The sequence below is a fragment of the Crotalus tigris genome, unplaced genomic scaffold, assembly GCF_016545835.1.
Source record: "Crotalus tigris isolate CLP2741 ecotype Arizona unplaced genomic scaffold, ASM1654583v1 scf7180000018550.1270297659:1495590, whole genome shotgun sequence".
In the NCBI taxonomy this organism is placed as follows: Eukaryota; Metazoa; Chordata; class Lepidosauria; order Squamata; family Viperidae; genus Crotalus; species Crotalus tigris.
The window spans coordinates 505,180-725,000 of record NW_024097073.1 but is presented as its reverse complement, the minus strand read 5'-3'; the positions used below and the strand labels follow the sequence as shown (position 1 = coordinate 725,000).

Genomic DNA, 219,821 nt, shown 5'->3' with positions numbered 1-219,821 from the left:
ATCTGAAGCAACATTCTGGGCCCAAATTTCTCACTACTACATACAGTACCTTTGCTTGCTCACCCAAGAGCAAATTCATCCAATACTGAAATATTACCACCAATTAGCGCTCTGCAATTATTACCGACTAGCCATATTCTCCAGATTCTGTAGTTTTAAACAGCACTTACTCTGAGCCACTGTTACCCCTAATATTCCAGAATAACGGTAAATACTCACTCTTCTCAAGTTATGCAACCAAGCCAACGGCGCTAAGGCAGAGTGTTCCAGCAACAAGTTATAGGCAATGTCTAGGTGCTGAAGATTTGACAGTTGTTCCACACCTGAAGCAATCAGAATAAGGACCATCAGACAAGAAGCCAACTTTTTTTCAACGTGTGTTTCATATCTCCAATCTAGCCCAATATTTTATGAAAGCTTCTAGCCCTTTCACTATATCCTTACCACTAATGTTGGCTAGGTGGTTATACCGGAGAATTAGGGTCATCAGTTTAACCCGACTATGTAGTCCGAGTTCAGGCACCTTAGGCAGGAAATTATATGCCACGTTTAAATATTCCAGCTCCATCAGCACCTACAGATAGAAGACGATACATCTCAGCGTTACTCGGTCATATTCTTCTCCATTCTCTTTGTCACACTGAAAGTAAATTCTCCTTGAATCAAGCTCGGTTCTTGGCAACCTCGTAACCACGTCATTCTCACAACAATAATAATTTTCCATTGCCTTCTTTTGGCATTTTTTTTTCTACTTTCTACTTTCCAGTTTAGCCCACTGGTATTTCCTTCTCGGCACAGCCCTGCTGATATTTTCTATCCAAATATAAACCCGGGCCCAACCTTGCATGGCACTGTGAGATCAGTCAAAGGCAGCTACATGCTGCCACCTACCTGGGGCCTCATACAAACACATCAAAAGTGTTTCCCATCAGCCAGTCATATCTGATCAAAAGTGTTCATGAAAGCATAAAAGATTAAAGTCCTTGGCAGAGCACATTTTATCTTAAAATATTTAGATACTCTGCCAATGCTGCATATGACCTAACTCTGTTCTTAGCCAACTAGCGCATGACAGCCACATGAGGCTCTTGCAAATGGGAAGGGCAGTAATTACACAGCAAGAAGATGCCAGTAGCCAAGGAGGACTGGCAGTTCTCCCATCTGAAAAGCAATTGGACTGCCCCGTTAATCCCCTCGGTCTTTACAGAATTCCAGTGCTAGAGTAACCTGCTAAGTCTCTTGTAGGGAATGTTCTTAAAATTTACCCAGTGGCCTTTGTTAAGGACAGTTGGATAGTACACAGAACAAAATGCTAAAGAAGCCTGCCTTAGCAAAGTTCACTATCTTACCCTATTTTTTTTCTTCAATATAAGAAAAAGAGCATTAGATAAAGACGTACAGGTAGACCCCGACTCACAACCACAACTGGGACTGGAACTTCCACTTGCTAAGCAAGGTACTCATTAAAGTGAATCGTGACTGATTGGATGACTATTTCTGCAGTGGTCATTAAGCAAATCCCTGCAATTGTTAATGAATCATGTAGTCATTAAGCAAATAGAGGTTCCCCCATTGACTTTCTTTGTCAGAAGCCAGCTGAGAAGGTTGCAAATGGCAATCACATGACCCTGGGATGCTACAACTATCATAAATATATGCCAGTTGCTAAGGACTCAAATTCTGATCATGTGACTGGAGGGATGCTGCAACAGTCACAAGTGCAAGGACCAGCTGAAAGTCACTTTTTTCAGCACCACTGTAACTTCAAACAGCCGCTAAACAAATAGTCATATGTCAAGGACTTCCTATAGAATGATGTGCCATTAGTGCACTGATAATAAGAAATTGTTTTCATTCTCAAGAAATCCAGGAATGACAATCCCACTTCGTCTTGAATCTAATCAAAATAAATTCAAACCAGGAATCCAGAAACAGTCTTGATCCAAACTTTCCTACAACAGATAAGCTACTACCCATGCCAGTCTACTTATTCTTTCGGGGGCACTTGACTTGCTAATCATTGTTGGAACACTCTGTTGATCAAGATGCAGCTGTGGCCTTATTTAACAAGGCTTATGGAATATTCCTATCTCCAAATACTAACAGCAACATATCTAATTCTGTCAACTGGATTCCATCACCACTTACAAATTCATTCCTCTTCCCCCAGTATCTCTATAGTTCTATATTCAACTGTGATTTAAAGTCTTTGTATAATATTACGTTGGAATGGTAGCTTTGACTTTTTAAAATTTTCCCTAAAGTATTTATTTATTGTATTTTATTGTTTCTCCATTTTCTTGCTATAATTAAAAATATTACTTATTACTTGAGCTTAAAATATTGGGAAGTGACAGTATAATTACCCACCCCCACTAGAAAGGTGTAAAAAAGGAGTCAGAATAATAATTTTAATCTATATAGTTCTAAACATGACCTAGTACGAAAAATTCTCAAGGCATACAATTATCCACTCATAAGTCACAAAAGGTATAATAATATTAAGGAATGGCACAGCAAGAAAGCCAATTGTTCCCTGAAATTTGTCTTGTTTCTTGTATTACATTAAATTTGAACCTACTTAAGTCCCTATTCTTATGGGTAACATAAATATTTAACCACTAGATGTATCATTATGGAAAAATTAAAAGACTATCAAGGCACAAAGATTTCAAGATGTTATTTACTTGTTCAATATATTTTAAATGTTATAAACTTGAAATTAAAACTACTAAAATGTCTTTTAATTTAAGCAAATGAAAAACAATTAGATTACTAGGATGGCATACCTATAATTAAGTAAAAAATAAAAAAAAATAAAAATAGCCTCCCACCAAAAAAAAATTAACTTTAAAAGACAGAAGACAGAAAGAAGCAAACTGAAAAGGAAATTATTGTGACAGTATATTTTCAGTATGTCAGAATAACTCTACCTTTAGTATATATTTTACCTATTCAGAACTGTTACAGGAAGGAATATATTACTTTTTATATATTATTGAACTTAATAAGTTGAAAAGATATAAGAAACTTCAAGAACTTCAAAGAGCAGAAACAAAGAAAATGGAGCATTGAGGAAATAAAATGTCACTGAACATTTCAAGGAAATTTGATGCTTCTTTTGACAGACACAGCTTTTTTTGCCTAAATGGTGAAAAACATCATTCTTAACAGACTGTTGTCATCAGAGTTGTTAATTGGCATAGTTAACTTCAGAAAGATACCACTGAGCTCACTGCCAGATACTTACAGTCAGGTAGTGCTGACAGTCCTGGATGAGATTATGACTAAGATCCAAAGCCTTCAATACATTTAATAATTGCTTAATAGAGAGAAGAAAGAATAAGAGTTTAAAGATTACAAACAGATCAAATCCAAAGAACAAGTAGTCCAATAGTCAAGTGGCAAGTTATAGTACAATCATTCAAAAATCTTTCCTATTCCATTGTCTACGATTGTCAATAGATAAAAAATTATTAGTGAGACTGCCATCAGATTGTGGACTTATTTCTAGCAATCACCCTATTACAGTATTCCATTTAAAAAAACCTTGTGATTTCACCATTTGCTACACCTTACTTGTACAACAGTTGGTCTAGAAACAAGGAGAGTGTGACTTCTAGTCCTAATTTAGCCATAAAAAACTGGCTGGGTGACTTTGGGCCAGTCGCTCTTTCTCAGTCCAACTCACTCATCAGGTTGTTGTGTGGAAAATAGGGGAAGGAAGGAATATTATATCATTGCTGTCTTCAGCTGCACATGAAAAAAAAAGGGCAGGATTTTAAAAAAAACGCTCATACCAGTGAATCATCCAAGGTTGCAATAGAATTGTAGCTGAAGTTGGCTGTGTGTAATTCCAGCCAAGGAAGTGCAGAACTAAGATCTCCACCACATGCAGATAGGATCTCCTGTAAATAAAGAAGATGGATCATGTGGTGATAAAATTAGGGTAGCCTAATTTTTTGCCTCTCAGCAACCTGCTTTTAAGTTTTTGCTTCAAAGTAAAAAAAACATTTCGCACTAGCAAGCACTTTTAAATATCCATTTCCTTGGGGGGAAAAATGTTGCGATGCTTGAATGTTCTAGGTATAATTATAGACTCCTTACTGTCCATTGGCTTAGAGTTAGACATTCACAAAGAGGGCAGATTGTGAGCAAAAGGATTCCTGATTAAAACAGGGATAGGCAACTATTAATATCTTTTTATATTATTAATATAAAATCCTTTTTCTAGTCCCAATAATTACACTGCTGAATTTTGATGGCAAACTGCCAAGAAAGCACACTGCAATTTGCCATGAGATTTTTGACAGAAGGCACTTTCTTTAACATATCAGAATTCATATGCTTCATAGCAGTATCTTCATGTTATACAATGTACAACATTGTATCTTTATGTTATATAGCTCTCAACAATTGCCACAATTTTGTTTTTACAAAATGTGCTCATGAATCACAGTCTTGTAAAACAGCAACCTACCCTCCACAGAATATGTAACGGCACATTATTAAACTATACATAATATTCATTACAATTATCTTTCCCAAAAGGTATTTATTTAGAAACAAGAATAGGACCCAATCAAGTATAGGAATATACAATTTGTGAGGAAGTTCACTGAGAAAGAAGGAAATGAGAAAGACTTAAGTCAATTTTTTCCTTACTAAAAACTTCTTGTGGGCAAAAAGCTGCCAGGAAGAAGAATATTATTAAGGCAAAAAACACCAGCCTGAAGATGACGAATGTGACTTCGTCGAAACGTTGCCAAGACACTTCCAATTTTACGCGGGAGAAAACCCGAACAACCAAAGACCTATATATATATATATATATACACACATATATACATACATACATACATACATACATACATACATACATACATATATATATATATATCTCCCTCTCCTTTCTTCTATGTCAGTGGTTCTCAACCTTTCTAATGCCGTGACCCCATAATACAGTTCCCCATGTTGTGGTGACCCCCAAGTGGGTGTGGCCACCAATAAGAGGGAGTAGGACAGCTAGGGAAAAGGGAAAAAAATGGCGGACAGCGTGGTTTGGCGACCCCCATGAAATGGTCATTCGACCCCAAATGGGGTCCCGACCCACAGGTTGAGAACCACTGTTCTATGTGAACTTCTGCTTAAAATCATAGTGTTCCACAAAACTCATCAGGAAAATATTAATGCAGGTGCCTTATGACATTCTGTGCAAAATGCATATATTTTGCCAGCCATTCTTTTCCTGATGGTAGAAAAAAATCCAATATGGAATATCACCACTCACTTCCAGAGAATTCACACATCTGGAACAGGTCAATGCCTCTAACTGGGAATAAACAAACCTCAGTCCCTGAAGATAGTGCAGAGGAACACATTTCAGCTAAAGGAAACAAAAAGAGAAGAGTGAATATAAAAGAATATTCATTACAGGTTCAATAATCCTATCCCATATGTATACGTATGTATAGGGATAAGTATTCTAGATCAAGGGTCCCTAACCCCCGGTCCGTGGACCAGTACCAAGCCACAGCATGCCAGCAACCAGTCCGCACAAACAAAGCCCCATCCACGGGATGCAGGCAGCACACAAAACCACACACCCTCCGGTCCGTGGAAAAACCTCTCTCCACGGAACCAGTCCCTGGTGCCCAAAAGGTTGGGGACCTCTGTTCTAGACAGTAAATAATTCTTTCTCTCCAGATGTTGCTGAACATCTGCCAACATCCCTCATCCATGTCCCTGATAGTTATCAAAAGCAAGTTGTATAGTTTCAGCTTTGTCCACCTCTGGCATAGTAGGATCCTGTTTATTTCATATGTATTTTTCCATCTTGCAAAAATAGAGCTACAGTATGATTATACAATTTTGTGAGCTCTTTTGTGCCCTATCTTCCATACTATTGTGTAATTGTTATATCAAATTTAGAAAGACTCTTTTTAGATCATGCAGCAAACTAAAATTAGTTTCAATATTTTGAAAAAAACATTCAAATATTCTGGAAAAAAAAAGTCTTAGGTATGAAATATCCCACTATCCAGCTATCTATATATGTTTGGGAGAAGTACTGCTTTACCCCATAGTGCTCCCAGAGATAATACTAAACCAAAACTTACTCTATACTTGAAAGGACTCTGTAGTAGTACTTGAAACTCACCTCTAAACGTCGCAATGATTTAAAGGGAGAAATCTTCACAGGTGCTGGTAGAGAACAATCAGGAACAAATATCAGCTGAAAGCAAGATAAAGAGTGACACCAACTATTAGCAAATGTATCCAATATTGCAAGCTCATGTTATCCTCAAGTATGCAATTCTGCCTCCCCCAAAGTTTCATGTGTTCATCCTTACATCAGCAATTATGAAAAACCCAGCACATGAAATAATGAATAATTACTAGAAATAACTATGTACTCTATGTAGGCATAATGTTACACCCTGAGTACGTGGTTGCTAGAATTCCAGTGTTCTAATCTTACATGCTAACCAATAAATACAAAGAGTCCTAAAGCATATACTTTCATTGGGGATTGCTCTGCATCTCGGAGAAGCAACAGTAGCTGATGTGGGATTCTGAGAAAATGGGTTCATTTTCCTCATTTTATTTTCTAATTTTTCACACCAAACCAAATTCAGGAAGACAAAGCTCAAAGTAAAAAAGGATGGAAATGGGATAGCTGTAGATTTTATTTATGATTTATTAATTACTCCTACAGTTCCAACAAGCAACACAATGCATTTATTATCTTTTACGTTATATTATGTAATATCTTTTATGTAATATTAAACTACTTTATTGTGCCATTCCTCAGTGTTTTTGTCACGAACTCTGACCTCACAATTCATCAGAATAATTTTCACAATTGCTCTTGCATAGGCCAAAACATATACCTAAATTCTACATTCTGTTATGTGAAAGCCAAGCAAAGTCTAACATCTACTACAGATAGCAGGCATATGATGCAACCCAGAAGGCCCCCAAACCCACTCTAAAGGCAAAATAATTGCTATGACAAAGCAAGCTCTGTGAAGAACAAAATGGAGCAAAGATGATTGTTTAAATCAGTGTTTCTCAACCTTGACCATTTTAAGGCATGTGGACTTCAACTCCCAGAATTCCACAGCCAGCAATGCTTAAAATGGTCAAGGTTAAGAAACACTGGTTTAAATAGAGATTTCAACTGTAATCTTCTCATGATAAAGTGATTCTAAAGATATAAAGGCTGACTATACACTAATTATTTAGCTAACATTTTTTTCAGAAGAATAGAAATTTGGAAGAGGGCAGAGGCATGCATTAGGAGCTGTTATCATCACATCAAATGGTATATAGTAATAAATAGACGTGAGGGCTTTAGATAATCATCAAAGTCTCTATTCCATGACAGGAGGCTGAGATACCATGTTCCCTTCTGCTTTGTCAAAGAGGTTTCAATTTTTTTAAATAAGTGAACTCTCTGTAACAATTCAAGCACACATTTACCCAAATGTCCACTATGCAAGCTTTGTGTGTTCTCATAGACCAGGGGTAGGCAACCTTGGCTCTTTTATGACTCGTGGACTTCCAACTCCCAGAATTCCTGAGCCAGCCATGCTGAGGGGAAAGGGAGAGGTTTCCAAGCTGAGCCATGCTGGCTCAGGAATTCTGGAAGTCCACGAGTCATATAAGAGCCAAGGTTGCCTACCCCGTCATAGACCATTTGTTGTAATGAATAGTTTCAACATTTTATCTCATTTCTCATTTAAAGGTTAAACTTGAATTCAGATTCTTTCAATAGTAATACAGATAGTCCTCGACTTACAATAGTTCATTTAGTGACTGTTCAAAGTTACAATGGCCCTGAAAAAAGTGACTTATGACTGTTTTTCACACAACTGTTGCAGCTTGGTCACATGATCAAAATCCAGCAGCTTGGCAGCTGACTCATGTTTTTGACATTGGCAGTGTCTCAGGTTCATGTGATCATCTTTTACGACCTTCTGACAAGCAAAGTCAATGGGGAAACCAGATTCATTTAACAACTGTGTTACTAACTTAACAACTGCAATGATTCACTTAACAACTGTGGCAAGAAAGATCAAAAAGTGGGGCAAAACCGTCTTAACAAATGTTTCACTTAGCAACATAAATTTTGGGCTCAGTTGTGGCCATAGGTCGAGAACTACCTATACAGTTTTTCAATTAATTTCATACACTAAATTAAACAAGTGCCACAGCATAAATATCTCAAAATAGGAAGCATATTTCAGTCCATTCCTGTATACAATCCCTGTTCTTGCTAAATGTTTCATGACTATCAAAGCCTGAACTTACTAAAAAGATTACAAGTCATTTGCCTACTGGTGCCACAAAGCTCATTTCAACAGAAATAAGATTCTCTTTGACAGGAAACAAAGGCAGAGACTCGTTAGCTTGATTGAGTGACATAAATTTAATCTCTTCACATCCTTAGCTTTACTACCCAATAGTTGTGAATTTGCTATCAAGTTAATTGATATCCATACATAGCAATGATATGCACAGTTAGCAATTATAGAGGGAAAAAAAGTATAACATAGAAGCCTCAAATTTCAAAAGAATAAAATATGGTACCTGCCCAATTTTGATCGGTTGCTTCAGACCCGCTGCCTCTAATGAAGCCTTATATAATCTACAGTACATTCCCGATGAAGTTTCTTTCCAACTTTGTCTCTCTTCAACACTGTAATAGATTTTACCCCATCCTCCTCAGTTTCTAACTTGAAAATGATTGGGATGGTTTTGTACACTTCTTTACACAGAATCTCTAACCTCGAAATACCCAAGACCAGGAGATATAACAAACATGGCAAAAAAAAAAAAAAAGACTAGACTTCAGAATAATATAGTTTCTGTTTTTATTCAGATCTTAAAAATAAAATCTATCACTTTTTGTGATTTTTTTTAAAAAAAATCCTCTTTCACACAAATAATTCCTGATAAAGTTTAAAAATAAAAGGAGTCGCATACAAGTCTTGTATTTAATGAATATTAATTTTCCCCCAAAGGACTTGTCATTTCCCCTGCTGAAAACAATTGCAGAAAGACGACACATTCCAGATTATACTTAAATATATCTGCAATTTTAATAGACTGTATACACTTTTCAGTTTAAATCTATGCAGACAGCTGAGATTTATGGAGCAGAGTTGTAATATTTTACTACTGACGAAAACCTCCACCTTCAATCAGATAATGTACATTCATCTAGCTTTGTTATATACCTTTATATGTCTCTTCAGTTATCTTGGGGCTAAATTGCTAAACATTCATGAATACTGATTCCAGCACATCCCAGATCTCCAATCTGCTTTTTGTCTGCTTGAACAGATGGCATGGATATACATTTGCAGCCAAGAGGAAGCTAGTTCCTTTACCAATTGTTCACCACCTCCTCAATCCTATGCCAACTAGGCCTGGCAGAAACTGCTATTGCCCACACAATAGTTTCTAGACAACAGAACAGAGAACACTCTAGACATATTGTAATTTCATCAGGGACATCATCAACTTTCATATTTTTGTGTGAAATAAACCTATTTTTAAAGCAATTACATTATTTTCTGATTAGAGTTATACTGAGCATTATAAAATTCATTTAGTTAAGCACTATATACAGTGGAGAATATTCTACATTTATGCTGTTACTAAACAAAAGTGCAGAACTATACATCCAGGAAACGCTTGTTATTATAGCTATTTTATATTTTATATTAGTTTTTTAAAAAGCAATGCTTGTTTTGCAATACTTTTATTAAAGATTATGTTATAAAAATAAAACTAATATAACTACATGTACAGAAATACATTTAAAAATTAAAAAGTGCAGAAAAAGAAAAAAGGGGTGGAGAAAAAAAATAGAAAAATTTATTTCTTCCCCTCATCCATGACAAGTATAATCCACATTAACAATTTATCACTATAAATACAATCAAACACCTCTACATTCCATCCTTTACCCCATTCTCTATCTCTAAAACCTCATCTCTCATATTAATCAGCAAAAGTCCAGTAAGGGTTATCAGAAATAACATAAATATTAAATTATATCTATTACAACTAATTTGAATCATTCCTTTCCATGTAAACAGATTCCCCCTCATTTCTACTCTTCAAATAATCAAAGTCTAGGGCTAGTCAAAAAAAACAATCATTACCAGAAACAACCACCATCATCCAGTCCCAATAAAATATTAATCACCTGAAAACCTATTTTTTTATCTTAATCAGAAAAAACAATTCTGTATACTTTCTTTCTTCTCACAATCTCTGAAATCCTCAAAGTTCTATCATCCATCTTCTCAAACTTTCTTCATTTCTTCTCTCAAAATTCATGTCATCATCTTTGTCAAGCCCTCTTTGTAATTCCAGTGTGGCAATTCCAGCAAATTTTTAAATCATGTTCCTGAAAAGATTTTATGTAGCATGTTTTTTTGTAGATCTCCCAAAGCTAGGACCAGTCAGCAGACTAAATGGACTAATAACCTAATTCACATTAGAACATTTCATAGATTAATAATTAATTTCTCCCAACTTTGAATATCCAAAACTAAAGTACAGCCATGAAGAGCTTTATACTGCCTGGTTCAATTTACTCTTTACCAATTTGCATTAGGGATCCTTCCCTTTTCCCACCTTTTTATTTAGATTTGCAATTTGTGATGTTTCTCAATGCTGAAAGTGGTATAGAGGTTGTTAAGATTTCATATTATTTGAAACAAATGTTTTATGTAAAAGCATTTTTAAGATGGAACTTCAACAGCACTGATCTAAATTTCTGAGTTGAGAAACATATGGTCCTCTAGATGTGGATGGAGAAAATCTATCTATCAATGTGGTTGCTAAGAGCAGCAAACAATTTGATTGCACATAATCCATCAATCAAAGATGTTGGTTTCAGCATTGGCTATGTAGACTAGAGTTGTTGAAAGTTGCAGTTTGACAACATCTAAAGATCACAGATTCCCCACAATTATGCAGCACAATGGTAACATTCAGTTGTATTAGTGTAACCCAAATAACCCCTCTGTAAGAGGGGATAAGTTTTTCCCCAATGCAGGTATCTAATGCACAGAATTTCACATTTCAGGACATACCTTCAGTGAGAGAGTTTTTTGCAAGACATCAAAGAGAAACTGGGCTTGAAGAATAGCAGATGTTTCAGCAGGGTGTGATGAGAGTGCAATGAAGCCATGATTCTGGTTTCGTGGCAACAGATACTGATCAAAGATCTGATTAAGAATCTGAAGTGTGGAAGTGAACAAGGTCAAGGTGCTAGTACCATCCAGAATCAAGTCCCCTGAAGAAAAAGAAGAAACATTAGCATTAACAGAGCAATGTATATTCACTGCACAGTATAACTGCATGAAGGAAAGGTCAATAATATAATCTAAAAGTGTCATAATTGCCACCCTTAATGTAAGGGATGAAGCTAGCAAGGGGGAAACTAACGGTTGCCAGGCTGGACAGAATTATTATGTAAACACTAAGTCTCTAATCTCAGCACTGGGAAAACAGGGATACTTCATCATTGTCTTGAAAAGACAAGAATGATTAAACCCTGGACAGACAAAGAAACAGAGAAAAACCACATTTGATTTCTGTGTGTATGTCTTCTACCTTACAAACCATGTTTTATCTTAGGGCTTTTGCTGTAAGCAAATTTCTGGATACTGGGTTGTGTCTGGAAAGCAAGATCTACCGCTACACCTGGCCTAAAGTCTTACATTTAAAGGCACGGGGTGCAAACTACTGTACATCTTATTCTACACACTCCACAGAGTGATATATTATAGGAAGCATATTCCACTCAGCATTAGATTCACTACAATGATATGAGGACCTCTCCCAGATTACATAACTAGATAACTGGAAAAGCTGCAGTTATGGTTAGTGAGAAACAAAATCAACAAAAATGCTTTGCAAAGGTGAAACATTTATTCTTCTTTGGGAAATGACACTTGGGGAAATCTGGAGCCTATATTTCAAAATGTTTTAGAAAACATAAGACTAAGTACAGTTATATACTAAGTTAACTGAAACTGTTTATTGATCAAATCCAATTTTCAAGATGGGTATCATGCAGAGAATTATAAGCTAACCATAGAAAGTAGTTGGGCATTTTGTGTTTCATTGTGTTGCCTAAACAACGCTAACAGAACTTATCTCAATGAAGAATGAACAGAGATGAAAAACATATCCCTGAAGAAACTTATTTAACAGAATACAGGTAGTCCTTGACTTACAACTATTTGTTTAATGATGGTCTGGAACTACAACAGCCTCAGAAAGGGTGCTTTACAGCAAAATGTTGAATCACCATTCCTGTGGTCACGTGATCACGATCTGGATGCTTGGCAACCTGTGCAAATTTACAGTTGGTTACCAAGCACCCCACAATTGCATAATTGTCATTTGCAATGTTAGCTTCCACAGAAAGCCAATGGAGAAGCCAGCAGGGAAGGTTGCAAGCTGCCGCTGCCTTATCTCAGACGGCTGGCTGAAAGAGCTGCCTACCAGGGGAGCAGAACTCCTTCAGCACAGTGCAGAAATAGAGCTCAAATCCTGAAGATCTGAGATTAGCTCTTGCATCCCGCCAGGAGTTCCCTCCTTTGCACGAAGGGGAGCTGAACTCCTTCAGTTAGATGCAGTAATGGCATCCGCTGAAGGATTCTTCCAATGGTGCATGGAAGGGGAACTGAACTCTTTCGGCCAGTCCTTAAAGACAAGAGGAAACCAAACTCCGAGCAGAAAGCAGAGTGTGGAAGGTAAGGAGCACAGGGTACCTAAGATGGCTGGCTCAGGAGATCCAGCACAGGCCACATACAAGTATCTCTTCACAGAGGCTGAAAAACCTTACTTGGATTTTGGCAGGAAGGGTTTTCAGCTTCTAAGAGGCAGTACAGTAAGGAAAGTAATACAGAATGCTTCAGCTGGGTGGGGAGGCCTGGCATAGGCCGCCCACACATGCCTTTCTGCTCAGGAGTTGAAAATCCTGCTTGGATTTAATTAGAGAGGATTTTCAAATCCTGAGCAGATCCTTCCAGATCTCTCCCACTACCCACAAGACACCTTACACTGCTTACATGGAACTCTGTCCGCCAACAACCTGCAAAGTTTCTTAATGATCACAACCAGGGTGCTGGATTTGCAGTCATTGAGCAGAGCAATCTCATGATACCTTGCTTAACAACCACTTTGCTCAGTAACCAAGATTCTAATGCCAATTGTGATTGTAACTCGAGGACAGCCTATATATGGATAAAACCTGGTCATAATATATGTTAACTTATCCTAATATATGCATTATAGAGTTTGGATTATCTTTGATATCTATTACAAGTACCTGCTGTGAGAAAAACACTCACAGAATTTTGGTTAATATACTTGCCATGGCAATTCAATTAAATGTTTTCGCCTATCTAAAATTCTGCTGCGCCTGAACTCAGAGCTTCAATATGCAACCATTATTATTAATTTAAGCAATCAATTCATAGACACAAGGCAAACGCAAGGATAACCAGATTTATTTCCATTCAGAGTAGAGCTAAGACCATTTTCCAAATATCTCAAAGAAAAGTTCTCCACATTATTAGAACCTCACCAGAATCTTGTAGTAACTGCGCTAGACACTGAAGCATTATTTTTTTGGGCGCAGAGGGTGCCATCTGCAAAGACAGGGAAAAAGGAATAATGATAATTTCTTGGGAACCAAAAAAGTTCAAGTCACATTTAGGTATCTCAACACATGCTAATTCAGAAGAACTACTTAACCAACACAATTGTGAAAGCAGAGACTGGAGAACCACAATTCCTACCTGAGAAAAGAGTCAATCCCCAGTGAAGAAGTGATTGAAGTAAACCTCTCTGTTCAAAGTCTTAGAACCACCAGGTACAATCTGAAGCTTAAACCCAGGCAGGCTCCAAGACCAACCCAGGCAGATCTCTAAACCAAATGTTGCAATATTCACGTGCAGGCGCGTGACAGCGACCATAGTTATTCAACCTCCCTCTCTTTTTGAAGCAAGGGGCACTACCCTTCTTCCATTTGACCCCGTCTAATAAACCCTCGTTGACAGAAGACCAGAGGAATTTTTTTTTTAACCTACCCTAAAAAGGCCGCCGAGTACTATACTGTTCAGAAATTACCAGGTTTCCTCCCGCTCTGTGACAGGAAAGGGAAGCCTGGTGCAGGAAAGACAAAGCAACAAGCACATGATACAGGCAACGCTAACCGGCCAGGAGGTAACCATGGTAACGTTCGCGTAGCCTCTCCACCACCTGGAAAAACCTTAAACTCGCCTTTTGGAAACCGATGCAACCCCACCGTCCATAGAAAACAAGGTAGAGTCCTTCCTGACTTCCGCATTTACCATAGAGCACGTACAAAATTGTAGAGAGTGTCCTCCGGCTCCGCCAAACGGAGTCGGTCCCGCCTCTGCTCTTGTTAACTTGCCTTCGCAGTCGCCCAGTGCCCCTCGCCTTAGATCCTGGTAACGGCTTTCTGCTTACTTTCCCAATCCACCTTGTAAGTTTTCTTAAAGCCATCAGATTTCCTCCCTTTCGCCCCCCCCCCCGCCTTCTGCACCAAAGCTCATAATATTTTCAAGGACAAAAATTGCCCTTAGAAACGCCTTCTAGCCTTCCCCCCCCCCCGGGCATCTGACTAGCAAGCGATGCCCCATTTTGCTGAAACCAGCTTAGTTTCTGGGTGTCTGTATACTTAAGCCTGGGACTGATTTTCACGGTTTAGCCTCCAAATACGTGGCATAAATATATTTAAACATGTGCAGAGAACCTGGGAAGAACCAATAAAAGTGAATATATGTAGCTCAGGGTTGAACTGTGGAATCCTTGGCAGTGCTTGCAAATAAATGACCAAGTTCAGAGAGCACCAAGGGCTGTACAACTTTGGAAGGGGATTTTTAGGGCTTTCCACAACAGTAAGTAGGGACTCTTGCATTTCAGACGTCTTGCTACGTAAATCCAGCGATAAAATGGCTGCAACAAAGTCTCAGGTTTTCCTTTTTGAAAATACTGATTTATAACAGCCAATCAAAACTATATTTTGATTTATATTATAAAAAATATCATTTTTATTTATATACATTGTAAACCACAATACTATCATTTTAATATTCATGACCATATTCATCTGTTCCTGTGTACTTCCCAATTTAATTTTGCTATTGTCTTCTGGATGTACAGTATAGGTCTGAGTAACCTGCAACTTTTTATATGATGCAAAACTACAGTTTTCATTCACAAACATTGAACATACTGGCCCTCAACATATAGAGAGGGCCACTGGCCCTTTGCACATCTGAAAATGGTTGGTATTTAAACAGTTGGAATGTTCAATTGCTAACTTAGAAATTGCTCACTACATATATCAATACTATATGAAAACAATTACGTATATTTATTATTCCACTACAAACAGTTTCTATTTAAAACCACTAAATCTATCCACAATCCATATTATCTAAAATTACAATCACAACAAGCAGAGAATAGTAAGAGCTGGAGTCCCATATAAATGAGCATAATATAAAGCATTTAACAAGCTTCAGGAAAAGGGATTAAAAAATGGGAAGAAGAAATAAACCCATTAGCTGATGGGAAATGGATAATGTCTTGGTCCCTGAAGCATTTGGGTGCTCCTTCATGTGATTCTGCACTAATCTGGAAGCACACTTAGACATCTGTATTCTCATGATGCCAACAATGCTGAAGGGCTGAGCTAATTTGTTCTGAGTCAGTTGGTTTAGTTAGTTTAAACCCACTGGGAAACCAGTGGCTTTCTCTTCTCATTCCTCTCTCCTAAGCTTCAGTTCTCTAAAATAAATTCTGGCTTGACAGCTTTATAAGTTGTCCTTTGCAGCTCAGATAAAAGGAGCAAGGTGAAATTGAGATACATTTTATCAGAAACAAATGACAGTTTTCTGTTCTATTCTGCTATGCACTAGCAGTCATGCAAAGCACCAGGCTGTTTTTATTTCTATTTCTTTTTTCTGGTGAGGGTTCCTACAGAACGTGCAGGAGTTCAGGACAAGAAGTTATTTTCATTCCGTGTTACTAGCATCTCAAGTCTTGAATGACGGTCAGAGATCTCTTCAAATTACTTCTGGGGGCATTATCTCAGGCTTCATTTCCACTCTCTATTCTCTCCAAGGTAGTTTGAAAGTAATCTACCAACGATCACTTTCCTGACCTTAAGATGCTGGGATCATAACCAGTGATTCCTCTCCACATGACCAATAACAGCAAAATAATTACCATTCCATTAGAGCCTCATGCAAAGTAAAGCTCTAGAGCAGTGTTTCTCAACCTTGACAATTTTAAGGCATGTGGACTGCAACTCCCAGAATTCCACAGCCAGCGTTGCTGGCTGTGGAATTCTAGGAGTTGAAGTCCACATGCCTTAAAATTGTCAAGGTTGAGAAACACAGCTCTAGAGCAACAATAACAAAATCTCATTTCATCCTAAAAGGAAATGGAGTTAATTTGTCAATTATTTTTGAACATTTGTCTGATAATACTCCCACCACCACCCAAAAATCAGCATGATTTTTTTATGGGTTGATGCTGTCTATCACATGTTATTCTTTATTTTATGAAAAATTCCAGTGAAAGCTGTGAAAGTAGTAGTATGTCATCATTTTTTCAACTAAGCATTGTCCCAGTAGAGGGCTAGTTTGGTGTAGGATAGGGGTAGGCAACCTTGGCTCTTTTATGCCTCATGGACTTCAATTCCCAGAATTCCTGAGCCAGGAATTCTGGGAGTTGAAGTCCATGAGGCATAAAAGAGGCATAAAAGAGCCAAGGTTGCCTACCCCTGGTGTAGGGGTTAAGGCACTCAGTTAGAAACTGAGAGGTGGTGGATTCTAGTTCCACCTTGGGCAAATCACTTCTAAAATCTTGCCAAGAGAACTGCAGGGTCTGGTCCAGGCAATCACCAAGAATCAACATTGACTTGAGACATTAAAAAAAAAAAAAACGCTTTCACAATGTTTCAAACTAGCGTTTCAGACTGTAGTAGTGGAGAAAAAAGAAACAATAAATTCTAAATCATACTTTTTAGGTCAAAGGCAGTGGTGGGATTCAGCCGTTCGCACTGGTTCAGCAGAACCGGTAGCTAATTTTTTGTTGCCCAGGCCCAGAATGGACTTCCGGAAGCGGCCTCCATACAGAGAACCGGTTGTTCACATATTTGAATCCCACCATTGGTCAAAGGAAATTATAGAAAACACACTGGAATATTCCACATCTCTTTACTGTATACAAAGGGAAAGTTTAAAAAAACTCAGGCAGGTTAAGGCTCTCCATGTCTTCACATCTCCAGTCAAAAAGAAACAGAAGGCAGACAAGTCCATCTCATCTCAATTAGCATACCTGTTAAAGTGCCTGTAATAAGGTTAAAACTCAGGAGGAGTAAAGCAGAGTTCCTCCTATGACGAAATGGTATTCTGCAGAGTTTAATAACTATATTTAAAAAAAAAAACCCTCTGGGATTTACAAAAGTCTTGAATTGTCTTCTGCAGAGATGCCCTCCAAAGAATGAGAGTGAGTTTGGTGTAGGGGTAAGGTGCTGACCTGGAAACCTCAAGACTGAGTTCTAACCCCTCCTTAGGCATGAAAGTTGCCTGGGTGACTTTGGGTCAGTCACTCTCTCAGTCCAGCTCGCCTCACAGGACGGTCGTTGTGGGGAAAGAGAGGAGGAGGAAGGAGTGGGATGTATGTCTGCTGCCTTGAATGACTTATAAAGCAATAAAGGTGGAATATAAACCTAATGAATTAATTAAGGAATAAATGTAAAAGCAATGACCGGTAGAAGTGCCCTTAGAATCTTTAATATGTGGTTTGCTTCATCTGCTCCTAGAGAGAAATTCTGAGTCTTCATGTGAAGGCTTTTCTTGTTAGATGGTTTATTATAAGGCACCAGCAGTTGCTCCTGTCATTCCTGTTTATATCCTTTTGAGAAAATAGCTGAGAGTCAAATAACCGGCTCTAATTGCCAAGGGGGTAAAACTGCATTAATAATTAGATTTTAGCAAGAAAGACAAAACAAGTCTGCAAGAACGAAGGATTGATTTGTTATTGCAATTGATAATCAAAATGCCTCCCTTCCGTAACTTCTAAACTGGCTTCAGTATCAAGTTAAAAGTAGAAGCTGCTTTAAAATGCACACCTATGCAAGTAAAAGTTTTTACAATCTATCAACAATATTTTTCTATTGTTTACAGTTACACTTCAGTATAATTCTTTTATTGGTTGATTATTTGTATTATAAATAAAACTGTTGTACATATTTAAATGCCATACGCGCATTGTCCAGTAATCATTATTACAACAATCCTGAAAGTATTTTTATCCTTCATGGTACATGGGGGGAGGGGGCAGACTGAGATGTGCAATTAAAGAATTCTTAAGAGCAAGCAACAGTGACTTTGAAAACAGCTTAGCAAGCAGACCACAATAGCTCTCACATATATAAAAACTGTACAGTGAAAAACAATGCACACATAGCTGTGTGAAACTACAAGAATGCATGTAAGTATAAACGAGTGTACGTTGTGTTACCCGCCCGTAAAGTGCATCGGGTCAGCCCAGTACTATGCTAATTAGGCACAGTGATGCCAATGTCACTGTATCAGAAAAGCTACTTGTGACCCTCCCTCCAACTTCCCTCGCTAGAATAGCCACTTGCTCAGCTGCTGTCTGCTTCTGCAAAAAAACAGCTAGTGACTCATAGCCTTGCAGCTCACTACCACACAGAATTTCAAATAAAGGAGAGGAGCAGCCAATGTGCAGCTCGCCTCTAAGCAGAGCCAGTAGCAGTGGATGGCTGCCTGCAGTAGAAACGGAAAGCTGCTGCACTGAAGAGGAGGAGGTGTCTTAGCACAGCCTGCCACCCTACCTGAGCAAGGAAATGGACACATGTTGAGCGATCTTCAGCAGGAGGAAGGAGGGCAAGAAAAAGGCAGTTGCAGCAGTGTGCATTTTGTGGATCCCTGGCTGGAGGCAAGCCGCTCTCCTTCTCAGCAGCTGCAAGGTACTGTGTATCACCTCTTTTCCTCCCCACCCCCATTCCTGCCTCCCTCCCATTCTAATCCAGCATCTCCATTACCCTGATATTACCAGGTGCAAGGCAGAGATTTCCCCCACGGAACAGAGCCCAGTTTTCCATGACAGGATTCATTTAGAAGTCCTTTTCCTCTCGTCTCTGCCTTGTTGTACAAGAGTTTTTAGCCTCCAGTCATCAGAGCATCAAATTATTTTGGGCAAGAAAAGATATTTCAAGCATCTGCCAGGCTAGTAGATGGCAGGATTTAAGTATGCCATGCAATTGTTTAGGAAATGCAAGAGAGAGAAAAGGGGGGCTGAGGCACACATGTGTGCGAGAGCAAGTGTACACTCCCACCTCTCGGCAGCATATGATCCAGTACATTTGGCATGCCAAAGGAAGTGCAAGTAACATCCTGCTCGTTAAGTCTGCAGCCCCTCACGAGAACCGGTGCAAACCTTAGAGACAAGCAATCACCATCTCGTTATTGCTCATAAGGATTTTATCTGAGGTAAGACTCAGCTCTGGGAACCATTTTCAATGGCAGGGCTCAGTGACAAAAAATGTAGTAACAAAGAATAGACTGTCTTTGAAGAGGTACATTTGTATTTTCCATTCTGCTTATTCAGATTTAGTGCCCAGTGCTTCCATTTCCAAGGGTGTGGCTGTGAGGTGGGTGTGAGCTCTGGCACTGCTCGCAGAAGGCAATTCCTATTACTGTAGTAAACCACACATAAAAAATATCTCTCTTGTACTTCTGTGAATGCTGTACGTCTTTATCTATTTCACACTGGGGTCAATTCTCAACTTCAGATATACACAATGTGAGATTTTGAGCAATTTTGTCATGTTGCACATTCATTCCCTCTCCTTTTTTCCTTTTGGCACCAACAACCTATAATTTGCAAGTGACGTCTGTCTCTAATCTGATCTGTCCTCTTCCTTCTATTGCTTTTCCTTGCTCATTGCAATTGATCGGAAAAGCCAAAATTATGAACAGTGTTCCTATTATGTTGAGCAGTGGATAAGTACAAAATAAAAATATGTCCCAAAATGGTCTGATTAACAAATAAGAGTCAGGATAATCAATAAAAATATTAATTCATATGAGAGAATGGCAAGACTAATAATGCCTTAAGAATCAGTAGTTATTCTATATTCTTATTCTATAAATAAATCTATAAGTTACAATAATGGCCCATCAGTAACAGCAGTCTTTAGAAGTGTCTGAATACTGTACATAATGATAATTAATTAGCACATTTATTAATTGTCAAATCAATTATGTAGTAGAAGTACACATATCAGAAACTCCTAAGTGTTTCTTAAGACTGTACCTTAAATTCCTGATATCTCCTGGTTGGGCTAGAAAAACCCGTGCCTGAAACCTTGCAGGACTGTATTGGTCAATGTTGATAGTATTAACTTAACTGCCTCCCCCTTTCCCCAATAAGATAGCCCCTGTATTTCTAAGCATCATTTCCTCAATTTCTGCTTATCAAGATACAGGAGTTCTTCCAGGAAAAAGAGATGAAATTCTATTTTAAAAAGAAGTCCCCAGTCACCATCTAAAGATCTTCATTTTGTTAATAAAAATACATCTATGGTGCCTGCTTCTCACAGAACCCTTTTGCCTCCTGATCTCATAGCTGTCCCTCTCCTGATTTTTATGCTCTAGGGCTAGGCCATTATCTCAGGACGGATGAATCTAGGATGGAATTTCCAGAGATCTATGTACTATTGTTAGTGATACTCTTCTTAGGTTCTTTCAATCTATCCTCTGAATACCTGCAGTTCCACATATCCATCGTGGAGGAAATTCCAACGATTAAATTGCTGTCATTTAGAATAGTTACTATATGAACCTTAGATTGTGAGCATGACGAATAATATATTGGCCACCGATCTTTGCCTCCTAATCCTATTGACACCCATCTTCATCATATTTCCACAAATTCCTATTCTCTATAATGTGCTTCATCAGACTTCACTATTCTCGTCTTTGCTTTTTTTTGAGCTTGAATTTTTTTGAGCCTCAAACATGTCTTCTTTTTTCAAATGTGTGCTTTGCAAAAAATGTTTTAGGATGGCTTGTTGATGCCAATGAAGAAGTCTGCAAATGATTTGGGGCCTGTGTACTCAAGTATAATAATAATAATAATAATAATAATAATAATAATAATAATAATAATAATAATAATAATAATAGTAATAAAGTTGGAGGGGATCTTGGAGGTCATCTAGCCCAACCCCCTGCTCAGGCAGGAAACCCTATACCGTTTCAGACAAATGGCTATCCAGTCTCTTAAAAACTTCCAGTTTTGGAGCATTCACCGCTTCTGGAGGCAGGTTGTTCCACTGGTTAATTGTTCTAACTGTCAGGAAGTTTCTCCTTAGTTCTAGGTTGTTTCTCTCCTTGATTAGTTTCCATCCATTGTTTCTTGTCCTGCCTTCAGGCGCCTTGGAAAATAGTCATTTAATACATATAGCTTAGAAAGTCTTCAAATGTATGTGATAAAAACTTCCAAAAATAAAAAGAGAGCACATTTTATTTTTCTTTCCTATCATTATATGGTTTTTTCTTTCTCTGCTATGCAGTTGTAAAAGCCTTAGGTTTTAGCATTGTTTGCTGCACTTTAGGGAGCAGTGAATGTGGACATTGAAATGGAAAGGAAACGGGATAGTGTTGTTGCATAGTATCTTCAGAATTTTAAGCAAAGGAAGATTTGCCTGAGTTTTTAGAGACCTATTGTCATTCAGAATCAACAGTAGCAAACTTTATAGAACTAAATTTGCATAATAGCAAAACTTCATATTTTAAAATATTAGAACTTTTGCAGTGCCTGCACAATACAGTACATGATTTCCTAATCTTATGAGGAATGTTGGTGTTAAACTGACAGAGATCTCTAATTTGACCTGTCAGAATACAACATTTGAATCTCAAGATTTGCTGTCTCAACACATGAGAGATAACATTACCAGCAGCAAATGAGATTATAAGCAGATGTTGGGGATGTGTTTACTTTTGACTAGATGAGTGGTACTACCGTATGTAAAAAAAAAAAGCTCTAGAGTTGTATTTGAACATTATTATTCAAAATAATATAAGTGGACAGAAGATCAGTGCTTAATTTATGCTTTCAGGGTACATTCACAAACTAGAATTGGCTGGACAAATTCATTCTTGCTGGAAAAAACAGCTGGTAACTTCTCAGATTTGGGATGTTTGGCAGGCTTGAAGACGCTACTTTTCTGTAGCAGCGTCAGTTCTCTAGAATGGCCTTCCACTAAAGCTTAGACTAATCTAAAACTAATCTTAGAATAATCTGACATTAACTACCTTGCAGAAACAGCTGAAAACAGCTCTTCCAGAGGACATTTGGGACACCTGTTTTTTGGGGGGAGGGGAGTTTGGTTCTTTTATATTTTTAAACTTTCTTTTTTAAAATGGAACATAGACATTGCAGTTGTTTGTGTAGTCCTGTAAAAGCACTGAAAGTCCTGTTGGAATATGATGGTAGAAATGTAATAAATAAATAAATAAATAAAAGTCTTTAGCTTGGTTCTAAATTGCCCTCCCTTGGATGGCTATTAATATATTCTTCTAAAATGCCAGAACAAGTAAGTCTTGATGTAGCCCTTGAAAGATTGTAATATCTGTATGACTTGGATCCCTTGGAGGAGGATATTTCAGAACTGGGGTGCTAACCATTAGTAGCATTATTATTAGATATGCAAGGTCTATAAATGACATCCCTGTAGCAATCTCTCTAAAGTTTACGAAGCTTCTTTTAGTACTATTTAGTTGGAAATATTTATCACCAGCAGGCTATACTTACTACAAACCTTATTTGGAAGTTTTATAAGCAAATAAAACTAAAAATAGAATGCATTTTTAAACATCAAAGTTAGCTATTGTAAACTCATATAGAAAACTGCCTAGAACTAGCTGCATGGTTGTGTCTGTGTGATCATCAGGAACTGAGTTCCACTCAAGAATTTTTACCCTTTAGAGCATTATAATAAAATAGTATCGGTCTTCTAGACAATATTTATTACTGCCCAAGGAATAAATTTTCTTGCCCAGGAAAGCAATTACTGTCTTAATTTAAGCATTTCATAAGATTCTTCATGCAATCCAGGACTTGCATATGTATGTTTTTAAACATTTGCTATATAATAAAGTGTCGCTTTTAAATGAGCTGATTGCATGGCCTTTTTAGGAATTCTAAATTATTTATGGTTCACGTCAGCAATTTAAAAATTCAAAACATATATATAACTAAATTTATTTGACATTGTGATTTGTTTATTTAGAAAATCTTTACAATCAGTTTAATGTCCCCATTTGCAACAAACAATTCCATTTGCGATTTGTTCTAAAGAAACTAATAGATTCTGGTTCTTCTGGAGAAAACTCTCTGAAGTTATTAATTGGCCTTATCCAATCAGCCTTTGGAGATATAAAATAAACATTGATCAGCAACTGCTCTTGAAACAGATCATTTAAAAATTAAATCGAACCTAGCAGGAAAGGAAAAAAATACTTTCACAAGTCTTTTTTAAATCAAAGATAAAGACAGCAGTTCTGTGTACTGTCAAATTATTTTAAAGATTGATCGGAAAATCCCAAGATGGTATTCAGAAACTTTGTGAGACCCAATGGCTACATAAGGATTACAGAAATAGAGAGATTACTCAACTGTGCCTCTGATTAACTATAAATGGCTGCCATTTAACTCTTGTATTATTTGTTCTTTGTTTATTCTTTGCAAACATCTGTTGTGGGATCTCACTTTGTTTCACTCCTCAATCTATTCAGTTAACTCTCAGGATCTTTCAGTGGACATTCACTCCGATTCCCCTCATTACTTCATGAAGCTGGTGACTATGATGACACATGACTTTCTGAATTATTAAATTATTGTTGTCCTAAGGCATTCCTTGTACATCATAATACTTAACCTGTATGCAATCTGAACCAAGTAAGTTGCTGAACTGTGGAGCAATATCCAGGTTTTTTTTCTGAGTGCTTATAATTAATTTAGAACTTGGTGTCATGCATAAGGATGTCGTATGATTTTGAATAGTGGCTCTTATTTTCCATTAGCTCTTAATCCTCACAGTTGCAGCTACAGTTTCCTGCCATTTCTCTGATCCCCTTGCCAAGGCTTTATGTCCTTTCTCCACAGGTTATGCCACGCCTCAGACTTATTGGATGCCTGTTAATGAAAGAGAAGGGTTGATACTTGCCCAAACATTGCATGACGGCCCATAGATTGTAAACCAAGATGGCAGCTGGGGATACCACTTCTTTGGGAGGCATCTTCACTAATGTACAGCAGGTAATTTTTTAAAAAAATGCCTTAATGGTTGATTTTCAAGGGTTGCAAAAATGGAAAGATATGGAAACTGGAAATTAAGAAAAGTTGTTGAAATGCAAGCTAGAATCATTCATATTCTTCCCAGTCCAAGTACTACATTAGACTACTAGTTCATTGCTCCCATAATTAAAAAATACCACTCAATGTTTTTTCTGTCTTATGGCATTTTAAAGATTTGGAAGTCTTGAGAAATTATTGTGGCATTTTAAAGCCTAAACAGATTTCTTAAGCCATTAGCTTAGTTGCAGAGTTTTTTGAGTCTTTAAAGTGCCATAAGACTTTAAATTGATGTTTCTTGTAACAGATTAAAAATTTACTCTCTGGTAGTCAGTACCAACATTTTGTCTTTTTCATATTCAGAAGAGAGATATTGGCAGTAAACAGCAAAAGGGTTTAATCATCTTCATATCCTGCAATTATCTGCATTCCCCAAAAGTCTTCCTTAAAGAGTAAGGACTCCTTAAACAGTGTGATGAGGAGGTTTAGGGGAGAGAAATGTGCAATAGTGGGAGTTCACAATAAAAAAAGTTCACTAGATAACTTTGGGCCAGTTGCTGTCTCTCAGCCCAATTTATATGTTAGAGTTATGGAAAAGATAAAACTGGGGACAGAGTGATATGTATTCCACTTTGAGTATATTAAGGAATTATGAAATATAAATCTAATAGTAGTCTAATAGAGTGGTCATTAATCTGGCTTTCGGTCATTCTTCTCATTCTACATTGTTTAGGAAGTATGCTTGACCTCAGGCTTTCAGACACTACAGATAGCTGCAGGAAAGAGGAGGACACTTGCTTTTTCTAAATTTACATTTGGGTACTTTTTGTGGCATTTCATAAACTAGAAAGGTTAATTTCTATGAACAGACAATTTCATATAATTAGCTGCATTGTATAAAATTCTATACTGTCTCCTAACTATTGTTTTATAATAAAATACGTACAAAGCAGTTGGGAGAAAGTGGTTATCATGCTATATAATGTTGATCTGTTACTAATATAGCAATAATCTACAATTTAATTCAAGTCAATAACAGCTAACTACTTGGAAAGGTAGGTCAATTTGTAACTATGTTATCCTCTCATTACGCTTACAAAATTCCAAGTGAACAGGTAATGGAATGTATTTTGTGATATATAGTTCAAGAATGGATCTTACATATTTTTGATATAGAAATTTTGAATTTGAAAAACATACTTCTGTAAGAAATAACTGACCTTTGTTTCATTTTTAGTCCCCATATGAAGTCCTCTAAATGAAACATAAACATATAATTTATGACATTTGGAATCTCTAGCTCTATGGGCTCTCTGTAATTTTCCATAAAAAAGAAATTTGATGCTGTATCAGCCCTGCAGCTACACCAAAAGCAAATTGACTATTTACTGATAGGCTGCTTCAAAAGCCATCAGATATACTATTACAGAGCAGTGTTGAATGTCTAAAATAATGGGTCGAGGGGTTGAAATCTGTATATCCTTACCTACAATCATGTTATTTCTAGGGTATACCTACTCAGTTTGCTTTATATCCTATCATCATTTATACATAATAGAAATTAGTTTTGTCACTAGAAATATATTCCAGGCTGAACCTAGAATTTAATTTAAATTAACAGAGAATTCCTGGTATAGTAAACACAAACAAATCTATAACAGCATTTAATAAGCTTTCACAAATAATGTTCCAGTTCATTAGATGTCACCAAAAATTATGCCATAATACAAGTGCTACTCTTCGAAATGTTACAGAATTCTATGTTTACTTTTATAACAAGAAATTAATCCAGCTTCATCCATGGAAATTATATCTAATTAAAACTTGCTGCAGTTGCCTTGCCTTTGTGGCAATGATGCAGAAACTCACCTGTCCGGGCAACAGAAAGGCTATGAAGGTCTTTCCCTAAAGCTAAATGTTTCTAGCTAAGACCTGTTTTGCTTTCTCTGATTCAGCAAAGATCTGCCATCGCTGGGCCTACTGTGTTTCCATAGTAACCGAAAAGACCACAACAGCTTGGCACCAGCATTTCAGGCTAAATTGACAGGAATGTTTTTTTACCAGTGGCTGGAGCTAAAGATCTGAAAGAGCCCAAACTGAGAGAGCTCCCACGATTAAACTTTCATGTTTGTTACTTCCTGTCCTCTTTTCAGTTTATACCCTTGGGGCCAGGGGTGTGAGGAAATTATAGAAATAACTACAAAGAGGGAGAATTTGGGGTTGAGCAGAAGATAAGCTGCTGCCCAGTGGCAAAGACTTGGAAAGGAATCGGAGAAGATGGAGAAAAACACCTTGGGTCTTAGAAGGACTTGTAGGAAGCCACTGGGATGCCCCTAATTAATGTAATGTGGAGTACAGTGAACTACATTGTATATATTCTGCTTCTAGTTGTATTCCACCTGTCCTTGACCTGTGCTATCCCAGCCTGGTTCCCTGATGAGGTGGAAAATCCTGGGGTCTCCCTTTGGAATGGGAGGGGGATGGGAAGGAACTTGACAGTTTAAATATCAGATTTACTTCTACTCATCCTGAAGAGAGTGGAGAATGTGCATGTTGAAGGAAGGTCTGGAACTGATAAACCCAGGCGCAGTCTACTTGCTCTTACAGTATTTGGATATTTGGACAGACATCCTAGCATCCAGCTGTGATAGATTCCTAATCTGGGAATGAAGGAAAACCAGGTTAGAACAGTCAAATGAAGGGTTCAAGTTTGAAATTGGGGTTGGGATCAATGATCCCTCATTGTCCTCCCAGTTCTACTGTTTTGAGGCTGTACAGTGGGGAAATATGACTGAGGGTGCTATTTGGCAAAGAGAAGTGATCTGTGCTTTCAATGCCTCCCTGGAATAAGGGATTATATTGAGACATTTCTTTGTTTTGCTGATGATATTGTTGACTAATGTGCAGGATGGTGGGGATGATGAGGCAGCCTTTCCTGGCACGGAGGATGAGGAGGAGTTGGACAAGACCTTGGGTGTTGAACGGTTTGGAGACCTGATCAGCAAGTCTGCATTACGAGACCAGGAAAAGCAAGGCCGCAACTACTCTGAGACCGACTTTGAATGTAGGTAAATCATGTAAGCTGGTCCTACCTTAAGTCTTCAGGTAGAAACAGTATTTAGTAATGTGAAGGCTTTTGCCCAAATGTATCTTATATGCTATAATTAATAAATAGTAATTAGATCACCCCACTGCAGATTGCTATATTCTTCTAAATAATGTATAATGGAATGTAGCATACCCAACCTGACTAAAACTAAAACATTTAACATTTAAACAAATATTAAACTTTGAAAATAGAAGAAGCTGGTGTTAGGAATCTGAGAATGTAGAATTTTGATGCTGAAGCAGATGTATACACGTTTTAGTTATGTGAAAAATCCTAAATATTGGCAATGAAATAGGATTACAAGAAAAGAAGGGTTTTAGAATGCAAGTTTCATTTGGCATTTAAAATACTATTATATTTTATTAAACAAAACATTTTTTGTGGACTTTGGTCTGCATTTTAGACCTTCCTGTCTCACAATTGGCATTTTTTTTGTCTTAATGAGAGACAGACAAGCATACCTATAATTATATTTATTGGAGACATGACCTTGGAACAACTAGAGTGCTCATAAAAGCTGAAAAATACTATGAGTTTGAGGGGATTTTTTACATTATGTTTAGCTTTATCCTGATCCCAAGGTTGATTTTAAATTAGTTTCAGATAATCAATTATGTAAAAAACCATCAATATGAAACACATTTGTTTCTAGAAATGTTAGTGCTAGAAAAATGGAAGATCTGTTTTCATTTCCATCCTGTTTATCTTATTGTCACAGACATAGGCATATGCGTAGGCTGCTAATGCATACAGAATTCCGGATCTATTGAAGGCTAGCATTTAGTTGTATAATCTCCATCAACCTGAATCTCACACAGTTTGATTAGAACAAGCCTTATAACTATTTAAACTATTTAACACAAAGATCTTTTTCTCTCTCCTAAATCTTGCAACATGGATATATTGGAATGAAACTATTGATTTCTACTTTTGTTTCTCTAAAGCTGAACCAGAATTTCTTCCTTACTACAGTGTTCCCATGGACTTACCATGGATCATCAGAATCAGGAAATAGTCACTTTGGTTTAATTTTTACAGTATTAAAGCAGTAATGGCAGAATTAAAAAAAATGTCAAGAAAAAAAGACCTGCAAAGAGGAAGTGAAAGCATCCATATGTGCAAATATCCGAAAATAAAGAAAAAGACCAATAGTGAGGGAACAATTCCTAAAAGGAAAAGGTAGGAACTGGGAAATGCCATGTCCAGGCAGAGGCCAGTCAACAAATCTTGTCTTCCCTGCATGGATAGTAAGGCAGGAAGGAAAAAAATGATCAGTCAGGATATGCAATGGCTATCATTTGGACTGAGTGTTAATGTGGTTTCATTGCCAAGCCACTTCAATTCAGAATGGTCAACCTTAGCAACAGCAGGTTAAGCTGCCATGCAGGAACAGTTTAACTTGCCATCTGGAATTAACCTTAATTCCAAGCACAAATGACTGCTAATATATATACAGAAAAATGGTTTTAAAAACATATATTCATGAGAGATTGACATGTATAGTATTTATCCTATCAAAATCATCTTTACTTAATTAGCCGAATCGTTCTTTGTGATGTGTCCAACTTACTTTAATTTGGTGCTGTCCAGATTGCTTATCCTGCAAAGGATTATGCTAATGGGATGACTGGAAAGTCTGGAAGCATCAGATAGGGAAGCAATACATACGGTAGTTCTGTACATTATCACATTGTTGCACTTACTGTGCTTTTATCTTCTTTCTAGTTAAATGATTTTGAATGTCAGCAACATTACGCAGTTATTTTACTAATATTATAATGCTGATTATTGCATGTCAAAACTCTGTATTTCCAAATGAAAAATTTACCTACAATTTTTATTTATAAAAACAATTATAGCCCTTATCCATGCTATCATGTTACCTGCATTTTACCTGCAGGTTCTAGAGCTGATGGGATACATTCATTGTTACTAAGCTGCACAATGTGTCCTTGAAATCTGATGAGCAAGCTTGTATGATTTCTGAATCATATCTGATCCTTTTGCTGAAGAAATTAGAAGGAATAGCAGTTACTGAACAGTGACAGACTTCTTTTGCATTCATTTTTGACTGATTTTTTTAATCTCTTCAAGATGATTGTGATATATTAGGAATGGCAATAATTTCAAGACTTGAATCCCTAAAGAGACTTCTTTTAAAAAAAAATTATATTCTGCCTTTCCCCCAGGAGCTCTTCAAGGTGTGTGCATAATTCTTCCTCTTCCAGGGAGTCTCCAGAAATAATTTCAGTAGTCTGCCATTAAACAAATTGAATCTTCTGACACATCTAAATCAGCTCAAATGGGAATTTTTTTAGCTTTCTGCCAGGAGCTTTTTTTAAGTCGAATTCCAGAAATAATAGAAGAGAAAGTACTTGGATCTTCCTAATCAAAGCCCAGAAATACAATACTTAACCTTGGAAAGATTCTGTGAACTCAAGTTATAGATATGTAGTTCTGTAGTCTTACACACAAGGAAACTTTTAATAAGAGTTTTCATTTAGAACCAGATAACCAAATCTGGATTTAAAAAAAGAAATGTGTTTGGGAAAGGACAAAACAGAAAGGAAAGCACCAATCTCCCATGCGGAATTCCAAATAACTGAATATTTTAAGTCTAACTAAAGCTTGTCACATTTCACCTGTTTGAGCAGAATCTACTTGGATATTGTTTATCCTATCCTTATGATTTTCTTCTACTTTAGAGCACTATTTCTATAGTTTCTTCTTTTTATTTTTGAGGTAATAATGTTTTGATTTTTACCTCACCTTTTTGCACAGAAATCACTTTATTACTTTTTCTATTATCATTTCACCCTTTCCTTTATCCTTCTCATGTTCCTTGACAATTCAACATCTTTTAAAATAAATACCTACAAGATATTTACAACCTCAGTAAGCAGAAAAGAGTGAAGAATAATAAATGGAAGACTAGACTTCTTAGTTATCATAAAATATGTCTTTCTTTTTTCCTTTGGAACTTAGAAATTGGGAACACATATTTTTCCATTGTCTTTGGAAAAAGTTAGTAGAGGACTGGTGAAAAATTGGCATACACATCTTAGTTCCTGAAGGCTGATTTAAATTTACATTTTACAATCTTTATAAAGCTATTGTGTTTGTATATTTTTTTTAAACTGAAAATTTCACCACCAACTTTTTTAGACATAAAAAAAATTGCCACAATGATACAACAATCATCACTCATATCCACTTACCCCTCAACTGCTTTTATAAGGCAGGATGTGGAAGAGTCACTCCCACATATGGTGTGTGTAATCTTTCCAAGAATGCGGCTACGTTTTTGGATATACTTATTGAAACCACTGTATATTGTTTAATTTTAAGAGATCCACTGAATATGTATCTACAAAACATCTAAGTTCATATAATCACATATATACTATCATGTTTTTCCTTTTAACATGAGCAGTGTTGTATAGACTGCAGAAGAGGAATAAGAAACATTAAGACAAAGCAATTAAAGTCATGAAATAAGAAAATGAGTTTACTGGAATACAGTTCACTATATTTTCCATACCTCATTAATAGCATATTAATATTACCATTTTTTTAGAAAAAAGATTAATGATACAATTCCAGCAAGTTCCCTGTTTTCAAATGAGACTCATATAATAATTAGGACAACAAGACACTTGTTAGCTTCTTTCTGGTTTTCCTATGAATAGAAGTAGAAACTGCTCTTTTTTGTGAAAGTTGGTCACCTACGTCTGTTCCCTGTTCCCTGTTTTGATAGCAATTATTCCAGCCAGTGGAAGAAGAAACTCCTACATGTTGCTTTATATATTGCATTTAAACATCTCTCTATTTTTGAGGATTTAATCAACCTCCAACCACAATTTTCTTCATCTTTATGCCCCTATCAACTCCTTGACTTTGCCTGCATATATTTGTTTTGCAATTTGATCCTCTTTCAAACCACCTCAACATACTTAAGTAGAAATTACTCGTCCATAGTATTCAATCCACATTCATCACTCATTTATTCTTGACAATCTCTTCTAGTTTTACTGCACTTCCTTTTCAAAATATTCAGTTCCCACTGTTTTGCTTAATCTGATGTTTCAACTAACCATTCAACTTTCACTTCCAATCAAAAGAAAAATAGAAGTTTATCTGAGCAAAATGAACAAAATCTTGCTATTACACCAAGCCATTTTTGCTTCTTTTAACATTCAATTATCACAGCAGGTACTATCTAATACCTTTTCATTTGCATGCCTTATCATTTCATTGTGAATTTCCATATTTAATAAGCATTTTATCAAACATACTTTCTCAGGGGGGCACGGTGGCTCAGTGGGTAAGATGCTGAGCTTGTCAGTTGGAAGCACCATGGCCTGGATGATTAAGAATCTCCATAGACATCAACTACAAATGACCACATAAATTCATATACACAATTAAACCATCATATGCATTCCTTGTAAATTTATCTATACATACATTAAAATCAAGGGACCTATGCATCCTTTCCATTCTCCTGGCTCATTTATTGTGCCATTCTCTAAGCATTCCATTTTGAGAAAGCTGATTCCCATAATAAGGACACTAGCAGCTGTCTCCAGAATTGTTTCTAGGTGCAGCCTCATCTCTTTCTCAAAAATATCCCAAAAAACAAACTGAATACTTTGAATTTCCTATATAGAGTTTTCAACTGCTCTCAATTGCCTATTTAGAGTTTTAATGGAACCTCACTGGAATTCTTGTGTTTTACTTTATCATTCTTCCTAATAGACTTTGCTGATCTAATCTTAGAATGATATGTGAGTTGGATTAACATTTTCCAGTCCAGTATATACTTTCTGTAAAGCAACAACATACTTAAACATTCTTCCTTATATTAATATATTTCTCAGAATCTTACTGAAGTTCAAATATCTGGTCTTCGTTCCCTGTCTGTAGCATAAAGTCACATTTCTCAAATTTTGCTCATTAACACTTTTTCATACCCTTCAGTCAGAATTCCATCTAAAACCTTCCCAGGCCCACATACCGTAACAAATGAATTCTTTATATTTTTCTATGTATATAGATGAACAATAATGTCATTCTTCCATCCAAAGACACAAATGCAATCTTCATACACATTTAATAGTCATCCGACTATTCTATAAGCAAGGCACATCCATATTTAATATTTCTCCAGTTATACGATCTACACATTTAACATGTTTCAACATTGTCACAGCTTCCTTAGGGTGAAACATTGAAAGACTGTAACATTTACAGCATCTGTTTCAGTCCCAATCCTTGACGTATTATTTAGCATTCCAATGCAGATCTCTAGCATTTCAGTTTCCTCCCAAATAATGAGATTGTTTTAATTTTTAATTCTATTCATTCTAGTTCTCTACATACACTTCCAAAATATTTTTATAATTTTCATCAAAAATTACTGTGCACTTTCTCTGCCTTATTTAATTTTAATTGTTCAATGGTACTTTTGAGTACAGTCCTTGCAAATACAGTGATACCTTGGTATTCATCATGAATTGAGTTTGGGAGGCAAGATGAGTACCAAAAACGATGAGCACCAAACAGATTTTTCCCATAAGGAATAATAAAGTGAATCACAAGGCAGCAAATACTGATAACTTCTAGCTTGTGCATTGAGTACCAAACACAAGATGAGTATCAGAACAAAATTTTCACATCAAAATGTGTTGAGTATCAAATTCAATGGATTTCAAAGCAACTGAGTTGCTGTACAGTGTACACTAAAACCTCCTTTTTACATGTTTATTGATTGGCAATTTCTCCGTTATCTACAAATGTCCATTAAATATGTAATTACCTCATTGTGGCAGTTTATGTTATTTGCATAATGTCTTTATGTGTACAATAATAAATCATCACAGACATTTAACATCACTTGCCTCCAAACTTGTTATATCAAGTTCTGCTAAATCAAAATGTCCCTCTGCATTAAGTAGTAGCTTTTGCAGCAATCATATTATTTACATGTTTACTCATTTACAGCTTTTTTCACTTCATCTGATACCAACTGTCTTTTTGTACACTTCGCATTAGCATAATATTTCAGTGATCTGACATAGCATTTTTACCCTGTTTTTGCCCAAAGCAGCTTTCCTATCCTCTTTCTTTATATTCATTATTTCTGTTGCGATATTGAACTGCCATTCAGCATTTTTCCACATTAGAATCAGACTTTTTCTACCAGCAGTCACTTTATTTTTCCATTTCCATTTGTCCCCAAATTCCACTCTTAACACTACCAAAAATGGTCAACTCCATATTCATATTTACCATCTTCGTATCCCTCACGAATTCTCTCAGTCTGCCCTCATAATCACATTGGCTATGGTTTTCGTTATGTATACATTCCTTTGCAATATATAAAAATGTTTATATGTTTATGTTTAACAGTGTACTTGAAATGAAGAAACCCTTTTCTTGCAAGACTGATGTCAGCTTTACTAAGTAGGCCAGACGGGAATCACAGCCAGATGTGCTTATTCTACTTTATGGTAAAGCTGCATTAAGAGAACCTTGCAAGTCTGAAAGTACTGTCCTGCTGCCATCTCTTTTACTGCCCCAGAAATTAGGGAGGTTTCCTTCTGAGCCTCTTGTCCTGTCCACTATCTTGCTGCCTGCTATGCTGTCCTTGTCTGATTATTCCCTAGGCAGCATCTCTTCTTATGTGCTAGATATGATCATCTTGCCCTTGGTTTTCAAGGGAGTATGGCAATGAAACACAATAATAAGAGGAGCATTGGTTTAAAAAAAAAAATAGAGCCAGTCCAATTGAACATCCCTTTATCAGGATGAGCAAGATTATTCAGTTCCTCATGCCTGCAGATATTTGTCAACTATTGATGTGTCCACGAGAGCAAACCAGTAGAAAATTTCTTTTTCAAACCACCACCGTTTACATGGAAATTCCTCAGAATAAGCTGTGAGAACCCCTGCCTTTCTTATTATTAGTTTACCTAGCTTAGGAAGGGAGACCTTTGGGTAGTGGGATGAAACTATGTGAGACTCCGTGCCCAAGCCACTTCACCTCCTCTGTATTTTAATAGTTACATTAGCTGCTACTCTAGAATTAAGATGTCCAATGAGATGTTCTCTATAATTTTTTTTGTATGCCAAACAACTTTCAAATTCTTGTTTATTCATGAAATTCTTCAGAGATTTCAGATAACACTTTCACCTACAGCTCCTTCTCTGTTTACCCACTGCTGCTTTTTTATACATGGTTCATAATTATGTGCTAAGAAGAAAAAGATGGAAAAGCTGCACAGCAACTTTTTAAATAGCACCAAAATAATTCTGTCCAAAAACTCTATTGCTGTTCCTAGATTTATTTATCCCCCCCCTCCAATTTTATATGTTTCTTTATATAATATTGTTTTGTGTTTTCTACATACAGTATTCATCTTTGCTGTAGCAAAAGTATAGACTGCCATCTAGAGTCATATACTGGTAAGGCTGTCCATGTTTTCTGTCCCAAACTCTTGACTTATCACAGAATTCTAATCATAGGGCTGGAAAGGACCTTGGAGGTCTTCTGTTTAATTCAATTCCCTGTCTAAAGCAGGAGTCTTTATAACCATGTCAGACAAATAGTTGTTCCAATCTTTTCTTGAAAACCTCCAGTGATGGAGCACCCACAACTCTAAGCAGCAAGCTGTTCCATTGATTAATTATTCTCAGTATCAGCGAATTCTTCCATATTTCCAGTTTAAATCTCCCTTTGATAAGCCTCATCCGCTACTTCTTTTCTTGCCCTCAGAGGTTATGGAGAATAACTCAACACTCTCTTCCATATGACAGTCTTCCAATTGCTATCATGTCTCCCCTGAGACTTCTCTTCATTAGGCTAAACATACCTAGTTCCCTTAGCTGTTCATCATATCATTTAACCTCCAGACCCCTTATCATCTATTTTTTTCTTCTCTGAACTCTTTCTAGGGCTTCAGCATCTTTTTTGTATCATAGTGACCAGAATTGGACAGTCTTCGCAATGTGGCCTTACTAGTAAAGTATAGAGTGGTGCTATCCCTTCCCATGATTTTGATACTATTTCTCTATTGATGCAGCCTAGAACTGTGTCGGCATTTTTGAGTGACATGGCTTAAATCTTAAAATGAAAAATAGATTTAGGAGTATTTAATGATTGACATATGTGAGAGACGCAACAAGCTTCCTAATGCAATGGGAATTATAAATTATAGATTACAGAACTATATTATTTCTAGCTAGGTTACCTTAATAAGATTATCAGTTCTTCATATTTACATGTAAGACTTATTGACATGGGAAAGGCTAAACTCCAAGAGTTATTTGATTCAAATACCAAATCAAAACAAAAATTAACATTTGATTTCATGTTCAAATTGTTTTCCATCAAATATATATTATATTGCCCCTGTGGATACACTGCCAAATAACACATTGACTTGTAAGATCCATTTTCCCAATCATTATATTAAAGAGAAATATGGACATTTTTATCTTTCAATATCTTCCAGATGAATTTTGGATTTTAGGCAAATATCCAATACAATATGCAGCTTTTTGATATTATGGTCTGGTAAGCTTATTACAGAAAGCTTAAAACCGGGTTGATTTGTTACTACATTCCTACTGCAAGAGAATATATTTTTATACAAATCTGAGAACAGCAAATGTCTTTTTATTACTGATCAATCAGTCAATCAATCTATAAACAATTCTTTGAGTCTTACTGGCTGAAAAATACAATACAAATAAATACATGTTATTCTAGCATATTGTAAACAATACATATTTTTCTAGTGCAGCGGTTCTCAACCTGTGGGTCGTGACCCCTTTGGGGGTCGAACGACCCTTTCACAGGGGTCGCCTAAGACCATCGGAAAACACATATTTCCGATGGTCTTAGGAACCGAGACACTGCTCCTCTATCCGTCTCCAGGTGGCGGGTCCATCCATGCTGGCGCCGGGGCCCAGTGGGGTCGGGCAGCGAGGCCAGGTGCTGGTGGAGGAGGGCCGCGTGGAGCGAGGCACGGGGCAGGAGGGCAGCAAGGAGGTGGGCGCTGTGGCTCCTGCTGCTGCTGCTGAGGCGGCCGATCACGACGTAGAAGCGCCACGGCATGGAGCGGCATGGCCGAGGGCAGGCAGGCCGAGGGGGAGGCGCGGCAGCATCCACCTTGGCCAGTGCAGGGGGGTGGCGCCATGCACACGCGGCGCTCCCGGGCCAAGGCAGTTGCTGGGTGACGGCCCATGTGTGCCCTCGGCCTGCCTGGCGCACACTCCAGCCGCAGGAGAGGAGGCAGAGCGCACACGCCAGAGAGAGAAAAAGAAAAAGTGAGAGAAAGAGAGAGAGAGAGAGAGAGAGAGAGAGAGAGAATGAGAGCGAGCAAACTCCGCCCCTCCTCCTGCCCCCGCCCACAGGGGTCACGCATTAGGAAGGTTGAGAACCACTGTTCTACTGGTACTATTAAAATCCCAGGCGGAACAAGAAGAACATACATTCTAACCAGATGGATATATTTCCTATCTCTTTTTTCTATTTTTCTCTTCGTTTTTTTAAGCTTTGTAGAAAGTTTTTTTCTTCTCTCTCCAGAATACAATCCCTTCCACTGTTTCTCTTCCACAGTCCATCGCCAAACATCCCACCACATCCATCACCCCCTGTCAACCCACCTGCCTCCACCCCCGAAGACCCAGAAGAGACGTCTTCATTTGAATAGGAAAAAGAAAAAGAAGAAAAAGGCAAGGAAAATGTCTATGCCTCCCTCCAACGTCACTCCAACCATCCAGGAGGAAGAAGAGGAGGAAGAAGAAGAAGAAGAAGAAGAAGCAGAATCTGAAGGGGAAGAGGTTCTGGAGAAGGAAATCTCAGCCGAGTCCGATCTTGAATCCTCTCCCAAAGAAAGGTCTTTGGGCACTTTAACAGCAGGACTGACTGAAAAAAGTGTTGAGGTGAGAGACTTCCAATAGCCATAGCAATAAGAACTTAAATTGATATGCCGCTTCCCAGTGCTTTACAGCTCCTCTGTAAGTGGTTTACAGAGTCAGCATATTCCTCTCAGCAATCTGGGTCCTTCTCGGAAGGATGGAAGGCTGAGTGAACCTTGAGCCGGTGAGAATTGAACTGCAGGCATTCCACACTGCAAGAGGAGTTTGGGGCTTGGAGGTTCATGCATAAGAAAGAAGTTTGAAAGAGTTCCCAAATCCCATGTACAAGAGGGATCAGGTATTTTGTGTTTGGTATGCGTGTGTGTGTGTGTGTGTGTGTGTGTGTGTGTGTGTGTGTGTCATTTGTCAAAGGTAGGGGTCTTTATAGCACAATGTCCCAAATATGCTTTTCAAAAGGCAACTGGGCTTTCTTGGTTTTTTTTTCTTGAAAAACATTTCCCTTCTCATCCAAGAAGCTTCTTCAGTTCTGAAAAGCTTTTTGGATGAGAAGCAAAATGCTTTCAAAGAAAAAAAAAACCCCAAGCAAGTCCAATTGCTTTTGAAAAGTACATTAGGAACAACCATGACCTGGATGATTGAGAATCTCCACAGACATTTATAGCACAATGTTAGTATGATACTGTTGACTGATAAAAAGCAAAAAAAAAAGGGGGGGGGTCATCTCCATTTTTCCCCCCTGGTGTTAAAAGTTCGTTGTTCCTTATTTTTTCTCAGTTTTAACCCAAGCAATAGGAAAGTTAATTTTCTGAATAATGTTGTGTCATTTTAACCCTTTGCACCGCTTCTTTCAGTTTACCATTGGACCAGAGGAGCCTGAGGAAGAAGAGGAGGAAGCTCATGGCACCCAATGCACTTTGTCATTTCATGGGGCTGAGAAACACAGTCATCTCTCCCCAATCCCATGTTTCTCTAGCCTGCTGCCAGAAAAAGGCCCTACTTTTTCTAATAGGTAAGAGGGGATGATTTTTTGTATGTTTTGGAATTCACATAGATTGGAAACATACAGGACAAAGTAGTAACATGCCTTTCCAATTCAGGTTCAGGAATTCACTTTGAGAGTATAAATGGGATAAACCTAACTTCAGAAAAAGCTCATCCAGGTTTAATTTTAATATGTATCTTCCATTCCAGAACAGGGCTTTTCAACCTTTTCACCCATCGTACCACTTTTAGGATATGGCAGCATCTGAGTACTACCAGTCGCTTAGCAAGGTGTCAAAAACTTGATAACCAAAAAAATAGGAAAAAAGTGATAAAGTACAGCTAGTCCTCGACTTACAACAGTTCGCTTAGTGACTGTTCAAATTTACAATGGCACTGAAAAAAGTGCCCCCAAGCCACAGCTGAGCAAGACACCTGCCTGTTCGCCTGGCTGCGCTCTTCCTCCTGTCCGAGGTTTTCATTGTTATGAGCATTTTTGTTGAGGATTGGCAGTGGGGGTGGGATGGAGGGTGTTTGGTTTTTATTCCCCCGTCTGCTGGGTGGTTGCAGCAGGTTTTGGTCACTTCATATGACCCTGGGACACTGTGACCATCATAAATATGAATCAGTTGCCAAGCATCTGAATGTAAATCACAAGACCCTGGAGAGGCTGCAACATTCCAGATGATCGGCACTTCTTCTGGGCTCAGCAGAAGCACCAGGATCAATGCTGCTTTCCAGCTGATTGGTGCTTCTTCAGGGCTCAGCGGAAGTGCCAGGATCAGCGCCAAGGTCCAGCTGGAGCCTGGCGCTGATCCTGGCGCTTCCGCTGAGCCCTGACAGCCCTGCAGCTCCAGCCATCTCTCACTCAGGCTTGTGCGGTGCTGTTACCGGTTCAGCTCATTCCCCTCCCCCGCTACCACTTTTTTAGGATGGTCGCGTACCATCTGCCAGGTGCCAATGTACCACAGGTGATACCCATACCACTGGTTGAAAAGCCCTGTTCTAGAATGTGTAAAGAAGAATGCATATTTTTCTCATTATTAAGGAAATAGAGTCATGTAGGCAGCATAGAACAATGTGAACTTCTTTTCCTCCCCCCACCAGGATGATAGAAAGAAGGCCAAAAGAAGGAAAATGTCATCCTCCTTCCATGAATTTGCAAAATGCAAAGGTACCTTAAGTTCTGGTATCTCAGTAGTTCATCTGCAAAAGTCTCTTCCTTCCAAGGCATGTTATCAGATTCCAGCTCTCCATGACATAAACTAATACCAATGTATTTGTTTTAAAAAGCGTTTATAGTATGTTAAGACACACAGCTTACAAGTATGTATTACAGTATTAGTCTTCAAAAAAAAAAAAAGAATTAGGAGTCAAAAAGCCAGATGTAAATAAATAAACAATGGATACATCCATCCAAAAGAAAATGAAGCCTTATGTGAAAAAACTAGGCAACTTGCTTTGAGCACACGCAAAATAAAATCAATCCTAATATAAATCTGATTACTTCTACCTCCAGAAGCATGGGTTATGTTATATTGTTTCTGGGGTCCTGGAAGATGTAGTTGTACCACCTGAAATGTCTTTAAATTCCATTCTTTCCTTCCCAACAGTTAGTTGCTTCTCCTGGGGAGATTATAAAACAAGCCTCCAGCAAACTCCTCCATGGCTATTTAACTTCAAGGAAACTTGTGTTTTTCTCAGGGATTTAGGTACTTAGCTCTTTAGGCTTTGTTATTATAGGTAGAAGAGATTATTTTAAGGTAACGTTTGTGTGTAGAGAGCCAGTTTGGTGTAATGGTTAAGATATTAGGCTAGAAACAAGGAAATTGTGAGCTATAGTCCAATCTTAGGCACAAAACTAGCTGGGTGTCATGGGCCGGTCACTGTCTCTTGTCCTAGGAAACAGGCAGTGGCAAACCACTTCTGAAATCTTGCCAAGAGAACCGCAGGGATTTGTCCAGGTAGTCACCAGTTGCAAAAAAAAAAAAAAAAAAAGTAATTGCATTCTGGTGTAGGAGAAATCTCTAGAAGCTTGCGTTGCTAGAGATGGCCTTTACATTTATACTCAGGGAGTCTATGGTTCAAATATTCACTTGCAAACTTAAACAGTGAGGAATATCGGTAGTCCTTGTATTACAATAGCAATGACATCATGTGACTACATCCCTTAGCAATGACAATCCTGACAATACAGGAGGTTGTCATAACTCCAGGACTATGTGGGTCATTAAGCGGGAAGAGGCAAAAAGCTAGCAGGTGAGAGCTGTGGATGACAGCTGGTTTTCTCATTGGCTTTGTTTGTTGGAAGCTGACAGGGATCATTGGAAATCATGATCGTGTGATTGGGGCACCAAACACTACCACAGATTGCGATCACCTAGCTGTGGGATCACTGCAGCAGCCAGAACTCCTAGGATTGATTATGAAGTCCCCCTCATTTAAGGGATTGTCACTAAACGCATGATTGTAACCTAAGACTAGAAGAGAACACTATGTCAAGCCACAAAACCTACTGCCTTTAGGATCAACGTGAGAGCCATTGAAGAGTTATTTTGGTGGAACTGAAGTTTCTTCTGGCAACAATTACTGGAAGATATATTGGACAATGTGACATGAACTGTCAGAAAGAGTTTAATTATCTGCTTCCCGCCATTTTCTCAGAGCTAGCTTCACTTCTATCTGACTTAATAAAGTTTACATTAGAGAACGCAATGTCTCTGGTGTTTTGCTTCGTTGGGTTTTTTTGCCGGAACTTGATACATTAAAGATGTCACAGCCATCAAAGCTGTCATAACGAGATCTATCCACTGAAGAAAAAGCTTTTGAAGATTCATCTTTTCAGTTAGGAAATATTGTACCTCAGATAAAGCCATTAAGAAACCTGCAAGTTGTCTTTGTTGAGAAATTCTCTAGGACAGAGCTTAGATTATTCACAACCTAAGAGTTTTACAGTTCTCAACCTGATTTCAAACACTTTCTGCAAACATTTAGTTTACACCTATGGACTGAACTAATCTATTACTTTCCTCGCAGTCTGCTACTTCAGAAAGAAAAAAGAAGATTTTGAAAAGAGAAAGTGGGCGGGAAAACTCTGGAATTACATTCTGTCCTCTAGGAACAAGTTCTCACTTTCAGTTATTATTTCTCTGCCATCATTATTCTCTTTCTTGCCTCCACAGCTTTCCTGAATACAGAGATAATGTATGTCGGGGATGGGATAAGCGCAGACCATGGAGTCAGGTGCCAAGTGGGCAGCGGTCAAACTATGATCTGAAGGAGAGAGTGTGCATTGGCAGCATGACTGCAATAGAGAATGCCACATATCAGCGAATCCCCACTGATGAAGCTGAAGCTCAGATGTTGGCTTCTGCTGACCTAGATGACATGAAAAGTGAGATTCAACTTTGACCTTTGATTCTGTCCCTAGTAATGGTGATGGTTGCAGCGCCTATATGCTGGGATTTACCTTGAATGCAGCATATGGGAGGCCCATAAAAACATCAGTGTAACTATTCTTCTGCATTAAAAATAAGCAACTGGATTGTGTAATATTTCTAATAATGACAGAAAGATGTATGTAGATGTTTAATGCTCAGGATATTCATTTGCTATACTTTGGTATATTTGCAGTCTGAAAGAGATTGCGGTTTTGAATATAACAGCATATAATAGCCATTATATTAATGGCCATGCAACATAAATAATTCTGGTTTGTTTTTGTTCTTTATTTAGGTAAATTGCATTCCAATTCTATTTACCTTATTCATTAATATTCTTCTAGATTCAGGGTATTTGATATTTAACTTCTAAGAAAATATACAGGAAAGGAAAGTAGATAGAAAATAATTATTATTTAGTTTCTCTTTCTACATAAGTTATGATTTTGTAAAGTTCTGCTTGTGTTTTTTTTAATCTTCCTTTTTATTAAGATAAAAATAAATCTAAGCAGTTCCTTATATTCTAGCATTTACTTTGCTCCCTGAAGTTAATTTATATAATTCTGACTTCCATACATTCATTCAAAACATAGTCAGCAATATATTTCTTTCAAATGTTACCACTATGCTTTCAGTTCCAAGAAATAATGTTATTTTAGCACTAGGCTAGCTATAATGTACAGGAGTCTATAATGAGATGTAGATACATGATTTTAATTCATAAGATATTTTGACTTGAGAAGCTTTAATTAGTTATGCCTAAAAAGTGCTTTTTAGGAATATCCAAGAGATTTTTCTTGTTCTGTTAGCAATCTCACATGTGATGTAGGAAGAAAGGTAGGGAGGGAGGGACAGCAAAACTGATGAAATATTTTTTTTTAATTATTTAAGCATTGAGGATCCTCCAAAATGTTATAAATCCTACAAGATGTTATAAATCATTCTACTTAAAGATGATTCTCTAGGCCTTTCTTTACTAGACAGAAAATCCTCAAATAATATACATATCTTGCTTTCCAAATTTGACCAGACAAACTGCAATCCAATAATTTTATTCTCTATATCTTGTGCTACTACTCATCCATAGTTTACTGGATGGTATTCAATTCTCATATGTTAAGGCTGAACCTTTACGATTTTGCTTTCTCCTTTTTAACCTAAAGTTATCTTCACCTTTTTGCTCTTGGAGAATTATGTTTTTCAATTTCTGGAGGGAGTAGCCAAATTTGAATAGGAATCTGTATCAAATGCAGTATCTATCACGGTCTCAAATCCTACAACGAATTGAAATGTCAACTATTTACTGCTATGTTCTGCACCTTCCCTGCCCCTCCCAAAAGCTGAGTTCTCTCATTCTCTCAGTGCAAAAACATAGAAGGGACGTCATGGAAATGCAGTTTGGGGCCTCAGGACATAAAGATGTCAATAGACTAGTTTCCAAGCTTCAGTAGAAAGAGACACTAAAAGCATGTGAAGGGGGGGGGGCACAAAGGAAAACAGCATAGCAGCGTATCATATACTGGATTTCCTTGCTGGCTTTGGTAGTATGCAAGGATATATTTCCACTTGGATTCTAAACAAATAGCCAGAATTTTGGTGCTAGTTTTTTCACTAGATGGTCAGTAGTAGTATTCTTAATCAAATTCTATCCAAAAAATCCTGAGCACTGGATGTTGTGCTATCCGAAAAAAATTCAGAGAAGAGGAACTCATCTCCTGCCTAAATCCTACTTTTTGTGATGTACTCAAAATTTTTCATCTTCTAAAGAACGTAACAATGGCCAGTCCAAACAGAAAGGAGACAGTAAAGGACACTGGAATAGGAGACAGACCAGAAATAGAGATAGCTGTATGTGCCTATAATTCATTAGATTATGATGATTTTGAGGAGTTTGCTCTCAACTTCGAAGACTATGATTTATGGGAGGCTATTCAGAACCACTTGGGTTGTCCTGATCTGGAGCCAATTCGTAAGTACTGCATTTGTGCTAGGATTCACATGTACAGGTATACGTATGTGCATCCTTCCACATATTTACTCTCAACTTCACTTAGACTTATTTTTTTCCGTTAGATAATCAGATTTAAAATATAACAAACTTCATTTATTTTGAATATATTTTATCACTATATGCAATATATCTTATCACCATCTGACAATTGTATATTTCAAAATTCTTTTTTCTATTACTAGAAATTATTTTAATTATTCTTTTCCCACTTGAAGTTATTTTTTTTATTTGCTTAACTTTATCCTATCCCAAAAGTTTATTTCTCTGTTGTTCTAGAGGCTACTTGTTAAAATATGTTGGAAATGTGAACCTGAAGGCATTTAACTACAACCTATATTTCCTCATTCCTGTGTCAGACATACACACCCATGAACAATTGCAACTCTTTATTCCTCAGTTTGATGCCTGTAATTTATTTTTCCATCAACATCCACCATCCACTCATCCATCCACTCCACACACAGATATTGTACATTCTGAGCTGTGACATGCTTTTCTTATTGTAGTTAGATGAACTACTCATAAACATACATTCATATATTGAAAGACCATCAGAAGTTGCTACAAGCATTGAGCACGTTAACTGGTTAAATATGCTGAGAATGGGAATGGAGAGTACTTAGAGTTGTCAAAAAAAACTCAAAAACCTTCTTTAGGAACTGAAATATTTCATTTTGATTTTTGTAAATATATATAACAATGTATCTGAGGCATATTATACACAGCCCACAGAGTACTAGTTAATCTGGAGCAGGATTTAATCCAGTGTCTCAAAAGCAACTATTAGCCCAACTGAAAAATATAAGCAATATACAACAACTTGTATCTTTCCTGTTAAAAATCTGTGCACTAAAACAAATTGCACTGGTGTAGATATGTGAAATTGATGAACAAATTAGCATTATGTAGCAAGATGATTGTATTTTCTTCCTGAAATATAATGGATTCCACAACAGTTTTGACTACTAAAATGTTAGATTTATTTTAGATTACATCTCTGTAATCTAATCTAATGAGTACTACCCATGAGTACTAGGACTTGAAAAAGTCACAAAACAGGTGAAATGCATATATCAATTGGGTACAACTGATGTTACTCTAAAAGTAGATAATAGGACTTGCAATCACATCACTGTTCATCATCCACAGAAATTACCTCACATATGCAGCATCCACAGATTCATCCATTCATTTGTTTCTTCATTCTACCAGTCAACTATGAAATCTTCAATTAAAATTATGAGCGTCATGTATAATTGTACATAACACATTGTAGCACTTGCTCTAATTAGCTTCAGTGCTTTATTACTGATGAATAGTGTTTGTTTTTTATCATATGCAACAGAAAATGGGAAAGATTGGGATTTAACTTTCAACAAGCTCAAATTGGTGGATCGGTAGGCTGCAAGCCATCTGAGATTTCTAATGTTTCAAGGTGAAAAATAGAACTCCTAAGAATTGTCTTTGCCTGTACCACCCATTTAATTCATCTCTATCAGTAGTCATTATTCTCATTTTATGCTGGAGGTAACAACTCTCCTATACTTTGTTCATTGCAGCATTTATAGCCAGTGCTTTTGTACTCAAAGTTTGCTTTTGCCATTATGAAATACATTAACTTTTGATGAGGTATCAAACAAAAGACTAGCCCTTGTAAGATTATGCCTTTGGCAGTTTATATTCATAAATGGAAATGGTGCAAAGAAGAAGGGACCTAAAACTACTTAGTTATATAGATTTTAAAGAGCCCTATATTTAAAAGGCAATCCGCTCATCAATTTAGATGACTCTAGCTCTTCAAAGATTTTTCTCCATTTCCTTGTGAGTAATGTTCAATAGAGAAATTACATTGGATTAACAATCAGCAGTTGTTGAAGTGTTTGCTTTGAGGAGAACTACAGCATTGTTATGTAATGTTACATAATTAAGAATGTTGCACTAAGATTACAGAAACCAAAAGAGGGATAAAGTGGAAAATTGATGAATATAATAAAGTGGGTGTAGTACAGTGAGTTCCTTTTATATTGTGAATAACTTGAAGGTACACTCTCCAGATGACTGCTTTATGAGAAAATTCTTATTTAAAGAACCAGAGGTTCACCTGAGAAATACCTTCCCCAAAGGGCCCACTCATATCCGTGTTACATAGTCATCTGCAAAAAAAAAGTTCTTATTTACCCAGACATTTTAATTTTACAGGATTTTTATCTATGCTTTAATATTATTGATTGATTTAAATATAACTGGTTATATACCATAACAATCTCATTATAGAACAGAACAGAATAACAGAATTGGAAAGGAATTTGGAGGTCTTATAATCCAACCCCCTATTCAGGCAGGAAACCCTATACCATTTCAGACAAATGGTTGTCCAATCTCTTCTTAAAAACTTTCAGGCAAGTTGTTCCACTGATTAATTGTTCTAACTATCAGGACATTTCTCCTTAGTTCTAGGTTGCTTCCCTTCTTGATTAGTTTCCATCCATTCCATTCCATCCTGCCTTCAAGTGCTTTGGAGAAAAGCTTGACTGCCTCTTCTTTGTGGCAACCTCTCAGATATTGTAACACGGCTTCTCTTCATTAAACCAGACATACCCAATTCCAGAAACCGTTCCTTATATGTTTTAGCCTCCAATCCCCCTAAATCATCTTTGTTGCTCTTCTTTGCACTCTTTCTGGAGTCTTAACGTCTTTTTTACATTGTGATGACCAAAACTGGATGCAATATTCCAAGTGTGGCCTCACCAAGGCATTATAAAGTGGTATTAGCACTTCACGTGATCATATTAGCACTTCACATGATCATGATTATGATGATACATATATTATAAAAACTCTTTCCCTCAGTCTCATAGATGAGGCTCCAAGGCTTACATAAGATAATGCTCCAGCCTTAGATTTTCCTGTTGTCTTTGTAACACCCAGCAAAACAGCAAGGGAATAGAGAGGTTCTGCTATGCTTCAGGGAACACATGACAATTCTTATACATAGCACTTTTTAAATAGTGTTTTGCCAAACACTTGTAATTGCACCTCTTCGTATTGGGAAATACTTTTGAAAAATGAGCTTTTGTTGGATTCCTGTATTGCAATATCAATTTCTTTAAATGAAAATCAAATGTTCATCATAATGTTTTGCATATGGAAAATCTCCAAATTCAGCTCTCAACAAAGTTAGTCTAGGTGGGAAGATTCTACTGAGCGTATTGCTAAACAGTGTAGGAGATACTGGGTAAAATGAACTGATGGATTTTTTCAGATTTAGCTCTAAAAAAAAAAAAGATATTGTGTGACTCATAAAAATAAGTAATATATCTTTGTATATTTTTATAATGTATTCTGCATTCAATAGTTACCCGGTGCCAGTGTTAGGAAACAATTTCTTTTGAGCTTTTATTATGCATGACAAAAGCTACATATTTCTATATCTATACGTTCCTGGGAAATGGAGCATTTAAAATGGAAACTGCATTTTGTGAGCCCTGAATTCTTTAGTCATTAACAAAGATTTGTGTTTCTTGGAGCACTTATGGCATTCATGTAGCTTTAGTCATAGAAGGACATTTGTGTTTTATGTACCCATAAAACATGAAACTGCTATTATTCCAGGCCATCGTTTTGAAGATAATCCAGGAGTTAGGAGACATCTGGTTAAGAAGCCATCTCGGAGCCAAATCAACAGGTCCAGCAAAACATCTTTGTCCTCGCAATCTTTCAAGAAAAAGAAAAAAAAAAAGAAACTTGACCGAAAACCCCATGAGGTACCACAATGGCGTTTCTTTTTGAATCTCACAATGTATGGCACCAGCACCTTCATGCATTGTTCAGTTTATTGCTTGCTGGTAAATCATTTTCCATAGGAGCAGGGATAATAGAGATGATAAGATTGGTCTCTAGGAATTAGTGTAAACCTAGTAACCAAGGTTATTGCTTTAGGATATAAACAGGTAGTCCCAGTCTAGTTTTTGCTATCTGGTTCTTCAGTAATAAAAGAAGACCATGTTCAGAGAGGGAAAATGGCCTGGAAAATTACAGTTATAAATTGGAAACGTACAACCTGGAGTCCAAGAGCCAAGAATGACTCCTGAAAGTATTCCTCAAAGTGATCTGAAAATTACAATATTTTATGTGAAATAAGAGAGAATTATTAAATGCATACTTAGAGGATTATAATACAGCATCAGCTTTATTTAATTTTAATTAGCAATAGATATAACTGTTATAGAATCAAATTTAGTTTTTTATTCTAGCCTCATCCTCTAATTTTTGGAATGCAACTCTCCAACACACTATTGGAAGAGGTTATATATTCCTGTTACAGACTATTTAGGATGTGAATCTAGGCTACCTTCTCTTACCTTATGCATATTCTCAGTACATATTACTTATTTATATATTTAACACATTTATAAGGCCACCTATCTCATACATGATTCTGGATGGCTAACATTTAAAACAAAATAAAAACAAAGCCAATAATTAAAAACAAGTACTATAAAATAGCAAAGACGAACTATCACAACATCCCACAGTCAATATAGCCAAGAAACTGGCTCACCCACACTATTAGGGCCCCAGGTTTGACAGCAGAGTCAAGTTTTTTATGCCTTGCCAGAAGAATCAGTGCAAGCCTATTCTTGGGAGGAAGATATTCCAAAGGACAGATGCCATGGCAGAAAAAATCCTCTTCCTGGCTCCTGTCTTGTGGTTGGGACCTGGAGATGCCTCTCCTGCCAGGCCTAATAGGATGGGTAGACTCCACTGGGGACAGTAGCTTTTATAATTAACCTAGCTCCAAACCATGAAGGGCTTTAAAGCTACCTGCCAGCACATTGAATTGCACCCAGGAGCATCTTGGTAGTCAGTGCAACTTGCAAAGCAGAGATGTCACATGGACTGAAGGACAAATACCCATAAATGCCCACACTGGCACATTTTAAGGTAGCTGAAACTTCCAAATACTCTTCAAAGGTAGCCTGGCCCCATATAGAGTGCATTGCAGTTATTCAGTCAGGAGGTGGCTAAGACCTGAGTGATTGAACTGGCATGAGGACATAGGCAATAACTTTCATTTCCTCTTGAATTATACTTTGGATGCTGTTAAGCATGTGTCATTTACAGAATTTCTGGTATTATCAGGGCAGAGCTAAAGGGCGCTACCTCTTCCCTGCAGCATCCTTATAAACTAATAGCAGAAAACAGGGTAGTGTACTGGAGTTTAACTGTCTTGCTTTTCCTTAGGTTTTTGTGGAGCTGAATGAATTAGTAGTGGACAAAAACCAGGACATGCACTGGAAGGAGACGGCACGTTGGATCAAATTTGAGGAGGATGTGGAAGAGGATACGGCACGCTGGGGAAAACCTCACGTTGCCTCACTCTCTTTTCGCAGTCTTTTAGAGCTCAGGAAGACTATTGCCCATGGTGAGTAACTCTGATGAGGTTAGGATTTGGCTTGAAACATGTATTGTTGCCTCTTAGGCAGGAATATACTAACGAAAGACATTTTACTTAAGCTGAAGGAAGAATTTTTAGGATTGAAATAAACTTATTCATAAAAAGGAGAAAATGATCAATGGTTGTAGTCATTATCAATGTAGTCCGATGGCAGAATGTACCATAAAGTGTAATTGTGGAACAAGAAAAGGACACTAAATCATTAAATGTATTAATGCTACATTAAACCATTAAATGTTGGCTTTGCATTTATTTATGTTTTTCACAAGACATATACATTTGTATGAGTGGACAATACTTCTCAAAGCCTTTAACTGCATATTTTGCAGATATGCTGCTAACATAGTAAGAATTTGGTATTTTTCCCTAAAGAAAAAAATAGAATAAAAGGAGACAATCTGCTTGAGAAAATTTTTGACTGTGAAATAATTCCCGTGCCCTTCCATTTTTTTTTTTTTTTAATCTCAGGAGCTGTTTTGTTGGACCTGGAGCAAACAACATTGCCAGGCATTGCTCATCTGGTGGTTGAAACTATGATAATCTCAGATCAGATCAAGGCTGAAGACAGAGCCAATGTCCTGAGGGCCCTACTGCTCAAGCATAGGTAGGTGGTCTGGTGTAAAATGGTGAATCTAAACATACAGTTAATTGGAATTGTGAATAAAGATATAATAGAAGAGGAAGAACTACTAAAGTATAAGTAACTATGACACAGTACAAAAATTTAGATCCTAAAGATTAAGCAAGGTCTTGGGGATGATAAGACACAGTCGAAGACAACAAGATAACTTTTTGATGATTCCTTAAAGAAGTTATTGAAGAGAGGATGTACAGATGTGCTGGCTAGCCTGTAACAGGAAAAATATCACATATAAGAAGTTCTAGCAAATCTACATACATGCAGGAAAATCAGAATTTTATAATACATTGGGGAGCTGGAAGGTAGATGAGCAGAGATTTGCTTCTTATGGATACAGCAAGAGTGAACAATGGTTTTTCTTCACTTCAGTTAGGTTTTAGGACAGCTATTTGAAGAGCAACTGTTTAGCCAGAGAAATTAGGCCAAGGTTTTTTAGCTTCTTTGATATCAGTATTATTTCCTCAGCCACCCCAATGATGAGAAGGAAGCGTTCTTCCCCCGGAACCATTCCAATTCCAGCCTGAATTCTGTAGTGGGAAATCATCATCTCAATCACAATCACACAACTGACACTTGCATGCCATTGATGGGAGAAGAGAGGATTGAGATGACAGAACCACGAATCCATGACCCTGAGTACAGAGAGGTGAGTTTAAAAAAGGATATGTCAGCCCTTCAAGGTAGACCAGGCTAAATTACCTAAGTCATAGAGGCTAATACTATTTGTATTACAAGTAGTAAATTCATTACAAAGATTATCTTTGCATGAATCTTGCAAGTCTGAATGTGCTTTCCCTGTTCATCCCTTTATCTTATTGAAAACTAGGAGGGGTCTTGTATGAGATATTTTCTCAGCTTACTGTTCAGACTCACACTCAGATTTCTTTTATCTGACCGTATCTTAGTAGTGGCTCTTCCTCCTGTTTCTCAAGGTTATTCTTTCTGCCCATTACAGGATCAGATTGAATTGATCTGTAATTTACTAATTTAAATTAAAATTAATTTATAGTGGCGTGTAAGTTCAAGAAAAGTAAGTATATGAATTATGAACTGGTATATGTGCACTGAAAACAAACAAAAAACAGTTTTTAAAAAGCTTGTATCAAATAAAACCTGGATTTTACCACTAGTGTGAAATTGTGCATATTTCAGGGCCTTCCATAATTTATTCTGCTTCTGCTAGTCATGGAGACGGAATAAGAAGAAGTTGGAGAAATGACTTAATCAAGAATATGAGTATATGGAGAAAATAGGTCATTAAATTAAAGAAAGTAATTAGTATAATATAATGGTCCTGAGAATAAATTGAATTGATTTATTAATTAACAAATCCATGAAAGTGTAAGGGGGATATAATAGAACAGTCTTTAGACTTACCTTAAATAAACATGTAGAAAAGTAAGGGGTTAAAGTCTGTACCTTGTAGAACCTTAGTAACTTGTAGCTTATACATTTCACAAAGTCAAGGGCTACTCTAGCCACCGGCTAATTTGGATATTTCCTGTTGGGACAGAAAAACATGCACCTTCACAACACCGAGGGACATCGTGGCAAATACATCAAATTGATGGAGAAGATTCCTGATGATGCTGAGGCCACTGTAGTGCTTGTTGGTAAGGAATCCTAAGTCAAAGTGCAGTACGGCTCCATGAGAAAGGCTCATGGAATTAGGGGAGCTGTAATATTTCCAATTATGTATATGCTGTCATATTTTGGTTTTATTCTATTCTGGGATGTGTATAACCTGTTCAGAACCAGGCACAATTGGAGCAGTACATAAATATAAACCAATAAAATAAAACAGAATAGTCTTGTAGATTACCAGTACAGAGGCCAGTAAGTAGCACAAACTGTTCATATCAAAACAACTAGACCAGTGGTGGCGAATCTATGGCATGTGTGCCAGAGGCGGCACTCGGAGCCCTCTCTGTGGGCACACGTGCCATTGCCCCAGCCCCACCTCCCCCCACGGCTCACCTCCTCATCAGCAGCCCCCCTGGAGGAGAGTCATCCCCAGGCACAGCCCACATGGAGCAACACAGCCAAGGACATAGCCGGGCAGCAGGGACAAGACTCCGCCCTCATGCCCCATAGCATACAGATGATGCTGCAGGGTGTGGGCGGATGGTGTGGCTGTCATGGCGCTGCAGGGCTGCCAAGGCGATCTGTGGTGGGCCATGCAGGCGGTGCATGGCCCTATGGATGGGCGGGGCAGGGGGCGGGCAGGGGCGGAGCAGGCAGGGCAGGAGGCAGAGCGGGGACAGAGGGCAGTTTTTGGGCACAAGGTTCGCCATCATTCAACTAGACAAAAGGAGGGAAAGAGAGTACATAAAAGAAACCACAATCATTTACTGACAGTAGTAGCAGCATTACCACTGGCTTACCGCATAAGATATAGAAACAGGACCCCTGTTAGGAAGCTAAACATAGTCCCACCATTTCCATGCCTGGCCAAAATGTTAGAGCCAGAATACAAGCATTATCTCTCTATGTGTGTATTTGCTTAATTGCTGCGGCTCAGCTTGTGTTCCATTGATATAGTAAGACTTTGGCCAGTTACCTATTAACTATGAGATCATTCTGAAATCTTAGCTCCTCAACCTGAAATTCTTAATTGAGAAAAACTAAGATTGACATAGCTTCTGTTCCTTCTTGGTTACTTTTATTTATGGAGTGGTGGGGAATGAAATTTCTGAATTGGCTTCGTTACATTCATTTTTGGATCAAAATATAGTTGCACACTGATGAAGATTATTATTTTTAAATTCTATCTTGGTATATCTTTCCAAAAAATAGGACCCAGTAACTGCCAACTCTGAACTTGAGCTGCTTATATTAGTTACAGACGTATTAACAGCAATTGAAGTAGTAAGATATCACTAAATGTAACGTGAATCTGTCTATGCTGAACGCTTTCTGCCTAGGCTTCCCTATATGGGACATACTTCTTGTTACTTGTAAATTCTATAGTGATCTAATATCTCTGGTTTTATTCTTCATTTCCTCGTAGGTTGTGTTGAATTTCTTGAACAACCATCAATGGCTTTTGTCCGTTTAAATGAAGCTGTGTTCCTGGAATCAGTTTTGGAAGTTCCGATTCCTGTTCGCTTCATCTTTGTTTTGCTAGGGCCAAGTCAGTCTAATGTGGATTACCATGAGATTGGACGTTCAATCTCTACTCTCATGTCAGACAAGGTAAAGACCTGGCTTTTCATTTAGGCTCAAGCATAAATGGAGATGTTGGTCACATGAAAGGGGGTATGGAGTGACATAAACTACATGTCAAGGGCAAAAGTGAAGTGTATGGAAGAACAAAAAATGTCCTACATGTTAGATTTCAGAAAACAACAATGATACATTCTATATTAACCTCCCTACCTTTTCCAAGTTAAACTTACCTGGAGATTTTGGTGGCCTTGATTTTGGATAGAGATTTTGATAGCATTAATTTTTGATGAAATTTATTTTCAAAAAAAGCTGGCTTAAAGCTGCAGCTATATTTTAGTTTCTACTTTCCTACTCAATTGTAAGTTTTGTGTGAAAATTGTCCTTCCAAATATTCACAAGGTTCTAACAGGAGAAGTTGAAAAATAAACTATCGTGACAAGAAGTATATTTCACCGCATTTCCTGTCTGGCCTGTTGAGCAATTGATCCAGCATTTTTATAGCATGTGTTGTTCATGAACTCTGTGCTCCTATTTGCCTTCAGCAATGTTTTTCATGTGGACGAATCTTTTAGTAATAATTTATCCACACTTCTGTTTAATGTAATTAAAGTGTAGTAGTGAAAAGGGAGTAATTCTTAAATCCCAGGATCACTGTCTCAGTTCTCTCCTGCCAGTATTCAAATTTCTAAAAGTTTTTTTCTACCTCCTCAAAATGTTGCTCATTAATTTAAAATTTTTTTAAGATAAACCAGAAAAATTAAACAACCACATAACAAGATCATGCTTAGCAATTGAATATGAACCTTATTAAGTTAATACTGTGTGAAAGGACTGTTAAAACAGAGATGGGAAATCAGTATCATCCTACACATTGCAGAGCTGTAATTCCTAACATTCCTTGTTATTGATAAATTGACTAGGGCTGCTGGAGACTGGAGTTCAGCAACAACTGGGAGATCACGTATTTTACCTCAGCACCAAATAATGTTTTAGTGTCAATACATGAATTGTCCACTTATTGGAATCAAGATTACGTTGAATTGCTTTTGTGCTGAAGTTAAAGACTATAGAAGAACTTTAATAATATTTTAAACAAATGCATGTGTATGCATATGCATACACAAACAAACACACATTTTCCTCAAAAGGCAAAATAGGAACAAAATGTCAATTAAAGGCAACTGTACTGTTTCACTGAAAATGAACTGAGGGCTATATCTTGAGCTGGGGACTACACTACCAACTGGTAATATTAGAGTGGGCAGAGGCGGGTATAAAGATGTTGTCTGTATCTCACCATGTTCTCCCATTGGTTTACAGCATTTCCATGAAGCCGCTTACCTGGCAGATGACCGCCAAGATCTGCTTAATGCCATCAATGAGTTCCTAGACTGCAGCATTGTCATTCCTCCATCAGAAGTAGAAGGGAAAGATTTGCTCAGATCAATTGCCACCTTCCAGAAAGTGCTGCTGAAGAAGAGAAGAGAGCGGGACCAGAAGAAGTCCCTCAAAGAAACAAACTTTCAGGAATCTAAAGGTCTCTTCTGTCTTTGCCTATTGTATCTAATTCCTCTGATTCATACTGTGGCTAGAATAGAATGGGTGAGATATGACATACTCTTGACATGTCAGTAACACTATTAAAAATTGATGCAGTAACAAATTAGATGTTGAAGGCAGACTTTGTGGCAATTAGTAGAAGCAAATAAGGGAAAATTTGATGCGAGTACCTGTCTGAGTACATACAGTAGGATATTAGTGTGGAAAGGTGTCTTGCTTCAGCATCTCTGACCATTTCCCTGCTCTTCTATTTATGCCTTTCCAGAGCTATGTGAGGTGAAAGCTGAAGAAGAAGAAGAGGGCGAGGAGGAGGAGGATGACCCTCTGAAGCGCACCGGCATTTTCTTTGGTGGTTTGGTGCGGGACATAAAGCGCAGGTACCCCAAGTATCTGAGTGACCTCAGAGATGCCCTGCACAGCCAGTGCCTCGCAGCCGTGCTATTCATCTACTTCGCTGCTCTCTCTCCTGCCATCACCTTTGGGGGACTGCTAGGTAACAAGTCCGCCCTCCTTTTTCCTCATCTCCCCTACACATTTTCTGCTCAAGCTGGTTCCTGTCTTTCTGTACTACCCAAGATGTTGAGCAGGAGGTTAACATTTTGCTTCTACTAGCTGAGTGAGTGGGATTGGTTCATGTGCCTGTGTCTGTGCTAGTCTAGTGGACAGGCTCCATTTGGCTCTTGCTGCATTCAGTTGAGCTTGGCTTTGATCTGTTTCACCCCTGCCTGGCTCTAGGGCTTTCTAGTCTACTGCATGTCTCATCTTCTATGGCATCCACAAAAGCTCTATCACTCCTTATGTTGCTACAATGGGATTTTCATTAGCAAACAACCTAGGAGTCCAAACTGGGAAAGGATAAGAGCAGCAAACGAGAGAAGTCAATTTCAATCTCTTCTTATAGACAAATGAAGGAGAATTAGAATAATGATTAAGGTGCTAGAGGGCAATGAATACATATATGTAACCCCGTTTAATGTTACCCTGAGGTAAGATGGGCAGCCAATAAATTTTATAAACAAACAAACAAACAGATAAATAAATAAATTTCAACAACCATAACATTTCTGTAATCAAATTATTTCTCTGGCAAGAACATTTTTGTTGGATTGGAGAATGGGGAAGAGATTAAAAAGGGGCAACAAAATGGAAAACAGAGTTATGTGCAGCCCTTTAGAGTACTGGCTTTAACCATCTCCCCCTGCTTAAGTCCCTCCATGGACATGCACCTATCTACAGATTATTCCCCAAAAATGGGGCTGTTGAAAGAAAAAAGGTTATCCACCTCTGATTAAAGAATTTAAAGGTAGGTACCACTGCACTGAGTTCACTTGGAAGCAGATAGGCAATCGACGTTTGTTCACCGTATGATTTTGTCTGGCTGAATCAGTTCAAAATCTGACAGTCAAGTTCTGCTCTAATTTATATATATATATTTAAAATATATTTTATTGATTTTTACAATAACAATCTTTAGTGCTTAGTAAACAACATGTTGTCTGAGGTCATAAATTTAACAACAATCAATAATAGTTAATTTCTATGATTTCATAATCAACATACTAACTAAAAATACCTTTCCTTGATCCTCTCTTCTTCTAATAATATTCTCCTTTTACCAATATTGAACAAATATAGTTCTTAATACTTTCAATACATACAAAGTTGAATATCAACATTTTTCTAGTATTTGTACAAATAACAGTAACATTGGTATGTAGCGTCTTTTCTTATCAGCTTCTTTTACAGTTGCATTTGCAAAAAGTCATCTTATATAAATCGTTATAGGTCCTGTTTTCAGAATTTTTATTTAAGCTTAATTTCCCCTCAGTATTCAAAACATTTCTTGTTAATTACAATTTTCTCAAAATTGATTACATTTAAATATCTAAAATATTTCGTACATTTAAATTATCCCAATGTTTCTTCATTTCCCATATCATAAAGAAATACTATACTACTTATAAATTACATCTCTCTTACTATAAAACCCATCCATATCTAAAATTTAACTATTCTTTTAACCATATTCAAACAAGTGTTTGGTCATATAGCACTCCATCTAGAAGTTCAAATCATCTCTCTTGAGTCTGGCTCTCACCTTCTTCTTTTGCCAAGGAACTTTCCAAATCAGTGTGTTCAGCTTGCAGGTGATTCTTCCTGTATATTTATAAGTGTTGTTAAAGATGGGAAAGACAAATTGAGTGAAGCACTTTTGAGGTGGAATTTCGCCCATTTATATTTATTGAGAAGCTTCCATTTTCCTTCTCCCTCAATTTCTCTTTTCATTTTTTGTCTCCCAAACTCTAGTGGTTCTCCTGACAGCTCTATAGTCCATTTTGTCAAATCTTCTTTCTTATCCTCAGCTTTGTTTTGAAATCCTGAAAAATAGAATGTCTTTTCCATTTCTGATATTATAGCAGAATCTTGCAGATTTTTCTTTGTTACTATGATTTTCTTTGATTGTACCTTCCATCTTTAAATTGTTTTCCTCTGGTTTTTGTTCTATTGTCTGATTTATTTGTTCATTCTTTGTCATCATTTTCTGAGAGTTTTTTTAATTGTGAGCTTAGGTCAAAGATGTGCTCACTTATGTCATCAAAAATATTTTTAATCTCATCAGGATTTGAGACAATTGTCTTTCAAATTAATTGCAACATAGCATGCATTTCCTCCTGGAAGATATTGTCTTATCTTGAAGTATTACTCTTGCAGATATCTGGTATTCCAGACTGGAGATTTTAGAAAAGAATATTGAGTGTGGTTTCCTGCCACTACTGTGTATGCAACTTCCATTTTCATCAAAGCAACCAGTCTTAAGTTCCAAACACCATAGTTTTATATAGTTCTTATCTTTATGAACAGTCCAAAATGTTCAACCACTTAAAACAATCCAGTAGTTTCCTCCCTAGAAGGATAGCCAAAAATTAAGGTTTTTCTTTCTATGCAGATGATTCTTAAACTCAGATATCACAGCTTAGTAAGTGTTTATAATTCAAGAAGATCAGTCATTTTTATAACAATTGTATTTCTCATTCTGTGAAAGATAGCCCAATGTATTTTCTTTCCTCTGTTACCAGCTGTTCTCTGTTTAGCTGAGAGTCACTGTGAATCAAAGGAACAAGTTGTGCTCTATTTCTGGGTGTCTTGCCAATTTCTGAGGCAGGGTAGCTGTAGTTCTATACTCTGATCCATCACTAGATGTCAGTAGCTTTTATTTTCTAACCTCCAAAACGAAACAAATTATTTTCTTATAATTTCATCAATATTCTTTCAAATGGAAAATCTTGACAATTTCCATAGTTTTCAGTTTTATCCAGATTGTAACTTTACATTAATCCATTTCAATGTATTTCTGTCCCCCATAAAAATTAAATCGCCGCTTCCTTCTTTGGAAGAATGGGGTTATAGTCCCCTTCCTTCTCACTTTCAGCGGATTTTTTGCTTTTGGGGATCTTTTCCAGGAAATCAGTTTCAAAATAAAGAAGAGAAGATCAATGTTCTTACCCAGTTCCAAACACGCTGTTCACTTTTGTTCTTAGTTGGTGCTTTTGGACTTCGGATGCTGGTAGCTTGGGCTAGACACCAGAGCGTAGCTAGCCTTTCTCCTGTCGGGTTGGAGAGCTTCCCTATAATGTTGGAATTCATAGATGACCACTGTAAAATCACAGTTACTCATAAGTAACTAGTTATTTTTAGTCCTCTTCAGAGCCAGTAGAGATGTTTCTGGGACAGATTGAATAACAGTTGTTTGGCCATGAGAATTATGCACAGATATGTTCATATATTGCATTAAGCCATAATATTGTTTATTTGGTTTGGCTTTTATATGAGTCTAGCCATTCTGGTTTGTTAGCCATTAACCATAACACAGTATATAGACCAGTGGTTCTCAACCTGTGGGTCAGGACCCCATTTGGGGTCGAACGACCATTTCACGGGGGTCGCCAAACAATGCAGTCCGCCATTTTTTCCCCCTTTTCCTTAGCTGTGCTACTCCCTTTTATTCTATTGGCTTTTGAAAGCCAATAGAATAGACTCTCTTGAATAGATTCTAATTCTATTGGCTTTCAAAAGCCAATAGGAATTGTCCAGGCTGTCTCTGCCCTGCTGAGCCCACCAAAAGTCCCATTCTGCAAATGGTGCTGCACCAGTTGAGTAGTCCTCGACTTACGACCGGTTAAGTAGTCCTCGATGTACGACCAGTTGGGGGTCGCGGCATTAAAAAGGTTGAGAACCACTGATATAGACCCAGGCAATAACAGATTATTCAACAAGTTGTGCTTAAATAAATCAGACTTAGTGTGATATAAGAACCTAGCCAGAGGGGTGTGTGTTTCTGTGTGTGTGTCTGTTTTCAGATGCAATTGTAGACCTTATATAATCTATTCCAGAACCCAGGTGAAATAGTAGAATAGATATGTATGGAAGGACTCATTAGCAATGGCAATTGAGAGAAAAATATTTTTTTTCTTTAAACCCCAGATGTGAAAAAAAACCTGCATGGATATTTATATCTGCAACATTGCAGTGTATCCTAAAGACATTGCTTCCTTTTTACAGGTGAGAAAACAGATGGTCTCATGGGTGTTTCAGAACTGATTATCTCCACATCAGTATTGGGCATGCTCTTTTCACTTCTGAGTGCACAGCCACTCCTTATCATTGGTTTCTCAGGGCCCCTGCTGGTCTTTGAAGAAGCTTTTTACAAGGTATGTAAAAATAATGCTGTCAAAATACTGAACAGATAAGACATGTGAGAAATGATATGTATGAAGTGTTTCTCCTGTATGCTGAAACCATTTTTACTATCTCATTAAAGTTAGCTACAAATGAGGGTGTTTTTACTTCACAACATATAACAGTCATACTACACATAGACCTGATCTTTTCCGTTGGCATATTTTTATGAAGCTATTATGCTGCTCAAGTAACGTCTAGATTTGGCCTGTTTAAAGCTAGTGATGGTTCATATTGTAAAAAAAAAGTTTCCTAATCTCCACAAATGGATCCAATAGTTATCAATTGTTGTGCATTCATACTTTAGCAAATTGTGCCTATGATAAAAACACTAGTCTTAAATTAACAATTTAAGATAAATGCATTGCCTTAGCTAAGATGGTGGTGTGTTGCTTTATAATGGTGTACAGCAGTAGTTTATATATTTATTCAATTTTTATAGCCACACATCTTAATCAATGACCAACATGGCTGTTTTTGCTGCTGCTGCTGCTTTGAATGTTTTCTGTCTTTGCTTGAAAAGAATTTTGCACTCAGAGGATCTCTCTCTTCAGCAGGCTTAGCAATCATATGGGTACCATTCTATATATTGTATTAAACAGGGAAGGAGGTTGGGTAATTAATCTGCAATTCTATCTCAAAGCAGCCTGGTAAGGCTTAATAGAATAAGACAGTGGGTATTGGGAAGTAGGCTAGTAACCCACTATGGGTTTTTTGAAACTTCCTCCATATACAAATTAGAGTTCATACTGTCTCCACTGCAATCTTATGCAGTGTTTTGATAAACTTCAATTATTGTTGTCTTCTTGAAACAATAGATACCTATAAGACCATATTATGGGGACTTGTTGAGAACAGGCTAAGAAACTATGCATAGTGAGAAGGCAGACTTAGATGATGTCTCTAAGCTCCCGATTTTTATTTATTTTTTGCCAGTTTTGTCAGAGCCAGAACATTGAGTATTTGACAGGTCGGGTGTGGATTGGCTTCTGGCTCATTGTCTTCATTGTCATTATCGTAGCTGCTGAAGGCAGCTTCTTAGTGCGCTACATTACACCCTTCACCCAGGAGATTTTTGCCTTCCTCATCTCCCTCATCTTCATTTATGAAACATTCTACAAGCTGTACAAGGTAAGCTTTCTCCAAAGAGTTTGTGATTAGCTGCTTATATCAGCTGTTGGATTCAGTTTAAAATAACTGATAGGCATGTGGTTCTTTACCAATTTTGATCTGTTTTTTACTACCCTGTCATGCTAAACCTAAATAAAAGGTTTTAACAGCTACAGTTTCTGTGGCTGAAATGAGTGATATAGTAGTAAATGCTTTTCTTCCTTATGCTGTGTTCCCAGATATTTGCAGAACATCCTTTGCTGCGATTCTATCCACCAAATCTTCAAAGAAATTTGAATTCTAGCATATTACCTGCCGATTCTACAGTCCTTGATATCCGAATGCAACCCAACACAGCCCTCCTATCCCTCATCCTCATGTTGGGGACCTTTTTCATTGCTTTTTTTATGCGCAAATTTAAGAACAGCCGTTTTTTGGGAGGAAAGGTAAACATAAGATCTGTATTGTGGCTTTTCTCCCATGCAACTCTTTCAGCGGATTTATTTCTATTTTTCATTCTAATTCCCAATGAAATTAGGATTCCCAAAAGTAATAAGTGAAGTAGTCTTTCTGAGTCCTTGTGTAATTTCTTAATAGATAGCTTGGTCAAAATCATAGCTATGGAATGAAAAGGCATTCCCTCTTCTTCCTGCAATACTCAGTTTTAATCTGTCTCTATAGAAATTTGGGTATTCAACTTCCACTATATTTTAAAAGTGAAAATGCTCCTGAGTTGTTGTAAACCTGGAGAGTGTTCAGAATAAATCATCTTGAACCGGGCCAAGTAAGTTCTATGGAACTGGCAATGTACAGATAAAGAGACATAAAGTATTAAAGATATATCCATTATCCTTCAGAAAGTGTATTATCGCCCTATCAACGTGCTTTTACTTAGAATCACCCTTCTATGTCACGAGGGGCATTTCTTCAGAAGTTGAGAAAATTGGTTTCAGAAGGTAGATTTGATCTCCCAGCAATAGCTCCAATTTGCCTTTTGTTCATTTTTATCTCCCGTATTTGTTCTATAGGCCCGGCGAATCATTGGAGATTTTGGAATCCCTATTTCCATACTTGTCATGGTTCTGGTAGACTATACTATTACTGATACATATACACAGGTTGGTGTTGCATGTCTGAAATATTCACCATCTCATGGGAACTATAATACATTGATTTTTCTAAGCATTTGGAGTTAATCTTTTTGCTTTTTAATTTTTTATTATTTTATAATATATAATACAACAGTGCAAAAGAAAATAGTAGGAAAATAGGGGAGGAAAAAGGAAAGGGAAAAGTGCAGGGCAAGGAGAAAAAAGAAGGAAAAGGCGTTGTCTTCCGGCTTCCTTTGGTGCAGCAGAATAAGATAGTAAAATCAAACCTCAACTTTTTCTTTTACATAATAATATTATAAACTAGCCATTTCTATAACAACAAACCTATTAATTGGTAAAACCCAAAATCAATGTTTCATTTTTTCCACAAAGTCCAGAAGCAGTGTCCAAGTAGAAACAAAAATAATTGTATTTTTTCCTTTAATCAAAGCAGTCAATTTGGCCATCTCTGCTAATTCCATCAACTTTTGTAACCATTCATCCATTTGGAGTTAATCTTGTGTGTGCAGAACTCTGAATTTAGGCCTTTTAATCAGCATTCAGTTCAGAAGGCTGCCATGCAGAAAATAAAGGGTGTCCCAGTCATATTATATGATGTATTGATCAGCTGACCTCTGCTTCAGTGGGAGGTTTTGTTAAAATGTGGAGTCATCTAAGAACAAACAACTACTTTTTGTCTGGGCTTCTGAATAGCACCAAATGCTATGTTATAGTATGACTCTGGAGAGCTAGGATATTTGTGATTGTAGAAGCAAGTATGTCTTTAGTGCAGTTAAAAGCTAAAATTGCCATCTAGATTTCATAGTTATAGCAAAATGTATCAAGCTAGGATTAAACATACAGAATCAATTTAAGGCTAAAAACTATGCATATAGAAATATTATCTATTGAGATTACTTAGGAAAACTTTGGAATTAAGCCATGTAAAATTGCTTTTCATCCCAGTTGACTTCTGTTATGAAGATAGGCAGTTAAAAGATGTACATACATGGTAACACAGGTCAAGGTAGGGTTTATTAAGAACTAAAAATCTGTCAACTTTACAAATGAGCCTGGCTGCAGCCATTTTTTCCCCTCATTTGAGGTTGCCACATGGAATGGAGGGAGGTGCTTTGTTAGTCCAAATAATCTTCTGTCCAGTGGGAACCAAGGTCATCGGCTACTCCCGTGACTAGGGACTGGGCATTGCATAAAAAAGCCCACCAAATTAGTATATTGAGGAATGTAGTTGATAGCATAGTTTTGGGTAGGAATTAAACTTTATAATTGGAAAATTGTTACTTTTGTATTTAGACTTGGTTTTACTTTTAACTAATAACATGTTTAACATAAGTAATAAACATGTTCTTTGCGGGATTTTCAAGCCTCAGAGTTCTGCTTTATTCGTCTCTGTCAGTCAGAACCATGAGACTGTGGTTATACATATGTGCTATTATCTTATCCCGATTTTAACATTTAGTGTGCTGATATGTTATATTCTCCTTATAGAAGTTGAATGTGCCCTCAGTGCTGTCAGTTACAGCCCCAGATAAACGGGGCTGGTTCATCCATCCCTTAGGAAGTCAGCAGACCTTTCCCCTCTGGATGATGTTTGCTTCTGCCATTCCTGCACTACTGGTCTTCATCCTTATCTTTATGGAAACCCAGATCACCACGTAAGTACCAGACCTTTATGTTATAGATTAGGTTACTCATATTTATCATCCTATGAGTCCTAAGTAAATTCTAAAGATCACTGGAAACGGTGAGGAAGTCAGAATTAAGGCAATGAGGATTTTAAATATTCTTATTGTCCACATTGCACAAGAATGTTCCCATCTGCTTCCAGTAACTACTATGTGCATGTTACACAGGAAGCTTTATCTGCAGTATAGAACTTAATTGCTGCCTCTGCTTTTTCATTTATTACCAACATGCCCCATCTCTTTCCTAACTAAAAAAAAAACTGTTGCAAAACATTTTAAACCATGGCTTCTTTATATTTCCCTTAGTAAAGCAAAGCAGTGTTAGGATGTCCTTGAAACTCACACATGTTCTGTTTCCATCTTTTTTGTAGTCTGATTGTCAGCCAAAAGGAACGGAAGCTGTTGAAGGGATCAGGCTTCCATCTTGATTTGCTGCTTATTGGGACAATGGGAGGACTTTGTGCCCTTTTGGGATTGCCTTGGCTCACAGCTGCCACTGTCCGTTCCATTACTCATGTCAATGCCCTTACTGTAATGAGCAAGGCCATAGCTCCTGGTGAGAAGCCAAAGATCAAGGAAGTGAAAGAACAACGTGTGACAGGAGTGCTCATTGCTGGCCTTGTTGGTGAGGTCCTCTCAGAGGAATATGTCTTTGTGGTGATTATGTTCATTTGATGAAATTAGATTAATCTGCCTGGTCAGCATTATCTGTTTAATAATTCTATCTAATACATACTTTGGTTGGGTTGGAGGTTTGAGCAGATGATTTTGTCAGAATCATAGAAACAATAAAATCAGCAGATCCTCTGCCTTCCAAACTATGAATGTGAATTCAGTGGTACCTCGGTACTCATCCTTAATTGGTTCCAGGAGGCACAATGAGTACTAAAAAGAATGAGTACCAAACTAACCATGTGATTTACCACGTGACACTTCATTTCAGCTGTCCCTTTTCCTATGTTGGCAACCTTCCCAGCATGGTTGACTTTCTGTCTGTCCTCTGCAGCTGTCCCCTACTTCCTTTTGCAGTATGTCAAGTACTAAAACAAACACTGAGTACCAGGACAACATTTTCACATCAAAATGCATTGAGTACCAAATTCAACGAGTTTTCAAGTAGTCAGGTACTGAGGTACCACTGTACCTGTATATCTCTGCCAGCTACATTCTTCTGAATTCCTTGGAAAGTTATGTGTGCCATTTTAGGCATTGTCTTACATTCTCACTATAGTTACATTGGTATCTTTGAAAGAAAATGGAACATTCTGTGCTATTTGCAGGTCTCTCCATTGCCATGGGAAGTATACTTCGTCAGATTCCATTGGCTGTGCTGTTCGGGGTTTTTCTGTATATGGGTGTGACATCTTTGACTGGCATTCAGTTATATGAACGGCTCCTCCTTATCTTCATGCCATCCAAGCATCACCCTGATCACGTTTATGTTATCAAGGTAGGATCCCTTCAGGGAAATTGGGAAGATAAAGAATGAATCCATTGGATGGCAAAGTGAATAATGTCTGCAGGTGGAAGTAGTGACTGGAGATTGGGATGGCATTACAAGAACAATGGTATTTTATTTTATATAGACTGTGTGTTTTAATAATAGTTACTATCTGATGTTTCTATTCCTGTTATCTTCTTCCTATAATTTTCTTCCCCGAGAGTTACTGGGACTCAAGCACCTTATATTATTATTATTATTATTATTATTATTATTATTATTATTATTATTAATCATTGCACAGTCAGCCAGATGTTCAGACTGGATTTGGCATTTTTGTCTACCTATCGAATCCTTAATTATTATTGTAATCATTATCATCATCATCGTCATCTTCCTCATCATCATCATCACAGTCAGCCAGATGTTCAGACTGGATTTGGCATTTTTATCCATCTATTGAGTCCTTCTTAGGGATATGGAATAGGCAAAATTTGATATTTCATGATGTTATTATTATTTCCAAGATCCATTTTTTTTGTTATGAACCTTCTTTTGTTGTTGCTTTTGTGCACAAGATTTCTTTAACACCTTTTTCTCCTTCAGGTGAAGACTTGGCGAATGAATCTCTTCACATGCATCCAATTAGCCTGCATTGTATTGCTTTGGGTGATAAAATCCACTGTGGCATCATTGGCTTTCCCATTTGTCCTGATTATGACAGTTCCTCTACGGCGATACCTGTTGCCACGTTTCTTCCATGAAAGAGAACTGAAAGCGGTAAGATGTTAAGAGAACTAATCTTTATTTGACCACTGTGCACATTTACTTTTGTCAAATGCTTTATAAAGTATGTCGCGCAAGTACCACTTGAAGAGGAGGAACAAGCAATTTAATTTTTGCCTTCCTCACTGCATTAGAATAGCAGATATGCATTTTCCATGATATCTCTCAACCATCCTCCAACTTCCCCAGCGGCACCCATTGTAACTGAATGGATACTTATTCCTCTCTTCCCTCTCACTTGCAGCTAGACTTAGAGGATGCAGAGCCAAACTTCGATGAAGATGGGCGAGATGAATACAATGAACTTCACATGCCAGTATGAGCAGGCTGCTATATGGCTACTGGTTCTTTCCTGGCATTGTGGGATAAGCTGTTCTCCTCGTGCTGTTCCTGCAGTGGCTTTTAAACTGATCATAGGTCTAGTCCAATTGGCAGCTGAGTCACAACCCTCCCAGAAGCTCCAGACCATAAGAGAACTTGGGCAAGCAGAGCAAGAGGAGTTGCTGCCTTCTTATGGACAGACACAGAATATAATTCCAGCCACTAGCACCCATGCTCCTACTGAACAGACCTTGTTGTAGTGCTGTGCCATATATTGACCTGAATACATAGACATCTTAGCCAGTTGTTATTAGTCTCCTGTCTAGAGAAGTCAAGCAAATTAAACTGTTTTGCAGTTGGAAAAATAGCAGCAGGTTAACAAAGGAAGAGGCAAGTAAACCTTCTCGAATGTTAAGGGCAATGCTTTTCTTTCAGAATTAAGTTTTCTGGGGTGGTAGCAGGAAGTGGAAGAATAGCTGGTGTTTATTTATTGACTGTTTAAGAGAGTGTGCTTCATCTACTCTTCTGCATGATATCCTTGCCTGGGATTTCATGTTTATGGGAACCTTTGATCCTTTCCTTTTGAGGAATGTCAATAAGGATTGTTGGAGACCACAAATTGCAGTGTGTACCAACAAGGTTTTCAGTACCATGATGTGCTCAGCAGGTGGAATGTGGTATTTGTGCAATATTCGTGGGCACATGCATCAGTTTGAGCAAGTACTGTGCCTGTGTTTGCTTTTTCTTCGGTTGTCCAAAGTGTTGAGGTGATCTAGGAAGGATATCCATTTACACAGGGAAGGAAGAAGTGCAGGTAAAATTTGATGGTGCAGGCTGGATACCAGGAACAAACTGACTAATGATGGAGTGAAAATTGAATGATGGATATGGTTCTAAGTGAGATCATCCCCCAAAAGTTTACACTATTCTCATGCTGTTTTTCTCCCCTCTTGCAAAGAAAGTCAAACATGCAACCAGACAACTAGGAATCTTAGAAGCTAAGGCTGAAACCTAATCTAGTTAATTATTTGATCTACCAAGCCTGTTTGTTATACTGAGTCACTTCCTTTCCACTTAGTAGTCTTCCATGCTTTACCTTCATTGCTCCTCTTGCTTTGTTCTTTAGTCTCTCCATGGTCATTGCATTACTCATTTTAGTATTTCTTTAAGGAGCCCTAGCTGGGTCAACAGAGTCACTTCTCCAGAAAAGCTACTGATGGCTTGGCCCTGATAATTAATAAATAAGATATCTCTGAGAGAGAGCTAAAATATTCTGCATTTGTAGCTTTGAAGCACTGTATTATACAAGCTTTCTATAGGGATAAAGGATTGTCTTCATTTGCCTTTTGATATATCAAAGCAATAGTTTCTAGCTCCTGGATTTTACCTGACCCTAAAACCTTCTGCCTTTTCTCAGGCCCGTATCACTCTTGTATCTCCCCCTGACAACTGCCTAGTTTTCTTTTAATTTTGTCCTGGTACTTTCTTCTACAGTTGCCATATAAAGATCAGATTTTGTGACAAAGCTAAACTGCATGAAAGATGCATTGGTTCTGTTTGCTAAATTTGAACTTTTAGAATCTGAAAAGCCTGCTCCCTTTTCAGTTGTATTCATTCAGTCATGTACATTGCATTTGTGCTTGATTCATAGGCCAAACATATGCTCAAACACCATGCAGCACAAGTTCAGTGCAAGATTCCAGCAGTGCTATCCTACTGGGTCATTAAGCAGGGACTCTAGTGAACTGTGAAGTCCTGTTCCATAAATCTGTTGTATGTAAGTGGAATAAAAGATATACACAAAAGGTCAACCCTGACTCTTGCCTCTAGTGAGGCAGCAAACCATATGACATAAGAATTTGGTTCATGGCACCACTCTGCTCCACTGCCTCTCTGTTACTAAAATGGAGGCTGTCCCTACCCACCTACCTCAGGGGTTACCTGTTGAGGGCTGGATTGTCATGAGGCCATATATATTTATTCCTCTATTCATTCCCAGCTGGCTGCCAGCCTACCCCACCCACAGACAGTGACCTCCATTGTGCCCTGTGTAGCAAATCTGAACTGTCGGGGCAGAGACCCCAGTACAACTCTTCTGAATGTAATAGGAAGGATATGGCTGCACCAATAAATCTTTCACTGGTATGTTTTGCCTGGTTCCTTTTATATGCGCCTGAAATGGAAAATCCAGAAGAAGAAAAAAGCCCCATTCAAGTAGAATCAAAGACAAGGATTCAACTAAAGTTTTCCCTTCTCACTGTCATATATGTGCATGCATTCTGAGATGCCTTTTCTTTAGATTATTAGCAAGGCTGCTCTTGCGTTCCTTAAGCCTTGGTGCAGGTTATAAATAAATGAAAGATGTTCCTGTTTCTGACACCAGATCTGAATAATCTACTCTGACTGTTATTGCCTCTCAGATGTTTCAGCCAGACGCCCGTCCTTGGCTTGCCAGCAGAAATCTCAGAAACACAGAATTCAAATTCTTGATTTTATGTAGGCATAGCATATGTTTTGCTTCCCTCACCAAAGAAGTTATGCCTGTCCATTAATTTCTGGGCATTAAACTGTACTCAAGTTTTCATTAAAATGTACTCCAGTTTAGGATCAAAGAAAGGACAAATGCACAACTCCATAAAACAAAGTAACATTAAACATCTATCTGTCTGTCTGTCTGTCTGTCTGTCTGTCTGTCTGTCTGTCTATCTATCTATCTATCTATCTATCTATCTATCTATCTATCTATCTATCTATGACATAGTTGGCATTACAGAAACCTGGTGGGGTGAAACCCATGAATGGAATGGACTGATGGATGGATACAAATTGTTCAAAAGAAACAGGTCTACAAAAAGAGGAGGGGGAGTTGCACTATATGTAAGAGAACACTACATATGTACAGAAATGCACATGATCCAAGATAAAATCTCTCCAGAATATATATGGGTCAATATAAAAGATGAAAAAAGTGACATTACCATAGGTGTATATTACAGGCCACCCAACCAATCAGAAGAAATAGATGAACTCTTTGCCAACCAGCTAACAAATGTATGTAGGAAGCATACCATAGTAGTAATGGGAGACTTCAACTATCCACATATCAACTGGGAGACAAACTCTGCAGCAAGCGGGTGATCAAACAGATTCCCAACCAACCTAACCGACAACTTTGTCATCCAAAAGGTGGAGGAGGGAACTAGACGTAAAGCCATATTGGACTTAATTCTATCCAACCTTGATGAATATAAATCACCGGGGCCTGACAGATTAGATCCCAAAGTTCTGAAGGAGCTAGCAGATGTTATCTCAGAACCATTGCACCACATCTTTCAAAAATCCTGAAGCACCGGGGAAATACCTGAGGATTGGAAAAAGGTTGATGTGGTTCCCATCTTCAAGAAAGGGAAAAAAACAGACCCAGGAAACTACAGACCAATCAATTTAACATCAATACCTAGGAAGATCCTAGAAAAAATAATCTAAAAACAGATTTGCGAACAACTAGAACAGTGGTTCTCAACCTGTGGGTCGGGACCCCATTTGGGGTCGAACAACCATTTCATGGGGGTCGCCAAACAACGCAGTCTGCCATTTTTTCCCCCTTTTCCTTAGCTGTGCTACTCCCTTTTATTCTATTGGCTTTTGAAAGCCAATAGAATAGACTCTCTTGAATAGAGTCTAATTCTATTGGCTTTCAAAAGCCAATAGGAATTGTCCAGGCTGTCTCTGCCCTGCTGAGCCCGCCAAAAGTCCCATTCTGCAAACGGTGCTGCACCAGTTGAGTAGTCCTCGACTTACAACCGGTTGGGGGTCGCGGCATTAAAAAGGTTGAGAACCACTGAACTAGAAGCAAACAAAGTTATAACTAGTAGCCACCACAGGTTTGTTAAAAACAGATCATGTCAATCCAATCTTATTTCATTCTTTGACAAAGTGACTAAACTAATAGATGTGGATGTAGTAATACTTAGATGTCAGTAAGGCATTTGATAAAGTAAACCACAACCTACTCCCTAATAAGCTAGAAAAAGGTGGAATAGACAACATCATCACCAGATGGATTTATAGCTAGCTGACAAACGGTACTCAATGAGTAGTATTGAATGGCACTACATCCACATGGAGAGAAGTAAGCAGTGGGGTACCACAAGGTTCCATCTTAGGCCCAGTACTCTTCAATATCTTCATCAATGACTTAGATGAGGGAATTGAAGGGGAACTCATCAAATTTGCAGATGACACCAAACTGGCAGGAGTAGCCAACACCCCAGAAGACAAACTCAGGATCCAAAAAGATCTTGACAAACTTGAACAATGGGCCTTATCCAACAAAATGAGTTTCAATGTGGAGAAAAGCAAAATTTTACAGGAAATTTACAGGTAGGAAAAATCAAAGGTACAAGTACAGATTGGGCAAGACCTGGCTTAAAAACAGTAACTATGAGAGGGACCTTGGAGTCCTAATGTACGATCACTTAACCATGAACCAGCAGTGTGCAGCAGCAGCCTAAAAAGCTAATACAATCCTGGGTTGTATAAACAGAGGCATAGAATCAAGATCACGCAAGGTATTCGTACCACTTTATAAAACCCTAGTAAGATCACATCTGGAATACTGCAGTCAATTCTGGTCATCATATCACAAAAAAAATGTTGAGAGTTTGGAAAAAATTCAGAGAAGAGCAACTAAAATGACCAAATGTCTAGAGACTAAAACATATGAAGAATGGCTGCAGGACTTGGGTTTGGCTAGTCTAAAGAAAAGAAGAAGTAGGGGAGACATGATAGCAGTATTCTAGTATCTGAGGGGCTGCCACAAAGAAGAGAGGGTCACATTATTCTCCAAAGCGCCTGAAGGCAGGACAAGAAACAATGTTTGGAAACAAATCAAGGAGAGAAGCAACCTAGAACTAAGGAGAAATTTCCTGACAGTTAAAACAATTAGTGGAACAACCTGCCTCCACAAGTTGTGAATGTTCTAACACTGTAAGTTTTTAAGAAGAGATTGGACAACATTTGTCTGAAATGATATAGTTTTTCCTGCCTGAACAGGGCGTTGGACTAGATGACTTCCAACGTTTCATCATTTCCCCCCTCGCTGCCTCCCAATGGAGGCAGCATGTGTGAGTTTATAAGTTCAAAGCTCATCTCATTAAACTTACCGGATGAATTCAATCCTGCCAAGTTAGCCAAAATTATTATTTCCATATTATAGACAGGAGAGCTGATAAGACTACAACTCTAAGATGGCAGTATGCTTATACTATTCAGGTGAAATTTGAACTAAGGCGAAATCCTGTCAGTTCCACCCCACTGCACTGGATGGTGCACTGGATCGGAAGGAGGATTCCTGCTTAGCAAGTGATACTGGATAAAGGACGAAAAGAAATTTGGAATCCACCAATCACTGTTTGAAACTTTCCTGCATTAAATCCATAAATCCTATAGGGATAACACCATTTAGGTCAACATATTTTTCTCCTGACTCAAGCATGTGAAGAATGCAAACTCTGGAGTTCTACAAGACAGTATGAACCCCTGATTTGCTCTCACCTGAGCTAGGAACGTATTGGGTCACCCTTTGTGCAAGGTGCAACAACAGCTTGCGTTTATGATGACAGTGAGGTTCGACAAATTGGAAACAGCAGCAGCCTACTCAGATCAGACAAGTGAGTATTTCTAGGCATTCCAGATGCAGGAGTAAATCCCAGAATACCCTAATGCTCCAGATCCAAAAGAGGCCAGACAAGAGTTGAACTTTGTAAGCAATGGGCATCTCTATTTCAGCTAGGTCAGGAATTTTTTGACTGCCATGACTTTAAGTCATGACTGATTTCGTCAATGCCCGTGACTGCTTCTTGTTTAAGATTTGGTTACTTCCAGAACACAGTTTCTGGTTCCTGTTTTCCATTCCTTTGCTCAATCAAAACAGCCTTTTGATGGATGAAATTCGGTCCTGGGAAAACACTTCCTTAATACCAAGGAAATGGTCATTTCAACTGCAAAGCCAAATCCACAAACTGAGCATACAGAGCGCTCCCAAACCAAGAATAAGGTTCCCCTTGATAAACTCACTAATGTAGAATTCCAGGAGAGAAAAAATGACTTGTCTAACCACAGCAAAGCAGTCCTAGTTGTACATCTTTGATTTAACACAATAGGGCCTTAAAGTCATGCAACTATTCTATACCACATGAACTGTTTGTAAATTTGAATTACAGGTAATCTCAACTTACAGCCATTTGTTTAATGATGGTTCAAAGTTACAACAGTAATGAAAAAAAGTGGCTTATGATCATTTTTCACACCTGCAGCCATGCATCATGCCCATGGTCATGTGATCAAAATCCAAACACTTGGCAACGCGTTTGTATTTATGATGGATGCAGCGTCCCAGGGTCATGTGATCACTTTTTGTGACCTTTTGACAAGCAAAGTCAAAGGGGAAGCCAGATTCACTTAACAACCATGTTACTAACTTAACAACTGCAGTGATTCACTTAACAACTGTGGCAAGAAAGGTCGCAAAATGGGCAAAACTCACTTAACAACTGCCTTGCTTAACAACATAAATTTTGGGCTCAATTCTGGTCGTAAGCTGAGACACCTGCCTGTTCCAGCTGAAATAGCTGAAACAGTAGTTCTTTCCAGAACATGAGAAATATGGGGCCACTCTCCAGTAAGCAAGACTCCATGATAAGACATTTTGGTCAGTAATAATATACACTTTGTCCTATTCCAAAGGATCAAGGATACCAACAACGAATTAGTACAGGCGCATAAATTATTTTATTAGGGGTGAGAAACATGGGTTGTTATTGAATTATAACTCCTAGCATCTTTCACCATTAGTCTTATTGATTAGATTTTTAAAGATATGGTGTAGCAACTTTATCTACATCCCTGATAAGATAAATCTGCATCAGCTGCAGCTTCCAGACAATCATCAATGGCAGCCCTTAGTAAAACACATTACAATACAGCTTATGAAGCTAAGACTGAGGTGATTATATTATGTAATATAAAGATGGGGGAAAGTGAGATGGGGAATTTCCCCTGAAACCAAGTCTACATTAATGGTATCACTGTAGGCTAGAGCACTTTTCATTCTCAAGGACAAGAACTCAATATATTCAGGCCCACTGAGTTGCAGGAACTGTGCGAATCAATTCTATCAGCTAGCAGGAGATCACGTTGAATCTCTTCCTCGGCTTGCAAAAGGCTCGTAAGCTTCTGGCAGCGTTCCTGCAACTGGAAGGCAAACAAAAATGACATGAATCATTCACATGATAGCAGAATTAAGTAATCCAGAAGAACCCCTTTTGCCTAACAGCCACACCTAACTAAAGGGATTCGTTTCCTCCATTCTTTAACACAAGATTATTAATACAGTACATTATGAAAAGGCCTCTATCCCCCCCCCCCAAATATAGTACACTGCCTTTTTAATTTATTCAGGACCCAATTCCTCACAGCTATTGGAAGAACTAGAGCTGGTAGTTCTGTGACCATCCTTGATTAGCCACAACTTATTAACCTAGACTCTTACTGTATAAATTGGTCGTATAAGGATTGGCCTGACCTCCAACTCTAGTAGCCAATCTCTCTGCAAGACGTTCTTGCGGTACTTCTCCAGCCTAAGCTGCCTCTGTAAGGCATTCAGCTCACAGAGATTTCTTTGGTGCTGTGCTCTAGACACGTTCCAGTTGCCTTTCTTGAGTTGTTGCTCAAGGGCTTTTAGTTCGCTTTTCTTGGCCTCTTGCTGCAGATGCAGATCTGAAATCCTCTGGTTTACCTCCTGAATCTCTGCTTCCAGTGTCCAAGAACGTTCCTCCCGCCAGAGCAGGGACAGGAGCTCCCCGTAGATCTCCTGAAGCTGATTCCTTTCCTGGATAATTGCTGTCTGATACATGTCCCTATTATTTTTGTTGTTGTTCGCTGTGGATGGTCGTGAGATCTTCATACATTCATTATGGTTTCGAGGTAGTTCAGATTGGCAAAGGGATACATCATGCCAGGGATGGGCGAGGTTGCCTTTCATCACTGTTATGTCACCACACTTCCGGATTAGGACTGGATGTGAATGTTCTGGGTGGGAGCTATGCCTGCTGGCGTGGTATTTCACCCACTGCTTAGTAAGCTCAGCAGCTACTAAGCTCTTATGAAAAAGATCTGGGACTAACCTCAAGATCTTCACAAAGGGATGGATGTAAGCAAAGCCCTGCAGATCGAGCAGGCTCTGAGGGTGGAAGGCTTGCTCACAGATTGAGTCCTTTCTCAGGAGCAAGGCCCATTTCCTTCTGAGGGCAAACAACTGCCTGGCTGTACGTGCTATTGACACTGTGGCATGAGGCCTGCATCCTTTCATGAATCCCAAAGGAAACCCATCCAGGGAGTCATCATTAACATACAGGTTCTCACACAAAGGAAACACAACTTTGGCATCAAACTCTTCTTTTAAAGAACTTAGGTAACTCACGTAAGAGACAAACCAAGAAATGTAGCTGGCGATGTCAGATTTATCCCCACTAATTGTAATTCTCACAATGTCCTGTCTGTTACATTCCTTAGACTCCACAAGCTTTTCCAGCTGCTCAAGACTGTGAATCCCTACTACACCATCATCTTCACAGAGCAATAGCAACAATACATTGTAAAGAGTGTGAATGTCAAAAGCCTGCTGACAAGATTTTATGTGCTTCTCAAAGGCCTGGATCTCCTCTTGAAGAATGGTATAGAGGGCTTCCACAGGTGCCATAGGCCACCTGAGAAAGGAGAAAGGAAAATTGTTGAGGGAAAAAAAATCACTGGGCAAGGTTTATTGCATACCCACAAAAACCCATGTTTTCTCTTGAATAATTGGGATAGCTCTCCCCACATAAAAATATCCTCCTCAAAACAAAATAATAAAGAATCTTATAACTGTTTAAAAATCAGTCAATGTATATACAGTACTGGATACATTTTCATAAACTAGATAGATAAAATATTATCCAAAAAAGGAAATATATTTCGACAAATGTGTTGTTTGTGAAATTCACTGCTAAATATTTTTCACTATACCAACATTTTACATCCTTTCCACTACTCTTCATATATGCACATATGAACAACTGAGTTCAATATTGCATATATCTGATGAAATGGTCTTTAGCCTATAAAAGTTATACTCCAATAAATGCATCAATTTTCTAAGTACTACGATTTTAATTTTTATAGAAATAATTAACCAAATTACTTCTCTACACATTGTAATCTACAAGCTGGAACACACAACTGTAATACACATCATGACATAAAGGAAAGCTTTTTGAGGGGTGCCTAATAAAAGGCCATGCTCTGACTCTTAAATTTGCATGAAAAATGCACTTACTTTTCTTTTATGTCCCACCTTATTCTCTGAAGTTCAGACCTTATCACCTCAGGCTGCAGTGCCCATCTATTGAAAAGAGAAGCTGGTTACATTTTATTGAGCAGAGGGAGAGAGATAAACAATTTTTGCCATGGACACAGCATGTTGGAACTTGCTTGTAGGGCTCACTGCCAGGAGACAAACGTAGTTGTATTATGATCCATCAACAATGGAGAACAAATTTCCAACGGACAGAAATTCAGTCTCACTACCAAGAAAGAATTAGAAAGGGTAGAAATTGCAACTTAAACTGAACCTGATAAAATTTCAATTGAGTTCACATAACATACTAAGTCAAACGGTCTATCTCTGAAGTATTGTTTTATTGTCCCTAATAGTATACATGACTCTGGGTGGAGAAAAGGAGACTTACTCCATCTCTTCATCATTTGGTTTTGGAATACAATTATAGGAAAAAATATTTCTTACATGCTGGAGTTTGGAATTGAATTAGAAAGTCTAAAGTCAACTTTTAGAACAGGAGATGGAACTAGAAAAGCACTGATTTCACCTGAAAGGGTTTGGGTTTTGTCTTCCCTTGACAAACTGGTTAAATCAAATGATACTAGTTTGGAAAATATTTAAAAATCACTAATTAATGCAAGATAAGAATGTTGTTAAATGAGGTAAATACAAGAAAGATGCACTGCACCCTTCTGAAAAGATAAATTCACGGGAAGCATATGGAGTCTAGATACACAACTGCTCCTGAATACCCTCAATTTACAGAGCTTAGAGGTGCTCTGATGCTCTGGAACAAGAGCTTTTGAGAGTAAGAGCTACTCTGTACACATCTACTCTGTACACATCCTCTAAATAATCTGGCTAAGATAATTTTAGTAGTGGTGTTGCAGAATCCAGAACAATGGATCCCGGGGGAAATCAACCCCCATGCTAAGTGTCAACTTCTGCAACGAACCAGTTGACACCATCTTTGTTGTTTGTTCTCACGTAAAGAGAGAGGGGGATCATGTTGCTTTTACTTTTATTAGACTAAACATAGAATGATCAAGGGAACCAAGGTCATTCTCATCAGACCCTGAAGGTGGAGAGAAAAACTGTCAAGAAGACCACCAAATGCACTTATTGGATAACGTGATCAGTAGTGTAATAGAAGGGAGAGAATTGACATTTAATTACTTTGAATCTCTGGGGGAAAGTTTTTGATCATGCCAATATTATGCATCCAGTAAATAGGTTCTTTGAGGAATTCTCAAGTCTCAGAGTTCTACTTTATTCGGTTTCATTAGTCAGAACCTTGACACTAAGATTATATTGGATCAGCTCAGGAATTCATGGGATCCATAACAACATGGAGAGAGCCAGTTTGGTATTTTGGGTAAGGCATCAGGCTAGGAACTGGGAGATTGTAAGGTCTAGTCCTACCTTAGGCACAAAGCCAGCTGGATGGCCATAGGCCAGTCACTTTCTCTCTGCCCTAGGAAGGAGGCAATGGCAACCCACTTCTGAAAAACCTTGCCAAGAGATCTGCAGGAACTTGTCCAGTTAGTCTCTGAGAATCGGACATGACTGAATGCAGATAAAAAAAAAAAAATAAGGATGTCCTGATTTGCCCTCCATCTGCACAGAAAGCAAATAATATCCTTGGCTATTGCAATGTTTTTTATTGTGATAAAAATAATCCTATTTGGATGAATTTATTGTGGGAATTGGGCTCATAAATTCAACCAGTCTTTCACTTCAAGAATGGAGAATCACTTGAGAAAGTCTGCCTAGAGCCTTATGGAATTTAATGGATTCCTGGAAAATTTTTCTGCACTGTTAAAAGTTGGTGATCTGGTTGAGACCTTAGCTATTTACTAGAAAGGTATGATGAGATAGCTGCGGAGACAATCACTCTTAAGAATCTTCTACAGCTTTGCATATTCTGTATTGCACTCTAGTTCTCAAAGGAATTGTGGATGATGATACAACTGGCTAAAGAATTAATGATGGAGAACTTATCACAAACATGACTGAATGCACATTAGGAAACACAACTATGCCTACAGCTTAGCAGCATGGGGGAAAGAGATATTTGCAAATTACAATGCATTTTAGCTTAGGGGTTGCAAACTATTCTTCCCTAATCAAAGCACTCAAGCTTTTATCAGTCTGTTATGTGACAAATTTGTTCAACATTTCAGTTATAAAATTATTTGTCTATGAAGATCTAAAAGGTAGATTTCAAAAGAGTCTGAACTATGTGTCCAAGACACAGCCATCAATATTGATTCCTCCAAACAGTAGCAGTGGGAAATACCCTATGTAGACCTTTCCATATGGTCAGATCATGAGGAAAACTAAATGGCCATTAGCACCACAAAAGTTTCAGCACAGAAACAATAAAGGGTAGGCAAAATATGAGCAGAAGCAGGAAGTGGTCTGAAGGCTGGAGTCTTCATATCTGTATTTCATCTAGGCCTAGCAAGCCACAGGAGGCAACCACCTACTTAATGGCTAGAAACAACCAATAGTGCATCTAAAGAGTGATCCAAAGAGGTCTGAGGACAGTGTTCTTGGAGGAGCATTCCTATCAGTTGGTATTGTCACTTTGGGTAGGGAATACACTCATACAAATAACATGATCAAAGTACTCAAAGTAAGTGAAGTGTTGTCTGCCTGTGTTTTGTGGGATCCATTTGAGTTATTGTTCAGTAGACAAGTGCTTGCTGCAAAACCATCTGCCCTCTGATTGGAGGTCCATCAGTACTTTCTACAGTTCTCTAAAACAGGGCTTTTCAACCAGTGGTACGGGTACCACCTGTGGTACATTGGCACCTGGCAGGTGGTATGTGACCATCCTAGAAAAGTGGTAGCAGGGGAGGGGAATGAGCTGAACCAGTGGCAGCACTGCACAAGCCTGAGCAAGTGATGGCTGGAGCTGCAGGGCTGTCAGGGCTCAGCGGAAGCGCCAGGATCAGTGCCGCTTTCCAGCTGATCGGCACTTCTTTGGGGCTGTCAGGGCTCAGTGGAAATGCCAGGACCAGCGCTAGGCTCCACCTGGAGCTTGGCACTGATCCTGGTGCTTCTCCTGAGCCCAGAAGAAGCACCGATCAGCTGGAATGTTGCAGCATTTCCAGGGTCTTGTGATTTACATTCAGAGGCTTGGCAACTGATTCATATTTATGACGGTCCCAGGGTCATGTGAAGTGACCAAAACCTGGTGCAACCACCCAGTAGACAGGGGTGGGGTTTTTTTGGTCATCAAGTTTTTGACACCTTGCTGGTGGTACTCGGATGTTGCCATATCCTAAAAGTGGTACAATGGTTAAAAAAGGTTGAAAAGCCCTGCTCTAAAATACTCAGCAGACAATCTTATGGAATTTTTTGCAGACCAATAAATGTTCTCAAATATATGGTAACAAATTCATAGACTCTGGAGGGAGAGGAAGACTGCAAGATTTTTTTCCTCTCCTAAATTTTTCTTTCTCTTTTTTCCTTTATGAACACACGGGAGGGGGTGAGTTGTAAACTTAACAGAAAGGGCAAGCAACATGCTTGAGCGGAAAAAAAAAAACCTGATTGCTAATGATCTCAGGTAGTTGGTGCTATTCTTTGTGCCGATCTATTGGGGCTGAGTTGTCAGTTCTCTCCGTGAGCTCCAGATCTGACAAAGAATGCATTTGGGAGTCAGGACAGATAAGAATAGCAAGAACAAAGGAAATAAGAGATATAAGAAATGCTAGGCACATAGGACAGAAAGTTATTTTCTCTCTGTGATGATGAATCTGTCCCTGCTCTCCTTAAATAAGCAGGATGCTTCTTTTTTATATATATATTTGAGAGAATGTGCCTTTTTGCAGTTTGGAGTTGACTTGTATTGGGGAAGGAGAGCTGACACATTGCATTAAGCTATGGTTTGATTAAACATGGCTTATATAGTGAGCCACAACAGGCTCTAATTCACCCCAGCAACTAAACATAAGCCAAAATGATGAATCACAGTGACTGAATTTGCACAACACAATGAACTGAAACTAAACAAATAACACATTATGCTTTAGTGCAGTGGTTCTCAACCTGTGGGTCGGGACCCCATTTGGGGTCGAACGACCATTTCACGGGGGTCACCAAACAAGGCTGTCCGCCATTTTTTTCCCCCTTTTCTTTGGCCACGCCCCTGGCACCCAGTGATGTATAAGTGGTTGGGGGTCACCACAACATGGAGAACTGTATTATGGGGTCGCGGCATTAGAAAGGTTGAGAACCACTGCTTTAGTGCAATGTATGAATGCTGTTGCATCTTATTGCATTGTATTGTACAAACCCAACATCCTGTGCTTCCCTCCAGAGAGCAGCAAAGAGCTAGCCAGGGCATTAACAGCTAAGAAGCTGGCATAGCAAAAAAAGAAGCAAGGGAATCAAGAGATAATTCTCCTTTAATCTAATGCTCATTGCACTGATTTTTCTTAATGGTCTTTGTCATATATTCACTTACATTTTAAATCAATAAATCCTCATATTTGTCCAAAATTGTCTCTAAGCCAGAGTGAATCCTGAATATGTGTGAAACTATCTCCTAGTTTGTAGGATGTGAGCAACAGCATTTTGGCTTGCAAATGAGTCTCCACTAGAAAACTTAGCTTGCATATAATAGTGTGAGACAAAATTGTGCTTCATGTGCCAAAATTGACCTGTAGTGCCCTTCCTGAGCAGGAAATGATGCAAGTGGCACAGGGAAATGAAGGGTTAAATTATGAATGAAAGGGCTACCATTTAGGTCAGAAATAATTGGTACTATATTTGTTGTTATAAGGGAGTATGATAGGATGTGTCCATATGTTGGTTATTACTGCATGTTACGATTTAGTAAATTATCATAATAGCCAAAGCAGAAATGACTTGGGAAAAACTGTGAACGTTCTAAATCAGTGATGGCGAACCTTTTAGAGACCGAGTGCCCAAACTGCAACCCCAAACCCACTTATGCATTGTCGGGTGCCGGGTGGGTGTGGCCCATTGGGTGGGTGTGGCCCATTGGGTGGGCGTGGCTGCAGTGGTAACAGCAGATGGGTGGGACTAAAAAGTTCAATCAATCAATTCCAACTTTGCGAGATCTTTTTTTTTCCTGCGAGAAGTTGAAATTGACTCATTGATTGAACCTTTTTTTTTTTTTGCACATGACGGCAGAGGCCTAATGTGAAAAAGTTTTATAAAACCCAGCTGAAGGCCTAGGACTGGGGAGATGGTGCGCGTGCCCATAGAGAGGGCTCTGAGTGCCGCCTCTGGCACCCATGCCATAGGTTTGCCACCATTGTTCTAAATGAATGTGTTTCTGGGGAGGAAATATTGTGCTATTAGTTAATTAGAAGGATGTCTGGGTGTTATCTGCATAGAAAAAGATATGAATATGGATATTTGCAATAAGCATGCCTAGTAGGAAATATTGGGGGAAAAGAAGTGGAAGAAAAGAAGAAGAATTATAAAAAAACTAGAGTGAAAGTCAAATGACTGCATTCTGTATGAAAAAAAAAACCCACCAGAAGATAGATGCATTTTGCTCCCAACAGAATGAAAAGAAAACAGCCATTAAAGAAAGAGAATTACGAAACTCTTGGAATACAGTGAAAAGAAATATGTGGAGTTATACCAATGTAATGGGAACTATGAAAGAGGATGCTTGAAGGAATGAGGAAAAGAGGCTGTGGATGAGGAGGCAATGCATATAAGAGAATGACAGTTGCAAAAATAATAAGAGAAAGTTACTGTATAATATGTACATAAAGAGGGATGAATAGTTGCAGAATGTTAAAAGAGACCAAGGACTGGTTAAAATTAAAGAGGCCTGAGAAAATGCAAAGGTGTGATGAGGTTGCAGGACATGAGTTTGATGGTGGGTATGAAGAGGGCCAAACAAGGGCCCCCTGACAGACCCAAAGGAATTAAAAATGAATGTTATGAATTTATTTAGGATGAAATTGAAAGGTAGAACTGCTAATAGTATTTGAAAATGGCATTTATAAGTTGAAGATGGGAAATACAACCAACATTGTACATGTTATTACTCAGGGGAGAATGATGAAAAGGAAGTCCTAATGTTATAAGAATACAGGAAAAAAACAGATATGGTGGAAGAAAACCACATATGAGAACATATGATACATTTACTATTTATTATCATGAGCTTTAACGCTGAACAGAGACGGAACTAATGCATGTGGTCTTCTTGCTCGATTAATATATTTATGGATAAACACATAAGTAATGGTTCTAGTAACCATAATGATGTGTAGGATGGGGATGTGAAAAGATGAATTTTTTATGCAGATGGTGGCTTGTGGTTGGCGGGAACCAAAATAATGTACAGCAAATGTTAGATATACTGTAGGGCAGGGGTCTTCAAACTTGGCCCTTTTCTGACTTGTAGACTTCAACTCCCAGAATTCCTCAGCCAGGCACGCTGGCTGAGGAATTCTGGGAGTTGAGGTCCACAAGTCAGAAAAGGGCCAAGTTTGAAGACCCCTGCTGTAGAGAGTGATACAATATCGAATATTGGCACTAGAGAATCATGTGACAAAGATCAAAGGAGTGGTGATTGACAGAGAAGATAGAGTGAACAATGGCAAATTATACGTCCAGCAAATGGTGAAAAGTTTGAGCAGGTGACTGAATTTGTTCAGAAACATTCTTGGAAGAATATTTACTAAAGATGAAAAAACAGATGGGGAATTTTGAGGTATGCAGATGGAAAGCTGAGACAAAGGTAGTAAATAGTACGTAGTTTGTTGTGGAAAGGAAAAATGACTGTTCATAAGGCCATGCCTCTGCTGCTTTTTTATATGGGGTGAGAGCTGGCTGTATCAGAAGGAATATAAAAACAAATTGAATGCAGTGAGAACAGGGTACTTTACAAGCATAATAAAGCAAAAAGATTCAAGAATAAATGAGTGATGAACATGACCTGAACACAAAAGGAGTTTCCTAATATAGCATGAATGAGGATTGAATTGCAAAACAAATATAGGAAGGAAGGATGAATGAGTTGAGTGAAAAACTGATTGGATGGAGTTGGGAAGATGTTGAAAAAAAGAGAGGTAAGAAGTTTTAAAAACAAAAAGGAATGCATGGGTCAGTTTATCGATAGGTACAATTAATAGTGTTGTGTAAACTAGACTTTGCTGTACTGTGGGAAGTCAGCCTCCCCCCAGAGAAAGAAATATTTTTGGAAATATTTAAAAGGCAGAATATATTTCCCTAAAGGATTTTAAAAGCAGAAACCAACCCCGCTCCCAAGTCTCTCTGTCCCAAACAGAAACCAAGTCTGTAGAATTGCAGATGTGATAATCTTCTCAGAAAGACTGGAGTCAAGAAACTGGGATTAGGAAGAAAGATCCCTAGAATCAACAATCCCTCACACCAAAAATCTAAGAGTCATCAGCCACAGCCCCATGGAAGCAGGATATAACCTTTGGGACATAATTGGATTAACCTACCACCATCAGAATACCAGAAAGGCACATTCAGACTCAGGTCAAAGTTCATGCCACAGGAACAACTCCAAACAAAAGGCTCAAGAAGGTATAAAAACCCACTCCCTACATGTACTCACTCTCTTTTCTTCCAGAGCCATATTTCTGTCTGGCTCTCTTCTTCAATAAACTGCAACCTTCTTTCTAAAGCAGTCACCATGTTGTTTATTCCTGGCTTGGACTGAACCATGATGAAGACTTTTCCTTCAACAGTACGGTATTCCTTTTCCTTTTTTTAATCTCATGCCTTTAATTTCTCTGTTCTTGCTATTTTTAAGATACTTGTGTTTGCTATTTTGTCTCCTTTTTATAGTTCTGCATGAAGTTGCTTAACCAAAAGAGAATAGCGTGATGGGAATAAATATGATAGAAACAGGCAGTTTCCGAAGTGTGATTTCTAAGATGTAATTTCAAGATGCACCAGTGAGGAACTTCAAAAGACTCTTTGTCTATTACCTGAGTGGGCATATTGATTATTACCACATTTCCCACCCACCCCCACCCTTCTGCCCTGTCAGATTCATGTGCCTTAAGAGCTTTGTCAACATCATCATCTATGCCGGGAATCACTATATAAAGACTATCAATCTGCAAGAGTGGTCTGAAAGCCACAGAAACCTTGACAGTCCTCAATATCAAGAACCTTGATTAGGACTGTGCTTAAGGTCTGGGCACCAACTTCTGGAGGACATCTCTCAAAAGGTTCAATATCTCCCCTGATTTCATGAGCATTCTTAATTTAAAACGCTAATGGGAAAGCTAAATGTTATCAAGCAAAGAACTAGCCACAAACATAACCTTTATTCCAAGAATGCCTCTAGGCCTTCCAGTTATAGAAGGCTGTAACCCAGGGTTTTCTTTACATCAGTGGTTCTCAACCTTTCTAATGCCGTGACCCCATAATACAGTTCCCCATGTTGTGGTGACCCCCAAGTGGGTGTGGCCACCAATAAGAGGGAGTAGGACAGCTAGGGAAAAGGGGAAAAAATGGCGGACAGCGTGGTTTGGCGACCCCCATGAAATGGTCATTCGACCCCAAATGGGGTCCCGACCCACAGGTTGAGAACCACTACTTTACATGCTTTGTAACTGGCCATACCCAAATGGCAGCCATTTTGTGACTGTACCCACAACATGGTCTCAAAATTGTCTGGTAAGTAATTCAAAAAGATTGGGGTTTTCTGGCACAGTATAACCAACAAGTTCCTAGACTCCAGGCCATTGATGCACCCAAAGCAGCATAGGACAGGAAATTGGTGTGATAATAAGAAGACAGAAATTCCAATAACACACCCTAAACATACCCTAAAATATCTACTGATATTATAACCAGAATCAATGGTTCCCTCTAAAAATTAACCTGTGGCAAGAGATAGCTTTGCATTGTCCTCACTTATTTTCAACTTGTGGCCATATTTTTTAAAAATCAGGATACCACCATCTGGCAGATTTGCCTGGGTTAGAAATATCCTTCCCTCCTTCTTCGTGAGAGCAGGTGTTACCTTTCCCAGTGTGATCCTGTAAAAGCTCTCCCACCCCTAAATCTCATTCCTCTGGAGCAATGGCACAGCTGGTGCATGAGCAGGGTTCTCTCCCTGGGGAAGAAGATGTAATTTCTATAAAAGCAACAATGAAGAAGATAGAAGGAAGTGGTGGGAATAATTCCAGAAAAGGTCACACAGTGAAAATCACAAAAAAAAGCTGAGGGCTCTCCTCACACATGCACTTGCCATCCTAGATCTCTGACTGAGCATGGCTGCACATGCATAGCATCACAGGAACACACACAGAAATTCCTGTGTCTGCTAAATATTGTTATGCCTCAGAACAAAATGTTCAGTACCAGCTGGATAAAAATCCACAATCGTTGCCAGTTTAAATACATGTTTAAAAACAGGCACCCAATATGGCATGTTATTGGCTGCTAAACATGTTTAATAGTATGCATAAGAGATATTTTCTGGCATTGAACATGCTGCCAACTCAATATGGCTCTGATTCCACAGTACAGTCAAGTTAATAAAATATATTTTAGTCCTAAAAATATGGCTACTCTGTGATATTTTGATGTGTATAACCAATTCTTTGCTTACAACCCTGCATGCAAAGAGCTAACTTAATTTGTCCAGTGTTCTAACATAACAACGGCAGAGCAAAATCAAAGGCATTTGTCCCAGTTATTAACTACGCAGAAGAAAACATTTAATGCTGGAGAACCGCAATTCCACACATTGCTAGTCCTGGTAAGATCAAAACCTAAACCCAAAGGAAATGCAATCTACTCTTATGCATCATTAACATGTAGGCTAGACAATCTCCTAATTAGCTGAGGAGGGTGGAGGAAAATACACCACAGGGGAAAAGACAAATTAGCAGGAATAGAATGTCTAAAGCTACTTCATTACCATTTACATTATGACATAGGGGGCTCGGCCCATGCACAATCTTATCCCGTTTAAGAGGACAGGTAATTGATTCTTATATCAAAGTATTGAAGTAGAATTCATACATGTGAATTCTGAAGAGTTGGAAACTACGAAGAAACCATAGGATAAAAAGGAAGAAATATCTCCAAAATTCACTATGCTAGGCAATATCTTCACTGGATTCAAACAAAATATCACAAAACAATGAGTTTATGGATTTTTTTTTTTAGTATTTTGCTGACAGTTTGGTTAGTCCTAATATAGATTTTATCCAGCTATGAGTTTTCAAGATTTCTTTTTCTGATGGATCAGTATGACTCTCAATATTTTCTATGGGAGAATCATAGTAATAAAAAACTGAAGTATGATTTCAAAACCACGCATATTGCTGGGTGTAAACTTTCCCTAATAGTTCAACCAAGCTCACAGAGTTTTTTTGAAGATAAAATGGGAGGGGATAGGAGATATTTGGATAAAAGACCGATATAAATGCAGAAAACAAACCAACAATCCCACGAGTTAAAGTATACGACCAGCTGAATATGAAAATCAACAATACACAAAGAAAAATGAAAAGAGAATCATATATTTTGCCACAATTTCCATCATTAGGTGTAGTAAAGCTGAATTAACACTGCTAGGATTAGAATGCAATCTAACTAGAAGCAACGCCTCCCAGATTTAGTACTGTATTACATCTCTCTAGGTAGAGTTGGTAAGATTTCTGCCTGGAACCACAGAGAATGTCAACTAGAGGACCAAAAGGTCTGTGACTCAGTGAAAGGCACTTCCTATATTCTTATACTAATCCTTTTTATCAAAAATGATAAGGAGAAGTAAGCAGAAATCTGATAATTATGTTGCACAACCAGACTAAGGAATGGAATAAACAATGGACTCAAAGCAAACATTTTGGGATTATGCCCTTCCAAATATGGAGTACAAATGCATCATGAGTAACACAGAAGCCACCCACAGAAAATTGTTTCCACTTGTATTTCGAAAACTGGTATCTGACTCATGTGGTCTCCTCAACTGGAAAACCTAAACACCTGGGCAACTGGGTTGGCCTCTGTGTATATACCCTGTGCTTCCTGAACTCTTTAATAGAAATTGAAAACAGCAAGGGGGGGGGGAGAGAGAAATAGGTGCAGTCCTGTGATCAGAAAATTGCATTTGGACTGCAAAGCCCACAAATGCTTCGGAAGTGCCCCAGACTAATTCCCTTCTTTCCCTTCCCCCACTTCTCTGACATCATAAGGGGTTGCAACAGGAAGACAGGAAATAGATGCTCACAAGGCCCTTTGATGTGCTGATGGGTTTGTGTCAGTGACCAGGCATCTCCAGCCAGCTGCCAGTTCCAGGCAGACAGGATGGCTCGCTTCCAGCCAAGGAAGAGTGTCCTAGATACCAACTGCCTATTTATCATTCAGAAGGCATGATAAGAAGCATTCTAGAAAAGAGAAGGATGAAGGAAGAACGCTTCTTGTTCTAACAACTTAGCTCTGGGTCCCAGCTCTACCATAAACCCAACTTTTAACTCCTTCCAAGACTGCCAGTTCCTCAATTGCTTCAATATGCTCAATATCATATCTTAGGTTGAAATTCAGGTTGTCTACCCTCAGCAGTCCTATGGTATCTCAGAGCAACCTCTGGGTGCAAAACATACCTTTCGAGCACAGGTAGTCCTTGACTTACAACCATTTGTTTAGTGACTGTTTGAAGTTACATTGGCACTGAAAAAACTGACGTATAATTGTTTTTCACACCTATGAGCATTGCAGCATCCCCATGGTCACGGGATCAAAATTGAGACATTTGGCAACTGGCTTATATTTATGATGGTTGCAGTGTCCCTGGGTCATGTGATCACCTTTTATGACCTTCTGACAAGCAAGGTCAATGGGAAAGTCAGTTTTACTTAACTTTTGTGTCATTAACTTAACAACTGCTGTGGTTCACTTAACAACTGTGGCAAGAAAGTTTGTAAAATGGGACAAAATTCACTTGTTTTGCTTAGCTACAGAAATTTTGGGCTCAGTTGTCATACGTCAGGCATGTCAAACTCGCGACGTCACGTGACGTCATGTAACGTATCAGGCCGGTTTTGCCATTGCCAGCAATAGGGTGGGCATGGCTTCCATGTGATGCATCCAGCCCACAGGCCGGCAGTTTGACACCCCTGTCATATGTCAAGGACTATCTGTATCTCTGTGGAATAGTTTCTGATTCCCATGCTTTCCCATCCGTTTTGCAATTGCATAATTATCCAATTGCAAAAATCACATACACTTGGAAGAAAGGAAGTTTTTACTCATGAAATTCTTGCCCCCTTTCCATTTTTCCATTATTTCTCTGTGTCAAACTTTAAACCATGAGCCACATGGGGCATATTGTCTGTGAAGCATTACTCAAAGTAATCATTCAATAACTATGACCATAATCTTAGCAACAATAGTAATATTTTCTGTCTTGCTTTCACAATGAAAGAATGATTAACAATGATTACCTATTACTAATGTTGTTTGTCAGTTCCTGAATGTTTCTTTGGTACAGGGGTTGCCACAAAGAAGAGGGAGTCAAGCTATTCTTTAAAGCACCTGAAGGCAGCATAAGAAGCAATGGATGGAAACTAACCAAAGAGAGAAGCAACCTAAAACTAAGGAGAAACGTCCTGACAGAACAATTAATCAGTGGAATAACCTGCCTCCAGAAGCTGTGAACACTCCAACACTGGAAGTTTTTAAGAAGAGACTGGACAGCCATTTGTCTGAAATGGTATAGGGTTTCCTGCCTGAGCAGGGGGTTGGACTAGATGACCTCCAAGATACCTTCCAACCTTATCTTCATCATCATCATCATCATCATTTACTTTATTTTACTATTTTATTAATTTATTATATTTATTGGTGTATATGAATTAAAAGATCCCATCCTGGTCTAAAAGATGGTTTAAGAAGTGGATTAAACTAAAGAGATTAATTGTTTCAGGTCAACTTGTCATGTCCCTGACTGGAAGCTGCTGTTTGGCTATTGCAGCCAAATTGAAATCTTCCCTGCTGTCTCATTTCTGTGGCTTTGTGGCTGCCTTTCAGGAAAGGAAATGGGAATTGCCTCATCAACAATATCCCAAACCTCCAATTGCATTGAAAGCCACGCCTCTTCTTCACTGCTATTTTAGTGTCTCTGTCAGATTGTCTTTGGCTTACCTCTCACATGTCCTGGCTGAGGGCTGACTGGCAAAAGGAGAGAGAAGGAAATTCTATTTTTTTCTGGTCTGTAGCATATGTTGTTATGCTTAACCCAGTGTTTCTCAACCTGGCTGGGGAATGCTGGGAGTTGAAGTCCACACAGCTTAAAATTGCCAAGATTGAGTAACCCTGAAGTAACCCATCTGCAGTTGCAACGTGACTAGGTTTTGAGCAGAAGAAGCAGAAGCAAAAAAAGTTGGCTCAAGGGAAGAGAGAAAGGAAGATGCAAGACATTTTTATCCAATACTCAAGAGACTGTATGTAGCTCAGAGTTGAAATGTGGACTCCTTGATGATCTCTGAGTTTGATTGTTTGCTTGCAGAGATTTTATTATCCGACCAGGTGGTATCATCAGTGCACTGATGATGATGCCTGGATGATATTTATTTATTTATTTATAAGACTTATATACTGCTTTAAGTGCAAGCACTCTCTAAGCGGTGTACACCAGTAAGCAATGTATATATATATATATTTACATTGCCCCCAACAATCTGGGTCCTCATTTTACCTACCTCGGAAGGATGGAAGGCTGAGTCAACCTTGAGCCGGTGAGATTTGAACCGCTGACCTGCTGAACACAGTCAGCTAAAGTGGCCTGCAGCACTCTAACTGCTGCGCCACCTCGGCTCATATTACCAATGAAGCATCTGCAAGCAAGCAACCAAACTCCGAGGGCACCAATGTTCCTCCAGTATCTCAACAATGTCATTTCCCTGCTTTTGGGGGGGGGGGAAACCCTCTCCAGAACAGCAGAGCCTCCCAGAATTATTCCTGACTTATGCAACTGCACCATGGGTTTTTTTTTTTTCTTTTGAAAAGGAGAATCAAATCCCAAAGCAGCATCTCTACTGTTGGTCTCAGGGTATGAGTATCGCTCTGTACTTCAAAGACCGTATCTTGTTTCTTTTTTATGGCACATACTGTAGCTGGAGAACTGTTGGGACATATTGCTTCCAGAATTAGCATGCCCTTGAACCTTTCCAAAACCAAAGCTAACCTAGCCTGAGCATGGCCAAATAGTCCTGTTTCAATGAAAGGGTTGATATCCATTTATTAACTAATTATCTACTATTTAGGATGGCCTTGTCTTTTGGAAGGCTAGCTTCTCTTCAAAAGCCTGCTTGTTCTATCTCCAATTTAAGGAAGAGGCAGACATACAAAAAACTTGGAATTAACTACGACGCAGATGAAACAAATGCATTTAACCAAATCACAATCTTCCACGGTATTATTAGATATTATTTAAATAAAAATTATAAGAAATTATTTTAAAATTTGTATCTACACCTATTAACTAAATATTTTCCATTGGTTTCTTAAGTCTAAAGTTGGGTTTTTAAGCAAAGGGTTTTTAGATCTTCCCACTGCTGTTGACCTTGAGAACTAGTTTTATTCTGCAGTTGTTTTAATGCTTTAGGGATTTTTGCTTGCTTTATTCTTTATTCACGTACATTATGATTTATACAGTATATTATGTTACCCTGATTTGGAAGTATACCAAATAATAAATATTGGATCATTGTTCTGTTTTGCAGAGCATTTAAATAGCCCTGTCCTCTTATGTAACTTCTTGTCTTAATAATCTCTTGGTAATATATTCTGGTTTCTTGATAATATATCTTCTACATGCACTTTAGATGTTCTAGCTGATGTCTTCCTCAATCTCTTGGGGATCATAAACCCCTTTCAAACAACACAAATAGTCAAGGCTTTTTGAGAGGAAGCTGTTCTTCAGTTCTTCCTTTGTGAAAGAGTTAGTAATATCCTAAGTGCTACTTGAGCCATCCTGCAAGTTTGTTAGTTCTTTTATTTATTTTTGAATGCTTATACTGTAACCCATTTCAATCAAAGCAGAGGTTTCTATCAGTCATGAGGCAAGTTAATTTGGAGGCACTCATATATAATCTTTTTGTCCAAGATTTTATAATCTTTGCAGTTACGCTAGGACTACTCAAGGAACTACTGTACTCATTGGCTATAAACACCTCATCAGCTTTTAGTAGTATGTAATTATAAAAACATTAGAGCTTTTGCATTTTTCAATGCAGTCTTTTACAAGAGTCTGGTTAACGTTTCTACAACATGAAGGTAAGGAAGGGGGGAGAAGTTATAGGTGAAGGAGTTGTGGTTTTAATCCTCAAAGAGAAAGAAAATTATCAAATTTCTGGGTTGATGTAATATATAGAAGGGGATTTGTTTCTGTTAAATATGAGAAGATAATGTAACCAAAGAGAGAACCATATGTGCACTATAACCATAGTGCAAAAGCTTGTCAGCTAATATATATATATATATTTATGCACCCATTACATACTTATACACAATTTTTTTCATCATTAAAACATATAAAAAATTCACTGGAGGGTAGTAATTCTTGGAAGTGGGCTGCAATTCAAGAAAATTTATGCCTAGATAATAAACCTATATACCAAATAAATATAAATAATACGATTATGCTTATATAAATAAATAACAATGAAGTGTTGCACGTTTCCATGAAAATTACGCTCTGGCCCAGTTTAGTCTGGATCAGAATTCTTTCTATGATATGTATCTTTCATGTTAATTTTTTTGACTAAAATAGAGATAGCTGCTGACTTTGTCCAATTCAAAATTTTCAGTTTTATTGGCCTTCCCACAACAGACTTGCAAGTAAATACAGGTACAGTAGTTCACGACTCACAACCATATGTTTAGCACAACGTTCAAAGTTACAACAGTACCAAAAAAAGGTGACCTATGACCTATGACTTACAGTCCTCCCACTGCCATAACATCCCTAGTCATGAGGTAAAGTTCATGCATTTATGGCAATTGCAGCATCCCGGGATCACGTGATTGCCATTTGAGACCTTCCCAGCCAGCTTCCAACAAGCAAAGTCAATGGAGGAAGTTATATTTGCTTAACGACCATGTGGTTAACTTAACAACAGCCGTGATTCACTCAATAACCATGGCAAAAAAGGATGGAAAACTGGGCACGATTCACTTATCAACCACTTAGGTTAGCAACAGAAATTCTGATCCCAATTGTGGTCATACATTGAGGACTATTTGTACCACTAAAATAAAGGGTACTTACTTATAGTAAATATGGACAGTTCTGTGCATAAAAAACATCATATGGAGGTGGATTGAAATTGGATGAGTAAGCATCAAGAAAGTCAGTTTGGTGATGTGGCAAGAGTGCTGGGCTAGAAACTGGGACATCATGAGTTCAAGTTCTCCCTTAGACAGCATGAAAGCTGGTCAGATGACTTGGGGCCTGTAGCTCTTCCAGTGTTTCTCAATCTTGACAATTTTAAGGCATGTGGACTTCAACTCCCAGAATTCCACAGCCAGCATTGCTGGCTGTGGAATTCTGGGAGTTGAAGTCCACATGCCTTAAAATTGTCAAGGTTGAGAAACATTGTATCAGACTTAACCTAAGCTTCCTCACAGGGTTGTAACTGTAGCAAGGTAGGAAGAAGAAACATTATCTGCTTTAGTTGACCAAAAATAAAGATAATATAGAAATCTAAATGATATATAAAATCATATTGTCAGCCTTTTTCTCTATCATATTTCTACTTGTTATCTTGTGACTGAACGGTTTTTCCAGCACCTATAAAGATATTGCAGATGTCTGACAAATAGTCCTGCTGCAGCTGAGTGTGGGGTTAATAATAATAATAAAGTTGGAAGGGAACTTGGAGGTCTTCTAGTCCAACTCCCTGCTCAGGCAGGAAACCCTATACCATTTCAGACAAATGGCTGTCCAGTCTCTTCTTAAAAACTTCCAGTGTTGGAGCATTCACAGTCCTTGAAGGCAGGTTGTTCCACTGATTAATTGTTCTAACTGTCAGGAAATTTCTCCTTAGTTCTAGGTTGCTTCTGTCTTTGGTTAGTTTCCATCCATTGCTTCTTGTCTTGCCTTCAGGTGCTTTGGAGAATAGCTTGACTTCCTCTAGATAACATCACCACCAGATGAATCTGTAGTTGGCTAACAAACTGTACTCAACAAATAGTACTCAACGGCACTACATCCACATGGAGAGAAGTAAGCAGTGGGGTACCACAAGGTTCCGTTTTAGGTTCAGTACTCTTCAATATCTTCATAAATAACTTAGATGAGGGAATTGAAGGGGAACTCATCAAATTTGCAGATGACACCAAACTGACAGGAGTAGCCAACACCCCAGAAGACAAACTCAGGATCCAAAAAGATCTTGACAAACTTGAACAATGGGCCATATCCAAATGAGTTTCAATGTGGAGAAAAGCAAAGTCTTACATTTAGATAGGAAAAACCAAAGGTACAAATACAGATTGGATGAGACCTGGCTTAAAAACTGTAACTGTGAGAGGGACCTTGGAGTCCTCATGGACGATCACTTGACTATGAGCCAGCAGTGTGCAGCAGCAACCAAAAACGCTAATACAATCCTGAGTTGTATAAACAGAGGCATAGAATCAAGATCACGCAAGGTATTCGTACCACTTTATAAAACCCTAGTAAGATCACATCTGGAATACTGCAGTCAATTTTGGTCACCATATCACAACAAAGATGTAGATAGTTTGGAAAAAATTCAGAGAAGAGCAACTAAGATGATCAAAGGCCTGGAGACTAAAACATATGAAGAACAGCTGCGGGACTTGGGTTTGGCTGGTTTAAAGAAAAGAAGAAATAGGGGAGACATAATAGCAGTATTCCAGTATTTGAGGGGCTGCCACAAACAAAGCGGGTCACACAAAGTGGGTAATGTTATTCACCAAAGCACCAGAGGGAAGGACCAGAACCAATGGTTGGAAACTGATCAAAGAAAGAAGCAACCTGGAAGTAAGGAGAAACTTCCTGACAGTGATCTTGATTCTATCCCTCTGTAAATGCAGCCTAGCACTGTGTTGACTTTTTTGGCTTGATTTGGGTTGATTCCTTTCATACCTCTGCATGGCATTATTGTTACAATTTGCACTTTTGATGAATTGTCATCCTTCGTACTGTACTATTAATCCTCTAATTGTGTTATGTTCTCAAAGGTCAATTATTTTATGTTGGGTAGTCTTTTATTTGCTAAAACAAACATTAAATTATGTGGCACAGATTTATTGTCAGATTGGCATACTTTTTCACAGACTAAAAGCCAATTTATGAGGTACCTAATGATCTCCACTTAAGATATAAATGGATCACACAAAGATTTCAGGATATTTAGTTTGTAATTCTATATAGTTACCAGGAGTAAGCTCCATTACAATACTAATCAATCAGTTGCCAGTTTTAGAGAAATGCCACTTATTCACTTGCCTATTGGAAGAAAATTGCACTTATCATTGCAATGGCATAACTTGATTCTTGCTGGCATAATGCAACTTTTATCCATAAGTAATGGACCCTGTCATTATCTACAGCTTCAATCGATTGACCTATAAATTATTGGATGATGAAATTTGTTTTCTTCTGCTGGATGCCAGACTAGAAAAAAAAGCCTAATAGTTTCCTCATTACTGGAATTTGAGAACAGTAGGTACCTAAATGTATTTTAAATACTGTAATGGTTAAAAGCTGCTCTCCAGATTTTGAAACCTTTTCATTTTAATAGCAGTATTTTTAACTAGATTGCAATTGGAAGATCTAACTGCGGTTATTTCATTCTTGCTGGAGAAAAAAAGGAAACACTTGACAATGCTTTCTGTTGCCACTCCAAGTATTTTTTTGCTTTTAATGCTTTTTCACTCTTATGAAAACTTAAGCAGATGAATAATACATTATTTAAAACTCTTTTTAAAATATTAATTTTTAAATTGGGAAAGAGCATTATTATATAGGTACATATCAAATATCTATAAACGTGATGTGTTTCCACTCACTCTAATTAATCACTGGTTCTATTTTATCCTCTTCGGGATCCTTTCTTTTATAAACGATAGTCTGAGTTAATAATGTTGTCTGTTCCTGGGGCTTTCACTACTTCCCCAAGGCGTCTAGCGACAATAAATCTCTGTAAATTTATAGTTGGTGCATCTCTTATTATTAAAGCTTACGTGAAATACGCCAACCCTAAAACAGCATACAATGAACAGCAGACACAACAGCTGTAGGTGGATATTCAAACCAAAACCCATTTAAGAATATTTCCCCGCCTCCAGTCGCGTCTGTATTTTAACCAAAACAACATATTTCTTTTAAATAAAATCACTGGAAAAGAGGCGATTGTGTATTCAAATCAATACAACACGCAGCCGCAGAAAAGCGCCTTCTGTGAAAGGATCTCGAAGAGATTGCGTATTTTTAATGTAGTTATTATGATTCTATTTGCACCCGCGAAACATCCGAGGGATAACAAAAAGTTCAAAAGTTGCGCGGTCTGAGCCTTCTGATCTCGACGCCCTGGAACGTATACAACCCAGGGTCTGGAAACAGTGCTTCTGAGCATGTACAGAGTGCTTTAGGATTAGAAGGACTGGTTTTTCTTCGGCCGGCTCTAAATTCTCTGAACCTGGAGCTCGATCTTCAGTGACCTCCGCGCGCTCCCTCAGTCACGCCTTGAGGTGGAAGAAGCCAAAGGGACCGCAGGCCGGAGTTCTCGCTGTATATAGAGAGAGACACCACCCAAGGCTCTCCCGCGCTCCAATCAGACGCGGCTGAGGCGGAGTCGGAACTGGGACCGGCCACTCGCTTTGCCCCGCTTGCGGGATGTTGGAGCTGCCTCTGAGCGCGCCGAGTCGGCGTTAGAAGGTTTTGTCGTTGTTGCTTCAGACCGGCTGAAGCCCTGCCAAGCGGACGCCCATGCGATAGAATCGCGCCTGCCTTTTGGCTCGACGGGAAAGCATCTCCTCCTCCCGGCAAGCGCCTCCGACGCAAATGGACCCTCAGCTGCAGGAGGTAAGAGCGCGCCGGGGGGGGGGTCTTGACTGCTGTCTCGCCATCTCCGAGCCGTTCGTCTCTGAGCGCTGAGATTTTCCTCTTCCTCGCCCTTTTTTTCGGGGAGGGGGGTGGGCGGGCAGGGAAAAGGCCTGGGTTCTCTTTTGACCCGGGCAGAGGTGGCTTGCTAACCAAGTAGAGGGGCCGTTCCCCTGCCGGACTTTGATGCCCTCCCACCCCGACAGCCTGCTGGACTCGATTGCAGCTGAAGGGCTGAGTAAGGTTGCCAAGGAGTCGAGGTTGGCGTCCCAGGCTGGTACGGTAGCTCCTTCCATTTGAGACGGACGTCTACCAGCTGACATTGTCAGGGGGCAACCGACTTTGCTTATCAGAGACGGAGAATATGCGTCTTGCTTTCACCTCCCTTCTTTGCCAACGTGTCCCGGTTCCTTTGCACCCTAGGCAGAAGGAGACATCAGTCTGCCTTTGGGAAGAGAAAGGAAATCTGCCCAGAGCCCTGTTGCAGAAGAGGGAAGAACAACACGTAGTCAAAGAGTATAGCTGGGTTGTGCTGTCAGCTCTTAAAAGAAAGACTAAAAGGACCTTCCCTTCCCAAGGCAATCTAAATAGCTTGGATTACAATTGCCAAACATCCCTGATAGTGTGACCAATTGAGGCTGATAGATCAGGGGTTGGAAAAGACTGCTGCAAAAGCCGAATGCTTGGATTACAAATGATATCTGATTACATATGTATACCAAGACTACAGCAGAAAACTGTTGGTTCTGGTTGAAGAGAGTAATGAAATTCTATGCTAGCAGGTTTAGGCCTAAAGAGTGGACTAGTATAATGTGTGAATCCTATGTGTGAATCATTTAGCAGAAGAAATTGCAGCTTCAGCCTAGGGCTTAACTCTAGGAGGGAATGAAGGGCATTTTATTGCCACAGTTAACCATCAGTATACAATTTGCTTCAGGCTAGAGCCTTTCTCCCTTCTGCCAGTATGCTTAGCCTGCTTTTAACAAGGAACATGCTTCTCCAGTTATGACAAAGATGGCTTTGAACCTTGAGTTGCTGGTACTTCCTGGTGACTTCATGGTCCTTTCCTGCATCTGTACATATTGGGTGATTTTACTGTGCAGATTTTTGCCTTTTGCTAGGTATGTAAAAGCTGCATCTATTTCTATGTATGGAGGAGGCAAAAAATAACCAGCAAGAGTAACTCCTTGATTCAAAGTGACTGTTGCACACTCATTTTTCCTTCTTCCGCAATTAGTGACTTTCAATTTTATGCCAGAGAAATTTCCATCAGTATAGCAGCAGAGATTTGGGGTACTGGCAGATATGTATAGATGTAGCCAGGCATGTCTATATTCTGAGAATGTGCACAGTAGAACCGTGAGACAAAAAATGATAGATGCAAAACAAATAAAGTCTACATGTGAGTAGATTTGTCTTGCCTATTAAATTTGTGAGAAAAAAACATGACAATAGGTTCCCATTCTAAGTGTATTCTCCCTGAAATACTTCATAAGGGTTTTGACAATAGTAATAGTACCTATAGTACCAATTTTATTTATTATGCACTTACAAGTAAGTGCATTACAGACGGAATTAATTTCCCAATAAACGGTCTTAGAATTGGAGTCTTCTTTTAATTTCCAGGTCGTGATGATTTCTATGTGAAACTGTCTTTTGTTTAAGAAATCCAAAAGTGGGGAAAGGCGGCACTGTTATTCTAGAACAGTATTTCTCGACCTTACCCATTTTAAAGATCTGTGGACTTCAAATCCCAGAATTCCCCAGCCAGTATGTGGAAGTTTATACATCTTAAAATGGCCAAGGTTGAAAAACATTGTTCTCCAGCATCCTTGGAACCATGGAAGCCATGCCACAAACTGTTTTGTGCTTTTTAGATTTATTTCTGTGCTTCTGAACTAAGATGTTTAGCCAGGCACCCTTGAGTACAGGCTAAAGTTGCCTTCCTCAGTCTGATGACTTTAGTTCTGATGGAAACGGTAATCTCGGAGTTGAGGAACCAAGGGTTACCAGGATTGGGAAAGGCTAGACGCTTCTACTGCTGTGCAGCTGCTTAATTGGCTTCATGCTCCATGTATCCTGATGCCCATTTACCTTTTGTGGTCTGCCTGAAGCCATTTTCTCCAAAGCTTTGACTTGGTCGATTAATTCAATCTACATACTCCCAAAGCTGCAGTCAAGAGCTTAACTTATACAACAAGGTCTATCTGTGGGACTTCTTTGTGTCTCTTGATCCTAGCCCAGAAGCTGTCCACAGTAAAACAAGAGTTGGTGGTAACCTTGTTGTGATTATGAGGCAGGATAGTGCAGTCTTTGTTTATTGGCGTTCACCTTCCACACAACAATAGTAGGTCCCTGGGCAATATAATAATGTATAGATATAGTTCTCTCTTCTTTCACAGAAAGGAAGGGGCCCAGCTGCTGTATCCAAGCCAGATGACTTTCTAGGGGAAGAGCTGATGGGTTTGGAGGCTTCTTTGGTCTTTGGTTCCCCTTGATTAGTCCTGAGGGGTTCCCATCTTGGTTCCTTTCTCAGCCATTAAGCTAAGTGTATGAGCTGCCCATGCATTAGTGGAACAGGAGCAGATAATGAGTTTAAGTGGTTACTCTTTGCTCAATCTCTTTTGGTTTACTTTATCCAAGCATCTGCTTGATTTTATGGAGTCTACTTCCCCATCCTCACCCAACAGGCTGTGTCTGTTGTTGCCTCCCCCAGATTCTCTTCCTGAAAAATGTAATTAGGAGCTGCTACATACTTTTAACTGATTAACCTAATCTGTGCAGGTCATCTGGTGCCTGACTGTAATTGTAAGAAGTCTTGATTTGCACGAGAGCATCTTCACCCTGGCTTCTCTTTCAATAGCTACTATAGCCCTTGGGAAAAGGTTGGAAATACGGATGGGTAATAACAGGAGCAGCCCAGCCTCACGACTGGCTTCTACTATTTTATATCCATGATAAGTTTTTTTTAACCTTGATAGTTAATGAATACAGGTAGTCCTCAACTTACCACCACAGCTGAGTCCAAAATTTATGCTGCTGAGTGAGACATTTGTTAACTGAGTTTTGCCCCATTTTACAACCTTTCTTGCCACAGTTGTCAAGTGAATCAGTGCAGTTGTTAAGTTAGTAACCTGATAGTTAAGCGAATCTGGCTTCCACATTGGCTTTCCTTGTCAGAAGGTTGCAAAAGGTGATCACATGACCGGGGACATTGCAACAATGATAAATATTGCCAAGCATCCTAATTTTGATCATGTGATCATGGGGATGCTGCAACGGTCGTAAGTGTGAAAAACAGTCCTAAGTCATTTTTATCAGTAGAGTTGTAACTTTGAACAGTCACTAAATGAACTGTTGTAAGTGGAGGACTACCTGTATATACTTTTCCTTCTCTCTTTGTCTGTGTGGAACAAACCCTAGCTATTTTACACAATCAGTGACCGAACCAGGACTTTCTTGTAACCTACACACTTGATTTTTGTGACAGCTTCTTTCTTTGGATTAACTCCTGATTGAGAAGTGTAGGGTCTAATAGGTGGAACATCTGAAAGGGAGCAGCAGTCTAGGTCAAATCGGCAAGAGTATCTGCTGCATATCTTTTAGCCTGATGCATTTTGCCATGCCAAAGAGCAGTAGATTTCATTTCTCTACTCTGATCTTCCCTGCTCTGTGCCTCAGCTGGTCCCTGGAGTGCCAGGGTATCATATGTGAGGCTATACTGTATATAATTTTGCCATGTCTTTCATCTCATAGTAAGGCATGATGATGGCCAATTTATACCTTTTAAAAAGGGAGGGGCAAAAGCACTGAATCCAGGATATTAATGTATGAAGTACATGATTGCTTGTTGAGCGTAGAAAGATATCCTGGGAATTATGATTTTTATTGTTAAACCTTTATTATTTTATATTTCTTAGCTTAGTTATTTTGTTGCTGTACAACATATTATCGGACTAAATCCTAGCATAAATCAAGACAGGTAGGTAATCTAATGGCTTAACTTTGTACGTTTTAAATAAATTGCATTTTTATTGAATAAAAAGCCCAAATTGCCAACAGAAATACCTATTAAAAAAACCTCATATAATAAAAACAATAATGGAAAATTTAAACAGAAGAAAAAACCAAGGCCAATAAGAAGCAAAATATAAGAGACAAAGAAAATCACCGTCTAAAATCAATTGCATTTTTTAAAATTGATATGGCCAATCATTAACAAATATTCTTTAATTTGTAGCGTTTACTATGGTGCTGAAGATCAAGGAATGAAATGGCAAACCTTTTGAGGGATGGAGGTTCCAAAGTCTTTTGTGTTCAGTGGCTGAAAAGAGTCCATTCCATATCTTCCCTTGAAGCTAAGCTTCAGCTAAGATTGCAGAGAACAGATAGATTCAAAAAGAGAAGGTTGGGGCTAATAATATAAGTTCCAATGAGAATATTTAGAAGGATGGTCAGATAAGCAGGTTGTAATGAATGGGCAGAATAGAATCAATGGATGTTGCATTTTGATTAAAATTGGACTGGGAATGATAAGACCAGATTTAAGTCCCACCTAACCATAGAGCTCAGTAGGTGACTTTGGGCCAGTTATGATCAATTGGGTATAGCAGATAGTGGCATCTGGCCAACTATGGTTTAACATCAAAAGCAAAGCAAGGTTGAATCTAGTTAGTACTTGGAGAAGAGACTAAAGGTTAGAGAAGAAAGTCAAAAAAGCATCCAGGAATGGAAAGCTATTTCCATATTGTTAAAAAAAAATCACTCTGAATTGAGTTTGACTTGAAATAATCTCCACATTTTACATTTATTTTCTAGCAACCCAAGTTTTCTCACAGAGTCGTTGATATGAAAATAACATTAGAGGAGAATAACCCCCAGCCCATGTGGGTATCCTTAAACTCTCAGAGTCAAGTTGGGAAATGAATGTGATAACTAAAACAAGTATAATGGACTAATCAGAAATACACTTGGTGAAGTGGCTAAGTGTATCATGAGTTCTAATCCAGCCTTAGGAACAAAGCCAAGTGGGTGACCTTGGGCCACTCATCCCTCTTGACATGGAGCTATTCTAGTTGCTCCCCGGTTAGTTGGCTCTTCTTTTATTACTCAGCATTGTGGTGGTGATGGTGGCAGTGATTGTTATTGCAGACTGCATCCTTGGCTTCAAGTAGCAGATCATTGCTGTGTTTAAAAACATTGCTTAAAAACAAGCTCATTCATTTGAAAGGGCGTCTCTATGGGGAGTAGTGGCACCGTGCCCATTGTGCCAGCTTCTTGATTACCTCAGCGTATGCTGCAGGCAGGCTCCCCTGCTCTTGAGGGATTCTTGCCAGCGATCTTAGGCAATTCCAGGTTGAAACTGAGAGCAAATTTTAGAAAGCTCTTCTGTTTTATTTGTGTTTTGTTTTTGTTTTTTAGCTCTCTTTAGAAGCTACATTGTCTGCAGGGACCAAGGGGTGAAACTGAGCTTTGGCTTCTTGCTAAATCCTACTCAACCAGAGAGAAGTGGTGTGTGGGGAGGAAGTGAGTTTTAATTCTAGGGAAGGCAAACATTTGCTTATATTAACAACAATAACTACTCTAGAGAAAGAAAGTGAGTGTGAGAGAGAATGAATGAGAGGCAAGTAGGAAAAGCGAATGGGAGGTCCAAGGGAACTGGACCAATGATTTTGCTTTGCCTCCTGTCTGTAGACAAGAAGTGAGTGAAACAGACTCTTGGTCTTTTTATGTCGGTGGTTTTTGGAGATGAACAGGGATATTTGAGTCAAGCTCTGAGAAATGCCTTTCTCTAGACTAGTTGCATATGGCCTGAACACTGAGCAGCAGACTCCTGGTTTCCTTTCCAGTGGGTAACCCTGTGGCTGATGATTGCCCCGGCAAGCATAATCTTTTCCATGACAATCCTTTTTATTAGGTTATAATGTAAAATACAAAATACAAAAGCAAATAATAGGAAAAATAGGGCAGGGAAAACTAAAGAGAAAAGTGTAGAGAAGAAGGGAAAAAGAAAGAAAAGGCATTGACTTCCAACTCCCTTTGGTGCAGTAGAATAAGAAGTAACATCGAACCTCAACTTTTTACTTTTACATAATAGTATAAAACAGCCATTTCTATAACAACAGATCTATCTAATCAGTAAAACCCCAAATCAAAGTTTCATTTTTCTCCATCTCAAGCACAAAGTCCAGAAGCGGTTTCCAAGTAGAAACAAAAGTACTTTTTTTTTCTTTTATCAAAGCAATCAATTTAGCCATCTCTGCTAACTGCATCATCCATTGTGGGGATTGAAGCATCCTTCCATTTTTGTCCATAAAGTAATCTTTTCCATGATTTCTTAACTTCAAGCAAATCTTCCTGCATAAGGATTGCATATTATGATGCTAAAATTTCTGCCTTTTGCAGAATATGTTGCATTGTCTGATAGCTTTGAGGAAACTGAGCCAGTGCTTTGGTAATAGTACATATGTATGTACAGTATATATATATCTCTAGGTGTGGCCCTAGCAGGAGCAGAGTCTCAGTCAAACCAAATGGAAGATTCCTGTCACTGAGGTGAAGGCTCATTCACCGAACGTGTGGGTTTGGTTTCCGAACATTTCATTATGAGGCTAGGTAATATCTTCAGTGGAGTTTAAACTCCGATGAAGATATTACCTAGCCCGGTAATGAAACATTCAGAAACCAACCCACACACTCAGAGAATGAGCCTTCACCCTCATCTTACACCCAAGCTACAGATATTCATCACTATTGCTGTCATTTTTAGGAACCAGGTTTATTGTGCTTGGATTTGTCTTGTTTCCCAGTGGTTTGAGCCTTGCTGAGCTGACTTCCTTTATGTGCAGTCTGAAGAATGAATGGTGGCCTATTTTCAAAGATTTGGTTTTTGGGTGGAAGACAATGGCATTTCAGGCATCCTTCTGTTGACTCATTTAGTTCATAATGCTGCCATTCTAGGGTGATCTGTAAAGTTCCATGTAAAGAGCTGGAAAATAATGTTTACAAATGGTCCATAATCGTAAGGTGACCAACTTTTTTACAATGAAAAGGAGGACACAAATAAATTGAAGAAAAAAATATCGTAAAAGCTGGCTCGACCCATGAAAGATCAACCGCCCGCCGCACCCCACCCGCAGCCTCCCCGCCAGCACCGCTGCTCTGCCGTGTAGAGCGGGCCCAGTGGCTCCCAAAGAACCAGCCGTGCCGGCTCTGGCCCTGGGGGGCAGCCAGCCATCGACACACCCCACCTGCAGCTGCCCCGCCAGCATCACCGCCCACCCTGCACAGCCCTGTGTAGAGAGGGCTCCGCAGCTCCCACAGCACGGAGGGCTGCCAGCCGCTGCCACCCCTCACACCCCCACCTGCAGCACCCCAGCCACCCCTGCCTCCTGCGCCCACAGCCATTATTGCCCTAGCAGAGCTGAAGATCAAGAGAAACTTACCATTCCAGTCTCCTCCAGGTATCTTCGGAACTAACTAGGAGATGATGTAGTTGGGTAGCAGGGAGGGGTGCTAAGTTTCTGCCAATTCGCCTTTGCTGTGGACAACTTGCATGTGCAAAGTTTGCCGGCTGGGTGTTTTGGCGCGCTAAGCAGCAATTCCTATTGGCTTTCGAAAGCCAATAGGGGGAGTAGCACAGCTCATGCAAAAGTTGGAAAAAACCATCAAAAAGTGCCGAAATGCCATTCTGAGCGTTCTATGAGGAAAAAAAAGCCCTGCAGATTAGTCCTCAAATATCAAAAAGGAGGACATGTAGGAGGAGACTTTTCAAGGGAGGACAAAACTTACAAAAGGAGGACTGTCCTCCCTAAAGAAGGACAGTTGGTCACCTTAATAATCGGTCAGATAAATTACATATTGCCCTGCCAGATATGGAAATGGTTATAGTCTGTGTGAAAGTCTATTGTTACCATAGTCTCTGGATTCTGTAGGAAGATCTGAGTGACTTAGCCGGTGAATCCAAATGATAATAAATAGGTTGTTTTTTCTAACAACTGACTCAGGTAGACCGTGATCTGCACCCATTGTCTTTATAGTTGTGTACCACTATTTCACAATGAGACCTGGTTCTCTCATCCCATTTATTGCATTGTTTAAGAGAAAAGAGAGTGGCTGGTTCAAGTTCTCCCAAGTAACTTTCCAAACGAGAGCAGTGTGGGCAAATCGGAAAGAATTTCAGCTACATACAAGACAGGGAAGCATTCACTAACAATGAAGAAGTAAGATAAATTTCTGATGGAGAAATTTGTAATCAATATCTGATCAGACTGCATAAATATTATATTTCTAGCCCTCTCTCTCCCCAGTACTCATTTTTGACCCACACCTATCTTGGGTGGTGGGGATGATTTTTTTTTCTTATAGAAGTCTGGAGTCTGATCCTTTCCTGGTAACTTTAAATATCCCAAGTTTTGCCAGTTGAACTTGATCAACCTAGGGACCTCCAGTCTTAATCCAATAATAAATATCAATGTTTATGGTTTTATACCTTTAATGATATTTAAAAGCTTACATATTTATTCCCCAAAGATGTTGGATTTAGTAGGCTATGAAAATCCAGCCCATTAAGATTCATTTATTAATCTTCTTCAGACAGCCTGGCTTACAGTGATGTGATCCAATCACACCCTGGGAGAAATAACTTGAATTTGAAACATACTTCAAGGATAAAAATTGCTTATATAAAAGCTGCTTCTAAGCTTTGATGCCCTTTATTACAGTTTGGATGCAGTCATATACAGAAAGGTATTGTTCATCTGCAATGCTATATCTCTCTTGTCACTAAATACAGAAAAATAATCAGACATTGTCTCATGTGCAAATTGTCTTCATCTGAGTCAGTTAATTTGTTCAGTGATGAGCATACAGCCGATGAAGTAAATCAACCATTACAAATTCCTAGAAACCATCTTTTTTTCTTTTTTTATGTGTGTACAATGAGCCTTTATAAAAACACTTAACTATTTGGAAATAGGAGATGCAGTGTAAAATCTGGGAAATCATCTATTTGAAGTATATAAGTGAAGCATATTACATGCACTATTTTCTGGGTACAGCTCTAAAGACAAATGTCGCATAGTTTAGATTTGCCTGTGACACAGTGCCCTAGTGCTGCTAATATCATAGGATAAAAGCCAAAGCATCCCATTTTAACACAGGCTTAGAAATTCCGGTGTATAACAGTTTGGATATCCACAAATGACAGTTTAGTTTAGAGAATAATTAATAACTAGAAATTATAGGCAGCCCTTATTTAATGATCAAAATTGGAACTGGCAACTTGGTTATTAAGCAAAGCTGTCACTACTTAGCATTCTTGGCCACATTTTCAGAAGTGGTTTGCTGTTGTCTCCTTCCTAGGGCTGATAAACTCTGGCACAAAATCACCCAGATGGCTTTGTGCCCGAGGCAGGATTAGAACTGTAATTTCTCTGCTTCTAGTCCAGAAACTTAGCCACCTAGCCACAAGACCAAACTGGCACCCTCTGCCCCAAGTCCTTATTAAAATTAGTGATCAACCTAGAATTTAATCCCATCTTTCCAGTTCCACCCCCATCCCAATATTAGCTTTTTCCATCTTTCTTTCTTTATTACGTTTGTATTCCTGCCTTTTATTCAGAAGGTAATAGTGCTTCCTCCTATTTTTTTCTCTACCCCACCACAACTCTGTGAGAGAAATTGGATTGAGATGGAAAATTGCTCAGTAAGTTTCCCTGGTTTAATATGGACTAGAATCTGAATTCCCTAGCTCAATACCGTAATCACACATAATTCTTTTTATTTCACATTTTATAAGAATCACCATTTGGATTTAATCAAGGTTGTTTTTTAATTATAATCATGTCTTGTTCTAGTGTTTGACAATTCCTGGGATTGAAAGATGAACTTTTTTTTATTTTCAGATGACAGACAAATCAGAAACCTATTAAGCTAGCTTGATTTTTAGCCATTTGCTGGAACAAATCACAAATCTCAGTTGAGGAATGGAATAACAGAAAGGATAGCATGGTGTTAAAATAACCAACACAAATCTGACAACAGACATTTATACCGTTCAAACATGTTCTCTCCAGTTTTGATAGCATAACTGTTTTGATCTATGGGGGATGAAAAAGGGATGCAATTCAAAATGTATTTAATCTTCAATAGGCCATATTGGCAAATCTCCATACTATGAGCTCACACAGTAGCTCAAAAATGTGTTACTCCCTATGGCAATTTATCTGAATCCTTGTTTCCTTACTAAATTGCACCCTTCTAATACGTATTAATGTACGGTTTGTTATGAAAATAACAGCTAAACAGTACAATAACATAAACTTTATTTTATTGTATGTGAAGCATCCAAGATTGTCTTTGTGTTTTGAAGTTATGCATACCACTTAGAATCAAAGTTTAAATGCTAGCTTTTGATAGCAATAAGTGAAAGAATGTCTAAAACAATTACTATCAGAGTATTAAAGAGAAATTATATTGAGTACAATTTAAGAAACATCAGCGATTTTTTTATCCCTGGTCAATCGTAATTTGGCATGCTTTCATAGAGTTAACTGATAACTTTAAGGTCTTTTTTGCAATTTAATGGCTAGCTTGTTTGGCTTGATCTTTTAATACAATTAAAAGATATATATGGGAAACTCCAGGAAACAGTGGAGTATGGGGAGGCCTGGCATGGTATGGCCCATGGAGTTACAAAGAGTCAGACACAATTTAGTGACTGAACAATAACAAATGCACGAGGAAAATGCTTAAAATGTTCCCAGAAAATAGTTTGTTCCATTTAGATTTATCAAGAGTTGGAAGTTATGTTGGCTTTATTCAAATCTAGGGATGGGATCTTGGTGCCCTCCAGATGTTTCAGACTACAGTTTCCACAATTCTTTGCTATTAGCTGGTCTGAAAGATATATGCAACCTCTGGAGGATACTAGGTTGCCTAGTAAAGTAGTTGTTCAAACTACTTTATCATTGCATGAACTGTACTTCATAATTCTGATACAGTTTTCTTGAAACATAATGGCCAACATCTGTTTGTTCCTTCACTGAAGGAGAATTTACCAGGTCTTGAAGCAATATGATTTATGATCAAATATGCATCAACATATTTTTATGTTGATAGGATTTTTTTTCCTGATCTGCTTTTCTGTTATTTCTACCTATTGTTTCTAAACTTGACATTTGGAGTAATAGAGATAAATTCTGCTTCATCTTCTATATAACAATATACTGGATGTAAATTTCTTCTTAAAATATGATGCCAAGAAATGAGTACACTACTCCAAAAATGGCCTGACAAATCAGAATAGAATTTTATTTTCAGTGATTGGACATAATAGTTATTCTAATGCCATCCAACACCACACAAACTTATTTTTGCTAAGTTTATGATCCACTAAAATACTTAGATCTCTCCTGAACGTCCTGCTTTCAAGTCACATTACTCTCATTCTATCTTGTATATAATTTTTTAAATTTGTTTTTAATACTAAAAACAGGAATTTGCATTCTAGAGCACTAGTTTGGGCATGATGTTCAAAGTTGTTAAGATTTCTTTTGAAACTTGATTTGACTTGGGAAGCAGGCATTTTTTGTGTCACCTGATTTTTGTGTCACCTGATGATTTAATAAGTAGCCTCTTTATAGCCTTGTTCAGTTATATTTTAAAACTAGCAGCATCCACTGGAGTCCTTCCTGGTCATGACAGAGTATTTGTTGAAAATGACTACTTTACTAGCTGCTGATTTATCTAAAAATAGCAGGCACCAATCCTTATTTTGTTTTTATTTTAGATATGCATTATTAGAATCAAGATATAATATCCCCATATTCTACAAGAGTTCCCCTAGAATAAAAGAAATAAAATAGTCTGGCACTATTTGCTTAATCGCTTAATCTATTTGAAAATCTTGCCTAACGCTTTTTGGAGTACTTAAGAATTGAGCATTCTGGTTGCTTCGCCCCCCCCCCAATCCCGATGCCATATTTATTTTAATGCCACTTGCTACATTCATAGCTTATGAATATTTAGAGCAACTAAATGTTCACATTAACAGATGTATATTTTTTTACTTTCTACGTGAGTCAGGATTCTACTTTATCAAGGTTGCATAGAAAGTAAGGTTGCTCCAGGGCAGCTGGAAACCTATAAGTGTCTGCAGCGACACACACAAATTTGATTGACTTTGGCAAGGAATGGAAGATATTCAGAGTTGACTGTTTTGGATAACAGTGTCTTAATGGGACTGCTATACCAACTGAAGGCAGGAATAAAATTCAAAATGACATTGATAATAACAGAGTGGAATTTAGCAGACAAATGCAAATTAAATGCTCAGGTATAGGACAGAGGATAATTAGCTTGCAATAGTACTCATGAAAAAGAATTTGGAATAGTAGTTAATTAAATTGGAACATGAACCAGCAGGTTGCGTCAACAAAGGTATAGTGTCCAAATTATAGAAAAGAATAATTTGTATTTTTTTGTTTGTTTATTCTACCTTGACTAGCAAATCCAGTTCTGGCCACCATACCTAAAAAAGGATTCAGACAAGCTGGCAGGAGGAGAGGAAAGGAAAGTTGATCAAGAGACTAAAACAAGGGATTTGACAAGATACTGTCAAAATCTAAAAGACACACAGAAGAAGGCCATGACCATTGCAGGATTAATTATAGGAAGACATCTTCCAATTGAATTTCATAAATACATAAAGAAATAAATTATGAAATCATTTATTTCATAAATATATAAAAAATCCTGAAAGTTAACCAGAGATTTTAAGGGCTTCTGTTCATTGGCTAAGATTCCTTCATTTATTTTCTTACACTATGCAGATGGTTGAGTTTGATAACTTAAAATGATCCCCGTGATTCTCTAAAATTGTACTTACATGCTGCTAGAAACCATGAGCTTGGGTAAATCTTTAGCATTTTTTTCTATATTCGTACCACACTCCTGAACTGCAATAACTATTTCTATTCTAGTTCAGATACATTTTTTACAAGTACAACCAATGTTTTAAGACAAGGAATCAACAATCTGAAATGGGCAGAAGTAATCCTCAAGGGATCTGATTGAAACCCATTAGAACTTCTTTGCTTGCCTGCTAATAATAGGAGAGATAGTGCCAATGATGAGTAAATATACAGAGATATACACATATCAATCAGATAATTTTTGGAGGGTTGAGCAAGGTTATAAAGCACAGAAAGAGCTGAAAAATAGTAAGCCAAAGAAATTAAAGGCAAAAGAAATAAGGAAATGTAGCTAAATTTAGGTAACACTAATACCATTTACTACTGTATACTTCTTCATATCTTTATATTGTTGTAAACTATCCTTGTTTCCACTGCTTCTAGTTAGATATTGCTTTCTTTAAACTTTCCATCTCTCTTTGAAGATTGCATCAACTCTCTCCAACCACAAGTTTTTCTGCCTTTCCCTTAATCACGAACGGGTCACTCATCTTTCATTTGTTTGTTTTATAATTCAGTCCTCATTCATATTCTGTATATGAATGTATTTCTTTATATTAGTCACTACCTTTCGAATTCAGACTACATCACCCATTGATCCTTGGCCCTACTTTTTGTACAATGCACAATTAGTACTACCACTTCATTCAATTAACTTTTATATTTCTCTTGATGTACAAATCTCTCACTTCCTTATAACAAAGATAATTGAAGCACACTTTTATACACAGCCACTTTTGCTTTTTTCAACAGGATTCTTCATTATAGAGTATATATTAACCACTCTTTGATATTAGCATTTGCATATCTTAAAATGTCCCCATCTATTTTCCCATCATCCATAAACATTCTACAAAGATACCCAAATTAATCTAGTTTCTCATCATTCATGTGCAACTTGCAATTATCTTCACATTCCCTATCAGACATAATGATATTGGTATTTAACATAATATTCAGATCCATATTAATTATTACCTCATATAATCTCTGCAATAGTCAATGCAAATTATTTAGGCTCTCAGCCAACAATATGACATTGTCTCCATGCAAAAGTACATAAATGTTCACATCCATAATTGTCAGCCCCTGTAAAGTAGACGAGACCAGGACATCGACTCCCCAGGAAGGGTAAAACTACAGATAGTCCTTCACTTATAACCACAATTAGGCCTGGAATCTCAGTTGTTGATCAAGGTGATCCTTAAGAAAGGTGCCACATGACCTCTTTGCTCAACAGCCAAAATCCCAGCTCTCCCAGTTACAGTCATTACAGCTAGCAATAAAGCAAAGGTAAAGGAGTACCTGTGGATTTTATTCCACTAGCCGTAGCTGACTTGGGGGGGGGGTACTCATGTCTGTTTTTAGGCTGTTGAGCCACAGCTGTCAGAAGATGCCTCCATGGTCATCTGGCCAGCATAACACCATGCCACAGCGCAGAGTCTCTGGCGAAACACAGAACACTGTTAGCTTCCCACCAAATAAGGTAACAGCTTGCAGAGAAGATTGTAAATGGCAATCATATGATCACGGGACACTTGGCAACCAGTCATAAATGCAAATAGCATATCTCCAGAATCACCACAAGTATTTTTTATATAGGTAGCCCTCGACTTACAACCACAATGGAGGCCAAAATTTTTGTTGCTAAGCAAGACAGTTGTTAAGTGAGTTTTGCCCCATTATATGATCTTTCTTGCCACAGTTGTTAAATGAATCCCCGCAGCTGTTAAGTTAGTAATAAGGTTGTTAAGTGAATCTGACTTCCCCATTGACTTTGCTTGTCAGAATGTCACAAAAGGGGATCACATGACCCCGGGACACTGCAACCATCATAAATATGAGTCAGTTGCCAGATGCAGGAGTTTTGATCATGTGACTATGCGGATGCTGCAACGGGCATAAGTGTGAAAAACATTCATTAGTCCCTTTTTTCAGTGCCATTGCAACTTAGAACGGTCACTAAATGAACTGTGGTAAGTCAAGGACTATTTGTACTTTGGTGTCTTCTGGGCCCATCTCTTGTTGTAAGGCCCTCCCTGCAAATTGCCATGCCATGGGTGTTTAAAAAGCAGCTGGGTTGCTGAGTGATAATGGGGATAAATGGCAGGATTCCTGGCAGAAGGTCACATTGGTGTGCAGTATTGTAAACTGTGTGTCAGTAGCAACCTCTCAAGTATAGCACTGACCGAAGAGGTAGACACTGGCTTGAGCATTCAGCATGGTGGTGGTAAGTATAAGAGCTGGGCAGAGGAAAACAGTGGTGTAACTGGAATGTCAGAGTTGGTGTTGGAGGGATTTGCTGTGGAGAACATTAGAGGCTGGACCAGGATATCATAGCTGGCAATATAGGAATATCAGCAGACACTGAAGACTAAACCAGAGTGTTGCAACTGGCTGTATGTTGCAGAGACATTGATGTAGCTGAGGAGCCAGCAGTAGCAAGATTAAGGAAACACTACTAAAAATGTAATAAAGCCCATGACTCACAGTTATTTAAGGAGACCTTGGGAAGAGATGGTCTGATGGAAGAAGGCCTCTGGTGCTGATGCCTGGCATCCCCAGGCTTCACCAATGCACAGCATATTGGCAGGATATTTGGAGACCCAGAAGACTGTCATTTTCCCATTGAAGCTCATGGCACTGACTGTAACTGAAAGAGATGGAAAGGATGCAGCACCAGGTCTGAAGAAGCAATGCAGAAAAAAAGAGGGCTGCTGAGATCTCCAATATTTCTATCCCATAGCAACCCCAAGAACAAGTGCCCAAGAAATTAAAGGGTTGCAATAGAATACCAGGTGTGTGCACAGGTGCCCTTGGGCTAGACTCTGAAGGCAGGATGAAATGGAATAATATAAGTAATATTAGAAAGGATTGAGCTTAGGTAGAATATAGTATAAGATCAAAACTAAGATACATTCTAGGACAGGAAATTATAAGGAGAAAGTCTAATTTTCTAGGCACAGGTATGGGTTGAATATATTTACCCAAACAAAAGAGGTTGGAACCTCACAGTTGTATTAACATATTTATTCTGATGAAATGATTGCAATAAAAAGCCCCCGTTACAGGAATTGTCTGATCTTTTACCATTCATCAAATCAAACCTAAAAGAAGAGTGTGAGACTTTCTTGTTTTACCCTCAGTGTTGAACCATTTGCTAAACATTCCATTTGTCCTCCCATGCACTTTAATTCTATCATATTCTGTGCTTAACAGAGCCAGGAGCGGACCTTCATGTTTACAACAAGCAATAGTACTTAAACATATACTGCTTTGCAGTGCTTTACAGCAGGGCTTTTCAACCTTTTCACCCATTGTACCACTTTTAGGATATGGCAACATCCGAGTACCACCAGTCGCCTAGCAAAGTGTCAAAAACTTGATGACAAAAAAAAAGGAAAAAAGTGAAGTACAGGTAGTCCTCGACTTACAACAGTTTGCTTAGTGACTGTTCGAAGTTACAATGGCACTGAAAAAAGTGCCCCCCAAGCCACAGCCGAGCAAGACACCTGCCTGCCCACCCGGTGGCGCTCTTCCTCCTGTCTGCGGTTTTCATTGTTGTGAGCATTTCTGTTGAGGCTTGGCAGCAGGGGTGGGGTGGGGGGAGTGTTTGTTTTTTATTCCCCCCATCTGCTGGGTGGTTGCAGCAGGTTTTGGTCACTTCACATGACCCTGGGCACTGTGACTGTCATAAATATGAATCAGTTGCCAAGCATCTGAATGTAAATCACAAGACTCTGGAGATGTTGCAACATTCCAGCTGATCGGCGCTTTTTCTGGGCTCAGCAGAAGCGCCAGGATCAGTGCTGCTTTCCAGCTGATTGGTGCTTCTTCAGGGCTCAGCAAAAGCACCAGGATCAGTGCCGAGCTCCAGCTGGAGCCTGGCGCTGATCCTGGCGCTTCCACTTAGCCCTGACAGTCCTGCAGGTCCAGCCATCTCTCTGTCAGGCTTGTGCGGTGCTGCCACCGATTCAGCTCATTCCCCTCCCCCACTACCACTTTTCTAGGATGGTCGCGTACCACCTGCCAGGTGCCAATGTACCACAGGTGGTACCTGTACCACTGGTTGAAAAGCCCTGCTTTATAGGCCTCTCTAAGCAGTTTATAGAGTCAACATATTGACCTCAACAATCTGAGTCCTCATTTTACCGACCTCGGAAGGATAGTAAGCTGAGTTTACCTTGAGCCAGTGAGAATCGAACCCCTGGCAGTGGGCAGAATTATTCTGCAATACTGCCTTCTAACCACTGCAACACCACAGCTCAATGATGCTTGTGAAACGTTCCATAATTAAGCCTATTCGTTTTAACATATACTTTATCTAAACCAGTAAAAATGGCACAAATATTCTTTCATTTATACATTTTTCAATGACTGAAAATCTGGTCTTGCGCATGCCCGCCCCAGCATAAAAGACACATTGCATTTTTCAAATTTACTCATTATCTCTTATGCTCTGCCAATATCTTTCCAAGTAATTTCAACAAATTAATCCCAGTGTGCTAGTTGTATTCATCACTGTTATCTTTCCCTCTGTGAAGGAAAGCAATAATATTTTCCAGTTGTCAGGCACAGATATGGCCTTCACATGTACCTCATTCATCCATTTATTTCACTGCTCTTACAGTAAAGCAAAAGACTCTTGTGGTTTACAGCATTTCCATTAAAACAATAAAAGCAGCACATCACCATCAGTAAACAAAACCCAACTCCCACTATTAGCAGCTTTATATGAGTTAAAAGCCTTATGAAAAAGTTCAGCATTTGTCATCTTCCTATGACAAAGGAGAGGGCACTATATGGATTACCAGGAATAAGGAATTCCATCGTTCAACATATCACTAACATCTGCCTGCAGATCTCTGAAAAACTCATTCTTGCCCTCTTTCCCATCAGTTTCATCCCAAATAACGTAATCATTTTTACCATTTTATCCCATTTATTCTGCTGGAGGCTTGTTCTGCACCAATTTCTAATTATTATTATTTTTATTCCAGTCAGCATTGTTCTGGGTTTACTTCACCTTTTGCAATATTAAACATGCCTTACTCTCTTTGATGGCATAAATTGGAAGTCTCTTTTTCTCTATATAAACATATTATACCTCATCTTCATTTTTTTTTGTAGCAATCATTCTCTTAACGGGCATTATTCCTTACCCATAGCCTTTTACATTCATTCACATCAATTTTTCATATTATCTTTACCAGAAGGACACACACTTCTGTGGCACTACTTACTTTCTATTCTCTTCCAAGGAGCCTTCACATCTTGTTATGTCTACTTTCCCTCCACTGCTTGAGAGATTAATCTGTTTTCCCATACTTTTTTGTATGGAATTGGGATATTCTCTTCTGGTAGTCTTTCTGTCTTCCAATACATTTTTGTATAGTGTTAGGATAGCCTCTTCCTGTAGCCCCTCTACTTTTCAAAATTTCCCTTTTCTTCCATGTCCATCTCCCCGCACTCCCTGGAGCTGCTACCAGAAATGGTCTATCCCACATTCAGAACCTCTCATCATTCCCCCCATTAAGTTGTATGGTCTCTTCCTGCAGTCATTCTTTCACTCTAGTTTCTTTTTTTATGTAGAAAATGTATATGGTCGCCTGATTCACTCTCGGTGGCTCTGGGCAGCTGATAAGGATAAAACCATAATACAAAAACCAATAATCCCTCACCTTCTGGTGACAACAATCAGATGGGCTTCATATTACTCTGGGGTCCCCAGGCCCATTGGCAAAACCAAGGCCTCGCAAAGGAGTGTCACAGTGGAGGCCAATCTTATCTCTGCAGTGATGATGTTCCACAGGGAGGGAAGACATGCATTACAGAGAAGGCCTTTCTCAACCTTGGCAACTTTAAGACTTGTGGACTTCAACTCCCAGCAAAGCTGGCTGAGGAATTCTGGGAGTTGAAGTCCACAAGTCTTAAAGTTGCCAAGGTTGAGAACCCCTGCGCTAGATAGACTTCCTTAGAGAGGAGCCTTTTCCTCTGTGTCCATCATTTCCCAAGATCCACTCTTAATGCTACAAAAATTGGTTTTTCTCACATTTAGAACTGCCCAACATTTTTGCATTCAACAATTTGCAAATGTTCCAGGTGTGGATGGTTGTTCTACGGTAGATTAGCATACCAGTAAAGAAATGTAGGAAAAGGGTTAGCCAGGTTTTGCCTTGTTCTATAAACAAAAGATGGCTTGTATTAGCATATGTTTAGAAAAGTATTCAGTGCTGAATATTTTAGATAAAAACAAGGAATAGAACCATTGAATGTCTTTTCTGATACAGAAGCAAATGTATATAGCAAAACTTTTTGAATAACTCGTGATGAGATAATTGGCTCTCCTGAATAATGTTTAGGCAAACAGAACATAAAATAGGGGTGGTGAATTCACTTATTGGATCTTCAAGTGATCAGGAAAATAAAAATCTAGGAGAGTTCCAAGAGCAGAACTATCCCTTCCCAGATCTCTGAAATCAGAGAGAGTTTGATGTAAACTGAAGTTAGGGGAGAACAAAATGTTTTAAATATGAACTGTTTTAAACATGTTTGGGATGTGAATCAGACTGTTCCAAATATTTGGGAAGTGTTTTAGGCATTGGGCTTCATGCTCAAACACAGACAGCCCATTTTGACCTCAAAACAGGGCATTTTGAATCTTTGAACAAAGTCGAGGTCTTCAGCATTCAGATACAATTGTGGCTATATTTTATTCTTATTTAATGCCGTTTATATCTTAGTTAAGAATCAAGCAGTGGCAAAAAAATGTATTCCCAATTGTTGCCAGGCATGGTTTTAAAATCCTATAGTGAATAACTGGCCATGAAGTCTAGTATTTTGGTAAAGGAAGCATTTGATCAAAATAGAAACAGGTTAAATATACATCTATAAGTTCTCAATCACTATCCCTGCTGTTCAATCTTCAATTTCGCAAACTCCTTTTACTGATTGGTAGCCTTACAAGTGATATAAAATTTCTTCAAATATTAATTGCCTATGTTTTTCATATCTTGAGAAAACTGCAGTGACTAACGTGATGGCACACAGCTGAAGTTCACTAGTGTTTTGTACAAATAAAGGTGTTGCGGGTAGTCTTTGACTTACAACCACAATTGAGCCCCAAAATTCCATTGCTATGCGAGACAGTTAAGTGAATTTTGCCCCATTTTACGACCTTTCTCGCCATAGTTGGTAAGTGAATCACTGCAGTTGTTAAGTTACTATAGTAACATGGTTGTTAAATTAATCAGACCTCCATTGACTTCGCTTGTCAAAAGATTGCAAAAGGTGATTACATGACCTCAGGACACTGCAACCACATCTTAAATATGAGTCAGTTGCCAAGCGTCTGAATTTTGATCACATGACCCTGGGAATGTGCAACATTGTATGTGAAAAATTGTCATAAGTCACTTTTTTCAATGCTGTTGTAACTTCAGATGGTCACTAAATGAATGGTTGTAAATCAATGGCTATCTGTAAATAATAGATCATATATGTGTATATACCAGTGGTGGCAAACCTATGGCATGGGTGCCAGAGGTGGCACTTGGAACCCTCTCTGTGGGCATACGTGCTGTTGTCCCAGCCTTGCCTCCCCCATGACCCCCTCCTCACCAGCAGCCCCCCTGGAGGAGAGTCACCCCCTAGTGTGGCCCATGCGGAGCAGCACAGCCAAGGACATGGCAGTCAGGCAACGTAGACAAGACTCATTGACAGTTGATGCTGCGGGGCACAGGCAGAAGGCATGGCTGCCATGGCACTGCTGGGCTGCCTGGGCGATCTGCGGCGGGCCCTGGAGGCGGTGAGTGGCCCTGCGGGCAGGTAGGGTGGGGGCAGGGCAGGGGGTGGAGCAGGGGCGGGGCCAGTTTTAGGGCACTCGGTCTCTAAAAGGTTCGCCATCACTGGTACATACATTGTACTCAAGCAGGCTTAACATGTGTTAGAAAACCTTAAAAAAGCAAACAGTTGAACTTTTCTTTTGTGGAAGAACTTGCATTGTTATCCTGCTTTCTTTACCTCATCAACACTGGCTGTATCTAGATTAGTTATGTGGACAGTGTAAGTTGAGGGAAATTAAATGATAAGGATTTCTGAACCATCTCTAGTACAGTCTGTACCTAGAGCTCAGCTCTGGTATTAGGTTCTTTGATTGAAAACAGATTATGGTTAAGGGGGGAAACTATGTTATCTAAGATTAGTGAGTTAATTGCCATTAAGTCAGGCCTGACTCCTGATAATTTTTTGACAAATATACAAACAAGAGTTGTTCTCAATGGCAATCAGTAATCCTTTCAAGGACTTTCTTGTGAATACCTTGATTGCGTCAATATTCCTTATTCATTCTCTTTTCCTTTTTCTATTCCTTCTGCTTTTGCAGGGTCATTAAAAATATTCTCCATTGTATAACCTGCCCAAACTGTATGAGTTTCTAGTTATTTATCATCCAGATTTCATTTCATCCATGACTGATGGATTTGTTCTTATTACAGTCCATGTAAATGTATTTTGGATGATGTCAAAACTACAGTATTTTAAAGACAGTGAATATTTTTAACTTGGATATAAGTTGATTTATAGGAGTGCCAGAATACTGATATTTACTTTCAGATGACAAAGTAATATGACCTGAATATGTTAGTGTTTCAACTTTCAGCTGTCAACTCTTCTGGTCCTGCCATTCACTGTGCAGTTTACATGGATATGGAGATTCACTTGTCTCATTCCATTTTCTATTCTGAATGACTGTTTCTCCAAATTCAGCTCTTACAATTGCTTCCTCATTGTAATGACTCCTCAGAAGAGTAATTAGATGTTTTTGGCACACTATTAGCTTTGATATATTCCACATTCTGCCATGGTCTCTACAATCAAGGATCTAGCTGTAAAGACAAGCAAACCACCTCCTTTAATTATCTTGTCCTGCTCATTATCCATTATATGTTAGCGATGTCATCTTTCCATCTCTGCCTTTTCTGAAATCTGTCTTCTCATTTCCATGAGTGTCTCTGTTCTTTGTAAGATGCTAAATAAAACTATGTTTGCTTGAGGAGATTGTGGAATGGTTTGATACTTGCACATTCTCTAGAACACATTTTTCTTTCATGATACTACTGTACACCAATCTTTTTTGTTTCCTAATCCACATTTTTTGTTTCATATTTGTTTTTAGATTCATATTCTACCTTTCCTTTAGCTGAAGATGGTGTATATAATACTCCTCCCATTTCCCTTACAGCAATAACTGTGAGGTACATTGGGGTGAGAATGAGTGACTGGTCCAAAGTCAGACAAGTAGTTCTAGTCCGACATCTTGATGACCACCTCACACTGACTCAAACATTTCTTGGCATAAAGTTGTCATTACTGTTCTTTATCTTGCTGCTTTAAACATTTCTGTAGACATTTTATATACAATGTGCCTTACATTGAGAATTGGTATATCTATTTTGTTGAATACTATATGTTGCCTACAAATGCTTCTATCATTCCATAAACTCATTTGTAATAAGTCTCACAATGGCCTTTCCATCTTCATTTAACTTTCTGCATCAGAAGTTGTTCCAACTGGGTTGATTTCTTCAATTTCATACCACATAGCCAATTTGATTCTTACATTGGCCATTCAGTAATATCTAGTTGTATAATTGTGTTTATGTTGCTTGAAGGAGACACTAGCAATGAGCAAAAGCTCTGTTAATGTTTCCTGCTTCATTGTGTTGACCCACTTCAAATATTCCTGCAACTGAGGTTCCCCTGTTTCTCCAACTTTTGTATCCTAATTGCTCATTGATACTACAGAGTTCTAGGTGTTGGGTTTTAGCATCTCTTGCAATGTGCCATGCAATTATTCAGTATCTTTTCACCATTCTATCTAATAAATTTGGCTGTCTTCATTTTAGCTCAGTGGTACAGCACCATACTTGAATGTCAGAGGATTCAGGATCTTTCGGATTTCTTAGCTTAGGCTGAAAAATCTCCTGCTTGAAAACTTGGAAAACTTGGGTGAGATGAGCCATTAGTTAGATAAAGATAAAGGTTTCCCCTGTTTGGTCATGTCCAATTCTAGGATGCGGTGCTCATCTCCATTTCCTAGCTAAGGGAGCCAGTGTCCAAAGTCACTTCCATGGTCATGTGGTCAGCACTGAGAATGCTGTTACATTCCCATGAAGTAGTCTCTATTTATCTACTAGCATTTGCATGTTTTCAAACTGCCAGGTGGCAAGGAACTGGGGCAAGAACAGGAGCTCAGCCTACCATGTGCTACTTGGGTGTAAGTTTATGGACAATGGTTTTATTTTAGTTTTATGGGCACTAACCCCATGCAATATACTGTAATTACAGCAATGCTCCACATAACAGCAAGCAGCATTTATCCTTTAACTTCTATTAAGCTACTGAGTAAGATATGTTTATATAGAAAAGGAGATCAGGAAAGATCCTTTGTGTAAGCAGATTAAATGAACATATATGGAAAGAAATCTCTTAAGATCTTTTTGCTCCATCTGATCTCATTGCCTTGATGGATTGAGTGGGATCTTGTTAAACATTGCTAACTGAGTAACCATGTAGTATATAGTTTAATTCTGTGCTACCTGTTTTTTGCAAGTGATTTCAATCTTTCTATTTGAGAGGTAAAAAGATGTAGCTGCTGTGGCTGAAGCCCTTCTAACTTAGTGAAGCAGGAAGGTAGAAATTACATTCAACTAAAGGCATTGCTTGACTTCTGTTCCTGAGGGTAACATGTCTCTAGACAAATCTTACTGTATGACCTTGTCAGAATTTGCAAGATAAGCACAAGTAGGAGGAATGCATCTCTGTGCTACAGAGAAGACCTCCAAGATACAAAGGGCCATGACAGCTGGTTCATTTTGAAATGCAGCCTTTCATTACAGCTGACTTTTCATTTATATGTAATTTCTCTGTTACTTACAGACAGGGCAGCTCCTCTGTTTCATATTATCAGCTCTTTACTGCAGGCATGGTATCTTATTCCTAATTTTACTCTGAAGTCATCCCATTATTTTTGTTACAGACTGTTACATCCTTTGTTACATCCTACTGCCATATAAATTGAATTGTAGACCAGTAACATTTACTCTGATCTTATGCTCAAGATTGAGCACATTATGTTTCTAACATGGCATCAATCAAGTGCAAAAGAGAGGTACAGGTAATCTTCACTTAATGACCCCAGTTGGGACTGACAACTGTGCAGCTAAATAAGCCACCAGTAAGTGGGAAATCATTTGGCTGTGATTGTGCATTCCAGTTGGAAAGAGACAAGAATACTGCCTCGGTTTCACACCTTCAGCTTTGCTTTGCTTTGCTTTGCTTTCTAACACCCCCTACACACACACACACACACACACACACACACACACACACACACACACAGCCCTTTGGAATGCTCCAGTGCCTGCTTACTGTCTAGAGTGGGGAAAATGAGAGGACCATGAATTAGAAAAGATTCATGGTTGATCAAAAGAATGAACAGCAAAATGTTGGTGGTTTTTTTTTAAAAAAAAAATACTGGAAACCTTAAATCAGTGGTGGTGAACCTTTTAGAGACCGAGTGCCCAAACAGCAACCCAGAACCCACTTATTTATTGCAAAGTGCCAGGTCCGCATCAGCATTGTGGTGCCCTCGGGGGGGGGGGCAGAGAGGCGCCTCTGAGTGCCATCTCTGACACGCAAAAACTGGTGGCAAAAAAATGGGCCACCGTGCTGCAAGGCGCAAAAATGGTCGCTGCCACGCCATGGGGTGCAGATACAAGGCGCTGCACCATGCAAGAATGGGACAGGGCTAGTGGGTATCACGCAGGCCCTAGCCCCGCCCCATTTGCAACATGAGCGTGCTCACGGGCCCCATGCGTGCATGCATGCATGTAAAATGCTATCCCCTCCCTTTTCTTCCTGTCCACCAATCAACAATGGTTGGTGACCTCTGCTCTACCACCGCTACTCGAGCTTGCAAGTTGGCCACTTCGCCTCCTTTGTGCTGGGTGGAGCTCCTGCTCCGGATGGCGGGGGCGGCCTGATGGACTTGCTGCTGGCAGCGGTGGCGCACATGCCAACAGAGAGGACTCTGAGTGCTGCCTCTGGCACACGTGCCATAGGTTCGCCACCACTGCCTTAAATGGACTTACTGAAAGAAGAAAAAAGTGAAATGATTTATGAATTTGAAGATTAAGAAAGATATCAATTAAAGGAAGAGATGAGGAGGTCTGAGAAATATTTAAGAGAGAGGAGGGACAACAAGAATGTAATTATTTGTTGAAAAAGAGGTCAGAAATCATTTTTATATTTGATTTTGGTTTCTTTCTTTTTTGTGTATGTGTACATTTTCTTTTCTTTTGATTTGTGCTTATATAATTTTTTAAAAATAAATATGAATTTTAGAAAAGAAAAACAAGAGAAAAGAATGCAAACATTAGAAGACACTCTGTAAATCAATTCCCCTTCTCCAACTTGTTGATTACCAGATTGATTGGATCCATCACCTATCATCTCTTAATTGGTATGCTCAAGAGAACTTGGGTGGGGAAAGCTGATTTCTTTAATGTCTTTTTTTTAATAACAAAATCAGGAATGTGAATGTGATAACAGTCACAAACACAGTGATGAGTAAGCTCTGTCCTTATCATGAATTTAGAACCTCTTAAGAATTACCTGTTCCTGCTTCCCTAACAAGAAACCAATCTGGTACCAGCTTTATCATAAGCATTATTTGTAGTACTGCGTTCTAAAAACAAATACATTTCATCTCAAAACTCAGTACAGTCCCTGATAGTGACACTGTCCTTATTAGATAGTGGGCCAGATTTATTTAAAATGCTGGTTTGTTAGTATTTCAAATCTTACTGGTACATACTGACCAGCTGCATCTGCTTGGTTTCTCCTGCAAATGGAAGCAACCCCAATCCATATCCAAAAAAGCGTACATGTCTAGTGTATGACCTCCCACTGCTCCTTTTAATGTCAGTATTAGAAACCAGCTTTTGTAGCTGACTTTTGGATTCTGGCTTCTAAGAGAAGCACTAAGTCAGAAGCCAGATTTAAACTTAACATTGAGCATCCTGTGACTTCTAAATTCCTGCCACTCTTATACAGGGAAAAACTAAGTAGAAACAATTGAGAAGTCTGCCCTGGCATACTTGCTGCTTCCTCACATTCCCGAATTCTCAGCAGCTTATTGCAGTATTTTGTGTGAACACTATCCAATGTGCAACATACATTAATCTGCGGCACTCATTTATAGCTCTAGAATTAGGAAAAGCGCTCGAGACAGCCATGTTAACATATTTTTCAAAAAGTAACACTTTCCACTTTGTTAATAAAACATATTGTAATACTTGTATTTCAGTAATTCATAGAAAACTGTTTGTTTGCATAGCAAATGAATAAGAACTGCATATCTACTGGATTATGTGATTTAACCCCTTCAAAAGTTTAGTTTTTGCAATGATGGCCTTTAAGGAAGGATAAAGAACCTATCAATCACGATAGCCAAGGTGGCACAGCAGTTAGAGTGCAGTACTGCAGGCCACTTTAGCTGACTGTGTTCAGCAGGTCAGCGGTTCAAATCTCACCGGCTCAAGGTTGACTCAGCCTTCCATCCTTCCGGGGTAGGTAAAATGAGGACCCAGATTGTTTGGGGCAATGTAAATATATATATATATACATTGCTTACTGGTGTACACCGCTTAGAGAGTGCTTGCACTTAAAGCGGTATATAAGTCTCATAAAATAAATAAATAAATAAATAAATAAAATAATCACAACATTTGAAGGCCCCAAGATTTCCAATCTTCGCCTTTAAGCTTGTACTAATGTTAACTAAGTCTGTAGTCCTTACTTTTAGAGATTTGGGTTTCTCTCTCTCTCTCTTCCCCTTTCAGCTGAGCTTCTGAAACTCATCTACCTGATCCATTCATCACATGGCTTCCTAAAATTACCTTCCAATTATTTTTCCTTTGAATGTTTTTGAATATTACTACTACATTTATCTGAGAGCTAAAATGGTAGTTTTTCTCCAAAATATTTTGATTTCAAAGTGGGAAGGTTGCCTTAAATTTACTGAGGATGCAGTAGTGATATTTTCCCTTACCTAGTCTTATTTTTGTAGGTGGTGCCTTTCTAAATTTAGGACATTCTTACTGTACTTTTGCTAAGATTTATTTATTTATTTATGAGACTTATATACCGCTTTAAGTGCAAGCACTCTCTAAGCAGTGTACACCAGTAAACAATGTATATATATATTTACATTGCCCCCAACAATCTGGGTCCTCATTTTACCTACCTCGGAAGGATGGAAGGCTGAGTCAACCTTGAGCCGGTGAGATTTGAACCGCTGACCTGCTGAACACAGTCAGCTAAAGCGGCCTGCAGCACTGCACTCTAACTGCTGCGCCACCTCGGCTAGATAGAATAATAAAGGGTATTCTGCATCTTCAAGAGAACTTTTCATTCTGAGACGGAGTGTACAAGTTGAAATTTGGCTGTCTCACAGAAGATCCGAAAGCAAATAGTTGATAATGTGAGATTAGCCCCCAGCAGCAGAAAAGCACATTATTGCTCAAGTATCCATGAAAGTTCACACCCATGTTCTATTTGATCTCCCCTTTCATGAAAACCATTATTGACCCCCACACACCCACACCAACCACCCATTCTGCCTCTTTCTTGAGATCAGATAACCTCTTTCCTCTTGTGTATTGAGTGGATGTTCTTCCACCTGCTGCATCTCACATCTGCTTCCATTAGCTAATTTCTGTTTATATGTATCTATTACTTATTTATGGCCCTCTGGATCAATCAAAATATGCATTTGATGATACTTGATTCAACCCTTATCTGGAAGTTATGGCTTCTCCCAGTTCCTCCCATATTGTAGCTATTTAATGTTACTACTACTACTACTACTACTACTACTACTACTACTACTACTATAATAATAGTAAGCTACCTAATAATTAAGTTACTTAAATTACTAAAAGTTTTGTAATGTAGCCAAGGCAAAATCCTGATTCTTGATCGTTTGTGGGCACCTAATACAAGAGAGAAAAAGGGAGGAGGAGGAGGAGGAGAAGAAGAAGAAGAAGGAAGAGGAGGAGGAGGACTTCATAAAAATGAGTATCTAAAGCAGCAAAGTTAAGACTGATCAGAATAGGAAGCCAAGTTGTTCTTGATATGATCTATTCCTGATAATGGCTGATATGGCTAATAATTTTTTTACCATAGAAAGATTAGCTCAAAGACCACATTCTTTAAAAAGTCCTATAGTTTATCATTCACTGGGGGAAAACCTAATATTCATCCATCTATTTATCTAGTGGGGTTTTTTTTGTTGTTTTTTTTAGCTTTCCATGTGCACAAAGGACTCAGGCCAAACAAAAATTACATTTTACCTCTGAGTCAGTATTCTGTGATCTTTCAGCATTTTGTAAGACTATGAGATGACTTCATAGGAATTGCCTTTGTTGCATCTTGTCAGTAGCTCTTCGGTGATAAGTATCAATCACTATGGAGAGGCATAAAGCAGGCAGAGGTCATGGCAATGATTGCTTAATGGTATCCTGGCTCTCAACCAGTCCCTCTTCTCCCCTGCTGCAGTTTTTGCTATCAATCCTTTCTCTATTGATTTCCTATCAGATGGGAAAAAAAACTTATCAATATCTCTTTTAACAATGGTACAGAGCTAGCCATGATTTTAACATTTATATGGACCACAGAGGGCACAAAATGACCTTCCTTGGGCCTCCATTTGAAAAATTTCCACAAAAATCTCCAATTAGATCAGGCTTTTCTGATAACAAAAGCTAGGTCATTGTGAGCAAAGAAGTGGATAGTGGCAGGGAGAGGCTGCTAAAGCTTTTTCCCCAAATGCCACTTCTCAGTTCCAGCCTTGTTATTGCAAAACTATTAAAACTACTAAGCATTCAACTGTCCCAATTCATTTTCTTAAAAGTGGTTTGTGCTTAGCCCTTGGGTAAAACAAACGTTTACTGCTACTGTGGCTCTAGTTATGCCTCCTCCCCCAAAGAATAGCAATATACTTATCTATACACACACACACACACACAAACACACACACACGGCTGGGTTGACTGAAAAAGATTTTGTTTTTCTCAGCATTAAAAAATAGATTTCAGTGTTGTTGTTGTTGTTGTTAATTGCGAAGTTGTGTCCGACCCATCGCAACCCCATGGACAATGTTCCTCCAGGTCTTCTTGTCCTCTACCATCTTCTGGAGTCCATTTAAGTTCACACCTACTGCTTCAGTGACTCCATCCAGCCATCTCATTCTCTGTCGTCCCCTTCTTCTATTGCTCTCAATCTTTCCCAGCATTAGGCTCTTCTCCAGTGAGTCCTTCCTTCTCATTAGGTGGCCAAAGTACTTGAGTTTCAACTTCAGGATCTGGCCTTCTAAAGAGCAGTCGGGGTTGATCTCTTCTAGGACTGACCGGGTTGAACGCCTTGCAGTCCAAGGGACTCGCAGGAGTCTTCTCCAGCACCATAGTTCAAAGGCCTCAATTCTTTGGCGCTCAGCCTTTCTTATGGTCCAACTTTCACAGCCATACATTGCAACTGGGAAAACCATGGCCTGGACTATAAGCACTTTTGTTGGCAGGGTGATGTCTCTGCTTTTTAGTATGCTGTCTAGATTTGCCATAGTTTTCCTCCCCAGGAGCAAGCGTCTTTTAATTTCTTGGCTGCAGTTCCCATCTGAGGTGGTCTTGGAGCCCAGAAAAATAAAATCGGTCACTACCTCCATTTCTTCCCCATCTATTTGCCAGGAATTGAGAGGGCCGGATGCCATGATTTTGGTTTTCTTAATGTTGAGTTTCAAGCCTACTTTTACACTCTCCTTCTTCACCCGCATCAAGAGGCTCTTTAGTTCTCTTCACTTTCTGCCATTAGAGTGGTATCATCTGCATATCTTAGGTTGTTGATATTTCTCCCGGCAATCTTAATTCCAACGTTTGATTCATCTAGCCCTGCCTTTCTCATGATGTGCTCTGCATATAAGTTAAATAGGCAGGGTGACAGTATACAGCCTTGCCGGACTCCTTTTCCAATTTTGAACCAATCAGTGGTTCCGTGTTCGGTTCTCACTGTTGCTTCTTGACCCGAATATAGGTTTCTCAAGAGACAAATGAGATGGTCTGGTACTCCCATCTCTTTAAGAACTTGCCACAATTTGTTGTGATCCACACAATCAAAGGCTTTTGCATAGTCAATGAAGCAGAAGTAGATGTTTTTCTGGAACTCCCTAGCTTTATCCATGATCCAGCGTATGTTGGCAATTTGATCTCTAGTTCCTCTGCCTCTTCGAAATCCTGCCTGTACTTCTGGTAGTTCTCGATCCACATACTGCTGGAGTCTAGCTTGTAGGATTTTAAGCATAACTTTACTAGCATGTGAAATGAGTGCAATGGTACGATAGTTTGAACATTCTTTGGCATTGCCTTTCTTGGAATTGGAATGTAAACTGACCTTTTCCAATCCTGTGGCCCCTGTTGAGTTTTCCAAATTTGCTGGCAAATTGAGTGTAGCACTTTTACTGCATCGTCTTTTAAGATTTTGAATAGCTCAGCTGGAATACTGTCACCTCCACTAGCTTTGTTGTTGCTCAGATTTTCTAAGGCCCATTTCACGTCACATTCTAGGATATCTGGTTCGAGGTCAGTGACCATCTTATTGTGGTTATCTGGGACGTTAAGCTCATTCTTGTATAGTTCTTCTGTGTAGTTTTGCCATCTCTTCTTAATCTCTTCTGCCTCTGTTAGGTCTCTGCCATTTTGGTCCTTTATCATGCCATCTTTGCATGAAATGTTCCCTTCATATCTCCAATTTTCTTGAAGAGATCTCTGGTCCTCCCTATTTTGTTGTTTTCTTCTATTTCTTTGCACTGTTCATTTAAGAAGGCATTCTTATCTCTTCTAGCTACTCTCTGGAATTCTGCATTCAATTGGGTGTATCTTTCTCTTTCTCCTTTGCCTTTAGCTTCCCTTCTTTCATCAGCTATTTGCAAAGCTTCCTCAGACAGCCATTTTGCTTTCTTGCATTTCTTTTTCTTTGGGATGGTTTTAGTTGCTACCTCTTGTACAATGTTGCGAACTTCCATCCATAGTTCTTCAGGCACTCTGTCTATCAGATCTAATTCCTTAAATCTATTTGTCACCTCTACTATATATTCATTAGGAATATTTTAGTTCATACCTGAGTGGCCTAGTGCTTTTCCCTACTTTTTTTAATTTAAGCCTAAATTTTGCAACGAGAAGCTCATGATCTGAGCCATAGTCAGCTCCTGGTCTTGTTTTTACTGACTGTATAGAGCTTTTCCATCTTTGGCTGCAGAGCACATAGTCAATATGATTTCTATGTTGACCGTCTGGTGATGTCCATGTGTAGAGCCGTCTCTTGGGTTGTTGGAAAAGAGTGTTTGTTATGACCACCGTATTCTCTTGACAAAATTCTATCAGCCTGTGCCCTGCTTCATTTTGTACTCCAAGGCCAAACTTGCCTGTTATATGCCTGTTATTTCAGTACATGACCCTTTTTATAGGAAAGAGGTCTTGCAGCCCCTTGTCTCCCTGTTTATTTCAGGCACTTTTTAGAAGTACTTGAGTTCCTCTCAGTTTCTTCCTACTCAGATGACAAGAGACCTTCTCTCTCTGGTATCTGTTATGTAAATTGGCTGTCCTATCCTTTTGTCCTCCTCCAGTTGATCAGCTTGAACTTTTATCCTAGCCAAATTGGACCCTTTGTTTGTGTGAGGAATTATTGTCAGCTAAAGGTTCAAGATGGGTCCAGCAGTAACTTCCGTGATTATTGCAAAACATTTTTCTAGTTTCTGCACTGCATTGCCAATTTTCATGGTACTTAATCTCCATGTAAGAAAAATCAGGAGTTAAAAATGAATTGCATTTGTTTCACACTTTCCTCTAAGGACATGAGAGCATAATTTCAGCTCCCTTTATGTTAGGAAGCATAAAGTAGCATTTTTAGTCTCATAAGACTTGATGAACTGAGTTAGAGGGAAATGGTAAACAGTTTCAAAATTGATTGAAATTTGAGCCTGGGAATCTCACATCTAGGTCTAACACAAATGAGCAAAAGCTAGGCAGAATTAAATCTTGAGGTGTTGAAAATGGGTGGAAACCATTGTCTAAATCCAGTTCCATACTTCACAGTGGTGGCATTCAAATATGTGAACAACCGGTTCTCCGTGTGGATGCCACTTCCAGAAGTCCATTCTGGGCCTGGGCAACAAAAATTTAGCTACCAGTTCTGCCAAAGTGGTGCAAATTGGCTGAATCCCACCACAGATACTACATATCAAGATACTGTGAATTTTACACAAAGGCTGCTTTTGCTTGGTTTATTCTAATGGTCTGGTGATAGCTTTTGGCACAATTCAGTAATGTCTTTGAATGTGGGGCAAGGCTGGGAGACTCTTATATTTGCCTGAGATGAATGGGAAAATGTTAACTACTGTATTGAAATAAAGGCAAAGTGAAGTTTTGTGCCATCCACAGTATTTGCAATGTAACTGCTTAAAAAGGAATTTAAGAATGAAGAAAGTAGATCCTTTTCTACCAGTGTAAACTGCATCAGGCAGACTGAATAGTTTATCATTGCAGGATATGTTGGGGATCCATGCAGACTATAGAAATTGGAGATATTTTAACCCTGCTAGGCAACAGTGTTCAGCTGCCATATATATGGTGAGATGTTACAAGTTCCAGCAGTTGCTATAACAAAGTGTGCGCATGCACACACACACACACACACACACACACACACACACACACACACACACAATATGCTTATGCCAGTCTGTTTGTAGACAGATGGGGACTTGAATGGGATAGAATTTTCTATCACAATGCTAAACATAAAGTCTTCTGAGAGGGACTATAATGAATACCATCCTCAGTGCCAGTCCAGCCGGCTTTCCTATATTTCTATGAAAGCAGTTTAAGTAAAAAAGACAAAAGTGAAAGGATAAACCATCTATAATTGTTGATCCTAATTCTTATAGGCATATATACTACCTTATTTACAAGATGAAGGGAAGACTGCCCCTTTGTGGTGGCCATCTACATGTTTTATTCATGCACTTACTGCTGAATATGCACACTTGAAATATTTCTGGATATGATATATTTTTGCAGCTGATTGGCAAAGAAAGGAAACAATAGCAAGTGTGATCACTAAATGTGTGTGTGTGTATGTATGTATATGTATACACACAGACACACACATATATATCATATCTCTGAACTGCCCATCTCCCTTGAATGTACAAATGTAGTCTGATGAAGATTATATGGTTGAACTCGCTTGTGATTGGTTTCAGGGAACACGTGTGTGGCTGCAGGAACTGGATTATATGCGGCCCTGCACTCTTGGATCCTGTGCTAATGGCTCCATGCTCTTCACTTCAGACTACGGTGAGGTAAGTGAAATTTAAGACTTTAATGAACCAGTGAAGAAAGTACTCTTGGATAATTCCCTTGCCCATTTAAGCTAAATTAAAAAAAAAAAAACATTTGGAGACTCAATTGATACCTCCTAACATGTACCAACTAGGATGGCCATTGGGTAATGTCATCTTGCCTGAACAAGCATATTTTTCTTAAGACTTTGCTCCCCACTCTCACTTGCAAATTGATTTTTCTGAATTGCTATTAAACTCTTTGACCCTGAAACAAAGCACACAAGTTCTCAGGAAAGACGGCAACACACCTAAGCCAACTAGGGCAGGCTCTTGAAGCCTTCAAGCCATTCACAATAGTTCTGCAATTCTGCAGCTGGCCAGGTTTGAAATTGGAGATAATCCTGTATTAATACCTTGAATTGGTCATTCTCTGTAGGCAAATCCTCACCCTTCTGAATCTCTGATGTATTGGGGAGGGAAGCCTGCGTTTTCCCTTGCGTATATAAGATAAGATGACTTAATGCAGATCAGTTATCTTTTAATGTGACCTAACTGCCATTACAGCATCTCAATGAGGCTTGCTAAAAGAGCAATAGAAAGATGGATATTCTTTCAGTGTATGTTTTTTTATGTTAACAATTTACTAGTACAGAATCAAAGATGGAGATGCAGGAGTTTGATATAGTGTCCCTGTGGCAACTGACAATCCATTACAACATTTACATGTTTGAAAATAGGCCTGAGCCCTTAGACTTATATACTGCTTCACAGAGCTTTATAGGATTTCTCTCTTTTTTTTATCAGTCCAGGAATGGTAAAAAAGGTGGGGGACTTCACCAATCATGATTAACAGCCTGAAGCGATCCAAATCATAAGACTTTTCTACACTGGACTCTTCAGCTGTGTGTAAACCAGTGATAAGGAAGCCAGTTTAAGTAATCTGTTTCCACATTTCAACCTTTCCCTCTGTCTTTCCACCATGCAGACAAGTTAGTGTTTTATCTGGATCACATTAATCATGATTGGTGAAGTCCCCCACAGAGAGAAATCCTATAAAGCTCTGTGAAGCGGTATATAAGTCTAAAGGCTAAGGCCTATTTTCCTGTCCTGAGGCCTAGAAAGTAAAAGTGGCAAACATTTCACCTATTTTCTTTTTTAGAAAAACAGCTTTTCATTGTTTCACTGGGGTTAATTTGTTTGTTTTTTTTAAATGGCCAGAGGACAGTTACCAATGACTGGAACAGAGAGAGTGATCCTGCCAAGTATATAGGAGCCAGTTCCAGCAGTGTAGGTGGGGCATAATAGAATCAGCAGAAATAAAAAAAAAATACTTTTGTTGTATAGCAGAAAATAATGGGCATAGATTGCCTTTCCTAGTGGGCTAGATGTGGGTGACAGAAAATGCCATGTGTTGCTGTCCTTAAGAACTTGTCAGTGGCCTTTATTCACAGTGAGTCAAGCAAATTAATTCTTGCTCATTATTGAATTAGATTATTATAAAATGTTGTGGATAGGTCTACCCTTGAAAAACTGCAACAAGCACAAAATGGACTAGCAGGATTCTTTTGCAGAGGTGTTCAGCAACAAAGGCTCATTTCCTATTCCTTTACTTTAAAAAGTTTAGTTGATAGGAATATGAGACAGGATTTTAACTCCAGCAGCATCTGGCTTATGGAGTTTTTTTCCCAAAGAAATCGTACTTGCTCCATCCCTGATAGTTTTAAGTGGTTGGTACTATAGTGTTTTTTTGTCTTTAAATGGTAGTGTATCGATGTCTGCATTCTTCATTCTCCCTGACTTCTAAATTTGAACTTGATTCTTTTTAATATTACTCTAGTGATTTTCTTAATTTTGATTGCTTGGAAGTTCTTTCTAGGGCTACCATATGAAAGGTTTGCTTAAAGGACGTGGGAATACAAGAAATTGCATGTTTGCAAGCATGCATATGATTACTAATTGGCTTACCCTGCTCTTGATGTACAACTTTAATCAGGCCCTTTACTATCACATCTAATTCAGCAGATGATAATCATCCAGGACAGGGGTAGGCAGCCTTGGCTCTTTTATGACTCGTGGACTTCAACTCCCAGAATTCCTGAGCCAGCATGGCCCAGGAATTCTGGGAGTTGAAGTCCATGAGTCATAAAACAGCCAAGGTTGCCTACCCCTGATCCAAGATATATGGTCATTTTGCAGTGTGGCATCTCTCAATGCAATCTCTCCCTTCCCACTAGGTGTTCTGCTATCCCTGGGCCTCTCTGCCCAAAGAAAAAATCCTGCCAATGCATCAGTCAAGTGTAGAAGGTGTGGAGGACATGTCCCTGCTAGGAGACCTGCATGAGGCTGCCATCTTGCTCAATCTGCACCAGCGCTACAAGCAGAACCACATCTATGTGAGTGAACAAATTAGACTGGTGGCCCTGCTAATCTCTCCAACAAAGTGCTAAACAACATCCTCAAAAGAGAAGTTACCTGCATCACTGTATCCTCATCCTATGATAGGTAGACTTGGCATCCAGGTGTGCAGGAGCCATAACTCTTTGAAGTGTGCTTCGATGCTTTGATGTCTTTGGGTCATGAGCACAGAAGCTTGGGTTAGAGACCTCTGAGAATATTTGTACAGCTTCTTAGTAAAACTAGGGCCATGCCAATCCATCAAATAGAATCAAATAGCAGAATGGATTGGTGGCAATACATTACATTTTTGAATACTGTATCTATCCAAGTTTTAAAAACATGCATGTAAGTTGAAACACAAACATAAGTGTTCATATCCATGCCAGATTTCAGCCTTCTTTCCCAACTCTAGTTTTCTGTTTGCAAAGAGAAAGAAAGTGCTTTTACATAACATACCACTTTCTTGAATTCCAAGGGATGGTACCCATAGTGCAATCTAAAGATTCTGCCATCTAATTCCTCCTTTTGGCGTTAAACATCCAATTTCTACCTATTTCTGTAAATATGGATGGAAGACGAGGAGGAGCAGGTAAATTCTGCATCAAGCAAGATGGCTGCGAGATTATCTGGGAGCGCAAGGAAGGGGATGAGGCATATTCCCTTATCTTCTTACCTGTGCACAAGCGTTCTTAAATTCTGATGTTGAAATGTAGATCTTAGGTCTGTTGCATCGCAACGGTTACTAAGGCAACAAGGACTGAAGGCATTTTATATTCTAGTAAATGATCAATTAAATGACCTATTTTCTGGGAAGCGTCTTCTTTTTGAGCAAGCAATGACCTGCGAATAATGCATTATGCTGTCTAGTGATAACCTATTTGTTCTTTTACCATTTGCACCCAGCTTACAATTGGACTCTCACTCACCTCTCAGCAAAAGTTCTTTACAGTCCAGAGCTCATAATCCACCAGCTTTTGGAGCTTTGATTTATCTGCTGCTCTGTTATATCAGATTTTTTTCCCTTTCCTTTCCTTTCCTTTCCTTTCCTTTCCTTTCCTTTCCTTTCCTTTCCTTTCCTTTCCTTTCCTTTTTTTCCTTTCCTTTCCTTTCCCTCAGAAAAGGAATGAGAATAATAATATTTACATCATGCTCTTTCCAGATTCAGAACCTCCACATGCATTGTCTAAGGGCCAGATAGAATTACAGAGGTGAACCTGCATCCATTTCTTATATGTTGCATTTTGTGTGTGTAATATCTGATGCCAGCTGCTCTACACATAATGAGATGAGATCACTACATTGCTCATTTCTTTGGCCCTGCCAGGCACTGCTATGAAGGGGGGGCAGGAGGGGGGCACTGCATGATTTATTGCTTGAGTTAGTAGGAAGAAAGACGGCAGCAGTTCTAGGTGTCTTAAAAAGTAACATATAGCAATCCTATAATACTTGGGGTCAGCCAGAGTGAATATTTATGCAAAAGGCTTTTTGTTTTAAAAAGCCAGAGGAAATATTATAGGGGTTTTTGTTGGTTTTTATGTTTTGTTTTTGGGGAAAGGGAGATCCAAATCTTCCCTTAGGGGAAAAAAACTGCAAAAAAATTAACAGATTTTTTTTTTTTAAAAAATAGTTTTTATTTACTATTAGTCATTTCTCTAAGGAAACAATTACAAGATGTATGAAAAATCATGTAACTGTGCACTGCTTGAATACATTGTGCTTGCATTTCCTAAGGTAGAACAGTTTATTAGTTCCAAAAACCACCATTGTGGTGGAAAATCATTGGTGATCAGCCAGTCTTGCTTAAAGGGGAATTTCTTTCTAAACAATCCCAGGTGTTTAGTCATCTTGGGGACCAGAAGCTGCTAGAAGAATAATGTATGACACTAGTGGATGACATTAAAAAGAACAAGCTTTCTAGGTGTTTGATAAGGTTAGCAAAATGATAAATATTGCAGCTCTGATTTAAAAAAAATCAAAGATCTTGGAGAGTTGAAACTTCTCATATTTATTGATAACTCAGAAGTATTCAATTTTTGTACACAGCGGAGCAGGTTTGGAATTAGAGAAGTCTACTATGAGCACTTTCACAAAGTGTTTGCGATAGTTGGCATGCCTAATAAAAAAAAATCACCCAGCCCTGCCTGCCATTCCCTCTGTCTTTTTTGTTGAGGAAGGGAAATGTCCCCCCCCCTTTTTTTTTAATGAACTTGGACACACTTCCAAACAAAGCAGAGTCATAGCTTTCATCATCATCTTACTTTACACAATGCTTTTGAGCCTTCCTAGATATCTATAAGCTTTCTTGAAAAACAAAAATACTACTTTGTTTTCCTGACCATTGAAAAAAATACAAGGATACCGTAATTCAGAATAGAAGAGAGCATCTGGTAACCCTGGACTGAGTTATAGGGAACAACTGCATCAATTACTTAAGACAGGGCTTTTCAACCTTTTCACCGATTGTACCACTTTCAGAATATGGCAACATTCGAGTACCACCAGTCAACTAGCAAGGTGTCAAAAACTTGGTGACCAAAAAAAAAAAAAAAAAAAACGGAAAAAGCCCTGACAGCCCCAAAGAAGCACCGATCAGCTGGAAAGCGGTGTTGATCCTGGCGCTTCCACTGAGCCTTGACAGCCCTGCAATTCCAGCCATCTCAGGCTTGTGCGGTGCTGCCACCGGTTCAGCTCATTCCCCTCCCCTGCTACCACTTTTCTAGGATGGTCATGTACCACCTGCCAGGTGCCAATGTACCACAGGTGGTACGCATACCACCAATCGAAAAGTCTTGACTTAAGACACATTGGAGTTTAATCACGTTCATATTAGCCACAGCAGCTACATTTTGAAGGCACCCTTTATTTGGAATGTCCTCAACATTCCAAATAAGGCAACTGGACTATTAGAGTGTCTTATCCCTTAAATAGTATCATGTAGAGCAAGAAAATAAAGTAATGGGATATTAGGACTCACTACCTGATTCTTAAACATTTATAGGCATGAGGCTTTCATTCTTTGCTGTGACTACGGAGGTAATGGGTAAAGGTTTCCCCTGCTCAATCGTGTCTGACTCTAGGGTTGGTGTTCATTTCCGTTTCCTAGCCAGGGAAGCCAGAGTTGTCCAAAGATGCTTCTGTGGTCTTGTGGCCAGCATGACTATATGCCAAGGCACACAGAGTGCTGTTACCTTCCCATCAAAGTGGTACCTGTTTATCTACTTGCATTTGCATGCTTTTGGACTGCTAAGTAGGCAGGAGCTGGGAGCTGGCAAGAACGGGAGCTCACCCTGTCACATGGTGCTTGGGTCTCAACAAACCCAATGCCTAATCGCTAGGTCACCACATCCCCTATGGAGACATACATACACTATTTTCCTCTTAACATTTTCTGTCTAATGCCCCATTTTCAGTTCCAGTGGTTTCTGCTTCTCAGGAAGTAGGATGAGATCCTAAAAATAGAAGATGTGTCCTGTTTCACCTTTCATGAAACATTCAATAAAGAACATGTATTATAGCAGTAGTCCATAAGAAGATCTCAGTTTGAAAAGTAATTCTTGGCTTCTAAAGGTCTGTTCTGCAGATTTGTACAAATTATATTTTCATCTATTAAAGAAGATATTTTGGTCTTCATCCTGAATTTGGTTAATGAGTTCATATTGTATTCTGGTCTTCACAATACTTTAGATTTATCTATTGCCTTAGATTGTGCAGACCTTAATAGCTTCCTCCAACAATGTATTTTTAGAAACCTTTAATGTACCCTCTTACATTCCTTTTTTTTTAATGAGCTGACAAGGCTTCATCCTTTAACATTTTACTCAAGATATTGTTTCCATTTACACCTATTGATTTCTCCCCTGTCAATGATGGAATCTCCATTCTCAGATAATAGCTTCTGATGTATTTTTTTAAAAAAAGCGCAAATACCTCCTGGTCAAAAAGCTCACCACTGAATCCATGCTGGTTCTTCAGATCAAGCTATATATTATGCAGAAGGTGTTCAATTTGCTCAATTCTCATCAGAATCTCAATGTATTTTCCCACTATGGGGCATAGCTGAACAGAAGTGGTAATTTCCATGTTAAAAACTGCCTGGGAGAAATAATGAAACATGCTCATTATCATGAATCCCCATAGTACCATTACAAGAAGATGAAGGCTAGGGGAGCATCTAAAATTTGTCGTAGTAGTTCTGCATCGCTGGGTGATTTTGTTCAAAACATTGTTTGCTTGCCTCTGCAAAACAACTGAGAAGGGTATTTGTAGCATAGAGAGTGCTCTGCTGCAGTTTTTAGCTCAAACAGACTTTTTCTTTAAAATGCTAATTGAATAAGAGAGACTTTTATTATGATTTATTGTGCATATCATGTTCTTCATTCGGGAATACCAGAGCACTTTAGAAGAACACTTTTGACTGTTTCAGATTTAATAAAGTTAGCATAACTTAAAGAAAAATATCATGGATCTCAAGTACTTAGGTCATAGCTATGACTACTGTCATGGAGTCCGAAGATAGTTTAGTTTAATAGGGGAAGTTGCCACTCATAACTTGGTCATAGGATGAATGCATGAGGCTGATTGTGGACTTTGTTCCTTTCATGTCCTGTTCTGCTCCCTGTTGAGATCTTTAATTTAAAATTATATTTCAGTGGAAAAAATGTGCTGAATAACATGAGAATATCTTTTCAAATGGTGAAGAGTAGTGCCATGCTAGTTGAGGGATGATGAAAGTTGCAATCACATGTATTTTGAGTGTAGTATATTAAGAAAGGTTGTATGGAAAAACATTATAATAAACTTGTAGTAACTATCAGCTTTGTTCCAGTTACATTTTTAATATCATAAGAAAATAAGAGAGTGAATCATTCTTTTCATTACTTGATATTCTGTAAGTCTGAAGAAGATTTTCTATTTATTCTTTAATGGCTTCTCTTTTTTTCTTAATAATCCAAATCTTTATTCATTCTTCTTCTTGATTGGGGTGCCTGACTTCTGGATACTTCACTATTCTTTATGTAACACGAAAGAGGCAACTAGGGTACAGTCTAATTGCATAATTACCCATAGTTCTGCCAACTATATTAAGAAAGGTGGTAACAGAATATGGGGAATTTTATAACTTAAGCTGTGCTGGTAGGACCTCTAGTTCAATGGATTAGAAAAGCATAAAACTGTGGAAAATTGATATAGTAGCCTGGGTGCCAATTTCTCTTGGTTATTGAAGAATTAATTGGAGGTCACATATGGTAATATATCAGCCTTTGGGTCAGTTGATTGCTGGGTGGCAAGGCCTGTTCACACCTATACATGTATGTGTACACAGAAACACACAATTTGCCCATATTGTTCTTTTCTACACCAGAGTTACCACTTGTATTAAATATTCAGGTAAAGTTATTCACTTAATCTCAAACCACCCCTCCCCCTCTATAGCATTTCTGATAAAGGTTGTTGGATCCTACCGTACAGTAACAATGGAAAATGCAAGTGAGATCTCCCATTCAGGATTTACTTGCAGTAGACCAATCTAAGATCTCTTTTCCCAGAGCAAACGAAGGCAGAAACTTTAATGTTTTCCCTCCCTTCCAATGCCTCTATGTTCTTTGGAACTAGCATTCAGCTACCTTGTTAATTTCACAAAACACACTTCCTTCCAAATTATCAGTTTTTAAGAAAACATAAAAACACTGAAATTGTTTTGCCTTCCTTCCCTTCCCTTTCAGACAAGCATCGGTTCTATCTTGGTTTCTGTGAATCCCTACAAACCTATTGCTGGGCTGTACGATGCATCCGCCATTGACTTGTATCGACAGCACTGCCTGGGGGAGCTGCCCCCTCACATCTTTGCCACCGCCAGTGAGTGCTACAGCTGCCTCTGGAGGCGTCATGACAGCCAATGCATTCTGATCAGGTGAGAGAAGTAATGAGGCCACAAGCTGCTCCTTCCCAATTTGTCCCACTTCTGGTACTGAAAGATGGGTGAAAACTTCAGACTCATTCTTGCCATTATGAATTCCTTGATTTGCTTGTCTTGGGCTGTCTATTAACAGCGGAGAAAGTGGAGCAGGAAAGACAGAGAGTACCAAGTTGCTGCTAAAGTTTCTGTCAGCCATGAGCCAGTTCTCGTTGGGTAGCTCTGCTTTGGAGAAGACAACCCATGTGGAGGAAGCTATCCTGGAGAGCAGGTAAGAGGAGCTTCCTATGTGTGGGCAGGCAATGGGAAGATTGTTTCTGAAGAGCCACATCATGAGAATGATGACATTTGACATCCTCAGTATCAGGGGCATACCTTCCAAGGGTGGAGCTTTTATTCCTCCCTTTCGTGTGCTCTGTTGCACAGGAGCTCCGAAAAAGGCAAGTTTTGTCAACATATAAATCAGGGGTAGTCAACCTTGGCTCTTTTATGACTCGTGGACTTCAACTCCCAGAATTCCTGAGCCAGCTCGCTGGCTCAGCAATTCTGGGAGTTGAAGTCCACGAGTCATAAAAGAGCCAAGGTTGACTACCCCTGATCTAAATGGTCTCTATATCATACAACCAGGCTTGTATTGTTGAAAAATGTATTCTGTGTAAACGTATCTAATATTTCTGCCAAACAAATCTAATTTTCCTTTTTTTCACTAAAGCCCAGTCCTGGAAGCTTTTGGAAATGCCAAGACAGTCTATAACAACAATTCTAGCCGCTTTGGCAAATTCATCCAGCTACATTTTTCCCAGCACGGACATATCCAGGGAGGGAGGGTCACAGACTGTATCCTTAACTTGAATGGCAGCTCTTCAGATATTGCTCACCTCTAGTTTAAAAAAGGAATGGAACCAATAAATCATCAGTACGGTTAATTTATAGATGGCAGTGATGAGGTAGTCTTCTGAAAATTCCATAAATGAGGGCGGAGAGATTACACTATAAATGCTTTTTATGGAACTCTCCCAGCTCTCCATCAATTACTTTATTCTTTTTCAAAGTTCAGCAAAGTTTAACTCCTTAGATTTAGGAAACAAAACATCTCTTATGTTTAGGTACAATAATATTCATTTCCAAGATTATTTGCCAGCTATCAGAGAATATGTTTATAAGAGAGTCTTAATGACATTCATTTCTTAACTTCTTGCTCAGATTTATTGGAAAAGGTAAGTGAAGTTTGTTCTCTTTTGTTTTCCCAACACTGCAGAAGCAGCCAGGGAATGATACTGAGTCTAGCACCACGGAGTATTCGCAACAAAACTAGGTTATGCCCCTTGCAATTGGCAAATGTTTTATTTACTGTAGTTTCATTTGTAATTAGTTCTTTATCATCTCAGAAACAAGCTTCCAGAGCACGCTTCTCTTTTCCAGGATGCAACTTCTCTGTTGTATTAATGTTGCTCAGTGTGAACAGCTACTCCCTGCTTTGATTCAGGCATTCCTCATTTCCAGTGCATTTTATTTTAGGACTCAAAAAGTCAAAGGAAAGTTTTGTGGAAGGAAGCATATGAGAGTCTAAAATACTTCTCCTTCTGCTTGCAGTCAGGCAGGCAGAGACTAATGACTAGATCAGGGTTTCTCAACTTTCTCAACAACTTTAAGATGTGTGTATAACTCCCAGAATTCTCCAGCAAGCATATTGGCTGGGCTGGCGAATTCTAGGTGTTGAAGCCATATATCAGTGGTGGCGAACCTATGGCACGGGTGCCAGAGGCGGCACTCAGAGCCCTCTCTGTGGGCACGCGCGCCATCGCCCCAGTCCTAGGCCTTCAGCTGGGTTTTATAAAACCTTTTTGCTTTAGGCCTCCGCCGCCGTGTGCAAAACAAAGGTTCAATCAATCAGTCAATTTCAACTTCTCGCGGGAAAAAAAAAGATCTTGCAAAGTTGGAATTGATTGATTGAACTTTTTAGTCCCACCCAGTCTGCTGTTACCACTGCAGCCACGCCCAGCCAATGGGCCACACCCAGCCAATGGGCCACACCCACCCAGCACCCAACGATGCATAAGTGGGTTTTGGGTTGCAGTTTGGGCACTCAGTCTCTAAAAGGTTCGCCATCACTGCCATATATCTTAAAGTTGCTAAGGTTGCAAAATGCTGATCTAGATGAAACAAGCAAAGAGGCAGCATGAACACATTCACCAAAACAAACCAGCCTGCTTTACAGCCCCTATTGTGTACGTACAACCATAGGAAAATTTTGATGAAAGGTAGTGCAAGTTTTCATTCTTTACCAAAAATGTATTTACTTTTAATGAAGCACATAGTTTGATACACAACAGGGAAGAATAACAGACCATGATTGTGATGTGGAATTTAGATAAGATAGATAACCTTTATTGTCATTTTTTTTTTTTTTGCTGTGGGCACAACGGCACACATCAAAAATGAAATTTAGTTGCCCGCTCTCAGGTGAACACATACATAACACACATCTAACATACTATATACAACATATGTATAGACCCACACCCTTACTCCTTCCTGCATGGATATCTGCCCATTTAAATGAAAAAAATGTGGACACCATTCAGGATTTTTGTATATTGGTGGTAAAGTAAAGAGGCTATGAACCCAACTTGCTTCATTTTTCTCAAAACACCCAAACTTGGTGCATATAAATATTGGGAGTGTTACTCATGTGTATTGAGTTTATGCTAACTGCTTTCTGTTTTTCTTTTACAGAACAGAGTGGTTCACCAGAACCCAGGAGAACGTAATTATCATATCTTCTATGCATTATTAGCTGGTGTCAGCGGGGAACAAAGAGGTAATAGTACTTCCCAAAGGTGGTCATTGCTATGCAGTGGATGCAGTTTAAAGTGGTGGTGCTAACAATAATCCCAAATGACTTGGTGCAAATGATCTACAGATTTGCATTCTCCCACTGGAACCAGCCCAATTCTATTTGGAAGGAACCATTGGGGAATGGGGGTGGCAAGATTCAGTGGCGCTGCTTTTGAATAACAGTATTGGTCTTTTGGAACAGCCTCCCAGTAGCTATTCAGTTGGCTTTCACCCTAATTGCCTTCTGGAAGTATTTCAAAACTGAGAGGTTTTTAGGGCTTTGGGGCCATTATTCTTATTGATAACCAGTGTAGGGATTACAGCATTGATGTAATCTGTTCCTATTGGAAATGCCAGTTATCATATGAGCCACTGTACCCTGAACCAGCTTCAGCTTCCAAATAGTCTTCATGTAGCACATGTTGCAGTAGTCTAAATCAGGAGTCCCCAACCCCCAGTCCATGGATCAGTACCGGGCCGTGGCATGCCAGCAACCAGTCCACACAAACAAGGAAAGCACCATCTGTGGGATGCACGAAAAAAACCTTTCTCCATGGAACCAGTCCCTGGTGCCCAAAAGGTTGGGGACCTCTGGTCTAAATAGCTGCTGACAAGACTGTGAATCCATTTCAAGTAGAACAACAATAGGTGCACCATGACCTATAACTGTTATTCAAGCAGGAGCTGTAAGTCCCAGAAGGACACCCCCCCTCAAGTTATAGACTTGTTTCCTCAGATATAGCCTAATGAAATACCTCTGGAGCAGACAGAAAATCTTGATAAACAGTAACTCTATGTCAATCTTCCGAGTGGCAAATTCAACATTAAAGAAACTCTACGACCTTGAGGTGCCATATGAAATACATTTTTATTGAATACACATCCCGGCACTGAAGAAGTAAAATCAACTACTGTATAAGTTTCCCGTGCAAAGTTCTGCTTAGTTACCAATAGCTTTTCCTAACCCCCACCCACCATGCATTCACGTTGGCCAATCACATTCTTTCTGTTTGTTAAGGGAACGATCCACTTCTCTGCCAGACCCCTGCTTTGGATGACCTTGGTTCTCACAGTCCATGGACGGGTTCCTGAAACTCCCGTTTCTTTCCCAGATTCCTGCTTCCCCCTGTTTCTGTGGCAAGTTGAGCAGCTAGAGAGATTAGCAAGCATCTTAGCAATTCAACCGTGACACTCTATCTTGCTAGAGGATAAGAGAGGAAAGAAGTCGAACCTCTGTGGCACCCTACAAGAGAATATTTACCAGGCCAATTTCTCCTTCCTAGCTGCTAGTCATTAAATCAGGCACTTGGGGGGGAGCAGAACCATCCAATCCTCAACTCCCATAGGCAATCCAGAAGAAAACTATGGCCGATGGTATCAAAGGTCATTGAGAGGTTCAAAAGACTGGGTGCGCTATTCTCATCCAGGTCCTGACAAAAGTAACCCATTAATGCAGTGTTTCTCAACCTTGACAATTTTAAGGCATGTGGACTTCAACTCCCAGAATTCCACAGCCAGCATTGCTGGCTGTGGAATTCTGGGAGTTGAAGTCTACATGCCTTAAAATTGTCAAGGTTGAGAAACACTGCATTAATGTAACCCATGTTGTCTCCATTCCATGTTCCAAGCTTGAAGCCTGACTCAAAAGCATCCATGTAATCTATTTCCTCTGGAGTGCATCACAGTTGACTCCTGACCCCCATATCATCAACCTTTGCCGAAAAGGGATGTATGGAGGCCAAGTAATGGTCTAACAGCTCTGGATCCAGGGAGGAGCTCACCTTAGTACGAAGGGGCTGCACCATAGCCCCTTCAAGGCCAGCAACATCATTCTTTCCTACAGTGAGACATTAACAATTTCCTGGATTCAGAAAGTTACCTCTTCCCCATTTGCACAAAGGAGCAAGGAGAGGCATAGATCTAGTCCACCAGTGACAGAGAATGTTCTATAGAGCATCCTATCCCACTTTATCCAAGGTCAAAGGAATTCCATGTCTCTAAGCGAGATGATGATCCCATCACCACTCTGGACCATGTCTATGTAATTCATTCTTCTTGCAGATGAAATGAAAGCAAGGGAGCCTTAAACTTGTTAATCCAGCTTCTATTTTAAGTTTTGCACGATACCTGAGGGGCTAAGAAGGCTGGTGATAGTATTGCATCTGATTATATTTCCCATCTTAGCTCTCTTCTAAACAGTGGTGCAGTTCCAAGTTCCAGTGGTGAGATGGGATTACTCCTCCACTGATTGCATTACAGTATACCAAAATTGAGCAATGACCAAAGTTTCTCAAAACATCCCCATGTCAGTCATTTTCTGTCCATTGACTAGGTAGGACATGCCATTCCAAGCAGCTATTACTAGAGAGAATATGTTTAGGTATGCAAATCAAGGGACCAGAGAAGATACTGTTACTAGCCAGCAAGCCGTCACAGATTGGCTGAATGTTTTCTGCATTCTGCTATTGGCTAGGAAAGGCAGAACTGATTGGCTACCAGTTCTCTATGAATCCTATAAACTCACCAATGTACAATCAGGTCTGATTATAGCATCTTGGCGTCAGCAAATATAGCAACTAAGATCAATCCTTGCTTGGTTTTTAAGTGGAATTAGAAAAAAAGAGAAAATGAAGGCATTAATTAATGTGCCCTGACCTGCAGTTCATCCCTTCTTGCTTTGAATTCCCATAACCTGGATGTTTTGCAGGTTGATTTCCCCCCCAGAATTATCTTCTTTTCCTGAAAAAGATGGAATGAGTCTGTCAGCTACAGTAATCTGCTATATCTTCTCTTTTACCTTTTTCTTCTATTGCTTTGCTCTGTCTTATAAATATGTTCAGATAAATGTATCTGAAAGCCTGTTTCCATCTTAAAATGCTATATTAACCATAGCTGTAGATTTATAGGAAAAACAATATGTTGCTTCGGTAACAGGAAAATATTACTAGAATTATTTGTGGACTTACATTAAAATTCATGTAATGTATGAGATTTGCCTATTTAAGCTGATAGATCTCAAAGTTCATGACCAAGGCTCACGTCCCAGCATTATTTATGGATATCCCTCAAGCATATGTCAGATATAGGGTACTGTGGAAATCAAAGTGAAATTAATATTATAATATGTAATGATGGGAAAAAAAACATTGGAAAAAGATCTGATTCTTCCCCTAGTCAGCCTCTGATGGAGATTCTACTGACAGAATAATCAGGAAGGTATTGCAGATTTGCAACTGTATTTTTTAGCATGCCACTAAGTAGGTTTAGAGGTGTTTTCCAATTAAGTACCTGGAAAATATTGTAGCCTATGAAATAGAAGTTAGTTTAGAGAGTATTCTCACCTTGAAGGTAAACCTGTCATTCTTAAATTAAGGCAGCTTCACCGAGTCACATTTTGAGCAACTGCAGCAAGAATAGATGCATAAGTCCTTTATCTACTACGAAGATTTTTCACTCAAAATTCATCCCCTATTGTGACCCAGACAGAACCACTTGCATATTTGTTCAATCCAGGGCCGACAGACCACTCAATAGATTGGATAGATTGCATAACAGATAGATTTATCTGATTGCATAACAGATAAATATGTTTATTCAGAGAAAATACTTGCTTTTACATTGTAGCTTCTGGATAACACATCTCTCTGTTCATTTCCATAGGTAAATTGATAATGAATTTTCCCCTCTTCTTCTGCATAAGCATCACATGTTAGCATAGGACCTCTAAGCCGTGTGGCTGGGAGGCATGAGGCTAGATGAACAAAGGCATTCCAAACTGGGCATGTAGCCAGTATATCCTGAGAGGAACTCAGAAACTCCTCCCACTGACCCATTAACGTGAGGTGACTGACTAACTAAACTGCATTTCCCATAATCCATCTCTAAGGAAACAACACTAAACTCAATAAATGCCAGACAGATATTTTAACATACTGATACATGCTCTCTAGTTAGGGTTACATAGAGCTGTATGATCCAGAACATCCCCTTTCCAGATGAATTTACCAGCCCAGGAAAAAAAAATGTACATTCAAACTGAGGATGCTGTCCTCCCAAGGCTGGTATTCATTAAAAGAAACCAAAGAAAACTATTTGTCTCACTTTCATGCATTTATATGTAACAATGCTTTCCCCATAAGCAGAATCCTATCAACTCTTTCTTTTGCTCAGAGGAATACCTTAACTGATGGGACTGATTTTATGCCATCAAATGGGTGTTGACTTTTAGCAACCGTATAAGTGGATTTTCCCCTGGAGTGGAACACCTGACCATCCTCTCTTCTCTACATCAGTTTTATTTCCCTGTAGGCAAGATATTTATTTCAGCAGTGCTGGCCATGCATGGCTAACCAGTCTACTGTTTTGTGTGTTTTGTTTCATCCTGCAGGATTAAACTGGGAAAGTTAATATGTGCCACTTTGGGGATCAGAATATATATTTTTTTAAAAAGCAAGCTGTTTAATGTTTGCCTTTGCCTCATGTTTGCTGGTCTCCTTTTTCTATGTCCATTACCTTTGCATCTCTTCTCTGCCTTTCCGCTCTGGTCCTTAAGTGTTCTATTTCTCCTTCTGGGAGCTGCTTTTCTACAGAAGGTCTCCATTTGCTGGAACCCAAGAACTATCGATACCTCAGCCAGTCTGGCTGTATAATCAATGAGGACCTGGATGACCGAGACATGTTCAGCAAGGTTATGGTGAGTTTCTTCCTTGACTCTGGGCAAAGTTTGATGGATGGATTTCTCTGCCCCCACTTTTTTTTTTTTTAAAAAATGTACCAGTTATGTCTTTTTATGAAGACAGATTGATTGGAGGGAGCAAAATGCCTACAGGCCAAGAGGGTTTTGCATTCTTGAATGTGGTGCCTGATAATGATGTGCTTTGTTTAATGACAATTAAGGGTCTATTTAGACTGAAGTAATGTAATTGGAAGAGAAATCTCATCTTCCCACCAGTATTTTGTCTTTCTGATTTTGAATGCCTGCTTTTATCATGCCTGTTCCTTTTACTTGGGGGAAATATCTAAGGGAATCATTTAGTCTGCAAAAATCTGGATACTATTTTTTCAAGGTGGGGAAAGTAAGAGATAAAGTAATCAGACATTTATTATTTATAGAGTACTTTAAAAGCAAAGTCCTGCATAGAAGCTGAATATCAAAAGTAGGCAATGGAATAGGGACAAGAAACAGGCATACAAAGGGAGGGATTAGGAGGGAATTATTCTAATCAAATGCCTCAAAAAATAAGTGGATCTTATTACAGTTCCCTTGCAGATCTAAAAACCATTAAGTATGAATCCCCCACTTAATAAGATGCAGTTATGATCAGTTTCTATTGTAATAATTATTCCTGTATGTGATTCAGTAAATCTGTGGAAGCTCAAATATTCATTATCGCCAGAAAAAAATCAGGAACACTGGAATCCTAAAATTTGAAGCCATACCATTGCTAGCATTATGGTTTTTTTTAAAAAAAAATTAGCTGAATAAATTGAGATCAGATTGTAATATTTATGGAGCAGCATGACAAATATTTATTGATTGACTGTTTGCCACCTATGTAACTGAAAAATGTTGACAATAAGTTTCAGTTTAAGAAAAAAAGGAGAATAAAAGGATAACGTTTTGATGGATATTTTTCCTCCCTTTTCAATTATTCTGAGGATAATTTCAAATGTATATTCTGGCAGTTTGTTGGCAAGGATTAAGAATTTATTCAAGGAAGCAAGTTATATATTGACTCTACTACTGCATCAATTACTGTTTGGCCATAATACTTGGAAATCAATTGGTACCCCTATATACCATGAGGATAATATTATAACTTAGCTTTGCTCTTTACAAGAAATATGAAAATTGCAATAAGAATTTAGGAACATGTGAATGAGAGCTATGATACTTTTTGGTATTATTGAAATATTAAGATTCCATTCCACACGATTGAGAGTTACATAGCGCAGTGTTTCCCAAACTTGACAATTTTAAGGCATGTGGACTTCAACTCCCAGAATTCCACAGACTTCTGGGAGTTGAAGTCCTCATGCCTTAAAATTGTCAAGTTTGGGAAACACTGACATAGCGTATTCCTTAAACCTCTTGAAAGTAAATTGCACTGCATACTATGGTGCTCCTTCCTACTAAGTGGTTTTGGCTATCTAACTTTAATTTATAACGTCATTACAGAGAATGTACCGAGAACATCTTTATAGAGGATGCACAGAGAACTTTCTTTATACATTATGGAGAGGATGAATGTACTAGCTTAGCTTTTGAATTATCACCTGAGACCAAAGTAAGAGCCATTATTCCAAGCAAGGCTTTTATTGTGATTCCTCCTTTGTGACATTTTTTTTCCAGTGCTACTTTGCATAATCTTTTTAAACATAATAGTGTCAGGTAACTGGAAGAGCACTAGTAGCTATCTGTACAGAAACACCTGGCTTCTTGAAGGTATCATAATGATTCTGAATGTGTTTTGAACAGACTGCTTTTGAAGTTATGGGATTCAGTTCCGAAGAGATCAGAGACATCTTCAAACTTATATCTGGCATTCTACAACTTGGAAACATTGAGTTCATGACTGCTGGAGGAGCTCAGATTACCACGAAAACGGGTACGTGATGCTTATTGTGAATGAATCCTCACCTGGAATCTGCTCTTCCCTCATAATTTTGGTGCATAGCAATAATTAAGCAAGTAGACTATTATGGCTTTTTTATATTTTTCCTGCATTGCTAACAGGTAAATGAATTCCCAGGAATACGGCTATTGTCCAGTGTAACACAATTTAAAAGAACAAATTACTTGGTTTATATGAAAGGGTATGTGTATGTATCTTGCCTTTGTGGTGTTGCCTAACCAGTCCGTTAAATGTGCTCCCCTGTCTCAGTAGACCAATGTTCTTTTTTCATTTAGTTGCTTAGCAAATGAATAGGGTAGTTTAGCACCAAAGTGGAAAAGAAGGGTTTGTCTTTAAGAGTATGCATTATTGGGAGCAACTTTCTTCCCTTCTGAAGCGCCAAGTAACCGTATTCTGGGTTTTCCTCTTTGGGGAACAAGGATCTCTCAATGATATTTTGGGAGAGTAAATATTTCAGAGCTGTTGTCACATCTAATAAAATCTTCTTAGCATAAGATCTTCACCGTTGTTGCTTAGTTTCCACTTTGTGAAGAGGTTTGTGTAATTTATGCTTACTATCAAAAAGAGAAGTAACATCTCTTATTGTCAGTTCTCAATTGTCTGTCTCCTAGTGCTGCATAACGTCAGTGAACTGCTTGGCTTGGACACCTTCCAGCTGTCTGAAGTACTTACTCAAAGATCCATGTTTCTACGTGGGGAAGAAATTAGCTCTCCCCTCACTGTGGAACAGGTGAGTGAGTTAGTAATTAGCTGCTTTGCAGTTCATATTTATTATGAAGGGTGATTGCCCCTGGATGGCAGCATTCCTATGAGTATTAAAGGGAAACGCCACTTGAGGAATGCCTTGATTTGATAATATATTACTTATTCCCAGAAGAGAAGGATTCCTGGAACATTCTTAGTGCTTCCCGAATTAAGCCTGGGTAATAAAGGCAGGTATTGGAATGGAGGAGAGAATGGGTTAATTAACTTTGTTGAGAGGACCATTGCCATGGATGTTGTACAATGTAAGTGAGGAAATGTGGAACAACGCTTATGAAAAAATTAATAGATGGATTTTACAGAACTCACTCATGAAAACTAGTAAAAATTCTTTTTAGAGGATGCAACCTATTTATACTAGAAAAATTTTTCTGCCTGGGTGTTGGCTGAGAATCAATATGGATATGGTATGGTGCATCTTTCTCATCATTAGCCTTCTTCTAAAGCAGACATGTAAAACACAAGGCCCGGGAGCCGGATGCGGCTCGTGAAGTGGTTTCATGTGGCCCGTGAAGCCATCATGGAAACAGTGAGGGAATGGCCCCGGCTGCCTTGGCCCTGTCCCAGGCCGGCTGGGAGCCAATGTACAATTTTGTGGTGGCCATCTTGGCACTTGCCCCAGTGGACCATGCCTTGGCACTTGCCCCGGTCCTACCCCCTTCTGCCAGAGACCCTCAGATCTGTCCCACTCCTGCCAGCCCCCCCCCCAGGCACCCTTGACGTGAATGATGTAGAACTGGCCATGCCCACCCAGTAGGCCACACCCACCCAGTAGGCTGCACCCACTCTGGCCACACCCATCCAGCCCCCCAAGGGCAACTGCAATGCTGATGCGGCCGTCAGTGAAATTGAGTTTGACACCTCTGTTCTAAAGCAACAGGACCCCAATACTATTTCTTGCTTTCATCTAGCTGGTAAAAGCTTCCTATTAATATATAGCATGGCAATGTTGACATGGACCACTATCTTGTGGCTCTGATATTTGTGAGGTTCCAGGTTGCATGAAATAAACGGAGAAGTCCACAGATTTTGTATGTATTGTAAATTCTAAACAAAAAAAAGAGTCCAAAGTATTTCATTAGGAAGTCAGAGAATTCTTTTAAGGTTTGAATGAGCTCTAGCTCTTTACCTGAGGATGAAAATCAAGAGCTCCTTGAGTCAAGCTTGATGTCTGGTGGATTTATAAACACATCCATGTAGTTTGCTTGACAGAAATATGGAAATATTTAATCATTGCCTTCTTCTGGAGCATTTTTCATTTTCCCAGTCTAGCCACAGTCTGCTTCATTCCTACTCATACTTTACTTAGCTCCTAAAATGGACTAATTGCATTGAAAAACTAAGACTCCAAAAATGCCAAAGTCTAGCTTCAGTGCTTGTATGGAACGTGAATATGAGCAAGAGGGTATCACGCATAACTCTTCCCATCGTTGACTGGTACAAAAATAGGAAGCTGGGGTTTATAATAGTAAAGGTAACCTTTCCTTGCTAATTAGGTTTCCTGCTTCTAAATGCCCCTTTTCTCCCTCCAGGGACAGCAGTCAGCTGTTGTCAAGTATCATTCTCGGCTGAGAAGGTTGGAGATCTTAGTCAGCTTCCATTGTACTCAAAGCTCATTACCATTCCAAACTTTGACATTTGAAGTATGTCAAGCAGAAGGAGCTAAATAAAGTCAATGAAGGCTTTGACAGAATGCCTATGGCTGTGAGTCTCTGCTGCCCCTGCTTGTGTCACACTGCTGGGTGTGGAAAAACAGGCACTAATCTGAAAGATGTAACTGAGATGTTAAAGGACTATGCAGTCTGACCACTAGGGTTCCCCTTGTCTTTGTACTTCATTAAAAGAATTAGCTGAGGCCTTAAATATATGTTAGGATGACTATCCTGACCTGGTCTCCCATATATCTTCAATAATGTTTAGTTAGAAACATGTCAAATAATTTTGCCCAATTCTTCCTTTACTTTCATATATTGCAACCAATGAATTGGAAGGAGTAGAGGGAAGCTCTTAAAGGCATCATACTTCTTTTTTCCATCTTTTTAAACATTCTATAATGGTAGAGTAAGTATATATTGCTTCCAACATGACATTTAGACTTCAGAATAGTTGTGATGTGTTTCTTGATTATGACTTCCTGTGAAAAAGGATCCTAGGATCCTTTAGTTTCTGGGACAAAAAAATTATGGATATCTTCAGCCTCTTTCACATACATAGATAGTAGTGATGAGATGTTTGAGCTATCTAGATTAGAACTTAGTTCTCACAAATAATGGCTTAAGAAGTAATTGTGAAGTCTTACATGAACAAATAGCAACAGAGGGGTGAGCAACTGAGTAGCATATTTGGGAAAGGTTCTGTGTGTTAGGGAGAAAACTAGCCTATTCTTCTAAGTGTATAGATTTTTCAATTAAAAATAGATACCAAAAGACTTCAGTTTGAGGGGGTTGGGGTGCTCTCTGACCTTGCTTGTTTTTTTGCAGACTAGGTAATATCTAGCTAGACTAGCACCGATGATGTTACCCAGTTTGGGTAATGAAACGTCTGCAAGAAAACAAGCAAGCTCAGAGAGCACCAAGGACCCCTCATGTCAACCCTGAGCTACAAATATTCTCCTTTGTTAGAGTTCAGTTTGTAATACTTTAATCTAACTGGTCTTAGTTGGAATGAGAAGTCTTGGTTGGTGAGAAGCAGTTCATTATGGGGAGTGTAGGCACTAGGTTTTCCAGTCTTTCCTCCTAACAATTCATTTCCCAGTAATCATGTTCAGATCCTGAAGTTTTTCTGAGTATGTCTACTTGGTGAGGCACCTAATAATATGCTACACTCAGTTGTCTCAAAAGATGGCAGCACTAACCTTGTCTGGCTTGGAAGCTAAGCAGGCTCTACTTTGCTTAGGGGCTGGATGGGAGACCAGCAGGAATTAGTAGGGCTGTAGACAAGACTGGGAAGTTGAAATTGAAGGAACATCTTAGAAGAAAACCATGACAAATTACTCTTGTATTTTGCCAAGACTGCTTAATAGATATATCCATTAAATCACCCTGAGTTCAGCTTGGTTCTTATAAAACATTACTATTTTTGCTAGCTCTTTTTCAAGTGATGTAATTCATTTTTCATCATGCATGACCATGGTAAGTGATAAGATGTCTTCCTCCCTATTTGCTCCTAGGCTACTGACTCCAGAGACTCTCTTGCCATGGCCCTTTATTCACAGTGCTTCTCGTGGATCATTGGAAAAATTAACTCAAAGATCAAAGGGAAAGAAAATTTTAAATCTGTGGGAATCTTGGATATCTTTGGTTTTGAGAATTTCCAGGTCAGAAATTAAGCTGTTGTAGATTGTAGCATGGACACAGATAGTAGCGATGCATGTACAAAAATAAGATGATATCTGGAAATGGGAGAGGATGGTGGTAGTGACACAGGGAGGATGAGCAGCAAGATAAGATCCTCAAGAGAGTTCTGGAACATGGATAATGAGGAGGTTTTTTGGTCTATGGCTGTATAAATTGTGAGATGTATTCTGGGAGTGATTCATAAAGAGCATGAATATTTATCACAGCCTTCCTATCGATATGTTGGGACTACAAATGCCAGTTGTCACTATTATAGCCTTAGTTACATGATGGCTTGGGTTTAATAGGTGTTGAAATCCCAATAAATCTGGAAGACAGAAGGTTATTATTATATTATGTAGTCTGTTATAATAGAAGTCTCTCGGGTATATATGCACATCTGCATGAATGTTGCCTTAAACACACATAGGAGTTTGATGTTTGTTTGGGTTATTTTTGTCTTCCTCAAGCCTTACTATAGCCTTCGTTTTCTATCTTACATTCTATGTTTTGTGAAGTTTTGTGCCAACACTTGCATCAATTGACATTCTAGGGCAGGGATAGGCAACCTTGGCTCTTTTATGACTCGTGGACTTCAACTCCCAGAATTCCTGAGCCAGCATGACTGGCTCAGGAATTCTGGGAGTTGAAGTCCACAAGTCATAAAAGAGCCAAGGTTGCCTACCCATGCTCTAGGGCATAGGCTGATAAAAACAGGTCTAAGCACATCCACCATCCCATCCTTGTTTCCCCAGTTCTTTGTGATCTTTGAGGGAAATAGGATTTTCCCCGGATCAAGATGAAAGGAATTAATATTGGTTTCTTTTTTCATGGACAGGTAAATCGTTTTGAACAGTTTAACATTAACTATGCAAATGAGAAGCTCCAAGAGTACTTCAACAAGCATATCTTCTCCCTGGAGCAGCTTGAGTACAACAGGTAGAAAAATGAGACTGTCAAACATTGGGGATATTTTTTATTTTCATTTCTCATTCTTGCTTTTGGCTAGAACAGTGGTTCTCAATCTGTGGGTCGGGACCCCATTTGGGGTCGAACGACCATTTCATGGGGGTCGCCAAACCATGCTGTCCGCCATTTTTTTCCCTTTTCCCTAGCTGTCCTACTCCCTCTTATTGGTGGCCACACCCACTTGGGGGTCACCACAACATGGGGAACTGTATTATGGGGTCACGGCATTAGAAAGGTTGAGAGCCACTGGGCTAGAAGATGAGAAAGCTGCTTAAAGAAGGAAGAGTGTTTGGTCACATACATTCTAGCATGGGAAAGAGTATTAAGAAAATAGTACAGTATTACCCATTTCTTCACTGACTGGAAGTTTTACCTACATTGATGCTTCATTCTTTCTTTCTTCATTTTTCTCTTCCTTCTGTAACTGCAGTGATTTGTGTTTTTAACCATTCTCTGCAAATGAATGTTTAATTGGCTTTGTATTTTTCTTTGGCAGAGAGGGAATAATCTGGGAAGCCATTGATTGGATGGATAATGCAGAATGCTTAGATCTTATTGAGAAGGTAGGTCCTTCTCAATAGGTAGGGTGGGTAAGGATGGAAGGATCACCAAGTCTTAATGTCTAAATTATGCTTTAGCCCTGAACTGGAATAAAAGGACACATTTTTGTTAAGGACATCCATAGGCCACAAGATTTGGTTCAGACTCCAAATTGATAATTTATAAAATGGTCCACTTCATCTGAGTCTAGTTGGGGGTTGACCAAATCAACTTGAACTATTTCATTTAAAAAAAAAAAGGAGGCCAATCCAAGGGCCTTGGTGGCACAGTGGTTAGAATGCAATATTACAAGCTAACTCTGCCCACTGCCAGGAGTTCAATCCTGATCTGCTCAAGGTTGACTCAGCTTTCCATCCTTCCGAGGTCAGTAAAATGAGGACCCAGATTGCTGAGAGGAATATGCTGACTCTGTAAACCACTTACAGAGGGCTGTAAAGCACTGGGAAGCGGCATATAAGTCTAAGTGCTGTTGCTATTGCTACAATTATTTTAATTTATTGATGAAACTGGAGTGAATAGCAAATAATATTAAGTCTTGTCAGAGGATAAAACTTGCCAAATTAAAAAAATATCTGGGAAGTGAAGTGATTCATGCACTAATCACCTCCTGTTTTGGCCACTGCAACTTGCTGTAGATGGGACTACCCCTGGACGGTACATTTGATCCAGAATGCACTTGTGTGAGCAGTTATGGATGTCCCTCATTTTGCCCACAAAATATCTTTGCTTTGGAAGCTGCATTGTTTACCAGAGGCATTCCAGGTGCAATTCAAGTATTGGTTGTCATCTATAAAGTCTCACATGACTTACAGCCTACTTAACTATAGGAATAACTTTCTCCTTTCTGGCCAATTGATAAAGTCTGACAGAGTTTGTAAGCTCACAATTCCTACCTGTAAGGCATTATTACTTTATGAAACCTAGGAAACACACCACCTCTGTAGCTGTACCTGTCCTGTAGAACGTGATCTCCTCTTAGGGTCAAATAGTCCCAACTTTTGGGGCTTATATAAAATTGCAAAAACTTGGCTCTTCCAACAAGTTGGGGGAATGATTTATCCTCTGGTGACTATCATGTTAATTTAAAATTTTTGAGCTGGTTATTTAACATTATTATTTGTTACTTCTGTTTTCTATGATTACTCTTACCCTAATATGTGAACCATTTAGCACTACTTCGATGAGTAGGGTGGCCAATAAATAAATAAACAAATAATCAAATGAACAAATAAATAACTAAAGCAAGTAAAAGTAGCGAGATACTGTAATACTTTAATTTTGGTAATACATCTTGCTTTCCTCACAAGTCCAACCCAATTTTGCAACCTTAAACAAATGTTGTAATCACAGAGTAAACTAATGGTTCACCATTGGCACAGTTTTGCCAAAAAATGGAAATAAATACTGATTTTTGGCAACACCATTGTAAAATGTGGTCATATGAACACCACCCCCAACTGTCAGAAATTTGAATCTGGGTTGTAAGTACACCCAAGAAAGTCCATTGTAACTTTGAACAATGCTAAGTGAGTGGTTGTAAGTTGAGGACTTATGTATATATAAGCATAGCATATTACAGTCTTGCATTCTTGAGAGTCCCGGATAGATTGCTTTCACTTTCATTTTTAATGTGTGATTTGTTTACTACCTCTCCCTTACGAGTGAATCTCTGTTCCAGGCAGCTAATGAAAATCAGAAGGTTGTTGGCTATATTTCCTATATCAGTGGTGACAAACCTATGGCACGCATGCCAGAGGCAGCACTCAGAGCCCTCTCTGTGGGCACGCGCACCGTTGCCCCAGCAGAGTTCACCAGAGTAGCGAGCACGTGGCCTTTGAAAGCGATAGAGGAGGAAGTGAGCGAGCAAGCAGTGGTGGCCTCCCGGGGATGCCCTGGAGATGGCAAGGGACTGGCCCCGGCCACGCTCACCCAGTCTGCTGTGACCACTGCAGCCATGCCAACCCAGTGGGCCACGTTCCCCATGCCCCCCCCGAGGGCATCACAATGCTGATGCAGCCTTTGCGATAAATAAGTGGGTTTTGGGTTGCAGTTTGCACTCAGTCTCTAAAAGATTCGCCATTACTGCTCTATATTTTTAAAACATTTCATTATCTCTCCTTTTGGGAAAAAAAATTGTTTGGTGACCATTGATAATATAGTTTTTCCTGACAAATATTTATAAAATCAGATGAACTTGAAATATATTTGTAATTCCAGGTTGTTTTTTTGTCTTTTTGTGTGGGCTTTTTTTTTTTTTTTGGAGTTGTATTGCTTTTCCTTTTTTTCCCCCTTGTTCTTAAAATGGAACAAGCACCACAACAAAATATTTAAATTCAGCTGAGAGGATTAGAAATGTTAATACTTAAAACAATTAAGTTGCATTTATATATTTGTTGCAAAACAGCAGAAAACAATAAGCTCTCACATATTCTCTCTCTCTCTCTCTCTCTCACTCACACACGCACACACACACACACGCACACACCTCACAGAAGACCCAGAAGATTGGGGGCATCTTGGCTAACAGCTTAAGCGATAAGTGTATTCCAAAGCCTTACTTGGCCTTTGAGTGGCATGCCATAGGGCAAAAAGAGAGCCAGTTTGCTGCAGTGTTTAAGGTGTTAGGCTAGAATTTGAGTTAGAGATTGTTGAGAATATTCGTAGTGCAGGTTGTAGGTTTGGCAGGGGTCCGAAGACCTAGAATTTGAGTTCTAGGTCTTCCTTAACATGAAAACCGGCTGATTGACTTTGTGCTAGTGACTCTCTTAGTCCAATCCTCAAACAGTTGCTGTGGAGGTGAAAATAGGCAGTAATATTAAGTATGTTCACTGACTTGAGTTACATATATTTAAAGGTGGGGAAGAAGTAGAGGAGGAGGAGGCCTAAAGTAACCAAATTAAATTTAGAAGCTGATCTTTGCAATGACATTTTTAGTAACAAGTTTCCTGAGTTACTAAGATAGATGGGCATGCAAAAGGATTGCCTCTGGATAACAGCGGCTTGAAAATCATTAATAAAAAAAGGTTTGCAGAAACTTTGCCTATTCCTTTTTGCTCTTCAGATTTGGAATGATCATTTGGGCATATTTTGGGTAAAGAACTTCTATTTGCAGGCAACTTTCCTCTCTCTCAACAAACGTAGCAAAACTGTTTCTTCTTTGAAAAGAGAAAAGTAAAAAAAAACCAAGCAGAGGAGAAGCATGGAGCTGGTTTCAAAATGGTCCTTTGGGATATCAACATTTTGGAATTCCAGCCTTGATGAAATGCAGTTATGCAAATGTTCGTGACTGGGTGTTTAGGAGAGGGAGTGGAACAAGAAATAAGCCTCAAATGCTTATGTCAGCCGAGTGCTCAAATCTATAAAATGGAAGTATGTTTCAGGATTTGCTGTTCTGTTTTGGACGTTTCTGCCAAAGTGAAACATCCCCCTTAAAAGAAAACACAAATGGAGAGAAAATACAGTAAAGCACAAGTTGATAACAGAAAGATAATGAATGCTCCATAAAATAACCATAATGAGCATTGCACATTGAAATGTCAATCGAATCTTTATTTAAAAAAAAGACTGTAAACTCTTTGTGGACTTTTTGCTGAAAATATATAAAAATGAACTGGTGATTTCAGAATTTATTTATTCAAAAGATCTTTTTTATGGGAAGAAGGGAACAATGACCTCTAACTTAGAAGGGTGAAGATGGCAATCATTCTGTTTATAACTGCTGCAAAGAAATTTGGAAGTAACTTCTTTAGGTATTTTTTTCCTCTTTTGTTACCTTTCACTTTTTCTTTTCTTACCTTTTGTTTCCTCTTTTTTTAGTTTTTTTTAAATTAAATTAAATCTTAAAATGAAAGTTACATTTAAAAAAAGAAATATATATATATATATATATGAACCAACATGGATAAACCTTGGATTGTTACATTCTTGTGGCTACTCCTCACTCCCAGCATAGTAAGAATGCTTGGTCAAATGCAATACAACTGTGAAAGTATGGTTTTTAGCCAACTATTTTTAGCCAATTCTAAACTCTTTTAGAATTAAGATTTTGACTACAATACCCAGAGTAATCCATTTTAGTATATTTATCTTGCTTTTCTAAAGCTCTAGTACCCCTTTGGCTTAGCCATCCACTATGCCGTTTGTGGTGAAGGGTCTACCTTTCTCCTTGTAATGTGATTGCAGAAACTTGGCTTGCTGGCATTAGTTAATGAGGAGAGTAGATTCCCCAAAGGCACAGACAGCACCCTCTTGGAAAAACTGCACAACCAGCATGGGGTAAGTAGGCATGCATACACACCACTGCATTTTTCAGCTGCTTAATTTGGGCTCAGTCGTTTCAAGAACTGAGATAAACTCTGGGGAGGGAGGGAGGGAGGAAGGAAGGAAGGAAGGAAGGAAGGAAGGAAGGAAGGAAGGAAGGAAGGAAGGAGAAGGAAGGAAGGAAGGAAGGAAGGAAGGAAGGAAGGAAGGAAGGAAGGAAGGAAGGAAGGAAGGAAGGAAGGAAGGATCAGACTAGAGTTTCTTGAAAGACAAGGTTTAATAGAAAAGCAACCCAAGCTCTCTTAGCCATTTGCCAAGCTGTCCAATGGGATGAACAAAATAAGAGAAATATTAAGGAGGAAACATTTATTTAATTACATTGGACTCATTCAGAGCTATAAAACATCAAAACCAGATCTGGAATTGGCCTTAGGAAAAACATGTCACTAGAATTATCTCTGTGACTGGCATCAGCAAGTAGCATGTCCTCTGCATTTTGGAGCAGCTTACTCTTTATAAATATCTACAAAGTTAGAGTGTATTGCACTAATATAACCTAGGTATTATAGTCTATGTTGAACAGGAACCAGTTTTGTATCTTCATTCCATGTATCAGGAGGAACAGAGAAGAGTTAGGAAGTTCAGGCCTGGCTTGGGAAGCTATTTTGGTGAAGGGACGCTTGCTCTTTTGTGATGGGGCCAGAGTTGCTTCTCCTCCCCAGAGGCTGCCCACTGATAACATGCAGATCTGCAAACTTTCATTGATTGTTTGCTTGTTTCATTAGAAAAATGAAAGTGAGGCAAAAAGCCCCACTTCAGAGCACTTGCCAGGGAGGAGATAAGAGTATTCCGAAGGGTGTAGTCTCAAAGTTCAGAAAATGTCACACATACTATAATTAATGGAAAGAACCCTCCAGGAATATAATATACTTAATTTCAACATTTTAAACTTTCTTCCCTTTCAACTTGGCTGTTTTTGGCTTCATTCGTAATCAGAACTATGCAGATTTTTAAAAAGGGTGCAGGAGGAGAAATCAAGCAGAACCTGAAATTCACATTTCATCTTTTCTGTTTTCCTTGGCTGGAATTCTACACTAGCTCTGTCCTATGATAAAAAGGTTGCTCGGGCGATAAAGCTCAATTAGCTCTTTTCAGAGCAAGGCAAACAGAGTTCTCTCTTAAGCAAATGACCCTGAGAAATGAAAAGCAGCTAAGATGCAGTGGGTGGAAGTTAAAATTAGGTTAATAATTCAGGCAAGGCTAGATTTCCTTGTTCCATTTATTTTATTAAGGGTAAAATTTAAAAGACATGAAGTGGACTTTACAAAGAACGTGTCCTGAGGAATCAAGAAGGGAGTGCATATCCAATTAGAAATCAGGGGTTCTCAACCTTGGCGACTTTAAGACTTGTGAACTTCAACTCCCAGCAAAGCTGGCTGAGGAATTCTGGGAGTTGAAGTCCACAAGTCTTAAAGTTGCCAAGGTTGAGAACCCCTGAAAAATGGACGAACAGTTTACAGGGAAACAAGCATTTATCTAGAACATGCTGGCTGGGGAATTCTGGGAATTGAAGTCCACATATCTTAAAATTGCAAGGTTGTGAAACGCTGATCTAGAAAGATCCATCCTGGCTCCTCAGAATGTGAATTCTGCTACCAGAGACCTTTGCCATGTTTCTTCTTGCAATGATCTATTTTTGGCTAAATTGTCATGGTAACTAGAGGCAATCTCGTTAAGTAAAATGGCATACTCCGTGCCTAGTTAAGCGGCCCTGCACCATTTCTGCAATGTGCTGCTGTTTTCAGGTTGTGATATTGCGAAGTTTTTGATTAGAAAATGTTACTTCAGGTGTATCTGTGATAACAAATGTACTTCCCTCACTTTTGTTTCAGAACAACCAATATTACATGAAGCCTCGAGTGACAGATTTCCATTTCGGGATCCAACATTATGCTGGAGAAGTAGGTACATTTTAGCTTTATAGCTGAGAGGAAGCTGGCAGTATTCAAGAGTTTTTGAACAATAAGCCTGCAATTCAAAGTAGGCATTTTTATGGTTGCAGTGGGCAAAAAGCCAGAGTGTCTCAGATTTCTTTAATTTGAACAAATAATAGGCTTATTGAGGGCTAGAATGCATATTAGTGTTGCTGTAGCTTAGAAGCTGTTACACACTCTCATGTTTAGGGCTTATATTCCTGCCCTTCATATCTTCATTAACTGTTGAAGATGACATACGGTCCAATAATGTGCAAGCTACACTCCCTGCTTTGAGACTGTGTAATCTAGGCAGCCCTTCCTGATCTGGCATCTGTGCTGATTAGATGATCATGGGAATCAAAGTCCAATGTATCTGGATGGCACCAGGCTGGGGAGCATAGCCGTAATGAGTACTTCAAGCCACAGGTTTTTTATTCTGGAAGAAGTGGCTTTTGGGTATCGCACACCTGGGCAGGTTCTGTGATGAAGTTTTGGTCATTAGTGCCTGAAAATAGGCCATGGTCAATACAGGGCAGCTTGTCAAACAACTGGTGAGCTATGGAATTATTTATCTGCAAATGTTTATTTTGCCTTTCCTTTGAGGAAGCATGTTGGCACACATCATCTTCCCTACCTGCCCCCACATTTATTTCCCCTTTACAACAATTTATTGAGGTGGGCTGGACTAAGAAGCCACAAGTGGTTCAGAGTACCATTGTGAGCCTAATGGCTGAGTTGGGATTTGAATCTGGTTCTCCTGAATCCCAATCCAGCTCTCTGTGTTGGTTCCGCTACTGCAGTTGAATGAGATTAAAAAAGATCTCCATTTGCTTTGATAGTCTTTTGGACAGCTAAATGAATTGTTCAGCAATTTTTTCTTGTCATATCTATTTGCTCAAAAAAGGGGAGGGGGAGGAGGAGTCCATGCATGATAAATTTGGTTATTTGTGTCTAAAATTGTTACCTATAGGTCCTCTATGATGTGAGAGGCTTTCTGGAAAAAAACAGAGATACCTTTCGAGATGACATTTTAAACATGCTGAAGGATAGCAGGTAAAGAAGCTAGAGCCATTCCCAGTGAAGCAGAATTAAGTTGCTAATGCTAAGGAGGAGGAGTAAAAAAAGTTTGTGGTTGGTTGTTTTTGTTTTTGTTTGCATAGGGAGAGCCACTCCTGAAGTGCTCAATAATGTAGCTGGAATGGGATGTGGGCAGAGGTTTCTAGCAGTCACTTGGGCCATTTAGTAGGCTGGGTACTTTGGACCTCCAAAACCTCTTCATGCTTCCTGGAGGGCAAGCTCTCCTATGGATGGTCAGATGTCTCTGCTTGTCTTGGTGCTTATCTGCCCTTAAGTTCTAGCACTTCACAAAGACATTCTTGATTCGTATATTATCATTAGGGAAGAAGGATCCATTTCCTGGTTTAAGACAGCAGCAGCAGCAGCACGTGAGCTCCTGGTTTGGAAGTTAGTGTTCCATGGCCTGTTTTCCTTTCTCTTATATTTCTCTTTCCACACAGGCTGGATTTCATCTATGACCTCTTTGAAAGAGTTTCTAGCTGCAACAGTGAAGACACTCTGAAGTTGGGAACTCAGAGACGCAGACCAACTGTCAGCTCCCAGTTTAGGGTAGGAGCAGGAGGCCCATGAATGTGCATGTGAAAGCGCCTGCAGAAACATCTCAGTAGATATATTTTTGTTTCTTTAAATCCAGTAAATCAAAGAAGTGTACCACCAAAGTAGATGAGGATTCAGATTGTAGGCCTGCATCTTCTATGCTTCGGGCTCCGCTTTTTTATTTATTTATTTTTTTAAGCTGCGAAAACTTAAAAAAGGATTGGGAAGGGAGATGTGATGAGCCAATGAATGCGATGCAATACTTCTTCTGTAGATATCACAAAAGATGTTTCAGTATTTTGCAATTGTGCTTCTATAGCAGTTTCATCACGCTTTTCATGGCTGAGCATCAGCTGTAGGAAATATCGGACCATGTGACAGCTAATGCTCAGTAGATTTGTTTTCATCTTCTCATTTTTATTTTTTTTTTTAACATCAGAATTATAAATGTGTCCAAGGCACTGGAGAATGATAGCAAATCTGGTCCTGAGAATGAATTTCTCCAGAGAAGTAACATCTGCTGCTCTTTTCCAGGACTCCTTACATTCCTTAATGGCTACTCTCAGCACTTGCAACCCACTCTTCATTCGCTGCATCAAACCAAACCTGGAAAAGGTGACGCTCTGGAGGTGGGGAATGCCGGACGAACAGGGAAGGGAGGAGGGAGATTCACCATGATTTTCAACGGCAGCGAAGTTGAAGCTTTGCTGACCGGAAAGGGTGTCTCTCCTTTTCTGAGGGTTTCTGGATTCCTAGAAGAAGAAGTTTGTGTCCAGGATTAGCACACTAGATACAGAAGAAAAGGCTAGTTTGTAAAAGGGCTGCTGTATGCAACACAAATACTCTTTTTAATGCCTTTCTTCTTAATACATTGGGAGACAAACCTTGCATTTAAAAATTTTCCTTAAGCCTAGTGACTGTTTTGTATATCTAATTCATCCCCTCTGTGTGCGCTTGTGTGTGCATTGTACATGTATGTGCATGCAGAACTAATTAATTGAGATGCCAAGAATGACTTTTGCAGTCCACCTGTCATACAAGCAAATGACCTAAGCTGCCATCTCTCACATTTGGTTGGTTTACTCTTGACTGTTCTTTAGGCTCCAAATCTCTTCAGTCCAGATGTTGTGCTGAAACAGCTGCGATACTCAGGGATGCTGGAGACAGTGAAGGTTCGGAGAGCTGGCTTTCCCGTGCGGCGTCTTTGTCAAGATTTCCTCTGCAGGTAGAGACAGCGCATTTCCTAGGAATGGGGTGGTTGCAGAGAAATCAAATATAATTGTTTAGAACAGCGTTTCTCAACCTTGTCAATTTTAAGGCATGTGGACTTCAACTCACAGAATTCCACAGCCAGCAATGCTGGCTGTGGAATTCTGGGAGTTGAAGTCCACATGCCTTAAAATTGTCAAGGTTGAGAAACACTGGTTTAGAATGACTGGCTTCTATGGAAGAGGAAGCTTAAGAAAACCACATCTGCCCCCTGGGTTTCAGCAAACTTATCTCTTTTTCTTCCCTCAAGCCAGTTAATGATCACATGTACTATTATACTCTTTTTATCTGTTCAGAGGCATTTATATATAGTATCTGTCTTTAATTGAAGTATGGAAAATAATTAAACGTCTTTTCCTTCCCCACCTCCCTGAAAAGCATACTGAATTTATTATTCTGCAACCAGGTTAAATTTCATTTTATATGTGTAATGCTTTGCAGCATTAAGAATTATTGCAGTTCCTCTTCCCAGATGCCACTTGTATTGTTTGGAAAAGTTAATGGAGCTAGTTAAAAAACCTTTTGTTCTACCACAACTCAGAAGCAAAAAGAGAACTAGTATAAGGAGAGCAGTTAATTGCATCTAATGCTAGGATTTGTTGATTCACAGCTGTTTCTGATTAAGGGCATTTGTTTGGTTATTACAGATACAAAATGCTTTTGAAGAATTGGAGCAACCCAGACAGTGCAAAAACCACATGTGCAAACTTTTTGCAGATGTATGACAACACACAGAGAGAATGGAAGCTGGGGAAAACCAAGGTAAAATCTATTTCCCCAAAGAAGTAAATTGGGAAAGGCCACGTAATAATACTGTCCACAGTTACCTACATGTATGATGATTATTAGTTTTAGAAATTTGACCTAGCTCGGTTGTGCACCTGCTGAGTCTCACGTATTTTCCATCACAGAAATCTGAATATATCTTCATTTCTTTCTCCCAGCAAGCCTCTTGAGAAGGATAACATGCATCCTACTGTTCTGCTCAAGAGTTCATTGGCATGGGGTCCCTGGGTATGATTGGTTGGCTGATAACACCGTATAGAGCAGCGGTTCTCAACCTATGGGTCGCGACCCCATTTGGGGTCGAACGACCATTTTACGGGGGTTGCCAAACAACGCGATCCGCCATTTTTCCCCCTCGGGGCGGCGCCACGCATGCGCGCCGCGTCCGTGTGATGGGGGTCGCCGTCACACAAACATTGAGAACCACTGGTATAGAGCATAAAGTGTTATATAAAAAAAAATTCATTAAAAATCATTAGTTCAGGGACAGTGTAGAAGTTGTTTTGACCCATTACTCCTCTAGTCCTGCATGTTATAGCCTCTTGATTCCCATCTGTTCTCTTCCTATCTTGTTCCCCTCATCCTCTCATATAAGTCAGCAAGCACTTAAGTTTATTAAACAAAACATCCACAGAGAATGAACTAAATGGGTCCAACAATGCACTGGAGCACCAATTTTTCCCAGATTTTGCTCTTTTTCAAAATCAGTAGCAGGGCTGCTCGTCACTCTCTCCTGTTTGACTCTTACATCATTTCTAGTGAAATTCATTCTCTGCTGAATGTTAATTAAGGTCAGGAAGGATATTGAAGTGCCTATGTTTGTATTTAAACTGATACTTCAGTTCCTCAGCTAAGCGCAAAAAGATTTTTGGAGAGTTTTTTAAATAAGAATTTTACTAAATGTTACAATTAAAAAAGTTAAATGCAAACTAAAAGAAAAAGAAAAAAGTGCAGAAAAGAGAAGTTTGGGGAAATGACTCCAAATATTTCAGTCATTATTGAACAGTATAAATATCTAGAAATAGTATTTTATTCATTCATTCATTCAATTCAGACAAGTCCAGGCAGTTGGCATCTCAAAAACAAGAAATAATAAAGTAAAGAACAGATATGTGTATATCCAGGAAGAACACAACACTACCAAAATCTGACAAAAGAACCACCAGGGGCTCATAAACTTCCCAATCCTCAGGCCTTGGAGCAAAGCCAGTTTTTTAAAGAGTTGTGGAATGACTAGAACGTGTTTAATAAAACATTATTTGGAGAATGGACACAAAGTACAGTGATAAAATGCAACTAAGACAATGGGGTCAATTAGGAAATTTTACAAAAAGGATGTAGATTATTAGATGCAATAGGAAGAATGTTCTGTTTGGAGCAGAAATCTGGAAAGTAGGGAGTAGAATGCCCAGAATCATAAGATTTAAAAAAAATCATACAAAATCAATTCAGTTTGTGGAAGACAAGCAAGCCTTCCATGGGAAGCTATAGTAAGAGCTTACCATGAATGGCTTCCTTTTTCTTCCACGAACTGAATTGGTCTTATCTCAAGATAAAGTTCATATTGATAGGGTCCTGGTTAGGTTTTGCAAAGGTATCTCTTTAGAAGAATCTAAATTAACAGTTAGGGAAATGCTTGGATTTCTTAATCCAAGAGAAGGATTGGAAATCTGCCATATATGAATTGTTGGATAAATGTTCACTGTCAGTCCACCTATTCCTTTAGCAACTAAGGAGCTAGGAAAGTTGGTTTCAGCCCAGTTAAAATGAAGACAAATGCTATGTATTATTAATGAATATAACAATCCTTGGCTATATATGTTTAATAAATAAATAAAATCAGAACTAAAATTTGGAGCTGTGTTCCAGTCGAAGCAACTATAGAATTGTGGGCAACTGTAAAATTGGGCATTGGTGAAATGTGTTTTTTGATTCTTAATCTTAAAAAAAAAATCAGACTGAATAAATAAGCTAGAAATTTAATGAGCAATGCCTACTGAGTTTCAGTATGTTCATTGTTATTTGGAGTAATACACTAACCTTGAATGGAAATAAAGAATAATATGCTATTTTTCAGGGTCACTATACAGAACTTCCTCTGTATTAAGGATGTGCAGAACCTTCAGTGTATAGATCATTCTGGACCTAGTACTGTCAAGTTCAGGCGGTCCATAACTGGACCAACATATACATGTTTTATCTGGATATGGAACATCTATGTTTGGTCCAGACTCAGATCCAGTCATAGGTGTTTCAGATCTAAATATTGAGGGTGCCAAAAAGCTGGCAGTGATAGGCAGGGGAAAACAGGCTCTGGGGAAATTGGCAGAAGGAGGAAATGAATGGTTGGATTGTGCTGTGCATGACATGAAGTGTAGCAAAGGAAGTGGAATGAAGGCCCTGAGATGATTGGTAGAAGGAGTAGTTGATGTGGCAAGTTGGAGTCTGCTGTGTTTGGAATGTATTGTAGGAGAGAAGAAAGGGAAAGGAAGACAATGGGACAATTGTTTCATGGGCTGGTACACAAGTCATTGACAGGAGGATTGGGGGGGGGAAGGAGCTTTGACCTACTTGTCCCCCAGATCTTCCCAGAACTCGTCTTGGTTAAAACCCAGAACACGAAGTTCCTGATTTTGGTTTAGATAGACTAAGAATCTTTTGTGGCTAAATACCAAAGCCATAATTGTATGTCATATGTGGGACATATGGAACAAGGCACTTTTCATCCATTTTATGCACACCTCTATGCTGCATGTCTACCAATGATCATATCACAGAAGAAATAGAATGCTGACTATTAAAATTAGGACAAAGGCCAATTAAGTGCAATTAAGAATTCCTGCATCACTTTCTTTATTCCACCCAACTAAGGCCTCTCCTACCTACAAAAGCCCTGTGCCAGGTTTGCCCCACCATTTTCTTTAAGACTATTTTAGATGTTCTAAATCAATAAACCACTGAGGAATTCTGTGGGGCAGTAATTAAAGAAGTAGCTCAGCAATAGCCTGTGATCCATAGGGCAGGGAGTATCCCTCCATTAAAGACCTTCTAGTGTGATCCAAGAAGCTGCCAGATTTTACCAGTGCCTTTAACCCTCCCCCCCAAGTTGCCAAAATCCAGAAGAAACTGTAAAGCAATTGGATCAGAATAATCAAGGACATTTGGGGCTATTGTAATTTGTTTCTATGCTTTTTCTGTTCTTTTTCTTTTAGTATTAGGTTGTATTTTTCTTGGGAGTAGGCAGAATTATAGTATGTTCTGCAGATGGGACTGTCTGGAGCAAACTGGAGAGAGAAGAAACCTTAGGCATCAAAGTAAAAAGGAAATGGCTATCTTTCTGCTTGCTGAACACTTGAAGTTAATAAATTAACCTTAGAGCCATTAAAAGAGCAGGCTGTAAGTGACCTATCCGTGGACAACTAGCCTTTGATCTCCCCAGGAACAATAGGACTTTCTCTCCTGCACACATGTTCACTCTTCATTTTGCTGGACCATCTGAAAAGGACTGACTGTCTCAGTGTCCTGTATTAGTGCAGTTCTGAAGTCCAACTTTATAGGCTTCTCTTTGCAGAATGAACAAGAGGAGGAACCGCAGGATGATTGAAAGATTGCTTTTCTTTCTACTGAATGCTTTGTTCCATTATCTGAAGTTATAAGATAGAAGCAACCGTGGCCAGTTTTAAGAAAGATATTGGCAGGTAGATAAGGTAACCATATTCATGGCCAGACAATGACAGTTTACTCAATAATGCTTTGTGATTACACAAAAATAGATACAAAATTCTAGCGCACACAACAATCGTCGTCTTCTTTTTTTTTTTTTTTGAGTAACATAAAGTTGACAAAGAAATAAAAAAGCTTTGGATTGGGAAAAAAATCAGGCAGATTAAACTTAAGATGCAAACTCTTTTTGGTAGCAAAATATTTTTCCAATCCATTTGGATTGGAACAGCACATTTGTACTGTTTATTTTTGTGCTATTGGGATAGAAACACCTTTGATGTCAGTTTGATGGGATGTGACTATGATACCCTGTAGGATTCAAGATGCTTGTAAAATTTTTTTAAACCCATGTGATTAATACTAGGCTGGTTCTCATAATCTCTTTCACTAGGGCAGGGGTAAGCAACCTTGGCTCTTTTATGACTCGTGGACTTCAACTCCCAGAATTCCTCAGCCAGGCACGCTGAGGGGAAAGGGAGAGGTTTCTAAGCTGAGCCATGCTGGCTCAGGAATTCTGAGAGTTGAAGTCCACAGAGTCATAAAAGAGCCGAGGTTGCCTACCCCTGCACTAGGGGGAGGCACTTGGAAGGCTTGAGCAGAAAGTAGATGAGGGGAAGGAATGTGAGTTGTCTGGGGTTGCCGCCTTAAATTTAGCTGGCTGTAGCTTTGACCACTAGATACATCAGAGATTGCTCCATCTAACAGCTTTCCCCAACCAGAGCACCTTCCAAATCTAACCAACAAGTTCCCAGAATTCACAAACATCATGGCCATCTGTAGGTCAACAAGCCTGCCCAGAACCTTTTAGAGGGATGCATTGTAGATAGAAGACAGCACTATTATCATTATAGAAGCATTTCTCACCCCTTTGTACAACACACATTATATGGGGGTGAAACCAAGATTCACTCTATAAGTATAGCAGGTTCTTTTCAGCCAATCCTGGCTCTCTGGTAAGAATGCTTACATAATATATATGCCCATATTGTTGTTCATATATTCTTTAGATACGCTCTTTTTAATTAAAAAAAAATCCTATTTGTCTCTATGGTAGTAAGTCTTGTAAAACCCTGTTTTATGTTTTTTGATCCAACAGAATTAAACATTTCCTTAAATAGAAGTAAAAAGTTAATCTGGCTGCATTTCTGCGTGCTGCTCACAACATAGGAGTGGGGAGAGGAAGCAGTTGGCAATTCTAGTTCAGGCTATCTTTTCCTCAGGTTTCTGAAAAAAAATGAACGGGACTTAAAACAGTCCTGAGCTTAGCTTGTGAAAGTGGTCCCTTTGTTTTGGCCTAAGGAATGGGCTGTAATTTCCTCAGCATGAGACAGGAGGGAAGTATAGCATCCCCTTTTGTTTTGGGTTGTTTTTTTTTTGTTTTGTTTTGTTTTTGAGGTGTTGTGAGATTGCAGGTACTGTGTCCCTATCCAGTGAGCCTTCCAGGTGTGCCGTGTTCTGATTCCTATCTAGAGGGCAACAGGGGGCGCTGGGAAGTTATGAGCATATTTGAGTTTGGGTGTTGGCTTCAACATGTGCTGAGCAGGATGGGGAAAGGAGTAGGAAATGCTTCCTGCAGCATGTATTCAAGGGGTATTTCTATACTGAGCAATTGTTTGGGGGAGGAAGGAAAGGGATTAGTGTAAAGAATTGTGGAGCACAGGAAAGGAAGAGGAAGGCAAGACGGCCTTTGTATTTCTCATTAGGAGCAGAGCAGCTGCCAGTTGTGAATGCTGGAGGGTTGAGTTTTTTCAGGGATCAAAGGAAAGTACAACTAATCAGAGAAGCTCTGTTCTGCTTCAATGCCAGCTTTGCCATTCACGCTCTGGACTTCTGGTTTTCTTCCTGGATAGATACACCTGCAATTTTCTTTCTTTTTTCTTATAAAATGAATGCTGCTACATCGGTGCATAAACAAGATAATATGTCCAACAATTGTGCTTTAACATTTGTTATGTATACACTGTTTGCATTCAAAATTCTTCCCTTCCTCCCCCCCCACCCCCAGTCTCTGGAATATTTCAATATTTTAATTCAGCTTATCCAACTCACCTATGCAATTCAGTGATATAGCACTGATACTGGTTTCTCCCCAATACAGCTTTTGGAACAGTATACGTGTGACTGTGAGGTCCCCCCTACCACCATTTTGAGGCAAATTGGGAAATTCAGAATTCTTTCAAAGAGGAGATAAGACATAGTGATAGAATACTTTGGCTATGCTACTCTTCCTGTTTTAGAGCATTGTCAGAAGATCAACCCAGGTTGCTCTTGAGGGTCTTAAGTGGGTTGGAAAGTCAAGTGCACAGAAATAAGGTCTTAATAAACAGAGTGAGGAATAGAGTCCCATAAAGATCATTTATTTATTTATTTATTTATTTATTTATTTATTTATTTATTTATGAGACTTATATACCACTTTAAGTGCAAGCACTCTCTAAGCGGTGTACACCAGTAAGCAATGTATATATATATTTACATTGCCCCCAACAATCTGGGTCCTCATTTTACCTACCCCGGAAGAATGGAAGGCTGAGTCAACCTTCAGCCGGTGAGATTTGAACTGCTTACCTGCTGAACACAGTCAGCTAAAGTGGCCTGCAGTACTGCACTCTAACTGCTGTGCCACCTCGGCACATCTTTTAGCTGTGTTGCTGAGATGCCATTGGATACCTCTTTAATTGTTTCTGGAAGAAGCAAACGTAAAATGCAATTGGATTTATAAGATTGAGTTGTGGTGCCTTTACCTTAAGTGAATGTGAAAGATAAGCCATGGAAGTGACCAAAGCAGAGTTCTGGGGGTATGCCATTAAGTCTTCATACTTCCTTAGTCCCAGAAGAATGCTACATTCAAAATATCAAGGCCTATCTTATCTTTGTCTCTATGAGTTTATTGTTTAATATACTTGGCTGAGTACATTAAAGTCCATTATAAGGAGCAGATATCAGTGAATCAATTTAGTCACCAAAAGCAGAGTGGGTGAAGAAACCATTATGGCTCCATGGAGCGCGGACCAGGGCCATCTTTTATTGTCTCATTTCTGCCACATGTTCTAAGATGCTTTTGCATCCTTTGTGGCATTGCAAAGAATCCTAGGATTCACTGTTTAGACAGTCCATTGCTTCATTATGGATAAAAAAAATATTGGTGTTTAAATACCAATACTTCCCCCACACACAAACACACTTTTCAAATACTGTATAAGTCAGGAATGAGAAGCAGGAGTGGAAAATTAATAAATTATTGTGTTTCCAGGCCCTGCAGTTGGAATTTTAATACCTCATCTTTAGAATATCCACTAGGACTTTTGCAATATAATTCTCTTCATTTATGTTCCTTTAAAAATCTGATCTGAAAATGTGTATATAAAACATTGCAACCACCATCTGTTAATGTGCATGTCAAATTAAGCCTGACTCTTGAGGAGATAGATAATTCTAGAAAAAAAAATACAAAGGAATACTTCAGGGTTTTTTTAGCAGGCAAGAAAACGAGGGAAAGGCTGACTTGGAGGAGAAATGCTAATTATCAGCCAAAGGAATATGGATGATTTAGTTGTAGTGCAGAAATTGGTTTGGGGCGCCTCTTCTTTCTTATTTATTTTTGTTTATTTTTTGGAAATGGGATCTTTCACATAATTGAACCAGTTTTCCTGTGCAATCCTCTCACTGTGGTCTTCTCTCAGTCTTTATACGCAGGTGGTATCCTAAAAGCGCTTTAGGAATTTTAAATGGAAAGCTCCAGTTATCTTAGAAAGATAAAGCTGTGTCAGGAAAAGGGTTAAACAAAAGTTGTAAAAGCAGTGCAGCCTCCTCCTCTCCTCCCCTCCCCTTCACTCCCCCCCCTCAATCCTTGAGCACAGTGCGGGGGCTGGGCTGACACTCCCTGCTCAACTTTTCCCTTGTCTATCGGTGCTGATTCCCGAAGGGAAGGGCTGGCGGAAGAGCGGGGACGGCTCCGTTGCAGGAGCGTAAAAGAAGCCCTCCGGGTCTGGTTACTCTGAGCAGGCAGGCCGGCTGGCAGGCATGGGATCTGTTGGTGCTGCCTGGGACTTGCTGTTTCCTCTCTTTTGTGTTTGGCGAAACTCCTCCCCGGGGTACTAGGTTTTCCTGAAGGAGGTTCTGGAACAAAAGCTGGAAAAGGCCCGGGAAGAAGAGCTGAAGAAGGCGGCCACCATCATCCGAGCCCACGTCCTGGGCTACATGGCAAGGTCAGTGCTTGAATTGCCTGCTTTGCTTGGCTGGCGTTACTGCCTGCCTGCTGCCTCTGCATGTACTCGATTTTCCTCCCCTTCCCCCCCCCCCCCACTTTTTTTTCCTGGCCTCCCCATTCCTGCTGGAAAACTTCCTAGTGTTTCTAAGAGGCAAAGTTAAGCCACTCACTTTGACTTTCTCCTGTTGCATTTTTCGTCCTCCATGAAGCTGCCCTTATCTAGATCCCTGGCTCCCTTCTCTCTGCCATTCATTGTTCCAAGCACAAACTCTGCTTTGATTTAGAACAGCTCAGTATCAAGGCCATAACAGCTCTGCCCGGTTCCTGTTTCTCTCCAGGGGTCTCTTGGTAGAGTTATAAGCAGGGGGGGTTATGTTTCATCCCTGCTCTGTGTCTCCTTACCTATGTCTCTATTTTTAACTTACTATCATCTCTTCTTCCATAGTGAGCTGGGCTTTGTCTCAGCTTGTTCAGGCAAATTGCGGTGTACTGCATGCCCATTGGGATAATCACTTGCATTCATAGGGTGCAGCGGTGTTGCTATAAGAAGTAGATGGTATATCTTGCAGGATTGCACCACTGCACATCCATGTTAGGACTAATTCAGTGTGATTTGTGTAGGTTTGTCTTAAAACCCTTTTTAGACTCCCTTAATGTTACAAAGAAAAACTGGAACACCTATGAGCAATGTTGGGTGAAATCCCAGACCCCATTGGGCCAGATAAAACTAGGAGAGAGGGAAAATGTATAGAACTAATAAGGATGGCTCCCCCCCCATAACAGTCAGAAGAAAAATAGAAGTCTTTAGTTTTTTTTACACCTTTAGTTAGTGTACTATTGCTTGCAATCTATAGGAAATGTACTATTGCAAAATCTATAGGAATACTTTTAAGTTTTTGCCAAGCAAACTAAATCAGGAAAGTTGATGAGATTTCACCCCAGGGATAGATAACCTGGTGCATTTCCAATTTTCCTGCCTAGAGTTACTACAGTGTCTTGCCAGTGGCCTTGATTGCTGGAAATGGATTGGAACTGAATAGTTTCCAGTCATGAACAAGGGTCTACATTTTGTCTAAGCCAGGGGTGGGCAACCTTGGCTCTTTTATGACTCGTGGACTTCAATTCCCAGAATTCCTGAGCCAGCCATGGAGTTCTGGGAGTTGAAGTCCACGAGTCATAAAAGAGCCAAGGTTGCCTGCCCTGGTCTAAGCCAACTGATATTTGAGAGAAGACTGTGGAAAATTTGGTTCTACTGTACTTAAACTAGATGTGTCTTTCTGCTAAAGCTATTTTTGCCAGTAGGACCACATCTATAATTGTCACACAAAATATCTTTTAAAACATTTGCACACTTGTATGTATGATACATGTTATTCTACTTGTACAGATAGCTCTTGACTTACAATAGTTCATTTAGCAACTGTTTGAAGTTAGAACAGTTACTGAAAAAAGAGACTTACCACCATTTTTCACATTAAAAACTGTTGCAGCATCCCATGGCCATGTGATCAAAACTCAGATGCTTGGCAACTGACTCATATTTATGATGGTTGCAATGTCCCGGGGTGATGTGATCACCTTTTTTGACCTTCTGACAAGCAAAGTCAATGGGAAAGCCAAGTAACTTAACCATGTTACTAACTTTAAAAGTGTAGCAATTCACTTAACAGCTGTGGCAAGAAAAATTATAAAATGGGCCAAAACTCACTTACCAAATGTCTCACTTAGCAACAGAAATTTTGGACTCAGTTGTGGTCGTAAGCTGAGGACAATTTTAGAGAGGCAAAGAACCACTATCATTAATAAGCGACATATGGTTAATTTTTAAAAATTATTATTTTACTTTTTCTGGGTGGTGTAAATGCAAATTGGATTTTCTGCCATGCCATCCCACCTGCCAGTCCCCAGCCATGTACCGTAGGTGGTGGTGTGACTTCTCTGGCTTCATGGGATTTAAATGTGATGCTCCCTATTATTTACAGTAAGCGGAATGGGAATAAAACTGGATTGGGGATGCCGTTAAAGCAGAAAAGCAAGGAATGGGAAGGGCTGCTAAAGGTTTGTGTTTCACAGAGCTGGTATGGAGTAGCTTGGGTATGCACACTGGGGGGGGGGAAGAGTTAAGGTAGAGAGCGAGCATGAACAAGGAAGGTTCAATATTCCTTCCTTTCATCCAAGCCCTTCCATTCCCAGTCCATCAGTTTGATATCAGTCTGAGTATAGACCTCCTACTAATATTTATTTGATTTTTATCCTGCCTTTATTACTTTATAAGTAAGTCAAAGTGGCAAACATATCCAACCCACCTTTCTCCTCCTGTTTTCTCCACAACAACAACCACCTTATGAGGTGAGTTGGGCTGAGAGAGAGTGATTGGCACAAGATCACTCAGCAAACTTTCATGGCCAAGGCAAAACTTGAACTCGTGGTCTGGTTTCTAGCTCCATGCTTTAACCACTAAACCAGTGTTTCCCAAACTTGACAATTTTAAGGCATGTGGACTTCAACTCCCAGAATTCCACAGCCAGCGTTGCTGGCTGTGGAATTCTTGGAGTTGAAGTCCTCATGCCTTAAAATTGTCAAGTTTGGGAAACACTTCACTAAACCAAACCCTGGGGTTTCAGCAGGTTTTAAAATTTTACCTTTATATCTTTGATAAGAAGCCTATTTGGAGGAGTGAAGTGAACCTATTTTTATTGATTGAAGTAGTATTTTAAGGAAGTTTTGAGTCTCAGAGTTCTGCATGATACAGTCTTAGGGCTGCAGAACGCGCTGCTACTATTTACTGGGACCATCTCTGAGGGTTTTGGGGGTTTTTTGCAGGGATTTCTCTTGCTAAGGGCACCAGCTTCTTAGTTCCTATAAGTATTCTTGCCCAGGTGATGCTTCTGTTCTGTACAAACATTCAGGAATGTAGTGTAAGATCTATTATTTCTCCTACTTCATCACTATAAAGGTAAAAAAGGTTTCATGCCCTCTATTATGAATTCCCAGAAGGGATCCACGTGCATTAACCCACCACCACCACCACCACCACATACACACATATATACCCATCCCCAGCTCTAGATTTTGAGTTCCGGCAAGGAATATCCATGACAGGATCTGAAGCCAGAACCTGTGATATTCATTATCTACAAGTTGGAGGTAAAGGTTTTCCCCTGTCCAGTCATATTCCACTCTAGGGGTGGTGCTCATCTCCATTTCTTAGCTGAGGGAGCCAGCATTGTCCAAAGACTCTTCCATGGTCATGTGGCCAACATGATTCGAGTTTGCGTTGTCAGCTTTCCACAAGTTAGCCATCAAGAAAACTGTTCCTGAATATCTATCTGTAGGACACCTGACCTCACTGCTAAACAGCAAATAACTTTCCGGCAGATGAAATCCATTATAGTCTTTTATTTTTATTCTTAAAACTGATTACTTTCATCCGTTAGGATGGCAAGCGGGATAACAATCTTTGCTTGTCTTTATGGGAACATCAAGAAACAGACTGATTTAAGTTAGGAGAAAATAAAAGTTGTGAACTGACCCTATTTGGAGAGATTTAGAAACTCGAATTTGGCATAGAGAGAGTAAGTTTTGCACACACACCCCAATTATTCCATTTGTTGTGCGTAGCAGAAGATCACATGCAGAAACTGAAAATAAATGGCAGTTTTAAGATGCAGAAACTCCATGGAGTTTGGCAAAGTTTGGGAGGATGGCAGAATAGCTTCTTGGAGCATTGTCCGCATGGAGACTTGATTGTGTTGGGCATTCAGATCAGACGTCACAGGGCAAAACAGCAGCTAGGGAGACTTTTGGAAGAAGGGTGATTTTATATTGGTGTGACCTCCATATTTATATGCCTTTTGACTTAGGAAGAACTATCGAAGAGTGCTAGCCAGTGTTGTGACCATCCAAAAAAATTACCGTGCTCACTTCTGGAAGAAGTCTCTCTTATGCCTGAAAGCCTCTGCCGTTGTCCTGCAAAAGCACTGGCGTGGGCACCTAGCTCGCAGACTCTATCAAGACCTGCTGGAAGAAAAGCAGAGGCAGAAAGAGGAAGCTGAGGAGCAGAGGCAAGAAGAAGAGAGGATTAGAAGGGAGGAAGAAGAAAGGCAATGGCAAGAAGAGAGGGAGCGTAGGAGGAAGCAAGAAGAGAAGGAAAAGAAAAGGTACAATCCGCCATGGCCATGTTTCTGAGAGCTATTTACTTTACTTGCTTACTTAATTAATTAAAACGTATTTAAATTTATTTGTTGCCCTCCTCACCACAAGGTCACTCTGGGTGGCTTATAATGTTAAAAGTAATAAAATCATAACGTATACAGTCTTAAGAATAATAAAAATACAACTTATAATTAAAAGACGGGGCAGGGAGCGGAATACACAGGGAGTTGGATCTGCCGTTGGTCCATTTCCAGTGTGATGTACCCCCATTGGGGCCCTAGACCATCTAGCAGAACTGGGTCTTCCATCTCTCTTACGGAAGATCAGGAGGATGGGAACAGATCTCACCCCCTCCCCAGGGGTGGGGGTGAGATGTTCCAAAAGGCAGGAGTCAACAGCAGAGAAGTCTCTTCTCCTGGACCCCACCAGCCAGAATTTCTTGACCAACGGGGTCCGCAGCATGCCTCCTTTGCCAGCCTGGTTGGGGTGAGCCAATCCCATTGGGCTGAGATGGTTCTTTAAGGAATTTGGATCCATGCCATGCAGGACTTTAAAGGTAATAACCAACAAAGCAAACTGGCAGCCAGTGCAGCTTGCAGAGCAGTGGTATAACAAGGGCCACTCTAGGGGTCCCAAGAACTGCCTGCATTCTGCACAAGATATAACTTTCAAATGCTCTTCAAGGATAGCCCCATGTGGAGTGCATTGCAATAATCCAAATGTGAGATGACCAGGACTTGAATGACTGAGTGCAGGACTCCTGATCGGAGAAAGAGCACAACTGGCACACAACACAAAGTTGTGCAATCTCCTAGCCACAACTGCCACCTGCACACCGGGTCTGTCTGGAGTAGTGCCATCTCATCCAGAACTAGGGATGTCAAAGACTTGGACCTTGAAGTTCCTTGCACTCAAAACCATTTGGTCTTGCCAGGGTTCAGCTGAAGCAGTCCAAAAAAGGCATTTTGAACTATTGGAGACATGGAGCTCCATACAAAGAAATCTCTGTAGTTTCATATAACAATCAAGTTGTTATATGAAACTAATAATAGTATGTGAAATGAATAGATTCCATTTCCAGGTCCAAAGCAACTTAAGGTTGGTAATCCTGAAGGCAAAGATAAATCAGAGATTGCAAAGCAGCAGCTGCTGCTCTTTTCTGAGCCTGTTTCTCTGACACGAGATTTATAAAAAAATAAACTACATTTGGTTCTCAAAAAATTCAACTTTTTCCAAAGGCTCATCCACCTTTGCTTGCACATGTCTTGCTTTCCCCTCTAGTTTCCCAGATTAATTCCAGAATTGGGAAATAGGCTTAATGGAGTCTTTGTCTTTTGTGTACATCCAGCTGTTCATCTGTCTTAACCTGAGTGCTTTTTCAATTATTTTTTTTATGATGAGTTGTTATTAATATTTTTTATGATGATGAATTGTTATTCATCATAAAGCAAACTTTATTTCTTTTAGGTAGCCACAGGCAGACCATATTGTGAGTGGTCCATATATATATCAAGTAGCAGTCAGTTTCTGCTCTAAAACCTTTAAGGAAATTCAACCTTCAGAAAACCCAAGCTATTAATTAAAGGTGCTGTAATAAATTCTATGGTTTTGAAGGTTTTGCAACAGCTTTTAACCAAGACATAAATAATAAAGGCAGGCATACCATTTAAAATTGCATTGATTTTCAGTACTAGAAACTGACAAGAATGTGTGATTATCTGTTACTTCTTTGTGAAATTTCTGGCAAGCTGTACTGTGTATTTTATTGGATAATTGTTTTTTTTTATTATTTTGAACAGGAAAAAGGAGCAGTTGGAAGCAGCACTGCAGATAGCTCAGGTATCTCCTATTGTTTCTCTAACCTTCTACCTCTTCAGAATCCCCAGGAGAACCCTAAGCTACCCAACTTGATTTTTCTTCTCAGTGCACTGTTAGCTGTGTGCATTTCTCCGAAGTAGCTCTGGGGCACATTTGATTTACAGGACATCACTTTTAAATCAAAATATATGTGATGCTAAAGTGGAGAGGGAAGTTTAACCTTGTCCTCTTAACGCCCTTGTCTCAAATCTACATACACCATACCCAAAGCTCCTACCTGACTTGAGAGAGAAGCTTCTGAAACTGTAGTGACAATTGATGCTTTCCTTTTGAGCCAACCAGCAACAGAAGGATGATTTTTTTTTTCAAGTCATGCAGAAGATTTCAGGAAATTGTCAAAAATCGATTTAATATTTTAGGAACTGGGTTCTGTGCATTTATACAGAAGTCTAAATCAATGCAACATCTCTGTGGTACACATAGGGAGACCTTTTACTTTCATCTCTAAAACCCAATGTTCAGAATTCGACAATGCTGAAATCTTACAAAAATTATAAATGTCATAAGATTTTGACTATTTTAAAAAAAATGTTTTAATTTTGAGTGGGATTCTATGTTGGATTAGAACTCCAGATATTCACTGGAGAATTCCAGTGAATCCAGTTTTTTGTCTCTTAATTTGGGGCTGGTTGAAAGGCATTAAGAAAACATTGGTTCCAACCATGTAGAGCAACAGGCCTCATACAGTAGTTTTCTTTGGCTCACTGGTTGTTGTTTTTTTTTTTTTTGTAAATACCATATAAATACTAGTGTATCAAAGGAGATACACTACCCATAATGATTTTCTTTTGAATTACATTCAGCTTAGGGGGATTTAGCAAATTGTTCCATATTGTATCTTTGAAAAATTAGAATTAAAAAAAAAAGTGAACGGGAGCAGTGAACCACCACTTGGCCATTATGATAGCTCCTGAATTTTTGGATCTATTGATGACTGTCTAAACTGGGGTAGGTAACCTTGGCTCTTTTATGACTCGTGGATTTCAATTCCCAGAATATGGCTGGCTCAGGAATTCTGGGAGTTGAAGTCCACGAGTCATAAAAGAGCCAAGGTTGCCTACCCCTGGCCTAAACCGATGTATGAAAGCTCATTCCTTTCTTGCATTTTCAAATCAGATGGAGGTACTAAAAACCCAGAAGGAGAACCATCCACTGCAGGAAGAGGAACAGCGTCAAATGGAGGAGATTCTGCGGTTGGAAAGGGAAATTGAGAAGCTGCACTGGCAACAGAAAGCAGATCATGTGTCCATTACGTGTGAGAATACCAAGAATGAGATGAAGCGGCAACGGGAAGAAGAAATACAGAGGCTGGAGAAAGAAGCATCTAGGGTTGCACAGGAGTTCTTAGAACTTTTAGATTTTGGGAACCTGGACGAAAGTGTGCAAAACCTGGAACGCTCCCTGTCCAATGAAGGAACTCTCAATATTGAATGCAGCCTTGTTGCTCCACTAGCTGAGGAAGAAGAAGATGAAGGTTTTCCTGCTGATGAAGAAGGGCCACCAGTCCCCAGCCCAAGTCTGTTGAACCAGGACAGTAGCACCAGGACCAGTGATAACTATTATTCGGAGGAAGACACATCTCCAAATATGCCAGTGTCTGGGGAGGAAGAGAACAGAGAAGGCGATGCTCTGCTTCCTTCTACTGAGAGAGCTGGAAGCCCTGAGACAGAACATCTGAAAAGCATATACTGGATAGGCTCAGAAGTAATGCAGAATGACACATTGGAGGTGGAAGATCCAATTTACAGCTTGCCTCCAGATGTGGAATCAGATTATGACCATGAGGAATATGATGGCATTGTAGATATCAGCAGCACATCAATTGAACCACTGAACAGGGAGGAAGGCCTGCACAATTCTCATAGCAATGGTGTGGATTCCAATCGTGGAAGCTTGGACTCGGTGAGAAACCTTCATAACCATGGCAGTTGAATATTCCTGTTGTTAACCTGTTTCAACTTGCAGAAGTGATCATGTCAATCGTATTCCTTAATTGATATCATTGTCAAATGTAATCCATAAATTCCAGTGAGCAACATTGGCTTCAGTTCCATAATGGAGGAAAGGCAGGACAAAGTTATGTTTTCACATGCCGTCAGAGACACATATATCAATTTGTTCAGTCCATTGTGACATTTACTCTGTTAGTTAATCTGTTATGACAATGCATTGTTTATGGCTTACTTATTATGCAAACCTAAAGAACTATTTACAGCACTATTGTGTGTCTGTCTGTCTGTCTGTCTATCTATCTATCTATCTATCTATCTATCTATCTATCTATCTATCTATCTATCTACAGTGGGGCAAAAAAGTATTTAGTCAGCCACCAATTGTGCAAGTTCTCCCACTTAAAAAGATGAGAGAGTCCTGTAATTGTCATCATAGGTAGACCTCAACTATGAGAGACAAAATGAGAAAACAAATCCAGACAATCACGTCTGATTTGGAAAGAATTTATTTGCAAATTATGGTGGAAAATAAGTATGTGGTCAATATCAAAAGTTCATCTCAATACTTTGTTATATATCCTTTGTTGGCAATGACAGAGGTCAAACGTTTTCTGTAAGTCTTCACAAGGTTGGCACACGCTGTTGCTGGTATGTTGGCCCATTCCTCCATGCAGATCTCCTCTAGAGCAGTGATGTTTTGGGGCTGTCGCTGGGCAACACGGACTTTCAACTCCCTCCAAAGGTTTTCTATGGGGTTGAGATCTGGAGACTGGCTAGGCCACTCCAGGACCTTGAAATGCTTCTTACGAAGCCACTCCTTCGTTGCCCGGGCGGTGTGTTTGGGATCATTGTCATGCTGAAAGACCCAGCCACGTTTCATCTTCAATGCCCTTGCTGATGGAAGGAGGTTTGCACTCAAAATCTCATGATACATGGCCCCATTCATTCTTTCCTGTACACGGATCAGTCGTCCTGGTCCCTTTGCAGTCAAACAGCCCCAAAGCATGATGTTGCCACCGCCATGCTTCACAGTAGGTATGGTGTTCTTTGGATGCAACTCAGCATTCTCTCTCCTCCAAACATGACAAGTTGTGTTTCTACCAAACAGTTCTACTTTGGTTTCATCTGACCATATGACATTCTCCCAGTCCTCTTCTGGATCATCCAAATGCTCTCTAGCAAACTTCAGATGGGCCCGGACATGTACTGGCTTAAGCAGGGGGACATGTCTGGCACTGCAGGATCTGAGTCCCTGGCGGCGTAGTGTGTTACTTTGGTCCCAGCTCTCTGCAAGTCATTCACTAGCCCCCCCCCCCCCGTGTGGTTCTGGGATTTTTGCTCACTGTTCTTGTGATCATGTTGACCCCACGGGGTAAGATCTTGCATGGAGCCCCAGATCAAGGGAGATTATCAGTGATCTTGTATGTCTTCCATTTTCTAATTATTGCTCCCACAGTTGATTTCTTCACACCAAGCTGCTTGCCTATTACAGATTCAGTCTTCCCAGCCTGATGCAGGTCTACAATTTTGCTTCTGGTGTCCTTCGACAGCTCTTTGGTCTTCACCATAGTGGAGTTTGCAGTATGACTGTTTGAGGTTGTGGACAGGTGTCTTTTATACTGATAACAAGTTCAAACAGGTGCCATTAATACAGGTAATGAGTGGAGGACAGAGGAGCCTCTTAAAGAAGTTACAGGTCTGTGAGAGCCAGAAATCTTGGCTTGTTTGTAGGTAACCACATACTTATTTTCCACCATAATTTGCAAATAAATTCTTTCCAAATCAGACAATTTGATTGTCTGGATTTGTTTTCTTATTTTGTCTCTCATAGTTGAGGTCTACCTATGATGAAAATTACAGGCCTCTCTCATCTTTTTAAGTGGGAGAACTTGCACAATTGGTGGCTGACTAAATACTTTTTTGCCCCACTGTATGTATGTATGTATCTATCTATCTATCTATCTATCTATCTATCTATCTATCTATCTATCTATCTATCTATCTATCTATCGGGAATATATAGATCAGTCTACACATAATCCATGTCAATTTTTATATATTCGGTCACTGGATTCTTCCTTCTATTACAGTTTCATATTTCCCTGTGAGACTGGGCTTGTGTGTTTGCACTCACACGTGAGTGTATTCAGATGAGGACCATTAATGGTAAAGAATGTCTTCCATTATAAAAATGATAGGAGAAAGTCAGGGCTTTTTTTCTCATAGAACTCCCAGAACGGAGTTCCGGCACCTTTTTTGGATGGAACCTTGTAGGGTAGGCAAGGCAGGTTGTATAAGTTCCGGCACCCTTTTTTTTTTTTAAGAAAAAAAGCACTGGAAAAGATTGATATCAAAATAGGCGTACTTCTTTTGAGCTTGGACCAGTGTTCAATTTGCTTCTAATAGTTATTCTGTTGCAAGAGCAGCCTCTGTGTTCAGTTTTTACATAGAGTATTACATACTCTAAATCAAGGGTGTCAAACTTGCAACATCACGTGACGTGTCACAACGTATCGTCACTTTTTTTTCCATTGCCGGCAGTGGGGTTGGTGCAGTTTCGCCATGATGCATCTGGCCCACGGGCAGGCAGTTTGACACCCCTGCTCCAAATCTCCTATCTAAGTCATTCTCAATATTTGTTTTTTTCACCCATCTCAATATATCCTTGCTTCCTTCTTGCTGGATCCAAATCTGGTTTAATATTCTTCTTGTGGGACAAATAGAAGTTTGAGTGAAGACATATTTTGCCCATCAAGGAAGTGCTAAATTACTTCATGCAAAATTTCCTTATCAAATTAATTGCTCTACTATTTTTTTTTCTTAACTGTGTTATTAAAAGAGATCTCCCAAGGCGTATAATTCAGGCAGACAATTCTAGACAACAACGTGATATGTTTAAATATAATCTTCTGGTATTTTCTTCCATGCTATTATTTATATATGGCTGCCATGATTGATTGATCGATTAATTGATTATGTGCATTAAATTAGTTCTGATTCTGGATGCTCGCATAAATAGAATTTCTCCAGGGAAATCAATTCCTATTCCTATTCTGGACCTTCACTGCACTGAGTCCATCCAACTCGCTACTAGTCATATTTTTTCTCATTCATTTTTTAAACGAATTCTTGAATGAAAGGTCTTGATGCAACTTCTGTACAGTTGTTACTGTACTTAGGAAATCAATTTAACATGTAATAGAAGTGACATAGTTACCAGATAACAATAATTCATTTTTCTTCTAGTTTCTAGATACCAAAGATGATGAAGAAGGGGATACTTATATGGACACAGATGAAGAATTCTGTAGCGGCCGGGTTACTCTGTTCAATGGATCTGGGCCCGCATATTTTCACAGCTATCTCTACATGAAGGGTAAAGGATTTTTTCAGTTCCATGAAGTTAGCAGGTTGTCTACTTCTGCAATTACTCATCTTAAGTTAATACATTCTTTTTTTTTCCTCCTCTTGTTGCTGCTTGGTCCTGTATTCATTCTAGTTATAAAAGTTGTATCTTTTATAATATAAAAGAATTCTTTGCTAAAGTTTTAGCATGCCATGCAGTGATATCAAAATGGCAGTCCAAGTATTTTTTCTAGATCAAGTTAAACCTTTATGAATAGATAAACTGAGTTTCATATTAGGATGAAGAACATATACACCCACCCAGTTATTCCGTAAATGCCCACAGGCATTTTCCTCCTCTCCTTCCTACTACCCTTCTCATCCACCACCACCCCTACATACTCTACTCTGGCTATCTTTCCACAACTCTCCAGTGGCTTTTCTTAAAGTTCAAAAACCATTTGTAGCTAGCTCTATTATTATCAAGTTACTTGGCCAGTAGCCATAGGCACTGATGAGATAATGTTCTGACAGCAAGATAATGCTTCCCACTCCCAATCTAGATTTATAATTTATTTGCAATGCTTTCATTACTATATTCTCTGTGAATCTTAAGACAATCCTCCCCTTTTACATATAAGTTATTTACAGCACTCTAGATCTTCAGGATCTCCTAAAAGAGTATATGCTGAGCTTTGTAGGTGGGGGGAATTAAATGCAGATCCTATACACTTTTCATCACACACTTGGCACATTGGTTTTTGTGAGCCACATTTATCCAAGCTTCTTCTATAATAACCATATAGTAATGGTTCAAAATCGCTATTAGCACTAATAGCTAAAAGGCTTTTTCCTCAAAAATAACAGTAATCAATTTTATGAGTCCTTTGTGTTGTAGAAAAAAAAAAGAAACTGGTATAGTGTTTTATTTCTTTTTTTCCTTTTCTTTCTTTAAAAAAATACCCTTGTTTCCCTTTTCGATAAAATCACAGATAGTACAGGTGTAAATAAATTATGGGATGTAAGTTTTCATTTTTTCATTTTTTATATTGGCAATTGAAGAGAATTGGAAGCTATTCTCATTGGTTTAGTGCAGGGGTAGGCAACCTTGGCACTTTTATGACTCGTGGAATTCTGGCTCAGGAATTCTGGGAATTGAAGTCCACGAGTCATAAAAGAGCCAAGGTTGCCTACCCCTGGTTTAGTGTTATAGATGGATCACTCCCTGTTGGCCTGAAGAGTTCTTCATGTCTGTATCCCACGGCAGGAGTTAACTCCTATTCTGTTGGGCCAATAGCATCTGTCAGTCCCATATGCGTATTGATTTTTGTAACTTATTCTTTTTATGGGCTTAGTAGTTTTTTTATCTTGATTCATTTTCAGCCTCCCAAAATCACAGTAGTGAGGTGAACAGCCATATCGATTGTTTAAATAATAAGTGGATCTTAACTATACAGGAAGTATTTCATTTTTTAGGGTAATCTTACAGGCATGGACAGAAATATGAATATATCAGTGTCTGGTCAGATACAGCTGGAGCAAATGTGGAGAATACTCGGTGTTTTTCCAACTTGGTTTCTTTCCCTTGCAGGAGGGTTGATGAATCCCTGGAGGCGGCGTTGGTGTGTCCTAAAAAACGAGGCCTTTATGTGGTTCCGAGCCAAACAGGAGGCCTTAAAGTCAGGCTGGCTTTATAAGAAAGGAGGAGGCATGTCCACGTTATCTCGTCGGAATTGGAAACGGCGCTGGTTTGTCCTGAGAGAAGCCAAACTGATGTATTTTGAGAATGACAGTGAAGAAAAGCTGAAAGGAACCATTGATATCAGGAAAGCAAAGTATGGGCAATGCCATTATGTCTCTCCTTTCAAGGAAAACAAGGCTAGACCATTTAACCTAACTCTTTGTTCACTGTTGGAAGGCAAAAAGCAAAATTCTCTGCAGCCTGGCTTTCAGAGAAATAATTTCAGGGTCTAAGTCCCAGAGTACTTCAATCTAAGCCCAAAAGCTGTGAGAGAAAATTGACATCTCTCTGAAGGGGACATTTTAAACTTTTGAATTCCCATGTTCTTATTCATGCAAAATTATTATTATTGTCTGAAAACTATCTACCGTATTTTCCGGCATATAAGACGACTCGGCATATAAGACGACCCCCGACTTTGGAGAAGATTTGCATAGTTTAGAAAGCCATCTTATATGCCGGAAAATACGGTAGTCAATTTGACTCCCGTTTGTCTTTATGATGTCCATTTCTTGTAAAGAGAGCTTTTTACCCTCCTGTTCCTTCTAACTTTCCATTAGCTCCATCATTAATATTAGGCTACTAACCTACTCCTGTTTTGGATTCTTCCAACCGCTTTGTCTGAAAAATCAGCCTTGGGAGCTACTGAAAAGCCCAAAATTATATCCAAATGTAAGGAAAGGTTAACTCAGCTCTACACCTGTACCAAAAACAATGTATTAGCCAGTCATTTGGAGGTGAAAAACATACATAGTAATATGGAAGAAGTGCTAAACTATCGATACCACTAACTGTGGTATCCTTCTGAATTGTCTAGTCTTGGGAGTATAAATTTTTGCAACAGTTTATATCCATAAATAGTGCTGGGATATTAGTGTTTACTTATCTCACATATTGCATCTTGTTCCCCATAATAGTCAATAGCTATATGAAACTGCTGGCAGATATCAGGAGTTTTAGAATGGGGCATTATTAGTATTTTGATGATACTAATATTTACTATTCCTTAATCCAAGGAAGCACTTAGTATACTTCAATATTACCTGCATTTAATAATGATTAGGTGCATTAGAACAAGTTGAAGTTAAATCCAGACAAGACAGTGGTGCTGTTGGGGAAATATGACACTGGACTTGTGGACTGAGGTTCAACCTGATTTGGATGCGACTGTCTTCCCCAGTCTTAGAAAGCTCCTTGATCTTCAGTTGTCATTGGGTTTGCTGGTGGCTACTATAGCAATGAGCCGAGGTGGCGCAGCAGTTAGAGTGCAGTACTGCAGGCCACTTTAGCTGACTGTGTTCAGCAGGTCAGCGGTTCAAATCTCACCGGCTCAAGGTTGACTCAGCCTTCCATCCTTCCGAGGTAGGTAAAATGAGGACCCAGATTGTTGGGGGCAATGTAAAATATATATATATACATTGCTTACTGGTGTACACTGCTTAGAGAGTGCTTGCACTTAAAGCGGTATATAAGTCTCATAAATAAGAAGCATTTTTAGATCCCTGACTAAGAAATGTTTGCTTAATCCACACTAAAGTCTCTTCTGTTGTTCTTTCTTGTATGTTTGACCTTACCAGGAAGGATGACCTGAGCTGCTTCTATAAGACAAGAGAAGCTCCAAGCTTCCTTAATGCCAAACATGCCAAAGAGAGAAAGGCTAAATTTTATTGGATAACTTTGGCAGTCTGGTTCTTAATGCATGGTCTTTTTGCAGGGAAATTGTGGATATTCATGAGAAAGAGAATGCCCTTGATATTGTGACAGGTGATCGGGTTTACCACATAGTGGCGGAGTCACCAGAGGATGCCAGGTATGGGGTAAAACAAAAAATGTTTCTGTCTCTGAGCTGTTTCCTCTACAGATCCAATTCCTAGAAATACTGACTGTTTTTTCCTTTGTGGAGCTATAAGATCCACTTTGCAAGCAATTCACAAGCCCCATTGAGCTGGCATATAAAATGTGTAATCTCTGCTGAAGTAGCACATGGTTACAGACAATTCCACTTCTATCTGTTGCTATATTATAATTCAAGTGTCAGAAGATTATTCAGGAGACTTAATATTTGAATATCTGACTGTGAAATATAATAATGTCTGCTTATTATGTAAAGCTTTCATCATCTGAAGGTAGTTACTGTATTGTATCTGTTTGTGCCATATTATAGCTTAAATTGGACAATTTATAGTTTACATTGGGCAATCTATTTAAGGAAGCCGATATATTAACGGCCTTTTTAATCTCTTGTGAATGTTCTATGCCACAGCTTCAGACTGTACTTAAACTGACCCTCACAATTGGCTTTTTCATAAGCTGTTTTCCAATCCAAAGTAATAACTGGGCTATAAATATGCAGACATTTATCCTATGACTGCAAATATATCCTACATATCTTGTGTCAAACTGAGAACAGCATATGGCACATTCTGCATTGAAAGAATCACATTTAGGCCTTCTAAACATTCTTACACAGCAGAACTGAGAAAGACCTATACCCAATATCTTGGGGGAAAAATCACCATCTATCAATGACAGAGTCATTTATCACATTATCACATATGCTTTCTTTTTTTTGTTTTGACTTACGGTATTATCTAAATCCAGGCAGTTTGTTGGTTAAATCACAATTGGCTATATCTAACAAACTGATTAATAGCTTGTGATTTATTATGCATGATCACATTCACTAGCCATAACAGAAAGCAAAACCTGATAAATGTGATGGTTGAACTTAGAATAAACTAATATTTTATAAATGTTCCATAGAACACATACACCTAGCTAATAATTGGCTAACTTTGTAGGAAACATTCAGGGTTGTTATGATCCATCTGCCTGGTAAATTATATAAGCCTGGCATTGCTGGCCATCTAAAATGGATTCTGATTATTATTTTATTTTGATAGTGACTGGTTTAATGTCCTAAGTCATGTGCATAGTGCAACAGAGCAACAGCTGAGAGAAATGCAAGATGAACAAGCCAATCCAAAGAATGCGGTGGTGAGTAACAATTAGGAGAACATCATAACGGAGAGATTATGTTGTTTCTCATGAATTCAGTAGCTGATTATGTCTTAGTGATACGGTTGCTACTGATCAAAGTGGTCTAATTGGCATCTCATAGAATCACCATAGAAGACTCAGTCCAAAACTATAAACTAAAGGCCCTCATTAGTTGATACCACTAAATGCAACAATAAGTGCTACAAGCCACCACAAATGGTGTAATATAGATTCTCCGGAAATTGACGATAGATCCTTTTGTGCATTTTCTGCACCTGGAATAGAAGTGTGTTTGCAGGGTCAGTTTGATACTGTGTATGCACAAAGAAGATATTTGGGGTTCCTAATACCCCATCTTGAGCGGAGACAGAGGTAGGGCACATAGTGCTTTAATTCCAATCGTTTAAGAACCCAGCTAGCTCCTAACCACCTTGGTCATTCCGGATTCGCTGAAACAAATTGAGAAAATAAAAGGTAGGAACAGAAAATATGTAGTTTTGTACCAGTTCTGTGTTTACTGTTATAAATTCATGTTATTATTTTAAAGGGAACCCTTGATGTTGGGCTTATTGATTCTGTCTGTGCATCTGATAATCCTGACAGGTACGTTTTGTATTTAATCATATTGTGATTCTTTCTCCTTGGGTTTTTCCCTTCTATAATTTTAACATTATTGTAGTATGGCAGCATGGCTATAATAGGGAAGTAAATTTAAATAAGTTAGTAACACAGTTGTTAAGTGAATCTGAATTGCCCATTGATTTTGCTTGTCAGAAGATCACAAAGACTGATCACATGGCCCCAGGACATTGCAACCATTATAAATATGAACCAGTGGCCAACTATCTGAATTTTGATCATGTGACCATGGGGATGCTACAGTAGTCGTAAGTGTGAAAATGGTCATAAGTCCCTAAATGAACCGTTGTAAGTCGAAGACTACCTGAATTTAAATTGCCACAGACAAAGAGCTGCTTAAATTGCCTTCACCCATTTTAAATGTCTTTCCAAGGGACTTGGTGCTTTTTAGTGCATAGTCATTGATGCCAAAACCTACCGCTCGCCTCTTAGTAATATTTGTTGCTTTAGGTTACAGTTTTGCTGCTAGAACTGTTTTATTCCTCAGCAGATTGTTTGGAACAATCTGTATAGTGTGTAATCCTTCAAATGTGCGTGTTTGAGAAGCATAATTGCACAGTTCCCCTTCCTTGGGTGGCTCCCCTCTTCTGCAGACCAAAATAACATTTTGACATTCTTTTGAAAACATGGTTTTGCCAATGGCCCTGGGAACCTCCAGGGCAAGGGTAGGCAACCTTGCTGGCTCAGGAATTCTGGGAGTTGAAGTCCACGAGTCATAAAAGAGCCAAGGTTGCCTACCCCTGCCCCAAGGGATTCAGAGCCCATCTGATGGTTGGTTTGATGGTTGCCGCAGGGGGGTGGGGGATGTAATTGGACTTTGTGTTGGAGTTTTATTTCTGTGAGCCTCCCAGAGTCACTGTGTGTTGGGCAGCCATTTAGTTTTCTTAATAAATAAAATAAGGTTGTCCATGTTGGTCAATGGTGACAAAAAAATTGGTAGCACCCTTTGAAAAGCAAAATTTTATACAAATAGTGTTACAGGATTCCTGATTTTTTACATCCTTGAAAAAAGAAGCATAAACTCAAGCTCAATAACATCACCTTAGATTTGGATTTCAGAAAAGTGTTATTTTAAATAATAGTGTTGATTAGAATGATGCAGCTAAATAAACTGAAATATTTTAATGGTAAAGACATATTTTCCGTAATAGAAATCTATATTTAGCCCATAGTTAAACTGTCTGGGCATGGGAGAGTCAATGCAAGCTAGCCTGGCCATGTGTTTTGGTCAAGACAATCCATTTTATCTGATTCTCTGAAAAAAAGGTCTAAAAAGTAAGGGATCTGTGTTAGAGAGTGCTTGCTATGCTAAGAACATAAAAACTAACGGGCTGGATCAGATGATTGTACTATTTCAACTTCCAGGTTTGTTCCATATAATTCAGTGACTGTGGGAAGGCCAGTAGCAAGGCATGAGGTCAATATTAATATTGAGTTCAAACCTTATCTTTCCCAGCTCCTGGTATTTACAACATATTATTTCCCCCAATAATGGAGGCAATACTGAACATACTTTTTTTCCCGAAATGACAAGAAGGAAACCTACATCGTGCATGTTTTCTTACTAACTATTTAGTCTATGGGGAAATATTCTGCCTTTTTGGACCTCTACCGTTTATTTATTTGTGTAATCATTAGTTTAATGCCTACCGGGTCAGAAATTTTTGTATAGCATGTTTGTGAACATCCTGGGAAGTAGAGCTGTTCACTTCTCTTCCCAGGAAGTAAATTCTGTAAATGTTAAACAGGTGAGTACAGCAAGCTTTCTATGGCAAGGAGGAGATGAAGCCTCTTCCTTCTACTTTGCAGGCCAAATTCCTTTGTGATCATCACGGCAAATAGAGTCATTCATTGCAACAGTGACATCCCTGAAGAGATGCACCACTGGATCTCTCTCCTACAGAAGCCCAAAGGCGAATCCAGGGTTGACGGACAGGAGTTTATTGTGAGAGGTAAAAAAAAAATAAAAAAAAAAATGAAGATGCAGAGGTGACCAAGGCAGAAATAATCTGCTAAAACCTAAAGGTGCTTTTCCAAGAGGCAATTGGATTTTTTTTAGTTTTTTTCCTTAAAAACATTTCACTTCTCACCCAAGAAGCTTCTTCAGTTTCTCCAGAACTGAAGAAGTTTCTTGGATGAGAAGGAAAACATTTTCAAGGGAAAAAAACAAGAAAGTCTTTTGGAAAAGCACGTCTGGGACTACCATGACTTGGATGATTGAGAATTTCTATAGACAATCAGCTAAATCATTTCTTAGTGTGAAATGTTGGACTTCAATTCAAAATTCCCAGCCAATATAGGTGCGGGAAGTATAGTTTTTTTCTGGAAGACATCAAAAATAAGAAAGGCTGAAAATAGCGACTATCAGTTGAATAATTATCAGGTTTTTGCTTGTTTTATGTCCCGGCAAAGTGGAAAGATGAAACATTCTGCTACCGGTAGTAAAAAAATTCTTTTAGACTGCCGTTTTCAGCCAGTCACTAGAATAAATAACCCAGCTTAAATCTTCTCATCTACAGAGAGAGTAGCGCTGGCAGCAGCTGGATTAAAGCTATTAAATTCTGAGCCAGGAATTCATTAGGTGGTCATCTGGCAACCCCCTCAAAAGCTCTGCAGGGGTATTGTGAGGATTGCTTTAAAGATACATGGCAACTGTATATATGTTTGTATAAATAATACTGAACAAAACATGCTAAACTTAATATGAAGCTCCCTCCCTTGGTTGTGTTTGGGTTGTTGTTGCTTCTCAGGAAGTCATAGGTGCTTTGTTGTTGTTTGCAAAAAATTGTATTATTGATAGTTTATTCATCAGTGATATTAATTGGTATTTTGGACTTTTTACTAAAAAAAAGGAATGTGAGATGCTTAGAATCTCTTTGGATTGAAGTTAATAGAAACTCCAATGAATGAATGAATGAATATTGCTTAGTTCAAGAAAACGCAGCTTTGGGGGTTGGGCAATCATATTAATATAAATTCATATACCGTATTTTCCGGCGTATAAGATGACTTTCTAAAGCCTGGAAATTGGCGCCGAAGTCGGGGGTCGTCTTATATGCTGAGTCGTCTTATATGCCGGAAATTACATAGTTTCCGGCGTATAAGACGACTTTCTAGGCATGGAAATCCGTGCCGAAGTCGGGGGTCGTCTTATACGCTGAGTCTCCTATACACCGGAAAATACGGTAATTAAAATATATGAAAAATAATTATTCCCCGTGGATTAATAATTTTCCTCTTTAGTCACATTAAGAATGATTACTTGGTGGCAACTTTTAGAGGAGACCATACCCCAAACTGTAGGGAAGCCAGCTGCAGCCCTGGCAGCATCATATAGTGCAATCTTTAGTGCAGTTACTTTAAGTAGAAAGTCAGATGGTGAGGCCAGAAAGTAAAATAAAATAAAAAAAAAAGATCTATGATGCTTCACCACAGCCACATCAGCAGCCAGGAGCAGATGTACTAAAGGAGCCCAAGTTTTCTGTTGCTGAGTTCATGGTTCCTGTATTTTCTGCCAGGGTGGCTACATAAGGAGGTCCAGAGCAACAGCAAGACGTTGTCCCTGAAGCTGAAGAAACGCTGGTTTGTACTGACCAGCACTGCCCTTGACTATTACAAGTCTTCAGAACGCACCGCAACCAAGCTTGGGACCCTTGTTCTCAATAGCCTCTGCTCAGTGATTCAGCCTGATGAAAGAATCTTCAAAGAAACTGGTAAGACCTATGTAAGGAAGTTGCAAGTTCTTCTGACACCTGCAAAAATTTTGGAGGAACTTGTTGCATTCATTATGAGCAATTACAAATAGGTAGAAATATGTCTGCATTTATAATTGGACATGGGAGAGAAGCAACCTAGAACTAAGGAGAAACTTCCTGACAGTTAGAATAATTAACCAGTGGAACAACCTGGCTCCAGAAGCGATGAATGCTCCAACACTGGAGGTTTTTTAAGAAAAGACTGGACAGCTATTTGTCTGAAATGGTACAGGGTTTCCTGCCTGAGCAGGGGGTTGGACTAGATGATCTCCAAGGTCCCTTCCAACTTTATTGTTGTTGTTGTTGTTATGCTATGGGCAGATGCCTATATGTTGCATGTAGAGCAGGAATAGGCAAATTTTTATTTTATTTTATTTAAAACAATAAAATAAGGCGAAAAAGAACATAATGCATGAAAAATAATATCAGTAAATAGGGAATTTATAGTTATAACATTTAAGGTTTGTTGATTAAATAAATATATAAAATGAAACTCTTCATCTTCAGAAGTAATTGTAAATCATTACAAAATAATCAACATTACTTATATTAATGTCACCATTGTTTATCATTATCTAAAATAAGTGCACGTGATCAAATGAAAAATAAATACTAAAAACAAATCCTTGAATAGCAGCATGTCAGAAGGTGCCAATATAGCCAACAGATTTTCTGCGAACAGATTTCACAGATATTTATGATACAAAGAAATACAACAAAATTAAAAGAATCTATTGTAAAGCAGCTTGATGAGAACGTGGAATTCCACAAAGGCAGCAATGAGTCCAGTCTCGCCTTTATCCACACCCTCACCCTAAAGTACCTTTCATACTATGAAAAGATACAGTTATTGTCGGAAAGGTATAATTACGTTGCAGATATAGTGCATCCAGACTCTAGAAATAGACTAAATCACCGTTTGTTAAGATACAGGTAGTCCTCGACTTACGACCACAACTGAGCCCAAAATTTCGGTTGCTGAGACATTTGTGAAGTGAGTTTTGCCCCATTTTACGACCTACCTTGCCTCAATTGTTAAGTGAATCGCTGCAGTTGATAAGTTAGTAACTCGGTTGCTAAGTTGAATCTGGTTCCCCATTGACTTTGCTTGTCAGAAGGTCACAAAAAGCGATCACATGACCTTGGGACACTGCAACCCTCATAAATAGGAACTAGTTACCAAGCATCCGAATTTTGATCACATGATCCTGGGGATGCCCCAAAGGTCGTAAGTGTGAAAAATGGTCATAATGGTCGTTGTAACTTTGAACGTCTCTAAATGAACTGTTGTAAATCAATGACTACCTGTATAGGCTGATAACCCTGAGGACAACTTTAGCTCAACGTTGGAAAATATATGCCAATAATATCAGACTAGAAAAAGCAAATCTGGAAGACACGCGCAGCGCTGGCTAAATTAACAGTATAGATCAGAACAGTGGGGGATGTGAGTTCTTACACTAAAGCACACATTCTTACATATCGTATCATTATTTGAATTGGTTCAGGTATACAGTTGGTCTTTCTTTTACATAGTCATTCACGTTTAAAAAAAAACGGAACAGTCTTTTACATTTTCCTTGAATGTTGGCTTAGTACAGTGTTTCCCAAACTTGACAATTTTAAGGCATGTGGACTTCAACTCCCAGAATTCCACAGCCAGCAATTGTCAAGTTTGGGAAACACTGGCTTAGTAGAATGAAGTCCCTTCTCATCTAGTATGGGAGGAAATTAAGTTGCTAGGAGAAATGATTTGCTCTGCTTCTCACTGACAACTTGCTGACCTTCCATGCTTGGCTAGAAAAATAAAAACAGAACAATATAATTAGATCTTAGCTCTGCATTCATATTTGAAAAGCCCCGCCGTTTCTCGAACCAATATTGTGCATCCTGCAGATCTTAATATTTCATTCATTGGTTTCTTGAAGCAAAACAGGTTTCCATGTTCAGTGAATAATGGAACAGTCCTGATCAAAGAAGTTTTAATTAGCATTCTGATAGCAGAACCAATAGCTTTCAGTGCCTTTTGGCTGCACGTTTAATATTACAGCACACCGCAATTAAACAGAACAAATTGCCTTCCTGTCTTGACTGAGTAGCACCTCTTCCTGTCTTCTCCATTGCCTTGCTTATTATTTACTGCTCTGAGATAGTGACACACTCATCTTGGTTGTCTTTGTGCCAGCAGGTTACTGGAACATCACTGTGCATGGCAGAAAGCATTCATACCACCTCTACACAAAGTTGTTGAATGAAGCCATGCGCTGGGCCTCTGCCATCCAAGGAGTCATTGACAGCAAAGTTCCCATTGAAACACCCACACAGCAACTTATTTGTGACATTAAGGTAAGTTCCTCCAAGTCTTAATTGAGCTCTACTCAGAAGCCATAGTTGAATCTCCTTCTGGATATGAACACAATTCCGGGTCCTGACCCGCCTTTCTTGTTTTTATCACAAATGCACTTTTTAATGTATGGCTCTTTTGTATTCCTAACCCCATCACTAAATCAGAGACATTTGATAATAATATATAGCTACATACATATGCATTTTTCACCACAAACTTTAGCTACAGTAGTAGATTCCTTGTGGTGTGTTAGACATATATATGTACTACATCAGTGTTTCCCAAACTGCATTGCTGGCTGTGGAATTCTGGGAGTTGAAGTCCACATGCCTTAAAATTGTCAAGTTTGGGAAACATTGTACTACATAATAAAGGCTGCATATTACGTTGCATCAGGAGCCTTATATCATTAGTACATCATACATGTCATACATAGACGATCGCTGGTTCAACTAATGATAAATGTAATTAAAAGTAATGACCTTCCAATATTAACAATAATATTTTCTCTGGAAAAATGAATTGTTATTGGACCAATGGGGGGCGCCTTTTGGGGCACCTTGTATATTTGGGGGGGGGGAGGTGAAGCCATTGGAAACATCTCTGCCACTCTCCTTCTCTCTCCCTGCCCCCTTCTGTTTGCTTCAGGAAAATAATACAAATTCTGAAGTGGTAGAACAGATCTACCGAAGGAATCCCATCCTGAGATACACCCAGCATCCCTTGCACTCACCGCTGCTGCCACTGCCTTATGGAGATGTTGGGATCAACAGTAAGTAACTCTGGCTTTGAGATTTGAGGAACCAAGTCAGAAGGTGCAAAAGAAACAGTTGTCAAAATGTAGCTGGTAGACAGGACAAAATGATGGAGTGTCAAGACTCATATTGAGAAGACTGTAAAAATGAACAGTGCAGTCCTATGGATATTTGATTAAAAAGCAAGATCCACTGATTTTGGTGGGACAAATTCATAGGTAGGCATAGGGGAAAAAAACAATGATTTAGTAGTGAGTTTAGCTGAGTTTTTGTCCTGGATGGAGCACCTTTGTCTTCACAACGATAAAAAAATCATTAATATGCAATTAATAATAGTAATAATATTTAAACTATATCTCACCCAGGCAGAGGAGAGCCCTCATGAATTATGCTGATAATTTGGTTCCCTTTTCCAAGCTAAATAAAATCAGTTTTATTATATTTCTTATTGCATCAGTTATCTTCTTAGCTCAGATGGTCTTTTTTCTGCCTTTCATAGCAAAATAGAATCTAGTGCCTTTCCAGATGGAAAAGAGAAGGTGGTGGAAAATCCAACATTGTTCTAGGAGAGAGATTAGGCACATTAATCTGTGTGACTGCAGTGAATGGGTAGAGCCCCCTTCCCTAATCTACCACTGTCCAGATGTGATAAATTTCATCTATCGTAGCCCAATAACCCCTTGTAGTTTTAGACATCTGGTGGATACCAATTCAGAGAAGGCTAGAACAGATGTTGGTACTATATTTTGCAACCCCCCCCCCCCCCGAGGGACCTATATGTAATTTTCATAAGATTATCGTATTTAAACCTAAAACTGCCTATCAAACAGTTCCAAAGGAGGTACTGTACTAATTGTCCTCTCCCTTGCCTTGTTCTTGTGGTTCTTCTCCCCTTATAGTGCAGCAGGAGAAGGGCTACAGCAGTCTTCAGGATGAAGCCATGAAGATCTTCAACTCCCTTCAGGAAATTGAGTCAGTGTCTGACCCTATCCCCATTATCCAGGGCATCCTTCAGACTTGCCACGATCTCAGGGGCCTCCGCGATGAAGTCTATTGTCAGCTGATCAAGCAAACCAATCATGTGCCACAGCCCAACAGCCCTGGTAATCTTCATCACTGGCAGCTCATGACCTGCATGAGCTGTACCTTCCTCCCCAGCAGGGGAATCCTGCGTTACCTCAAGTTTCACCTCAGAAGGTAAGAGGTATTCTATGCACACCAATGCTTATTGCCCCTGGCTGTAGATCCCAGCCGAAAGTTAAAACTAGATCAGATGCTGGGAGAGATTCTGGTCCATGCTTTATGTCCTGTATATTGTCAAACCCCCGATGCGGTACGTTTTCGTTGCCTCTAACACTCTTACATAGTTCCCCTTTGTTTTTCCCCTGATGCTGTAAAAATGAAAATGTAAAATACTAGTCCTGTAGTCAGAAAACTAAATGCCCTCTGGGGGGGGGGAGATGCACAGATTAGTACAATTTCTTTCAATCAAATGACAGTCATCTTGTAGGTCAGTGGTTCTCAACCTGTGGATCGGGACCCCATTTGGGGTCGAATGACCATTTCACGGGGGTCGCCAAACAACACAGTCCGCCATTTTGTTCCCCCTTTTCCTTAGCTGTGCTACTCCTTTTTATTCTATTGGCTTTTGAAAGCCAATAGAATAGACTCTCTTGAATAGAGTCTAATTCTATTGGCTTTCAAAAGCCAATAGGAATTGTCCAGGCTGTCTCTGCCCTGCTGAGCCCGCCAAAAGTCCCATTCTGCAAACGGTGCTGCACCAGTTGAGTAGTCCTCGACTTACGACCGGTTGGGGGTCGTGGCATTAAAAAGGTTGAGAACCACTGTTGTAGGTGATAAGTAACTTATAGCCTTTGAATGAGTTTGGCTTCTCTCCTGCCACGATGCCCAGGGTTTTGGATCATCGTGGCTTATAGGGCACTGTACCTCTTCTTTTCTCATCCCAGAGTAAAAGATCTCTTTCTGGGCACGGAAGTAGACCGGTATTCTCAGTTCATCACCGATTCACTGAAGAGAACTAAGAGCAGAGAATTTGTCCCCTCCCAGGAGGAAATACAAGCACTTATCGCTCGGCAGGAAATGACCACGACTGTTTATTGCCACGGAGGAGGTTCCTGTCAGATCACTATCAATTCTCACACCAGTGCAGGGGAGGTAAGACTAGAATAAGCTTTTGGAAAGTTGGGCTGCCTAGGAGCTCTATGATTGCTGTCTCTTCACTGACTGATCCAAGAAAGAATTAAAACATTGGAAAAGGAAGCTCTCTCTTCCCTTTGGATCTACAGGCCAGTTCCTTAGAAACTGTCTCTCAAAATGTACATCCTTTGTCCAATCTGTTTGTAGCCTTTCCCAATCGTGTCTTATAGTAGCCCAATTCCGTTTTTGAACAATGATAGAATAACAAAGATAGAATAACAAAACAAAGATAGAACAATGATAGAATAACAAAGATGATTAGGGGACTGGAGGCTAAAACATATAAGGAACGGTTGCTAGAATTGGGTATGTCTAGTTTAACGAAGAGAAGGACAAGGGGGGACATGATAGCAGTGTTCCAATATCTCAGGGGCTGCCATAAAGAAGAGGGAATCAAGCTATTTTCCAAAGCACCTGAAGGCAGGACAGAAGCAACGGATGAAAAGTAATCAAGGAGAGAAGCAAACTAGAACTAAGGAGAAACTTCCTGACAGTGAGAACAATTAATCACCAGCCTCCCAAAGCAGTAAATGCTTTAGTTTTTAAGAAGCAGTAAATGCTCCAACACTAAGTTTTTAAGAAGAGACTGGACAGCCATTTGTCCGAAATGGTGTAGGGTTTCCTGCCTGAGCAGGGGGTTGGACTAGATGACCTCCAAGGTCCCTTCCAACTTTACTACTACTATTATTATTATTATAACTTGGACGGGCTCAACTTTCCTACCTTCTCTCTCTCTCTCTGTCTCTACTTTCAGGTCGTAGAGAAGCTGATCCGGGGGCTGGCCATGGAAGACAGTCGGAATATGTTTGCCCTCTTTGAGCGCAATAAGCATGTAGATAAAGCCATTGAGAGCCGGGTGATTGTAGCAGACGTTTTGGCCAAGTTTGAGAGGTAGGAAAAATCACTGTACTTGGACTTCAAGTGTGTAAGACATAGCTGTAAAGTTGAGTGTCCATAGTGTGAAAATGCTCATACAAATTATTTAGGCCCCATCCCTTCTATTTAAGTTTAATCTTTGTTTCTTGCTAAGAATTTAGTCTGTGCTTCTTTCTAAGAAAGCTGTGGCTCATTTGCAATACCATGCTTTGTATATCTAAATCTGTGCTTGCACAGAGTTACACACGTGTCCTGAAAAATGGAGGACAAAGTGTTTTTAAGCTCCTTCTGTTTCTTGCTCCCCCTCAGACATGGGCCATATGTTACCCCATTAGCTATAATGCCTGAAGTCACTTGCCACAAGCAGCATTAGCATCTCATGACTTGCTTTGTCCCTATTCCTGCTACTATTTGCAGTGATATGAAAATGGTGGTGGTTTTCAGTAACACCCCTGTGACATCTTAGTCTTCTTCTTGATCTGTGACCCAAACTCTCCTCCTGTGTGTCTAGACTTGCTGGATCCATGGAAGAGGATGTGGATGGCCACTGGCAGCTGTATTTTAAACTGTATTGTTTTCTTGATATTGAAAATGTTCCCAAGGAGGGAGTGGAATTTGCCTTTATGTTTGAGCAGGTAAGCCTTTTATGACACAAACTAAGGAGCTTGATCCATGCAACTTAATTGGGTCAAGGATGGATGTAGCACGTTAGCAAATGGTGAAATTTAATCAGCAGTGGGATTTGGAGAGGTGTCATTTTAACCCAAGGAGCCTGTTTTAGGTGAAACTATCTTCAGTTTGCTAGCAATGACAAGCAAATCCCCAAACTTAATCAACAATGGGCAGGTCTTAAAGCACATCCACCATTCCTTGACAAAAAAAAAAAAAAAAAAAAAAAATTGGAGCTATCAGGAGGCTGAAAAACATGTCTCCATTTCAGAGTTCAGTACCAAGAGCTTGAGATGTTCAACATCGGAACACATCTCCTCGAGCTGTTTCTGCCTTCTATGCAACCAGTGGGAAAGGGGGCAATGAGGTGATGAAGGCTTGCTTGCATTCCATTGGTGGGAAGGCTATAAAAAAAAACAAGGCAGAACTGGAAAGAGTAGATGGGATTCCCTAAAATGGGAGTTCTTGGTGCAGTTAGTGAGAGTATGCGCTGCCAGGAGCATTGATCACGACTGGATTAGGAGCTGACTGGGCCAAAGGTTTTACACCAACAGATCAGGTGGTTGGTGTTTAGATGGATCAGACTGAGATGAAAAGAATTAGCCTGCTTTGGCACATTGCTGCGAACAAACCAAATTGATCTACTTTACCTGAGAAAACAAGACATGAATTATAATATTGTAATTATGATAAAATGGAATTCCAAAGTCAGGAGAGTCTATGCTGTTGAGCATCATAATAGCTGCAAGCTCACATCTTGCACATTTTAGTAGTAGTAGTAGTAGTAGTAGTGAGATATATGTCCTGAAATGTGATACTATTTACTATACCATACAGTACGGCACGGCACTATAAACAAATATAAAAGGCTGGGAATAATTGTTAACTTCTGACCTTAACAGGCTCATGAAAGTCTCATTGATGGCCATTTCCCTGGCCCAGAGGAGACCCTGCAACATTTGGCATCGCTGAGACTGCAGTATCTTTACGGGGACTATTCCAAAATCTCCTGGTCCCTCGATAACGTCTATCCAGTGAACCGGCTGAAGTCAAAAATTCTGCAGTCAATGAAAAGTAGCGGTTCCAGCAGCCAGGTTCTGGAGAGAAGGCGGACTAGCTTCCTGGAGGGCACTCTGAAGCGTGGCTTCAAGGCAGGCTCGGTGAAGAAGCAAAAAGTGGAAGAGGAACAGATGGCAGAGATGTGGGTGAAAGAAGAACTCTCAGCAACTCGGGCCAGCATAACAGAAAAGTGGAACAAGCTGCAGGGGTTGCTACAGCAACAGGCCATGGTGGCTTACATGGCAGTCATGAAGGAATGGTCAGGTTATGGCTCCACTCTCTTTGACGTTGAGGTAAGAGAGACATAGAAGCATGTGTGAGGGTAAAGGACTGCGATGCTCATCAGCAGCACTATCTCTGTACATACCTCCACCCGTAGCCCAAATGTTAATTGGTTTTGGTGTGTATGTGGAATATTGGCCTCTATCCACCTGACATCTTCTAGCTCTGGGTTCCATTTGGACAAACAATCCGAGGAAGGAAACATAGCATGAAACAAAGGTTTTGCCTTTTTCAGTATTCCCAGCTGCCAAGGAAGGAAGGAAGGAAAGGAGGGACAATGTAAAGAAGAAAACTGGGATGGCAGTAAGAAAAAGAAGGAAGCTGGGGGTGAACATACAGTATGCATGTTGGTGATTCTAGATTTATATTGCATTGTGAGATTCAGATAACACCTTTTGTATTTAGGATCATAGGAAAGTTATTTGATTTCTGGAATCACCTGTTCATCTTTGTTTTGTGACTGGATGTGCCCACTATGAAAGTCACTTTGGGATGTAGCATTCCCACATTGCTATTTTTTTTGTCATGTGCCCAGGATATTTTTCTAAAAATTTCGACTATGCCCCTTTGCTCAAAACGTCTGTAGATAATTCTTGCACCTGAGTTAATGGCTTCTGAAGTATCTCTTATGCATGTTACTTCAGCATCTTTATTTTAAAAAATCTTATATTGTTGTGTTATCCCTGTTAAGAACAGTACCTGTTCTTCAATAACTTGCTGAAGAGCTTGTGCGACATAGAAATGAAGAAGCTCAACAGAACACTGGAGAGTTCCAGATTCAAATTTTCACTTCGCTGCACTAAGCTGGGATTTTAACAGGGATGGGTTCTTTCACAATTCATTGCTTCAGTTACAATAGTGGCTCTTAATATATCACTTCTGAACATGGACACTTCCAATGTTCTGTCTGGATAAAGGACTATTTTTGTTGGGACAGGAAAGTGTGTTGAGTCCAGTTGCTAGAGTTGGGCACTAGATAGTGTACGGAACATACAGACCTGAGCTAATAACTTGCGCGGAGGGTGTGTGTGTGTGTGTTCTGAAAGACATCCTTAAAGGATAGATTTGTACTTGCAAAACATTTATTTCAAGTTCCATCTTCCTTCCCTTTCCAAAGTTTCCGTTGCTCCTTTCCCAATTTATCCCACACATTTAATAACTCTTAAAAGTGACATCAGTGGCTAGAACCCCTCAGCACAAAGTGTAGAACAAGCTAAGGCCTAGATCAGTGGTGGCGAACCTATGGCACGGGTGCCAGAGACAGCACTCAGAGCCCTCTCTGTGGGCACGCGCGCCGCCGCTCCAGTCCTAGGCCTTCAGCTGGGTTTTATAAAACCTTTTCGTTTTAGGCCTCCGCCGCCATGTGCCAAAAAAAAAAAAAAAAAAGGTTCAGTCAATTTCAACTTCTCGTGGGGGAAAAAAAAAGATCTTGCAAAGTTAGAATTGATTGATTGAACTTTTTAGTCCCACCCAGTCTGCCGTTACCACCGCAGCCACGCCCAATGGGCCACACCCAGCCAGTGGGCCACACCCAGCCAGCACTTGACGATGCAAAAGTGCGTTTTGGGTTGCAGTTTGGGCACTCAGTCTCTAAAAGGTTTGCCATCACTGGCCTAGATAGTTTCATCTCCCAAAACAATTGGCTCTCTTTTTTCTTTTTCTTTCTTTTCTTTTCTTTTGTAGGTGGAGAAGTCCTTGTATTAAAGGATAGCATATTTCTGAGTAAATAAGCTGTTTTAATACTTTTCACCTGAGAAATATTTGCAAAAAGCACCAGTGGTAAAAGACCAGCAGTTGGAGGGGGCCTGAGGCTGGGGTGGGGAAAAGATCTGTTTATTCATCACGTGTGCTTCCTGTCAGTTTTGACCAAATGCAGCTTCCTTGGTTATACCATTCCTGTTTGCTAACACATCATGGTTTTGTTTTTTTTCCTATAGTGCAAAGAAGGGGGCTTTCCAAATGACCTTTGGCTCAGTGTCAATACAGAGAATGTGTCACTGTACAAACGGGGGGAGCCAAAGCCTCTGGAAACTTTCCAGTATGAGCAGATTATCTTCTTTGGAGCTCCCCAGCCCAACACCTTCAAGCTAACTGTGGATGAAAGAGAGATGTACTTTGAAACCCCCCAGGTACATTTTAGGGGATTCTTGTCTCAAGAATTCAAGCAGGACAAGACTGATGGGTTAGACCAGGGGTTCTCAAACATTTTGCTCACAGGACCCTCTGACATTTTTAAAAATGATTGAAAAGGGATTCTAGTACAATACACCATTCAATATATGCACTGTACTACGTATTAAAACTGAGAAATACAAGAATATTTGACTTTGCAGGCTTCCTCAAGGGTTTCAATGACCCCCAGGAGTCCTCAGACCACATTTTAAGATCCACCAGGCTAGAAAAAATATAAGGTAGAGAAGCTGATTATATAACTTTAATTGGAAAGTTAGTTGGCTAGTAAGAATATCAGGCAATCCCCTCAAAGATCGAGTTTGCCTTCTGCTATTTGCTCTACTTTCAGAGCAGGAAACAAGCTTTGACCTTCTAATATACCTTTGGTTAATCTTGGGTAGATCAGCAAGGGCTTCTGAATTTTTTAGCAGTAACAAGAAAAATAATCTTTTAAAACTGCCATAGTTAGCTTTCTCTGAATATTTTTTCTTGGAGGAGGAGGAGGAATTCTTTTTCTAAGATGATAACAATACAAATGAGTTTCTTAATCAAGATATACCTCTCAAGCTCTTAAAATGGGCATTTTAAGCATTTACTAAAATGCTTGAAGAAAGGTAGAATTTTAATAAAATGACCTAAAAACTGTTTAGCAAGTGTCAGAGCTTTAATTAATTACTTGATTTAGCCATTCTAATGCTTCCATATGTATACTGATTTTATCTTCTGTTACTTCCAGCCAGTGAAATGGTTATTTATGCTTATTGGAAATTATAGATGCTACAGATCAGTACACATCTGGGGAATCCTAAATTGCGTATTGAAGGCTTATATTTCAATCACAATATAGCATTGTTGATTTGTAAAATATGTCTTCAACTTGTCTTGGAGACTGAGATACCACAGTGATTTCGTAGTTTACTGAAGGGTTTTGATAATTCTCTTTATTTCATTAGGTGGGAGAAATAATTAAAATCATGAAGGCTTACATCAACATGATTGTGAAGAAATGCTGTAGCATCAGATCAGCCACCAGCTTGGACAGTCATGCGAGTATCTGGATGAGGTGATTGGATTTGCAGAGTTAATTATGCTGCTTAGAAGGACGTGTGCTATGACTCAGCCAAATTTGTAGCAGATTCATTTTGTAAGAAAACATTACTCCATAATTCTCCTTCCAGCATCTTGCCTGACAGAACATCCAGATCTTTCAAAATTAAAATCAGAACCTCACAGGCCAGATCCTGAAGCAGTTTTACGTGAATTTTCCCTGAGCCCACTCTTATGGGTCAGATCTTACTGCAAGGATAAAGCAAGAGCCATCTTTGCTTGAAAGATCATGGGAAAACCTTTTCTGCAATAAAAGCAGCAGGAGAGTTGCTAAGCTAGTATCAGCAAGAATTCCACATCTGAAAGAGATTGTAAGCTCTTCATTGGGTGTGTGATTTCTCAGGAATGAGCTGCTACATCTCAACAGACTTCCTCTTTCCAAGACTTACTATCACCAGTGGCTTCAAGCAACAATTTCAGCTTCCAAATCAATTTTCAGTACTACGTCCATAGGTTTGGGACTCCTGCTACATGGGAGATCAGCTGTCACAAGGCTGCATAAATGTAAAGACATGGCACTGTTCCTTCTTGAAGTCCTTCATAACTTTTCATGCTGCATGCTTGGGGAAGTGCCACTTAGTAGAAAAACATTTATCTGGTTCATTCAGAGGATAAAGTCAAAGTTTATATTCACTTGTATGCTGCAGTTTTCTTTCTTCCTTGGCAAGGAGTTTAGACTTTGCAGTATTTTTTTTTAATCTTTTGTTTTTCTGCACTGCCATCATATATAAGCAATGGGAAAAATTGGTGGCAAGATGGATAGAAAGATTTCTTCTCTAATCTTAGCCTGATGAGTGCGTTCTCCTCTGTTCCGATGCATCCTAGATATGTTGATGAAATCGTAACTGAATACAACTGAAGGGTGCCAGGCTGGACAAAGATATTCTGAGCCTAAGACTAAATGTGATTTGTGTAGAAAATAACACATTGGCTCACTTGCACTGAAAATATTTTTGAAAACCCTTAAAGAAAATACTGCGATAAAATACTCCGAATTCCTTACTAAGAAAAAAGAGGCTCTGAACCCTTAATACTGTTTGTGCAAAATAAACAGGTTTATCCAAGAAATGGAAGAAATTAGGGACATGATGAAGCTCCTGTCTCAAAGTATGAAAATCTGGCTCTCTCGGTGTTGTCCAGAGGCTTTAGATGAGGACTCCCCCCGCCCCTTTCTACCAGCTATGGCAGCTGGGACTAAAGAAGAATCAAAATATCTGAGAGCACAATGTTCCCAGTGTAAGTATTATTTCACAATTTATAATTGAGACATCCAGGCTCTTGAATTGGGTGCTCCTGCCCAATCCTGAATTTATATTATTTTCAGTCATAGTACAAATGTTTGCCACTACTAAGCAACATCTCCCAGACTGGGCCGCCTCCTGATGTGTGAACTTCAGCTCTTGGGAGTTCCCCAGGCTGAGGAATGCTGAACTAGAGATGTCTATCACCTTCTGGAAGTTTTTCATGCTTTGTGTTTAGGGAAATGCCACTTAACAGAAAAAAAAAAAAAACACTTATCTGGTTTATTCAGAGGATAAGGTTACATTTTATATCCAGCTCTGTGCTGCAGAATGTCCAGCCCTCCCAGAACCCAAAGAAAACGGACCTCCGCAAAGGATTTTCCAAGCAGTGACCTTCCATTCCCTCCTGTGTGTCTGGGACTGCAAATGAGGATCGTGACTAGATGAACAAAATCTCTAGGTCTCGATGACTACAACTGCCATCTTTTCATTCTCTGCCACAATGGAGGAACAATTAGAGACACCCCCAAATATTTGGTGCACGTAATGTGATTACATAGGTCAGGCTGGGATCTAAACATCACAATTCACCTCTCTATAGATACTGCCTTAATATGTCAGGCTGAGTCCCATTCAGTTGCCCTCTCTTGCCTCTTTTCAGTTTCTGAAAGTGGAAACGAGGAGACTGGTAGAAGCGACACGTGACCTTATTTTTTCATTCAGTACGTTCTCTAGGTCGGACAGGCTTCCTCTCAGCCAAGTGCCCCCCCCCCCCATGGATCAAAAATTTCAGTCACTGCAGCTGGCATGTTATATATTGGAGCGTGCCAATTAGTTTTCATACATGGAGGACACTACTTGGAGGAAGCCTGGACTTCAATCTCTATAATATATTCCTCAGCTCCCTTGAACCCGCAATACCACTATACTGATACAGTATATCCTGGCTCACGGGTTGCTGCAGGCAGCTAAAACCCAATTGGGAATGTAACGGACATTAATTGTATTGCAGATTTATTTCTGCACTTCTTTTAATTTGTAACTGGCTTTACAAAATGGAGGTTTAATAAATTATTGATTGCGTAATTGTTTTCCTTTGGGTTTTTTTTTTGTTTGTTTGCAGACTTGGTTTGAAGCAATGAAATACCTCATTTCTTGTGATTTTTTTCCTCCATATAACCAACATTGCTTCTTCGCACACTTAAGATACTCCAAAACATTTATGACAGCTAATTCTAATTCGATAGGAAAAAATGCTTTGGGATCAGGATTTGATATGAGGATATTAAAGAAGCTCTCCCTGGGCCATGTTTTGATAATTTTAAAAAAAAATCACTTCCTAGGAAGCAGAATTTGCACTTGCTTTCTTAAAATGTTATATTTATGTTGATTTCCCATATGACTTGCTAAACCCTATCTAAACTCCTGAACAGATCAGCCTTATGTGATCCGGCTTCATCCAATTAAACTGGTCTATGATTTCTAGTTCATTTTTTTAAAATACCTTTTCGTAAGTTCTTAGACCATTATGCTCTTCTCAATGTCAGCTCAAAGCAAAATAGATAAAACGCCAGGCCCTAAGATGAGCAAAATTTCAAACTTCTATTTCCACTAACACTTTTCGTACAGAACTCTAAACTGTAATCTGTTAAACCATAGTAATGAAGGCAAGGCTGCAAGAACAATGAGATACGTGTACCTCATGATTTTTTTTTTACACCTCCTTTGCTCTCATTCTGACCCTGGAGACATGGGCCGGGCTAAACTGAAAAGGGAACAAGTTCACAAGCCATACAAGGCACAAGAAAATGCACTGTGCAATATAGATGTATAGATAGCCCTGTATTAGACTTCTAATTTGGTTGCTTCTCATTTTCCCTGAAAGACAGCTGTTGATTCAGGGATGTGCAGGCAGAAAGATAGGCCTGTGGAAGAGAAAAGTGCCTTTGCTAATGGCAACACTATCAAGCAAGACAAATTAGTTTATTAAGGGGAAAGCTGTAACATCCTATTAAAGCCACACCTTAAAGAAGCCACACAGATAATATCCCGAGCAAAAAATATTCTTTAATTCGAACTGTTACATGTTGCCTTCTGCCAGCATGTGGAAGCTTTGCATCACAAAACACTTTAGTAATGGGTTCTCATTTCCATTACTGGGCATCCTTATGGTGCTGAAGATGCATCCATAAATTTCACCATCATTGTCATTACCAGGCAACTCTGGTTTAGAAGCCATCAAAGCATATTTTTAGTCTATAAGAGCTCACAAAAAAAGGCACAGCAAATAGCAGCCAAGAACTAACATCTGGAGAGCAGCTCTAGCTATACAAATGCACAGCTTTACCAACATTTGGGACGTACACAGGGAAACCAGGTGTATTTTCTTCCAAGGAGTCATGGATTGGATTGAGATTAATTTATTTGAACTCGGGGAGTCCCTTGAAATAAAAAGTAAATCATGAAATCCCCTGCAATTTAGTGAGAGAAATATACATAGACTAGATCTAATTCATGGCCCTTAAAAGACGACAAACAATTTTAGAAGTAAAATTAGTGAACGGCCAGCTACAGGTCTATAGCAAATCTGGAGAGGTTCACAGGCAACTTTGGCAATAGAAATTTTGAGGAGGCAGGATGGAAGGAAACATCCCTGTCCTGTCCCCAGTAGGAAACAATTCTCAGTCTCATCCATCACAGGAAAGAAAAAAAAAAAACCATATACTCTCCTGTTCTGCATAGCTCAGCTTCTTCATTTAGGTCCTCTTTGGCCGTGCTTCCCAAAGGCAGCCCAAATTCAGCTAGAAAGCTCCCAATTATGGAAAGCTTCACTCACCAGACGTGTCCCTTGTTCTGGTCTTATTAAGGAACATTTTTTCACCCTGTCTCCTGGCTGCAATCAATAGATAGACGCACACAGAGACACATGGATACAAACACACTAATCAGATCCTTGATCCTAGATTGGAAATCTGCCAAGAAAATGTATGAGGCGTTGAAAGATTCCCCCCGCCCCCAGCAGCAACACAAAGGACTACTATTCTCCATTACTTGGGAATGGGGAGTAGATTGGGAAGCCCCTAGGAGGGACCTTCATTCTCGGACACTATACCATTAAAAACAAGACAGTCAATAGTGCTCCAGTTTGGAGTGGTGAGGATTTTCTTGTCCAAATCCAGCAAGGTAATCCCCATACAATTCCTGCAGCAAACAGTACAGGAATGGGGAAACTCAGCTACAGAGTTTTCCTTCTGGAGGGAGGCACTGACAACGGTTTCACAGCCCAAGCTGAGGCTGGCTTCTGTAAAAAGGAAAAAAACAGCTCAGGACTGCACGCCCGTCTCCTCCTTGCTCCGCTCAAGAACAAAACTCAGAATGGGCACATTTTGAACAAGGAGTGGCCGCAGAACCTAAGCCCACAGACTGCTTTGCCAGTAACTGCTACCAATGGAGGAAAGTTTAAGAAGTGATGGTTTTTACGGCGGAGATTTCTAAAGCAGTCAGAAGCTATCGAGAGGGTGGAGTACAGCGCCCAAGATAAGATAGATAGCCTTTATTGTCATTTTTTTAATGTGGGCACACTGGCACACATTAAAAATGAAATTCTGTTGCTTGCTCTCAAAAGTGTACACATACATAAGTGTACACTACTCCAATACGTAGACGAGATAGGCCACTAGCATCACCTTTGCTCCTATGGCTTCTACAGAGAGAAGGAAAGAAAGGTGTCATCCTATTTTAATTAGGGAGCCACACCCACCAGGTGTCTCTTCTTCTATATATATCAAGCCCAAGTAGCATTGAGTGGGAACTCAAAAGTCCTTTGGCAGGCAAACTACAGCAGCTCCACCAATCCAAGGCTGGAAAGAAATAATACACATCCCTACAACTCAAGACTCAACCAGCACGGGATTCTTTCCCCAGAGGTGGGCTGAGGAGTTTGCCAGCACAGCCACGTCACTACAGCAGACATGAGCTCCAGCCTTTTCTCTTTGCTTTCCCTTCTTAACCTGCAACAGAGACGCTCACTATACTTCTTGGTTAGAAAGGAAAGTTGGGGGTGGGAGATTATTGAATATAATCCTATATATTCAAGTAGTAGCAAAGATTGGGGAAAAGAATGCCTAACTGAGACTGTGTATGTGCTTACATGACTCTAAAGAGAGGGAGCGGAGATGATATTCAAGAGCCCATCCCCTCCCAGACTCCTCATTCCTGGCATCCCCTTTTCTCTTGCCCACATCTCAGATGTGGAAGCCTCTGCTGTTTCTAGAGATCAGATGCCCCTATGCCCAGCCTTTCCACCAGCAGCTGAAAGGAGATTTGGAGATGGAAAAGAAGCCTCAATTCAAAGCAAAACCTTCAGCCAGAGCTTTTGCCAGCCCTTTCGTAAGACATCAGCCCACGAAAGTAAGTTTCCTTCCTTGTGCTCAGATGACCAAAAGGCACCATGTGTGGTGAAGTAGGAGAATAAAATCAATTATAAGAGAAAGGTAGGCTCCCAACCTAAGTGGCAGATACATTTCTGGGCATGCCTTCCACCCTGCTTTGGCTTGGAGAATCCGAAATGTTTTCTTGCCGTATCTAACCCTGGCAGTAGCAAATAGTGCTATTGGCATGGAGAGTACAGACTTTGTTGGCAAGAAAAGCTGGCTCCCTCCAAGATTGATGCGGAGGGTGGGGATAAGCCTGACAAGGAGCCACATACCACATTTACACAACTTCTCCCTGGACAGGCTCAGATATAAAGCCAGAGCTGTCGTGAGCGAGAGCAGCAGCAGCAGGTCCAAGGACTACTGGGAAAAGATGCCTTTGAAACGGATCTTATCCTCGTCATCTTTTGCACGCAGGCGGGCCTCCAAGTTGCGCAGCTCCCGGGTTACCACTGGGGTCAGCGATGGATCCAACTGCAAAACTTTGGCAAAATCGGCCTGAGCCTCAGTTGCGTTCCAGACGGCGGCATGAGCCTTGGCTCTCTTGAAATAGGCCTTGACGTTATCTGTGGGGGAAGTGGCCATTTGAATAAGGCAGGATCCATGGCCTGACCACGACCCCCGAAGGCCTGCTCTAGTTTCAGCCTTGATGTTTCTCCTCCCCATTAGTCAGCCACATTTTAGACTTTTCTACCCTTCAAGCCCACCGTGGCTCTTCAGTAGCTCACAAGCCTCCTTACCTTCATACTTGTTCAGAATAGAAGAGCAGTGATCCAGCACTTCATAGTACTCCTCATTCAGCAGCTTACACTGACAATAATTCAACAATAAAGGAGTGATCTGTTGGTCCAGCTGGATCCAGTCTGGAGATCCTGGCTGCTCCTATGGCATGGGACAAGAGAAAGGGCACAAAGCATGGGTCAGTTGTAGCAATGTCTGTCCACAGGCCAGAACCCTTGTGGGACAGCCTTTCAAGTTCCAATCCACATGCAGCCAACGGAAGGGACAACTTGCCTCAGCCAGCTCGCCTCAGCCAACTTGCTGCAGGACAACTCACCATGGCCAACTCACCACGGGACAATTCACTGAGGGAGAATGCAGCAATTCAATTTAATTATTTAAAATAATTTTAAAAATATTTAAACTTTTTTCATTCATATTCCACTTTGTCCTTTCTTTGTTATCCTTTCTTTAATGATTCTATTCCACTATTTCTTCAATATTAGTGCAACTCTTGTCCCGTGGAGAGTTGTCCTGTGGCAAGTTGGCCATATCGAGTTATTTTGTGGCAAATTGGCCATGACGAGTTATCACAGATCCTGCAGCCAAGTCCTTAGGAAAATATAAAAGATGGTAAATAGGAGAGAGAACCTTTTCCACACAAAACTGCCTATCTTTCTCTAACAAGGACTACATCACACCTTGAGATGAAATGACAAAGAAAATTTCAGATGCCAATTTCAACAGAGAAAACATAGAGGAGGAAAAAAAACACACTGCAGATTCCATGTTGCACACCAGTCTGCTAGCATATTAATTCTGACTTGGGAGCCTTTTTATGTGTGTGTTCTGATGAAGAGAGAAATTGTGCACATCTTGACAAATTATGTTACAGAAGCCATTCTGGCTGCTTGTCAGATCCTGTCATGGAGCTGCACAAGTGAAGACAAATGCTATTGCTTTGATATTATTATTTGGAGGATACACTCCCTCCCTCTAACTGGAACTGGGCCAGGAGTGCTCCAGAGTAGCTTAGCAAAAATGGTTCCAATGGTTTAGCACGGATCCTCCTTAGTGGTGTGAGTATGCACAAACTGGGACAGGTGCAGAAGCATCTAGGTACATTGTTTCAGATGAGGGCACACCTGGAATTTGGAGAATACTGTACATGATAAGTACATACATTCACAACAAGGCTATCAAGGGAAAATTTTCTGGGAGCAAATCCATTTAGGTGCCCAGGAATTAGCAAATTATCTACAATCTGAAGGGGTCTTTCTTGGGCCCAAAGGTCTTGTTGCCTGACAACAATATGAAATATTGAAATATCTGCAGAATACCAGTTTCCTTTGCATTTTTAAAATTGAATAATGTTTATAAATTTAGGTAGGATAGAGAACTTGGTGAACCCCAAACGATACACCTGAAGGCATAGCACTACCCGTACCCCCCATTTTAGGCACAATAAAACCAATGTTGAATAACTAGGAACCCACTGCCTGAACAGAAGAAATCTCATTCACAGACTATTCAATCCAGCGCAAAGATTGTTCTGATCAGGCCAAGCTTTAGCTAGTCACGAAAATGACCTAACTACATTTCTACCTGCACAATGAAATGAGTTAGGAGTTCTGCTTAATCTAGGGTGGAAATCCCTCACTGATTTGGCATTTGCTGCCCTGAATCTTATACGAGCGAAAAGCCCCCAGGGAGGCACATCATGAATCACCTTCATTTGCAGGTTCTTAAGGCAAGCAATGGCATCATAGTACTTGGCAGCCGCCTCTTGCACTTTGCCATCCTTGAAGAGCTCATTGCCCTCCTGGTGGATCAGGGGCACAGCCATCATCTTCTCCTCGTCTGACATAGCCCATGGATCCTGTCGGTATGTGCCAGGCCTTTCCACCTGGCGCAGCACAAGGCAACAAGCAAGGTTAGATCACGGTGCTAGAGAAAGCAGGCCCGTAAGAACCAGCCTGCCTTTGTCACCCCAGGCTCTAAGGCAGTGGTTCTCACCCTGTGGGTCGAGACCCCATTTGGGGTCGAACGACCATTTCACGGGGGTCGCCAAACAACGCAGTCTGCCATTTTTTTCCCCTTTTCCTTAGCTGTGCTACTCCCTTTTATTCTATTGGCTTTTGAAAGCCAATAGAATAGACTCTCTTGAATAGAGTCTAATTCTATTGGCTTTCAAAAGCCAATAGGAATTGTCCAGGCTGTCTCTGCCCTGCTGAGCCCGCCAAAAGTCCCATTCTGCAAACGGTGCTGCACCAGTTGAGTAGTCCTCAACTTACGACCGGTTGAGTAGTCCTCGACTTACGACCGGTTGGGGGGTCGCGGCATTAAAAAGGTTGAGAACCACTGCTCTAAGGTGTTGGAAGAGAATCAGTGCAATGGATTGGGAAAGGCACTAGGGAGACCTGGATTTAAGGGCATTTTCAGCCACAGAAACTCCCTGGATAACCTTTGACCTTCCTAATCTATCCCCCAGGGGAAATTATTGTAGAGAAAAATGCGATGTGGAGGTGCTGTGCATGCTGCCTTGAGCTCCCAGACAAAGGAGAGATATGTATGTATCTAACAAATGAGTAAAATAATGGAAAAGGTGTCTCAAAGTTGAAAACGTTGACGCAGGATAAGAGGGAAAAGAAGGGCTTGCATTACTTCAAACAGCTTCTTTCCCTCAGTGGGATAGCAAAAAGCATGCTGCCTTTCCCCTTAAAATAAGACCCATTAAAATGATGGTAGAAATCCCATGTATTTGTGCCGGGAATTCGTTCCCAACTTCTATCTGAAGGCATCTATCTTCTCCTTGATTTGTGGAGCCATATACTCAAGTTAAGTAAGAGACTCCCACACATATGAAGCCCAATTGCCCTCCTTAACCTGTCTAGCCCAGAGGACCTCACCTTTCCTTCCCCCTCACCTTGAGCACTTCAAAGGCAAAGATGAGGGGCTGGGGGTTCTGCTGGAGCTCATCAAGGTCTGGGTAACCCAGCGAATGATGCTCGTGCATCTGGGCAATGCCACAGCAATGTCGTTGTCCCTCCAGAGGATCTTTCCCAGCTGCAATGTTCCTCAGGCTCTTGGACACCATTGGATATAAGACCACATGCTGGAGAAGCAGGAGAGGGAGAGAAAAATGGCACAGTCAAGAAGGACTAAATGTATTTCCCCAATTAGGAAAAATGAGGGACGTTTACTTGTTATAAAAGAAGGAAACCTAGCGTTCCTTTACTCATGACAGAGTCAATACTAGATCAAGGTCCCTTTATGAGTCACAATAGAAGAATTTGGCAAGGGCCTTTTTCCTACTTCTGGAAAAGTGGATTCCGGCACTAGGCAGGGGGTTAGGCAAAATGATCTCCAAGTCTCTCTCTCAACCTCACCTTGTAAGTATATTTTTTAATTAAAACTTTTAAACAGGAAAATAAAAACTAACACAAACTAATGGATAGTAATAAAAGACAAAAGAAATAAGAAAAGGCAAAAATGTGCAAGAAAAGGGGGGGGAGTAAAATAAGAAAGAAAAAAAAAGATACATTTTGATATTCCTCACAGCGGTTAGAAGTACAAATATATTTTGACCTCTCTCTGAAGTTACATCATGTTACTCCTCTTTCTATAATCTATTCTGTCTAATCATCACAAGGATGTCACAAGTTAATTTTTTTCATTTTTATGCTAAATCCATAACAAGCTTTTGGTCAGTAAAATAGATATGTCTTTTCTCTCATCAAAGTTAACTATCCATTTCAGCAAAATCTTTACCAACCATTCCTCTCTAATACTGTGTTTCCCCAAAAATAAGACATGGTCTTATATATATATATTTGCCTTCAAAAGAAGCATTAGGTCTTCTTTTGGGGGAATGTCTTATTTTTTTATTGTCTCGCCTCGTGGCAGCAGCACCACTGATAACCCCATCCAGCAGGAGCCCGTGTGACCGCCACTGGCCAACTTCTGCAGCCATTCGCCGCCGCCCGCATGTGTTGCTCCCAGTCTCCGGCAGAGGCCTTCAGGAAAGACCTCTGCTGGCGAAACAGAGGCTGGGGGGGGGCAACATTTGCATCAACCCCTAACTCCATTCTCAGCTGCAGAGGCCTTTCCTGAAGGCCTCTGGCTCCTGCTGGACAAAGCTGTTGGTGACACCGCCATGAGGTGAGGCAGGTGTTGGGGCATGGGAGACCTCACTACAGAGGTCCTGAGATAAGCGGGTGCGGGACATGTGGGGCAGCTCTACCCTCTCCTCCACCTGCCTCGCCTTACCTCGCGGTGGTGGCATCACGAACAACCAGACAGAATGGGCGGGCAGCCAGCTGCGCAGGCTTTTAACTAGGCCTTATTTTGGGGAGGTAGGGTTTGTATTAGGCCTACACATAAAAATCAAGCTAGGGTTTCTTTCCGGGATAGATCTTATTTTCGGGGAAACATGGTAAGTAATGTCACATCCTTCTACCTCTGAATACAGCAATCTCACTGCTGTGATCGTATATTGAAATGATATTCCAGGGTGGGTTTTTTTTTTAACTCCAACCTTACATTCTAAGATTGTATGAATTCTTTTCCAGATTCTCCCCAGAACAGGCATGAGAAATACCTTTGTGTCACACAAGAATTCAGCCACCTCGCCCTCCCGCATGCTGTGCAAGATGGTTTCCCAGACAGGCAATTTGAATTTCTTGCCGAAGATCAGCTCCATAGGTTTGTCCCGGGCATGACTATCATCTAGTACTTTCTGATCTGAACTGCAAAGCATTGTGCAATAGTGGAAAGTAACCTGAAGAGAATCAGAAGCAGAGCAGCAGAGTAGGTCACCTCACCAATCTACCAGAACAGACTGCAGGTAGTCCTTGAGTTATGACCATTTGCTTAACAACCATTCGAAGTTATGATGGACCTGTCCAGAACTATTTATAAACCATTTTCTAAGTTATGATGGTCATGGGATCACATTTTGGGTACTTGACAACTGGCTTACCTGTATAGGTGTTTGCCACGTTACATGGACATGTGACAATTTGCAACTTTTTTTGCTGGTTTCTGGCATTATTTTTTTTTTCTGGCAAAAAATGCCCATTGGGGAAAATGGGTTCACTAAATGACCACAGTGCTTGCTTAAAGACCATGGCAGTCACTTAACAACTCCCTTGTAAATGCTTTGATTTACATCGATAATTCCAGGCTCAATTAGAGACATTAAGTCAAGGACTACCTGTATGTCAGATACTTTAACTCATTTGCAGTATGGAGTTCAGTGATGTCATCTTAATATAACATTGTCCACATCAGAAAGACACAGATCATTTAGTGAAGGTGAAAACATTATTGGGATTGTGCAATGCTTTAGCTCCAAAGCTGCAAAAATATTTTAGAGCATGCATAATTTTGCAATACCTTTCAGCCAACACCTTTTTAAAGAATCTTTAACTTCTCCTGAATTCCTCCAATAGCTTTCAAGGGTATATACACTGGTAAATTATTGAGGCAGTGTATCCATGCCCACTCCAAAGCACCATTATAACCTGTTTAACTCAAATGTTTTCTGTGATCATGTGGCTACTGTACTAACCTTGGAAAAGAGGTGGCTTCTTTAAGGAAGTGGCAACAGGTATGGCATGCATACCCACATCTGTTCCAACTTTGGAACCATAAAACAGCATTTCCTGAAAAGCAACTAACAGTGATTTTAAAAAGGACTGATGTACCACTATGAAGAAATGGATTGCTGAAGTGGCTCAGCACAAACTAGCTAAGTGGCACCCAAGCATACATGTCAAAAGGAAAGAAGCCCAGCTGGCTGACTGGGCTGCCAACTTGCACCTCTGGAGTTGAAAAACACTATCTCGATTGTGAGGTAAGAAAATTCAGTGGGGGTCACCTTCCCAACAGCCAATGCCATTGATTCCTACCCTCTGAAAATCCTAACACTGGGGCAAACATAGGCCACTGTGTGGCAAAAATAGTTCAAATCGGTATGTTAAGGGGACAGTTCCATGCACACTTTCCTCCAAACTGATTCTAATTTTTAGGTTAGAGTTTGGAGACTGTCAGCTTGGATTTCAGCTACTTAGATGTGCATGCAAAGAAAAACTAAATGGAAGCTAATGTGCACCTTGAGATTAACAACAAAAAACTCCCCCAAAGTAAAGGTGCCTTTGAATTGAGGTTGATCCTTGGTGGCTACAGCCATCATATTCTTGGCCCTGTGACAAAACTGGCCTTCTGCTAATTTTTTTCCAGATTTTTTTTTTCTTTTTACCTGCCAATTTGATTTAGGGCAATATTTTTCAACATCTTGAAGGTGTGAACTTCAACTCCCAGAATTCCCCAACCGGCAAAAGTGGCCGAAGAATTCTGGAAGTTGAAGTTCACACATCTTCAAGCTACCAAAGTTGAGAAATACTGGTCTAGAGCAGAGGTTCCCAACCTTTTGGGCACCAGGGACCGGTTCTATGGAGAGAAGTTTTTCCGTGGACCGGAGGGGGTGTGGTTTTGTGTGCTGCCTGCATCCCACGGATGGGGCTTTGTTTGTGCGGACCGGTTGCTGGCATGCCACTGCCTGGTACTGGTCCACGGACCGGGGACTCCTGGTCTAGAGTTCTGGTCCTCTCTCTGGGTCTTTTGTCCTAACTGTAAGCAGGCCATATGAAGCTTAGCAACCAAACCCAGTCAAGCTCTGTCAAATGTTAACTCCTCTAAAAATTTCTCGTAAATTCAGCAGTGGCAGCCTTCTAGTGCCAGACCACCTGTGACATTTCTAATTTTGTAAAACTAGCTAACTCCAGCCGGCAGCGCCACTGGTCACGGATGCTGGAATTGTTCAGCAACATCGAGAGGGCTGCCGACTCTCCATTTCTAGTTACAGAACGTGATCTCCCTTGCTAAACCCTGATTTCCCCAATTTGGTATCCTATAAATGGGGTGAATTACTATTCTCTCTAACCACCAGCTATTCTAGCTAAAGATACTGAGAGCTGATCAGATTTATCCGTATACAAAGTGGGAATGATAGCAACCTATTTACGTAGGCAGAAACTAGAGCAGGAGCAAACGAATGAATGAAGACAAATGGGCATCGTTCCATTTCGCTCACGCGGCCACCCGTCTCACTCGCCTAGATCTACAACCCATCGCGCATGGGCGTTTTATCTAAAACGTTCCTTTCTATTAGCGCATGCGCGCTTCTCCGCCGGGTTCGGTTATTTCCCGAGAGAATCGCGCACAATCTTTTTTCACCTTGGTACCGTCTTGGTAATCAGGCGTCGGCCCCCGGCCTTCCTGCACCAACCGCTTCTGGATCCCATCCGCCCGGAGCTGCGCGATCTTGTCCGCCATGATGGCTTTTCGCCCGATTCGGCTTCCAAGTCTTCGTGTGCTTTGGGATTGCCGAACTTCGCTCGTCTTCTTCCGGAGGCGCTCGTCTTTTTCCGTATCCGGTCTCGGACACATCCGTTAGCTATCGGGAAATTTCGGAAAGACTCGGGCGGAGCGTTTGATCTGGCACAAAGAGGTAGAGTTTCCGAATGACGAGCAGACTGCTGGGAAGATAAATCTCTAGTAAGGAGGGAGCTGGGGCGGCGGCGGTGTTACTATTATTCAACACTAAATAATATAGAGTAATGTTTCCACATCCTGAGGTAGCTGAGCCTCATGTCCATTTTTACTCTCCCTGCCAACCAAGTCTGTCGCCTCTGGAGTCCAGTTCCCTTATGGGCGACGCTCTTGGAGCTTGGTGAGACGAGTTCCGAGCAGGAGTCGGCATGTTCGTAGACGTGCAAGCCTGGGTTCCAACGAGCAGATCCCGGGCGGTGGGGTTGGCTTATGACTTCGACGATCATCTAGTCACCCCCTGCCTGTACCTAAGTCAAGCCTTCAGCAAGGAGAGCCCGTCCTCCTCCTCCTCGTTTTCCTTTCCAAAGCGATCTGCTCCACTGCCCGTCAGCCAGATTGGGGCATCCTAAAGGATGCTGTACTGTGAAGGATGCGGTCCTGTTTTGTTTTTTGTTTTTCTCCTTATCGAGATTGTGAAAAAGAGGGAAAACAGGAAAATTGCTTTTTCGAACCTGCCCTTTTCTGAGCTTCCTTCAACCACGACGCTGAGCTTATCTATTTGATTGATGGGTTCTGTAGCTTAACGTCCTGTTTTTCAAGTTCTCCAAGATCACCATGGATATATGTAGAATCACAGGTCAGAACGTCCAAACATGCCCTTCTCTAGTTGCCACGAATAATTCGAATTCACTGGAAGGGGAAAACACATTTGTAAATAGTTGATGTGTTTCATAAAAATGAAAGAGAAAATACATGCTTAAATAGATATTAATAAAAAAAATGCATGAATAAACTCAGGAGTGTTTTTGAACTCTTTCCTGAAAGACCCAAAAAAATATAATGCTTGTTCCTTTTGTTGTCTGAAGATCTTTTTTCTCTTCATGTTTTAAATGATTTTGGGGACACTTACCAGGAAGTAAGACTGTTTGCACTTCAAGGAATTGTTTTGAGTGAATACGTATGTTTGTGGCTTAAAAAATAATAATGTGAATTCTGAGCATTCCTTAGGCATATGAGCCAGCTGGGTGATTTTGAGTCAGTCACTCTCAGCCTAACTCACCTCACTGATTTTTGGGGGGGAGGAAAATAGAAGGAAGGAAAATTAAGTGCATTTGCTGCCTTCAGTTACATGCAAAAGCAGGATAAAAATATAATCATTCCATGTTGTGTGTTGTAATGCAAATAATAATTCAATAAACTTAGCAATAGTATGTAACAATTATAATGCATCTAATTTTTCTAAGGAGTGTATATTGAAAGGTGAGAGAGTTCCTACCTACAGGCTCCCTGGCTTATGGAAAGAATTCTTAATAAGAGCCAGAAAGCAGAAAGCAGCAACTGTATAAAGTCAAATTCAAAAATGGAGTTAAATTCATTAAATAAGTGCAGTATGTTGATTTTGTCATCTTGATCATCATGCTTTCTAGACTGCCCATACTGGTTTGTTTTTTTAGTCTTCTGAGAAAAAAAAAGCTGTTACCTCATGACTAAACAGTGTAGAGAATTCTTCCAAAACCTCATTTGTCCCTTCAAGGTAGACCAATGTACTTTTTCAAGGCTATAATTTTGCCAACACATCTGGCAAGAGAAATAATGGGGCATGCAGTAGTGGGCAGAATTATATAGGGAGGCAGAAAGGTTTTGGTTTGGATGTTGCTGGAGGAATAGTCTCCTTTCCTCACTGAAACATAGCAGTTTTGACTGACTGAAAAAGCATTTGAAAACAAGACCACCTTTTTAACATTCAACATTTTAAATGTTTCTCTGTAAAGTGAATCAAAGGAAGAAATGCAAGGAATAAAGCATCCACAGTAATCCTATTTCTCTCTTCTTTACTCTGATGACGAGAGCAATTATTAGCAGTTCATTCTGGAGATTTAGGTCAGTAAGAACAGAAACTGATTTCTAACCTTTTTTCCAGCCAGTGCACTTTGTCACTTGCTGCAGGTCCTATTTTTGCAGTTGCCAGTATTTGCCTTTTTAAGCTCTAAGTCCATTTCTAATATGAGTTTGTTGTTCTTCTTGTTTGTACAGGGAAAGTAACTTCACTCCCAATGCTTATACCAAAGATGAAACACCATATTTCATCAAATGATTTTCAACAGACTTAACATGGGAAAAATCCTATTTCTGTATTTTTTTATCCCATGAAGTCTATTAGTTCTTCATCTTCTTCTCTACCTATAAATATTGGATTGGCCCTGCCAGTTAATATGATTTTTTAAAATTTTGAATGCTTATGCATCAGTCCATTTTACCTTCAACCAGAGATTAAATAAACCTCCCTCACTTCCATCTATTCAATTGGTATCATAATCCATGGGGAATATCAATAATAGTATATAACAATGATTAAAGATTATTATAGAAGAATATGTAAGTCTTTGTAATTCCAAACAGTAACAAATGATACTGATTTAATTTCATTCCCCCCACCCCAACATTATTCAAAACATCACATTGTTCAATTTTAACTTGGTATGGAACACTGCTAAAAAGTGAATTTTAAAAAATTGACTAATCAGTATTACTTAATGAAATACATTAATGAACAAAATATTCATATAGTATAGAAATTCTGTGTCTCATTTTCAGATGAACTGAGTAGAATTAAACATTGCAACACAGCCACTTTGTGGTCATTGTAGAATTGTATGAAATTCCACCAATAAGGAAAAACACATGGGAATATTTACAAATCTGTGGATGTTGACAATATATTTAAATAATTTAATGAACTCTTTTCAACATAAAAAAAATTCTAACATAAATTAAATGCAAATTAATAAATTTCAGAGAGCGATTGTATCAGATCTTATTTGGAAAAACAAATCCAAACAAGTTGGATGAGCTAATCGAGAATTAAGGACATTTTTGTGTTGCTGTTAGATTTTGGACTTATCTTGCACCTTTGAAATACATTTTGACAATGGATATTCAATGTTATAATGTATAAAATAATGAGTTTTACATATACTCATTAGTTGGCTCCTAAAGAGAATTCATGCTATTTACCTTTTTCACTTAGAATTGTTTTAGTTCTATTCTCTTGTTTCTTAGTGTCCTGATATTTTAGTTTTTTATTTTTCTTCTTGGTCATTCCAGACTTTATTTTCTCCTTTCCTTAGCTGTTTTTTCAAATTATTCACAATAACGGCTGGTATAACAGGAATAAGTGATCTCAAATTCAGTGAGACATTTTTGCATGGGTTCAAGTCTCAGGATGCTGATCTACCTTTTATAGTGCAAAAAGGTAGTTCCAGAGAAATTCTTAGTTTTTACCTTTCCACAGGATGCCAGATTTGTCCATTTGTTTGTGTTGGGAATTCAATTGAAATAATAGATAGAATCACAGATTTGAAACTTTTTTTATATCAGTAGCAACAATATCTGCTAGAATACTGGGCCATTATAGATAAAGGACTGTGGTTTGTGACAGATTAATATAAAATGTTAAATCTGTGCAGGTTTAACTTGCTGGAGTTCATACTAGCAGATTAAATGGGAAGAGTTTTAGCTGCACTAAATTAAGCTTTGCGTTTTAATTGGCTGAAAATCTATTGAACTTGAAGCATCTTGCAAATTTGATCCGTAGTTACAAGAAAGTATTATCAAGTTTGCTGCAGTTTTGCTTCCAAAGATTTATAGGTTTGCAATCATGGCCTTTAATTAATTGCATTTTATTACTTTGCTTTAGCTCTTATTTGTATCAGAATGTTAGCTGGAACAGCAGCATATCACTTTGTTCTTAAGCATACAGACACACACACACACACACACACACACACACACGTCTCCTTATAGCTTTATATTTAAACATGCATAATGACATCGGGCTTGTTTTCTATTTCAGTATCAAGAGCTCTGTCCTACCT

The 219,821-nt window shown here is 39.3% G+C and overlaps 5 protein-coding genes across 18 annotated transcripts in view; 2 read left to right on the top strand and 3 right to left on the bottom strand.

The window, feature by feature from the left end:
- LOC120312976 (serine/threonine kinase 11 interacting protein) overlaps window positions 1–19,043 on the bottom strand; it is a 37,666-nt gene extending 18,623 nt beyond the window's left edge. For 3 of the 7 annotated variants that reach the window (XM_039354385.1, XM_039354388.1, XM_039354391.1), the window contains exons 1-9: window positions 14,130–14,270; window positions 13,625–13,688; window positions 11,118–11,320; window positions 6,161–6,235; window positions 5,291–5,386; window positions 3,801–3,908; window positions 3,251–3,322; window positions 445–574; window positions 220–323 (exon numbers count right to left, since the gene is read on the bottom strand). In XM_039354385.1, the coding sequence (XP_039210319.1) occupies window positions 220–323; window positions 445–574; window positions 3,251–3,322; window positions 3,801–3,908; window positions 5,291–5,386; window positions 6,161–6,235; window positions 11,118–11,320; window positions 13,625–13,688 (852 nt within the window). In that variant the 5' untranslated portion in view covers window positions 14,130–14,270. Of the gene's footprint in view, window positions 1–219; window positions 324–444; window positions 575–3,250; window positions 3,323–3,800; window positions 3,909–5,290; window positions 5,387–6,160; window positions 6,236–11,117; window positions 11,321–13,624; window positions 13,689–13,838; window positions 14,104–14,129; window positions 14,271–14,322; window positions 14,531–18,940 lie in introns of those variants that run through there. The other 4 variants (XM_039354387.1, XM_039354392.1, XM_039354386.1 and 1 more) reach the window with 4 other exon arrangements.
- Window positions 14,245–68,063, top strand: SLC4A3 (solute carrier family 4 member 3). 3 transcript variants are annotated; one of them, XM_039354383.1, is made up of 23 exons: window positions 14,245–14,364; window positions 24,283–24,435; window positions 27,379–27,535; window positions 37,206–37,531; window positions 38,320–38,477; window positions 41,632–41,843; window positions 47,513–47,664; window positions 49,145–49,325; window positions 49,827–49,962; window positions 50,464–50,644; window positions 51,512–51,611; window positions 53,009–53,193; window positions 54,487–54,703; window positions 54,992–55,219; window positions 59,287–59,435; window positions 60,400–60,594; window positions 60,813–61,019; window positions 61,602–61,691; window positions 63,174–63,340; window positions 63,742–63,995; window positions 64,651–64,820; window positions 65,418–65,591; window positions 65,842–68,063. In XM_039354383.1, exons 2-23 carry the CDS (start codon window positions 24,382–24,384, stop codon window positions 65,917–65,919), a joined length of 3,771 nt encoding a protein of 1,256 aa, XP_039210317.1. In that variant the 5' UTR covers window positions 14,245–14,364; window positions 24,283–24,381; the 3' UTR covers window positions 65,920–68,063. The 3 variants fall into 3 exon arrangements, with proteins under 3 accessions (XP_039210317.1, XP_039210318.1, XP_039210316.1); XM_039354382.1 differs by lacking the exon at window positions 14,245–14,364 and adding an exon at window positions 18,657–19,075; XM_039354384.1 differs by lacking the exons at window positions 14,245–14,364; window positions 60,813–61,019 and adding an exon at window positions 18,656–19,075.
- Window positions 68,064–72,687: 4,624 nt separating this feature from the next.
- LOC120312973 lies at window positions 72,688–75,338 on the bottom strand. The gene is made up of 3 exons (XM_039354377.1): window positions 75,313–75,338; window positions 73,471–74,686; window positions 72,688–73,172 (listed from the first exon to the last, which is right to left on the bottom strand). The coding sequence occupies exons 2-3, from the start codon at window positions 74,677–74,679 to the stop codon at window positions 73,032–73,034; spliced, it is 1,350 nt and encodes a 449-aa protein (XP_039210311.1). The 5' UTR covers window positions 74,680–74,686; window positions 75,313–75,338; the 3' UTR covers window positions 72,688–73,031.
- Window positions 75,339–95,168: 19,830 nt separating this feature from the next.
- Window positions 95,169–205,956, top strand: LOC120312972 (unconventional myosin-X-like). Of its 4 annotated transcripts, none has more exons than XM_039354375.1 (41): window positions 95,169–95,353; window positions 128,720–128,818; window positions 131,035–131,193; window positions 136,921–137,108; window positions 137,248–137,382; window positions 137,824–137,948; window positions 138,315–138,328; window positions 139,848–139,932; window positions 144,542–144,642; window positions 146,428–146,557; window positions 147,196–147,314; window positions 150,516–150,662; window positions 151,520–151,620; window positions 152,147–152,213; window positions 156,394–156,486; window positions 158,364–158,432; window positions 159,418–159,500; window positions 159,965–160,073; window positions 160,596–160,676; window positions 161,162–161,286; window positions 161,978–162,092; window positions 169,941–170,047; window positions 173,913–174,209; window positions 176,004–176,043; window positions 177,199–177,984; window positions 181,281–181,410; window positions 182,971–183,214; window positions 184,835–184,930; window positions 186,024–186,117; window positions 186,668–186,723; window positions 188,569–188,711; window positions 190,278–190,472; window positions 192,700–192,860; window positions 193,510–193,633; window positions 194,516–194,813; window positions 195,584–195,791; window positions 196,588–196,724; window positions 197,221–197,344; window positions 198,281–198,730; window positions 200,657–200,848; window positions 201,845–205,956. In XM_039354375.1, exons 1-41 carry the CDS (start codon window positions 95,333–95,335, stop codon window positions 201,956–201,958), a joined length of 6,162 nt encoding a protein of 2,053 aa, XP_039210309.1. In that variant the 5' UTR covers window positions 95,169–95,332; the 3' UTR covers window positions 201,959–205,956. The 4 variants fall into 4 exon arrangements, with proteins under 4 accessions (XP_039210309.1, XP_039210307.1, XP_039210308.1 ...); XM_039354373.1 differs by having other exon boundaries at window positions 144,539–144,642; XM_039354374.1 differs by having other exon boundaries at window positions 95,170–95,353; window positions 144,539–144,642; window positions 192,703–192,860.
- LOC120312974 (aryl hydrocarbon receptor interacting protein) lies at window positions 205,287–216,795 on the bottom strand. Of its 3 annotated transcripts, XM_039354381.1 has the most exons (7): window positions 215,632–215,699; window positions 213,965–214,069; window positions 212,993–213,172; window positions 211,319–211,507; window positions 210,122–210,298; window positions 208,413–208,554; window positions 208,033–208,238 (listed from the first exon to the last, which is right to left on the bottom strand). In XM_039354381.1, exons 3-7 carry the CDS (start codon window positions 213,149–213,151, stop codon window positions 208,033–208,035), a joined length of 873 nt encoding a protein of 290 aa, XP_039210315.1. In that variant the 5' UTR covers window positions 213,152–213,172; window positions 213,965–214,069; window positions 215,632–215,699. The 3 variants fall into 3 exon arrangements, with proteins under 3 accessions (XP_039210312.1, XP_039210315.1, XP_039210314.1); XM_039354378.1 differs by lacking the exon at window positions 213,965–214,069 and having other exon boundaries at window positions 205,287–208,238; window positions 215,632–216,757; XM_039354380.1 differs by lacking the exons at window positions 212,993–213,172; window positions 213,965–214,069 and having other exon boundaries at window positions 215,632–216,795.
- Between the last annotated feature and the right edge of the window lie 3,026 nt (window positions 216,796–219,821).

Coding starts and splice junctions, on each gene's coding strand:
- SLC4A3 (XM_039354383.1), top strand. CDS start 24,382: ATGGCAGCTGGGGATACCACTTCTTTGGGAGGCATCTTCACTAATGTA. Junction 54,704..54,991: donor AAACTTTCAGGAATCTAAAG/GTCTCTTCTGTC, acceptor ATGCCTTTCCAG/AGCTATGTGAGGTGAAAGCT. Junction 55,220..59,286: donor CACCTTTGGGGGACTGCTAG/GTAACAAGTCCG, acceptor TCCTTTTTACAG/GTGAGAAAACAGATGGTCTC.
- LOC120312973 (XM_039354377.1), bottom strand. CDS start 74,679: ATGGCACCTGTGGAAGCCCTCTATACCATTCTTCAAGAGGAGATCCAG. Junction 73,173..73,470: donor TTATACGACCAATTTATACA/GTAAGAGTCTAG, acceptor TTTGCCTTCCAG/TTGCAGGAACGCTGCCAGAA.
- LOC120312972 (XM_039354373.1), top strand. CDS start 95,333: ATGGACCCTCAGCTGCAGGAG. Junction 95,354..128,719: donor TGGACCCTCAGCTGCAGGAG/GTAAGAGCGCGC, acceptor GATTGGTTTCAG/GGAACACGTGTGTGGCTGCA. Junction 192,861..193,509: donor AACTTATTTGTGACATTAAG/GTAAGTTCCTCC, acceptor TGTTTGCTTCAG/GAAAATAATACAAATTCTGA.
- LOC120312974 (XM_039354378.1), bottom strand. CDS start 215,844: ATGTGTCCGAGACCGGATACGGAAAAAGACGAGCGCCTCCGGAAGAAG. Junction 210,299..211,318: donor TTGCCTTTGAAGTGCTCAAG/GTGAGGGGGAAG, acceptor GTGCTGCGCCAG/GTGGAAAGGCCTGGCACATA. Junction 208,555..210,121: donor TTAAGAACCTGCAAATGAAG/GTGATTCATGAT, acceptor CCCATGCCATAG/GAGCAGCCAGGATCTCCAGA.